The following is a 219195-nucleotide window of genomic DNA, read 5'->3' as shown; positions in this document are numbered from 1 at the left end:
AATCAAGGTTACCGGCTGAAAGTCCCGTCGTCTCTGAAGCGTAGCGGCTGCCAAGTCGTTATAAACCGTAACACTGTGCCCTTCCCAGGTTATTGTGCCCAACTTACGGGCCTGTTGCATAATAGCTTCCTTCAGGCGAAAACTATGTAAACAGGCTATAATGTCTCTGGAGACATTCGGTCGGGGCGCCCTCAGTGCACGGTGCGCTCTATCCAGCATGATGTCGCCAGCCTTGGTCCCAGCCGATGCAGGGCTGTTATGGAGAATAAGCTCACATATTTTCTGTACCACCCCTGTGGCATCAGCATATTCCGCCGTGTCGGGGACTCCCCTCACCCGGATGTTTGCTCGGCGAGAACGATTCTCTAAGTCCTCCATTTTGAGTTGCAGCTCCTCGTTTGCTTTGTGAAGCAGCGCCACTTCTTTTAAGGGTCGAGGTTTCTACTACCTGCCCCTCAACAATCCCTTCTACATCTTCCACTCGCCTGCCAATATCTCCGATTTCAGTGCGAAATTCGGTCAACGCCGCCTGCATTTCGGAACGCATCGATTTAATGTCACTTTGAATTTCCCGGAACCAAAGCTGAAAATCACTTTTAGTCGGATCAGCCGATGCGGAACGTGAGTGCAGGTCCGAACCGTCAAGCGCCGCTTCAATCGCCGGCACCCCAGCGCGCGGCACGGCATCCGCCATTGCGGGAGCTCCTGGATCAGATTCTTCGCTCAAGGCCGCAAAACGGGAACCTCCCGGTTCGTAGGAAAAAGCCTTAAGATCCGCAGTTTTCCTCCTGGGGTGCATCGGTAGGGATTTAGACAACCCCTGATGCTGTCCAGAATAAAAAATTTGCCGTTAAAAAAACTTTTAATGCTTAATGCAGGATGAAGGGGAGCGGAGCTAACGCCTCAGACGTCCATGCTGTTGGGATGACGTCACTTCCCCCCCGGGAGGGGGAGAATTCTGCACAAATTCTGAGGTAGTGCAGAATTCCCCAAGGACTAAATTCTGGCTTTTGCCTACACTGCATCATCCTATGTTAGTAACGATATCATTGAGAAAAAGTATCTCGTGTGGTTTATACAGTTTAAGCAGGTAGAGACAAACACATCCAGACTGGTCTAGCAGGATAAGGAAGCCAAAAATATACAGTGCTTCCTTAAGTTTATAATATTTATATGCATACCATGGAGGTGGAGTAGATAAGCAAGTTTGCTTACCGTAAACGGTGTTTCCGTAGATAGCAGGATGAATTAGCCATGCTATCTGGGAGCGTCCACGCAACCAGGAAGTAGGCAGAGTTTCTCTCAGAGGGTGACAGAGTTTTTAACTCTGTGTGTCTGTGCGGTCGTCTTCCCGCGCGAATCCGTTTCTCTCCTCAGTCTCTTTGTAACCAAGCGAGGTGTATGGCAAAAAAGGCGTTGAGTAGGCATGGACTGTCTAGGGAGGCGGGAGGGATCGCATGGTAAATTCATCCTGCTATCTACGGAAACACTAATTATGGTAAGCAAACTTGCTTTTTCCCGTCGATATCAGGGCTGAATTAGCCATGTTGTCTGGGAGTCCTAAGCTCCCGGGTTGTGTCCATATAGTATGTATTTTAAGTTTGGGATGACAACACCCAAGTGGAGTAGACAGTCCTAAGTACTAGCAGGATTTGACAAGACTGCTGTACCCAGTGTAGCATCTGCAGAAGTTTGTTTGTCAAAGCAGTAGTGTGACGTGAAGGTATTAAGAGAAGACCAAGTTGTGGCTTTGCAAATGTCTATCAATGGTACCTTTTGTAAATGTGCCACTGATGTTGCTGTGGCGCGTATTTGGTGCGCTTTTGGTTTACTGGCAAGTTTGGCAGAGAGTTTGTGATAACAGAATTCTATGCAATGGCACAACCAGCTCGCTATGGTTCTTTTGGAAACCGAGGTGATCTGGATAGAGAGTGCGTTTTCCGCTTGTAATAAGCCAAAGTTCTTTTGCAATCCAATGAGTGTAGGAGTTTGTCTCGGCCATTACAATGCGGATTTGGCTTAAAGATTGGTAGAGTTGATTGATATGAAACGGCGTAACCACTTTAGAAAGGAAAGAGAGATGAGGCTGGAGAGTGACCTTGCTGTGGTAGAATTCTAAGTAAGGAGAACAGTGAACCAAGGCTTGAAGTTCACTTACTCTCCGTGCTGATGTAGTTGATACAAGAAATACTGTCTTCCAAGTTAAGTACTTTATGTGGCATGACTCTAAATGCTCAAAGGGGGGAACCATGAGCTGCTCCAGTACCACGTTCAGGTCCCATGGTACAGGTGGTTTTGTCATCGGCGGCTTCAAATGTAGCATGCCATGCATGAACCTGGAGATTAGAGGATGATTAGAAATTGGAAGACCATTATGCCAGTGGTGAAAAGCTGCAATGGTGCTAACGTGCACTCGAACTGAAGTATAAGCTAGACCGGAGATGTAGAGTGTATGGGTCGCTGTAGATGAGAAGGATCCAACTTTCATGGCTTACACCATTCTGCATAACTGTGCCATTTTCCTGCATAGCTACGTCTAGTTGAGGGTTTCCTTGAGGCAAGTAGTATGTCTTCTAGATGCGAAGGAAGGCCCAAGTGGTTTAATACTCTCCTTTCAACCTCCATGCTGTCAGATGGAGGGATTGGTGCATCAGATGGAGGAGGGTGCCTCCCTCCTGAGTCAAAAGCTGTGGGTGGTTACCCAGCGGAATGGTGGGGCATATGGAGAGTCGCATGAGATACGCATACCATGGTTGTCTTGGCCATGCTGGAGCAATGAGGATCAAGTCTGCTATGTCTTGGATGCATTTCTGGATTGTCCTGGAGATTAGAATTGGGGGTAGGTGTATAGCAAGCCCCCTGTCCAAGGGAATGAGGAGGCATCGGAAGCGTAGCGAAGATTGCTTGGGTAAATGTAGCTTCCACTGCCGCCCTTCTTGGAGAGGTTGTGGCAGGGGGACTCCACGAACTTGTCCGGAGGGGTTTGCAGGAAATCCAGGTAGTATCCTTCTCAAATGATGGTTAGGACCCACTTGTCAGACGTTATCTCGACCCATTTGTGGTAGAATAGGGCTAGTCTGCCCCCTATGGCCTCTTCCCTTGGACGGGTCGGCAGAATCTCATTGTGGGGTGCGGGCTGGGGCCTGGACCCGAGCTGGTTCCCCTCTTGTTGTGGCTTGTTCCAAAAGGACTGGTTCCTGCCCGTAGGGTGGGGTGCTTGGTAGTTGCTTCTGTATGGATTGAAGCGCTGTGAACTTCTGCTCCTGGAGGACAGAGGGAAAGGTCACTGGTTTCTCTTATTCCGGTCCTCCGGTAGGCACAGCAATGGGGACTCACTCCATTTGTTGGCCAGTTTCTCTAGTTTGCTGCCGAACAGGAGGGATCCTTTGAAAGGCATCCTTGTGAGAAGCGTTTGGAAGATGTGTTGGCCGACCAGCTTCGGTGCCAGAGTTGTCTCCTGGCAGCCACCACTGGATGACACTCCTCTGGCCGCTGTGCGCACCAGATCGGAAGCAGCTTCCGCAAGGAATGATACTGCTGGTTCCATGGCCTCCCCAGGTGTGTGCTCCTGGTCTGTGGATAAAACAGGCACGTGTCACTACGGTGCAGCAGGCCGCTATTTGTAGGGACATAGCAGCGACGTCAAAAGACTGTTTAAAAAATGGATTCCAAATGCCAGTCATGAGCATCTTTGAGCGATGCTCCTCCCTCCACTGGGATAGTAGTGCGCTTCGAGACCGCTCAGTCCATGACAATCCACTTTTGGGCATGTCAGAAGGTCTTTGGCCACCGGGTCCAGGGGGTACATGGCTGCCATAGCTCGTCCCCCTTTGAATGTGGACTCTAGAGCACTCCATTCCAGGTCCATTAGCTGCTGGACGGCTTGGTAACAGAGGGAAATGGCAGGAGGTCTGGTGGAGACCCTCTAGCAGGGGATTCGGCTTAGGCTCCCCCGAGGCACTTGCTCCCGGGATAGCAAGCTCCTTCAGGCTGTGGGTGACCAGGTCAGGGAACTCGTCCTTGGTGAAGAAGCGTCTCATGGTTCATGTGGAATGAAATAGTCCTGCTCAGGCGGTCCACTGTGATTGTTGTCCAGTCCCGTGAGGTAAGTAGCTTGAAGCGTTACTCCATTCGCCCAAATCAGTATTCGAAGAGCTTCTCGACAGAGTGTACACGAACCTGACCCTCCTTCCTTGTTTATGTAAGACATCATGACTTGGTTGTCTGTGTATACCATGAGGTTTTTCCCTTGGACTTGGGAGAGAAGGTTTGTAGTACTCTCCAGATTGCGCGAAGTTCCAGGAGGTTGATCTGGTATGTACGCTCTTGAGGGGACCAGTGACCTTGGGTTTTTAGGTCAACAGATGGGGCTCCCCAACCTTTCCTGGAGCATCTATCGTGAGAGTCAGTTGATGTGGAGGCAGCCGAAAGGGGGGCTCCCAAGGACAGATTGGTGGGAGACATCCACCAATGAATATCCATGTTCATTTGTTTGGTGACTTGTATTTTGGTAGAGAGGGGTTGCAGGAACTTTAGGGCCCATTGTAGACGTCGCATGTGTAGCCTTGTATAGGAAACTACATGGATAGCAGCTGCCATGTGACCTAGTAGTTGGAGGATCTGACGTGCTGAAACATGGGATTGGTTTGTAACTTCTGTGCCAAGAAGGAGAGAGTTTGAATTCTATCTTGTGGAAGGTAGACTCTCTCTCCATTGTGTTGATGAGAGCTCCAATGAATTGCAGTCTTTGGGTTGGCTGTAGATTCGATTTCTCATAATTTATCAGGAAACCCAATGTCTGAAGACAAGTTATTGTCTGGATCGGTGAGACCGAAGGGTGGCTGAATCCAAAGCCACTAAGAGCCAATTGTCCAGGTAGGGAAAGATTTGGATCGATAATTTTCTGAGGTGAGCTGGCCACCACCACCGCTAAACATTTTTTTGAAAACTCTTGGGCTGAAGAGAGGCCAAAGGGTAGGACCTTGTATTGGGTAGTGCTCATTCAGGGCTTTGAAATAAAGGTATCGCCATGAAGAAGGGTGCATGGGTATATGGGAGTAAGCATCCTTCAGGTCTATGGAACATAGCCAGTCGTTGGGTAGTAGGAGAGGTAATATGTTCTTGAGAGTGGTCATCTTGAACGTTTCCTTTTGGACGTGTTTGTTGAGATTTCGTAAATCCAAGATGGGACGAAGGCCTCCGGATTTTTTTGGAATGAGAAAATATTGGGAGTAGAATCCTTGATTTCTTTGGATGGAGGCAGGTTTGTGAATGGATTTCTGGATAAGTAGATTATTATGTCTTTTGTAGATAGGAAGAATGGGAGGACCGTCCCCTGAGAGGAGGAACGTGGGGAATTTTTGTAGGCGTTATGAAATTTAGATGATAACCTTCTCTGATGATATCCAGCACCCAACGATCTGTACTGATTGCTGTCCAGTTGGGCATAGAAGTTTGTAGGCAACACCTATGAATAGTGGTGGGGGTGGCTCGGGCAGTTCAAAAAAGCCGGTGTCTGCTTTTGAGCAGTAGTTCCCTGCTTTTGTGGACGTTGTTGATGAGAACGTCCACGCAATTGATGAGATTGAGATTGGTATCATTGTTGAGGATAATGTTGTGGACGATAAGTCTGGAAGGCTTGAAAGATGTTCTCGGGTATGACCTCCTAAAAGCAGGGTAATATTTATTGTAGATGTGTGATGCTCTGTTGGTGTTGTAAGCAAAATCACTGCAGAATTTTTTTCTTTGAGATGCGCTACATCTTCTGCAAATTTATCTCCAAAATAAGTTGTCTCCCATGCAGGGAATAATCGGGCCAACTTATCGTGGACGTCCTCTCTAATGGAGCTAGCCCTCAGTCAAGCCATTCTACGTGTTGCTATAGCAGTTGCAGAGCAGCATTCGGTAGACTCAAATGACGCGTAAACCGATCTTAGCAAATGCCGCAGTCCTTCCTCAATGTCTGTGAATGGTTGTGGCAAGGAGTTGTCAGAGGCTAGACAGAGAGGACGCAATTTTTGTAGATTTTCAAACAAGTATTGAATTATATAGAACTGATGATGCTGAATTTTCGTGGTGAGCATGGGGGGAATGAAACTTTTCTTCCGAAGTCATCCATAGATTTATGGTCTTTTCCAGGTGGTGAGTTACATAAGAACATGCCATTCTGGGTCAGACCAAGGGGCCATCAAACCCAGCATCCTTTTCCAACAGTGGCTAATCCAGGCCATAAGAACCTGGCAAGTACCCAAAAACTAAGTCTATTCCATGTTACCATTGCTAGTAATAGCAGTGGCTATTTTCTAAGTCAACTTAATTAATAGCAGGTAATGGACTTCTCCTCAAGAACTTATCCAATCCTTTTTAAACACAGCTATACTAACTGCACAAACACATCCTCTGGCAACAAATTCCAGAGTTTAATTGTGCGTTGAGTAAAAAAGAACTTTCTCTGATTAGTTTTAAATGTGCCACATGCTAACTTCATGGAGTGCCACCTAGTCTTTCTATTATCCGAAAGAGTAAATAACTGATTCACATCTACCCGTTCTAGACCTCTCATGATTTGTAAACACCTCTATCATATCCCCGCCCTCAGGCGTCTCTTCTCCAAGCTGGAAAGTCCTAACCTCTTTAGTCTTTCTCATAGGGGAGCTGTTCCATTCCCCTTATCATTTTGGTAGCCCTTTTCTGTATCTTCTCCATCGCAATTATATCATTTTTTGAGATGCGGCGACCAGAAACTGTACACAGTATTCAAGGTGCAGTCTCACCATGGAGAGATACAAAGGCATTATGACATTTTCCGTTTTATTCACCATTCCCTTTCTATAATTCCCAACATTCTGTTTGCTTTTTGACTGCCACAGCACACTGAACCAACGATTCAATGTGTTATCCACTATGACGCCTAGATCTCTTTCTTGGGTTGTAGCAACCTAATATGGAACCTAACATTGTGTAATTATAGCATGGGTTATTTTTCCCTATATGCATCACCTTGCACTTATCCACATTAAATTTCATCTGCCATTTTGATGCCCAATTTTCCAGTCTCACAAGGTCTTCCTGCAATTTATCACAATCTGCTTGTGATTTAACTACTCTGAACAATTTTGTATCTGCAAATTTGATTATCTCACTCGTCGTATTTCTTTCCAGATCATTTATAAATATATTGAAAAGTAAGGGTCCCAATACAGATCCCTGAGGCACTCCACTGCCCACTCCCTTCCACTGAGAAAATTGTCCATTTAATCCTACTCTCTGTTTCTTGTCTTTTAGCCAGTTTGCAATCCACGAAAAGAACATTGCCACCTATCCCATGACTTTTTACTTTTCCTAGAAGCCTCTCATGAGAACCTTGTCAAACGCCTTCTGAAAATCCAAGTATACTATATCTACTGGTTCACCTTACCAACATGTTTATTAACTCCTTCATAACGTGAAGCAGATTTGTGAGGCAAGACTTGCCTTGGGTAAAGCCATGCTGACTTTGTTCCATTAAACCATGTCTTCCTATATGTTCTGTGATTTTGATGTTTAGAACACTTTCCACTATTTTTCCTGGCACTGAAGTCAGGCTAACTGGTCTGTAGTTTCCCGGATCACCCCTGGAGCCCTTTTTAAATATTGGGGTTACATTAGCTATCCTCCAGTCTTCAGGTACAATGGATGATTTTAATGATAGGTTACAAATTTTTACTAATAGGTCTGAAATTTCATTTTTAGTTCCTCAGAACTCTGGGGTGTAAACCATCCGGTCCAGGTGATTTACTACTCTTCAGTTTGTCAATCAGGTCTATCACATCTTCTAGGTTCACCGTGATTTGATTCAGTCCATCTGAATCATTGCCCATGAAAACCTTCTCCGGTACGGGTACCTCCCCAACATCCTCTTCAGTAAACATCGAAGCAAAGAAATCATTTAATCTTTCTGCGATGGCCTTATCTTCTCTAAGTGCCCCTTTAGCCCCTCGATCATTAAAGGTCCAACTGACTCCCTCACAGGCTTTCTGCTTCACTTTTGAGATAGCGGACTCTACTACGATAGCGTTATGAGGCAATTGTGCTGAGTCATAAATAGCGGAATTGCGCATCCTATATTTTAAGTCCATTTTTCGAGACGCAGGTCCAGTAGAGAAAGACTTTTCCCACATCTTGTGCAAAACAGAGTTTTAAAAACTTCGTGTGGGGGCAAAGCCGTGGGTTCTGGTGACATTTCAAAATTTTCAAAATGCCTAGAACCTCTGATCTGGAACTTTTCCTGTTTCTATATTTAATAGATTTCCCACCTTCTCTATAAACTTTGCATAGGTTAGGTCTTCCGGTGGGGAATAGGGTTCTGGAAGACGCTCTGGAGGGTCAGAAGGCATGCCAGTGGAAGAACTGGGCAAAGATGTTGACCACTGAGAAATTGGGCTATCTGGACATGCTGGGGTTGGAGACAATGCAAGTGGCTGGACTGGCTGTATGGGACTCTGTAAGGCAGGCGCTGAAGACAGACTTGTAGGCCGTGGATGAGCGGATTGCAAATCTTGAAAGAAGGTATTTAGTACCTGGGAAATTTGAAGCATAGCTTTAGAGGCTAGATGAGTCTGCGGATGTGATGGGAGTGGTGTTTGAGGGAGTGCTGCCAGAAGAAGATCCTGAGGTGTTGCTGAAGACCTCTTATGTTTTTGCGAAGGTGGCTCTCTTTGGGGGGACTGTGGTCTACTACGAGAGGGTGACGAACAGTTTGAGAATGAATCACCACTGAGTGAAGGAGCTCTAGAGGATCCAGATCCAAAAAAAAAAGTTCAACTTCCACATCTGGCTGTGGGGCAATCGAGAGGAAAGGCACCTGAAGTATATGTTTGGTTTTTCTGGGTTTTCTTGTGAGGTTGTACGTCACCTGGAGGTAGTGCCAGGTTTGAGGAAGGTGTAGTATGCGGTGTGGACAGATGTTTTGACCGGCGTCTTTAATGAGTAGATGCGCCGTGCTGCGTCGATTGTTTACGTTGCTTCAAAGCGGTAGGCACCGGTGCGTTGTGCGACATCATTTTCTGGCGCTTCGGGTCATTTTGTGTCGACGACTTCTTCGACGCATGGGGGTGAACGTGAACAGGGCCCTGTATCTCGCGAGGCTCATGAGGGGGTTTATGAGGGAAAACCTCGACCCCTTTTAGCGGCGCTGTTTGTTTTTTTTAAACCTGGCCATTTGATGGTTCCTTGGCTCCAGCGACACAGCTCTTTTAGAGGGTTTCTTCTGTTTCTTCGCTGGTCCTGGCGAAGAATGTGTAGAGGGCGCCCTCAAACGCGCTATACGTTCTGTGCGTTGCCTCTGACCCGGGGAGACATCCGACCACAGTCTCTGCAAGAGGCCTGGTCGTGCTCCGGGTCCAGGCATATGTAACAATAATTATTATGTCCATCAGTTATGGACATAATTTTGCCACATTGGCAGTATTTAAAACCAGATGGCTTAGGAGCCATCACTGCCAAAAAATTAAAATCGAAAAATCGCAAAAAATTGATGAGAAGAGAGAGATAGAAAAAAACCCTGCGTGCTATCGGCTCGCGGAAAAAAAAGAGACTGAGGAGAGAAACGGATTCGCACGGGAAGACGACCGCGCAGACGCACAGAGTTAAAAATCGTCACTATCTGAATAAACTCCGCCTACTTCCCAGTCGCGTTGACGCTCCCAGACAGCATGGCTAATTCAGCCCTATTGATGGGAAAAAAGAAAACTAAGATAATCTGAAAGAGGAATGTGTAAAAGCAAGTTCAGTTTGTTCTATTTAGTCACATCAGAGTCTTTTCTCATTCACATTACCACTGTTCTTGTTACAAAGCTTTGTCAGAAGAAAGGTGTGTACAAATTTACAGTCCCTCGACAAGTACATGTTTCGCCAAGGGGCTGTGAGAACAAGCAACTGTGATAATTACGACATCAAAGTGGCTGCTTCTCTTGAGGTTTGCTGCTAGGAACACTACATAAACTCCTGTGAAAGAACAGGAAAGCCTTAACTAATCTCACAAGTATCTGCGATAATTACAACTTCAGCTTGCTGTTTCTCTTGCAGTACTGCAGCTCAGAACGATATCACAGTCTTTCAGATGAATACATTCCTCACGTCCTTTCACAATATTGCCGGTTTTTTAAGCCTGGTCAATTACTTGACTCCTCCCAATGTGTACACACCTTTCTTTGATGAAGCTTTGTAATAAAAACAGGGGTAATGTGACTCAGAAGAGACTCTGGTTTCAGTAAACAGACAAGCTGAACTTGCTTTTACACATTCCTCTTTTCGATTTTAATATTTATATAACCACATAATCAGCATCAAAACAGAAGCGGTTTACAATCACATCAGCCTACTTTATACTGAAAAGAAAAAAAAATAGGGAATCTCAGAGAGCTATTTTAATTTTATATTTTAAGTTCTGTGCTGCTGTGACTTTGGCGTTTCAGTTTCCCCGGGGACACTGCCTATGATGCCAGTGGTCTCCACATTCTCCTACTGATTTGCAAAACCATGTCCTGCTGTCCTGAATAAAACTGCATTTCTAGAACATTTTATTTCGACTATGGTTCAAACAAAACATAAGGAGCCAGATATTCAGCACTATTTAGCTGGATAAGTAGGGGACTTATCCGGTTATGTTACGGTGGCTGAAGATCTGGTCCCATTCAGCCAGATGGGCAGGATACAAATATTTTGGGAAGGAGAAACTTCTCCAGCTAACATAGGGGGCCTCATTAACAAAGCATTTCCTCAGACAACAGAATGGGAGAAAAGCCGTAGTAAATCAGGCCCATAGCTGGATAAGTAGCAATATTCAAGCTTTCTGGTTATGTGAGCTGGATAAGTTAGACTTGTTCCATAGCAGATTTAAACTTAGCCAGCTAACTAGTGATTTCCTTGGGCATGGTCATGCTGTTGCATAAGCCTCATTAGGCTAACTTACTTAAACGTTTATCTTTGAATATCAAGCCCAGGAGCACAATGGTTAAGAGAGAGATCTCAAAACCAGACTGTAGGAGGAGGCTGAAGAGCAGATCAGAGAGAATGGAGCTATGGGCTCAGGAGAAAAACACCACATCTGCCATGACTTTAAGACTGGAAAAGAAGGAGTGGAACAACAGGGAGAGAGAACGGAATCATGTAGAGCAGAAGCAGGGAAAAATATGGAGAAATAACAGGACAGACACGAAATGAGAGAAAGGGTGCAGTTTGTGAGGTGGAGAGGAGTGATACAGGAGACTGTGTGCTGGATGGAAAGAGAGGAATTCAGTAGGAACAAGATAAATAAACCCAATGTCACTACAAAGAGAAAAGGAGCGCTGGCTACAGAGAGGGGGGGGATGAATGATCAAACTAAACCCAGCAGAAGACCCCGTGCACCATGAATGCTGGGGGGTTCCCCATTCCATGTCTCTGGAAAAACCCCTTCATAAATCAGCAGCAGAACCTAGGCAAAGGGAAAAAAATGACCATAAACACCACAGCAAGCATAAAAGCTCGATCACTGTCACCCAGATCCGGGACGACTTACCACCTCCACGACAAGCATTGCGAAGTTCGTCAAACATCAGCTTCTCCAGGGAATCGTTCACGTAGAACACCCCTTCCACCTGCAGCCAACAAGGGAGAGAGCAGGGCAAATCAAGAGCCAAACAAGCTGAACCGAAAGTCATCGCCAAAACAAAGAAAGACAGCCTGCTCAGGGCAGATCAGAGGGGCAAAAGCTTCTAAACAATTTCATGCTAACACGGCAAATGAGCTGCATTACATTTGTGAGGACTGCGTACACGCAAGACCAAGAGACGAACGCGGAGATCACGTTTGGGAAATGTTACAGGGAACACTGGTCCTAAAAAGTCTGCAAGCGATAAATGCTGGGAAAAGTCCCCCCTCAGCACTGCAGCAGTCTGAGGAGGGGAGATGAAGGGTGACTTGCACAGTGACCCTGGGGGTAGGGTGCTGAAGTGCCAGCTCTTACCTCATTTACCTTTTCCCTTCTATTGCCTGAATAGGGGGGGGTGAGCTCCCCTCCCTCCCTCAGACTCAGCAGCTATGGATTCTTGTTGCTGTTGGAGAGGAAGAAGCTGAGACTGACGTGTGGGTGGTTTCTCCCCCACCCCACATCTCCTGACCAGGCCTGGTTTGGAAGTTTCACGAGGAGATTTTACAGTCCCTGGGAACACATGCTCTCCTCTCCGCACAAGGGAGGGGGATTCACAGCCGCAGTCAGAACGTCCCCTCTTCTGGCTTTGTGCATTGACGGAGACCGATGCAGACACTTTGTAGTTTTTGCTCAATGCATGGCACTGGAATTCCTCAGTGCCAGAGTTGAAGAAGCTGAACCCTTGGTTCTCTTCGGATGGGAAGAGCAAGATGATAATTTGTCCCTGTGGTCCTTCCTGATGCTTGATGTCGAACGAGTTCAATGCATCACCTGCAGTTCCAAGGTCCCTTGGTGCCAATTTTGATGCCTTTGATGCTGATGGGCCAGGCTCATGATGCCCAAAGTGCTTCTCTAGGAGGTCCAACAGGCATCAGCACCTCCTATGGGTCATGGCACAGGACACATCTATCAACGGGGTCCGTGACAGACATAACCCTATCGCATAGGGGGCATTTCAAAGCCACTGACAAACTTCTCCAAGAACAGACAAAAAGTGAAGGAAGCAAAATCTAACTCGATGACTACAGGCAGTCTGTGCACCAACTGGGCACAAGAATGGAAAGCAAACAACCAAAAATAATTAAAAATCCTTACTTAGGGTATACTAATAGGGAGGGGGAAAAAAGGACCTGGGCCCCATAATAAACAATTCCTGCCTGATCTTTAAAGAAAGACCCAAAGAAAAACCAAAAATGAATTTGGCCACTGATGGGCTCTGCAGAAAAGAAGAGGGGGCCCCCATATTGCATCATACCAGTCTGCACATGCCCACTAGGGCACAGTCAAAGCTCTAGAACTCTGACACAAAAGTTCCGCGCCGGGCTCCATCGGATGATGTCACCCACTTATAGGGCCTGCCATCCTGCTTGTCCTCTGAGGACGTCAGGCCTGAACTCGCCAAAGAAGAGGCATGCAATCCTAAGAATCTGCTACTGACAAAGCTAACGTCGCACTGTTACAGGAAACTCATCTCAGTGACACTGAACATGGGAAGCTGAAAAGATGGTGGGTGGGCAAAGCACTCTGAGCTTCTTTGGGAACTAAGAAAGCTGGAGTTTGCAATCTTATTCAGTAAAATGATAGTTTACAATGGATACATTGGTGACCGATCCTGGAAGGTGCTACATCTTGGTTCAAGGTCAACTGTTTGGGGACAATTTAAGGCCCCTCTGAAAATGACTGGGTAAATTGGACACACCCAATTCTGCAATGTTTATACTTCCAACAATTAGACTCCTGTCCTTTTTGCTATGCTATTTTGCAAGATTGGGGAATATATATAGTTTACCCAGTAATTTTATGAGGGGAGTGAACATGAGCCTCAACTAGCTATGTCCATTTAGTTAAAAATTTGTTGGGGCTAAGATTTGTGGCTGCAATGAAGGATAAGGAAGGAAAATTGGTCAAGTCCAGAGAGCAAGTTAATAAGGTCTTCTATAATTTTTTAGAAGTCACTTTATTGAATTGGGGAATTACCTGCATGAAACTACCAAAAATAAGTGAAGCACAGACACTTAATGCTTTTCAGAGGGAATAGCCGTCTTTAGTCTGGTATAGCAAATGGCACAAGAGGCGGGGGCACCTTATAGACAATGCTCCTCTTTCTTTTACAGGAAATTAGTAAAGTTATTAAACAGGCAAAACTTTATAAGGCTCCAAGACTGGATAGCTTTGAAGGAGAATTCTACAAGAGCAGGTGGTTGCCCCTTTGGGGGTCAAATTTGAAGGGCTTGTTGATCTGGGGACTTGCCGGGTACTTATGACCTGGATTGTCACATTAGATGTCAAGTCGTTGTATACTTCCATACCTCAAATTCCACTGATTAACATCAGAGATATCCTTAGCCTCAGACTGCCGTACGATGCACCAACTAGTTTCATTATGCATCTTATAACCAGAAATTATTTTATCTTTGAAGGGATCATATATATGTCAACAAATATCCAGCACAGCTATGGGTGCCACCATGGCTCCATCTTTGGCAAATTTATATATGGAGAGGTTTGAAAAGGACTGGATAGAACGCTCTCCGTTCAAAGATGACATCAAGTTATGGAAAAGAGACATAGATGATGGATCCATCTGTGAACTTGAACAGTTTCACATTTGGTTAAACAGCTGCGACAAGGAAATCCAGTTTTCTATGACTTACAATTTGCTCAACATTTCATTTCTTGATGTGGGCATTTACAAGTCTGATGGTGGTAATTTGTTTAAGAAAATGATGGATCGCAATACTTTTTTGCAGTATGGAAGTTTCCATCCTTTTCATCTCAAAGATAGTTTACCTTATTCTCAGTTCCTTAGAATAAGAAGGAATTGTACAAAAATTACTGAATTCAAGAAACATTCTCAAGATATGTCATGTAAATTATTGGAATGTAGCTACTGCTGAGGGAGCCATTAAATTTTGTCACCAGATGTAACAGTTTACCAGCAAGTTTAGTTAAAAACATGAAGAAACATCTTTCCACTTTAAAACTACATCCTTGTTTCAAGGAACTCAGTATCTGTACTTCATATACACGCTCTAGGAAAATCAAAGAACTTGTAAGTCCTGCTCTTTTACCTAATTACAAGCAAAATAATTTACGCACTTTAGAAGGTACACCATTCCATGGACAACGCTCATTTTCTCCAGATATGTCCCAAAGCAATCATTTCATCAATCCCTTATATCAGTGGTTCTCAACAGGTGTGTCGTGAAGTCCCAGTGAGCCAGCAGAAGACTGATCTTTCCTCATCAGTCTGGGCAGGAGTTAGCTGACATCTCTTTTGTTGGGTGTGACTGGAAACTGCTCTTGCTTCCTTCTCCTCTTCCTGGCCAGTGAAGAGGTTGTTCCTTCCTCCTTCATCCAGATCAGAGTGCAATATCACCAACTCCAGTTCATATGGGCACAGCAGGATACCAACTTTATCTTCTTCTGCCTGGCAGTGAAGCTGCCGATGCTCTCTTCACCCTATGGAGCCTGGACGTGAAAGCAGGAGCATGAGGGAGAAAGGTGTGTGCTCTGTAGATCTGCTGCTGCTGCCTCCTCATCGCTTCTTGCCCTCATCTGCTGCTGATAAAAGAGGGAGGGAGACTCTAAATTGGACAAGTCTTTTCTGCTGGCTGGTAGCCAGGAGGAGGGGGAAACGTACTGGGCAGGAAGGCATGGGGAGATAGGGAGTCAGGGGTGAGGAAAGGAGGTTAGGGTTGCTGGGGACGGAAAGGTGGAGGAGAGAGGAGTGGGGGGCTGCTGGGCAGGGAAGAGATGGAAGGGGAAAAATGGAGGTGTGTGGCAGCTGGGTTGGGAGATAGGGGAATGAAGAGTGAGGGATACTGAGCAGGAAGGGATAGGAAAGAGGTGCTCAACATATTCTGGGTAGGGATGGGGAGAGGGAAGGCGTTGAATAGGGGAGAGAGGGAGCATGGGGACGAGGATATGGGAGGAGGTGTTGAATGTTGGACAGGGATATGAGCATGTGAAGGGATGATCGAGTAGTGAGGAGTGATGAGAGGCACGGTATTCCTTTTTGTGGGACTGTGCAGATAAGTATTGAAATATTTTAAAAACGTTTTCTGAAATGCTAATATCGTTTGTTGACTTTTTTAGTTTTTGAATTGAAAAACCATTTATTGATGCGACCCCCTGATGAAGCTTTTTCAAGCGAAACATCGGCCGTGTCAGGCTTCCTTTGGAATTTCATCATCACGATTAAAAATGTTTCTTGTAGATATTTGGATTTAATATTCAGTCAATGAAGTTGGTGGTTTTGAAGATAAGTTTGGCATCTTGATTTAGCTTCGTTATTTGACTCACTTAAACACAAGGTGAATGATAGAAAAGGCCGAGCGGTTCAAATTTTATTGAACACATCATCTGGCTTGTTGACATCTTTAAGACAAAATAAATCCTAACAAGGGCTTAATTTTTTAAATGGGTTCCCTTTATTATGTACACATTATTAAGATGACATCAGAATATCTTTTTTGTTTGATGAGTTGTACAGAGAAACGTCTTAGTTCTGCTCGATACCCATTGCTAGGAAGCGGAGACTCCGATGGATGCAGAGCATGTGCTTATATTAAGTCCCATCATGTCATGTGTTCACTGTGTCTCGCATGTGAGCCTCAACTCTTAGGTGTGTCCCGATAGAAAAAAAGGTTGAGAACCACTGCCTTAGATCAAGGTAAATATGATTTATAATCATTTTACCACCTGTTCATTGGACTTTGTAGTTTACGTTATTTCATGTCCTTGCCCCCGTTTATACTTGGCAAAAACAACAAGAGCACTTAGAACAAGATTGTCTGAACATAAGATGGAAGCATCTATGATTTCACATTGTTTAGAATTTAAACATGCATTTTCTGACTTGAAAGGCTGTGTTATCGATCAGGCAATCAATGACATAAGGGGTGGTGACAGAGACAATAAGAACACTGGATATTTAAACTACATACTGGTAGTACCGAACCTCGGGGAATGAATACTGGTATTGAATGGGATTTTTCTTATAAATTCATACCGTCTTGTTTTGTTTTTTTAAATCAGAGAAGACATAACAAAAATTGAATCCTCAAAGAATTACGAGGGGAATGTTTAACATCTATAAGGAATTGTTTTAAAGAGACTGTGCTGTTTGCGCATGTACTACATTTCATACGGGGAAGTAAAACAAACATTTTTGGGAAGCATTTTAAATATATCAAAACATTTGTTGCATTTGAAAATAATTTTGAGATAAAAATTAAACAATTTTTCATTAAAAAAGCTCAAGATAAATTTATCAAAAAATGGAGAAATTACTTACTTGATAATTTCGTTTTCCTTAGTGTAGAAAAATGGACTCATTATGCTCCCCTGCCAGCAGATGGAGACAGAGTCAGGTTTCAAAGCGGATGTCACCTTACCCCTGCAGTGATCTCAGCCATTCAGTATTCTCTTCAAAAGCCACTGTGGACATACGATTGAAAAACTTGAATACAGTTTAAGAACTTGATTAAAACTGGTGATCTTAACTGTACTCAGCCAAACATAAAGGGCTGAATCTCAGCAATATTATAGATGCCCTGATCTAGGGATAGGGCGACAGCTTACCCATAATCTCCTGGAATCGATATAGTCACCTCATGGGCGATTCCTTGGTACCATTCATGGGCAGCCGTGGGTAGGATGCTGAGTCCATCTGTCTACACTAAGGAAAACAAAATTATTAGGGAAGTAATTTCTCCATTTTCTAGCGTGTAGCCAGATGGGCTCAGGACCAATGGGATGTACAAAAGCTACTCCAAAACGGGGCGGGAGGCTGCCCATGGTCCAGTTAGCATCACCCTTGCAAAGGCTGCATCCTTTCAGGCCTGGATGTCCAGGCAATTGAACCTAGAGAAGGTGTGCAAGGAGGAGCATGTCGCTGCTCGACAGATGTCGATGGGAGACTGTAGCTTAGCTTCCACCGAGGATACTGCCTGGGCCCTAGTGGAATGAGCTTTAACCTGAAGGGGTAAAGGCTTCCCTGCCTCTACATAAGCAACTGTGATCACTTCCCTTGATCCAGCGAGCTATAGTAGCTCGCAAAGCCGCTTCACCTTGTTTCCTTCCACTGTGAAGAACAAACAAGAGGTCCATCTTGCGCACTGGTTCTGAACGTTCCAGATACCATACTAAAAGCCTACTAATATTAAGTGGCGTAGGAGGCAGTAGTCTTCTGTGTCCTTGGTCTATCTAGGAACGGTAAGGAAATGGACTGGTTCAGGTAAAACTCCAAGACTACCTTTGGTAAGAAGGAAGGAACGGTGCAAAGCTGTAACATTCCTGAAGTTAACTGGAGGAACGGCTCCCGAGATGACGGCAGCTGTAGTTCACAGACACGATGAGCTGAGCATATCGCCACCAAGAAAAGAGTCTTCAGCATTAACAGGCATAGAACAGATTGTGCAGTGGCCGAAAGGAAGGCCGTGCTGAAAAGTCCAATACTAGATTGAGGTTCCATAGGGGGACAGGCCATTTTAAGGGTGTTCGGAGGTGTTTAACCCCTTTTAGGAAACGGGCCAAGTCCATATGCATCAACAGGCGGGATCTGTTCACCTCACCCCTGAAACAGGAGAGAGCTGCCACCTGGACCTTCAAGGAGTTGAGGTAACCCTTTGTTTAGGCTGTCCTGTAAAAATTCCAAAATCATGGGGGATCTTGGTCGTCCGATTGGGCACTCCGCGTTCCTCGCACCAGGTGTCAAATATTCTTCAGATCTACGCGTGTAAGCTCTTGTATGTGCGGAGCAAGGTGGTGATTACTGCTGCCAAATATCCATGCTTCGTTAAGTGAGACCTCTCAAGGGCCAGACCGTAAGAAAAACCGAGTTGGGTCCTCGTGAAGGATCAGACCTTGTTGGCGAAGGTCCCTGTGCAGGGGGAGGCATAGGGGGCTCTCTACCAGAAACCTCCGCATGTCTGCATACCATGGGCATCTGGGCCAATCCAGGACCACCAGAAGGACTAATCCTCTGTGGTGTTCGATCTTGCGAATGACCTTGTCCAGAGGCCAAGGAGGGAAGGCGTTCAGTAAGTCCTCCTCTGGCCAGGTCTGGACATGGGCATCGATCCCTTGGGAGCACTGATCTCTTCTGCGACTGAAGAATTGGGGGACCTTCGCATTGTGAGATGTGGCCAGTAGGTCGATGGATGGGAAGACCCTGCAATCTACTAGAAGCTGGAAGGGTCTGGTCGACAACACCCATTCCCCTGGATCTAGACTCTCTCTGCTGAGGAAGTCTGCTCAGACATTGTCTTTTCCCGCAATGTGGGAGGCCGAGATCCCTTGTAGATTTAACTCTGTCCATTCCATAAAGGGGGGGGGTGTCTATTTCTAGAGACACTTGGTGGCTTTTGGTTTCTCCCTGGCGGTTGATGTAGGCTACCCTTGTTGCGTTGTCAGACATCACGTGGACTGCCTGTGGCTGAAATGCAGACACGCTAATTTGACAGCTCAGGTTTCCAGGCGGTTATGTTCCAGTACGCCTCTTCCTTGGTCCATTGCCCCTAGGTTGTCAATTCCTGACAGTGGACTCCCCACCCTCAGAGGTTTGCGTTCGTCGTGAGGATTAGCCAGTTCAGTGGGGACAGGTTTACATCCTTGCTTAGATGCACTTTCTGTAGCCACTACTGGAGCTGGGAACATACTTCCATGGGGTGAATCGAGTAGTCTTTGAGACAGTGGGTTCCAACGTGACAGCAGGGAGCAATGGAGTGGCCACGTGTGCCCTCGCCCACAGTACTACTTTCAGGGTTGACGCCATCAGGCCGAGGACCTGGAGATAGCCCCACACCCTGGGGCACATGGTGTTCTTCAACAGACGCACTTGGCACATCAGTTTCCTTATCCTCAAGGGAGGGAGGAAGACCTTGTCCTACTTGGTTTCAAACTGGACTCCCAGGTACTCTAAGGAATGGGAGGGCTTGAGACTGCTCTTGTCCATGTTCACGACCCAACCGAGATCCTGAAGCAGAGACCTGACCCTGCAGGTCACTGGAGGCTTTCTTTCAACGACTTCGCCCAGCTTAGCCAGTCATCCAAGTAAGGATGCACCAGCATCCCTTCTTTCCTCAGGGACGCTGCTACAACCACCATAATTTTGAAGAATGTTCTAGGCGTGGTTGCCAGGCCAAAGGGCAATGCTCAGAATTGATAATGGCGGCCCAGTACTGCAAGGCGTAGGAAACGGTGATGGTCTTGATGGATTTGGATATGAAGGTAGGCCTCCGAAAGGTCCAGGGATGTTAAGAACTCTCCTGGTTGTTCGGCCATTATGACAGAGTGACGAGTTTCCATGCAGAAGTGAATTACCTGCAGATGACTGATGCTCTTGAGATCCAGGATGGGGCGACATGAACCCTCCCTTCTTGGGTACGATGAAATAGATGGAATAACTCCCCGTATTTTCCTGGGGTGTAGGCACCGGGGTTATAGCCTCAAACTGAGGAGCCTTATCAACGTGGATTCCACTGTCAGTTTTTTTGTTCTGGGAGCGGCAAGGTGATATCATGAACATGTCCCTGAGGGATAATGGAAATTCCAGAGCGTATCCTTCTCGTATGATGTCCAGTCCCATTTGTCCGACGTGATCTCAACCCACCGCTGATAGAGGGATAGTCAGCCCCCTATCTCCTCGTCCTGTGAATGGGTCAGCCAAACTTCATTAGGAAGTTCAGGTCGAACCTGAGCCCAAACCAGTTCCTCTTTTTGGCTGTTGGCTCAGAATGGACAGAGACCTTCCCGAGGGCTGAAATGTCTGAAATGAGTTTCTGTAGGGCCGGAAGCACTGGGAGTCCCTGGCCCGGCCCCTCATGGGTGAGGGACGCTGACTTTTTCTTATCTTCCGGTATCAGAGGCACTGGAGATTCACCCCAATTACTGGCTGGCTTTTCCAATTTGCTTCCAAATAGAAAGGATCCCTTAAAGGTCATCTTTGTGAGGTTTGCTAAGAGGTTTGCCATAGCTACCTTCTGGCTGCCACCACAGACTACTCCTCTGGTTGAGGTACGCACTAGGTGAGAGCTTGCATCCACTAGGAAGGCTGTGGCGGGCTCCATCGCCTCTCTGGAATGCGCCCCTGAGCTATCTGCCTCTCTCGAGAGAGACGCAGACATGAACAAGCCACCAGGGAAAAACAGGAAGCGATCTGCAGTGTCATTGCAGTCAAAGGCTTGCTCAAGGGTAGACTCCAACTGCCTATCGTGTTCATCCTTCAAGGCTGCTCCTCCCCCTACTGGGATAGTTGTTTGCTTCAAGATGGCGCAGACCAGGGTGTCCACTTTGTGGAAACGCTGGTGTTCTTTGGCCACCAGGTCCAGAGGGTACAAGGCCTCCAAGACCCAATCTCCTTTAAAACTGGCTTCCGAGGCATCCCACTACAGGTCAAATCAACTCCTGGATGGTTTCCAGCATTGGGAAATAGCAAGAGACTTTTCGCAGAGACACCAGGATGGGATTCCTCTTTGGTTCAGACATAGGGTCCATGCCAGGAACTCCTAGAGTCTTCAGGGAGACTAGGGCCAGCAATTCATCTGTGGAAAAACCTTAGCATGGTCTGGTATGGCTCAGGCCTGGAGGGTTTTCCCCATCCTCAAATGAGATTGCACCCTCATCATCGGCCGTGGTGTCTGGGTCCCGTCAAGGATACCCTTGGTGAGGCGAGGCATGTCCCAAGGCATGCTGATAGGGCTGGGAGGATGAGGCCTTCCCAGCTGGGGCTCAGACCGGGCAGGGGCAGCAGCCAATTGTGCCTGAACAAAGGCTTGAAGGCTCTGAAAATATTCCATCCAAGAAAAGGTCGCTGGGTCCATACCTAGCCCAGGAGGAACTGGGGTAGGGGCCACTGAACTGCCTTCTCCCGGGGAGGACGCAGCCCCGGGACTGCTCAGATCCGGGGTGCTACCAGATAAAGTCGTGGCGGACCCGTGCTCCGACTGGGAGGGGCCGGGCTTGGAGAAGTTCTGAGAGACCAGCCCACCCCGGGCTTCCTCACAGTGCTGACACAGGTCAGACTGTGCAGTCCTAATATGGCAGGTAGCACAAAGGGAGTGTCGTTTGTGCTTTTTTGTTGCCAGAGCCATAGTTAACTGTAGCTTCTGCGTTCAGTTGGTTAGTGCCTGAGCGGATTTGTGCGAGTGCGCACAAATCCGCCCTGAAATGCGTAAATATATGCATGTACTTGTGTGCGCAATAGGGCTGGCCCGCACCATGCGTACCGATGGTCAATGGTGGAAAATGGCGCCGCACCAAACTGTGATTGAGATGGTGCTGCTGTGGCCTGCCACATAGAGTGCCCACCAAGTCTGAAGCAGGGCCTAGCCTATTGGGGAGGGGGCCCACTCAACCCACTCGGAAACCCCCTTCCCTTGCCCTAATGGGATTGGGAACATCGCCGGTACAGCACACCGAGCAAGGAGACCGGAGGAAAGATTTTACCGAAGCCCTTCCACGTCTCTGAATCGGAGGAGCTCTTCTTTACTTACCTGGGTTCAGCGCTTACTGGCTGAGTACAGAGACGGTCTCCGGTTGCGGGGAGGGGGGGGGGGGGGGGGGAAGAGGGCAGCGGCCATCACCGCCACGCTCATCTTCCTGCATCCGCTGCCTTTCAGCTGCTTTAGCAGCAAAGTCCACACCGGGAACCGTCTACCGGACCGAGGCCTACCTCGGAGGGATCTCAGAAATCACCTTAGGAATTCTCAACTGGGGGAGGGACCTTTAGGTATCACCACAGGAGAGCAGGGATCAATCTCTCTCCAATTTAAAGGTAAAATTTCCTCTTCTAAAGAGTACTGTTTCCCTGATAGGGAAGGCACAATCCACATCTGCTGGGAGACAGAGAGATACTGAATGGCTGAGGTCACTGCAGGGGTGTATCTAGGGTGGCGTCAGCTTTGAAACCTGACTCTCTCCCATCTGCTGGCAGGGGAGCATAAACCATTAGTCCTGAGTCCATCTGGCTACTCGCTATGAAAGTATAATGAGATAAATATTTATTTATTTAGATGTTTGTATTCCGCTTGTCACACTTTTTTTCAGAGCTTCCAAGTGGATTACATTCAGGTACTGTAGGTATTTCCCTATCCCCAGAGGGCTTACAATCTATTTGTACCTGAGGCAATGGAGGGTAAAGTGACTTGCCCAAGGTCACAAGGAGCGACAGTGGGAACCTTGGACTCCTGGTTTGTAGCCTGCTGCTCTAACGACCAGGCTACTCACATGCGTGGTGCTTTTACAGAAGTTGTCAGTAGTGGTCTAGCCGATGTGATGAAGAGTTGAATACTGCAGCTATCATAAGTATGAATTGAAGGAGATATTTTATATATTTTTTATATTGATTTATGAAATAGTTGTGTGCTCTGATTTTTCATAATTTGCCTTAAAACAGTCGTTGGGCGAAACATTGGCTAACGTCGGCATGTGGGCATTCACCCTTATGGATTATGAATTTATGAGGAACAACAACAAGAGAAGTTTTGTTTTACAATATATAAAAACAGAGGAAAAAAAAGAGAAAGATTTTTGGGACTCAATTGTATAATAAAAAGGAAGTGATTGGTGTGGATGGTTTTCTAAGCCTGTGACTGAATTACCCCACTACACGCTTTACGTGTCCCTTTAGTGAACAATGCATATGGGGTTCTGAGCTCTTTTCCTCCCTATTAAACAGTATTCGTTTGACAAGTACTAATTGAATTTTCTCAAAATTTTCTTGTGAAAGTAATTTAGAGTATTAACTGAAAACTTTATAAGGCTCCAGGACTGGATAGTTTTGAAGGGGAATTCTACAAGAGTAGGTGGTTGGCCCCTTTGGGGGTCATATTTGAAGGGCTTGTTGATCTGGCCACTGTTGGAAACAGGATGCTGGGCTTGATGGCCCCTCGGTCTAACCCAGTAGGGCATGTTCTTACGGGGTCAGGAATGACCGCGGTAAGAATTCTTTAAAGCTGGAGTCATACAGACCCCTCTCTCCGCACTGGCAGGAATAATGGCAGAGAGACTTGCCATTGCTAGATTTTATCTTGGTTCCTGTACATATAAGGATTCGCTCTTTTAATAGTTTTGATGCTGGAAAGGCGTTCAGGTCAGGTGGACTGGAGATACTTGTTCTTACTCTTGGAAAAATCTGGGTTAGAGGGGGAAGTTTTTGAGAATGGTGTAACTACTGGACCCCAACTCCATGGCTTTGAGTAATGTTATCCAATCAAGTGAATTAGGTTCGAGGCGGGGTACAAGACAAGATTGCCCTCTTTCATCATATCAAAGTCATTAGTTTAGAGGGTGAAGTGTTTAAAGAGTGGCATTTATTACCTGGTCTCTTCCCTACCGTATATATTTATTTATTTATTTAACAGTTTTATATACCGAAGTTCTGGTAACAAAGTTACTAATCACTTCGGTTTACATTACAACAAGAGATTGACAGTATAAAGAATAATGTCTTACAATGAACAGGGTAAATAGAACTTGGAAAAAATAAATAACAACAACTTAATAGGAGTAATTATATACAAAGTAGTGGACCGTCCTGGAGATCAAAGCTTAGATATATGAATATGTATATGAAGCAGGAAGTCTCTTTATTTGGTCTGTTTCTGATCTCAAAGGAATATGTGGAGTGCAAATGTCCACTGCACTGGGCTGAACGTTTGTTTATTTAGGAATTATCTTGCCATCAGATTTTAAGCTGTTATATTAGTCTATTTCTTCCCTGAGAGTCAAAGGAGGCTTAAATTACAATAGGGGCATTGTTACCCCAGTCAGATAGATGTGGAATATAATTGTGAAAGCTCACAGTTTTTGCCTATACAAAGGAACTTGGACTTTAACATAAGAACAAGCCATGCTGGGTCAGACCATCAAGCCCAGCATCCTGTTTCCAACAGGGGACAAACCAGGCCACAAGAACCTGGCAATTACCCAAACACTAAGAAGATCCCATGCTACTGATGCAATTAATAGCAGTGGCTATTCCCTAAGTAAACTTAATTAATAGCAGGTAATGGACTTCTCCTCCAAGAACTTATCCAATCCTTTTTTGAACCCAGCTACACTAACTGCACTAACCACATCCTCTGGCAACAAATTCCAGAGTTCAATTGTGCACATCCCCTGGCTCTCAATCTAAAGTCTTCTCTTGTGGGACAATAAAAGCATAGGCAGAATCATTCACCTAGTTAATAAGGATGTGTGCTGCAATTCCAAAACTGAAATATCTTTATTCTTACACAACATGCAAGTACCCTGAAGAAAAATCTTTTACCAGACTTAGGAGATAAAAGTTATAAATGTTTTTTTAAACTAAAGAAATGGAGAGGGTTTCAATAGCCATTTTACATATATCCTTGAGAGTTGGAATGCACCAGTGTTATAGAAATTGTTAGCCAGAGAGGCGAGCTGTTATGACAGTCATCCACGGCCGCCCAGCAGGATCAACTCACTTCATGTCATGCTTGGTTCTCTACCACCGGTACTCTCGTGGCAGTGGACAGCCGCCGCGTTCCTTCTGGCTTCCTGCACTCCACGTGGCCGCTCCGACCATCGTTCCAATCCTGGGCCTCTCTAGGCACGCGCAACATCTGTCCACCCTTTAAAGAGCCAATGGCGGGAACTCCAGGCTCGTCCCCGGCTGATGACATCACTGGCCCGGAGTACTTAAGCTTCACCTCCAGCCACTAATCGACTTGGCAATGAGTTCCTTGGTTCCTTTTAGGTGCCCGTTCCTTTTCCTCAGACCAGTTGTTGCTGCCTTCGGATCTCTGCGCTTCTCCTTCAGGGTCCCTGCCTCTGCGCTTCCCGCTCCGCGGGCCCTGGCTCAGCACAACTCCACCCGGACTCTCTCTCTGCACTTCCCGCTCCTCGGGGGGCCAGGCTCAGCGCAACTCCACCCGGACTCTCTCTCTGCCGCTTCTCGCTCCTTCGGGGCCAGGCTCAGTGCCACTCCACCCGGACTCTCTCTCACGCTTCCCGCTCCTCGGGCCAGCTCAGCGCCACTGGGTGCACCCGGACTCCCTCTTATCGCTTTCCGCTCCTCGGGGCCAGGCTCAGCGCCACTTCACCCGTACTCTCTCTCAGCGCTTCCCGCTCCTCGGGGCCAGGCTCAGCGCCACTCACAGTCACCCGGACTCCCTCTCAGCGCTTCCCCGCTCCTCGGGGCCAGGCTCAGCGCCACTTCCACCCGGACTCTCTCTCAGCGCTTCCCGCTCCTCGGGCACAGGCTCAGCGCAACTCACCCGGACTCTCTCTCAGCGCTTCCCGCTCCTCGGGTCAGGCTCAGCGCCACTTCACCCGGACTCTCTCTCAGCGCTTCCGCTCCTCGGGGGCCAGGCTCAGCGCCACTTCCACCCGGACTCTCTCTCAGCGCTTTCCGCTCCTCGGGGCCAGGCCTCAGCGCCACTTCACCGGACTCTCTCTCAGCGCTTCCCGCTCCTCGGGGCCAGGCTCAGCGCCACTTCACCCCGGACTCTCTCTCAGCGCTTCCCACTCCTCGGGGCCAGGCTCAGCGCAACTCCACCCGGACTCTCTCTCAGCGCTTCCCGCTCCTCGGGTCAGGCTCAGCGCAACTCCACCCGGACTCTCTCTCTGCGCTTTCCCGCTCCTCGGGGCCAGGCTCAGCGCACTCCACCCAGACTCTCTCTCAGCGCTTCCCGCTCCTCGGGGCCAGGCTCAGCGCAACTCCACCCGGACTCTCTCTCAGCGCTTCCCGCCCCTCGGGTCAGGCTCAGCGCAACCTCCACCCGGACTCTCTCTCTGCGCTTCCTCCCGCTCCTCGGGGCCAGGCTCAGCGCAACTCCACCCGGACTCTCTCTCAGCGCTTCCCGCTCCTCGGGGCCAGGCTCAGCGCAACTCCACCCGGACTCTCTCTCAGCGCTTCCCGCTCCTCGGGGCCAGGCTCAGAGCAACTCCACCCGGACTCTCTCTCTGCGCTTCCCGCTCCTCGGGCCAGGCTCAGCGCAACTCCACCTGACTCTCTCTCAGCGCTTCCCGCTCCTCGGGGCCAGGCTCAGCGCCACTCCACCCGGACTCTCTCTCAGCGCTTTCCCACTCCTCGGGGCCAGGTTCAGCGCCACTCACCCGGACTCTCTCTCAGCGCTTCCCACTCCTCGGGGCCAGGCTCAGCGCAACTCCACCTGGACTCTCTCTCTTCTGCGCTTCCCGCTCCTCGGGGGGCCAGGCTCAGCGCCATTTCACACCGGACTCTCTCTCAGCGCTTCCCGCTCCTCGGGGCCAGGTTCAGCGCCACTCCACCCGGACTCTCTCTCAGCGCTTCCCACTCCTCGGGGCCAGGCTCAGCGCAACTCCACCCGGACTCTCTCTCTGCGCTTCCCGCTCCTCGGGGGCCAGGCTCAGCGCCATTTCACCCGGACTCTCTCTTCAGCGCTTCCCACTCCTCGGGGCCAGGCTCAGCGCAACTCCACCCGGACTCTCTCTCAGCGCTTCCCGCTCCTCGGGTCAGGCTCACGCGAACTCCACCCAGACTCTCTCTCAGCGCTTCCCGCTCCTCGGGGCCAGGCTCAGAGCAACTCACCCGGACTCTCTCTCTGCGCTTCCCGCTCCTCGGGCCAGGCTCAGCGCAACTCCACCCGGACTCTCTCTCTGCGCTTCCCGCTCCTCGGGCCAGGCTCAGCGCAACCTCCACCCGGACTCTCTCTCTGCACTTCCCGCTCCTCGGGGGACCAGGCTCTCAGCGCAACTCCACCCGGACTCTCTCTCGCCGCTTCCCGCTCTCGGGGCCAGGTTCAACGCCACTCCACCCGGACTCCTCTCTCAGCGCTTCCCACTCCTCGGGGCCAGGCTCAGCGGCAACTCCACCCGGACTCTCTCTCAGCGCTTCCCACTCCTCGGGGCCAGGCTCAGCGCCATTTCACCCGGACTCTCTCTCAGCGCTTCCCGCTCCTCGGGCCAGGCTCAGCGCCATTTCACCCGGACTCTCTCTCAGCGCTTCCCGCTCCTCGGGGGCCAGGCTCAGCGCCACCTTACTTGTGAGTCCCTTCTGCAGTGCTCTCTGCTCCTTGGGACCCCCACGGCACTTCTCCTTGTGGATTACTACAGTGCCTGTTCTCTTCATGATTGGGTTCAGCGCAGTACTCCACCAGACTGTCTTGGCACCCCATTCCTCGGGGCACTCCCCTGCACTGCTACTTTCCGGACATCAGCTTCAGCGAGTTCCCCGCTCTAGCCCTTACTCAGCATACTACAGTTCGTGTCTCTGCACCTGCACCTCCTCATCCCAAGGTCACTCCCATGTGGTCCTGCTCTGCTCCCTTCAGAACTGCAGTGGCCTTGCACTCCCTGAGATTCTTTCTCCTCCTCCCTCTGAGAGTGCTCCTGTCTCGAACTGTGCCTAACCTCTCTGACACTCTCTGCACCCACTCGCCTACCCTCTCCGGGACCAGCCACACAGAGGCACTCCTAGGTCCTGCCGGCCCCGGCACCCGAGGATCAGTACAGACGAAGTCCCCAGCTTGCCTCTGTTCCCGCCAGCCTCGCCTCCCGACAGTGGGGATCTGTGGGGCCCTGCCCTTCAGGTAGCAACAATCCCACCTCAGGCCAAGGGTCCACAATGCCTAACACAAACTTGGGGTAGAGTTAGCCGGAAGACAATTACCAGGGCAGTTTTGAGGATTCTGGAATTAGAAAAGGATGTTTCCTTGAGGGAAACAATATACATTTTTGAAAAGGGCATTTATTTTTCAGCCTCATGCTGTAAATAGATATCAGTGTGAAATGTGGCCTGGCATCATTACCATTACTGGGAGAGAATTAGGAAATTGTTGGACTCCGTGACTGGGCAGCCTATGTTTCGAGCAGAGTTTTCTTTGGATGACTCCCCAAGAATGAGGCAAGCAATACAAGGCATATCCAGTACCTAAAACGTCAGCCTACTTTTTTGGAAGGAGGATTTCTCTCCTTTACACTGGCAATCACTGTTGCCTCTAAGAGCCGTGTTCATGTGTGCGCACACAGCAAGCAGAGCGCACAAAAAATCCCAATATTTTTTGCATTATGCTGACTCATAGCGCACAAATTTGAACTTTGCTTATAAAAGGTTGGACAAAAGAACATATGTGTGCACATAGCCTTTCAAAAATTAGAAGGAACTTACTGGCAATGGAGAAATACATTAGATAATTTAATGTAGATGGAGATTTTGGTTTCCAGATTGTCTTTTATGCACTAAAGGGGAGTTTCTTGCATTTTGAGACTTATAGTCAATCACTTTCTCACAAGCTAGAAGGGAGTTACTTCTTGAATTTTAAACTGGGAAAACTTAATTCAGTAAACTGGAATACTTGATTTAGTTACAATATTCCCTGGCATTGTAACAGTGGCATACAAGTCAATCTTATGCCAGCATTGGAGATTGACTAGGGGTTCGAGGGAAGAACAGCGGGCGAGGAGAACAAGGTATAACAAGGACAGCTCTGGGATACAAATTGTATATTTGTCTGTTATTGGTAGGTAGGGGGGGAAAATGTAAAATAAATACCTATTTGTATATCACTGTATGCCGAGTGTTTACCTATCTATTGGTTGTTTTCAATAAAATGTTTGAAGTTGAGGAGAAGCCTAGTGCAGACTATGAACTAGGGCAAATCACTTTACACTCTGTTTGCTTCAGGTTCAAACATAAGTGAATTTTAAACCCAGGGTGTGCCAAAACCGGGAGATACACAGGTATTCCAGCTGGCGCGCACTGATCGGATTTTAAAAGCTGCCCATCTATGTGCGTATCTCCTGCTGAGTGCACAAGTGAGAAAACCCCCAAAAAAGGCAGGGCACTGGGGCAAGGCTGGGACATGGGCATTCCGGGTCTTTAACATGAAATCTTACATGCACAAGCGCTACGGGGAGATATGAACAGTATCTGAATTCAAGAAAGCTTAAGGACCAAAGGACTTCTAAGGAATAGGAAGAACCATAAACTGCCTGGCACCCATTGTGAGTGCCTGAATGTACTGGTATAACCTTGCTTTGCTGAGATGTTTATTCTTAATCAGTACCTTTAACTGATTTCAATGTTTAGTCCTTACTGTCTATCTGTTAATCTGCTACTGATCTCACTTTAAAATGCCCGTACTCACCTTTCATAATTTATTTAAAAAGTGGGTGGTAAATCCAAATACATATAAATAGAAAGCTGAGCAATGTGGATGAGCAGACTAGATGGGATGTATGGCCTTTATCTACTGCCGTGTTCTATATTCAAAAACAACCTACCAGATCTTCAAGGAGTCAGTCCTGGGCTTTGTCCCAGTGCATCTATAAACGTGTGGCTCCAATTCAACTACAAACACTAACCAAAATGTGGAGGAAGTAGTTTGGCTGCTGTATTTAATCCACTTAAATGGGAACAAAATCAGCTTTACGCTAACATCTCTTGTATCCAATAACCTGGGGCCATCTCAAAAGCTAAACAGCAACCTTCACAATTCTGGTCCTTGGTCCCACTCCAAGCCTAACAGACCAAGACAAACAACATACAACACGAACTATCAGAATAAGGCATCAAACATTTTCATGTAGTTCATGGGTAAATACTGAAAACCAGAGCCTTTTTTTGGGAAGGGGGGGGGGGATGTGAAACACCTCACCACACACTTTTTATATAGATTCACAGACACCCCTCCATTGTTATATATATATATATATATTTATATATATATATATATATATATATATAATACTGAGGAGAACGTGCCTATGTTCGCACTCACACGTTCACAGACTCGCACCCGCACTCACTCACTCACTCACTCACTCAGTCATTCATTCTCTTTCGGATTCTGCAGGGTTCAGATTCATGGAGCCGTGGCGTCACGCGGTCCCCACAATTTGCCGTGTGACGTCACAAAGCCCCCCCCCCCCCATCATCAGGATGTCACTGGCCCCCTACCTGCATGTTGGGCACGAAGCCCTTCTTGATCCGCCAGCAGTTCCGCGTGATTTTGTCCAGATACTGGAGCTCATCATTGTAGTTACGGCTCATACCGACGACGGCCGCCACCACCAGCACCACATCGGCTACGGGGTGAAGCGCATGCGCACACGCCTGCACCACGCCGCGCGCGCGCACCGTCCCCTGATAATGACGCAGGGCTTGCGTCACCAAGGGGCAGGCTGTGACGGGAGCCTCCGAGGGGCCAAACTTCCGCTTGTTTCCTGTCACCATCGCCTCCTGAATGGACCGTGTCGGCCCTTCCTCACCGCTGCCCCACCGGCCGTTATAAGCGCCCGCAGAGGTGACTCCCCGCTTCCACCTGCCCCGCGCAGGCTTCGCCCTCCGGTCTGCAAGATGGCGGCCGAGCCCACCCCCCGGACCGTGCAGCGGGGGAGGGTCCTGACCGAGACCCCGGCCAGGAAGGAGCTGGCGTGGCTGCAGGCCCCGGGGGGGGGGAGTCCACGAAGTGTTTCTCCCCTGTGCACGCAGAACGGGAGTAAATGTTTCGCGTTCCGGGAGCTTAACTTTAGTTTCCCTCGGTCAGACCCACTAATATGGCGGCCGGAGCGGCGCTCCCCCCGTCCCTTGAGGGGGCGGGGCGTCCCGCGAGGCTCCGTGTCCGGAAACGCGGGAGAGGCAGCGGCGGCCCGGTACGGGAGCTGTAAGGCCCGAGGGACGGAGGGAGTGGAGCCTGGGGTGCGCGCCCTCCTCTCCCACTGGTCTTCTGCCTGTCTCTCTCCATCCCACCCCCCGATCTGACCACTAATCCTCCACCCCTGTTACTGGTCATCTCCCACCCTTACAGTGCTCTGCTGCCCCTTCTCCCACCCCCCGATCTGACCACTAACCCTCCACCCCTGCTACTGGTCATCTCCCACCCTTACAGTGCTCTGCTGCCCCTTCTCCCACCCCCCGATCTGACCACTAATCCTCCACCCTGCTACTGGTCATCTCCCACCCTTACAGTGCTCTGCTGCCCCTTCTCCCACCCCCCGATCTGACCACTAATCCTCCACCCCCTGCTACTGGTCATCTCCCACCCTTACAGTGCTCTGCTTGCCCCCTTCTCCCACCCCCCGATCTGACCACTAATCCTCCACCCCTGCTACTGGTCATCTCCCACCCTTACAGTGCTCTGCTGCCCCCTTCTCCCACCCCCCGATCTGACCACTAATCCTCCACCCCTGCTACTGGTCATCTCCCACCCTTACAGTGCTCTGCTGCCCCTTCTCCCACCCCCGATCTGACCACTAACCCTCCACCCCTGCTACTGGTCATCTCCCTGTCTCCAAACTCCCACCCTTACAGTGCTCTGTTGCCCCTTCTCCCAGCCCTGACTACTAACGTTCTCACTCTCCACTGGTCATCTCCCTGACCCTTTCTCCAAGCTCCCGCGCCACCTCCCAATAATACTCTGCTGCCTCTTCTCACTGATCTGACCACTAATCCTCCACCCCTGCTACTGGGCATCGCCTCTGTCCCTTTCTCCAAGCTCCCGTGCCCACCTCCCAGTATCCCGCTGCACCTTTTACCATCCTCCCTGTTGCCCTACAATCTTTCACCCCCACCCCACTAATGCTTTGCTGCTCTTTCCCAGCTCTCCACTCCTGAGCACCAGCCCTACCGCTCTCTCAAGCCCCCCTACTCCCTGATTCCCTACTACCTCTCTCCCAGGCATCCTTCCCTTCTAGTCCCCACCCCACCTCTTGATGCCCTGCCCTTCATCCAGCCTCCTATCCCCAGATGCCATCCCTTCTAGCTCCCCCTCCCCACCGCACCATCATCCCTTTAATCCCCCACATGCCCTCTCCCTCCTAGCCTCCCATCTTTTGATGTTCTGCTGCTTGTTTCCCAGCCCCCCTCTGCCAACCCCTCCAGCCAAATTAGCCTTTTACATCCATCTTCTTTCATCCTATATACCTTTAAGTCGTAGAGCAGGCAGGTGTGCAGCACTCATCTTACCCAAATTATTGTAATTTACTTTTAGTGGCCCCTCTGCCTGAGAGTTTCCTGTATTTGGGTAGTAGCCTTTACTGAGATTTTCATGATTTTTTTTGGAAAGCTATATGGTCTGGAATACAGAAATAAAATAAAAATGTTGTTAGTTGTGGTACAGGGATCCACAACATCCTGAGAAAATTAGAGTAGATCAGGTGTTCTTGTTGATATCACTGTGTCGTTTGCTTTTTCTGCATTGGGTAAGGATGACTTACAAATGTAAAAATAATTATATACAATTGAAGGTATTCCTGTCTGGAGACAGAAAGTGGGTTTATGCATTTCCTGGTTTTGGAGAGTTGAGTAGTCTTGAGATACGGATTTGGAAAGGACTTCAGGCACATTTTGATTATTTGTGGTTTGTTGGATATTTGTCTTATCTTGGTCTGGAATTAGTGTTGGTAATGACTTGTTTTGGCTAATGACACCTTGTTCAATTTCACTTTGCTTTAGTCTCCTTTCTTTCAAGGAACTGCTATGATGTCCAGAGAATATCCATATGTGGTTTTTTTCTGTAGGTAAACCCCATTTTCTGGGTATTTTGGTGTTCTGTTTTTGACATTTCAGTGAGGGGAAACAGAGGGTACAAGAGATGCTGTGCTTTAATCTCCTGTATACCTGGATGTCCGTGCTGCTCCTCCTATGCAGTGTTTGTCTGGTTTCCCAGCTAGCATCCTGTAGTTGCTAATTTTATACAATTGATGCATCTTAGTTTGATGAATTCCTGTCTTGCCTGTTCTTCCCTACTCCCTTCTCATGTGTTTCTCACAACCCTTTAGTCCTGACAGTGGTTTCTGAATAGCATCCACAGATTGTTTTTGCAGTGTCTGGTGGCTTCCCTAGTTTTGAAATGAACCAGCCAGTGTTATAAAAGTAATTGCACTGGCTGTGCTTATTAGTGTCTGTTTACCAAGAAAACAGAAGTAATATGTGCATTAATTATAGGGGCAACCAGAGGGAGCTCTGCAGCTGAAACATCATTCCAGACTCTCTTAAAATGCACTGAACTATGCAGAAATAACAGCACACCAGCATCAGAACTCCAACGCTTCCTAGGTCCCCAGCGTTTCATCATCGGATAAAAGTTACTGCCTTCCAGGTATCCTACTTTACTTTTTAGTTTTCTTGAGGGGCTGATTTGGATTATGTGCTGCATATTAATATTGACTACTAGAAGCTGCTGAATTGGGCATATAGCCAAGATGCCTAGCAGATATTTGGCTATGCAGATAGTGTGACGCAGCCTAAGCCCTGAAAGCAGCATTTTGATCTCTAGTGGTTCTAAGGCAGGCAGTAGCTAAAATGAAATTTGTTAACCAGGAGCTGGAATGCAGTGTAAAGCACTTTGAGACCTTAAAAAAGTCACTGCACTTGCTGATTAGGGGATTAAGCTGATTGTTCAAATTGTAATTCTTTATCCTACCTATTTCATAAAACTGTGGGTACTAGCCCAGTTTGTGTTGGCTCTTTTTAGTGCCAGGCTAGAACATGCTATTGTGGTAGTTAAATCCATCCGGGCAAATAAACAGTAAATAATCTGACAGTAGACTGATTGGGATGAATTTTGTGGATGGAAGGTCAACCATGGGATTGACATCTAATCTATTGAATGTAGCCTTGATCTGGAATGGGTGAGTTTTATTTATAATACAGCACAAGGGCACTAGTGCTCCATTCCCATACACCTGTGTGGTGTGTTCTCCCTTGATGATTGTAAGCCAGGGTATTTTGGCAATAAATAGCAGCTCATTTTAATTTCATTTCTGATTTGCATTCTGCCTTTTGTGACTGATTAGCCACATCTAAGCAGATTACATTTAGATGCTGTAGATATTTCCCTGTCCCCAGAAGGCTTACAAGGGGCCTGTTTACTAAAGGTTTTCTCCTATTTTGTGTCTATGGGAAAACAAATTAGAAAATCAGGCTCTAAGTTTGTATCTGCGGCAGTGGAAGGTGAAGTGACTTTCCCAAGGTCACAAGGAGTGTCTCCGGAATTTGAACCCTGGCTTTTCTGGTTCGCAGCCTGCTGTTATAACTTCTAGGCAGCAACTCCCAAGACATGACAGAGTGTCGGGGATTATGACTAGAATCTTGATATCTGTGCATATACAGCACAAATTGTTCCCTCCTGTATGTGAGGAGCTTTGTTAACCTTTATCTTCCAACTCAAATACACAAAGCTCAGCAGGCAGAGTTAGGCAAAAAACAGAATTTGAAAATGGGAAAAATATATTTTTTTTTCTTGCTATCAAATAAATGGAATTTTAAAACCAGGCTGTAAAAAAAAGCATAAGAAATAGTGTTTACATCTTAAATATTACTATTTTAAATATTTTAACATCCAATTTTGGTATACATTGTATAGTGCACAGGGGTTTGTGAGACAGGTTTATATGACCAAGCATCAAAATCGTTCAATGCAGATGAATCCAGTAAGGGGACAGCCATCCTGTAAGCTTAGAAGCAAATTGCCTTCTACACTGAGCATTTTCTGTCTCCTAGGGGTCTCTGATCATGAAGCTCCGTGTGCGAGTGAAGAAACAGACAAGTTGGGGTAGACCTGGAATCAGAGGAACCCACCCTGCATGACCTGAACAGCAGCTCTCTGCTTCTGTCTTACCTGCTCTGGGCTACAGGTACAGTGCTAAATACAGATAATAGTGGGTTTAGCCAACTGAAATGTCATATCTGAAGTGTTTTCCTGTGCATGTATAGTGTGCCTGTAGAGTATTACACATATTAAAGTTGGTTAAAAAAAAACAGTTTAAATTATTAGCCAGACTCAACAGAGACTGCCAAATCTCACATTACTCCTATGCTGTTTTCCAACTAAGAACATAAGAAATTGCCATGCTGGGTCAGACCAAGGGTCCATCAAGCCCAGCATCCTGTTTCCAACAGAGGCCAAACCAGACCACAAGAACCTGGCAATTACCCAAACACTAAGAAGATCCCATGCTACTGATGCAATTAATAGCAGTGGCTATTCCCTAAGTAAACTTGATTAATAGCCGTTAATGGACTTCTCCTCCAAGAATTTATCCAAACCTTTTTTAAACACAGCTACACTAACTGCACTAACCACATCCTCTGGCAACAAATTCCAGAGCTTAATTGTGAATTGAGTAAAAAAGAATTTTCTCCGATTAGTCTTAAATGTGCTATTTGCTAACTTCATGGAGTGCCCCCTAGTCTTTCTATTATCTGAAAGAGTGAATAACCAATTCACATCTACCCCGTTCTAGACCTCTCATGATTTTAAACACCTCTATCATATCCCCCCTCAGCCGTCTCTTCTCCAAGCTGAACAGCCCTAACCTCTTCAGCCTTTCCTCATAGGGGAGCTGTTCCATTCCCCTTATCATTTTGGTTGCCCTTCTCTGTACCTTCTCCATCACAATTATATCTTTTTTGAGATGCGGCGACCAGAATTGTACACAGAATTCAAGGTGTGGTCTCACCATGGAGCGATACAGAGGCATTATGACATTTTCCATTTTATTCACCATTCCCTGTACATACCCGGATCAGCCCAGACCTGGGTTTTATTTCCCCTCCAGCAGGCGGAGACAGAACAATTTCTATGGCCTCTGTCGTATACCCCTGAGGTGCCACCTAGAGTCTGTCAGTAGTATTCTGTCTCCAGCAGGTGGAAGAGGTGCTTCCCTGGAGTCTGGTATTTGGTTAGGATTTAAGGGTCTTTTGTATGTTTTTCAGGTAGTCTGTGTGTACGGCTGACAAGTGAGGGGTCATATTTTTGATCTGGTTCCCCTTTTTAGCCTCCCAGGGGGTTGTCAGGTCCTGGTGGGACCACCCCCCCTGGTATTTGAGGCTCAGTGTGAGAGATCTAATTTAAGCTGATTCACTGAAGTTATGTGGCTAGAGAGGTGGAGGTAAAAATGAAGCTTTGGAGCACTGACATTTGATTGAAACGTAATACTCATAGTGGCACACTGTGTCATATGTTTACTGGCTGCCACAGGCATCAAGTCTGCACATTTATAGAAAAAAGTTTTGATAGAAAGATTGATTGGATGGGCAAGATTAGCTATTTACATTAATATGACAAAGACATGAGATTAAAAAGTGGAGGGGTAAAGTTGCTGTCCATCTCTCTTCTGTTAGCCAAGAAAATAATTCTGCTGTCTTAGAAGGGAGTCGAAATACCTACATTTAATTCCTGGACTGGGTTAATGCAACAAACGCACAATTAAACTCTGGAATTTGTTGCCAGAAGATGTGGTTAGTGCAGTTAGTGTAGCTGTTGGTGTAGCTGGGTTCAAAAAAGGATTGGATAAGTTCTAGGAGGAGAAGTCCATTACCTGCTATTAATCAAGTTTACTTAGGGAATAGTCACTGCTATTAATTGCACCAGTGGCATGGGATCTTCTTAGTGTTTGGGTACTTGCCAGGTTCTTATGGCCTGGTTTGGCCTCTGTTGGAAACAGGATGCTGGGCTTGATGGACCTTTGGTTTGACCCAGTATGGCAATTTCTTATGTTCTTAGGAGCAGAGGGTTGAGGACCCTGTAACTGCCCACTGAAGGTGATCCCGGGGGTCTCGGGCTTTCACCTTCAGTTAGCCCCCTGTAAGATTTAAATAAAAAAAAAAAATTTGGGTTCCTGCGGCTTTAAATTCTCCTGCTCTGCCAGCCTAGCTTGCTCACCGCGGGTGTTGATGTCAGACTGCGGACAGCTCCGATCGCGTCGGACTTTGATTTCTCCTGCTTCTCTCTCCGCGCGCGGCTCTCCTGGACCGGCGTTTGTACAGAGTGTCTCTCAGGGCCAGAGATTTGCGAAAGCTGGATGTGAAACGGGTATTGTTGAGTTACCTGGAGGTCACGAATAGTTTTCTTTTGACGGATCATCTTTTCATCTTATGGAGTGGACCCAGAAGGGGTCAGAGAGCTTCCAAGGCAACTGTCGCCCGGTGGCTGAAGGAGGCTGTCGTGTCGGCATTACCTTGTACAGGGCCGGTCGATTCCGGTCGGGCTTAAGGCTCATTCTACGCGCTCGCAGTCGACTTCGTGGGCAGAATGTCAACAGGTGCCGTCGCAAGAGATTTGTAGGGCGGCTACCTGGAAGTCCACTCACGCTTTCGAGAGACACTATAGACTTGATGTCCGGGCACCTGAGCCTGGGGAGTTCGGAGCCAGTGTTCTCCGAGCGGGACTCTCGTAGTCCCATCCTGGTTAGGGAAGCTCGGGTACATCCCAGGAGTCTGGGCTGATCCGGGTACGTACAGGGAAAGGAAAATTGGTTCTTACCTGCTAATTTTCGTTCCTGTAGTACCACGGTTCAGTCCAGAGTCCCACCCAGGGAGAGTCCGCTCGGCCAGTAGTTCATCCTTTCTGGTTGTCAGTTCATATGCCCCCCTGTTTAGGGTCAGACTTATAGGGCATTGTTGTTCAGTTACGAGTTCTTCATTTCCTCTGCTCTTCGGGGGCAGGTTGCTCTGCTTGGGTACAGTGGAGTACTGACCGACTCTAGGGGGCACCTCAGGGGTAGACGACAGAGTCCACAGAAATTGGACTCTGTCGTCTACCCTGCCTACTCTGAACAATTTTGTATCATCTGCAAATTTGATTATCTCACTCGTCGTATTCCTTTCCAGATCATTTATATATATATCCTTCTCGGCAAAAATCCAAACAAAACTATTATCAACCTCAATGTTTGCTTAGAAAAGTAGCCAAATGGTTCCCCTAAACAAGCTAAGTTTGAACCCTTAAAAGACAGATGCTATAGATTGGTTAAAAAAGAACTTGCTCAACCACAACTGAAAGCGACCCTCTGTGATACAACTCACCCTCCACCCCAAGTCCAGAGTCCAGACTTCATACTCTCCACCAAAGCCCAGGTCCAAGCAGTGAGCAAAACTGCCCTTTTCCAGCTCTGCTACCTCTGACCTCTCCTGGAAGACTCTGCCTTGGAAATTATTTGGCTCTGTGTAATCTCCCACTTGAACTACTGCAACTCACTCTGTGTTGGAATCCCCAGCATCAACTGCTGCCTGCGGCTTCTGCAGAACACAGCAGCCTGTGGGCTCTCCAGTGCAAACAGAGGTGACTGAATAACTCCAGTCCTGAAATCCCTACCCTGGCTCCCAACACTCTAATATACGTACCCGGGTCAGTCCAGACTGCGGGTTGTGCCTCCCTTCCAGCAGATGGAGACAGAGAAAAACTTGAAGAGCACCCCTCTTAACCTGGAGTGTCACCTGCATCTCTTCAGTATTTCTCTGTCTCCAGCAGATGGAGGTGGTGCAAACCCTGCAGGCTTGACCTTCTGTTGGGGTTAAGGCAATCTCTTCTCAAAAAAAAAAAAAAAGAGAAATTAATTATAGGAAGCAAACAGGATCGAGCAGGTTTAAACATATCCTCCCAGGGGGTAGGCAGGTCCTAGTTGGACTATCCCCCCCTGGCAGCAGGCTTAAGGAGCTGGGGTTGGTGACCCCCTCAGGGCTCCGAGAGTTAAGGCAAAATACTGACCACCCCCCTCCTTGTGCCCCCGGCCCGTTTAAAAAAAAAAAAATGTACAGACGCAGCCTGTCAGCCTTTTTTCTTAGTTTGTGCTGTACGGCTGCTGTTCCTAGTCTTTCATTCTGGGCTCTGGGTAGCTTTCCGGCATTTTTTCTTCTCAGGCAGCCGGTTTCCTGATCCTAGCATTTAAAACCCTCAAAGGTTTGACTCCAACAGATCTCTCACCTCCACCCCTATGTCAGGCTTCCCTCGTGGTACTGTCCTTGAACGCAGTGACCCTCACCAACACTAGAAGAAGAGCCTGTGCAGTATCTGCTCCAGTTTTATAGTATACCAAACCATCTCTCATCAGATTCACCCCTGATTTCCCTTCCTTCAGAAATCTGGCTCTCATCTAGTAACATGAGCTTGATGAACCTACTCTAGACATCCCTTGTATCCCTTTTGCACTATTAATACCAAGATCACGTGCCATTTTTGTTAAAGTGTACCTACGTTGTATAACCTGTTCTGTTCATACACTGTGTCTGAAATCTGCTATACTAATTATAACACACTCTCTCCCGTTGGAAAAGTGTGCCATAAATATTGGCTTGACTTACTTATTTTCATATATGGTGGAAGGGGATTAGAACGCAAGTTCTGCCCATGGGGCAGTTGAAGCCAGGGACCTCATGCAAAGTTAGCTATGAAATTACTGTCCCAGCACAGAGCAGGCACAATTCAGGCAGCAGCAGTACAAAAACCGAAGCAGAAGCATTGCAAGCTTCATGCACACATTGCCCTGCTGCAGCATAGGTAGCAGTAGCGTAATAGTACTTGCCAGGTACTTGTAGCCAGGATTGGCCACAGTTGGAAACAGGATGCTGGGCTTGATGGATGCTTGGTCTGACCCAGTATGCAAGTTCTTATGTTCTAATAAAAGATGTGGGCTCTGCAGACTCTGTTAATGTTCGGTGGTAAATTAGAAAAGGTTGAGGCCATGGAATGCTCTTGGCAGCTCTGCAGAACTCTGATGCTCTCTAACATAGTCAAAGCAAATTGGTTACCCAGAACGCTGCGTGGAGGGTTTGTATCTGAAATGTCTTTAAAGGAGAAAGCCTAGGGCAGGGCTTCCCACACCTGTCCTGGGGACCCCAGAGCCAGTCAGGTTTTCAGGATATCCACAATGAATGTGCATGAGATAGAATTGCATGTACCGAGTCTCTGAGATATGCAGATGAATCTCATGCATATTCATTGTGGGCATCCTGAAACCCTGATCAACTGGGGGTCCCCAGGACAGATTTGGGAAGCCCTGACCTAATGAGAGCTGCTTTGCATCCCATAAAACGACTCGGGGCGGCTCACAGCGTCTGTCTAATAAATGCAATAGCAGTGTGTCCTTCTCTCCCCCCACCCCTCCTCTCACAAGAGCTGGGGGTAACTAAAACCCACAAAATGTTCCCAATCAGACCTTCATGTGAAAGGATACACTCTGTTCCTCCCTTTCCCTTCCACTCGCTGCTGGGATGTATCATCTTTCAGTTTCCTGTGTTTTTTGCATTTCTAAGCTCTATTTTAAAGGTATTTGAATGGAATTCAGCAGCTGCTTTTAAATGAATTCCTTGATTTTAAAGAAAGAGAGGTGATTTATCAAATAAAATGAACAGGGTGAGTAGTCAGAATGAAACCGACTCCTGGGGAGTGGATTGAGGGGGTGCGATTTAGAGGGAATTACTGTCGAAGTGGAAATGCTTCAGTCAGCACTTGTCTAACACAGATCTGAATAATGTTTCTGGCTTTGGCAGGTCAGAGGCTTTGCCACTCCCTTATCTCTGCCCCCCAGCTCGTGAGGTGGCATCTGTATTGGATGATAAAACATTCTCTGCCTAAGCTCCTCAAATGCAGTTGGACCGTGCTTGTTCTGCCATCTCCTGACCTGGGGCAGCATCGGTCATTCAGGTCTCCTAGAAATCTGAGACCCTAAAGGTCATAGGAATTACTTGTGGTCACTTTCCTCTCACCCCACTGGGTGCTTCCCCCTTACCCCCTGCACTTCCTGACTTAAGTGGTCCTCTCTGAACCCAGGGCATCTTGGGACCCTTCTCCTCTCTAGGCCAGAGAGAAGCGCCATCGAGCTACACACCTAATCCCATATCTCTTTATCCTTTCTTACACCAATATTTGATCCAGTTATTTTATCTCAATATTTACAGTAAAGTTTCCAAGTTTTTGTTCAATTATTCTGTAATTATCAGTTCTGGGGAACTGATAAGCATGGGGGTAACCTGCACGGAGCAGCGGTTACTACTCTTAACAGAAGGCATGGGATTACAAGCCTTGATGCTTTTGATACAACTTGAAATTTGCTTTCTACTTCAGGGGCTGTGTGAGAGGGGTGGTGGGATAGAGGGACTCTATTCAGAGACACCAAAACGAGCCCTGACTTTTACAGCCTGAGGTACTGGTGCAGGCATAAGAGAAAAAACACAGGGCTGCTTCTATAGCCAAGTCCATAAGCAAAGCACTTCCTGCATAAGGCTTGGGGATAACTGCACGAAGCAGCACTATCTGCCATCATTTCTATGTTACTGTGTACATAAGCTTTTGAAAATGAAGAAGCCGGTCTCCCTACATAACTGAAACTAAATATGGAGTTTAGCTACTTGTCAAGCAAGCAACACGCTGCATTTGGACAAAGTAGTGTTAAAACCCGAACAGGAAATTCTTTTAAGTTGGAGCTAAAAAAAAAGTCACCGGTTGGATGGCAGCATGGTGCTGAAATCACACACATCCCGTAAAATGTAGTTCCTGTTCATACCCCAGATCAGTCCAGACCAGTGGGTTAGGCATCCCTACCAGCAGATGGCGGCAGAGAGCAAACTTTGAGTCTGTGCCTGTAATTGAGAATGCCACCTGCAGCCCCTCAGTATTCCTCTGCCTCCAGCAGATGGTGGCAGAGAGCAAACTTTGAGTCTGTGCCTGTAATTGAGAATGCCACCTGCAGCCCCTCAGTATTTCTCTGCCTCCAGCAGATGGTGGCAGAGAGCAAACTTTGAGTCTGTGCCTGTAATTGAGAATGCCACCTGCAGCCCCTCAGTATTCCTCTGCCTCCAGCAGATGGCGGCAGAGAGCAAACTTTGAGTCTGTGCCTGTAATTGAGAATGCCACCTGCAGCCCCTCAGTATTCCTCTGCCTCCAGCAGATGGCGGCAGAGAGCAAACTTTGAGTCTGTGCCTGTAATTGAGAATGCCACCTGCAGCCCCTCAGTATTCCTCTGCCTCCAGCAGATGGCGGCAGAGAGCAAACTTTGAGTCTGTGCCTGTAATTGAGAATGCCACCTGCAGCCCCTCAGTATTCCTCTGCCTCCAGCAGATGGCGGCAGAGAGCAAACTTTGAGTCTGTGCCTGTAATTGAGAATGCCACCTGCAGCCCCTCAGTATTCCTCTGCCTCCAGCAGATGGCGGCAGAGAGCAAACTTTGAGTCTGTGCCTGTAATTGAGAATGCCACCTGCAGCCCCTCAGTATTCCTCTGCCTCCAGCAGATGGCGGCAGAGAGCAAACTTTGAGTCTGTGCCTGTAATTGAGAATGCCACCTGCAGCCCCTCAGTATTCCTCTGCCTCCAGCAGATGGCGGCAGAGAGCAAACTTTGAGTCTGTGCCTGTAATTGAGAATGCCACCTGCAGCCCCTCAGTATTCCTCTGCCTCCAGCAGATGGCGGCAGAGAGCAAACTTTGAGTCTGTGCCTGTAATTGAGAATGCCACCTGCAGCCCCTCAGTATTTCTCTGCCTCCAGCAGATGGTGGAGGTGCAGACCTGCAGTCCTGATTGTTTGGGCGTTCAGAGAATTTTTCTGCTCCTCAGGGTCACTAGGTCTTGGTTTCTCAGACCATCCCCTGGGTTGAGCCGGGTGAACGGGGGGGGGGGGGGGGGGGGGGGGTGTGGTTGGATACCCCTGGTGGTTCTAGCCCGCTTCTTCCAAGGCCCCTGATAGCCAGGGTCTGGCTCCCTCTTCGGCCGCGAGGTCCCCTCCTTGGGACAGCTGCCAGCTCAGGGAAGTATCCCTTTAAGGGTGGTTTTTTTTTTTTCTTTTGTCTTTCTTTTATTAAAGTTTTATTTTAAGTTAAAAAAAAAATGTGGTTTCTTTTTGCTCTGCTTCTGAGCGCAGCAGCTGTGCCGGTTAATCGGCCTGCCTGTCAGGGCTGCCGCCGGCTTGTGGGGGAGTGGGAGTCCTGCGTACTGCAGCCGGGGGGGGGGGGGGTCTGAGCTTTACCCGGGAGGGAAGCAGGCGAGGTCCGACGCGATTTAGTGTATCGTGGTTCCTGGCACGCGCGCCATTTTGCTTTTTTTTTTTTTTTTTAATTCCTCTCAGCCTGTCTCTGCTTCCCGAACGGTGGCGGCAATTTTTTAGTGCGCCCTTTTTTTAGCAAGTTGCCGCCTATAGGACCAGGGACTCGAGCGGCCCTCTGACAAAAAAAAATAATTTTTTTTCCCTTTCCTTTTTCTGCCACCAGAACGCCTCACGATATCTGAGTTACCGACAGCGGGGGCTTGTGCGGCCTGCAGCTCAGGGCAGTCCCACTCAACTCCCTTTCTCTCTGCACGGGTTGTGCTCAGGGAGGGGAGGTCTGCCCATTCTCTGGACTCTGGTTTGGATGCTAAAGTCCCCAGGGAGGGACAGCTGATTAAGGAGGCACTTCGTGGTCTGCCCCCTCTTTCTCCTGTGGGGCAGGAGCAGGGGCATGAACTTGAGGAGGATACTGACTCAACTAGCAGTGATCCTGAGGGAGATTCTTCCCTGTCTAAGGGATTTTCTCCTGAATTTATCCTACTTATGCATGAAGCCTTCTTGGCTAGGAAAATGTTTTACAGGCTTCCCAAGGATATTCCTACTAATCTCCCGGAGGGTGATGACCCTCGGGTCGTTTGGCTTTTCAAAAAAGAAGAGCTATACCCGCTTATCCCCCATGTTCTGGAGCAGCTGGGGGGTCACAGTGTCCTTGATGGTCTTCAGGGGCCTCCCAGTTCCTTCCCTATTCCGAAGAAAATACAAAAACTCATTAGCCGGGAGTGGGACTTCCTGGACTCGGGACCCAAGGTAGGGAGAGCAATGACTAAGCTGTATCTGATGTCGGAGGAGCATCTAGATCACCTCAAGACTCCCAAGGTGGATGTGTCAGTTTCTGCAGTCACCAGGAAGACCACAATTCCAGTTAGGGGGGCATCCGCTCTCAAGGACTTTCAGGATTGAAAGTTTGAAATGCAGCTTAAACGTATGTTTGAGGTCTCTTCCTTGGGTCTTAGAGCAGCCATCTGTGCGAGCATGATGCAACGTGCCGGTTTATGCTGGGTCTAGAAGCCACAAGATCTGTCGTCCTCGGGTCATTTGTCCCCAGTCCAAGCAGCTCGTCTGGAGGTGGGAATTGCCTACGTGGCGGATGCCTTGTACAACCTAGTATGCACGGCTGCCCAGGGTATGGTTTCAGTGGTATCGGCACGGCGTCTCTTCTGGCTCCGTAATTGGTCAGTGGACATCTTGTCCAAGACTCAGTTGTGTAACCTTCCCTTTAAGGGAAAGCTGTTCTTCGGGGAGGATCTGGATCAGCTTATGAAGTCCCTTGGGGAGAACAAGGAAACAGGTTACCAGAAGATAGGAAAGAGCCAAGAAGATCTTTGTGCCTCACTCCCAATTTCGTGAGGCATTCAGATTTCGTCCCGGGAAGTGGACTTCCTCCTTGGGTCCTAAGCAGTCTTCAAATTGTCACCGCTCCTTTTGTGGACCTGGTGGCTCGTCGAGAGACTGCCCCAGTCAAGGAGCCGCTACTGGGAAGTCGGCCCAATGAGATCAGGCTTACCCACTCCTCAGGCGTGGTGGTCGGGGGCAGGTTGTCTCGGTTTTACGAGGAGTGGGTCAGGATTACCTCCGATCAGTGGGTTCTGGAGGTTATTAGTCACAGCTACACCTTGGAATTTTCTCGGCCTCTCAAGGAGTCCTTTCTGGAGTCGAGCTGCATTTCCCAAAACCAAACGGGAGCAGTTCAGGAAACACTTCAAAGATTACTCTTGTTGGAAGCCATTGTCCCGGTGTCCCTGAGAGAGCAAGGTCGCGGACACTACTCCATTTACTTTGTGGTCCCAAAGAAAGGGCATGTTCTGTCCCATCCTAGACCTGCAAAAGGTGAACCGGAATTTACGTGTTCCCAGGTTTCGGATAGAGACCCTGCGCACAGTGATTGCCGCAGTCTGCAAAGGGGAGTTCCTGGCATCCTTGGATCTCAGAGGCATACTTACACATTCCCTTTCGAGAGGATCATCAAAGATTCCTCAGGTTCAAGGTGCTCAGAAACCATTTCCAGTTCCGGGCTCTCCCGTTCGGTTTGGCTACGGCTCCTCGCACCTTCACGAAGCTCATGATTGTTGGAGCAGCGTTCTTGCGGTGGGATGGAATTCTGGCGCATCCATGCCAAGACAGCGGAGGCGGTTTCGCATTCAATTCACCAGGTGATGCAGGTCCTGGAGACCTTAGTTTGGGTCATCAACATGGCAAAGAGTCACCTAACTCCGTCCCTGTACCTGGAATATGTGGGGGTGGACAGCCCAAGGGCAGTGGTCCCTGATGGAAGGGTTATGGTTAATCAACCATCTGGCAACAAGGGCGGTTCAGAGGGCACTGTTCTTTTTCCCTCCGATTCAGGGACGGGGCAGTATGTGTGTTCTCTGACAATGCGACGACAGTTGTCGATATCTATCGCCAGGCGGAGCAAAGAGTCGTTTTGTTGGCTCAGGAGATACACAAACTCTTTGCTTGGGCGGAGCTTCATCTAGTAGCTCTTGCAGCCTCTCACATGGCAGGTGTGGACAATGTGCAGATGGATTATCTCAGCAGACAACAGCTGGATCCGTGAGAATGGGAGCTGTTGGCAGAGGCCTTTGCAATTCTTCGCCGCAGGTGGGGCAAGCCCCAGTTCATTCTCATGGCAATGAGGAAGAATGCCAAGGCAGCCAACTTTTTCAGCTGCCAAAGGGAGTTTAACTCCGCAGGGATAGACGCTCTGGTTCAGCCGTGACTAGAGAGGCTTCTGCTATGTCTTTCCTCCGTGGCCGCTCGTAGGTTGGATGTAGCGGCGCATTGAGCAGCATCAAGGCCAAGTTATTCTGATAGCGCTGGAGTGGCCACAATTTGCGGATCTAGTTCATCTGGTGGTAGACAGGCTCGTTTGGTTAAGCTATCTGAGGGGAATGCTGCGTCAGGGACCCATCTTGTCGGAACAGGCAGATCACTTCTGTCTAGCGGCTTGGCTTTTGAGAGGCGATGTCTTTGCATGAAGGGGTATTCTGAGCCAGTAATTTCTACTCTTCTTCAGGCTAGACGATCCTCCACTTCTTTGGCTTATATCAGAGTTTGGAGGGAGTTTGAATCCTCGTGTGGGGAGCATGGCGAGGATCTCTTACAGACTAACTTTGCCCAAGTCTTGGCCTTTTTGCAAGAGGCTTGTCAAAGAGTTTGGCCTATAATTCTCTTCAAGGTCAGGTTGCAGCCTTGAGTTGCTTCAGAGCAAGATTGCAGGGCTGACCCTTAGCATCTCATCCGGATATAGTACGTTTTCTTAAAGGATTAAAGCATTTGCAGCCTCCAGTCTGTAGACTTTGTCCATCCTGGAATCTTAATTTTGGTTTTACGAGTACTGTGTGGTCCTCCTTTTGAGCCTTTGCAAAGGGCTTCTTTGAAGGACCTTATGCTGAAAACGATGTTTCTGGTGACGATTTGCTGCACGAGACGAATTTCGGAGCTCAAAGCATTATCATGCAAAGAGCCCTTCTTGAGAATTCCCAATGATGGTCTCGTTGCAGGAGGTTCCTTCCTTTTTGCCGAAGGTAGCGTTGGCTTTTCATCTTAGCCAGACAGTGGATTTACTGTGGTTTTCGTACCTCATTCTCCCCATGCAAGGAAACTTCATATTTGGATGTGCGTCTGGTTCTCGAAAGGTATCTCAAGGTCACAAATAGTTTTCGGACCGCAGACCATCTTTTTGTGTTATTCAGTGGACCAAGGAAGGGTTGCAAGGTGACTAAAAGTAATATTTCTCCTTGGTTGAAGGAGGCGATAGTTTCGGCCTATATTTGTAAAGGTCTGTTGATCTCTGAGGGATTGGGGGGGGCATTCCACTAGAGCACAGGCAGCCTCCTGGTGTCTCCACAGGAGATATGTTGAGCAGCAATGTGGTCCTGTTTGCACACTTTTACTAGACATTACCACCGTTTGGATGTCAGGGCCCCAGAGGAGGGCTCCTTTGGTGAAACTGTGTTGCGTACAGATCTTTCAGGATCTCACCCAGTGTAAAGGGGCTTGGGTGCATCCCACTTTCTGGACTAATCAGGGGTATGAACAGGAAAGGAAAATTGGTTCTTACTTACTAATTTTTGTTCTGGAATACCACAGATCAGTCCAGACTCCCAGCCCATTCTGATTATTTTTTCGAAAGGCCTTTCCTGATGCAGAATTTAACTTTCTGCTGCAGAATATAATTGTGTATATAGTTCTTGCTTGTTTGAGGCTGAAAATTCCTTTTTCTTGCCCATAGTACAGGAGTCAGTTTGGTTGGGAGTTCCAACTTGTTTCCCCATCGCTTTTTAGAGCAAGAAATCCTGGAGTTTTGGGGGTTAGATATCTTGGCTTGGGTACAGGTCAGTACTGAGGGACTGCAGGTGGTGCACTCTGTTATGTAGCAGTGCCTCAGTTTTTTTTATCATCTGCCTCCATCTGCTGGTAGGGATTCATAAACCCACTTGTCTGGACTGATCTGTGGTATTCCACGAACGTAAATTAGCAAGTAAGAACCAATTTTCCTTTGTGGGGTATTTTGCAACTTAGATTAGAAGGGTCTGTGCTCATGTCTGTCCCTGCTATTGGTGAGAAAGTTACTAACACTTTGTGTGCGCTCTCTCTCTCTCTCTCTCTACAGTTCAGATACACCATTTACGATCACACTGAATGGCAAAGATGCCCTCCGTGGAGAGCAGGAGCCTCTGGTTTCTTACGGGATCGTTGCAGGGGATTTGATATGTTTGATACTGCCAGAAGCCACTGCCGCAGCATGTCTCTCACCTCAGCGGTATTCCACGCTCTCTCTCTCACCTCAGAACAAGCAGGTAGCACCCTCTGTAATTACCGTGTATAGCCAGGCCAGGAGGGTAGCTGAGGCAGGACCCAATGAATCTCCGCAGAGCTGTAACCCTATGGCTGGAATCCGGAATAACCCTACGGTGAGTACCCTGAGAAACCAGCACGCTTTGATCGTGTACCAGCAAATGTGCTGAACTCTGTCTGTGCTGTGCTGAGCAGAGCTGACCAGGGGTGGAGTCTGGGACCTTTATGGGCAATAAATTATCCATGGTTCCCATTCAGTGGATGAACCTAATTCTGCCGGAGCGGGGCTGAAGTGGTCTGTGCCTCTGAAGTAAAGGGACGGGCGTATAGTAATGCATGCGGTGCCCCGCTGTGGCTTCGTTCTTCCTGGGCACTGTTGATCGGTCTTGTGCATTTCTTTTCCTGATTTTTAAGTCAGGAGGAAGCCGAGTCCCTGCAGAATCGGGCTTCAGGGTTATCGCGGCAGATGAAGGTGCAGAACCCTGCCCCTTGGAGCCAATGCTATGCAGCGAGGCCTCGGACGGGAAGGTGCCGCACTCCCTGGAGACCTTATTCCATGCGGCCGAGTGCGCCAGCGCCAACGATGCCATGGTCGTGGTGGTGCATCTCCTCATGCTGGAGACAGGGTACTTGCCTAAGGTAAGAGAGCAAGCGGGACGTTCTCGCTGCTTTAGCTTGGAGTTGACATGTCCTGTAAACGGTTTGTCCCTGGAACAAAGCGACTAAGGCAGAATCCGAGTCACTGGTAAAGCAGCGGACTAAGAGTGCATGGCCTCTCCTGCCTTTCTGTCCCAGTACAGTTATTGGGCTTTACCCCTTTTTTGACTAAAAGGTGTGCAGCTTTGATTGGAGCCGTTCCCAGGCTGAATTCAGGCTTCACGTTTGCCAGTCTGGGGGGGAGGGGGGTCCTGATGGTGACCCGTGCGGTTGTATCCTAATTTACAGATTCATAATGGTGGAAGTAACTAAGTAGGGAAGGCTTTCAAAAACTTTAAATGCTAATATCTGAGAGGGAGTTCTAATGATTTTTGACTGAAAAATATGAAATATTACTGATGTGGTGCTCTAAGCGAGTTAACAACCCTAATAAAATACAATCTTGGTGCTGATTTGGGGGGTGGTTACTATATTACCCTGTATGTTTTTGCTATTGTGTATGTTTGGCATGGTATGTGCAGAACAAATGAAACTCTGTCAATTTTGTTAGGTTTTTGCAATTCAGTAGAAATATTTGAAGATAATACTACAAATAATGCATATAAGTAGAATGTTTGAAGCGGTGAGTATTGTTTAAAAAGAGTAGGGATGTGAATCGTTTTTTGACGATTTAAAACAATCGTCAGATATATTTTAAATCATCAAAAATCGTTAAGAGTCGCGATACAATAGAAATTCCCTCGATTTATCGTGAAAAATCGGGGGAGGGGGAAGGGCGGGGAAAACCGGCTTTTCTAAGGGCCCATTGGCTCTTAATACCTTAAAGGTGGCAGCCATCTCTTGCTATAGAGGTCATGTTCAGGGTAAACTTCTGTCCTCTCATCCAGATGTGTCTCAGTTCTTGAGAGGAATTAAGCATATTCAAGCTCTGATCCGGAGTCTGGTTCCGCTTGGGATCTGAACTTTTTAGTTTTGTCTTTCCTGGTGTGATCTCGGTTTGCTCCGCTTAAGGCTATTTCCTTAGGATTGCTTACTTTGAAGACCGTCTTTCTATTTGCAGTCTATTTGGCCAGGGACTATCGGAATTGCTGCTGCTGCTTTCCTGCAGGGAGCCTTTCTTATTAGTTACCATGGAAAGGGTTCAGCTGCATACAGTTCTTTCCTTTCTTCTGAAGGTGGTTTCTGACTTCCATCTGAAGACTACATGCTTCTGTGTCTCTTGAATGTATGAAGACATCTTTTGAGATATCTCAAGGTCACTAGTGATTTCCAGAGATCAGACCATCTTTTTGTCCTATATGGTGGCCACAGCAGCATGCTGGATTAAAAGGCTGATTACAGCAGTTGATGTGGATTTGGAAACTCCATTACTGAAGCAAGTATGGGCGTATTCCACAAGGGTGCAGGCTACTTTGTGGGCAAAGTTGTGGTTGGTCTCCCCTTTTGGAGATCTGTATGGCTGCAGCTTGGTCATCTTTGCATACCTTATATAAGCATTACAGTCTGGATGTCAGGATTAGAGAGGAAGCCACCTTTGCTTCTGCGGCATCCTGCCCTGTTAGGAAGTAGCTTAGGTACATCCAGTCTGTCTGGTCTGGTCTGACTGGATGAAGAGGAAGGTGAAATTACTTCTTACCTGAATTTCCTTTCCTTGAGTATAGATAGGCCAGTCCAGTATCGTCACTGTCTTCTACCTTCCATGCCTTTCAGAGGTTGTTTTTTGTAGACACAAAAGCAGAGTTAGGAAATTGATGGAGAGATATATGCTTTGCCCTTAGTGAGTGTTTTTCTCCAGTTACTGTTGGACATGCTTCCTTTGTTGTTGCTTCCTTATTCTTCTGGAAGTCTGCTGGTTTACCCCCAAAAAGGTATTTATTTACTTTTAGGGATTTATAGACCACACTCTACATAAGGGGCCTCATTTTTTTTTTTTTTTTTTGTATTCTTTATTTATGAATTTTCAAAACAAATTAAAATTCACATTATTCTGTTTCCAATAACACATTGAAATTTTAAGGAAAATAAGGAACATAAACGTTTTATACATTACTAAAGAATTAAAGGAAAATAAATTTATTTCCTTATTCCCCAATTACCAAACAATATAGGGGTCCAAAGAGCAGACCTAACTTATTCACTTTAAGAAGAAAAACACATTCCTAAACAGGTAAGACGGAAGAATACACAGATCTCTTTAATTCCAACTACTTTAACTGGAAGAGTCCATAATTTGACCCTGACCCTGAATTCTACGATCTTCGAGGAAACTTTCCAATTCTGAGGGATCATAATAGACATATTTTACTCCGTCTACCCTCATAATGCATTTGCATGGGAATCTTATTATGATCTGGATTCCAAAAGTTCTAGCTAAATTAGCTAACATAATAAACTTTTTTCTACGTAATTTTGTTTCTTTTGCTTCATCCGGGTAAACCCATAGCTTCTGACCTAGATATAAGATGGATCTATTCTGCATAAAAAGTTTTAGAATTTTATCCCTTTCCATAGAAAGGGCAAATTTTACTATTAGTGTTCCCCTTTTTTCAATCTGGTCGCTAAAAGAAGTTTCTATAAGCTCGGTAATATTCAAAGTATTTTCCTGTGGGGGAATAGTTAAGTTAACATTTTGATTTAAGTTAACATTTTGATTTCTTTCACCCAGAAAATATGCATTAATTATAGATGGAAATTTATCAGATGGAAGGGACAAAACTTCTATAAAATAGTTCTTAAGCTGTTCTATGGGTGAAATCATCTTACATTTAGGGAAGTTTACAAACCTTAAATTAGGATAACGTACCACATTTTCTAAATTCTCAAGTTTCCTTGCCATAATACTTTCCCCTTTTATTATAGATGTTTGCACCTCCTTTATTTTACTTATCTCTACTTCAACTACCTTAAGAGTAGTCCCATTACTTATTACCTTTGGGCTTAATCCCTGTAATGTAGTCTGTACATCTTTTATATTAACATTTAAATTTTCTACATTTTTCTGTAAAGACATAATAGCTGTCCATAACATTTCCAATGATACTTTTTTTGGATCCCCAAGATCAGCATTAGGAGCAGATGGAGTATGCAATAGTTGAACCAGTTCCTGTTCTGAGGCATTTCCAGGGGGAGGGACAAGTGCACAAGCTCCAGCTATCGTAGTAGTTCCACTTAGTTCACCAGATCTTTGATCCAATCGCTGGGGTAGTGAGCACTCCCACTTCCCTCCTACCGTCCCTGCTGGATCTTTATGAACTTCCTCTAACGGGCTAACCAACGCATACGCAGTCCGTAGTATTGGAGAGCCTTGATCATAAATACCAACAGGGATCGTTGGTGGAATTGGTGTCATTGGGACCCCGGGACTAAGGCTCACTTCTCCCGACAAGGGAGATATCTGCTCAAGATCTCCGCTTGTAATGGGACACTCCGAGGTTACATTTTCCGTGCGAGAGTAAAAACCAGTCAAGGTAGTTTGTAAGGGGCCTAGTCTGGCAGGGGTAGAGGCATCCTGCCTGACTTTGCCTTTTCTCTTAGTATGAGGCATTTGTCAATATTATATATAACACCTTGTGGAAGTTACTCACTCTTTCGTCGCCAATATATAGGTAGAAGGATTGGGAGTCAGCAATTTGTTGGCCTAGTTGGAATCAGCCTTCCAGCCTGTAGTGAAGCGCACGACTCAAACCGCTGCCTAAGCGACATGCGCCGATGGCGACGGGCGCCGATTTGCTCCTCGATTTAAGGAGCGGACGCTCCACTGACGTCACTTCCGCCTCCTTTAGGATCCCAGGAACCGGGTCTCTGCTGTACCGGGGCTTACCCTAGTTGTTATCGGGTCAAAAAGCAGCAAGTGATGGCAGGACTGGTCGCCCCTCTCTCCTCCAACTCGGGCCCCAGCGGGGCCTCATTTTTAAAGGTTATCCAGGTATTTAATTTAGCTGGATATAACTTATCTGACTAAGTTTCAAGGCATATTCAGCATCTTGAGTGTGCCACTGAATATCCCTGTACAAACTGCTATTTAGCCAAATAAGTTATATCTGGCTTAAGTTAAACCTGCTCTTTGGAAGGTATAACTAATCTGAATAACTTATCCAGATAAGAGTGAATATCGCTGCTTATCCAGTTAAGTTAACTGGCTAAGTTGTTCCACCCTGATCCGCCCGCATTTTATCCAGTTATTCCGGTAGCTATCCAGCAGCTGCTGGACTTAACCGTCTATCTAGCACTAAAAGTACTTTCAACAGGCTGAATGTGTTGACACACTATTACAAGTTAAGTTTTTAGTGAGAATGCTTCTATTTGAGAGGTGATTTATTACTGATTGAATTAGAGTTGGCCAGAGCTTGTTACAGAAACACTGGCAGGCTAGTGTTGCACAGAGGTCAACAAGCCTGTTGGTCTCTCCTTCTGCTGGTTGGTGTGCATAACCCGTTCGTCTGGACTGTGTTCAAGGAAAGGAGAATATCAGGTAAGAAGAAATTTTAGCTGCACAAGACTGGATCCAAGATGGCGTCTTGAGGGGAGGGCGCGGTGTTGAGAGCTCCAGTTTGCCGTTGGCGTTACCGAATTTCCTTGACAAGATGCCACATAGTAAGAGGAAAGGGAGAGAGAGATAGAAGTAGCCTCGGCTTCTCCTCAGTTTACCCTGATTCAGACGCGCATTGAGGGCTTTGGCACCGCATTAGAAACTTTTTCTCCAGATGAGAGGTCCGCTGAGAACGCCAGTAAGGAGTGCAAACCGGTGTTACAGGACGAGATATCTTTAAGCCCTGGAGCACCTGCTACCCCCGCATGCTCCAGGCCGGTCCGGACAAGCTGCTAGAACAGATGGCGTTCTTGGGAGCAGCTGCCAGTGAGGTGGAAACGGCAGCGAACGTTGAGTGTAGTGAAATGGAAGAATCTATACCAGTTTATCTGATGAAAGACTCTGAAAACAACGGGTTTGGAGGAAGGGAAATTGAACCATTCTGTTCTAACTTCTACTCCTGTTGGGAGTCACGTCATGAAATCCATGCAGACTGTGAGTAAAAAACTTTCTTTTGGAGAGGGTTCAACGGTTCAGATACTGCCGGTGAAACCCCCGGTGATAACTCTCGATACAGTTTGGTGTGCAGTAACTTCTTTGGAGCGATCTATAACTGCACTTACTGGTGGCTTGAAAGACACTCGGGGCCATGTTCAGTCCTTGGAACCTGTCATTACAACACAATCCGTGAAGATTGAAAATCTTGATTCAAACGTTGCCCAAATGCAACCAAATCAGAATGGTCTAATTCAAGGTGAATTATCTACATCTAAAAGAGTGGAAAATTTGGAAAACTCTGTAAGATACTTGAATTTGAGAGTGTTAAATTTCCCCAAAGTTAAACTGATCTCTCCTCTGTTTAATTCTTACAATTAACAGCTGCAGTGTGGGCCACTCACAACCTTTGCTTTTTATTGTCCTCCTCAAATGTTCTAATCATTTAAATTCAACGTGCAAGAGGGCCTCAAATTATGCAATTCCTTACCTTTTGAGTTTAAATCTTTGCAGGAGTACCTGTCCTTCTGGAAGGCCAGAAAGGCCTGGCTGTTCATAAAGGCTTTTAAGTACATTTTTTTTTCTTAAGTTTTATATCTGCTTTGTAGATATATTTTAGGGTGATGCGTGGTGATTGTTATTGCTTGTGAGTAGTTTATACAATAAAGATTACATTTTATTCATTTATTTATTTATCTATTTATTTAAAAACATTTCTATACCGTCTTTCACAAACAAGGTTTGACCAAAACGGTTTACAAAGTTCGATTATAAAAAGGAGGTCAAAAGAAATATAAATAACTAAAAATAAAATTTTTTTTTTTAACTAAAAACAATGAAAATAAAAATAAAAACCAAAATAAGAACAAAAATAACAAAATAAAAAATAAAGTAATAGATAAGGAAAAAAAAATACAATATATACTTAGACCCTAATTCTTTAAAAGTAACTATACTACTTTTTACAAAAACAAGTAAAAGCCAGAAAATTTAAAATAAATCAGAATATCCCAGAGACTATATCTATTTTGATGTAAATTGCTATAAACTTATTGAATGTGTTTCTCTGTTTTTATTACTGTTGTATTTCCAACATGGAGCAGTTGGATGATAATGTGGCTTATAAATTGAAATAAATAAATGCATCCCTATAAAGCTGTAAAAACACACACAGCTAAAAACACCCCACCCTGCATACCCAAATCAATCTAAAAACATAAAAGTACTTTCAAAGCTATTGCACATAATTGCTCAGATCTAATATAAATGGTGTTTTTTAATGGAATTTATCTCTTGGACAGTGCTGGTGCTGCAAGGTTATTTAGGAGGTCATACATGTTTATATTAGATCTGAGCAATTATGTGCAATAGCTTTGAAAGTACTTTTATGTTTTTAGATTGATTTTGGGTTTTTGGCATCGCCAATGTGGTGTTAATACCATGAGAGTGAGAGTTTTTGTTTCTGTTGAAGTTTTATGCTTCAGCAGGGATTAGGTATTTTGACCACTGTAAAACCCTTGGACACTGCACCGCAAATCCTTACGGTTTTTTTGTTTTTGTTCTTTGCACACAGGGATCTGACAGCAAGGTCCTGCTGATGCCGGACAGATGGCGAAACGGAGGCCTTTACAAGCTGCAGTATACGCACCCCCTCTGTGAGTTTGGCTTTGCCACACTCACCTGTGTGCCCATGGGGAACCTGATCGTCGTCAACGGTACTGTGCGCCCAGACCCTCTGCCCTGTAGCCTCACAGATTCAGAACATGGCAATAGATAGATAGATAGCATCCAAGAATTCACGTGGGAGGAAACAATCTCCAGAGACTCCATCGCCACAGATAAATACTAATGCGAAGGAGAAGGCAGGGCTCGGCACGTCCCCTGCTGCTTTTAATGGGTGCCAGAGAATGCAGTCTCGTTAAAACCCATTCTGCAGCTTTTGCTTAACCCTCCGGGGCTGTCTGCTCTGCAGCTGCCCGTCTCCATTAGTTATTTGGTAACAGTGGAAGTTCTGGAAAAGGCTCCCTACTTGTGGTTTAGTAGCCGAAGCCCGGTCTTTTGAATGTTACTTCAGCTTCTCGTGAGAAGAGCTGCAGAGTGGTGGAAGGAGGAGTAGGGAGGGCGATTACAGTACACACAAAGTTTTTTCAGGAGTTATTTTACAGAGCAACATTTTCTTGCGTCCCTGGGTAGGATGGTTTGCTGCTGGAGTTCAAGGTGCCCCTGGCAGGCTGGATCCCGATTTCCGAGAGGATTCTAGCCCAGGATAACTAAAGAACGAGGAAGATTCCTTACTGGGAAGCAGAACGTGTTCAGGAGAGTCTGGGGCAGCCTAAAGCTGTCTCAGCTTTGGGACTTGCAGCCCTCCTCGTTCTCCTGAATCTACCCCAAAAGGAATCCAGCATTGTTCTAGATTTTTTAACCTGGGGGAAACGTAATTGGTGTATCAGCTGTAGGAGCCTGCATCTTTCCCACAAGGGATTTGATGGCCTCACGTCTGCTGTAGAAATCTGATGCATTCTTTGTATTTGCAGCTACACTGAAAGTCAACAACAACATTAAAAGTGTGAAGAGGTTGCAGTTGTCGCCGGCATCTTACATCTCTTTTGAGCATCGAAGTATAGTATTTGTGTTCTTTTCTATTTATTCTTGATTAAAAAGCCTTTTTCTAGGCTTCTCCAGCTCTCTGTGCATCTCCTGGCCAGAGGCCCATGGAGGAGTTTACTCCAGGTGTGCACCTCTGTAGCACCCATACTCCAGGGCTGTGGGATGGAAGATATACCGGTACATTTTGAGTTTTGGCCCAGGGTGGCTTACAGCATTATTAGAATTCAGATACAATACGTCCCTTCCGCAAAGAGCAGAAAGTGAGACTTGAACCCTGGTTTCTTTGCTTCTCATCCCTTTGCCACTACTTTTATTAGGTAGGAGAAGGAGGAGCTGGAGACCCGGATCTCTCTCTCTCTCTCTTTTTTTTCTACCATTTTTGCTGTACGGTCAGGACTGACGTGACGTGACTGTGGAGCCCTGGTGCTGCCTACAGTGTGGGGGAGAGGGACAGGGAGGAGAAGGAGCGTGCGCCCCGTCTGGAGATTTATTCTGTCCATCTCCATTTTATAGAGTCTGGAATAGAGAAGACAATTCCCGATCGCCTTTACATGGCTTTCCTTTTTCTGTAGGAGCCTAAATCTCTTTGCAGCGTTATTCTGTTACCCTGTGGGGTTTGTTTTTTTTCTCCACAGAGGACAATGTTGCCAGAGTCTACAGGGATCTACAGAAGCTGTCACGAATGTTTAAAGATCAGTTGGTGTATCCTTTGCTGGCCTCTGCCCGCCAAGGTAAGAGCCCGCGTCCTCCTGCTGCTTGGGACCCTATGATTAGATCCTAAATCTTAGTCATTTAGGAGCTCTAGAACTTTCTTTCTAGTTCCCTCACTTTTAGGTTGAATAATCCTGGAAAAGAAAAACGATAGAAGAAAGTCAAGATTTTTATGTATTAAATTGGGTATTTTCAGTTAAGAATGTTTGTGTCCTGCAATTTGGTTATGAGACCCCTGTTCTGTTCTAATTACTGCAAAAACGATAATTGAGGGGGGGAAAATGTAAAATTCTTTTATACTGCAAAGACAGCTGAAAGTTTTTATGTAGCAGCTGAATGGTATTCCTGCTGTAGGAGGGGTGTGGCTTCCCTGTAAGCTCCGCACACAATAATCCTGCTCTCTCCCTCCTGCAGCTCTAAATCTTCCAGACGTCTTCGGCCTGGTCGTGCTCCCTCTGGAGCTGAAGCTGCGCATTTTCCGGCTGCTGGATGTGCGCTCGGTTCTCTCCCTCTCTGCCGTGTGCCATGACCTCTGCGCAGCAGCCAACGACTCGGCGCTTTGGCGGTTTCTGTACCTACGTGACTTCCGAGGTGCGTCTTCTTCTCTTGCCGCTGCTCTGTGCTTCAGCAGAGTGGAGCATTCACTCTGGCCACCCTCTCACTGATGCAGTAATAGAAGCTTGCACCTCACTTTTCATGCTGGTGAAATCCCCTTGTGCTTTCCAGTTCAGGAAGACAGTGAATGCACGCAAGCTGTGGTGTTTCAGGGGTGATAAGGTGACTTAAAATAACCTGGAATGCTTGTTTAAAAAAAATAAAAAGTGTATTTGAAGGGTTTCTTAGAAAGGAGATAAAATACAGAATGCTTTTTAAACTTTTCTTCACAGATCCTATGTCAAGGCCTCGAGATACAGACTGGAAAGAAGTAAGTGATGTGTGTATCTTAAATAGCCAGATTAAAGTGGGATTGTGCTGAAGCTGAGTCCTGCCTGGTACTGGCTGGGCTGCGAGGTATCTGGGTGGGATTCTGTGATTGAAGGATTGCTGGGTGCTCGCTGACGCTCTGGGGTACCACTTCCTGTCAGCTGTGAACAGAAGATCTTTTTTTGATGGCACTCAGTTGATACCCAGAACCTAAAAACATTTGAATACAAGTGAGACCTTTTAAGTTGCTGGTATGCTGCCAGCTCCTAAAATCCCTGCATTACTGCCCAGGACCATCAGGTGGCTCAGTTCAGCTCCTTGCTTTTCTTACTTGTGCCATTGGCACACAGCATGGTGGCACTGAGCAGGGGAAATGCTGCTTGGGCTTCACAGTGGAGCTTCCATGGACTTGTATAGAAGTGCGCAGTTAGTGAATTTTAAGTAGACAAAAAAAATGTATGTTGCTTAATCGGAGACATTTTAGCATTCTCCTTGCTTGATGCTGGGAGTCCCTTCAGTGTCTGCTAATTGGCCACCCCAGTGCAGCAGGTCTAAGCAAGCTGCCAGTAAAAGGTGGGATAGGTCCTAACGAGGTGTTTATGATAAGTGAATTAACTGGTTTGGAAAGCTACCTGTTATATAGAAACCAACTGTAAGGCCCATCTCGTCTGCTCAGTTCAAATATTGTATTGCCATGGGCTCCGAGTTGATTTCTGTTCCCATCCAAGCCCCTCTGATTTCTGTTACTGCTGTTGTCTCCATGTAAGGTGCTAAAGCACAGATCTCGGCACTGACTGTCGCATGTCTCTGAACACAGCTGCCCTTTAACCTCTCCCGCTGGCCCAGCTCTGAGGCAGTGCTGCCATCCCTGGGTCAGTGAATGGTAGAGGCCCGAGTTAGGGTGCACGCACGCCAGGCTCCAGAGGGAGCCTCTAGCTTGGATGTTGCTGAAATGGCTGGGTTAGGTGGGGGTGGGTTGTAAAAGAATAGGGGGTACGACGCTGTAGTTTCCATTCAGCGGGAAGCACAAAAGGAACAGAAGGAAATTTCCAGACAAAAAAAACCAGGCAGCAGTAAGCATAATAAAGAGCCGGCTGCTGCCTGATGTGCTGTCAGCAGAGCCAGTGTGAAACGCCCCAAATTAAAGAGAACCCATCTTTCAGTGTCATGCCGGAGGGCTGGCTTGTGGTGCAAGGGACTCATTCCTTCCATCCTGGCATGTGGCTAGGTCCGCTGTATCTATCTATCTATCTCTTTTCTATACCGACATTCATGATACCGATCATATATCGGTTTACAAGGAACAAGGGGGTTATAACGTTAACATTAAAATTAACATTGAAGAAGAAGCAAAGTTACAATAAAACAAAGTCGTGGGAACTTGGGAACTGAAGTACCTAGAGGCTGAGGTTAAACGAACTAAACTTAACAAGGGTATATTGGAAGTGCCTTGAGACATATATGGAGAGTTCTGTCTAAGTGGCACTTACAAATGAACCGAAACAAGCTACGAAAGGGGGGAGGGACGGGGAGGCTTGCTGGGATAGAGGAGTGGAGGGGGGGGAGGGTTTGGGTTAAGGGAAGGTTTGTTGAAACAGCCAGGTCTTGAGTTTTTTCCTAAATGTCAACAGGCAGGGTTCCAATCTGAGATGTGGAGGAATGGCATTCCAGATGGCTGGTCCGCTGTCGAGAAGGCCCGTTCTCTGGGGGCTGCACGAAGGCTAGATTTGGTTGTGGGGGTGTGCAGGGTTCCTTTGTAAGCTTCTCTGACGGGTCTTGCCCTCTAGAACTTTTGTTCTCAGAGGGCAAACAGGATGTTAGTCCTCACACATGGGTGACATCACATGGAGTTCGATGCAGAAAACATATGTCAACGTTTCTAGAACTTTGACTACGCACACTGATCATGCCCTATACCACGTGGTGTGTTTGAGCTCACTTTGGCTGTTTTTAGCCTTATGGAAAACCTTTTTTGCTCTTCACGATTTTGTGTTTTTTTTTTCTTTGATCCGTTGCTGGGTTCCTCTCTTTGCTTTCCTGTAGTGTCTGTAGTCAGGGTTTTCGGTGTTTTGGGTAAGTTTCCTTTCACAGTCTATTCCCCCCGTGGTGGCAGTACCTCAGTGCCTGCCGGCCATCAATGCCTGCCACTATCGTTTTTGACTTTGTGGCCCTTTTGTTTTGCCCCGTCATGGCCACATCTGGTTTTCGCCAGTGCCCGAGGACCATGTTATTGTTGATCCTGCCTGGGGGCATCGCATGACGTCCAGGGTTGCAGCCTATGCACCCAGATTACTCCGAAGGGACATCTGCTTCGACTCTGCTTCGACTCGACAAGATGGATCAGCTCTTCAGGTCAAGGAAGTCCAAGGCAATGGCATAAAAGGACCTTAGAGCTGCACAGATAGACACCAGGCCATCGACATCAGCGGGACCATCTGTTCAGTTGATGCCACCGGTGGATAGGGATGCCAGAGACACTGTCTATCTCCGGGCCGAGGACACTGGGTTCATCATCTTTGACCTCTGCACTGGGGAAAGACGGGGCATCGAGGGAAGCCTAAGAAACATTGGCACTGGTCCCTGTCAATGCACCGGCTTTTTCTGCCTTTTCCCCCGAAGTGACCCCGCGGCGAGGAGAACCCATAGTCTATCGGCGCTGGGGGTCTGCAACGGTTTCCACCAGTCCTGGTCCCCGTCATCGATCCCTCTTCACGGGTCCAAAGAAGATCTGGCGACACCCCCCTCCCCCCTCCTTCCTCCCCAGTCAGTGTTGGCATTGGCAACGTTTGAGGAGGAGCTGGAGTGCAGAGTCCAGCTGGTGGTGGAGCAGGTGCTGCAGGGCTTCGGTACTGTGTCACTGATGGCACCAGATCCAGTGATGCCCATCCTTGTACCGCTTCTTGAGAAGCTGAAGGTGCTCATCAGTGCATTACCAACCTAGCTGGCGTCTGTATCTGGGACAGTATTGATGCCCAGCAGGGCACAGAGGCCTTCCCCTGCCTAAACAGTAGTTATTGCTGGGTCTTCCAAGGAGGAAGCTCCACCAAGGCAGTGGACATTCCAAGGCCTGTAGCCTTTAGACCAGTTCTACTGGTGCCTGCACCTCTGGACAAAGGCCAAGTGCCTAAGGCCCCATCCACTGTGGCATACAATGCAGTTGAGGGTCCCTATGACCCTTGGGGACTGATGATCCTCTGAAGACTCTGATGGTCTGTCAGACCCTTCACCAGATGAATGAAGGAAGTCCCCCCCTTAAAGACATGACCTTTTCAGGAGGCCATCCCATTTCAACTTTTGACAGAGGAGGATGCCAGGCATAAAATGCTTGAGATCCTCCAGTTTGTGGAGCCTCCTAAGGAGATTGTGGCAGTCCTGGTACATGAGATCCTTAAGTAGTTGCTGCTGAGGATATGGGAACACTCCTTCACAGTGCCTTCCATTAATGAAGAGGCAGACGGGGTTTACTTCGTCAAGAAGATTGCAGATTTGATAAGCGTCAGCTGCCTCACAGTCTGTGGTGGTCGAATCCGCTCTCGTGGGCCAAGCACTCTGACCCATTCCTCGGCACCCCTCGGGAAAGGACCACAGAGCGATGGATGCTCTTGGGAGGAAGGTGTTTCAAGGCACCATGCTTATTGCCCGCATCTCTACCTACCAGCTCTACATGAACCAGTAGAGCTGGTTCATGTAGAGCTGGTTATGTTCCTTACTACGAATTTACAGACCTACTAGACAGCTCCGTTCACTTGATAAATGTATCCTTGAAGTACCTACCATAAAAACTGTCAGTCTAGCACTAACCCGTAAACGAGCATTCTCTGTTGCCGGTCCAATACTTTGGAACGCATTGCCTGAACACATTCGTCTGACTGCTAGCCGTATAGAATTCAAGAAACTGTTAAAAACCTATCTTTTCACTCAAGCATACAACATATACTAAGTCCACTACATTATAAGTCTCTGGTATTTTATGCTTATTTTATGATTTTAATGAATTTGTACTTAATTTTATTTTTGATTTGTTTGAATGCAATGTTAGTGTAATATTACTTGTGTATGTTCTAATATGTAAACCGCCTAGACGGATAGTTCCCTACCCATTGTGCGGTATATAAGAATTGTAAATAAATAAATAAATAATCACAGGACATCTGGCAGCAGGTGCAGGAGGTGGCTGAGCAGCTGCCTCAGCAGAAAGACACCCTCATGTCGCTAGTGCACAAGGGTCTGGAGTGCGGGAAACATGAGGTCCGTGTGATCTATAGTGTTTTTGAAACGGCATCGACAGTCTCTGCATCGGGAATTGGCACCCACAGGATGGCATGACTGCGGACTTATGATCTCCGACCGGATATACAGGAACGACTCGCTGACTGCCATGCACTGGAGAGAATCTCTTCAGAGATAGAGTGAGAGGTGCTTTGGCCCAATTTTGGGACCACCATGAGACCCTCCAACAACTCTCTGCATTACTTCGGATCTGTCCTCATCCAGGAGGCTGTCGACCAGGGCCTAGGAAGTCTTTCTTTCGCCAGAGGAAGTACTATCATTCACCTCCTCACTCCCGTCAACACCACCAGCTACGACAATCCCAGGCAGCAGAGAGCCCCCAAACCCCCGCCAGCTCTGTCAACTCTGGAGATGGGGTTTTGACTGGGCCATAGGGAGCGTAAGCCAGTTGCCCATACCTGGGACAATGGACCCTCTGGTCGGGGACAGGCTGTGGTTCTTGCTAACCAGTGGCCCAGTATATCCTTGGACCAGTGGGTTCTGTCCATCGTCCACCAAAGATGCCAGCTGAATGTTTTGGGAGTCCAGCCAGATTGACCTCCATGCCCACTTTGTACTACAAGCGAAGCTATCCTCTCTTAAAGGCCAGAGCAATCGAGCCCATACCACCAGGGGAAAGAGGGCGGGGATTCTACTCCAGGAACTTCCTGACTCCAAAGAGAACAGGAGGACTCTGTCCCATCCTAGACCTAAGGGCCTTTTGAACAAGTTTCTAAAAAGAGAAAAGAACATAAGAAATTGCCATGCTGGGTCAGACCAAGGGTCCATCAAGCCCAGCATCCTGTTTCCAACAGTGGCCAAACCAGGCCACAAGAACCTGGCAATTACCCAAACACTAAGAAGATCCCATGCTACTGATGCAATTAATAGCAGTGGCTATTCCCTAAGTAAACTTGATTATTAGCTGTTAATGGACTTCTCCTCCAAGAACTTATCATAGAAACATAGAAATGACGGCAGAAGAAGACCAAACGGCCCATCCAGTCTGCCCAGCAAGTTTCGCACTTTTTTTTTTTTCATACTTATCTGTTTCTCATGGCCTTTAGTAACCTTTTGGTTCTATTTCCCTTTGACCCCCACCATTAATGTAGAGAGCAGTGTTGGAGCTGCATCTAAGTGAAATATCTAGCGTAATTAGTTAGGGGTAGTAACCACCGCAATAAGCAAGCTTCGCCCATGCTTATTTGTTTACCCAGACTATGTAATTCAATCCTTGTTGGTTGTCTGTATATAGATCCACTTTTCTTCATTCCCCCTGCCATTGAAGCAGAGACCTATACTGGATATGCATTGAAAGTGAAGTATCAGGCTTATTTGGTTTGGGGTAGTAACTGCCATAAAAAGCAAGCTACTCCCTGCTTTTTTGTGAATACAAATCTTTTTTTTTTTCCCACATTCATTTACGTCCTGTAGACTTTATGGATCCACAATGTTTATCCCACGCCCCTTTGAAGTCTTTCACACTTCTGGTCTTCACCACTTCCTCAGGAAGGGCATTCTAGGCATCCACCACCCTCTCAGTGAAGAAATACTTCCTGACATTGGTTCTGAGTCTTCCTCCCTGGAGCTTCAAATCGTGACCCCTGGTTCTGCTGATTTTTTTTCCGATGGAAAAGGTTTGTCGTTGTCTTTGGATCATTAAAACCTTTCAAGTATCTGAAAGTCTGTATCATATCACCTCTACTCCTCCTTTCCTCCAGGGTGTACATATTTAGATTCTTCAATCTCTCCTCCTAAGTCATTCGATGAAGACCTTCCACCTTTTTGGTCGCCCTTCTCCAAACCTTTTTTGAACCCAGCTACACTAACTGCATTAACCACATCCTCTGGCAACAAATTCCAGAGCTTTATTGTGCGTTGAGTGAAAAAGAATTTTCTCCGATTAGCCTTAAATGTGCTACTTTGTTTCCCTGGGCAACTTGATGAGACTGGCTATGCTCCCTCAACCTAAAGGATGCATACTCTTTTTGAGATCTTCCCAGGTCACAGGAAGATCTCCAGTACTGAGTGTTTCCTAGCACACAGATGGATTCAGGACCAGTGGGTTATGCACCTCTACCAGCAGATGGAGAATGAGCAAAACTAACATCACAGTATATATATCCCTGCAGTGACATCAGCCTGCCAGTATTCTCCGTCTCCAGCAGATGGTGGATGTGCATCTCCCTACTGGGGATTGCTTCAAATTTTTAGAAGGAGAATTAAGATTTAATTTGCCCCGCTCTCCTGCAGTGATACCATATGGTACCTCCCCCAGTTGAGAATTCCTGAGGTGATTTCCTTGGTGTCTCAGATGAGTGCCTTGGTCCAGTAGCTGGTTTTTTTTTTGTTGTTTTTTTTTATCAGCTGACCTAGACTTAGCTGTTAAAACAGCTGTAAGGCAGCAGGTGCAGGAAGCAGACTGCATATGCCCTCCCATCCCGCAGCCGGAGACTGTCTCTGTACTTAGTCCAGAAAGGCTGAAGTCAGATAATGTTTAAAAAAAAAAAAAAGACAGAATAGAAGGGTTGTTTTTAAGGCCCTCCCTTTCCTCCTGTCTTTGTGCTCGGCATGCCGTTCTGATGTTCATTCCCGCTCCCAAGGGAGGTTAAGGGACTTGGGCAGCCTGGCAGGTTGAGCATCCCAAGTTGGCTAGGCCCCACTGTTAGGCTTTACTCAGAGCGCCACATGGTAGGCAACTGTGGCATTTTCACAGGCTTTCCTGCGCATTAGGCTGCCCTCTTCGGTTCTGTCAGTGTGCGCCTAGTTTTTGGATGCTTAGTCGGAACGCCTGCTTGGTGATAGTGGCCATGTTAGGCACACGCTGCCCAAGCGCACAAGTTGAGTTACATTGGTTGTGCGCTTAAGTTGGGAAGGTGGCAGTGCGTCTAGTTTTGCAACACCTAGCCTTAGGATGCCTAAATTTTGGGCACCTACGTTTTTGAGCACGTAAATGTTACAGTGTGAATTCAGCTGTTTGCATTCTTTCAGTCGCTGGTTAAGTGTACTGACAGACCAGCGCCTGTGACTAAGAAACCAAAGTGCCTTTCCCTCTGTGCTGCCTGTCACATTCGGGCAACTCAGCCTGGTGTGCCTTCTCTTATGCCAGTGCTGCTTAAAGGCTCAGAGAGAATTATCTTCCTCTGATTTTACTAAGCCTGGTTCTTCCTAGCCTGATGACGGCCTGGGTAAAGACCTCTCAGGAGGAGTACCTGATCTGGGAACTCCCTTAACTGGTTCATCGGCGGGGGAAGGTAGCTCAGTGGGTACAGCACAGGTGCCTTCTGGGTTTGGCATGGATCCTTTTTGCCTTTTCTTGGGTAGAATTTTTTTTTTTCAAGGATGTAATCCTTTCTTCAGGTGCAGTCATCTACCCTGTCCAATTCGGTCAGGTCAGAGTCGCAGGTGGTGACCTCTCACTCACCTGGTACTACTGTTAAGCACCTGGATTGGCAGCAGGTCCTCCCGATAGGATTCTGGATGGCACGGATGATGAAACCAATCCTGACTCTCTGGAGAATGAGGAAATTCCTCCAGGACTGGAACTGTATAGGACTATGTTGCGGTTCTTTCATAGAGATGAGCTACTGGCTCTGATTTCCCAGACATTTATTTATTTATTTAAAAACTTTTCTATACTGTCGCTAAGTTATATACCATCGCAACGGTTTACAAATAGGTACATAGACTAAGGTAAGTAAATGTAGGATATCTTACATTCTAACAGGTGCCAATAAAGTTCGGTTACAATTTCATAAATAAAATCATTATTTGAGTAATGTTGGTCAAATCCAGGTATATTATTGAGTTACTATCGCTTTGAAATATTACTTCTTAAAAGTAGGATTGATTAAATTCATTCTCATCTGCATTACCTTGTACTTTCATTCTCTACCCTCCACACTCTTTAGTGAAGGCTTTTTTAAAGAGCCATGTTTTTAGATTTTTCTTAAAAGTTTTGAGATTATTCTGTAATCTGAGTTCGGGTGGCATCGTGTTCCACAGTATGGGCCCAGCCAATGATAAAGCCCTTTCTCTCACTTGGGTTAATTTTGCTGACTTTACTGAAGGGATTGTTAGTAGTGCTTTGTTTGCTGAGCGGAGGTTTCTTTGTGGAACGTGTACTCGTAAGGCTGTGTTTAGCCAGTCTGCTTCTTTATCATATATTAGTTTGTGTATGATGCATAAGGCTTTGTATTTTATCCTGTATTCGATGGGTAACCAATGTAAGTCTGCTAGAGTTTCGGTTATATGGTCCCTCCTCTTTTTTCCCGTTAGTATTCTGGCTGCAGTATTTTGAAGTATCTGGAGTGGTCTTATCGATGTGCTTGGGAGTCCTAGTAAGAGTGCGTTGCAGTAGTCAGTGCTAGAAAAGATAAGTGTTTGCAATACTGTTCTGAAGTGGGCAGGTGTGAGTAATGGTTTTAACCTTCTGAGGACCATAAGTTTTGCGTAGCCTTCTCTTACTTTTATAGATATGTGTTGCTTCAGGTTGATTTCTGGGTCCATTATTACTCCCAGATTCCTTACTTTTTCGGCTAGCTCAATTTTTTGGTTATTTCTTAGGGTTATCAGTGTTTGAATGATTTTAGTTTGTTTTCTCTCAAGGTAAAGGAATTCAGTTTTGTCAATGTTAATAACCAGTTCCATCTGGTTTAGTAGTTGTTTAATTATGTCTAGGTACATGTTAGCTAGACTTAATGTTTTTTCAATTGTGTCGTCTATTGGTAGAATTAATTGAATGTCGTCTGCGTAAATGTAATGTATTATCCCTAGGCCTGCCAGCAGATGACATAAGGGTAGCATATATATGTTAAAGAGGGTAGCAGACAGCGCTGAACCCTGAGGTACTCCTGTTTCAAGTTTAAATTTTTCTGATAATGTGTTTTTTATCTGGACTTGAAAGAACCTGTTGTTTAGGTAGGATCTGAACCAGTTTATTGTTTTGTCACATAATCCAATTTCTTCAAGTCTTTTTAGTAGTATTTTGTGGTTTACTGTATCAAAGGCTGCAGATAAGTCGAGCATTATAAGGATATAATGTTTACTGTTATCAAAACCTCTTAGTATGTTGTCTGTTAGTGAGAGAAGTAATGTCTCAGTGCTGTAGTGTTTTCGGAAGCCTTGTTGTGAAGGGTACAGTATGTTATTATTGTCTAGATGTTCAGCTAGCTGTTTCTATACTGTTTTCTCTATTAATTTAGCTAATAATGGAAGGTTTGAGACTGGGCGGTAGTTAATGAGGATTAATGGGTCACTGTTTTTCTTTTTGATGATTGGCTTAATGATTGCCCCTTTTAGTGTATCTGGCATTAATCCTTCAGTTAGGGATAGGTTTATGATATTAGTTAGTGTTGGGGTTACTACATTGGTAATCTTTTTTTATCTCAGTTGTTGGTATTGTATCGATTTTATGTGGAGCAGGGTTATATTTTTTATCATTGATTCAACTTCTTGTTCAGATATTTCTATAAATGAGGACCATATGTTAACATCTCTTTTTTGCATTACGATTGCTTGTTTGCTGTTTTTGGGGAGTTTGTTTCTTAGGTTTAATATTTTGTCACTAAAAAATTTAGCTAATTCATTGCATTTTGATTCAGGAAGACTTTGAGGTGATTCTTGTTTGTCATTTGTGAGCTTCGTTACTATGGAGAATAAGGTTCTTGGGTTATTGGCAAACTTTTCTATTTTATTGGAATAGTATTCTTTTTTAGTATTAAGGATCAGTTGTTTGTAGAAAGCTAAATGTTTCCTGAATTTGGTTAGGTTTTCAGTTGTTTTGTGTTTTCTCCAGATTTTTTCAAATTGTCTGAGCTTTCTTTTTGCATCTTTTATTTTTGCATTATGCCAGTGGTTATTTTGTTTTGTTTCTTTGATAGTTATTGTTTTGATGGGGTTTATTTCATCGGCTATTTTTTTAATTGAGTCTAACCAGAGTTCTGTAGCTGAGTTACAATCATTAAGTGTTATGTCTTTTAGTTCTTCTTCTAATTGAAGATTCTGGGAGTACCTGGGGCAGATTCCATGTCTGAGCCAAAGAAAAATCCCATTTTGGTTTCTTTGTTTAAAGCCTCTTGTTTTTTTCCCTGTTATGGAGGACATTCAAGAATTGATTGATCTTGAACTGGATGCCCCGGAGGCTAATTTCAAAGGGGGTTGGGCTTTGGAAGGCCTGGATCCAGTGGTGAGAGAGCATTTGTGTTTTCCGAAAGTGCTACCTCCAAGCGGATGACTATACCCATGGAGGGAGGAGCGGCTTTGAAGGATGTGCACGATAGGAGGATTGAGGCCATCCTTAAGCAAGCGTTTGAAGCAGTGGCACTGATCTTCCAGATAGTTTCTTGTTGTTCCCTGGTGGCTCGCTCTTGTTTACTTCTCTCTCAGGAGGTCGGATCTGGAACGAATTCCAGGACAGTTATGGAGCCAGCAGCCACCTTTTTGGCAGATGTGGACTGCAATTTGGTCCGCAACTCAGCCAGAGAGGTGGCTTTGGAAATAGCGGCCAGTTGTCAGTTATGGCTGAGAAATTGGTTGGCCAATGTGACCTCCAAGGGCTAACCTTATGAAATTGCCCTTTTAAGGCTTGCTTTTATTTGAAAGCGAGTTGGAGAAACTGACCGTTATGTGGAGCTAATCCCCAATTCCTCGGTTGCCGGAGGATAAGAAGCAGATGCCATGTTCCTTTGGCATGAGAGGTCGTGCCAGGGGATCCAAGCATTTTCGACCCTACAGAGGAGCAACCTTTCAGAGGACTCTGCCTTTCAAAAGGTCTCAGTCCTTATAGCCCAGACGGGGTGCAAGTTTGGGTACTGGCACCTCCCGAGCCTCCCAATGAAGGTTTGCCGACCCACACCCCGGAACAGGAGATAGGGGGACATCTCTCTCTTATCAGATGTGGGTAGAAATCACGTTGGATCAGTGGGTCCTGGAGGTGATACAAGAAGGATATGCACTGGAGTTTTGCAGTATTCCTCGCGACATTTTCATACATTGTCAAGGCTCCTCAGTCTGAGGGCTGTGGTCCCAGTGCCCACATCTCAAGAAAATATGGGTCGATATTCCACTAATTTTGTTGTGCCCAAGAAGGGCTCCTTTTGTCCCATCCTGGATCTCAAAGAGGGTCAACCTTCATTTGTGGGTGACTCATTTTTACATGGAAACATTGCGCTCAGTGATAATGGCTGTGCAGTTGGGGGAATTTCTGACCCCCTTGGATTTGTTAGAGGCATACCACCGTATTCCCGTCCAATTAGAGCACCAACATTTTCTGCGATTTGGGTTGTTGGGATGCCATTAGCAGTTTTGGGTGCTGTTTTTTGGTCTGGCCACCACACCCAGAACTTTTTCCAAGATTGTGGAGCTGGTGGCGGTAGAGTTGAGAGAGGATGGAATCCCTGGTTCACCCGTATTTGTACAACTGGATGATTGGGGCCAAGTCTCTGGGAAAGAGCCACCTGGTGGACCCACAAGGTGATCTCCCTGTTGCAGGAGCTAGGTTTGGTGCTGGAGTGCAGAAGTCTCTCTGGAACATCAATTAGCAGGAAGTGCGGGCAGTCCAGTTGGCATGCTTGCAGTTCAGCGGCAGATTGCAGGGTTGAGCAGTCTGGATAATGTCAGACAATGCAACAACAGTGGCTTACATCAATCTGCAGAGAGGAACCAAGAGCCAGCAAGTGTTGCAGGAGATAAACCAACTTATGGAATGGGTGGAAATGCACCTTCAGGAGATCTTGGCCTCGCACATTGCAGGAAAAGACAATGTAAGAGCAGACTTTCTCAGCAGGGAGAGTCTGGACCCTGGAGAATGGATATTGTCAGACAAGGAGTTTCAGCTGTTAGTGGATCGCTGGGTCCTTCTCGCAATGCAAATGTTCCTCGATTCTTCAGTCGCAGGAGATCCAAAGTCCTTTGGTATTGATGCTCTTGTGCAGGAATGGCTGGAGGAGAAGTTGCTATATGCCTTTCCCCCATGGCCCATGTTGGGCAGCATGGTTTGGAGGGTCGAAGAGGGATGGTGCTTTGGATAGTACCAGATCGACTCAGTAGATCCTGGTATGCAGATCTGCATCGGCTCCTGGTAGATTTCCCCCCTCCAGTTTACAGTGCACAGGATCCTGTTACAGCAGGGACCTGTGCTTCACGAAGATCCGACTATTTTGTCTTACAGTATGGCCCCTGAGAGGGCTCGCATACTGAAGCGTGGATATTCTACTGCGATGATTGCCACCTTGCTTTGAGCAAGAAAGTTCTCCACTTCGGGAGATCCTAAGGAGGCCCCTAGGAGGAAGATCTGGGGCCATTGCAAGCTTTCTGTTTACCTAAGACGATCGCAGTGATGCTCCTCCCTTCATTGACACCATCGCTGATGTCATCTCTGCCCAATAAAGCTTTGAGACTTACAGCACGAGCTGTCTGCACGCTGCTGAAGCTGTGTATGCCAAAGGGGCGCGCGGCTTGATCTGATGGGAAGGAAAAGAAAATCTAAGATTACATCTGCTCCAGCTGTAATCCGAGGCCCGATGGACAACCATCTTCATTGGATGGGTGAGTTGCCTATCTGTAACTGTAGTGGTGCTCCTAAACAGGAGCTTCTTTGAGTCCTGTTAGTAGACTCCCTCCTCAACCACCAGTCCCCTCATCTCAGGATAAGAGGATCGAATTTCATAAGTTGTAAGAACAGTGAATGATGTACAATGTATGGGTCAACATACATCTAATTTAGTTACATCTGCTGATATTTTGATCTCTAATTTATCTGAAATTGAAGATGCTAAGGCAAAATCAACGGTGATATCTTCAGATAAGAGTAAGGATCCATCAGACATCACAGTTGTTGACTTGTGGAAACTGATTACTAAATTGGATAATAATGTGACCCAGTCCATCTCACAGTTCAATTCTTTTATGACATACAGGCACAGGAGAAGAGATTACAAGAACTGGAAAAAAAAAACGTCCCTGAATTTATTTATTTATGTAAAGCTTTTATAAACTGAAGTTCGTATGTACATCACAACAGTTTACAATGAATGAACAGAGAGGAAGAGAAGTAGAGTTACATAAAACAAAATAACTGGTTGTATAATATAGTAACAAGTTGATGGGTTATAATAATAGAATTTATAAAAGATAGTGGAGGAAGAAAGGCAAGAAGGGGGAGAAACAGTTCCTTTATTATTAAATGCTGAATTGGCATATATTAAGAATAGTTTAATTTTGTATAGTGAAATAGAGGCATTGGAGAACCTTGCTAGATAGTTAAAAAACAAAACTGTTTTGTTAATTTTCCGTATACTGTTATCTGCAATCAAAATGTTTAAAAAATACCCAAAGGAGTTTTTATTATTCACAGAGGCTAATGTGCCTGATATTTCTAAAATATTTTATCTACCTAGGCAAAAAAGATTAGATCAAGTTATTCAGCCTCTTTCATCAGAAAGTTTAGGTGTTTCAATCTTTCTGGAAGAATTGTTAGATTTAATATCTAATAGAGCCACCTTAATTGTTTCTGTCTGTGCAGAACAGGATAAAGATGTGGTCTTTTATAAATACTTAAAAAATCAAGGATATCTTCTTTTGTGGGCCAAAGTTATTTGTATTTCCTGATGTCTCCCGTCCTACTCAGGTACCCAGGAGACGTTTCCTATCATTAAAATATAAGGTAATTGCCCTTGGAGCATCCTTCTTTTTAAGGTTTCCATGTAGAAGCTTTGTAAACATATCAATCCAGTAAGTTTGTGTTCACCGATCCTTTATTGGGAATAAGAATGTTGAGTGATCTGGAAGATAAGTTCTTGTAATGATGATTGGGATGGAGGGTAATAATGACGTATTTGGGGGCAAGATGGCGGCGTAATCGGACGCATAAGCGTTGAGCTCCGAGGTTTGGGAAAAATTCTTGCAAAGATGCCGGCGAAACGTAAGGGCAAGCTCCGTGTCTTTCCCTCAGACACAGAGCTAATGGCCGCTCAACGTTTAATCACCTCTTATGCGTCCATGAAGGAACCCGAAGAAGGGGGAGCAGACTCCATTGAGGGAGCTATAGAGGAAGCGCTAGCCTCTCCGGGAGATGTCACTCTTAGCCCCCCTGCTCCGAGGAAACCCGAGATGGCGGTCTCCGGGTGGATCGGGGGAGAAAGCTGAGTCGCAGGCACATGACGTGGCACTGGAGAGCCCGACGCAGGGAGGTCAGAGGGCGGTGGATGCCGAGACGCCGAAACAAGACTCTGAAGTCCCCGGAACATCAGGGGCAGAAAGTTTGGTTTATGCCCCCCGTATCGACTCCGATTGGAAATGAAGACAGAGGAAACTTGTTTGAAACGTCTCTGGCGCCATTAAGGGAGAGTCAACCAGGCGGAATATCATCGGTATTGAAATCGGGTGAGTTTTCAAGGCCCCGTTTTCAAATGCCCAATAAACCTGAGAAAATAACTTTAGAAGCTATCTGGGATATTTGGCTGCGTTAGTGAATGTGATTGGAAACTTCCAGGAAAATTTGGAAAACGTAGAACAAAAAGTAGAGATGTGTGAAAATCAACTAGAAGAAATTAAACCGAAACTCGTAGTTTATGGAGACTGAGTTAAAGAAAAACCAGGAATGTACGTGAAGATAATAAAGGATATCACTACTATTTCTAGGAGGTTGGAATCTATGGAAAATTTCTCTAGACATTTAAATTTGAGGTTTTTGAACTTTCCAAAAATTGTTGGTGAACTTCCATTTATTACGTTAAAAAAATTTTTTGTTGAAAATTTAAAATTTCAAGAAGGAGGAATTCCGCTAGTTAATAAATTATATTACTTGCCTGTTACAAATAGAAACAGAAATTTCTTGCAAAATGTAAATGTTGATGTTAATGAAGGAAATTTAACAAGATTCTTGGAGGACTCAACAATGGAGTACTATGAAACAGCTACATTAATGGTTTCTTTTGTTGTTGAAAAAGATCTCAATGAGATAATGAAACATTATTTTAGAAATATCCAGACTCAATTTCGTGGGGCACCAATACGGGTGTTCCCAGACTATGCACCAGTCACACAGAATAGGAGACGTGAGTTTTCTGGTAATGAGACCACAAGTAATAGAAATTGGTTTCTCCTTTGTTTTAAAATATCCATGCAAATGTCTAGTTAAATCAGCGAAAGATGTCTACGCCTTTCAATATCCTGAACAGTTAAAATCCTTTCTCAACGCTAGGAGGGTAATAGTTCCCTCCTAAATAAGCCTAAAATTCGGAACCAAGTAATATATGGGAACCTAATTACGTTAATGCTTGTTACATGCATGTTTTTTTTTTCAGTTTTTGAAACTTCCCTAAGTTTTCTGTCCCCTACCTAAAAATTTCTTAATGGAGGAATGCAATGTATAACTTGAGGAAGTTTAAATAATAGGTTTTGGTATTGGAAAATTGGAGATTTCCCTTTTCCTCTTTATGTTATTATATTGTATTCTTTTTTCTGAAGTAAGATAATTCTTGCTGTATTTGAAAAATGAAAAATAAAATTAAAAAAAAAAAAAAATAATGACGTATTAGATAGATCTATGTATAACCTCCTTCCTTACTGTTGGCAGTTTCATTGTATTTGCTATTTCCTTTGTAGATGATTTGCTAATTTTTCTCTGTCTGTTTGAATGGGTTTTTTATTTGTAACTTTGGTTGCCTTAATGCAAATTGCATTTTTCTTTATTTTATTGCATTTAATTAAAAAAAATCAATAAAGAGATGAAAAAAAAACAAAAGGTCTCTACTTCTTAGCCTATGTGTGGGTTTGGCGAGTCTTTGAGGCTTGGTGTGAGGATTGAGGTGTTCTTCCTCGTTCAGTTAAGATTCCGCTCATTTTGAAATTTTTGCAAGATGAATTGAATAAAGGGTTGGTTCTTAATTCCTTAAAGATGCAATTAGCAGCTTTTTGCCTGTTTCAGGGGTCAGGTAAATGGTGAGTCCTTATTGGCTCATCCAGATGTGACCCATTTCTTGAAAGGAATGAAACATCTTTGTCCTCCCTTGCGGTTCCCATGCCCTTGTGGAGTCTTAATCTAGTTTTGGATTTCTTGGAGGGGCCTATGTTTCAACCAATGCGTGGCCTTTCTTGCGTTTTACTTTACTTGAAAACGGTGTTTCTTGTGGCGATTTGTGTCTGTGCATCGAATTTCCGAGCTGCAGGCCTTGTCTTGCTGGGATCCAGTCCTTGGGTGACTCTAGGGCGATGATAGCTGCGTGTACTCTTCCTTCCTTCCTTCCTTCGCCAAAAGTGGTCTCAGATTTTTTTCACTTGAATCAGTCCATTTCCCTGCCGTTTCTGGATAAGGAGGAATATCGCCTCTTGCAAACCCTTGGATGCCAAGAAACATATTGTAAGGTATCTGGAGGTTTCTAAACCTTTCCAGAAGATGGATCTCCTGTTTATCCTTCATGATGGAGGTAAACAGGACGAGTCAGCTTCGCGGGCTACAATAGCTCGTTGGGATTAAGGAGGTGGTCACGGCCACGTATGTGGATGCTGAAAAGCTGTTGCCTATTCAGGTTAGGGCTCAGCAGTGTCATGGGCAGACAGAGTTTGATTGTTGCCTCCCATCAACATTTGCCAAACTGCGATGTCTCCTTACCAAGTATTATCATCTGGATGTGCAGGCCCAGGAGGACGCAGCCTTTGCACATGCGGTTTTGACTGGACTATGGACACCCCCCCATCTATTCGGAAGTTAGCTTGGATACATCCCACTGGTCCTGAATCCATCTGTCCTGGGTGCTAGGAAATGAGAATTTACTACATACCTGATAATTTCCTTTTCCTTAGACAGATGGATTCTGCTTCCCAACCCTTGGCTGCTGAATCTTATGGAAGATGTGTCTTAGGTCCTGGTGGCTTCTAGAAATCCTTCCACTAGAAGGTCCTATGGGACTGAAGTGGAGGAGGTTTTCTGTGTGGTGTGAGCAGAAGGCCCTAGATCCGTTCTCCCTGCCCCACTCAAAACCTGCTTGATTACCTGCCTATCGGAGGCTGGCTGAAAACCAACTATTTTAGAGTTCATCTGAGTGCATTTGGCGCATAGCCACCACAGTGTAGATGGTGCGCGCCCATCCTCTGTACAGCCTATAATTGTACATTTCATGCACGGCCTGCTTCAGTTGAAGCCTCCCACTGTGCCTTGGACCTCAACATGGTTTTAGCTTAGCTGATGAAAGTTCCTTTTGAGCTGCTGCGCACCTGTGACCCGAAGTACCTGACCTGGAAGGTCTTAATTTTGGTTGCGGTCACTTCAGTGTGCAGGATCAGCGAGCTCCAGGCCTTGGTGACTTATCCACCTTTAAACAACATTTTTCATGACAGGGTGCTCTTGCTTCTTACGCACTCCTAAGTTCCTGCCTAAGGTTGTGAAGGATTTCCATCTTAATCAATCGTCCTGCCAATATTCTTTCCCAGGCCCCATTCGTACCAAGGCGGACGAGCACTGCACAGTTTGGACTGCAAGCGAGCTTAGCCGCCTATGATAGGAATAGGTTTGGCGTATCCAATTTGGCCAGCAGATTGCATCTTCTTTGTTATGCCCAGGCGGGACTGCATCCTTGAGGGTCATGTCAAGGCTCATTCTGGCAGCGTCTGTGGCCTACTTGTGAGCAGTTCCCGTGGAGGAGATATGTAAGACTGCAACGTGGTCGTTCTCTCCACGCGTCACATCACGTTACTGTCTCAATAGAGATGGCAGTACGACAGTAGGTTTGGCCAGTCTGTCCATCGGACCCTGTTTGAAGTGTAGAACCCAACTCTTCCAACCTAGGGCCCATTGTTTGGGTTCAGGCCTCTCCCCCTCTGTTATCAACAGCACCGGTGGTTTTGTGTTCTCTGGCCCCCTTTTTTGTTGGGGAGCAGCCTGCAGCTAGTGATTCACCCATGTGTGAGAACTCCATCCTGCTTGTCCTTGGAGAGAAAGCAGAGTTGCTTACCTGTAACAGGTGTTCCCCGAGGACAGCTGGATGCTAATCCTCCACAAGCCCACCTGCCATCCTGCTGAGTTGGGTTTCTCCTATTTTTTTATTTTAATCGTAATTCTGTTACGAGACTGATAAGGGACCCCGTGTGGACGCTGGTATAGGGCATTCTGGGCATGCTCAGTGTGCTTAGTCCAAGTTCTAGAAAACTGATGGAAGTTTTCCACATTGGGACTCTGTCTGTCTGATGATGTTGCCTATGTGTGAGGGCTAACATCCTGCTGTCCTTGGAGAACACCTGTTTACAATAAGCAACTCTGCTGACTGTTGTGGTCTCTTCAGTGCTTTCAGTTTTGGGTGTGTATTGATGAGAGGACATGGTATGGCAGTTTCCTGTTCATACCCCAGATTAGCCCAAACTCCTGAGTTTTGCATTCCTGCCAGCAGATGGAGACAGAGTTTCGCTGCCACTGCTACATAACCTAGTGTGCCACCTGCAGCCCTTCAGTATTTCTCTGTGTCTGGCAGATGGGGTAAAACTGTTTAAAAAAAAGTTTATTGGATCCTCCCAGGGGGTTACTAGGTCCTGTTGGGACCATCCCTCCTGGCTCAAGATAGACAAGCAGGGGGTTGGTGACCCTTTTTATTAGCCTGAGCCAGAGTCCTGTGGGGTGCACATCTGGTGGTCCAGATCCCTCATCCTCCACGAAGCTTCATTGGAACCTGCGGACAGCTCTGCAGCTACAAGCCCGGTGGAGCAGGGAAGGATCTCCACTTTTATTTTCTGGCCAGGCTGGGACATTAAAGTTTTTGTTTGGAAAAGAAAAAAAAAGAGAGGTGAAAGGAAGTTAGTTCCTGCTTCGCAGTTAGCTAATTTGCGGCGTCCCTTCTCGGCAGCGATCCATGGTGCAGAGCTATTGGAGGCCACTGCGGTGTGTGTGTAGATCCCAGACACGTGGCAATGGCTGCAGTCATTGCAACAAAGACAAAGAGAGCTGACGCTTATTGAAAATTCACCAGAGGGTATTTTCATTATGGGGGAGGGGCACCTCAGCACTTTGTGCCACTCCCTCCACAGCTTGGCCCTCCGTACAATCCCAGCATTTCCCGACCTAGCACAGTGTGATCCTCCCTCCCAGGCCAGCTTTGCATGCTCTTCCATCCTCCTCTTTCCTTTCTGCCCTGACGCTCTGTCTCTCCTCCACACTGGCCCAGCACGTAGTGATTCCCTCCTCCTGAGCCTGACCTCAGCACTCTCCAGGCCCTGTACTCGGCAGTCTGTCGCTCCCCTCCTCACCCTGGTCTTGGTATTCTCTCTCCCCCCTCCCTAGTCCAGCCCTGACACAACCTGAATCCAGCACTTTCTGACCCCTTCTCAGCCCAACCGCAGCTCTCCCTCCCTTTTCCCTGGCCTAAGTCCATAGAAACATAGGAATGACAGCAGAAAAGGACCAAGTGATCCACCCAGTCTGCCCAGCAAGCTTATGCTGCTGTCTGCTGCACTTATCAGTTTCCCAGACTGTAAAAGTCAGGGCCCTCGGATGCTGTTTGAATCCAATTTCCCTTAACCCTTGCTATGAAAGCAAAGAGCAGTGTTGGAGTTGCATCAAAAGTATCAGGTTTACAGGCCGATTCAGTAAAAACGCGAGAGAGCGGACGAACGGCCACTCGCCGGTGCGCGCGATTCAGTATTTAAATTAGGTCCGGCGGTAGAATCGGGCAAAAGGAGGCGCTAGGGACACTAGCGCATCCCTAGCGCCTCCTTTTAGCCCGGAGTGTCGGCTGTCAGCGGGTTTGACAGCCGACGCTCAATTTTGCCGGCCGCTGACAGCCACGGGCTTGCAAACTGGACGCCGGCAAAATTGAGCGTCCGGTTTTCGGCCCGACAGCCACCGGCCCATTTTAGATTTTTTTTCCCTTTTTTTTCCCCTTCGGGACCTCTGACTTACTATCGCCATGATATTAAGTCGGAGGGTGCACAGAAAAGCAGTTTTTACTGCTTTTCTATGCACTTTCCCGGTGCCGGCAGAAACTAGCGCCTACCTTTGAGTAGGTGCTAATTTCTTAAAGTAAAATGTGCGGCTTGGCTGCACATTTTACTTTCTGTATTGCGCAGGCATACCTAATAGGTATTGGGTGCCGCGGGTTGGACGCGCGTTTTCTGCCCCTTACTGAATAAGGGGTAAGGGAAAACGCGCGTCCAAGAGCAGAGCGCACTGTACTGTATCGGCCTGTTAGTGATGAAGGGTAGTAAGTGCTGCATCAGCAAGTTACCCCCATGTTTGTGTTCCCCAAACCGTAAAAGTCGGGCCCCTCATTGGTTGCTGTCTGAATCCAATTCCCCGTTTCCCACTGTCATTGAAGCAGAGAGCAGTGATGGAGTTGCATTAAGCCTTGTTACTGTTATTGGTTAAGGATAGTAACTGCCACACCAGCACTCTTTTCTTCATTTCCAACCTCTAGGCTTTAGGGATCCACAGTGCTTATATCCCATGCCCCTTTGAATTCCTTCACTGGTTTCGTCTCCTCCTCCGGAAGGACGTTCCAGGCCTTCACCACCCTCTTTGTGAAGAAATATTTCCTGACGTTAGTTCTGAGTCGTCCTCCCTGGAGTTTCATTTCGTGACCCCTAGTTCTACTGATTTCTTTCCAACAGAGCAGGTTTGATGATTGTGCATCATTAAAACCTTTCAGGTATCTGAAGGTCTGTATCCTATCTCTCCTGCACCTCCTCTCCTCCAGGGTGTACATATTCAGATCCTTCAGCCTCTCCTCATAAGTCTTTGGATGCAGACCCCTCACCATTCTAGTTGACCTTCCCTGGACTACCGCCATCCTGTCTCTATCCCTTGTGAGATACAAACTCCAGAACTGAACCCAGTGCTCCAGGTGAGGCCTCACCAAGGACCTGTACAAGGGGATCATCATTTCTCTCTTTCTTACTGGTTATTCCTCTCTATGCAGCCCAGCATCCCTCTGGCTTTACCTATCGTTGCTGCCTTCAGATCACAAGACACCAGGGTCCCTCTCCCAGTCCGTGCACATCAGTCTTTCACCCCCCATCACACACATAATCTTTTGGATTACTGCACCCCAGATGCAGGACTCTGCACTTCTTTGCATTGAATCCCAGTTGCCATATCTTTGACCTCACCTAGGGGAGGGTCTGGGTGCCTGTGGCTGTGAGATATGGAGTGGGACAGGGATGGATCTTGTGGGAGGGGAAGCAGGATCCAGGGCAGAGAGAGGATATGCAAATATTTTATGATGGTTGTATTTTTATGGTATTTAGTTAACTGATTTTATTGTTGTAAATCACTTTGGGAGTTTTGACCAGGAAAGTGATTAATAAGCAATTTTAGATACATAAAATGAATGTGTGGGCATATCTATGTTAGGGAGTGTATGAGGGGGTGGATGTGTGAGAGTATAATGTAAGCCCTGAATTAGCAATCCCACTCCTTGCCCCAGCCTCGTGTGTGGGAGAAAGTCTGCTCCCATGATGGCCACGCCTCCACGCCTCCCCCTCTTCGCTGTTGGAATAGAGTCTGCGGGTGACTGAACATTTAGCATTTGCACATATATAAATGCCCCTAGGATCCCTACCCTCGTCTCACCCTAGCTGTTACCTGGTCATGGGTGCTTCTGGGGCAGGAGGCAGCCTCTGTCGCTCCTGCCTCATTGCTCCGGTTTGGGAAAATGAGCGCCAGTCAACGCTAGGCTGGCCCCGTTATGTTGCATGGCAGTTGTAGAAGAGATAATGCCGAGACTGACTGACTGACTGGTGCAGGGCTGGCGGGAGGTATTAGGTGGAATAGGCGGGCGCCCGGGGTGCCGTAGGTCGCTCTGAGGATGGCATTTTTCTTTCATAAAGTGGAGTCTGGTGGCATTTTTTGAAAATGAAGGAGTTGTGCACTGGGACGTGGATGTCGGGGAGCTCGTGGAACGGAGCTGTGTGAATGGGAGGGAGGGAGAGAGATCACGGGCCTGGCACCGGCACTGGACTGGTGACTGTTTTCACAAAACTGAGCAGCGAGGCATCGCTCCTGCGGCCGGGTGAGGCTGGGGGCATTGGCTGGATTCCAATTGGTGCACTGGCAGAGTTTTTTTGTTTTTAAATGCAAGTTTTGGGGTCAGTGGCTGGCAGGGTGCGTAGGCATGCTCGTGCGCACATGCGCTCTCCAGCAATGTAATGCACGTAACAGATGTGTGATCTGAGATAACTGTAAGGTGAAGGGTGTTTGGTAACCACATCTGCAGAGTGTGCTGGCATTTGAATGCTGCATTCTATGGCATTTGGCGTCTTTTTTTGCACCATAATACACCCTTGAATAACACATCTGTGTCTTGCAGCTGTACAGAAAGAAGCACAAGCAGAAGAAAGAAGCTATCCGCTGGAGGCACATGTTTTTCCTGCCGTCACCCCCTCATCCCATCCCATTTCATCCAAACCCCTTTTACCCTAATCCTTTTGCCCCCAGTCCTATCTACCCGTCGGGGATCATCGGTGGGGAGTATGACCAGAGGCCTGTGATGCCATTCGTCGGTGACCCAATCAACTCGCTCATCCCAGGCAGTGGACAGACCCCTGGCAGGTTTCCACCTTTCCGACCTCACTTTGATCTGATTGGCCCACTGCCGGAGCCCAGCCCGACCCTGCCAGGACGCTCTGGTCCAAGACCCACTCGTGGACGTCCATCTGACATTCGGCGGATGTTCATTTGATCGCCTCTGCTTTGTGCTTTGATTCTGAGTTGCTAGGGAGTTTTTTTTGTGCTACAGGAAATAACATCCTGGATGGGGTCTGCCTTTCCATAAGGAAGAAAACAGCTCTCTTGTAGTAGTGTTGAGTGTGTGTGTGTGTGTGAGAGAGAGAGAGAGAAAGCGTGTGGCTTTTCACTGCACAGATGTAGAACTAGCTGAGCTGAGAACTGAGCAACTCAGCAGTGAGAGGAGAGAGCGGGACATGCCAATGAACTCCTACTGAAGCCGAACACGAGGGTTTTTTTTTTCTGATTTCCCCCCTCCGGTAATGAAGGCCAGGTGCAGCCAAGAGTGGGGGAGAACTGTGTTTCTGATTTTCTCTAAGAAGCACAGCATTACTTGTTCATGTGGACCATGAGATGGGAGCATTGGCTCGCTCTGTCGGCACTGAAAGGAGCTGTGATGCTGCAGGGTGGAACTGAGTGGCCAGTGCTGGCGCCAAACGTACGCCATTTCTTTCTGGCGGTGTGGATTAGTAGTATGAGGAGGAGTCATGGGCTGTGTAAATAGGTTTGCAAACAGCTTCAAACACGCCAGAAACGCTAACTTTTTTCTTTTTTTTCTCGTGCACATCTCTCTCTGCACAGCATGGCAGGATGTAAAGGTGCCCGGTGTAAGCCCCCAAACCTGGCAGACAGCATGCGGGGTAAGCCAGGGCCCTTTTGCTGTGTGATCCCAGACGTGGAGGCATATTCGTTCACCCGCGATTTAGCAATGAAGTTGTACCACCGCCCCCCCAGACCCACTCACCCAAGAGAGCAGCACCTGGAACGCTTCACGTGCTGAAAGTCTGCGCTTCTGTTTGCACGGGCGCCAGATGGGTGGGACCAACGCAAATCTTAAGTTTTAGCTACTCCCCAGTGAACCAGTGTGAAGTTCCTTGAGGTAGGTGAGTTGGGAGCAGCTTGGCCTAGTCAAAGTTTGCCCTAATTGCGTGGGGTTTTTTTTGGGAGACTGTTTGCGTGTGCAAAGGCCCAGGGGCCGTGCTGCAGAGCGCATGCAGCCAGAAGATGGCAGTCCTGGCGTTTACCATTCTCGGAAGGGCTGCGTCTGCTCCCCTAAAAGCACTGCAAGCTGCCACGAGGCGCGTGTTATATATTTTTGTAAGTGGCAGGAGGTTTCTCTTCCTGATTACACTGGAATCGGGGGGGACACTAGCACTTTATTCACGCATTGCTTAACGGTGTGTCTCTCCTCATCTCTCTGCTGTGTGTAATGTGCTTAATGCTGGGTTTTTATCCTCATCTCTGCTGTCTGAAGCAAAATTAAACCGTAAAAAGAACTGCTTGAAGTGCCTCCCTGCAGGAGTGATGACTTCAGGCGCCCTGGAAAAGGTGTGGATGGTTATGTAGCACTTCCCTTTCCTAAACCAGCAGCTGCAGGTGAAGATGAAGGCTCCTGCATACAATGAGCCAAAGCAGCTGGCGGCCTCAGAATGTTCCTGCAGCTGCTTTGATTTGAAGCTGTTGCTTCCTTTTTCAGTCTTATTCTTCTGTTTATTTTTTCCTCCACTGTAGGATACTTGTTTGTACACTTTTTTTGGAATAAAGATCCGCACTTTTTATTATAACCTTACCTCAGCTGGCTGTGTGTGTGTGTCCGTATCCCGATGGAGGGTTAATACAGGAGTACCTGGATTTTACATTGCCATGCCAGGAGGAAGAGCTTTCTACAAATGTAATGCAGGACGCAGAAATGGGGTGAAAACTGTAACCAATAAAAGGGAATAGGACTTGGAGCATCTAAGAGGGTTATAGGAAAATTGGTTCTTACCTGCTAATTTTTGTTCCTGCAATTCTACAGATCAGTCCAGATAAATGGGTTTTGCATCCTTACCAGCAGATGAAGGCAGAGAAAATATTTTCAGGCACTGCTACTTAACAGAGAGCGCCACCTGCAGTCCATAGTGGTTAGATACTGGACCCCAGCTAAGTGGTCTAGGAATCCACCCATCCGGGGCATGGGACAGGCATCAGATGCAGTACATTCATTAAGTTTCCTGTAGTCCACACACAAGTGGGTTGTACCAGGAGGAGCCCAGGGTCTCTGAGAGTACTTTATAACACCTAGCGCTAACATCTCATCAGGCTGCTGCCCCATGTGCTTCTCAGCTTCAGCAGATAATAAGCAGTCTTCTTCAGCGGTTTAGGGCTACGAGTGTCTACATTGGGCATAGCAAAGTGAGTACGTTCTGGTTTAGTAGAAAACACATCAGCATAAGTTTGCAGTACTGCTTCCAACTGTTGTTTCTGGGTAGGGGTTAATTGCTCTCCCAAAACAGCTTCTTGTATAGATCCTTCAGGTAGTGTCTCTTGTAGGAGCTCAAGTAAGGGCTCACTATCCTGACAAGTAAGGACTCACTATCCTGACAAGTAAGGACTCATTATCCTGACAAGGACTTCACTATCCTGACAAGTAAGGACTCACTATCCTGACAAGTAAGGGCTCACTATCCTGACAAGTAAGGACTCACTATCCTGACAAGTTAAGGACTCACTATCCTGACAAGTAAGGACGCACTATCCTGACAAGTAAGGACGCACTATCCTGACAAGTAAGGACTCACTATCCTGACAAGTTAAGGACTCACTATCCTGACAAGTTAAGGACTCACTATCCTGACAAGTAAGGGCTCACTATCCTGACAAGTAAGGGCTCACTATCCTGGCTCCATGCAGCCAGCACCACTGCTGTGCAAACAGCCTACAACTTTATCATATTTACATGAAAGATATGTTGCTTTCTACCTCGAGAGTCCATAGATATAACATAGCTGGTGTCATTCAGGCGTTGTATGACCTTGTAAGGTCCCGCCCAGCTCGACTGAAGTTTATTCTGACTGGGTTACCATAGCAGAAACATTGAGTCCGCTGTCGAGGGGAATGTTCATTGGACCTGCGTCGGTCCCACACAGCATTGGTACGGCATGTTTTCCATTACTCCTCAGATATCCAGGCCTGATACCCCGATCCAGGTATACTCGAGCAATGGGTACAGACTCTTGGGTTCTAATGGCCAGTACTACAAGTGCAGCAGGCCCTGGAAGAATGGCATCTTCAAGTATCAGCTCGGGTCACAGTAAAGTCATGCTAGAGCCAGTGTCCACAAGCCCACTTACCTGGGTCTGAGTCACAGTTACTGGGCTTCTGTAGTGTGCTGGAAGCTCATCTGCCTCCTTGATTGATGAATATCCGGTAACTCCTCATGGTGTTGCTACTGCGTAGGCATCTTCCCTAGAACTGGGACCTCCCACAAAAGCTTCCAGCTGTGGTGCAGGAGCTGGAGTGCTTCTCAGTGCAGGCTTGGGGTTGTCTGGGCAATCTGCCTTGAAATGTCCTGTGCGACCACACTGAGGAAAACTGGGAGGTTTGCTGACTGTCGCTGTGGTTGCAGGAACATTAGATTTAAGGCCTTGAATTCACTTAGTTCCTTGCTACTGGGGATATGGGTGGCTTCTCTTTGCTGACCAGGGGTTCAGCTGCCTTCTCTGGGGTACAGGGCTGGTGATCTTGAACATGCTCTCTCACCTCTAGACGGCAGCGCTGTAAGAACTGCTCTAGGACCATCAGGTTTCAGCAGTCCTCCAGAGTTTTAACCTCTATTCCAGTGAGCCGCTGGTTGTGCTGGGATCTTAGCTGAATCACAAACTCACTGTGTCTATCGTCTGCCCCCTTTGCAAATTCTGGAACTTAATTCTATAGGTCTCAGGGGTAATATAACGGTTCACTAAAGCCTTGCGCACCTCCTCAACTTGGGAGCATATCTCCATGGATAGTCCTTGGAACGCCTCGAGTGCTCTCCCAGGGAGTTTTCCTCCCAAATACTGCACCCAGGCTTTTTCAGGAATCTCATTGAAGCAGAACATTTTTTCAGAGGCAGTTAGATACCCATTATCACCTCAGGTGTTATCAAACTGCGCAAACAAGTTTGGCCCTATCCGGGTTGTGGATCTGGTCTCTGTCTTGGTGCAGAGGATGGGCTGGAGCCTTGGATACGAGCCAATTCCATCTCCATCTTCATTTTCTAAAGCTGAAATTCCCCTCCTCCTTCCGCCATTGGTCTCCTTCTATTGCTGCCACCGTCTGACCTTCAGCACTTGTTCTTCCTGACGCAGCTGCATGTAGATCTGTTGGATTTCAGCTGATGTGGTATCAGATCCTGCCAATTCTTGGGCCTCTTCCAGTAAGGAGACGGCTCGCTCACCTGGACTGGATCTCAGGACGGGTTGTTGCCCCCTAACCGGAAGGGATGAGTCCAGTTACTCATCGTTGTGGACATCCTATTGCTCTTGTGTTAGGACAGGCATGTCCAGTGTCTGATGGTTTCTGTTATCCGCCATCCACCTGTGGTCGTCTGCCATCCGCACACAGCTGATCTCCTAACACTGCAACAAAAACTGAATGAGGGAAGGGACACTGCTTCTGTTACACATTCACTATGCTCTGTGCCTGGAGGTTGCAGAGCAAAATCATTCTGAACCACTAAGTGATGACCCTCACCCCACATACTAAGCCTGATCCCACCTGATCCCACCCTGCCACCCGAAAAGAACAGCGGCCTGTTGCGTAACACCACAGCGCCACCCTTAATATCCACGTAGGGTAACCCTGTGGCCACTTGGAGGATCCTGCCAAGCACTGTACAAGCCTGGCTGCACCTGCACATGTGCTCCTACTGGCAACCTCCCACCTGGATTCCTACTGGTGTTTGGGCAAGTTCCCTGTCTACAAGCTATCCCCTGGTGGTTTCTGGGGACACTGGGACCCCAGACAACGGAAGGGTCACACAGTTCCTAGAAAAACACCCACAGACCAAATACAATATCAGCATCGTTAATCAGTCCAAGACAGGCAGAGCTAATAAACTAAAGTTTATTAAGAAAAAGTAAGAACAGTGAATGGATGGAAGATTTAAACTGCAAACAGAAACAGGTAAAACAACAAGGATTAAACAGTAGAAACTAGCTAAACACTTTTCACTACTTGGTTAGTGCCTGGGGAGGTCAGGAAACAGGTCCTCAGCACAGAGCTCTGCTCCCTCTGCACTCCCAGGTGAGACTGGAGAGTTCCAGAACCCGCAGGGTGAGTTCTCTGTGCCAGGGCCAATCAGAACACAATACTAACAGCTTTCTGGCCAATGGCACTGCAGGATGTTTCAGTATTGCATGACCTCAGGGCTGCTGGGATGTGTATGCTGATCAAGCCACCTTCCAAAGCCTCTGTTTGAACGACAGTGCAGAGGTCAAACACCACCTGCAGACCAGCAGACAGGAAATGAGCTCACTGGGGAAAAAGGGTCACAGGCAGAACAATAAACCACAAACCATGCAAAACCCCTGTTTCTCTACAGGGCATAATTTGAAAAGTCTTGTAAATGAACAAAGATATGGGTTATTTTATTTAAGCCAGTGCTACCCTCTGAATGATTTTATCATGGTTTCCTCCTAGATCGTTCACAGTGTGATTGCTTTAAGAGTCCAGGCTGTAGAATTAGAGCCTGAAGCCATTGTTTGCTATCAGTTGAACTGGAAGTTTATTTTGTATTTTTCAGGAATGGAACATGATTGGTGAACAAAACAAATGGTTAGGAGGGTGCTGGATTCTCCTGGGCTGAGCCAACAGCTTTGCATCTTACAAACCATTTCCAAAACTGGGTAATGAAAGTGGCAGACAAAAGGGAAGGAATATAGACATGCTGAAATGCTTTTTCCAAACATTTGTTCTACAAGAAAAGAAAAATATATTCATTTTAAAGAAAGCACTGGTAATTTGGGAATTTGTTTTTTTTTAGTGATTTTTTTTTTTAGTGATTCCTGGCTGAACACAGCACTTCGAGTACACGTTCCACATAGAAATTTAAGATCGGCAAACAAAGCCCTCTTAACCATTCCTCCTGTGAAAACAGCAAGACTAACCCAGGTTAGGGAACGCGCACTGTCCCTGGCAGGTCCCATATTATGGAACACGACGCCCCTCGATCTAAGACTCCAGAGAAATCATAAACTTTTCAAAACACACCTCAAAACCTGGCTTTTCACACAAGCCTTCAAGAAAGAGAACGACGCAAGCAAATAAATAAGGATAAGCGGACTTAGAGCACCCAGCTCACAACTTGCAGATTCTACCTGGAAATTATTTTATCCCTCGTATAATTGTAGACAAACCGATAGGTTGAATAGCAATAAAACATACAATCCCCCATGAGAATTTCATCAATGAAAATTCCACGTCATAAACCATACTTTACTTAATGTCGTATTGTTACCGAATAATAATGGCACCCTATATTTAAAGTATGATCTATATTCTCCTTGATATATGTGCCCCATTGTAAACCGTTATGAAGGTAAATAACTTAATGACGGTATATAAAAACTTTTAAATAAAATAAATAAATGTACAGGTGATGCTTGCATACATTCTAGCTCTCCCCAGGCTAACAAAAGCACCCCACTATGTACAAGATGATGACAGTTTTGAGTTGCAGGGAAATTCTAAGTTTGAAAGACTTTGTTTGCATTTCTTTGATGAGGAGGGGAGAGCCAGCGAGTATCTTCCTAGCCTTGACTACAGGCTGTGGCTCCCTGGCTGACCAATAGGTGCTGTTGAGTGATGACCAGGACATCCACTGGGCTCTGTGACTCTGCAAGCTCCTGCAGCCCAAGTACAGCACGAGGGCCTTCTTGGACCTGATGCTAAACCCTGCCTGGAACAGGGGTCACCACTCTAGCAAACTGCAAGCAGGACATCTGTAAACTGCCCAAACCCCACCACATGCCGGAACAGGAGGTGCGTCAGTGCTGCCAGCTCCCTTACATGAAGAAACTACTGACAAGCTGTAAAGAAGGAATATTTGCTGCTTTTATTTTTTAAATTTGATTTTGGATGCCGGTGCTTGGATACAGCGCAGCTATGTAACTTGTACAGAAATGAAACGGTGGCAACAAATGGAGGATGTCACACAAGGGGGCGCTGTAGGTTATCCTCTCGACAACCATAGAGGTGTTGGCATGGAGGAAGAAGTCATGACCACCACTCTGCTGGCTGCTGCCTCTGTTTTAATTCATGTTGAAATATAGCTGCTGCAAGACATTTTAATATGCAAATTTTTGGAACCTTAAATACTGTGAAGGAAATTGGGAGGACCTGGGGTGGATTGACTTATATGGGCTTTGGGAATGCCCCGGTGGGCCAAGCACTTGGTTTGTGTTGGTTGTAGCAGCGCCATGCGTGTGGGGCCCCAGCTGCCCTTCTACCAAACCAGACGTTTCCTCCGACCCACTCCCTCACTGACTTTTCTGGTGGCAGTGGTAGCACTCCTGGACCTTCTCTCCTCACTTTCAGCCACCGCCTCCCCTCTCACCGGCTCGTGTCTGCTTCTCTGCCACGCGTCCCCCTCGTCCTTGGGCCACGGCAAAACCCAAAACTAAAAAAAACAGCCTGCCCTTTTCTAAGGCAAAGGTCATCTACCGCAGCGACATGTTTGCATCCCCCTAATCACCGATGTGACCGAGCGTGTGACTCAGCGTTATGTGTGTGTCAGTGAGCATGTGTGACCTATATGTGTGACGAAGGATTTGTGTGTCAGTGATAATGTGTGTGCGTGTCTGGTGTGTGATAATGTGACAACGTGTGTGAGTGAACAGGTGAGTGTGTGTGTGTGTCCGAGTGTGCGAGAGTGTGTATATGAGAGCAAGAGGATAAAGTCTGTACACATCCCTCATTCCCCAACCATTTCAGGGTTTTTGGAATCAAAGGCAAAAGTTCTCGGGTATTTTCTTTAATTTGATTTAAGAGCAGGGATTTTTTAATCTTTATTGGTTTTAATTATTGGATGTTTGTGTCTACTGTTTTGAAATATTTCATTGGTATTTGGAAAATGTGTTAAACATTTTATATGAATTTTTAATTATTGGATATTCAGTTCATCAACTTTTGAAATATGTTTTCTTTTTATTAGCATGTTTCTTTCTGTTATGTTTGATGTTTTATACTTCTTGTTTTTAAGCTCTTTTTGAAGAGTTTTAAATCTCTCATTAATCTTATTTTGGGTGGCATTGAGTTCCATAAAATTGGGCCTGCTAAGGACAGTGCTCTCTCCCTTACTTGTGTCAGTCTAGCTGTCTTTACAGAGGGTATGGTCAGTAGAGCTTTATTTGCTGAGCTGAGATTTCTTTGGGGAACATGTAGCCTTAATGCAGTGTTCAACCAGTCCGTATTTTCTTCATAGATTAGCTTGTGGACTGTGCAACGTGTTTTAAATTGCACTCTATGTTCAATTGGCAGCCAGTGTAATTCGGCAAGAGTTTGAGTGATGTGGTCCCTTCTGCTTTTTCCAGTTAGGATTCTGGCTGCAGAGTTCTGTAAGATTTGTAGTGGTCTTAGTGTTGAATGTGGTAATCCAAGGAAGAGTGTGTTACAATAGTCTGTGCTCGCGAATATAAGCGCTTGTAGAACAGTTCGAAAGTGTACTTGGGTTAATAGGGGTAGTTGCCTCATCGCTTTGCAACTGGCTCAAGAGCTGACTGGTTGGCAAGAGACACCAGGCCAGGAATCCAGGATATGAGAGAGACCATTTCAAAAGGGCTAGAGACAGGATGGAAACGGTCCTGGGGTCTGCATCAAAGGCCATATGGAATAAGACTGAAGGACCTGAATGTGTGTACCCTGCAAGAGAGGAGGGATAGACAAGATACAATGCAGGCTTTTACATTCCTAAAAGGTATTAATAATGCACAAGAATAAAACCTTTTCGGATGGAAAGAAATCTGCAGAACTAGGGTTCATGACATGAAACTGCAAGGGGCTAGACTCGGGAACACTGTTAGGAAATAGTTGTTCACAGAAAGGGTGATGAACGCGTGTGATACTCTCCCAAAAGCTGTAGTGAAGACCAGAGAGGTAATGAACAGTAATGAAGAGCGTGTGGGATAAGCACAGAGGATCCCTAGTGGCTAAAGGACGGAAATGAAGAAAAGAGATGACCTGCACGGAGCAGCAGTTACTGCCCCAGAAGAAATTTTTAAAAAACCCAACCCTGGCCGGGCAGATTAGACGGGCCACGTGTCTCTTTCTGCCTCACCCACACTGTGCTGGGGGCCAACCCGTTGGATGGATTGAAGGGGAGCTGCGCTCCAATGAGCTCATCCCTGCTCTTTTTAGTTAGAAGAAGCGTGAAATGTACATTCCAGATAGTTTGGCTCCAGGTCACGTGAGGGACCTCTGAAGAGTTGACATTGCGTTTGGGAGCTGTTGAAGCAGGCGCTGCACAGAGTACACGAGGGTATCGGATATATTTTTCTGCAATCAGGCCCCTAGGTGACCAAATGTGTGTTTAATACTTGAAAGAATATCACACGACCGTGATTGCTAGAGAGGTTTCATGGCGTCATCATACAGGGCTTGATCCTCCTGTAAGTGAGCTGGGAAAATATTTATTGTGAAAAGCGTTTAGGTAATTGTAAAGAATTCGTTCCTAGCCATTATTTGTATTATTATTATATTATTTTTCAGTTTTACTTTTTATAATTTTGATGCGCAATGAGACCTGTTAGCTAATTTGTTTATGTTTTTCTTATGGTCATAAATTTTACAATGTTAATGTTAATTTTGAACTAGTTCACCCTGTTCCAAGTTCCGTAACCTTGTTCTATGTAATGCCTCTTGGCGAAATTTATGTTCTGTTTCAACGTAAACCGATGTGATCTGTATTTCATACAGGAACACCGGTGTATAAAAATAAATAAATAAATAAGTTAGCAGCATGCCTTACTGGCAAAGGAAGAGCACAGAGCTGCCATATTACATTATAAATATTAAACCATGTCATAAAAGCGGGGGAAATAACTTTAAAACAAACTTAAGGCCCATGGGTCAGAACGGGCCTGAAGCCATTAATTCTTAGGCCCCTGAACCTTTTAAAGTTTTTAATTCAGTCTGGCCCACCAAAGCTGAATGGCCAACATAATCATGTGCCTGTTGTCAAGCACAAGGTCCACTATAGCCGCAGCTGGAGCCTCTTGTGATGACGCTCAGTATGAACATCAGCGACCTTGGGCCTATTGTGATGTCCTCTAGCAGTTGGGTGTCTCTTATGATGATGCTCAGTGTCAGCATCAGCGACCTTGGGCCTATTGTGATGTCCTCTAGCAGTTGGGGGTCTCTTATGATGATGCTCAGTGTCAGTATCAGCGACCTTGGGCCTCTTGTGATGTCCTCTAGCAGTTGGGGGTCTCTTATGATGATGCTCAGTGTCAGTATCAGCGACCTTGGGCCTCTTGTGATGTCCTCTAGCAGTTGGAGGTCTCTTATGATGATGCTCAGTGTCAGTATCAGCGACCTTGGGCCTCTTGTGATGTCCTCTAGCAGTTGGAGGTCTCTTATGATGATGCTCAGTGTCAGCATCAGCGACCTTGGGCCTCTTGTGATGTCCTCTAACAGTGGGGGGTCTCTTATGATGATGCTCAGTGTCAGTATCAGCGACCTTGGGCCTCTTGTGATGTCCTCTAACAGTGGGGGGTCTCTTATGATGATGCTCAGTGTCAGTATCAGCGACCTTGGGCCTCGTGTGATGTCTGCTAGCAGTCGGGGCCTCTTAAGATGGCACTTAGTGTGAGCATCTGCAGCTATTAATAAGGAATAGCCACTGCTTGTTAACAGCATTAGTAGCATGGGATCTATTTAATGTTTAATGGGTACTTGCGACTTGCATTGGCCTCTGTTGGAAACAGGATGCTGAGCTTGATGGACCTTTGGTGTGACCCACTATGGCAAGCCTTATGTTCATGATGTCCGCTAGCAGTCGGGCCCTCTTTGGATGATGGATAGTGGTGGCGAGGGAGGTAGGCAGGTACAAGAAAGATGCAGGCTAGTGAGCACGAGGAGGGAGAATTTAAGGAAAAAGATCAGAATCCCTGTTCATCCTCCTGCTCATTAGCTTGTGCCGTTCCTTACAAAAATGCTGTGTGGTGGAAGGTCAGTCTGGGACTCTTCTTTACTTGACCATCAGTAAAATCTTGATGGCTTTCTCTGCATTGTCCCTCTCACTGTGTCTGAGGTTCTATTGCCACTTTAACTGCTCCCTTGCCCATGACTCAGTGCTGGGGGTACATTTTGCTGTTGGTGTTGCTTATTTATTTTACGGTTGTACATTTTTCTTTATTTTGGAGCTAAGAAAGAGTTTTACAAAAATCACTGATCTCCAAGGTGACCTCCCCACCCCTTCTCGTTGAGCTCCAAGGGGCCACGCCTCCTGGCCCCCATTGCTGATGAGACCTTGTAATGTGGCCCCTGCCCAGAAACCTTTGCCCACCCCCTGCTGTAAACAAATCAATGCTTGATGTGACACTGAACAGAAAGAAAAGTAAGAATTAACCAGTGCATAGGCAAAGACTTTGTTCATCATCCTCACATCGAGTGCTTTTGTTGGAATTGGCCGATGAAGCAGAAAAGTCACATCTCAGAAATTTTCGTCTTTTTTTTCTCCATAATTGGAAAAATACACACCAGGGTCTAGACCTGAACAAGCTGATCCTGCCCTGAGAAAAGTGCATGAGCCCCATAACAGCCGGCGGCATCCCTTCTGACTGCATGCAACCCGTCAACAGGTCACGTTCCCTCACTGCATCCACCTGCAACTGGGCAACAAGAATGCAACCGTCAACGGGTCACGTTCCCTCACTGCATCCACCTGCAACTGGGCAACAAGATCGTGACCGTCAACGGGTCACGTTCCTCACTGCATCCACCTGCAACTGGGCAACAAGAACGTGACCGTCAACGGGTCACGTTCCTCACTGCATCCACCTGCAACTGGGCAACAAGAATGTGACCGTCAAGGGTCACTTTCCCTCACTGCATCCACCTGCAACTGGGCAACAAGAATGTGACCGTCAAGGGGTCACGTTCCCTCACTGCATCCACCTGCAACTGGGCAACAAGAATGCGACCGTCAACGGGTCACGTTCCCTCACTGCATCCAGCTGCAACTGGGCAACAAGAATGTGACCGTCAACGGGTCACGTTCCCTCACTGCATCAACCTGCAACTGGGCAACAAGAATGCGACCGTCAAGGGGTCACGTTCCCTCACTGCATCCACCTGCAACTGGGCAACAAGAACGTGACCGTCAACGGGTCACGTTCCCTCACTGCATCCACCTGCAATTGGGCAACAAGAATGTGACCGTCAACGGGTCACGTTCCCTCACTGCATCCACCTGCAACTGGGCAACAAGAATGCGACCGTCAAGGGGTCACGTTCCCTCACTGCATCCACCTGCAACTGGGCAACAAGAACGTGACCGTCAACGGGTCACGTTCCCTCACTGCATCCAGCTGCAACTGGGCAACAAGAATGTGACCGTCAAGGGGTCACGTTCTCTCACTGCATCCAGCTGCAACTGGGCAACAAGAATGTGACCGTCAAGGGGTCACGTTCCCTCACTGCATCCAGCTGCAACTGGGCAACAAGAATACTGCATTGTTGCTTTTCACCTTTGGCAGCGCTCTAGATGCCAGAAAGATGCTGGCTGGCCAGCCACCTCAGAGCTTTGCAAATCAAACACAGCTGCCCGCATGCAGTGCTGCAATGATGCCGACCTGTCAGGGTTTTGCTTGCAATGGAAGGTCTCTGAAATCTAGATTACTGTATCCCTATACAGCAAGGTCGCCAACTCACAGAAATGTTTTTTTACTGACAGTGTAACTTTTATGGAGATACATTTCAATGTCACCATTTTGTGCACGGCTGATCTTACTACGCTGAGGTTCTCCCTTCATGTACCGGATGCAGTCCCTGGCTCCCAAGCACATGCCCCCGGCACCGGGAACACAGACACACGTGACGGTTTTAGTGACATGAAATGATGTCTCATTTTATTCTTATGGACTGTTAGAAAATCCACTAGTGGCTGGCGACGCTGCTACGCATCTCCAGAAGGGCAGGTGGAGCACACAATCCAGAATTTCTCCTGCCTCTCCTCAGACTTGTCATGAGATAAGAGTTTAGGCCCAGGCCCCTGTGGACAGATGCACACCCTGCTGTGTTTCTTTACTTATACACAACACATGAGAAGATTCTCCACTTAGGGCAGGATGACAGACGAGTTTTCGGGGTGGGGGTGGGGGACTATGATCCGGATAGAAAGGCTGCGAACTGCAACTAGTCGGAAAACAGACTGGCAAAGGACTTCCTCAGGTTGCGGATGGTTTCTGCCTTGGCTTCGTCCTCGTGGCTTCCTCGCTGAGATGGCTCAGATATGTTGAAGTTGTTCGTCAGTGACTGTGATTTGCTGAAAAAGACAAGAAAGGGGTAGTTAGTGCTGGGATAAATATTTGGGGTGCAGGAAAGAGCTGGCCGTTCAATGGTAGGAGGTGGGATATAAAAGAGGGTATTGGTTGGGGTTAGGGTGTTGTATTATATGGCACCCTCCTCTTTGGGCAGGCTGATGCCAGGTGGTGTGGAATATAAATAAGACATGAACTAGTTAGAACGGAGGCGAATTCCTACCCTCCAGTGGCTGCGTGTCCTCCCCACCAGTAAACGCGCCAGCACGGTTGGTGCTGGTCTAAGCTAGGAATCATTTTCCAGCCCTGCCAGGGGGAGAAGGCATGTGGAAGGGGTGTGGGTATGAATAGGGCACTCTCTCCCCGCCCTCCCCCCTACACTATCCAGTTCGGCCCGGTCTCCTCCTGTGTGGGGAGGGGGGATGGGATGCACGTGTTTGAACTTTGCCCCTCACATTCTCCACTCGGCTCCTCCCACCCCCTGTGTGTATGTAGGGGGCAGCATGGCTGGGGACGCTCTTTCCTCCTCCTACTCTTCCCCTTGTTCCCCCTCCCCTATGTGTGTGGGGAGGAGGTACAGGTAAAGGTAGATGTGCGAGTATGAGTGCACTTTGTATTCCTCTCCTCTCCCTGACCCAGGTATATATGTGAGGGGGGGCACCTTCTTTCTTATCCCTGGGGTGCAGGGGTGTCAGGTGGGGGCACTCTACTCACCCCCCTGCGTGCATGAGGGGAGGCAGGTCTGTGGGTCAGGGTGCGCACTCTGCACCCCTTTCCCCCTGTTGTACTTCTCACTTTGTTCTCCTCTCCCTCCCTTCGCTCACCCTCTCCCCAGCACTTTCCACTTTGTATCTCTTGCCTCTCCCTTCCTGTGTGCGTATGGGGGGTTGGTGGGGTGGGGTGTCTGTGTGTGTTTGGGGGTGGTGTAGTGGAAGAACAGGGGAAGGAGTGTCTTGGGGGGAGCAGTATATGTAGGGTGTGTATGGCGGGGTATTATTTCCCTTTCTCATCCCTTTGTGTGGAAGGAAGGCCAAACGATTACCGGCATGGTTAAAAGGCGAGTGAAAGAGGCTATTTCAGCCAAGAATTGAAAAAAGGATCCAACAGAAGAAAATAGGATAATGCATAAGCATAGGCAAGTTAAATGTAAGACATTGATAAGACAGGCTAAGAGAGAATTTGAAAAGAAGTTGGCCATAGAGGTAAAAACTCATAATAACAACTTTTTAAAATATATTCGAAACAAGAAACCTGTGAGGGAGTCAGTTGGACCATTAGATGACAGAGGGGTTAAAGGGGCACTTAGGGAAGATAAGGCCATTGCAGAAAGACTAAATTAATTCTTTGCTTCTGTGTTTATTAATGAGGATGTTGGGGAGATACCAGTTCCGGAGATGGTTTTCAGGGGTGATGAGTCAGGTGAACTGAACGAGAACACTGTGAACCTGGAAGATGTAGTAGGCCAGATTGACAAACTAAAGAGTAGCAAATCACCTGGACCGGATGGTATGCACCCTAGGGTACTGAAGGAACTCAAAAATTAAATTTCAGACCTATTAGTTAAAATTTGTAACCTATCATTATAATCATCCATTGTACCTGAAGACTGGAGGGTGGCCAATGTAACCCCAATATTTAAAAAGGGCTCCAGGGTGATCCAGGTAACTATAGACCAGTGAGCCTAACTTCAGTGCCGGGAAAAATAGTGGAAACTATTCTCAAGATCAAAATCACAGAGCATAATAGAAAGACATGATTTAATGGAACAAAGTCAGCATGGATTTACCCAAGGGAAGTCTTGCCTAACAAATCCGCTTCATTTTTTTGAAGGGGTTAATATTTATTTATTTATTTGTTGCGTTTTATATACCATCATTCGGTAAAGCCATCATAACGGTTTACAAAATTTAAATTGTAACTCTCTTAACAATTATGGAAAAAGTATAACAATGTGCATATTAAACAGCTCTAGGTTAAACATTTCAAGTCCAGAAAGTATCATTATGTGGGAGGAGGAGGGATTGTTTGTTCTGGTTGGAGAGAAGTTATTTTGAGGTTTTTGGATGAAAGTTCGATTGGGAGTTAGGATGTTCAGAAGGTCAGTGTAGAATTTGAAAAACAGCCATGTTTTTAGCTCTTTTTTGAACGTTTTGAGGTTGGGTTGGGTTCTCAGATCTTTAGGTAGGGAGTTTCCAAAATTTAGGGGAGGCAATGGAAAAGGCTCTTTCTCTTGTTGTTGTTAGATGCGCATCTCTGATGGGGGGGATGTTGAGCATCCTGAGTTGTTTGAACGTAGGTTTCTTTGAGGATTCTGGGGATTAGTCCTTGATGATCATTGTTTAGAATTTTATGAATGATGGTCATTGATTTGTGTTTGATGCGTGCTTTAATTGGGAGCCAATGAAGTAAGATCAATATGGGCGTTGTGTTCATTTCTTTTTGTTCCTGTTAGAATAATAATAAATATATATAAATAATAAATAGATAATAATAATAATAAACATGTGGATAAAGGTGAACCAGCAGATGTGGTGTATTTGGATTTTCAGAAGGTGAATGACAAAATCCCTCATGAGAGGCTTCTAGGAAAAGTAAAAAGTCATGGGATAGGAGGCGATGTCCTTTTGTGGATTACAAACTGGTTAAATGATAGGAAACAGAGTAGGATTATATGGTCTGTTTTCACAATAGAAATAGATAACAGTGGAGTGCTTTAGGGATCTGTACTTGGATTGGTACTTTTCAATATATTTATAAATGATCTGGAAAGGGGTACGACAAGTGAGGTGATCAAATTTGCAGATGACACTAAGTTAAATCACAAGTGCATTGTGATAAATTGCAGGAAGACCTTGTGAGGCTGAAAGATTGGGCATCCAAATGGCAGATGAAATTTAATGTGGATAAGTGCAAGGTGATGCATATAGGGAAAAATAACCCATGCTATAATTACACAATGTTGGGTTCCATATTAGGTGCTACAACCCAAGAAAGAGATCTATGCGTCATAGTGGATAACACATTGAAATCGTCGGTTCAGTGTGCTGCGGCAGTCAAAAAAGCAAACAGAATGTTGGGAATTATTAGAAAGGGAATGATGAATAAAACAGAAAATGTCATAATGCCTCTGTATCTCTCCATGGTGAGACCGCACCTTGAATACTGTGTACAATTCTGGTCACCGCATCTCAAAAAAGATATAATTGCGATGGAGAAGGTACAGAGAAGGGCAACCAAAATGATAAAGGGGATGGAACAGCTCCCCTATGAGGAAAGACTAAAGAGGTTAGGGCTGTTCAGCTTGGAGAAGAGACGGCTGAGGGGGGATATGATAGAGGTGTTTAAAATCATGAGAGGTCTAGAACAGATAATAATAGAAGGACTAGGGGGCACTCCATGAAGTTTGCAAGTAGCACATTTAAAACAAATAGAAGAAATTTCTTTTTCACTCCGCTCATAGTTAAGCTCTGGAATTCATTGTTGGTTACAGCAGTTAGTGTGAATGGGATTTAAAAAAGGTTTGGATAAGTTCTTGGAGGAGAAGTCCATAAACTGCTATTAATCAATAAGCAATAGCTACTCCTTATTACCGGCATCAGTATCATGGGATCTATTTAATGTTTGAGTACTTGCTTTTAAATAACAACTGAACGACTCTTTTATTTTTGGAAGCTTATGGGAGTTAAAATAATCATTTAGTGTGTTTTATATTAATGCACAGGATTTATATTGTTGATTTTATACTTATATATTACATTATGAGATGTTTTAGAATTGTTTTATCTGATTGTATTTTGTATTGTGTTTATTTTATGTATTGCTACCCGCCTAGAACATCTGGTTTGATACAGGCAGGAAATAAATGTTTTAAAATAAAGAAATAACCTGGCTTGGCCACTGTTGGAGACAGGATGCTGGGCTTGATGGACCCTTGGTCTGCCCCAGCATGGCATGTGCTTATGTTCTTACGTGGGGGATGTGGCGGTGGGGGTGTGAGCTGTGCGTGTGTCTGTCTGCGTTATTTCCCCGTGCTGCTCCAGGTGATGTAAGTAGGGCGAGGTGGCGCAGGCTGTGTATGTATGGCTGAAGCCACTCGTTCTACCTCGCACTCTCCTCACCTCCGTATGTGCGTGTGATGCTGATGTAAGTGGGATGTATGTGTTGGGGTGGGGGAGACAGGATCGGGGGTGCTCCCCTGCCCTCCCCTCCCTCCTTAGGTTGCTTTCTGCTGCCTCCGCTCCCTGAAGCCTGCACTGGCAGCCCCTCCCCCAGTTCCAGGTGAGCTCTGCTACCCCTTTGTAAGCACAGACGCCGTGATGCTGAACTGGAGCCCCTAATATTTTTATAATATAGCAAGAGAAAGAATAAATATTTCAAAACTGATGAATGGAACAGAATCCCAGAATTTAAAAACTCGTATAAACATTTCAAAAAATTTCCCAAACACCAATAAATGTTTCAGAACAGCAGACACATCAAATACCATTCAATAATAATAAGGATAAAAAAAATGCCTCGCTCTTCATACCTGGGAACTTTGGATTGCAGGAAGGGCCTGTTTTATATGCACTCACTAACACACACCCGCTTCCCCCTCCCCTCTCTCTCTCAGACACACATGCACTCTCCCTCTCACACCCACACGCTCACCCTCGCCCACGCTCTCTCCCACACCACCAGCGCTGGTGGCAGAGCCGGGGCCCTCGTCCACTCTTTGGCTGCTGGCAGGATAGGCTTTGCCTGGGCTCTGGCACTGGCAGAATCCCCTACCCCACAGAGCTTTGCTGTTCTAGGTGACTTTCTAGGTCGCCTATTGGCAGAACCCTTCTTGGACAGATGGCATCTCCTACAGGTTGACAAGGTGACAAATTTTGACCCTGAAGCCAGGAAAAAGGCCGAACCTCACCAGAACTGGGCAGTTCTCCAGCAAGGGAGAAGTAGCCTAGTGATTATAGCAGCAGGCAGACAGCCCAGGGTTCAAATCCCGCTCAGAGCCAGCGGATCCACTACACAAACTAGACGGGGGCCTAGTGCACCAGGGGCAGCAGCCGCGACAGCAAGAGCCAGCGACACATCTGTCCTTACCCAGCTGTGCGGTAACCCGGTCCCACCCCCCCTGCAGCGGCCCCCTCAGGCCGGACCCCGGCTCGCACCGCCTCCTGCCATCTTGCTCTGGTTTCCTCCGCACGGAGGAGTGGGAGAGAGTGCGTGAGCCTGGGTGGGGCAGTGCGACACGATGCGACGGGGGAGGGGAGGGGCGGGCGCAAGACAGAAGGCGCCCAGGGCACCTAATCCCCTTGCACTGGGCCCTGATCCCGTAAGTCACACCACCCTCCACAGTCCCCTATATTGACAGAGAAATATCTACAGTACCTACGATGTAAACTGCCTCAGGCACGAGCTAAATGCAAAAAAAGAAAAGAACCATGACGCTGGCGAATCTTGTGAACACATCCCTATTGCAGGGTTCTAGACCAGATCAATGTGAACACGTCCCTATTACAGGGTTCTAGACCAGACTGATGTGAACATGTCCCTATTACAGGGTTCTAGACCAGACCGATGGGAACACATCCCATTTACAGGGTTCTAGAACGGACTGATGGGAACACGTCCCTATTACAGGGTTCTAGACCAGAGCGATGGGAACACATCCCATTTACAGGATTCTAGACCAGACCGATGGGAACACATCCCATTTACAGGATTCTAGACCAGACCGATGGGAACACATCCCATTTACAGGGTTCTAGACCAGACCGATGTGAAAATGTCCCTATTACAGGATTCTAGACCAGACCGATGGGAACACATCCCATTTACAGGATTCTAGACCAGACCGATGGGAACACATCCCTATTATAGGGTTCTAGACCAGACCAATGTGAACACGTCCCATTTACAGGGTTCTACACCAGACCAATGTGAACACGTCCCTATTACAGGGTTCTGGACCAGACCGAGAACCATTAATGGGTGCACCATCTCCCGAGTCTTCCTATGGCTAGAAGGGCACCTACTTGAGATGAGGATGAGGTGAAGTCTGTTGCCTGGATGCCGTTCCTGGGCCCTGCTGAGGAGCTGGCGGCCTGGGCTGCTGCGGGGAAATGGTTCCAGCTTTGGGGGTCTGTACTGGAGAAGCACCAGCCGGTGATCTGGATGGCTGTGGGGAGCTGGGGGATCTCTGCAGCTGGGGACTCTGAGGCTGCTGGCCCTGCGGGGATAGCTTTGGCTGCACAGGACCTCCGGCTTTAGGTGCCTGGCGGGGAGCACCTGGAAAAAGAGAGACACACAGGCAGAGAACAGCCAGCACATCAGGAAAGCTGCCCGTAAACAGGCCGAGGATGGGGTGATCATGCCGGCAGCATGTGGGCACAATAGAAATGCACAGCTATTGGTTTTCAGCTTTCCGGTTTTCTTTATGTAGGAGTCATATACTGCTTCAAATGAGCTTTTGCAACCTCTCTGTGCAGAATATAATGAAAGGCTTTGCTTATTTTAATGTCTGATGTGTCCTTATAATTTTTAATGTATGTGGGTCATGCATTGTGAACCACTTCACGTTACATAAGAGTGCGGTATACACAAATCTTCAATAAATAAATACTTTTTATTAGGGATATGTAGCCCAAACTGTTTTGATTCGCTTTGTTTCTTTGTTTTTTTAAGTTTAATGCTTTTTTGGGGGGGAGGCGGGGTTGTTTTCCAAAATGCACCCCCCATTAAATGCAACACCCCATCCCAAATAGCCCCCCAAAAAACAGGCCTCCCCAAGGCCCTCCACCTCTCTGCCTGCCCCTTAAAATCAAACTGGGGCCTGGGCATCCCTTGCCGGGCTGAACCGGGCCCCTCCAACTCCTCTGCCACCCACTAAAATCTAGCCTGGGGCCTCGGCCTACTTTGCTGAACTGAACCAGGCCCAGCTGGAACCTCTCTAGCCCTGCCCGTCCTCCTAGGAAGAACTGTGGGAGCCTGGGTCCTCTCCCTGGCCCCCGCTTACCCCTTCCTGCAGGGCTGGATGAAAAGGGCAGGGGTTTCTGCTCTGCTGGATGCCTTGAGGACAGAGCCACAGTGACTTCTCCTCAGCGCCTGTCTCGGGTGCGGCTGGCACTTGACTGGAGGCTGAGCCGGGCCCAGGCCCTGAGTTTGAGTTTACAAGGAGGGAGGCCATTTCTTAAAATATACATATAAAAAACAAATGGATCCCAACATTTTTGGGGGTCTGTCAAGAGAGGCCATTTTTTGTTTCTTTTATTCAAAACAGATTGAAAATGAGCCTCATTATTGCCATTTAATACATATGTGACCTTGTTGGGAAGTCACTTTACCCTCTACTGCCTGAAGGACAAACTGAGGCCTAAATTTTCTAAGCCATGATAAGGGTAAAACATGCGATAAACAGCATTTATCACGTGCTATTCAGGCACCACACATGTCCCTATTACAATTATCTGCTTTGCATGTGATCTGCATGCATGAATTTTGCAAATCCATGCAAAGCAGCGAATGCACACCTAATTCCATGCTAATAAATCAACGTGACTGGCTTAGAAAAAAAATCAGCCCCATCATTTTATCGTGTTTGAAGAAGGTGTAGATATTTTACTGCGGGAGCATCAGAATGCTAGCGCCGGTCCCAGTGCTCCCACTGTATAACTTAAAGGGCCCTGAGGCCCATAGCTACACTACTCCCAAAGTTAAAAATTCCCCCCCCCCAGGCTCTGCCAAGACCCCCACCCACCCCTCCGCTGCCTACTGAGGTGGCGCCAAGTCAAAAAGTCAAAAATAAAAAACATTTTAAGTTGTGGAACGATGCCCCGCCCATTCCCAAGCCCCTCCCCTTTTGTCAAAATTCCTGTTCCAATCATATCCGGCCCCCCCCCCCCCTTTCAGAACCCCCCTGCAGTAGCTGACACTCCTGACACCCCCTCTCTGGTTCCCCCTTCCCAAAATAGGTCAGAATTCCTGGTTCCCCGAGGGCCCACCCCCCCCGACCCTTACATCAAAAAAGGTTCTGATGACAAGGGGTCCCCGGCATCTGACCCCATCCCCCAAACCCCTCCACACCTCAGATAAGCATCATTGGTGGGGAGGTGGAGGCCCAGAGCGTCCACTAGCTCCAGGCCCACTCAACGCCATTTTCCACCTCCTCACCCACAATGCTTATTTGAGTTATGGGGGGGGGGGCGGGGTTTCCTGGGAGCGGGGGTCCAGGGATCTCCAAGACCACCAGGTCCTTTTTTGGTGTAAGGGCTGGGGGCCCACTAAGCACCAGGGATTCTGGGCTATTTTGGGAAGAGGCGCCTGGGAAGGTGTGGGGGAGTCTGTGGGTGCCGGGGGGGCTCTGCCTCTGTAGGTGGTGGGTGCCACGGCCCTTGGAAAGCAGCCACCATCGCACATGTTTGCAGCCTCCACTGTGATCTTTTTTTTTTGTTTTATCGCGCGGTGTTTATGTGATTATAAAATAATGCAGTGATATCGCCGCCACCATAAAATACTGCGGCTGGATAAATCTCCCCATGAGACCCTGAGCCCTCTGAGGAGAGGGAAAGAGCTATAGGATCTGCATGCGCTCCCCCAGTGCAATCCCTGCTCTTTATAATCTCTCGATTCCTACAGCAAGTCAGGTTTCTCTTCTGCTAGGTGAGAACTGGAAGAGGACTCAATAAAAAGAGTGGTAAAGGTGCGGCTGGGATTTCTCCCTTCCTGAGTTCTGCCCGGCCCTTGCCTTTCTCCCAGGTCTGCAGAGATATCCCCCCCTGCATGGACATTATTTCCCCACTCTTTTTCCAAAACACTCAACTCACCTACAAGTAAAGCGAGTTCCCCCCCCCCCGCAAACCTCCCTCCCATAACGGCATTGCAAGGTCTGACAGCTGCAGCCCCTCATCCCTCTTACATTATTTCTATGCTTGGGTCAATCACAGCAAATAAATAAGAACCACAGCCGCCCTTTGCTTTAGAGGTGGCTTCTACACAGCCACAAAGGGTTAACTGCAAATGCAGAGGTCCCAGGCAGGGCCGGAGGGAGGGATGAGGCTCCTCAGCTCTGACTCTGTCTGTGACATTCGGTTTTGCTGATCTGCATAAACTGAAGCTTTTGCCTTCGCACTCCAGCTCTTTGCCTCTCTAACAGGGACTCGTCAGCGCCCCAGCTCTAAGCGAAGACGCAAACATTATGTAGGGCGCTTCCTTCATTCACAGACAGGAATGCACCAGCCTAATTTCGTCCTCTCGCTGTGGTTTTCCGGATCTCTCCAATTCACTGAACACACTGCTAAAAGTGCACACTCTCCCCAGTACGGGAGGGGCAGTGGTCTCGCACCAACTCCTCGGGCTCAGCTGAAAAAGATCACTTGAAGAGGAAGTTTCCAGATGTGCTCTGTCCATGTATGAACCCAGGCGTTGGCAACTCCAATCCTGGAGTGCCAGAAACAGGTCTGGTTATCAGGATATTCAGAGTGCATATGCATGAATAGATCTGCACGCATTACCTCCGTTGTAAGAATGCATAATTATTATGGATATCCTAAAACCCGGTCCTGTTTGTGTCACTCCAAGACTGGAGTTCACTTAGACTAGTCCTCGAGGGCAGCCAACACATCGAGTTTTCAGGGTATCCACAATAATATGCTTGAAAAAGAGGGAGGCCATGTGCATGCAAATCTACCTCACGCATATTCATTAGACGCATCCTGAAAACCCAACCTGTTGGCGCTTCTCAAGGGCAGGGAATGAATTCCACTGACGCAGACCAAGGGTGGGTAATCCCAGTTCTTGTTGGCCACCAACCTGTTGGGATTTTAGGAGATCCTGTTTGAATATGCATGAGACAGATTTTCATACAAATGAGGTAGTGTGCATGCACATGCATGAGAAATAAAATCTGCTTGATTGGTGGCCCCGAAGGACTGGAATTGCCTGCCCCTAACCTAGACCCTTCTAGAGTCCAGCAGGACGTGCGATCCAGTGCTGTTGCTCAATGGCTTCTTTGCAACCCATAGAGCAGAGGTGGGCAAGCTAAGGCCTCTGTTAGGATTCAAACCCACCTACGGAAATGAGTTGGGTCCTAGGCCACAGCAGCTTCTCACTTCCAGCCGAAAGTGACATCATCGGGCTGGACGTGAGGTTGCCACTAGCCCATCACACCTCAAGGAGAAACCCTCTCACCCTCCACTTCTCAGATGCTGGGGAAACTCCCCCTCCTTAAGACTCAGAAATTCTGGACCCCCCCCACCCCCCATCTGCTGCTTCCTTCCTTCCAAGGGGGGACCTTCTGTCCCCGCCATCCTACCCAGACTGTGCCCTAAAGTGACTCTCAAGCCATAAATCGTGCCCACCCCAGCACACAGTCTACCTTGTGGGGTGGGGCGAGGCTGGGACAGCTGCGTATTTCCAGGCTGAGGCCCAGGCTGGGGCTGCATCTGTGGTTTTGCTGGCTGGGGCTGCACCTGCTGAGATTGGAAAACAAATGCTTAGAAAAACACACAATTAAGTAGAAAAGTGGCCTCTCTCACCACACAAACTAATAGCGGGGAACTAACTCCCCTAGTCCTGAAATGCTGTGATCGTTAAAAGAAATCTCGCACACTCCTATGGTACCACAAACAGAGGCGCCAATGTGCTCCAATGTTCCAGCATTATGCACCATAAGAACATCCAGAATCTGGTTTACATTTTCTAATGTCCAATGTGCTCCAATGTTCCAGCATTATGCACCATAAGAACATCCAGAATCTGGTTTACATTTTCTAATGTCCAATGTGCTCCAATGTTCCAGCATTATGCACCATAAGAACATCCAGAATCTGGTTTACATTTTCTAATGTCTACTTTGCCACCATTTTTCTTGCTACAACTCCAGTTACAGCAGAGAGTTTGGGTGGAAGTAGCTGGAGAAAGGCTGTGGGGTCCACTGAAGGACCTGGTCCAGAGATCCTTGGACACTGGAGAAGTGTCACAAGATTGGAGAAGGGCAATTATGGTTCTGCTTCACAAAAGTGAGAGGAGCAGAGAGACGTTTGAGAACTAAGGTGGGTTAACCTTGCCTCGGCAGTGCCGAAGGAAAGGATGGTGACCTATCTACAGTCCAATGGGTTGCAGGATCCGAGGCCACATGGCTTTACCAGAGGAAGGTCTTGTCAGATGAATCCGATTGACTATTTTGATTGGGTGACTAGAGAATTTGATCATGGAACAGCACTCGACGAGGCTTGCTTGGATTTCAGCAAAGCTTTTGACATGGTCCTGCACAGGAGAATCAGGAATAAAATTAAAAGCCTGAGAGTGGCTCCCAAGGTGGTGGAATGGATTACAAATTGGCTGACCGGCAAACGTCAGCAAGTATTGGAACCTGCTCTGAGGAGAGAAGCATGATGGGTGGAGAGCCTCATCGATTGGTTCTAGGGCCGGCCCTGTTCAATATCTTCCTGATTTTGTGGAGGAGAAGTTTGTCTTTTTGTATATACTGCTAAACTTTGCAACCAAGGGGAGACACCTGAAGGAATAGATAAAATGAGAAGTGATCTAAGAAAGCTCGAGGAGTGGTTGAAGGTTTGGCAGCTGGGATTCAATGCCAAGAAGTGCAGAGTTGTGCATCTGGGGTGCGGTAACCCAAAAGAGGTGTATGTGATGAGGGGGGTGAAAGACTGATGAGCACGGACCAAAAGAGGGATCTTGGGGGTGATAGTGACTGATGATCTGAAGGCAGTGAAGTACTGTGACAAGGCAGTGGCTAAGGCCAGAGGGAAGTTAGCAAGTAACACATTTAAGACTAATCGGACATTTAAGACTAATCGGAGAAAATTCTTTTTCACTCAACGCACAATAAAGCTCTGGAATTTGTTGCCAGAGAAGGTAGTTAGTGCAGTTAGTGTAGCTGGGTTCAAAAAAGGTTTGGATAAGTTCTTGGAGGAGAAGTCCATTAATGGCTATTAATCAATTATACTTAGGGAATAGCCACTGCTATTAATTGCATCAGTAGCATGGGTTCTTCTTAGTGTTTGGGTAATTGCCAGGTTCTTGTGGCCTGGTTTTTGGCCTCTGTTGGAAACAGGATGCTGGGCTTGATGGACCCTTGGTCTGTCCCAGCATGGCAATTTCTTATGTTCTTATGTTCTTATGATGCTGGGCTGCATAGAAAGGGGCATAGCCAACAGGGAAAAGGAGGTGATAATGCCCTGTACAGGTTATTGGTGAGGCCTCACCTGCAGTACTGTCTTCAGTTCTGGAGATCCTATCTCAAAAAGGATAAAGACAAGATGGAAGGGGTCCGGAGAAAGGCAACCGAATGGGGTGGGATCTGTACCAAAAGACTTATGAGACTGAAGGACTGTGGTAACTCGGGCGATAGCAGCTTGCAAACAGCCAGAAGGTATAAGGAGGCAGACACTAGCTGTTTCCCTTTGTGCAATTTATTTACAGTAACAAACAACATGCAAAGCAAACCAAATATGAATTGCACTGATCCCAGACTCTCAATTAGTTCATCCACTAATGGTACTGGGTACATGTCAGGTTTTGAGACCTTGATGACCTTTTTAAAATCAATGCAGAACTTTATGCTCCCATCTGGCTTCTGCACCAACACTATGGATGAAGACCAGTCACTGTTAGACTTCTCTATAACCTCGAATTAGAGCATCTCCTTCACTTTAGTTTCAATGACTCGGCACCTGGCCTTGAGAATCCATTAGGGTCACTGCCATATCACAACTCCAGGAGGCGTAAAGATGTCCTGCTGCACTAGGTGGGTACGACCTGGAAGGTTTGAGAAGATCTCCTTATTTTGCTTCACCAGCTACTTTATGTCAGCTTCTGGACAGCTGCTCTCCGAAAGGAATCTGGGTTCGGTTCACTTCAGGTTGGACCTCTGGACCAAACTCTCCTTCTTGCACCAGTCTACACTCCTGTGCAACCCACTTCTTCAGAAGGTCTACGTGGAGATCTGAGTTTTCTTTCATTTATCTGGCTGGGCTATTTTGTAATCCACGGGTCCTGTTTTCTCCAGAACTTGATAGGGTCCTTGCCAACGGGCTAACAACTTACTTTCTGAAAATGGGAGGAGGACAAGAACGTGGTCTCCCAGCTGGAATACTCTTTGGACCATAGAACGATTGTAACCTCAGGCTTGAATAGCCTGAGCCTTCTCTAGGCATAGGCAGGCTGCCTCTCCAGCCTTTTTAAGCGATCCTGCACTCAGAGAATGTAGTCAATGAGGTTCTTCCCTGGGTTCTTTTCGTTTTCCCGTTTCATGAGCTACAGTATGTCCAAGATTTCTCTCTGTCTCCTCCCATACAGCAACTCAAAAGGGGAAAACCCCATCAAGGTCTGTGGAACTTTGCAGATTGCGAACAGCACATAGGGTAGCAATATGTTCCAATTCTTGCCGTCCTCATCCACAAATTTCCTCAATATTTATTTGAGTATCTTGTTGAAGCGCTCAACGAGGTCATCGGTCTCTGGGTGATACACACCGAAGCACATAGTGTTTTTACCTTGAGCAAGGTGCAGAGTTGTTTCATTACCTTGGATATAACTGGGATTCCCTGATCTGGCAGGATCTCCTTGGGCAGCCCAGGTCGTGAAAATACCTCCATTAGAGCGATCGCCACCATCAGGGTTTTCATATTCGGTAGTGGTCCTGCCTCTTGATATCTTGTGGTATAGTCTAGAATGATGAGGATCTACTTATTTCCTCGAGTAGATTTCTCTAGTGGCCCCACCAGGTCCATGCCCACCCTTTCGAAAGAGGTCTCAATTATGGGTACTTGTATACCGGCAGGCTTTGTGAGTTGGCAGGTAGGGTAAGACTGCCAAATACAACTGGACCTGTTTATGTGAACCCGGCCAATAGAACTGTGCCAAAATTTTCTCTCGAGTCTTTTCCTCCCCCAGGTGACCCCCCTAGAAGGTGGCTGTGAGCTAGTTGCATAACTTTCTGGTGATATGGTTTGGGAACCAGGAGCTGTTCTATCAATTCCCCTTCCACACTTCCCTTTGTAACTCAGTAAAGTAGGACCCCTTTCATTACAAAATAAGGAGGAAAAGGGTCTGTAACTTGCATCCCAGGGACTGGCTTTACATCCACCCTCTGTATATGCTCCTGGGCCCATCTGAAGTTCCCCAAGTCACTCCCCTTTTCCCACTCAAAGGGGCCAAGTATGACATTCTGGGTGATGCTGCGGTTCTTCCCCTGACTCCAGCCCTTCCTCCTGCTTGCCTCTAAATTAGCAGCACAACTGTACTTGTCCTGTTGGCATTGCTTCCAGGACTTAGGAGTTTTAGAGTCTTTATGGTACAGGTCTGGGTATTCCTGTTCTCTTTGGCCAGTCGCAGGTCCGTTCCACAATGGCCGCTCTTACCTCCAGTCCCAGGTTGAAGGGGGCCCACCGATGCTGCGGCTGAACCCTGGTCAAAGACACGGCTGGCCACCCCTGAGGCCCAACATGCCGCACTAGGAACGCTGCTCAGCTTAGCAGGGTATCCCTAGGCTCATGCGCAGCTCAAGCACTTTTAAGGAGCCCGCAGCGGGAAATACACCCCAGCACCCCTGGATGACATCACAGGCCTTTCCCTATATAAGGCCTGCTTTGACCTGTCTCAGATGGCTTGACAATAGGTCGAAGTCCTCAGAGTAGCTGTTTGCCTCTTTGTTCCTGGTTCCTGTTCCTGGTCCAGTGCCTTGTCTTCGTGTTCCTGGTTCCTTTCTGTATCTTTGGAGTTCCTGCATTCCTGTCTTGTGGCTCCTTGTCTGTCTTCTGTGTCTTCCTGCTGTTCTGCCTTGCCTCCTTCCCTCTGGATTGACTTCTCAGCTTGACCTTGTTTCGGATCCCCAGCTTGTCTTCGTTTGGATTCCTGGCTTCACTTCGGACTGCTTCTTGACTGGGTTTGACTTCTGCCTTCCTTGTGACCACTGCTTGTTCCTCGTCTTGTTGAATTCCTCCTGCCCCTGACCTCGGCGTGCTCTCGCCTCTGCTGTAAACTGCCTGCCCTGACCACTGGACTGACTTTGTTCTATTCCCGCTGGCCAACAACATCTTCTGCGATGGATTCATCTCCTCACAGAGGCCCACGCCTACGTCCAGCCGGCTCCAGCACCTGAGGGCTCAACCTAAGGGGAACGAGGGCTGGTACAGGTGAAGTTCCTGTTGGGCCTCTGTTCCAGTCAGCTCCGCCTGCCGACAGTGAGGACCCTGTGGGTAGAAACAACCTTGCCTCAGTCCAAGGGTCCACGTCCACAACAATTCCAAGGGAAAGACTTCTGGAAATGTCAATTCTTCATTGTTTTGGCTGGTTCCAAAGGTTCTCAAAATTTGGATAGTTCCATCCTATCACCATGGGGTAGGGTAGCCAAGGAATAACTCCAACTTCTATTCTATCTTGTTTGACAGGGTCTTTCAGTTGTTGGATATTATCGTTGGTCCCCATGGATGCATGCCAGGGTCACAACTCTGTCGTAGTCAATCTGTATCCTTAAGGTGATCTGAGGCAGTTTCCTATAGACTCCATCACAAGGACCTAAATATGCATCCCCTGGAGGAGAGGAGAGCCAGGGGAGATAGGATACAGACTTTTAAATACCTGAAAGGATTTAATGATTCATAAAAATCAAACTTTCTGATGGAAAGGAAGTTGTAGAACTAGAGATCACGATATGAAACTCCAAGGAGGCAGACTCAGGACCAACGTCAGGAAATATTTCTTGACGGAAAGGGTGATGCACGCATGGAATGCCCTCCCTGGAAGAGGTGGTGAAGCCAGGAACGGTGAAGGAATTCCAAAGGATCCCAGCGGATGGACATGAAGAAATTGGGAGGTGTAACCTGCACAGAGTGGCAGTAACTACCCTAAGCAACTTACTGGGCAGAATGGCTGGACCATTTGGGCCTTTATCTGCCGTCAATGGCTCATTCAGTCATTAAAATGTGCGCAGCTCACAGGGTCCACAATATCACCAGACAAAGTTCCTTTATTAGAGAGCTCCTCGAAGGGCGCACACCAGTCAGATTTTCAGGATATCCCTAACGAATAGGCAGGAGACAAAATCTGCATACAGCTGAAGCCATGTGCATGCAAATCTGCCTCATGCATATTCATTAGAGATAGCTTGAAAATCCCACTGTGTGCAGCCTTTGAGGGCTGGAGGTTTCCCACCCCTAGCAATGTTTTGTGTTTTATTGTGAATAAGAAGTAGATTGCTAGAACTTTCACTTATTGCCATTGCTGATCGCTTTTGATAAAACAGGGGCAGGCAACTCTGCTCCTGGAGTGCCACAGACAGGCCTGGTTTTCAGGACATCCCCAGTGAATATGCATGCGACATATCTGCATACACAGCAGCGCGTGCAAATCTACCTCATGCATATTCATTGTGGATATCCTGAAAGCCAAACCTGTCTGTGGCCCTCCCTAGCCCCGTGATAAAAGATTTTAGTTTTCAGATACTGGCATGTTGTGCTCTTTTACTACTACTGTTTGCTGTCAGATGACATGACTTAAGAGTCTGTTTTCATAAAATATTTGCCATGGGCATGGAACTGAAGAAACTCTTTGAAAACAGGGTTGTGGGATAACCAAACTTCTTAGGCTGCAGACATAAGCCACACTGACTCCAGCCTTCTTTCTTAACGATAACACAACTTCACACTGCCATCTGCTTTCCTCCAGCGGTATAACTTACAGCTCCACCTTAGGTCAGAGATGTGTCAGGAGCTGCCTTCTCCTGTCTATTCCCATTCTATGCCCGCATGGGCTCTCTCCCTCTATGGCTATTAAGGTGGACCAGGCTAGATGCCTGGTCCCACACAGGTTAAAGCGGGTGCTAAGGCCACTCTTTTACAAGGGTCCTGTTAGTATATTCCTCCAGTCTTTGCAAGAATTGGTTAAAAACTGCCAGACACTGGTACACTGTTCCCTACCAAGTATGCTCCCTTGACTGTGCTGGTACTTACAAAAGGCCTTTGAGAAGAGGGGACAGGTGATCCTGTAACAAGAAGCTGTGCCATTTTCATGACCACCAGGTCGGCTACAAGTTGCCTGTCTTCTTCAATGTGTTCCCCAATCAGTGGCATAGAGCTGTCCATAACCTGAAGGGAGAAAGCAAAACAGAGGTAAAGAGGTGTCCATAACCTGAGGGAGGAGACAGAACAATCACAGGCAAGGAGACGTCCATAACTTGAGGGAGGACAGCAGAATAGTCAGAGGCAAAGGGGTGTCCATATCCTGAAGGAAGAGAGCAGAACAGTCAGAGGCAAGGAGGCGTCCATAACCTGAGGGAGGAGACAGAACAGTCAGAAGGAAGGAGGCGTCCATAACCTGAGGGAGGAGACAGAACAGTCAGAAGGAAGGAGGCGTCCATAACCTGAGGGAGGAGACAGAACAGTCAGAAGGAAGGAGGCGTCCATAACCTGAGGGAGGAGACAGAACAGTCAGAAGGAAGGAGGCGTCCATAACCTGAGGGAGGAGACAGAACAGTCAGAAGGAAGGAGGCGTCCATAACCTGAGGGAGGACAGCAGAACAGTCAGAAGGAAGGTGTCCATGACCTGAGGGAGGAGACAGAACAGTCAGAAGGAAGGTGTTCATAACCTGAAGAGAGAATGCAGATCAGTCAGAGGAAAACGTATGACTGTAACCTGAGGAGAGAGTGAATGCATAGACATTCCTCTATGGGAGTCTAAATATGTGGTATTAGTACATCTGTAGACAGATATAAATAACCTTTTCCAAAAGGACAGGCTTCACCTTAACCAGAGTGGAACCAGGCTGCTGGAGCTAACCTTTAAAAAGGAGATAGAGCAGCTTTTAAACTAGAATAGTTTTATATTTATTTATACTGATTTTAGCATAGAGTAATATAATCATTTTTTAATTATTGTAAGTACTTATTATAGTTTTAGCATTAGAATGTGAGTACTTATTTATTGTTATTTTACTATGCTGGTTTGTATTTTAATTTTTAATTAATGTATGTGTCATTTTTTCTCCTTATACTTATTTATTGTAAACCGATATGATGGAACCCCGATATGTCGGTATATAAAGAATAATAAACTATAAACTATAAAACAAGGGGGAAAGCCGACAGTCGCTCAGCAGCGCATGGTTCGGAGGGAGGTATCTCCGAAGGTTACTAATGAAACAGGAGAGTTAGGGCATCCCGACAGTGAGGTTCCAATAAAAGCAAAAGTAATCCAGGCGCCTGTACGTAACGAACCACCTGAGATAAAGATTCCAAATTTTATTTATTTATTTATTTTATTTAAAAACCTTTCTATACCGTCGCAACGGTTTACAAATAGGCACATAGACTAAGGTAAGTAAATGTAGGATATCTTACATTCTAACAGGTGCCAATAAAGTTCGGTTACAATTTCATAAATAAAATCATTATTTGAGTAATGTTGGTCAAGTCCAGGTATATTATTGAGTTACTATCTCTTTGAGATATTACTTCTTAAATGTAGGATTGAGTAAATTCATTCTCATCTGCATTACCTTGTACTTTCATTCTCTACCCTCCACACTCTTTAGTGAAGGCTTTTTTAAAGAGCCATGTTTTTAGATTTTTCTTAAAAATTTTGAGATTATTCTGTAATCTGAGTTCGGGTGGCATCGTGTTCCACAGTATGCCAATGATATCCCTTGTGGTAGCGCGTGCGGTTGGTGGCTGGGTCACAGCCAGGGGAAGGCACCTGGACACTCTGCCTGGGTCATAGTGCTTTTTATTTACAGTGCAAGAACAAAATGGCCAGCGGCCCTCAGTTTAAAGTCAGCAGTGCTCTTCAGCAAACAAACCAAAAACAGTTCCATGGTGGCCCTTATGCCAAAGTCTACCTGATCTTTCATCCACGTAATCGGTGCGGTTCACCTTACTTCAGGCTACGTGCTAATGCAGCTCAGCTTCACCAGCCTTATAAATACGTGGTCCTTGCATAACCTGGGCCTCCCTAACCTTCTCAGGCCCTCAGGTTTTAAGGACTGGTGAGGGGCTCCTCCCTTCACCCAGGGTTCCCTGCGGGATTCAGCCTTAAGGAGGACCGGGCGGGATAACTGTTCCCGGGTACACTCACATCCCCATCAACTGAAAAGCAGGTTTGTTAATACAAACAAAAAACCCACTATGAAATGTCCGCATGCCAATGCCAGAAGTCCAAGAAGTAAGATGGGAGAGTTAGAGGGTATAGCAGCGAATGATGAGATTGGCATAATGGGCATCACAGAGACTTGGTGGGAGGAGGACAACCAATGGGACAGTGCCATACCGGGGTACAAGTAATACTGCAATGATAGGGAGGATCAACTTGGGGGCGGGGTGGCACTTTATGTCCGTGATGGCACACAGTCCAACGGGATAAACATCCTGCAAGAGACTAAATGCTCAGTAGACTCTACGGGGTTGATTTTAAAAGGCATGCGTGCGCATCCATGTGTGAGCCGTCAGCATGCGCATGTTATAAAATACAAATCCTGTGCGCACATGCACGCCGGATTTTAATGCCCATGTGCGCATGTGCGGGAGGGGATTTTTGAAAAATACGTGTGGCGACGCAAGTGAGCCTAGACGATTTCCCTCCCAGTCCGCTCCAAATAAGGAGCGGACTGGGAGGGAACTTCCCTTAACTCTACCCTTCCTATCTTTTCCCCTCTCCTCCCCGACCCCTAAACCTACCCTAGCTATCCCCAAATTATTTGATTTGATACTTACTGCTTCTCAGGAGCAGACGTAAACTCCAGGCACCGGCAGCCAGCCGGCGCGTGCTTCTCCGGGACAGCGTCTACGGGCACTATCCTGGCCCACCCCCCACCATGATCCTTTCTTCAGCCCCGGCACCTCTGCGCATATCGGGGGTTTCACGTGTGGCTGGGCCCTTTCGAAAATATATGCAGCGTGCGCAGGGCCCAGCCACGTGAAAGACTAGGGGGCACTCCATGAAGTTAGCATGTGGCACATTTAAGACTAATCGGAGAAAGTTCTTTTTCACTCAACGCACAATTAAACTCTGGAATTTGTTGCCAGAGGATGTGGTTAGTGCAGTTAGTATAGCTGTGTTTAAAAAAGGATTGGATAAGTCCTTGGAGGAGAAGTCCGTTACCTGCTATTAATTAAGTTGACTTAGAAAATAGCCACTGCCATTAGCAATGGTTACATGGAATAGACTTAGTTTTTGGGTACTTGCCAGGTATTTGTAGCCTGGATTGGCCACTGTTGGAAACAGGATGCTGGGCTTGATGGACCCTTGGTCTGACCCAGTATGGCATGTTCTTATGTTCTTAACCCCCTGTATTTGTGCATTGGGCTTCCAAAATTCGGGCTTATATGGGTAGAAACCCCATGTGTGTTGGGTAAGAGTATAGTGATAGGAGTATACTATCATCCACCTGGACAAAATGGTCAGACAGATGATGAAATGCTAAGAGAAATCAGGGAAGCAAACCAATTTGCAAGTGCAATAATAATGGGAGATTTCAATTACCACAAAACGCTGGTGCAGGAGAAGTCTTAAACCACCATTTTAGGTGTATTTTAATAGTGAATCCAGATAATACAATATAGTATTGTTTCTATTGGCAACTCCATAGACTCAAACAAGAAGATATTAAACAGGTCCCCCGACACGGTCCCGTGTTTCGCTGGGCTGCATCGGGGGGGACCCAGGGTATATTCAAATCTAAAGAGTAAACACAAAGTTAAGTCAGAATGATGGAAACAGTGGCTACATAGTAAAACCTATTCGACCATGTACATACCTCTGACGTCATACCCGGAGCGCGCAGGCTCTCACAGATGTGGGATATTTAAACATGAGAAAAAGGCGCGAACGCGGCAACTCTCGCGAGAGCTGTCAAAACCCTCCAAATCTCGGCAGATCCGTCCCTACTGTGGCCATAGACAGACCTCAATAGAAAAGGTTCCCCTCAATTTCTTTATTAAGACCATGGGGGGCCACCGTGTTGAGCATGAAGATCCATTTCTGCTCCCTGCGACCGAGGATCGAGGGGTAGTCCCCGCCCCGGGAAGGGCGCCTGTTTCAATTACGGGCAACATCAGATTGCCTTACTAAAGGCGTGGTATATGCTGTGAAATGTCCTTGCCCTCTACTCTATGTGGGTAAAACCACGCGTATGCTAAAAACTCGCATGATAGAACATTGTTCTAACATCCGTTTACATAGAGTAGATGAGCCCTTAGTCACCCACTGGACAGAATGTGGCCACTCCATTTCTGAGCTCTGCTTCACGGTTCTCGAGGTGGTGGGCCGCCCTTCCCGGGGCGGGGACTACCCCTCGATCCTCGGTCGCAGGGAGCAGAAATGGATCTTCATGCTCAACACGGTGGCCCCCCATGGTCTTAATAAAGAAATTGAGTGGAACCTTTTCTATTGAGGTCTGTCTATGGCCACAGTAGGGACGGATCTGCCGAGATTTGGAGGGTTTTGACAGCTCTCGCGAGAGTTGCCGCGTTCGCGCCTTTTTCTCATGTTTAAATATCCCACATCTGTGAGAGCCTGCGCGCTCCGGGTATGACGTCAGAGGTATGTACATGGTCGAATAGGTTTTACTATGTAGCCACTGTTTCCATCATTCTGACTTAACTTTGTGTTTACTCTTTAGATTTGAATATACCCTGGGTCCCCCCCGATGCAGCCCAGCGAAACACGGGACCGTGTCGGGGGACCTGTTTAATATCTTCTTGTTTGAGTCTATGGAGTTGCCAATAGAAACAATACTATATTGTATTATCTGGATTCACTATTAAAATACACCTAAAATGGTGGTTTAAGACTTCTCCTGCACCAGCGTTTTGTGTTACTTGCGAATGTGCAAGGTTCATGCTTCTTCTTCTTCTAGATTTCAATTACCCCAATATTGACTGGGTAAATGTAACATCAGGACTTGCTAGAGACATAAAGTTCCTGGATGTAATAAATGATTGCTTCATGGAGCAATTGGTTCAGGAACCAACAAGAGAGGGAGCTATTTTAGATTTAATTCTTAGTGGAATGCAAGATTTGGTGAGAGAAGTAACGGTGGTGGGGCCACTTGGCAACAGTGATCATAACATGATCAAATTTAAACTAATAACTGGAAGGGGGACAATAAGTAAATCTGCAGCTCTAACACTAACATATATAAAACACAGTAACATAGTAATGATGGCAGAAAAGGCCAGATGGTCCATCCAGTCTGCCCAGCAATTTGCTTATGGCAGCCAAGGCCACTCCGTGCAGGTTACCACCATGCATTCTGTTAAGGGAAGTCACTACCTCTGTGCAGGTTGTCTCCATGTGTTCTCTTAATGGTAGTAAACATTCAAAAGGGAGAGTTTGATAAAATGAGGAAGACAGAAAAAAACTGAAAGTTGCAGCTACAAAATTTAAAAGTGTACAACATTGTTTAAAATACCATCTTAGAAGTGCAGTCCAGGTGTCTTCCACGCATTAAGAAAGGTGGAAGAAAGGCCAAGTGACTGCCAGCTTGATTAAAAGGTGAAGTGAAAGAGGCTATCTTAGTCAGAAAAACTTCCTTCAAAAATTGAAAGAAGGATCCATCTGAAGAAAATAGGAAAAAGCATAAGCATTGTCAAGTTAAATGTAAAACATTGATAAGACAGGCTAAGAGAGAACTTGAAAAGAAGCTGGCCATAGAGGCAAAAACTCATAATAAAAACGTTTTAAAATATATCCAAAGCAGGAAGCCTGCAAGGGAATTGGGTGGAACATTAGATAATGGAAGGGTTAAAGGAAAACTTAGAGAATATAAGGCCATCATACAAGACTAAATTAATTCTTTGCTTCGGTGTTTACAAATGAAGATGTTGGAGAGATACCCATTCTGGAGACGGTTCTCAAGTGTGATGATTCAGATGAACTGACCCAAATCATGGTGAACCTGGAAGATGTAGTAGGCCAGATTGACAAACTGAAGAGTAGCAAATCGCCCAGACCAGATGGTATACACCCCAGGGTTCTGAAGGAACTCAAAAATTAAATTTCAGATCATTTACTAGTAATTTGTTACCTATCATTAAAATTGTTCATTGTACCTGAAGACTGGAGGGTGGCCAATGTAACCCTGATATTTAAATGGGCTCCAGGGGCGATCCAGGATACTATAGACCAGTGAGCCTGACTTCAGTGCCGGGAAATATAGTGGAAACTATTCTAAAGAAAAAAAATAACAGAATATACGTACAGATATTATTTATGGAACACAGCCAACATGGATTTACCCAAGGGAAGTCTTGCCTCACAAATCTGCTACATTTAATTAATATCTAGATAAAGGTAAGCCAGTAGATACAGTGTATTCGGATTTTCAAAAGACGTTTGATAAAGCCCCTCATGAGAGGCTTCTAAGAAAATTAAAAAGTAATGGGAAAGAAGGCAATGTAATTTTGTGCAAACTGGTTAAAAGACAGGAAACAGAGTAGAATTAAATGGTCAATTTTCTCAATGGAGAGAGGTAAACAGTGGAGTGTGTCAGGGATCAGTGGAGTGTGTCAGGGATCTGTACTTAGACCTGCGCTTTCTAAATATATTTAAAAATGATCTGGAAAGGGAAATTATGAGTGAAGTGATCAAATTTGCGGATGACAAAAAAATTATTCAGAGTAGTTAAACCTCACAGGCAGATAGTGATAAGTTACAGGAGGATCTTGCGAGACTAGAAGATTGGGCATCCAAATGGCAGATAAAATTTATCGTGAAAAGTGCAAGGTAATTCATATAGGGAAAAATACCCCATGCTGTAATTACATGATTTTAGGTTTCATGATAAGAGTTACCACCCAGAAAAAAGATCTGGGTGTCATAGTGGATAACACATTGAAATCGTTGGCTCAGTGTGCTGCAGCAGTCAAAAAAGCAAACAGAATGTTAGGAATTATTAGGAAGGCAATGGTTAATAAAACGGAAAATGTCACAATGCCTCTGTATCGCTCCATGGTGAGACCACACCTTGAATACTGTGTACAATTCTGGTCACCGCATCTCAAAAAAGATATAGTTGCGATGGAGAAGGTACAGAGAAGGGCTACCAAAATGATAAAGGGGATGGAACAGCTCCCCTATGAGGAAAGGCTGAAGAGGTTAGGACTTTTCAGCTTGGAGAAGAGACGGCTGAGGGGGGATATAATGGTCTACAAAATCACGAGTGGACTAGAAAAGATAAATGTGAATTGGTTGTTTACTCTTTTGGATAACAGAAGGACTAGGGGCACTTTATGAAGTTAGAAAGTGGCACATTTAAAACAAATTGGAGAAAATTCTTTCACTCAGTACATAATTGTTATGTGCACGGACACGTGCTCAAGAGCGTGAGCCCCTGTGCTGTGACGTGACTGACACAACCACAGGGCTGGCCATGGTCCACGCTGTTGGTGGGCGAGTGTATCCGGGCACGGGCTGGCTGAAACATGAACACTCTTGACTTGGAACAGGAACACTTGGCCATCCAATATGCTCCAGGAACTGAGAACCAGCAACTCATGCTGGTCTCTGGGGTAGCCCTCCGGCCACTCTAAAAGCCCTTTCAGACTGCTGCTTGGAAGTGGTTTGAGCATGAGGACAGACGGATGTAGGGGACTCAAAGGTGACTCTGGAGACGTGGACAAGATGCTGGAGACTTGGATATGAAAAAGGCGAAGCATGGCTTGAAACAAACAAGATGAGGACTTGGGTTTGGAACAGGCAGATGGTGGATCAAGGACTCCAGAGACCAGGGACAGGACTCAGGAACTCAGAACTCAGACTCAGGAACTTGGACTTGGAACTCGGAAGAGACTCCGAAGACTTAAACCAGCGGCGAAGACTTGGACAGGACTCTGAAGACTTGGATACAGTAACAAAGACTTGGACTCAGGAACCAGGAACCCATGAACAGAAGACTACGAGAAACAGGAGGCCTTGAAGGACCGATAACATTACAAGGCCTGGAGCAGCAGAAGAAGTGGCCTTTTAAAGACCCGAGGTGATGACATCATCATGAAGGGCCACGGTCCCATTAAACTCCAGCAGGGGCACGCGCCACATCGGAGAATGTCGGCAGCATTTCAGGTCACGCAGGAACCAGGATCAGCATCGGGCAGGAGAGTGGCTGCACAGGAAGCAGGCAGCGGCTGCTGGCACTGGGAGTCAGCGATGTTTCTCCTGCCGCGGGGCATGGTGGCAAGACTTGAGGTGGTGTTGGTGAGTGAGGCCGCTCATAGGACCTTCCCACGAGCAGAATCGCAGCAACACTTAAGCTCTGGAATTCACTTCTAGAGGATGTGGTTAAGGCAGTTAGTGTAGCTGGGTTTAAAAAAGGTTTGGATAAGTTCCTGGAGAAGAAGCCCATAAACTGCTATTACTGGCATTAGTAGTATGGGCTGTTTTTAATATTTGGGTACTTGTAACCTGGATTGGCCACTGTTGGAAACAGGACGCTGGGCTTGATGGAGCCTCAGTCTGACCCAGTATGGCAGCTTCTTAGGTATGTTCTTAAACCTACATGCTTTCTGTTCTCATGGTCTGTACACAGATAAAGTAAGATTCTCTCTGTGTTGTTAGAAATTGCCTGATCTAATGATTTTTTACAGCGAATATACAGTATGAGATCATTAGAAGAGGATCCAACCATAGATACGAGCTTGCACCATCATCAGAAGCTCTGACAGGCACGCTGTGGAGGGACACAAACAGGCCGATGCAATATTAGGTGCTGAGGTCACTGCGCCACTGAACACACGTGCTGAACGTGCCAGACTTATGCCCGATGCAATACCGGGATTAGCGCATCCAAAACGCGCGTCGCTAATAATGCTCATCACATGTAAATTCCAATGACACGAGGCTATCAGCTATTACCCCGCGATTCAAAAACGTCCCACGTGGCCAATGCGCTCATTGAGCCTGGAAGCTGGTGTTAAAGCATGCCACGCTCAAGAGCTCAACCTAAAAAACAAAAATCCTGCTTCCTGTGGGTCCTCCTATTAGGATCGTCGCGATACAGAGTAGGAGGAACCACAGAAAGCAGCATCGTGCAAAATAATATAAAATTCTGGGAGCCCAATAGACGCCCACAATATACGCGGTCCAGGCCTTGTATATTGTGCCGGTAGCGGGAGAAAATGGAGACTCGCATTGAGCGTCCGTTTTCCTAACCCGCACTGACGGCCACGTCTCCTGGCGCCCGGTGCCGAGGAGACCCTAGGGACGCACAATTTCCCCCAGCGCTTCCTTTTTAACGCCGCAGCTCGCAGGCCTCCTGCATCGCGTGCCCGGGAGAGGCGGGCGTTAGGAAAGCAAGAGCTCGATCACGAGGGCCCGTTTCTCACGTGCCGGTATTGCTTTGTCCTGAAAGGGTCCTGATGCCTGAAGCTTCTTGCACGTAAAGATAGAACAGGAAAAAACCTTAACTGATTCAGGCCCTAACTGCTTTTTTTTTAAAATATTATTGGGTTTAATGCATTATCAATGTAAAAAAAAGCGAGAATGGTGGAGAGACATTAAGTAACCAATATAGGAATAGCAATAGAGAACACAGGGTGAAACACACCACCGGGGAACAACTGGCAAACATCTGCTCTTATAGGGAATCTGACATCTGGATCCTCTCTGTACCCTTGTCTGAACAATGAGCCTTTTGTTTGTATATAAAACAAACAGAGAAGGCAGGATCTCAGTACCTTTTGTCCTTCACTGGTTCTTCCTCGTGAATTCACACGCTTTGAATAAGGAGGCCAGAGATAATGCAAGCTGTGAATACTGCTGGTGTCTAAGCACATCTGCCTCAACAGAGGGCACCCTGCACCTTCACAAGAACAGTGGCGTGGGCTCATCCTGCCACAAACCTGGGAAACACTGAGCCCGAGGCCAGTCCCCGATCTCCCAGACTCGAATAGGACATCTTGCCTTTCCCTGTCCAGGTAAAATAAGAAAACTCGCAATTGTACAGCACCGCTACTAATGATTTCTATGGCTCTTCTGTCCAATATCACAAGGATTACTTACAGAAACAAGAGAGCCTAGGTTTTATAGGCAAATTTGGTTCTCTCTATGGGGTGATTTTGCCAGGTTCCAGACGATAGAACTTGTGAAGTACATTAGGCCAAACGCCCCTCCTCCTGAGCTCTCTCAAGGTCACACGGTAACCGGAACTCAAGGTCAAGTCAGGTTCCGGTGCTCGTTCAGAGAAGACACAGGCGGCCAGCAGCGTCCATCAATTCCATCCTGGGACTTCTCGGAGATCTTCTGAGATCTGCAGGTCCAAGCCTCAGGCGCTAGAGCAGCAGGTAAGAGCGATCAGACTGCGCTGGGAGTGGGACAGGCCAGGGTATGTGCGAAGGAATCGTTGTTCTAAGGGGATACGCAGGGTTCGTGCGCGGCAATTTCTCAGACTGTGACTTTTAAGGCTCCAGCCCTCTCTCTTCATGCAGACAACATGCCAAAAAGCTCTGCCGCCTTCCGTTCTGAGGACAGGACCGCAGCGTCCTCAGGCCTAGCGTGCTGGAGTCTTCCGTTTCCAATTAAACTCCTCCCTAACAAGGACTGCTCTTCCCAGAGCAGCAGAACAATGACTGTTCCAGGCAGCAGGACTTTCCATCTGCATCTTCCTCCTCTCCCCGCTGACCGTCCTGCCGCTGCAAGCACTTAGGAATCCAGCGCCCTGCAGGTCAGGGCAGACTTCGGCCTCTCCTTGAGTTCCTGCTCCTCTGGTTACCTGGAGCTGGGAAAGCTGCGGAGATAACCCTCAGGGTGCCTGGTTAGGAATTGTACCCGGAAGGGATACTTAGGGTCCGGAAGGAGCTTCATCCTTCCCTCACATCCTTAACGAAAGGTCGCAACAGCTTCCCAATATTTCACTGCAGTTTCAGGTTTAATGGGGGGAGGTCGGTTTATTTTAAGCTTCTATTTCTTGTCTAAACTTTTAGCTAAATTCTAATTCTACAGCGTTATGATGTTAAACTTCGTCATACGCCTGAACGCTGCTTCTCCACATTTACCAGCGAGGGATATCACCAACTGGAAACACTAAAAGTAGGATTCACCAAGACTGCCTAGGCCGGGAACCTACAGCTCGCTGCATGTAATCTTCACTATTCGCAGGACTCACACAAGCAATGCTCCCTCCAATTCTGGAACAGCTATCTGCACATGCACTTTCTTTTCTGCAACGTTTTATAACCTGAGTTCAAATTTGTGAGCTACAAGCCAGAATAATGCAAATAATATCGGGATTTCTTGTGCGTGCGCCGTGGTCAATATTCAAAGCGTGTTCAGCGCCATTTAGTCGATAAGCAGGACTTATGCAGCTAAGTAGTGGCCACTGAATATGCGTCCACGTTCAGCGGCTGTCGCTTAGCCATATAAGTCCCTTGGCTAACAAGTTAGCTGCATAAGTTGTGGGTGGACAGGGGGCGGATTGGGGCTGAGTGAGTGAATCATATAACCTATGCGGCTAACTGCTGATATTTGGATCAGTTGTTATCTGCTATCGGGCAGATCTAAACCTAGCCGGTCAGACTTGTACGGATAAGCGCTGAGATATACAAAGGCAGAGACTCTAGATGGGCCCCATGAGGCGAGGTGGGTCCCAGGAGAAAACCAACAGGAGATGGTGTATTGCAGATTTAATTAAGTGTTCAATTAAAAGTTATTCATTGTGAGTATATATTGTACAATATATATTCACACAAAACAATTTCAACATTTCTGACCTGCAGTCTCAGGTGCCACTTTTTCAACTAGTGTAAACAAGAATGCTGAAGGGAAAAATATCGCTGTCCGGAAATGAGAGGTGACGGGAAACTGCCAGCCGATCCGCTGACTCCCTGTCCCCTGCCAGGTGCGTTGAGCAGCGCTCTCGGCGTCACGTTACTGACGCGTCCATAAGACACAGCCTTTGCAGAAATGCTCTTTTTTTACTTTTCTGTCTTTATTATATTTTTGGTTTTGGTATTTCTTTTGCGAATGAGCTTTATTTATTCATAGTTTTCTGTTAGCTGATAAGCGTGTGGGAGGTATCTCGTCGGTTTCCTGAGCAGAAACACGGAATACGGAGGAGGCAGATAAGGTTCACAAGGATCATCCTGAGCCCACTTCCCCTACGTCCTGCAGTACCAAACCCCACCTAACTTCTGGCTTTACATGCACTTCCCTACAGCTAAGGATCCTCTGTGCCTATCCCACATCTTCTGGAATTCCTGTCCAGCTCTCTCCACTGGCGTCCTCAGAAGGCAGTGAGATGCTCCTACTGACCCTACAAACATGCAAGCGTGGCACTCTGGCAGACTCTCTCTCCGCTGGTTGTATAAGTGAAGCCAGGACCTTCCATCGTCCCAGGCAGTACAAGATTGGCCGGCAGTCCTGCTGCAATATATGGAAGTAATGAAGGGAGCGCACAGTTTCCTGATGAGGGCATGGAAGGAGAGAGGCCATGGAGGCGAGGATAACGTGCGGGCAGGAAGAGCACTGGGAAGCAATCTCCAGGGTGGGCCCATGGAGCTGGGATGTCGTCCCCTGATAGCCCCATGAGGTTTCCTGTAGCTTTCCTGAGTAGGAGGATGTGGTTGGCCACACATAGCTTCAGACTGTGTCACTGCTCGTTAAACAGTCCCATGCTGAATTCTTTAATAAAGTTCCTGACAGAAGTCGTGACCTCGCTATCATCCCATCTCTTCCAATAACACCCCTGGCCTGGGTGACTCCGGGAATCCTCAGCAGAACTACCCGGGCATCTCTGGGAAATGGAGGCAGAGGAGAAGATTTTAAGAAACCGAAACTTTAATCCCCAGTTACTGAGCTTGGTCCCTGTACAAATTCCTCAGTTAAGATGGCCCTTAAAAACGGCCTCCGCACGCTTCTCACTCACTCCCAACTGTAAGTGATCTTTTGTGACTTTTCAATAGAGAAATTCTTACTCCTACGATTCCATGGAAGTCTTCGGCGTTGAACAAGATGAGGAGCAGGGAGCAGAGAGAAGGGAACCCAGGAGATAAGAAAGAGGATGTCTACCAGATGCACCCTCGCCGAGGAAGGGGATATCAGCAGTTCTCCTCTCTCCTCTGGCACTGCAAGAGCCACCAGGCCAAAATGCATTGACAAAGGCTACGAAGAGACAGAGACAACCTGGGAGAGAGGTGGATGAGAGGGAAACAGGCCCAGACAGAGGAGAGGAAAGGAGGACTAAACGTTGAATTCTACTTCAGATCCTGCTCTCTCCTCTCTCTCTTGAAGTTGCAGTCACCTCATTTTACTGCCGCTGTCCTATCCAAGTGATTTTGGTTGGTTTGCAGAGTGGAGATTGAAGAGAGAGAATTGCCACCGTCACTTTTTCTCTGTTTCCTTTCTTCTTGTGCACTCTCTCACACACTAATGGCCTCACGTGCTTACTCTCTCCTTCTCCTTTCCTCACCTCTCTGCAGTCTTTCCCACATTCTACCACTCTCTCCCTCCAGCCTGTGCCCATCCCTCCATCCTGTTTATCCCCTGCATCTGGCCCCTAGCCTGTCTCTCTCTCTCGCGCCATTCTCTACTTCTACCTCCTCTCTCCACCTCTCTCTGCTTCCCCTCCTTCTTTCCAGCCCCCCCTCTTCTCCGTCTCTCTTCCCACCTTTCTCCAAACTCTTCCTTGCTCTGCTTTACGTGAGAGCGAGTGCTTCCCTTTCTTCTGGTTGATGTGGATTTAGCTCAGGCTGAGTTTCTGTGCGTTCTTCCCTCTCCCCAGAGGGCTCACAGTCTAAGGCAACGGAGAGTGAGGAGACTTGACCGAGGTCACAAGGAGTGGCAGCGGCACTTGAACCCTGACCTTCCCCGGTTCTCAGCATTAGCAGGAGTCTGGCTAAAGGTCCAGGGTCAGGGTACTCTTTTCTCTGTTCCTGACCAGCACCTCTGTAATACCCTTTGACCTTGCCTCTCATCCTCGCTGTTTGGCCAATGGGAAGTGAGATACATAATGAAACAAGAGAAGAGCTGCCTTGACATTCAATATTTAATATTTAAATCAGATTCTGAGGAAGGATCTGTCCTCTCGTTGTGGAAAACGTCGCCATGGAAGTGTGGACTGGATCACTGGCAGGTGGGGTCCGTTTACCCCCTACGCCTCACTCAGATCTGACCGAAGCCGAGCAGGTGGCTCTCCTGCCATTCGTGAAACAGAATAAGAGAGCCTTCCTCTAGCGCTTCCATCTGAAAACGATTTCATGTTGAATGTCGTAAGATGGAATTCTCCTCCATCAACTTTGCTCTTCACGTGGGGCCAATTTCTTTTCTGTTCCTCGCACCCTCTGGGCTGCTGTTGGGCATGAGCCCCGAGTCTGCTCTCTCGTGCCACGAATGCTGCTGGGCCAGCCACAGCTCAGACAGGACAAGTGTGCGGTCCAGGAGATTCCTCCTCTCTCCTCCCCCGCTGTCACTTCTGTGCAGGAAGGAGGGTCTCCTCCCCCCCAAGAATAGAGGAAGAGGAAGGGATCCCCCCCAAAGATGTGGGGGACCTCCATTCAGCTGCACACCCATGAATCTTCAGAGTATCCCGCCACCCCCTCTAACCCTGCCTGCTCTTTCCAAGGCCCACCCATTCGTTTCTGCGCTCAGTGTCCGAGACCGAGACGAATGTGTCCTGCAATTCTGGCAGAAGCCCCGCAGCTGAGGGCGGCCAGGGCTGCTGGGGGTCCTTGGTCCTGGGTGTTGCCTACAAATACTTGTGTGTCTGTGTGTTGCTCTGTGTGTTTGCTGGGATGTGTTTTTTTTGTGCTTCTCCTTGTGCTTTGTGGGCCACTGTGTTCCTTACTTAGTGTGTATCTGCATTTATTTGAGCCATTGTGTTACCATCTGCACCTACATATTCCACGGGCGCAAAATGCTTGCATGTTGTGTTTTTGTGTGTCCAGGGATTTTATTGGTAAAGTTTATTTACAAGCAGAGGGAACAACAGAGGTAAAAAAACCACAGAATTTCACAGATAACAGAAAAGCCGATTCAAGCAGCATTCTCCATCTACGGCTCACCTCGATAATATAATCCTTCCCATCCTTCCCGTGTACGGCCTTCACAGCGCAAATGTCAAGTCCGCCAAACACCTCTGCACAGGAATCCACCCAGAGCCTGTACCTGTGAAATCGCACAAGAAGAGAGGGCGTAATAGCAGGGCACAGAGGCGCGTGAGGGTAGCGTGCCAGGTCACAGGGCCTGGGGAGGATGGCACACTGGATCCGGCCTGCAGGGCCCTGACCGCACTGGGAACCGTGCCTACGCTGGTCCTGCTCTGGGTCTCTCGTCTTTCTCATATTTAGAAAATCTTCTTTTGGCCCGTGCGCTGAGCTCCCATTCTGGAAACACCTGGGAGTTGTACGACTATAAAGCCCCAGCTTTCCAGAGAGTTTTGCCATCACCCCAGAATGAGATCAAATGTTTTTCAAAATCAAAGTCATAAGTTATCCTGCAGATAGAGATTTCATACTGAAGTAAGCATCATCCCAGAGAGATCTCAGGTCCCAGCTACCACGACCAGGAGCTCATTTCCCCTCCTCGCAGTAGCACAGGCCGTCATCCTCTGGGATATGTGCATCTCTCCTCCTCCTTCTATCATAGGGACATAAGAACATGCCATACTGGGTCAGACCAAGGGTCCATCAACCCAGCATCCTATTTCCAACAGAGGCCAATCCAAGTCACAAGTACCTGGCAGGATCCCACACAGAAGATAGATCCCATGCTGCTTATTCCAGGGATAAGTTGTGCTATTTCTTAAGTCTACCTGATTAATAGCAGTTTATGGACTTCTCCTCCAACAACTTGTCCAAACCATTTTTAAACCCAATTATGCTAGCTGCCTTTATCATATCCTCTGGTAATTCCTGAAAAGCCACTACTTATTATTGTGTGATAACAGCCTGGAATCTCTCTACCCCTTGAAATCCTGCCAGGTACTTGTGACCTGGACTGGTCACTGTTGGAAACAGGATACTGGGCTTGATGGATCCTTGGTCTTTTAAATAAATATTTATATTCCGCCTATAACGAATCACCATGCTAAGCGGATTACAGCATAAATTTAAAACACACTGGTCTGACCCAGAATAGCAATTCTTATGTTCTTATGTTCTAAGAGCCCCTTTAACCCCTCGATCATCTAACGGTCCAACCTACTCCCTCACAGGCTTCCTGCTTTGGATATATCTAAAAATCTTTTTATTATGAGTTTTTACCTCTACAGCCAGCTTTTTTTCAAATTCTCTTTTAGCCTGCCTTAGTGTTTTACATCTAACTTGCCAATGTTTATGCTTTTTCTCAGATGGATCCTTCTTTCAATTGTTCAAAAAAGTTCTTTTGGCTGTCGTTTAGCCTTCCTTCCAGCTTTCCTAATGCATGGAATACATCTGGTCTGGGCTTCCAAGATGGCTAATGTCTGCACCTGACATAAACCTCTGCATTATCCAGATAAATGCTTTTGAATATGGACCTCCTAATCCCTCCAGTCATTAATTCAAATTTAATCACCTTATGATCTCAGGGAAAGAAAGACAAGAGGCTGCAAAAGTCCTGGCTACCCTTTAAATAGCTTAGGGCTCAAAATGCTATCCTCGCCTCTCACTACATAGTCCGCAGTTATAATATTCATACTACGAGGTACACAGGCAGATAATTTCCCTCCACTGTCAAGCTTCGGGCCTGATTAGCAAGCCATAGCCTGGGAGAAAAGGCTTTGTGAATCAGACCCCGAACTGGAAACCAAGAAACTTCATCAGTTTGCTGAAGGTCGACCACTGAGTGGCAGAAAGGAGAATGGGCGTGAAATTCCTCTTCTCTCAGCTGTGTGTACTGATCACCGTTAGACATTTTACTACATCTCAATGTGATCTAATGTCACATCTGGACCTTACAAGTGTCACATATACATGGGCCTATTAAGCAGCTCATGTGGCTGTGTAACGTGGCGAGCTGCAGAGTGGGAGCAGAGTCCCCTTGGTGGCTTCTCTCCTTCATTGTCAGCTCTGCTCCTCCCACTGCTGCCCCTTTGCTTCTCCTCACTGCCTCCAAGCTCCTGCAGCCTCCTGCATCTTCCAAAGCAAATGGGTGGTCCCGGCTCCTGCTGTCCTCGCAGCTTCACTCTCTGTGAGCCAGGGTGCAGCCCCCTCCCCCCTTCCTTCCATATGGGCTTCCTATTTACAATCAGAGCATGAAGAGGAGGTGGAGCTGAGAACGTGCACACTCTGCACAGGCAGAACAGGAGTGTCAGGAGCACCAGGATCTGAACTGATGGGCCCACAGGAGAAGCAGGGAGGGACAAGGGAGACAGGAAACACGTAGATACTGGGGGCTCTAAGGAAAGGACCGAGGAGCACCTCCGCAGGACGGGGATTGGGTGGAGCGCCAGCAAGGAGCAGTCTGTAAGGTGGGCGGCCACTCGTCACAGCAGCTTGAGAGGCTGACTTCCTGTTTCCTCGCTTCTGGATGCTCTGCTCTGCTTCCTGATTGCTTGCTCCCGGATCACCTTTCTTGCTCCTAGACCCCTCTCTGTATTGTGCCTTGGAGACCACCTCTTGCCTTATGACAGGCGTCGCTGGGCCTATGAGCGAGGCTGAAGCCTGACTGACAAGGGAGATGCTGCTGCTGCTGCTGCTGCCCTTGATGCGGGGGGTGCGAGAGCAACTGGGCCTCGGGTCAGCTCGCTGCTTAGGAAGAGGAAGGGGGATGATGGTGGTGATGGGATCAGGGGGGAGTGCGCTAAGGTTTAACCCTGCCCAGGGTGCACAAACACTCTCCCTCCCTCTCTCTGGTGAGGCCTTACCTCTCCGTCATCGCAACCTGCTCCAGCATAGCAGAACCCGTGTTTGCCTTCCAGTTTCCAGAAATGGAGGTTCTCCTGCGGGAAGAAAGAGGATACTGTGAAAGCCCTGCCCCGGGCGCCACGCCTCTGCTCCCCCCTTCTCAACACCTCCTTCCAACTGCGGATCAAGGAAATGGATTTGAACATCAACGCCAAGTTTACATGGCTGCACCCCCAGTGAGGGGGGGTCAGGTGTCAGGGCATTAACCTCCCCCCACCCCCCCAAACAATATCGTACAAGGCCCATCCTCAGCTCACAGCTCAGACCCTGCACTTGCACCTGAGCTGGGATGCGCACGAGGACGTTTACGGGTTACAGGCTCAGATCTGCCAGTTTGCCTTCGGAGACTCTCCTGGAGCTGTAACAGGTGAAACGCTCTCCCCCCTTGCACTATAAATACTGGGCGGGGGTGAGAATAACCTGTACACGCGGGGTAATGTTTGGCTTTGCTGTGATTCATTCTTCTTCTTGCAGCTGGGAGACTGGCAATGGCTTTTCGCTGGTCCTGTGCTTGGGATCTGGACCAGGACGCGGCGCAGACCCTGCGTAACGAGAGCAGGAGTGGGGAGCAAGGAGGTAAGGCAGAATAAAGGCTTGAAAGAGAGAAAGGGGATCATTGTAGCAGCCTTGTGAAGAAGGAGAGGAGGCTGTTTCAGTGGTGAGGCTTGGAAGGGGTGGGAGAGGTTACAGGACGGACACCCCATGCACTCTCCTCTCCACCTCCACGCCCTTCCCCGGCATCAATGGATCTGTAGCCCTCTGTCAGACAAACTGGAACCACAAGGCCACAGATTAGGGTTTGCCACCTCATCTCAAGTCAACCGGAGGCGCTGACCCAGTCCTGGTTTTACACTGTCGCCAAGGGAAATCAGAGGTCAGCCTGCAGTGAGGTGGAGGCGCTGGGGGTGAAACCCGGCCTGGCTCTGCCTGCCCCTTCTGAGCTGGAGCTTGCGTGGCAGGTGCTCCCTGGGGACTCGCGTCTCCGGCCTGGAAATCAGAGCCCAGCCTGCAGTGAGGTGGAGGCGCTGGGGGTGAAACCCGGCCTGGCTCTGCCTGCCCCTTCTGAGCTGGAGCTTGCGTGGCAGGTGCTCCCCGGGACTCGCGTCTGCGGCCTGGAAATCAGAGGCCAGCCTGCAGTGAAGCGGAGGCGCTGGGGGTGAAACCCGGCCTGGCTCTGCCTGTCCCCTTCTGAGCTGGAGCTTGCGTGGCAGGTGCTCCCCAGGACTCGCGTCTGCGGCCTGGAAATCAGAGGTCAGCCTGCAGTGAGGTGGAGGCGCTGGGGGTGAAACCCGGCCTGGCTCTGCCTGTCCCTTCTGAGCTGGAGCTTGCGTGGCAGGTGCTCCCCAGGACTCGCGTCTGCGGCCTGGAAATCAGAGGTCAGCCTGCAGTGAGGTGGAGGCGCTGGGGGTGAAACCCGGCCTGGCTCTGCCTGGCCCCTCTGAGCTGGAGCTTGCGTGGCAGGTGCTCCCCAGGACTCGCGTCTGCGGCCTGGAAATCAGAGGTCAGCCTGCAGTGAGGTGGAGGCGCTGGGGGTGAAACCCGGCCTGGCTCTGCCTGGCCCCTCTGAGCTGGAGCTTGCGTGGCAGGTGCTCCCTGGGACTCGCGTCTGCGGCCTGGAAATCAGAGGTCAGCCTGCAGTGAGGTGGAGGCGCTGGGGGTGAAACCCGGCCTGGCTCTGCCTGTCCCTTCTGAGCTGGAGCTTGCGTGGCAGGTGCTCCCCGGGACTCGCGTCTGCGGCCTGGAAATCAGAGGTCAGCCTGCAGTGAGGTGGAGGCGCTGGGGGTGAAACCCGGCCTGGCTCTGCCTGGCCCCTCTGAGCTGGAGCTTGCGTGGCAGGTGCTCCCCAGGACTCGCGTCTGCAGCCTGGAAATCAGAGGTCAGCCTGCAGTGAGGTGGAGGCGCTGGGGGTGAAACCCGGCCTGGCTCTACCTGCCCCTTCTGAGCTGGAGCTTGCGTGGCAGGTGCTCCCCGGGACTCGCGTCTGCGGCCGGAAATCAGAGGCCAGCCTGCAGTGAGGTGGAGGCGCTGGGGGTGAAACCCGGCCTGGCTCTGCCTGCCCCTCTGAGCTGGAGCTTGCGTGGCAGGTGCTCCCCAGGACTCGCGTCTGCGGCCTGGAAATCAGAGGTCAGCCTGCAGTGAGGTGGAGGCGCTGGGGGTGAAACCCGGCCTGGCTCTGCCTGTCCCTTCTGAGCTGGAGCTTGCGTGGCAGGTGCTCCCCGGGACTCGCGTCTGCGGCCTGGAAATCAGAGGCCAGCCTGCAGTGAGGTGGAGGCGCTGGGGGTGAAACCCGGCCTGGCTCTGCCTGGCCCCTCTGAGCTGGAGCTTGCGTGGCAGGTGCTCCCCAGGACTCGCGTCTGCGGCCTGGAAATCAGAGGCCAGCCTGCAGTGAGGCGGAGGCGCTGGGGGTGAAACCCGGCCTGGCTCTGCCTGGCCCCTCTGAGCTGGAGCTTGCGTGGCAGGTGCTCCCCAGGACTCGCGTCTGCGGCCTGGAAATCAGAGGCCAGCCTGCAGTGAGGCGGAGGCGCTGGGGGTGAAACCCGGCCTGGCTCTGCCTGCCCCTTCTGAGCTGGAGCTTGCGTGGCAGGTGCTCCTCGGGGACTCGCGTCTCCGGCCTGGCTGACGAGGGCCCATGGATTAACTCTTCCCAGAAACCCCCCCTGCCCCTTTTCCTCTGAATTCAGAACAAACACCCCAGCTTCCTCCTCGGTGTCTGCGGCTGGGGCGTGTCCGGCTCCGTCAACAGCTGGATGGGTTCACTGCCCGCAGCAAATGCTTGCAACAGATCAGCCCCCTGGAGAAGAAGTCACTGCTGGTTTTCTTTTCCACTGCTTTCTGTGTTATTTTGGCGGCGCCTGCACAGATTGTCCTGCCAATAAAGTTCCCTGAATCCTCTTCCTCCTGCTCACAGTGTAGTCCACGGGGCTCATTTTATCCTTTCGCATGAAATAATATGGGGGTTTTTTCGCTTTGGAAGGGGAGTCTCTCCTTTTCTCACCCGCCTTTCTTTCTCTTGCGCCGTTCCAGTCTTATTTCCCCCCCTCTCTTTTCCTATGTCCCAGCCGCCCCTGCCTCCGTCCCTCCCCTTGCCGGTCCCCTGTTCTGCAGAGCCAGCACCGTCCAGCTCAGCCTCTGCCGCATTGACGTCGAGGCTGCTTCAGACACGCTCGTTTCTTTTCCAGAATATGAAAAGGGGGGGGGGGGGGGATGCGATGTTCAGCCAGAGGATGTGCCCGGGAAGGCCATGGCGCAGCAGAGAGAATCCCGGGAAATAAAAAGCAGACTTCGCTATTCCCGTTCAGACGGCGTGGTCGAGTCTGTCTGAGACGGGGCCTTAAGTTATATAAATACCCAGCAGGGAACCTGTACGGAGCCTGGCAGGTGAGCTGCATGTGGAAAGGGCTGAGCGGAGATCCCAGTCCAGGGGGGGGGGGGCTGTGTGCTTGCACCCGCTCCTCGAGTAGCACCCTGTCCGCTCCAACGCCGCAAGGGTCCTACGAGAAAGATCTGGAAGGGGAAAATGGAGGGGACGCCTTTATCTCCACCTCAGCACAGGAGAGGATGGGAACGGGCAGGAGGGAGGCAGTGGAAGGAAAGCGGGGGAGGGGGGCGTCTGGGGAGTTTGCGCACGGCTCTTTCAAAAAAAAAAAAAGGAGAAGCGAGAATTATTTTGGTGGCAACGACCTCCTTGAGGAATAGCCGAGCAAAACCTCATAGGCTGGAGGCAAGGACCTCACTACTGACGCCAGCTTTCTTCATGCAACTTTCAACTTAATTATAATACTCAGCACCCAAGCACCAGAAGACTGCCCACCGTCTAGCGGTGCCCTCTCGCCAGGAGCTGCCCTCTCCTGCAGGTGCAGGGCCTCCCATTCCTTGCCCGGCTCTGCCTCTTATCCTGCCCCCCCCAGTGCTCCCCCACTCTGGTGGCATCAGGCACCTAGCCTGGCCCCCGCACAAGTTAAGGGGGGATAGTACGCCCACTCCCCTTCAGCTGGAACCCATCGGGGCGAGCATCGTCACGCACCCTGGATCCCACTCCTCCATTCACTCTTCCTGGCATCCTACCAGCTGGACTCAGGGTAGGGGGCTACAGGTTTGTGCTCTTCTCCACTTACTATAGATACCACCATTACCAATCACCCACTGTGCCCTTTGCCCGGTGTCCACCCCTAGTCCTTCAAAGAAGCCCCTTTGTTACTCTGGGTTCCACTCCTTCCCCGGCCGGACTCTCTGGACTTTATCTGGTAATTCCTGTGGTGGCTTTCACTCTTTTCCCAAGTTAACTATGGCATCTTCCGACTCCTCTGCGCCATCTTCAGCTGCAGCGCTGCTTTCTGGCCCATTCTGCAGTAATTGCACCTGGGTACTCTGCAGTGCCTGCGCCTGGATCTTTCGTGCTGCCTTCCTCAGGTCAGTCTGGATGGCTCCCAACAGACCACTCTATACTGCCTCCTACTGGCCAATCTGCGTTGGCTCTTTCAGGCCAGGCTGTAAAGCTCCACCATGAGCTCTCTTGTACAGCAGTCACAGTCAGTGCAGGGTCATTCACCTGACATTCATTCTTTTTACTTCCATTCAGCTCTGCCTGTTCTTGCAATTCTGCCTTGCCTTTCACAACCTGTCCCAGCGGTGTGTTCACTAGTTCCATGCCAGATTTTCCTCTTACATTTGCTGTTATTCTCTTCTCCTGCACCACTGTCCCTCTGAAGGATAAAGCACCAGTCAGGTAACTCATACAGCTGCTAGGCTTCCTCTGCTTCCAGATGCAGTGAGCCCTTGCCTGGCATATCTCTTACTTCCCGTTCCTTCCAGGCACATGTGCAAGCAGTCTGATGCTTTATGGCACATTCCTGCACCTGCCTCTGTCCTTCCTGTGACTTTGAAGCAGAGTTTGCATTTCTCGCTCGGTCACGCTTTCCCACAGACAAGGCTGATTTTCTTGAGCATTAATGCAAAGCATCTCTTGCTGCAGAAGGGTCACGCCACGTACAAACGCATTAGCAACTTTGGCAGTTTCACTTTCTGCAGGGGCCATGCCCTGTTCAAACACAGTCTGCACAAACTGTTTTTCTCTCTTTTTTTTCTGTGAAAAAGTTAAAAAAAAAACCCTGCTTGTCCAGCAACTAACTCACTTTGTTCCCTTGCTAAGCAAGCAGAGCTTCTCTCCTTACTTGTACACAAACTTTTTAAAGCTAATTTTTTTCTCAGTCCCCAAAACACTGTGTTAAGCAAAAAAATAAATACATTTCTGTGCTCCTCCCTGAGCCACAGTCCTTTAACTCTTCAGTGCTTTGTGCAAAAGTAGTAACACTGCTTCTTTGGCAGGTCACATCCAACAAACTTATTTCTTCATTACTTTCTTTTTCCTGCCTTGGAGATTTGGCTTTCTCTCTGTGCCAAGCATAGTGCAGAAATCCCTGAACTGACACCGTGTGTGGGACAGCCGAGCAAAACCTCATAGGCTGGAGCATTCATCCAAATGCACCTTTCTATGTGCACTTCAACATGTATTTTCTGTGGGCAAAACTTACTGGCACAAGTCGAAGGAGCAGAGTTTATCCCACTGTTCATTTCTTTCTGAAGACCGGCACAACCAATCAGAACAGAGAATGCAAGGCCGGCAAACTGATTTATACCATGGGAACAGGACAGATGCAGTCTATAATCATGGGCCGAGGTGAGAGAAGCCTATCGGACTCAGAACATGAGTGTAAATTACGTGCACCTCTGGAACCTGCATTAACACAAGGGGCACTCACATGTAGGCCTTGTAATTGCTGCCAATTTTCTGGATCCGGATGTCATACTTGGAGTCGATGAACGGCTCTGTGGTAGCATAGGTTTTAGCCATGGCCACCAGGCTGGCGATATCCTGGAACTCATAGTGGCTTTCGACTTTCACCTGAAGCCGTCCATGCAAAAGAAAAGAAAGGCAACACCTGATATGCAAATCTGTACATAGGCAGGGGGAGTAGAAATCTAGCAGCAAGCACCCAGGGCTTCTGCTTCTAACCTTGGCTATGCCACTGACTAGCTGGTATCTCAGGGAAATCAATTCACTTCCCTGTGCTTTATTTCCACTGCAAGTTAGTACTAATTAGAAACAGAGAATCTGCTGACAAAGAAGCACCCTAAGGCCCACATAGCCTGCCCGATGTCATTCCTGGTGCAATTCCAGAGATCCCCAGCTGATCTCTGGCTTTCCCCTCGCTATCTCAGGTTTATTGAATTGTTACCATTTTTTCTCTGTCACCTCCACTGCGAGGCCATTCCTCACATTCACCCTCCCTGTCCTGCTCCCAATTCCACCCCAGTGAAATCTCTTGTTCTAGAGCATTCTTTCTATTTACAAAGGTTTGCCTCTTGTGCATTATTTATAGCTTTCATGTATATGAATGTCTCGATCATATCCCCCCCTTTCCACATGACCCCCCCTCCCTCATCTCTCCTCTCCTCTAGGGAGCACATATTTAGCTCTGTAAGTCTCATTCCCTATTGATTTTGGTACAGACCCTACCTCATTTTGGATTTTGGTGGCCCTTTTCTCTCTATATCCACCTGGAGGGAAGGCCTCCCGAACTGGACATAATATTCTAGGTGAGGCCTCACCAACGATTCGTACACAGGCATCATCACCTCCTTTTTCATGCTGGTTATCTCTTTCCTTATGCCTGCTCTTTTACTCTCCTTTTGCGGTTCTTCATGCATTAAGTAACTCATCTTTAAAGCTCCTTCTGGAATAGTACGGCTGTAAGATGCTACGTCAAACATTTAAATTCAAATGTTCTGCCTTAGAAGAAAGAGCTTTACCATTAAACAAACAATCCCTGTCCTGCCTCGTAATGTTATCACTGTCCTAACTGCTGGGTGTGGGGACTGAATGAACACGGGAAGGACCGGACAGTAACAGGAGCTGAAAACGTGACGGCTCCAGCTCCAATGAGACGTCCTTATTCAGCCATTTTCCCGTGTCCTCTAGAGGCCTTGTGCTTTCCTGAAGGGGTGGCACTGGGTCTGAGAAAAGCTCTATAAACAGACAGTCCCGCTCTCTGTGCCTGCTCTGCTTACAGCATGGCGCAGGACGCGTTCCCCAGAAATGCAAATATAAAGGACATTCTTACCTTTTCACATTGAAGAAGAAGCCCTTCCACAAGGCCCTATGAAGGCATTCATGAGTGGAGAATGTGGAATGTCTCATTCCGACTTTTTAACTAATTGTTATTGATGAGTTCGTTAATTGTACTGAGGAGTCACAGCAGGCTGTGATACCTCTCAAAGGACCAACTAAAACCGGGTTGCAGGTCGTGAGCTTTGAGATCTCCTGGGCCTTTCCTTTCGAGGTGACCGTAGGCTGGAAGTAGGAAGCTTTAAAAGAAGCTCGGTAAACGAATCACTAAATCTAGATAGCAACACCTTGTGGCCATGCCAGAGCTGCTGCGGAGTGACTCTGCAGTCATTTGCGATGAGATGTAAAAGGTTATTACTTCTCAGTGCTGGGAAATGGGCCAAGCTACACATCTTACAGCTCGACTAGCCGGATCCTTCAAAGCATCAACTTACCTGGGGCGTAACTCTGTCGCTGCTTTATTTATTTTTCTTGGCATACTTCTACGACTCTTTTTTTTTTCTATCCTAACATAGTTTACTTCTTATACTTTTACACTTATTCTGTATGTTTTTAAAAATCTCCATGCCTGAGCCTGCTCTTTGGCTGTTTCTTATGCGTTCCTGCTGCACATTATTTCTCTGGGATATTTGGGTGAAAGGGCACAGCAGCTCTCAGATTTATAACGGTGGGCACGGCTAAGTGGGAGGAAGGCTTGAGTGCTTGCTCAGTCTTATGGAACTTCAGAAGGCCAAGGGAGGAGAATACAAGCCAGCGGGCAGAAAGTGGCTTCCAAAAAAGGGCTAGGGTAATGGGACAGCCATGGCTGGAACACTAACAGCGGCGGCACCGCCATACCAGGCTCCCAAGAAGGCTGGGGGGTTAAACTACACCGAGTGACCATGGCCACAACCAGAAGGCGAGTACAGGCTGAGCAGATGGCTTCACTAATTCTGGTGGTTGTTTGGTGTTGGATGAGGTCTGGGCTCTGTAAGAACGAGAGAGCGGGACGACGAGGCCTGAAATGGCCAAACGACTGGAGGCGGTGGAAACAGCACTGAACATGCCCGGGACAGATACAAAGGGTGGTGGCAGGAACACGATTCAGAGGTCAAATAAAAGATTTCAGGGGGGAGGGGGGTGGAAGCTGGTCCTGGTTACTCTCATTTACCCAAAGTCACAGAGAACCAGAGAGGAAGGCAACTGGGCAGACTGGATGGCTCCTTTGACCTTTATCTGCCCTCATGACCTATGTTTTGTTACTATGAGCTTTTAATGTTAATATTTCCTCATGCATGAGCACAAAAACCCAAGGATTAAGATGATTTTGTGCAATGGAGATTTGACTGATCAGAACATTGTTTCCCAGTACTTCTGCTGTGAAATCAGTCATGTGAAGAGCTGGCTCTACAGCGAAGCCCGGAGATTTAAGAATCCCATTTCCAGTGGGTTTTTTTTCCCCTCCGGCTGCATTGGGGTCTAACTTGTAGTAACAAGCTTTCAGCTCTTTAGCTGGAGAATCCCATAATAAACAGATGAGGATGGATGATTAGTATGGGATGAAGGGATGGTTTTGTGGTGGGTTTTCGTGGTTTGATGCTTCCATTCCCTTACTTTTTTCTATAGTGAAGGTTGGAGGAGAAAAAAAACCAAACATTAAGGGGGGTCATTTCCAAAGCCGCTGACGGGCATCAACCCCGGTTTAATGCACGCACATGGCAGCTCTAAAATTGACCTGGAGTTGGTGTGTATAAAAGTACACGCGCGTATGTTTCCGTGCAATGAGCAGAGGCGCTCTGGGGCGGGAGCGGCCGGTCCTTCCACACATCCCTACTGATTTTAAACGTCTGCGTATAAGTCTTATTTTTATTTATTTATTTATTTATTTTCGTATTTTTTTTTTTATATATATATACCGCGGCACGTTAATAACATCATCTCGGTTCACAATAAACAGTAAATCAGCAACAAGCTTTACAGTCAATACATGCAGAAATGATGCCCTCCAAAGAAGCGTAACTTTACACGAGGTCATGTGGGCGCGCGCGCGCCACCAATTCCCCCGAGAATTTTCAAAGCGAATTTACGCCCGTAAGTTGCCTTTGAAAATACTGGGTAAAGTCTGCATGTCGAATGTCCCGCTAGGCAGGGAGAGTGGTAAAAACATCCTCTGCATTGTGAGAAAATGGAAAGTTCTGGGGTGGATGTGTCTACTCCGAAAAAGTGAAGGGGCGAAGGGTGAAAATTCAGAATATGTGACAGCAATATAATTCCACCAAAACTTTTCAAAATCACGTATGAGAGCTTTTTTTTAAGGAGGAAAAGGCTTCAGATGCCAAGACATAAGAACATAAGAAGAACATAAGAAAATGCCATACTGGGTCAGACCAAGGGTCCATCAAGCCCAGCATCCTGTTTCCAACAGTGGCCAATCCAGGGACTGGGAAGCCTCACTGTCTAGATGGCAAGGGCAAAATCATGCATCAAAAAAACCTCCTTTTTAAAATGTTTATAAAGTGATGCTCTGTAGGTGAATTTTCAAACACTCTGCTTGTGATGTCCAAAGGAAATTTCAATATGCGATTTGGAAAAAAATCTCCATCTAAAACTTAGTGCATGAACAGGGAAGCATTGAAATGTTCAAAGGAGTTGTCTGGAAATTTAACTTCCAAAGACTCCTTAGCTTGAGATTAGTTGGCGTTTGCCGCAGAAGAGCGTAGACGGATATGTGAGTAACGCATCGTCGCACTGGAAACTGAGCAAGCATAAAGATGAGTCAAGCATTTCAAAATCATCAGCGTGTGAAGGCTGAGGAAGAAATAGCAGCTGATCTCAAGGTGCCTGGATGAAAGCTAAGCGCTGCTCTTCACAAGTCTTGGCATCCGAAGCCTCTTCCTCCTTAAAAACGTTTTGCTGCAGTTATATTGTTGTGAATATGTTTACTGCAGGGGTGCTCCACAATAAGCTACTCACTGCCAAAAGAAATCAAAGAATTTAGGGAAAATTCTCTCCAAAGTCAGAAGGATTTGATAAAAGCAAAGCAGGCCAAAACCGGCCTGGGTTTGTGAGAACCCTTCATATCCTGCTCTGGGTACAGAGAATGGCCGTTAGGTGAGAGGATAAACGAACCCGCTTACTTTTAGCTGGGGGATTTTCAGTTGAATCTGAACGGCTAGATTTAGGGCTGCTCTTTATGCAAGCAACGGGTGCTCACCCACACTCAGCTGATTGGAAACTGAAAACCAGCGCTAACGGGCTAAGCCATAAATCTGTCCCAGGAACAGGCCTGGGAGATGCCCCGGCCTTCCCTGCTTCCTGAATTTAGGAGGAAAAATTCAGCAGAACAGTGGGGAAAAGTTCTGAAATGCAGATTTTTAGCTGGCTAAACCTTCCCAAAATATAATTATATATACCAGGGAATATTGAAGAATTTTGTTCTTTATAGGAAATGGAATCGGCTGCTTACGCAGGCACTAGCCAATGGCAGGGAAGCTTTAAAAATCTTCGGTGACATCATCATGTGCTCTGAGCTCCCTGAGATTTCAGATGCAGAGAACTGAATAGGTCTCGTTCCCTAGAGGAAGTAGGAAAAAGGTGATAATGGGGCTCTGGTAACTCATGAAACGTGACCTGGGAGTCACTGGGCACGCAATGACATTAGAGAAAGATTCAAATCTTATTAGAGGGGACAGCAGCACACGGATATGGTGATGTTATAAGGCCAGTTTCCCTATAAGAAACCTAATAAGCAGAGCCAGTCTGTAAGTCCAACCTAAAATAGCTGCATGTGCTACATCCAAATCCAATCTGCGACACTGGGCGGATCAGCAGGATCCCACATTCTGGCTGGGTGGAGGCTCCAGGGCCTGCAGCCTTGCTAGGGGCCGCTCACCCCGTGTTGCACCTCTCCCTGGGGTGACGCCACTCCAGCACATTCTATCTGCTGAAGTGCGGGTCCTTTCCTCCGAATTTCTAAGCTCACGCCAGCTGTGCTTTCAGCCGCCTTCCAAGCGACCTGGTGGAGCCCGTCAGCCCCTAGCTCTGGAAAGAAAATGCACTTCTTGGAACTGGAGTCCTGGCTTTTTAAGGCTCGTTTCGAATGAAAAGTCCCTCCAACGAAAGCAGAATTGTGCGAGCCAGAGCCCAGGGACGGGCAGCCGTCTGCTTCCCCCACACGAGAACAACCTGTCCAGAATCTCCCAGCAGTCGTGATTCATAGCAATGACATCAAACTCTGAATTACGAGCTGTGCAGGAATCAGAGCCCTGAATGTTTCCCTGTTTTCTCCTGCTGGCTTACAAGACGAGTTTCCATGGCTTTCTTGGCTCTCTTGGCACCAGGGCAACCTCTGCTCCAGCCGGGGAGAATGGTGCTCGCTACGCAGCAAATCCCAGCTGCCGTTTCCTCAGCTCGCCTATGAGTTTTGCAAGCCCAGCGTGCAGACTACTCTTTGAGTTAAAGGAAACCTTTTTATGATTCCATCTCCACTGTGGGACTCTGAGCCTTCATTAGATTGACCAATGAGCCAGGCTGACTGTGCTCCACAGCCCCCAGGGCTGCTGTTTGGTGCAGGAAGGTGTTAGAGGTCCGGGAGAGGAAAGGGATCGACCAGGGACCAGAGAAGATAATAAAGCACCTTGGAGACTGCTGGAGTCTTCTAATTATAACTTTACTGTTTTCAAGAAACAGCAAATTACAACAACTTGACAATTTTAAGTCACATGCGGGGTAAACGCACTTTTGTTCCTAGCTCTGCCCAGGGTTGGCATTAGACGCACTTGGGCCTTAGGGGCAGTCGGTGCCTGCTGTCCTGCAGCTCCATCTCGGTACCAGGACCCGGCTTCCTTGAGGTCCCGGGTCCTGGGCAATTGTTCTGCTTGCAACCCCCTAAAACCGGTTCTGCTCCTGCCTTTCTTCCTGTTCAATGAGTGGGAAAGTCATTGGCATCCCTGTGATTTCCCTGTTCCCTGCTGACTGTAATCCCAGAGACTGAGTACGGTGCAGGCCTAACCAGAGCAGGAGGGAGGGAGGGAGGCCGCGGGGCCCTGTCTGAGTTTTCCAGCCGCCTCCAGGGCAGAAACTCAGACCAGAATCAAGGATCATTTATTCATTTCACGCTTTCCAGCAAGAGACCGCAAACCCAGTTACCACAGCAGCATCAACGGGGTCTGTATCCAGCAAGGCACTTACAACAGGGCGGCACATTCGTAGTGCAATCAGAGCAGACAGCTCTGGAGGTGGGTTAGCCAGACCTGGAGGCACACAATTGGGAAGATGTAGAGCCCTGGAGCTGTTGGGGTTAGCATTTTTACATTCTCATTACAGCATTGCCTGAGATTTGTCCCAGACGCAGATCGTAAATTGGCTCTTGGGGCGGGAAGGCGGCTGCGGTAGCTTTGCGAGGGCCAGGACGGTTCATGGCCTGGCCTGAGGTGGAAGGGCAGGGATTCTGCAGCTGAGCCCCTGCTGCGCTGCTGGTCCTAGAGGCGCACGTGGACCCTGGGAAGGCACAGCCACAACCCAAACTGTAAGCTTTGTTCACGGAGTTATCGGGAGCCGGTGTAGGGATTTTAAGGCGGGCGTGATCCTCCTGGACCTTCGTAGCACCTAACCGCACCCGAGCCGCAGTGCTTTGCAGGAGCGGGCGAGTGTTTTTGGGGTATCCCCCATGTAAAACGAGTTGCCGAATGGCGACAGGAGATCGTGCAGGCCCGAATGACTGTGGCAAAGGTGGGGCTCTGGAGGAAGGGGTGTGGCTGGTGTGGTTTGAGCCACAGCCTGGACCTGAGGCTCAAAGTGCAAATGCCAGGCTAGAAACTTGGTTGTCCCTTTGAGGGTCACCTGGGGCCACAAAAGGCCTGGTCTGTTTTTCCTTACCGGGAATTCTCTCTCCACAGATCTTGGCTGGGTTTTTGTCAATCGTGCTTTGGAGGATTCAGTAATTTACTGGCCTTTCTCTGATGGACAGTGCAAGAGCTATAGAAAGGTACAGAGAGAGGATTCGGTTTTCTGGCTGGAAGCATGGAAGTGGGACTCAGGAGTGCCTAGGAACGATAGGTTCAAATACCGGCCCGGCTACCTGATTTTATCTCTTCCCAATTGATACAAATCATTTTCCTTAAAAGCATGATTTTAAGGTCTGAGAACCCGTTTCAAGCCGCGTGACTAGTCTGATGTGCTCAGAGGAATTTCTACTTATGCACGTAGTGTCCAATAACGCTTTATTTCTCCGTCATTTTAGTACGCCGAGTCCCGTGTCAAATCCACAGCCTGCTCAGGATCGTGGCGATCCCGGCTGCGACCCTTCCGGGCATTCCTGCTTTCCAGGACGGCTTTAATTCACTTTCTTTCTCCAGTTTCCATAACTGTGCTGGGATCAGTAAGAAATTGGCCTTTCTACCTGGTTCCTCTGTTTTGCAATATTTTATAGGTTATTAGGGTTTTGTGGTGGATGAATCTTCTTAAAATTTACATTTGTGATGATTTGTTTCATGAAGCTTCTGGGACGCTCCTTAAAAATGTTAGAAGGCGCTTTCTAGACACAGAAAGCGGGATGTTTAAGCTCGCAGGCCTGTGGGTACTTCGGAAGGGTTACATTTCAAAAGGGAAGGGCAATTAACAGCTCTCGATATTACCCGGCTAAAACTCTTCTGAATTTCCCCTCCTCAGGTGCTAATTATTGGCCAGGGATGCACAGCCTCATTCCAGTGGATGCTTTAATGCCCTCTCAAACCCAGTGACCTGGGCAAATAAAAATTTACCTGCATCGATTGCTCTGCTTGCTAACTGTCCCTCTCAAACAGGCCGATTCAGTAAACCCCGCGGGAGAGCCGGCGCTCCGAGGCGAGCGCCCAGGCCCCTCTCTTGGACGCCCAATTCAGTATGCAAATGAGGGCCTGCGGTAAAAAGGAGGCGCTAGGGACACTAGTGCTAGGGACACTGCGGTAAAAAGGAAGCGCTAGGGACATCCCTAGCGCCTCCTTTTTACCGCAGGCCCTCATTTGCATACTGTCACCAGGTTTGACAGCCGATGCTTAATTTTACCGGCGTCGGTTGTCGAACCTGCTGACAGTCACGGGTTCGGAAAGTGGACGCCAGCAAAATTGAGCATCCGTCTTCCAACCCACGGGCCATGGGCAGATTTTTTTTTATTTTTTTTTTACTTTTGGGGCCTCCGACTTAATATCGCTATGATAGTTTTTTCTGCTTTTCTGTGCACTTTCCCGATGCCGGCCAAAATTAACTCCTTCCTTTGGGCAGGCGTTAATTTCTGAGCGTAAAATGTGTGGCTTGGCTGCACATTTTACTTTCTGTATTGCGCAGGAATAACTAATAGGATCATCAATATGCATTTGCATGTTGAGCGCGCTATTAGTTTCGGGGAGGGTTGGACGCGCGTTTTCCCACGCGCTATTACCCCTTGCTGTATAAAGGGTAGTAATAGCGCGTCGAAAACGCGCGTGCAAACGGGGGCTAACGGTGCGCTCGGCCTGAATGGGCCTGAAAGTGGTTAAAAGTCAGTGGAAGCTTTCAGGCCGCACTCACTTTTAGCAGACATACATTCGATTTCCCCCCTAACCCCCCACTCTTCCCTTTCCCCTCCTGCAAATCTCCTTCCCCTATTGCCCTTTCAGTGCCCTTCCTGGGGACCTCAGGGAACTCAGAGCCAGTGAGCCCCACCCTCCTCATCCGAGCTCGACTTCTGGCAGGTTCTTTCTGCACTTTAAGGTAACTGAATCCCGAATGCACGAGCCGGACATCAGCCAGGCCTGGCTCCTTGAGCGACCGGTGCCACCTCTCCCGAGTTTCAGACTTGTGCTAAATCATTCGTTTCCGTAGCTGAGAGGCCTGACACGGAAAGAAAGCCAGGTGAGAGCCGTGCTGGTCATCTCACCTTTCCCATGCCTGCATGAGCGTGTCCAAGCTTGACCACCACGGGGAAGTTGGGAGTCGTCAGCTGAAAGACACAAGGAACAATTCGAACAAGCGTCAGGATGGGATAACATTGTGCACGGGGAGCGTTAGGTACTTCACAGGATTTATAGAGTTTGTTATATAAAGTCAATGGGTAATTGTCCTACCTGGGAACCTTTGAATCAGCGGTCATTTATCACCATCATTAATTATCATTCATATACTCATAATCATTGTTTTAATCACCAATTCATCACTATTATTCAATCAATATTTAATATTGATCATCAATTCATCAGGCAGACCAGTGAAACCCTGCCCTACCCACCCACCCTGAGGTTGAAAGTGCTCTTACAGTGGTGTAGATATAGTCCTCGGGTTTGCCTTTATGAGTTCTCCCTCTCTCCCGGAGATTTTAGCGTCCCGCCCGGAGACCCGGAAATGTCTCTAAATTTCTGGAGCCTCCGGGCTAAGTCCGGACAGTTCCCAGGTACGGCAATCGCCAGCCCCTCCGATGCCATCCTGAGAGGCACTGGCAATGTGTCCCTTCATATTGCAAAGCACCCAGCGCGGAGCTCCGATACGGCCGGTGTATGAGAAGCTGCAAATAAATAAACAAATAGGACATCACTTCAGCCCTCAGCTCAGCAGAGGGAACGGACCTCTGACCCAGAAGTAAGGTCCTACCAGCTCTTACCCTGCTGGTGCACGACTGCAGAGCATTACTGCTACAGCACTGCTTTCTTTTTCCCTACCTTAATGTTATACAGTAAGTTAAAAAAAAACCAACACACTGCAGATAAATGCAACGAAATGCTGCAGGACAGGCAGGATAACAAAGCCAGAGGCCATAAGCCTCTGAGAAAGCAAACTCAGCTCACACGCGCACTGTCACAACTGGTGTTGCACCGTTATAAGTGAGCAAGGGAAGACAACCAACCCGCCTTCCTGCAATATTGATTCATTCTGGCCACCCAGTTGTGATAGGGGGGCTATTCTTCCGAGGTCTTACCCGCTCTGAGGCAGACATGAGAGGCAGGATATCACGTGTGAGAGCGGCACTTTGTGACGGCTCATCCCTGCTCCCTGCCTTCCAGGTCAGTCCTGCTTTTGCTGCGATCCCGGTCGCGACTCCCGCGACCGGGCTCTTACCTCCGTTGCTGACTCTGAGGTCCAGCCGGCCTCCCTGGCGCCATTCCAGGCCTGTACAGGCCTTTCCCCGCTGCGGAGACGCCGTCGAGCTCTCCGGCCTGGCCCCGCCCACTGAGTATGCGCGCGCGAGAAGAGGCAGCTCTTAAAGCTGCAGGCGCGGGAAACCTCGGCCGGCCCCCGGAGTGACGTCAGACGCCGGCAGGGTATTGAAACCCTGGCCCTGCTCCAGAGGTTCGCCTTGCATCGAGGTTCACTCCTGTGTGAGTAGCTAGTTGCTGTTCTGTTCCTGCTTCAACTTTGATCCTGCCTTCGTTCCTGCTCCAGCCTTGATCCAGCTTCCGTTCCTGATCCAGCCTCCGCTCCTGCTCCAGTTCTCCGTCCCAGTTCCAGCCTTGCCTTGCCCTCGGACTGTCTTCCTGGCTCCCGACTCCGGTTCGTCTGTTGGTGTCGGGAGACCTCTCCTATGTCCCAGCGGTCCGTGTCCTCACGGGCTCCTCCCGGGGGGGACCTCGGGCTTCCAGGGCGAAGTTCCTGCTCGGTCTCCCGGCTCCGTGCCGCCTCCCGGCCATTCCATCTCTGCGGAGTCCACTTCACGTTCTATCACCTCTCCGCACGGCCGGCCCAAGGGTCCACTACCCCAGTCATGACAGCTTTCTTCTTAGCTGGCCGTGCACGGGCAGCGAGGTGAAACCTCCTGAGCGGCCGCAGGCTCAGCTCTGGAATCAGAGCTTCACGTTTTCACAAGGACTCTCTTCTATGGAAAAGTCAATCTGGACAGACAGCTTGAACCACAGCCCACGTTAAGGAGTCCTCGTTCACCTTTCATGCAAGATTTATGCGTGGAAGTATTTATAGATACTGAAAATAAATAGGACGGAATATTTATCCTGGTGTATGTTTTTGGAAAAATGTTCTTTTTACTCCATCGAAAAAAATGTGATGGGATTAAAAATAGCCCCTGGAAACCATAAAACCTAAAACAGAATAAGAATTCATTTTATAGAGTGGTGGCGAGAGCTTCAGCCTTGCAGCTTATGTAACGCAGTAACTCTGCTCTGCTGGGACCTGCTGGTCACACCGCCTTGCTTGTGGTACTGTCGTGCCCCCATGTCTGTGTTTCCAGTGACCAGGGGAACATATAAATCAAAATAAAGTTCTGTCAGCGTATAACTCTTCAATCAGGTACAAAACTTGCGAGGCTTCCAGGCACTGTTCAGCCGTGAGCCTTACAGATCTTACCCTGGTGCCACCTGTCTGCACTCCCCTCCCACCGAGAGTCAGGGATGACATGCGTGCTCTAAGGTCACACCCTTCTTCTCTTTATCTTCTCCAACAAACCCCACTGGCGGACGATGCTGGCCACTATCCTCGGATTGAGAGACCATTCGTGCGGCTGAAAGGAGGGGCTCAGCCGATCCACCAGCACATTCAGAGTCCCCGGCAGGTACGACGCACGCAGCGACATCCCCTGCGACAGGGCCCAGGACCACACCCGCACCGCCTCGGAACAGACGAGGAACGACCTGAAAATTAGTCTATGAAAGCAATATGATCTCTGGCCGCATTATGAAAACACTCTGTGCACCCCCCAGTGATAAGAGGGGCATTCAAGAAGGTCTGGAAGTGATAACTGGTGAGCAGCATGAGAGTATAGGAGAGAGGATGGTCATCGCTGAGCAGTGAGGGAGTACAGGACAAGGAATGACCATTACCGAGCAGTGAGGGAGTACAGGACAAGGAATGACCATTACCGAGCAGTGAGGGAGTACAGGACAAGGAATGACCATTACCGAGCAGTGAGGGAGTGCAGGACAAGGGATGACCATTACCGAGCAGTGAGGGAGTACAGGACAAGGAATGACCATTACTGAGCAGTGAGGGAGTACAGGACAAGGAATGACCATTACTGAGCAGTGAGGGAGTGTCCAAGACAAGGGATGACCATTACTGAGCAGTGAGAGAGTACAGGACAAGGAATGACCATTACCGAGCAGTGAGGGAGTGCAGGACAAGGGATGACCATTACCGAGCAGTGAGAGAGTACAGGACAAGGAATGACCATTACTGAGCAGTGAGGGAGTACAGGACAAGGAATGACCATTACTGAGCAGTGAGAGAGTACAGGACAAGGAATGACCATTACTGAGCAGTGAGGGAGTACAGGACAAGGAATGACCATTACCGAACATTGAGGGACTACAGGACAAGGAATGACCATTACTGAGCAGTGAGGGACTACAGGACAAGGGATGACCATTACCGAGCAGTGAGAGAGTACAGGACAAGGAATGACCATTACTGAGCAGTGAGGGAGTACAGGACAAGGAATGACCATTACTGAGCAGTGAGGGACTACAGGACAAGGAATGACCATTACCGAACATTGAGGGACTACAGGACAAGGAATGACCATTACTGAGCAGTGAGGGACTACAGGACAAGGAATGACCATTACCGAACATTGAGGGACTACAGGACAAGGAATGACCATTACTGAGCAGTGAGGGACTACAGGACAAGGGATGACCATTACCGAGCAGTGAGGGAGTGCAGGACAAGGAATGACCATTACTGAGCAGTGAGGGACTACAGGACAAAGGATGACCATTACTGAGCAGTGAGGGAGTGTCCAGGACAAGGAATGACCATTACCGAGCAGTGAGGGAGTACAGGACAAGGAATGACTATTACTGAGCAGTGAGGGAGTACAGGACAAAGGATGACCATTACTGAGCAGTGAGGGACTACAGGACAAAGGATGACCATTACTGAGCAGTGAGGGAGTGTCCAGGACAAGGAATGACCATTACTGAGCAGTGAGGGACTACAGGACAAAGGATGACCATTACTGAGCAGTGAGGGAGTACAGGACAAGGAATGACCATTACTGAGCAGTGAGAGAGTACAGGACAAGGAATGACCATTACTGAGCAGTGAGGGACTACAGGACAAAGGATGACCATTACTGAGCAGTGAGGGAGTACAGGACAAGGAATGACCATTACTGAGCAGTGAGAGAGTACAGGACAAAGGATGACCATTACTGAGCAGTGAGGGACTACAGGACAAAGGATGACCATTACTGAGCAGTGAGGGAGTGTCCAGGACAAGGAATGACCATTACTGAGCAGTGAGGGACTACAGGACAAGGAATGACCATTACTGAGCAGTGAGAGAGTACAGGACAAGGAATGACCATTACTGAGCAGTGAGGGACTACAGGACAAGGAATGACCATTACCGAACATTGAGGGACTACAGGACAAGGAATGACCATTACTGAGCAGTGAGGGACTACAGGACAAGGAATGACCATTACCGAACATTGAGGGACTACAGGACAAGGAATGACCATTACTGAGCAGTGAGGGACTACAGGACAAGGGATGACCATTACCGAGCAGTGAGGGAGTGCAGGACAAGGAATGACCATTACTGAGCAGTGAGGGACTACAGGACAAAGGATGACCATTACTGAGCAGTGAGGGAGTGTCCAGGACAAGGAATGACCATTACCGAGCAGTGAGGGAGTACAGGACAAGGAATGACCATTACTGAGCAGTGAGGGAGTACAGGACAAGGAATGACCATTACTGAGCAGTGAGGGACTACAGGACAAAGGATGACCATTACTGAGCAGTGAGGGAGTGTCCAGGACAAGGAATGACCATTACCGAGCAGTGAGGGAGTACAGGACAAGGAATGACCATTACTGAGCAGTGAGGGAGTACAGGACAAAGGATGACCATTACTGAGCAGTGAGGGAGTACAGGACAAGGAATGACCATTACTGAGCAGTGAGGGAGTACAGGACAAGGAATGACCATTACTGAGCAGTGAGGGAGTACAGGACAAGGAATGACCATTACTGAGCAGTGAGGGAGTACAGGACAAGGAATGACCATTACTGAGCAGTGAGGGAGTACAGGACAAGTGATGGCCATTAATGGGCAGTGGGACAGTAAAGGCTAGGGAAGGTTATTGCTGAGCATTGACAGATTAAAGGCCAGGGGAGATGATCCCTGAGCAGTTGCTGCAGACCTCGAGAGAAAAGCAAGCTTACGAATGAACACGGTGAAATGTGCACATTCATTAAATAGAGCTGCTGTCATGTTTTTATCTGGTATAAAGCTTCCTCATCCTACCAACGATCTGATGAAAGCTGGCATTTCACCCATGGCTAGCTAAACTATTTGGCATCCTACCTACTCGGAGATTTGGCAGGGTTTGAATGATTCATTGCTTAACCAAAAGACAGACTTAGAGTGTAGGATTACAAATAGTGCAAAACAATGACTTCCTTCTTTAGGAACAATTAGAATAGATTGAAACGTGGTTGTCTCACACCATCCCAAAGTCCTCCTCCCCGTCTCAAAATCTCAACCTTCTGCCCTGTGAGTTTTATTTATTTGTTTATCTGAAAACACTTGTATTCCACAACTTCCTCACATCTGTCCGGCGCGGATTACCACGATACTGTCCTAGAAATATCACAATGCAGCAATAAAACATATGAAATTAAATTAAATAAACACTAAAACTTTTAAACCTCCTCCAAATGCTTCTTCAAGACCAGCCTTCAGAGCTTTTCTAGACTGTTTGGTCAGGAAGTCGTCCTGGCAGACACCGCTGTGGAGGAAAATCCCTTCCTCTTGTCTGCTCCCATGTGCACTTGTAAGTGCCCTCTGATCTTAAAGCCCGCTCTGGCATACACCAATCAATGAAACCTCTTAGTACATTTTTCAAAAGCTTAAACACAAGAGACTCTAACCTAAGTCTCACCCTCCACTTAATCGGGAGCCAATGTAGGTCTCTCGGCACTGGAGTAACGAGCTGAGGCTTTCAGAGACCTCTCAGCTAGAGCCACGTGCAAGGCCCCAGAATGATCCGGGTGACTGAGGACCAGACCTGTATCACAGTACCGTGAAGAGCGTGGGCTACGAAACTCTTTAGTGCTCACGTGACAAAGCTGCTGCTTCATAGTCAACTGAGAGTCCAAAAAGACTCCCAAACGTTCTACTTCCGTTTAGACAGGAAGGGACAAACCATCTGCCAACATTGGTGCTTTCCATCAAAGCCCTTTGCCACCCAAAGAATCTTAGTTTTATTCGCATGTAAAAACCCGCGGCGATCGGTTAGCCACCCCTACTAGTAGCTTCTTTAACACTGCCTCCACCCCATGTCTGCCTCAGTCCCTTGCACTCTCAGATTCATCGTCCCGGCTTTAATGCCCCCAAGTGAGCTCTCCTGATCCAGGCTGCCTCTGCTCCTGCTTCTCTCACGTCCTCCCTTCCCTTCCTCACACTGCATCCCGCCTTTCACCCTGGATGCTCCCCTCGGCCCAGGCTGACACAAGACTGCACTGCGTGCCACTTTTTTTTTTTTTTTTTGTAATTGAAAATTTTATTAAACATATGCAAATGAAGATAACAGCAAGATGCATGCCAATACCACAAGCACCGAACAACAACAATAGTTACGAGCGTCTGGAAATGTTGCCGAACAATGAACAAATAGCAGAATCTCCAATAAACTGGTTTCGTCTGGATTGTTTCCCCGTTAAACCCCCACTCCTCCCCCACCCCCTGGTCATCAATACTGAAAGCAATACACAGAGATAGTAGGAAGATTCAGGGGATATTTATAAGTCGCATTCGGCCGGGTTATGCACATTACCAAGCTTCCATGCCAAATAATGAAACCAAATGTCCCTATGAAGGGCCAAAAAGGTGAAGAAAACAAAAGCTAGACCGATGCCTTGGAAAGAAATTTATTAAACAATATTGAAAGTGCCCGACTCTGGCCAAAGTTTCGCCCTATGGCTGCATCAGGGGCTCTTTCATATTATCAACATATAGCGACAAGGCTCGATTTGTTGCTCAGCTAGTGCTTGCTGTTATCGTATATCAGAAAAGAATTTCCAACATCCTTAAAAGTGGTTGTTATACGATCCCCTTTGTTACCAATTGGTAGAAAACTTTTATGTCCACGGACAGGTTTCACTGTGTTGGTATGTTTTTAAAACTAATTTCTCAAGGTATTCATTAAGAAACAAACGACCATTGCCAACTCTACGGAGGTATCCTTTCTGGGTATCCCGCATTCCACCGACCCTGTGTCTCTGGGTCTCTGAGACCTCCTCTCTGGCATCCCCCGCTCCACGGGAGGTGCCACTCTATCTCTTTAATAAAGACTCTAGACTGATATTGTGTCTGACATCAGCTGAGACCTCGCCTCCCGATGGTGAGGCTCACGGGGCTCCTCCCTGTGGGCGGAACCATCTCTCACCTCGGCCCACATACTAACTAACACTAACAGTTAGATGTATAATATTGATAAGACAGGTTAAGAGAGAATTTGAAAAGAAGTTGGCCTTAGAGGCAAAAAACTCACAATAAAAACTTTAAAAAATATATCCGAAGCAGGAAGCCTGCAAGGGATTCGGTTGAACCATTGGATGATCAAGGGGTTAAACGGGCTCTTAGACAAGATAAGGCCATCGTGGAAAGATTAAATAAATTCTTTGCTTCGGTGGTTATTAATGAAGTTGTTGGGTAGATACCCATTCTGTAAACAGTTCAAGGGTGACAATTCAGATGAACTGACTCATATCATGGTGAATCTGGAAGATGTAGTAGGCCACATTGACAAACTAAAGAGTAGCAAAACACTTGGACAAGATGGTATGCATCCTAGGGCTCTGAAAGAACTAAAAAATGAAGTTTCAGACATATTACAAGTAATTTGTAACCTATCATTAAAATCGACCATTGTACCTGAAGACTGGAGGGTGGCCAATATAACCCCAATATTTAAAATGGTCTCCAGGGGTGATCTGGCAAACTATAGACCGGTGAATCTGAGTTCAGTGCCAGGAAAAATCATGGAAAATATTCTAAAGAACAAAATCAAAGAACATATAGATAGACATGGTTAATGGGAGACAACCAGCATGGATTTACCCAAGGGAAGTCTTGCCTCACAAATCCACTACATTTTTTTAAAGAGGTTAATAAACATGTGGATAAAGGTGAACCAGTAGTTGTAGTGTATTTGGATTTTCAGAAGGCGTTTGACAAAGTCCCTCATGAGAGGCTTCTACGAAAACTAAAAAGTCATGGGATAGGATGAGATGTCCTTTCGTGGATTACAAACTGGTTAAAAGACAGGAAACAGAGAGTAGGATTAAATGGGCAATTTTCTCAATGGAAAAGGGTAAACAGTGGAGTTCCTCAGGGATCTGTACTTGGACCGGTGCTTTTCAATATATTTATAAATGATCTGGAAAGAAATACGACGAGTGAGGTAATCAAATTTGCAGATGATACAAAATTGTTCAGAGTAGTTAAATCACAAGCAGACTGTGATACATTACAGGAGGACCTTGCAAGACTGGAAGATTGGGCATCCAAATAGCAGATTAAATTTAATGTGGACAAGTGCAAGGTGTTGCATATAGGGAAAAATAATCCTTGCTGTACTTACACGATGTTAGGTTCCATATTAGGAGCTACTATCCAGGAAAAAGATCTAGGTGTTAGAGGATAACACATTGAAATCGTCAGCTCAGTGGGCTGAGGCAGTCAAAAAAGCAAACAGAATGTTGGGAATTATTAGGAAGGGAATGGTGAATAAAACGGAAAATGTCATAATGCCTCTGTATCGCTCCATGGTGAGACCGCACCTTGAATACTGTGTACAATTCTGGTCGCCGAATCTCAAAAAGATATAATTGTGATGGAGAAGGTACAGAGAAGGGCTACCAAAATGATAAAGGGGAATGGAACAGCTCCCCTATGAGGAAAGACTAAAGAGGTTAGTACTTTTCAGCTTGGAGAAGAGACGACTGAGGGGGGATAGGATAGAGGTGTTTAAAATCATGAGAGGTCTAGAGCGGGTAAATGTGAATCGGTTATTTACTCTTTCAGATATTAGAAGGACTAGGGGGCATTCCATGAAGTTAGCAAGCAGCACATTTAAAACAAATCAGAGAAAATTCTTTTTCACTCAACGCACAATTAAGTTCTGGAATTCATTGCCAGAGGATGTGGTTAAGGCAGTTAGCTTAGCTGGGTTTAAAAAAGGTTTGGATAAGTTCCCGGAGACGTCCATAAACTGCTATTAATCAAGCTGACTGAGGGACTAGCCACTGCTAGTGTACTTGTAAGCTGGATTGGCCACGGATGGAAACAGGATGCTGGGCTTGATGGACCCTCGGTCTCACCCAGCATGGCAACTTCTTATGTGCTTGGGACACTTCAATAAGAATTCTTATAGAATTCTTATTGAAGTGTCGCTACCATTGCCGAAGTCTAAATCGCCACTGTTTCTCTGCTCCTGCAGCATGGGCTCTGTCTGGTTGCAGCACATAAGATGAAGAAAAGAAAGAGTGCAGGGCCTTCAGTGGCTCTCGCGCGCTGACGGAGCCAGCATCACTGCGCCCTCTGCGCGGGTTTCCCTGGTAACAGGAAGCCTCTGCCTCATGAGCGGGGAGGCCACCCTCCCATCCTGGGCCCCCGCGAGAACTGAACAGCAAACTGAATGGCAGGGGGAAAAAAGATACGGAACCAACAGCAGGAGGTGAGGGAAATGAATGACTGCAATGCGATGTGTGACCACGCCCCCCCCCCCCCTGACGTCACTGGGAGCCCCGGCGATGGTTGAAGAGCGCCTCACCATCAGGCTCTCCCCTTTGTGCACCCCTTGTGCTTCTAAAAAAATTTTTTATTTTTCTGTAATTTAACCTTTATTCCAATTCTTTACCTTTTCTTTTTGCTTGTTAACAATTTTAATTAGAAATGTTCATTGTATTAGACTATGGAAATTTATTTCCTGCTATTCTGTTTAATGTAAACCGGTATGATTTACATCGGATGTAAGAATGTCGGTATATAAAAATTAAAAATAAATAATAAATAAATAAATAAATAAATAAATGATGGTTGACGGCTGCTGAAGAAAAGAGCAGAGTGCTGAGGACCCTGTAGGGGAGGGTAAGCAGGATACCAGCACCGTTTGCCTTTTATCCTAAAATCAAACTCCTGAATCTGGAACACGACTGCCCTGCAGCTCCTGGACCAGCTCTTCCACACTGTGATAATTAGACAAGTAGAACCTCCTCTATTACTTTCCTAAATAGGTTTCTGTTAAATCTAAGAGTGTTGGCAGAGGAGCGGCAGTAGCCACAGAGGCATTCACGGAGCGGGATGCCAGTGGCCGGTGGTAGGTGTCCACCTTCACGGAGCAGAAGGATGAAGGGCTGCCATCTCCCAATTAAAAAAAAAAAAAGAAAAAAACAGGGATGGGTTCATGGGCTATAGGTATTACCAATTATTAGGCTTTTCAATATTTGATGATAGTTAATGTGACTTTCAAGGCATGCTTCACTTTCAATGCATATCCAGCATAGCTCCCTGCTTCAACGACAGGGGAGAAGAAAAACTAATACTTCACACATATCCAGCATTGCCCTCTGCTTCATGGCAGAGAGCTATGCTGCCGCTTACCCAACTAATCAAACTTAATATTTCACTTGGAAGCAGCTCCATCACTGCTCTCTACATTAATAGTGGGGGTGAAAGGGAATTAGAACATAAGGTTACTAAGAGCCAAGAGAAACAGATAAGTATGAGAAAAATAAGTGTAAGGCTTGCTGGGCAGACTGGATGGACCGACTGGTCTTCTTCTGCCGTCATTTCTATGTTTCTATGTTTAGCAGAACGGCAGAAAGTTACAGGAAGCCTTCAGCAAACTCGACCAAACGTGTGCAGAGACGGTGCATGCCAGTGCTTCCTGAAGTGCACCGATGGGCTTCTTGTCTGGTTTATGCGTCATGAATTCAGGAAGGTGCATGCTGACATTTTGGAAGAGCTGCTCTGGGCTTGGTTAAGCTCTGCAGAGCAGCTGCTGTCTGGCACCCACCTGATAAATCTCAGCCTGGTGGGAAGAGCAGACAGGAAGTGACTGCAGACAAAAGATTCAAAGGCTGGGCTGTGGCCACAAGCAAAAAAAACGTCCCAGCTAACTGCTGTGTTAATTCTACATTTCTTTATGTTAAACGCAGCACAGGAATGATAAAGAAGGGGAAATGTGCCTGAGGAGAGACGCATCCAGTTATCCCCGGGTATCCCCAAACCTTACTGGGGCTGCTCGGGGATGTCTTTGCCTTGAATTCGTTTGGGGACATGAAGGAGGTTATGGCCATTCCCCAGTCTGTTTCTACTAAAATAATCAGGCCCCCTGCTAGTACAGGCCGCTTTGGCTGGCTTGCAGAATGGGTACAGGCTGATGCAGTTCCTGCCCATCTCCGGCACAGGGCGCAGCTGGTGCCACCGCTCTGCACCCTGCTGTCGCTGCTCTCACGAGGCATCAAGGGTGCTTAGCTGTATGGAAAAAACTGTGAGCAATTCAGGAGGGTCAGTATGGAAGAAGCAGGAATGTTCAGCATTCAAATCCAGTTCTGCAGAAGTGTGGCCATCTCGGCATCCAGGTCAACCCAAAGAGGCTGCTGGTGACCTTGCACGGTCCCCCTGCAGTACTGCACGCCCCTCCCTCTCAGGGTCCTCTTCTTCAGCAACTGCTGGAGAAGCTGCACCCACTCCTGGGCGCTCTCAGGACCTGCTCCAAATACAGACAGGAGGGAGAAGCAGACACTCATCCTGTCTTAGTCCAGGGAGCGGCTGCAGGTGGTTTCTAAGTCTCAGGTGAGCACTCCAGAACCACAGAGAGAGCTCATAAGCAGCCCCTCTGGACACAGTCCAGACCGTTGTCAACAGGTGGTGCGGCTGTTGCTTTAAGAAGTCTTAATCATCGGTGGGACTCTTACAGGAAAACAGGGAGGCGGCAAGTGGGAGAAAATCCACAATGCAGACTACTTTTCTATCATCTGCTAACCACCAGCAGCCCACGCCTCCTCGATGCTAGCAGAGCCCGCGATTCCCTGACCCTGCAGCATCCAAACAGACTTTCCTTGGAAATGAGCAAAGAGCCTGACAGAGAACTTCATGGAGTGCCCCCTAGTCTTTCTATTATCCGAAAGAGTAAATAACCGAGTCACATCTACCCGTTCTAGACCTCTCATGATCTTAAACACCTCTATCATATCCCCCCTCAGCCGTCTCTTCTCCAAGAAAGAGATCTAGGCATCATAGTGGATAACACATTGAAATCGTCAGCTCAGTGTGCTGCAGCAGTCAAAAAAGCAAATAAAATGTTAGGAATTATTAGGAAGGGAATGGTGAATAAAACGGAAAATGTCATAATGCCTCTGTATCGCTCCATGGTGAGACCACACCTTGAATACTGTGTACAATTCTGGTCGCCGTATCTCAAAAAAGATATAGTTGCAATGGAGAAGGTACAGAGAAGGGCAACCAAAATGATAAAGGGAATGGAACAGCTCCCCTATGAGGAAAGGCTGAAGAGGTTAGGGCTGTTCAGCTTGGAGAAGAGACGGCTGAGAGGGGATATGATAGAGGTGTTTAAAATCATGAGAGGTCTAGAACGGGTAGATGTGACTCGGTTAAGAACATAAGAACATAAGAAAATGCCATACTGGGTCAGACCAAGGGTCCATCAAGCCCAGCATCCTGTTTCCAACAGTGGCCAATCCAGGCCATAAGAACCTGGCAAGTACCCAAAAACTAAGTCTATTCCATGTAACCATTGCTAATGGCAGTGGCTATTCTCTAAGTGAACCTAATAGCAGGTAATGGACTTCTCCTCCAAGAACTTATCCAATCCTTTTTTAAACACAGCTATACTACCTGCACGAACCACATTCTCTGGCAACAAATTCCAGAGTTTAATTGTGCGTTGAGTAAAAAAGAACTTTCTCCGATTAGTTTTAAATGTGCCCCATGCTAACTTCATGGAGTGTCCCCTAGTCCTTCTACTATCTGAAAGAGTAAATAACCGATTCACATCTACCCGTTCTAGACCTCTCATGATTTTAAACACCTCTATCATATCCCCCCTCAGTCGTCTCTTCTCCAAGCTGAAAAGTCCTAATCTCTTTAGTCTTTCCTCATAGGGGAGTTGTTCCATTCCCCTTATCATTTTGGTAGCCCTTCTCTGTACCTTCTCCATCGCAATTATATCTTTTTTGAGATGCGGCGACCAGAATTGTACACAGTATTCAAGGTGCGGTCTCACCATGGAGCGATACAGAGGCATTATGACATTTTCCGTTTTATTCATCATTCCTTTTCTAATAATTCCCAACATTCTGTTTGCTTTTTTGACTGCCGCAGCACACTGAACCGACGATTTCAATGTGTTATCCACTATGACACCTAGATCTCTTTCTTGGGTTGTAGCACCTAATATGGAACCCAACATCGTGTAATTATAGCATGGGTTATTTTTCCCTATATGCATCACCTTGCACTTTTCCACATTAAATTTCATCTGCCATTTGGATGCCCAATTTTCCAGTCTCACAAGGTCTTCCTGCAATTTATCACAATCTGCTTGTGATTTAACTACTCTGCACAATTTTGTGTCATCTGCAAATTTGATTATCTCACTCGTCGTATTTCTTTCCAGATCATTTATAAATATATTGAACAGTAAGGGTCCCAATACAGATCCCTGAGGCACTCCACTGTCCACTCCCTTCCACTGAGAAAATTGCCCATTTAATCCTACTCTCTGTTTCCTGTCTTTTAGCCAGTTTGCAATCCACGAAAGGACATCGCCACCTATCCCATGACTTTTTACTTTTCCTAGAAGCCTCTCATGAGGAACTTTGTCAAACGCCTTCTGAAAATCCAAGTATACTATATCTACCGGTTCACCTTTATCCACATGTTTATTAACTCCTTCAAAAAAGTGAAGCAGATTTGTGAGGCAAGACTTGCCCTGGGTAAAGCCATGCTGACTTTGTTCCATTAAACCATGTCTTTCTATATGTTCTGTGATTTTGATGTTTAGAACACTTTCCACTATTTTTCCTGGCACTGAAGTCAGGCTAACCGGTCTGTAGTTTCCCGGATCGCCCCTGGAGCCCTTTTTAAATATTGGGGTTACATTTGCTATCCTCCAGTCTTCAGGCCTACCACATCTTCTAGGTTCACCGTGATTTGATTCAGTCCATCTGAATCATTACCCATGAAAACCTTCTCCATTACGGGTACCTCCCCAACATCCTCTTCAGTAAACACCGAAGCAAAGAAATCATTTAATCTTTCCGCGATGGCCTTATCTTCTCTAAGTGCCCCTTTAACCCCTCGATCATCTAAAGGTCCAACTGACTCCCTCACAGGCTAGAAGGACTAGGGGGCACTCCATGAAGTTAGCAAGTAGCACATTTAAGACTAATCGGAGAAAATTCTTTTTCACTCAACGCACAATAAATCTCTGGAATTTGTTGCCAGAGGATGTGGTTAGTGCAGTTAGTGTAGCTGGGTTCAAAAAGGGTTTGGATAAGTTCTTGGAAGAGAAGTCAATTAACTGCTATTAATCAAGTTTACTTAGGGAATAGTCACTGCTATTAATTGCATCAGTAGCATGGGATCTTCTAGGTGTTTGGGTAATTGCCAGGTTCTTGTGGCCTGGTTTGGCCTTTGTTGGAAACAGGATGCTGGGCTTGATGGACCCTTGGTCTGACCCAGCATGGCAATTTCTTATGTTCTTAAGCTGAAAAGTCCTAACCTCTTTAGTCTTTCCTCATAGGGGAGTTGTTCCATTCCCCTTATCATTTTGGTTGCCCTTCTCTGTACCTTCTCCATCACAATTATATCTTTTTTGAGATGCGGTGACCAGAATTGTACACAGTATTCAAGGTGGGGTCTCAGCATGGAGCGATATAGAGGCATTATGACATTTTCCGTTTTATTCACCATTCCCTTCCTAATAATCCCCAACATTCTATTGCTTATTTGACTGCCGCAGCACACTGAGCACTACACTGGGCTATGAAACCCCTACCATCGAAGCCTAATAAAAACATCTCCTTTTACTCAAGGAGGATCAAAGCTTGTCCGTGACTTCAATTTCTCCAGAAAAGTAAAAAAAAAAAAAAGCACCATATTTGTTATTCTCCAGTCTTTCCAGCAGGGGCTCTCCCTTTACTGGTGCCCTGCCCGAGAGGAATACATTACACAGTCTGTCTTCCACGCTCCCTCCCATCTTACTGGACAGGCTCACGTTTTCCTGCGAGACATCCTCTGAAAGGGCTGTTTTAGTACTGCCTCGGCGATACCTCGCTTTACCACGAGCAGCAGTGTCGGCTCGCCGCGCAGCTCTTTGCCCGGTCACACTGCGTCACTGCACGCTCAGCGCTCGCCACGGCCCGGGGAGCCGCACGAGGGAACCGCTGGGCTGAGGACCCAGGGAGGCCGGCAGTCAGCCCTGGCATCTTCTGTCTATGTGCACATAAGCACAGTACCTGGACTGCAATTCGCCTCGAGCTCCGATTTGGAAAAGGCACCTAATGAAATCCAAGCAGCAGCAGCAGCTCTTAAAAACCGTGGGAAAAGGAGGAAAGTGGCTTGAGCAAATGAGCCCATGAGGCGGGCACATGTTTCAGCCGTGGAAATGAGCCCTTTGATCCTTGTCTGGCCTTCACGTGGGCACATGGGCTTCCTTTCATCCACACAATGCGGGGGCAGCCCTGGGGACAGGGGAAGGACAGAGAACGGAACCATGCGCCTATCCTGATTACACAAAACTAGGCCCAGACACAGAGCTCTCTGCAAAGCTACTGTCGGGGGTCTCCTTTCTTTACTGGGGCAAATCCCGAGGGTAGAAACCGCCATGGAGTTTATTCTAAGCTTCTCAGTATTGCTCATTTCCTCCTCCGAAAGGATGAAAATCAATAAATGCTTCATTTATTGATTCCTAACGATGAGATCTGGCAGGGGTAGGCAACGCCAGTCCTTGAATGCCACAAGCCGGTCGGGTATCCAGGATGAGAGTCGCAATGAATATGCAAATGCTTCTCATGAATATTCAGCGTGGGTATCCTGGAAACCAGTTGCCCACCCCCTGAGATTATGGTGTCCTGTAGCCATGCCTGTTTCCAAGGCTATCTAGGGGGCTATCAGAGGGTCCTGAGGTCGCTGCCGCTTTCCTACCTCTCACGAGAATCTGCACGGACGAGCCGAACGCGGTGCTGTACCAGGAAAGCGTGCGCGCGATCTCTGACCCAAAGAGAAAAAGAAACAGGCAAGAGCCACGAAGGAGGGTGCGGTTGTGGGGTTTATGCAGGTTGCCGAGGTGCATTTTTGGTGAAGTTTATACACAGGGCGTGGGGCTTGAAAATATTTGGTTTTCCATTAGAGAGAGCAAAATAGGATTGGAGTAGAGGAGCGCGGACCGAAGAAATGCCCCTTTCTGGAGGGGCTGCCCCCATGCAAGTGCAACCAGCGCCGGCGAGGGTCTGGGGTTAAAGCGGAAAGGCCCTCGGTATCCTTCCGCCGCCTGGCCCAGTGCAGCCGGAACGCTTCACCTCCTCTCCAGTGCCACGAAGGCGCCGTGGCGCACCACTTCCTGCTCCTTGGAAAACACCACGCGAGCCCGATGGACTGAAAGGCGCGGCAGGGCAGGAGAGAGAGCAGGAAGAGAGCAGAAAATTAGCATAAAAGACTAAGAGAAAACGAGAGACTGGGAATCAGCATGGGAGGGAGGAGAAGACAGGGCCGGGGCCTGGAAGGAGTAGAAAGGCTTTCTCTTGACCTCTTAAACCACCATTAATCACCCGCTGGGGTGGAGATGGTGCACTAGGACTAGAGTCTGCCATCGCTCAGGGGCTAGTGGCCAGGTTCAGGATCCACGCTTTCTGGAGAGGGCCTTAGGTCTTGGGCCAAAATCAAATGCTGTAATATTTCGGCTAAACTGGGGGAGGGAGAGAGGAAAGAAAAAGGAGAAAAGCCCCGGGTGGTCGGCTCATCTGACAGCAACCGAGGAGGAGGAGGAGACAGCTGTGCCGATAAGAAATCAAGTCTATGAAGGTGTTTGCAGGACTGGAGTGAGCCTGTGGTCAGTGTCGTGCTCCCACCCCCGCAGGAGAGGTGCAGGACCTCGTTGCTGAGCTGGTGCACATCTGCCTGGCCAGCCCCCAGCCGGTGGAGGTCGGTAGGACCTGGCTAGACTGGGAACTGGACGCAGGCAGCGGCTGAGAGCCGGATCCAGGTGCTGGCTGGCACTGGCAGTGCAGGACTGTGGACAGAGCACAGGCTGGAGCCTGGACCACGGACAAGGGTAAGGCCAGGGAAACAGACAGGGAACGAACTATACTGGGCAGGACGAGGAGCAGACAAGGGCAGGGGCAGAACAAGGACAGGACAAACAGGAAACAAGGAAGAGCAACAGGGCAAGGAAAAGACAGAACCGAAAACACGGAGAGCCTGGAGGCAGCTAGGTAGGAGGCCACGAGGCTAAGCAGGGATAGCAAGGAAGCCGTGGCCAGGTCACAGAGCCAAGGTGACTCAGTGAAGTGGCACTGAGGTACTGGACAGGCTGGCTTAAGTAGGGCTGAGGCTTGGGCGGAGTCTGATCAGAGAGGAGTGAGCAGCAAGGTTTGCTGAGGACCCCTGGTGGAGGGAGGACTGCACAGCAGGCTGAACCTTGGCACAGGAAGAGTCTGTAGCAGGTGACAGTCGGGCTGCATAAGCTGCGCAGTGCGGCACAGGGGGTCCAGCTTAAGCCCAGGGAAGTGGCCTGCTGCTTCAGTGGCGGCCGCCACCGGCCCACCAGCAATGCTGGATGTGCATCTCCGAAGAGAAGGCTCTCCAGCTCTGCTACCCTGGGCAGGGGTGGGACTGGCAGATGCTGCTAAAGCCAAGAAAAGTATTTCCAAAATCATTTGGGATAGGTGTGAAGCCCCCCTCTAAATCCCAGATGGCACTGCACTAGTTCCATGGCTGAGCCTATCGGGCCCTCTAGAGGAGTCCTGACTTTTGCCTCAAGCTTGGAGAGGTGGAAGGAGTGCCTGCAGGACCTCTGAGAGTGATCCCCAGAGCTTTTCCTATAACTCAGGCTCCCTTGCTGTCTCATTGTTGCGCCTGTCGCAGCTCGACGCCCTCACTCCGCCCTCTTTACCTCTGTGGCAACTCCCTCCGGGTCTGATGGACGGCTCCATGCCGTCTTTTCCCGGCAACCCCGGACCGGCTCGACGCTGCAGATCCGCCACGTTTGCCTGATGACCTAGGGCGCGCGCCTCTGACTGAAGTACCAGCAAGGGCGCGAACCTCAGGGGCGTCCCCTGAGATGACGTCATCCACTTCCAATATTTAAAGGTCTGTATTTCACTATCTAACTGAGATAGTAAGGAGAGGATTCGGATACGGATTCGGCTACGTTTCCTCCAAGCTACTCTGCCTCCTCGGACTTACCAGGGGTACCCGCTCCTCGGGGTCCTCGCTCTATTTCTTTACTTTCAGATTACAGATAGGAACCGGTACTCGCTCCTCGAGGGCCTAAACCTTTCCAGCTCCTGAGCTTCCTCGAGACCTTACGTGAGTTTTGTCGTCTAGTTCTGTTCATGAACTCTGCCTACTCTGCCTACTCACTTTCTACAGTTTCTCAACAGCTCAGCCATCCTGGGATCGCTGTTCCAGTACCTGAGGGACTACAGCCCTGCCGGGCACTTCCAGCTCACTACTGCCACCTCTGGTGGTTTCATAAACTTTTAATAAAAGAACTAATGTGTGTCTGTCTCCATACTCCAGCCTAGCCGGTGGTCCCTCTCGGGGCATCCTCCCGGGGGCTCTGTTATCTGTCACCGGCCCAGGGATCCACCCACAACTATATCAGATTCATCACAGATTGCTACTCCTAGCATCAGATCAACTACAGATTGCCAGCTCCTCCTTCTTTAGGAGTCAAGCATAACAGAATCTGAACAGATTGCTAACTACTATCTGATTGCTCCGCCCACTAGGCATCGAATCACTAACAGATTGATAACTCCGCCTACGGAGTACATCGGGTAGCTAACTCCTAGCAGAAAACCTCACAGAACCTAACACTCATCTACACCATCTGTGGCGTCTTACCTGCAAGCTGACAGATTGTGGGATCTTTGCATGCTTTTCAGATCTTCCAGCAGTGGCCGCATCTTGGATCCATGAGCACCGCACGGATCTCCAGGGAACTCTATTGGTTTGACCCCTTGGGTTGGAAAATGGTGGGCTAGTGCTCAGTGCAAGCAGAAGCCTGCCACCCACTTACTCTGAGTCAGCTCAGCCCCCCAGGACCGACGCGGGGAACCCCTGTAATTCCTGCTCACTCTGGACTATCTGTTAGAAGTGACTTGTATGGTAGATTTCCTGCCCATTGCTTTTTGGATAGCTTGTAAAGACCATGGTTTTGTTTGAACTTTGCGCTCCTTTCCTTGAGTTTTGGATGTAAGGAAAGCTGTTGGGAACCTGAAGGCTTGGTGTGGACTTCTTTCTGCCGAGCAGAATGAGATCCCAGTGCCTCCCACAAACATGCCCTTGAAACATGCTTTCCCCCCATTGAAAAGAACGCTGCAGCCCAAGCCAGGCCCCCGAGAGCGCCCAGGCCACACCAGGAATAAAACAATAAATGGTATCTCCAATGATAGCCGTAGAGTTTGAAGAAAGAGCAGCTCTTCACCCTCCTGGCCACAGACAGGTGGTCTCAGAGGCTCTCTCCACACTGGCACCACCCCTCTGGAGTCTGGCTTTAAAGGGACCTAGCTCCGCCCCTCCAGCTACTCAGCATCCAATCACATTTTCTCTCATCTGTAAATAATGAAGGTGCATTGCCAGTTCTCCCAGAAATGGGTTTGTACATCTTAACCTAAGTGAGGCTTTTTACTATCCGGCACGGTGCCTCATGAAAACACGAGAGGATTTAACCGCGGTAAGAAGGATACATTAACGCCCTTCCATCAGCGCAGAAGCCTCTACCCTTGCAGGCCCCCTCAAATTAAGCCAAACTGAAAGGGAGCACAGCTTGCTCTCTTGGTTGAATGTTTCTGGGTTACGCAGGTCAAACCGCACAAGATTACCCAGGGCCACAGCAGGGAACCTTTGCACAGGGAACAATGCAGCAGACAGCTAAATGCATCCTTATTGCTCCTTGGATTTTTATTTTATTTTCGGTGGGGAAAGGGAAGGGGATGAGTGTCCCTCTTAGGGTTGCCAACTGGCTCCAGATTTTCAGGACAGGTTGATCCGGTCTTGGTTTTACCCCACTGCACACAGGGATTTATTCTGCTTTCCCTATTGCAGTCCCTAAGCAAAACAAAACTATAAGTCCCTGCATGCAGGGGAGTAAAAGCAGGACTGGATTGACCTGTCCAAGAAACCTTGAATGAGCAAGATTTATCCAGCTTAAACCTGGTTATATCCAGGTAAATCTGCTGTAAGGAGGCAGAGAGAGGCTGGACGTCTGCTTTAAACCAGGGCTCCCCGAACCCCATGTGGGCTCTGCTAACAGGAGTATTGCATCTGTGCAGGATGAGAGGAGCATCCCTGCTGGGTTATAGCGCCCCCTTGTGGGCTCTGCTAACAGGAGTATTGCATCTGTACAGGATGAGAGGAGGTATCCCTGCTGGGTTATAGCGCCCCCATGTGGCCTCTGCTAACAGGAGTATTGCATCTGTGCAGGATGAGAGGAGGTATCCCTGCTGGGTTACAGCGCCCCCATGTGGCCTCTGCTAACAGGAGTATTGCATCTGTGCAGGATGAGAGGAGGTATCCCTGCTTGGTTATAGCGCCCCCATGTGGCCTCTGCTAACAGGAGTATTGCATCTGTGCAGGATGAGAGGAGGTATCCCTGCTGGGTTATAGCGCCCCCATGTGGCCTCTGCTAACAGGAGTATTGCATCTGTGCAGGATGAGAGGAGGTATCCCTGCTGGGTTATAGCGCCCCCATGTGGCCTCTGCTAACAGGAGTATTGCATCTGTGCAGGATGAGAGGAGGTATCCCTGCTGGGTTATAGCGCCCCCATGTGGCCTCTGCTAACAGGAGTATTGCATCTGTGCAGGATGAGAGGAGGTATCCCTGCTGGGTTTACAGCGCCCCCATGTGGCCTCTGCTAACAGGAGTATTGCATCTGTGCAGGATGAGAGGAGGTATCCCTGCTTGGTTACAGCGCCCCCATGTGGCCTCTGCTAACAGGAGTATTGCATCTGTGCAGGATGAGAGGAGGTATCCCTGCTGGGTTATAGCGCCCCCATGTGGCCTCTCCTAACAGGAGTATTGCATCTGTGCAGGATGAGAGGAGGTATCCCTGCTGGGTTATAGCGCCCCCATGTGGCCTCTGCTAACAGGAGTATTGCATCTGTGCAGGATGAGAGGAGGTATCCCTGCTGGGTTATAGCGCCCCCATGTGGCCTCTGCTAACAGGAGTATTGCATCTGTGCAGAATGAGAGGAGCATCCCTGCTGGGTTATAGCGCCCCCATGTGGCCTCTGCTAACAGGAGTATTGCATGTGTGCAGGATGAGAGGAGGTATCCCTGCTGGGTTACAGCGCCCCCATGTGGCCTCTGCTAACAGGAGTATTGCATCTGTGCAGGATGAGAGGAGGTATCCCTGCTTGGTTATAGCGCCCCCATGTGGCCTCTGCTAACAGGAGTATTGCATCTGTGCAGGATGAGAGGAGGTATCCCTGCTGGGTTATAGCGCCCCCATGTGGCCTCTGCTAACAGGAGTATTGCATCTGTGCAGGATGAGAGGAGGTATCCCTGCTGGGTTATAGCGCCCCCATGTGGCCTCTGCTAACAGGAGTATTGCATCTGTGCAGGATGAGAGGAGGTATCCCTGCTGGGTTATAGCGCCCCCATGTGGCCTCTGCTAACAGGAGTATTGCATCTGTGCAGGATGAGAGGAGGTATCCCTGCTGGGTTATAGCGCCCCCATGTGGGTGCGTCTGTATAAACCTAGGATGTGGACTTTTAGTTCCTGCTCTAATTTTTGGGGGAGAATCCCTTTGGGCCTTACTGTTTGAGCTCTGTCTTAGAAAAGTAGAAAGGACTCCTTCTTCCCATTATTTTAGGAACTATTTCCTGTTTTTGACTTTGTCCTGCAGGAAGTTTTCATCCTTCTGTTTTAGATACTGAAGATGGGATTTCCATAGCCCAGGGAATTTGTCTGCCAGAGGAAAGGAGAAGTGAGAATTAAGGAGAATTAGGACTCCCGTCAGGATATTCTGGGAGAAGGAGTCTGTTCAAGACCTCTGAATTAGGTAGTGAGAAAGGGGACATTTCAGGAATGTCTTCTAGACCAATTCAATTATTATAGCCACCATTTTTGGGAGGGAGCTTCAAATCTACCCCTGAAACTGGGGTGGGATAAGGAATGAAAGATCCAATTAAAGCATCTTTACAAAGTCACAGAGGTTCCCTGTCTCTGAAACAAATGGAAAACACCCTTCCTATCTGTAAGTGACTCAGCCGTGCTCCCTGCACTTTCTCTGTGACTCAGAAAACATCCACACACCCCCCCAGAAGCAGGATGACCTCTATCTCCAGGAATTACACAATAGCCCAGTATTAAACCGCACCACATGTGAAAGGCACAGGCCTCCAATCTGCATTTCCCCCGGGGGCAATTGCTGCTAAGAGCAGGGATCCCTCTGATGCACAGACCCTCCTCCTCCCTCTGGCCTGCAGCCCGTGCCAGATTTAAGCAACTAAACTAGAGCTTGGGGCCTGTAAACAGAAGAAAATTATAAATTCCAGCTTGGTATTTTTGGGTAATGCTATGGGGCCTTGTCATAGCTTAGAGCCTCAGCCTGTCTTCACCCGGACCTGCCTGTAGGTTGCACGCAGCTCTCCCCCCCTCTGATGTTTCATGGGTGCAGGAAAGACATAACCTGCCCCCTAGAGCCTGCCTTCACTTATCCGATCCTCTGAGTCCCCTACTCACGCTCAGCTGCTGCCACCCTACTTCGTTTTTAACTTACATGTACATTATGTGACAATTTTTCAACACTTGCTTTCAGAAGTTTATGATGTTTTGTGGTGCCTTTGTGTTTTTGTATTGTTTATAATATTTTGCTTGGTCTGTTTAACTCACTGTTTTGTTTGTGGGCTCCTTGAGGATGTATATAGATTATGTTGCAATGCACGCTCAGTATAGCAAAGATTTATTTGGGGAATTTATTGTCCACATAGTCTATTTCTTTCACATTTTGTTGATATAAGAATATTTGAAAAGTAATTTCATAAAACAATGTTTTGCTGTGTGTTTTGTTTTACTTTTGTAATATACAGGTAAACGTGTGTGTGTTTGTGGTGTCTGCATGCTGGTGTGTGTGTGTGTGTGTTTGTAGTGTGGCAGTCTGCATGCTGATGTGTGTGTGTTTGTAGTGTGTGCTGTCTGCATGCTAGGGTGTGTCTGTGTGTGGTATGTGCTGTCTGCATGCTGGTGTATGTGTGTGTGTGTGTGTCTGTGTGTGGTATGTGCTATCTGCATGCTGGTATATGTGTGTGTGTGTCTGTGTGTGGGTATGCTGTCTGCATGCTGGTGTATGTGTGTGTGTCTGTCTCTGGTGTATGCTGTCTGCATGCTGGTGTGTGTGTGTGTGTGTGTGGTGTGTGCTGTCTGCATGCTGGTGTGTGAGTGTGTGTGTGGTATGTGCTGTCTGCATGCTGGTGTATGTGTGTGTGTCTGTGTATGATGTATGCTGTCTGCATGCTGGTATGTGTGTGTGTGTTTGTGGTGTGTGCTGTGTGCATGCTGGTGTGTGTGTGTGTGTAGTGTGTGCTGCGTGCATGCTGGTGTATGTGTGTGTCTGTGTGTGGTATGTGCTGTTGCATGCTGGTGTCTGTGTGTGGTGTGTGCTGTCTGCATGCTGGTGTATGTGTGTGTGTCTGAGTGTGGTGTGTGCTGTTTGCATGCTGGTGTTTGTGTGTGTGTGTCTGCATGCTGGTGTGTGTGTGTCTGAGTGTGGTGTGTGCTGTCTGCATGCTGGTGTGTGTGTGTGTGTGGTGTGTGCTGTCTCCATGCTGGTGTGCGTGTGTGTGTGTTTGTAGTGTGCTGTTTGCATGCTGGTGTGTGTGTAGTGTGTGCTGTCTGCCTGCTGGTGTGTGTGTGTGTGTAGTGTGTGCTGTCTGCATGCTGGTGTATGTGTGTCTGTGTGTGTGTGGTATGTGCTGTCTGCATGCTGGTGTATGTGTGTCTGTGTGTGTGCTGTTTGCATGCTGGTGTGTGTTGTGTGTCTCTGCATGCTGGTGTGTGTGTTTCTGAGTGTGGTGTGTGCTGTCTGCATGCTCTTGTGTGTGTGTGTGTGTGTGTGGTGTCTCCATGCTGGTGTGTGTGTGTGTCTGTGTGTGGTGTGTGCTGTTTGCATGCTGGTGTGTGTGTGTGTGTTTGTAGTGTGCTGTCTGCATCCTGGTGTGTGTGTGTGTGTGTGTGTTTGTAGTGTGCTGTCTGCATCCTGGTGTGTGTGTGTTTGTAGTGTGTGCTAACTGCATGCTGGTGTGTGTGTGTCTGAGTGTGGTGTGTGCTGTTTGCATGCTGGTGTGTGTGTGTGTCTGTGTGTGGTGTGTGCTGTTTGCATGCTGGTGTGTGTGTGTGTGTGTCTGTGTGTGCGTTTGGTTGTGCATGATGTCCCAGTGTATGCTTTTGGGCCTGTTGTAAGTGCACGAGTGTGTTTATGTGTCTGTGAGTGTCTGTGCGCTGGCACAGTACAACCAAAGAGATGTGAGGGGCTGATGTACGCCTTGCCTGAGCTGGACAGGAAAGGAAGAGCAGAGGAAAAACGTTTCTGGGATCCATCATGACACAGCCGGCATGTGACAGCAACAGGAACACGGACAGGCAGGAGCAGCAGCAGCAGCCGAGCTCAAAATACCACCTGCCTGTTTCCTGCTGTTATTGCTGCCTTGTTTGTCTTATTCCTAGGTTTTCCTTTTCCTGATATTTTAGCACATTGAATAAAAGATGTGTTTTTCTATTATGACTACGCAATGTTATTTATGTTGTAAAATCTTCTGTTCATGTAGCACCCTGACACCTTCCACAGGCTCTGATGATGAGCAGTGCAGCAGCAGCAGCGACCCAGTTTACTTAAGAGCCCAGTAAGAGGCACTGTCGGGAATTAAATAAATAGCAGAATGAAAAGGGGAAATCGTGATTGTTTCTTTAATGTTTTAACCGTCGGGTGAAATATTTGGCGGTTTCTATCTCTAGTAACTCTGCTATAAAAAGAGAATGCCCAGGCCCTCCTTAATCCGATCAAAAGCCTGTCTCCCTCCTCCGGCACTCCTGAGACAGAGACTGCCAAGCACCTTTAAAGAGCGCACACCACAGAGCCCTGGAGAATTCCAGCCACAAAGTGGGTCTTTGTTCTCAAATAACACAGAGAGACATCCTGCAGCATCGCAGCCCACAAGTTTACACACAGAAAAGAGCCATTATCGGCTGCCCACAAACCCACATTCCTGGGCGCTGCGAGTGTTTACTGACACTTATCCCATGCTCTTCCCCCAGGAGCGGACGGAGCTCGCAGGCCTCCGGCTGGCTGAGCACGAGCTCGGGCATGGGGGGGGGGAGGGGAAGGGGGGATTCTGGGCCTCTTGTTTGTGTCACACAAGCTCCCAGATTGGGAGCTGGGACACTGGTGGTGGCGGAAAGCCAGAGACCACAACAATTAACTCTACCGAGGCCTTTACCAACCCTAATTCCCCATCTGGCCGCATCTGGAGGTTTGTGGCTTGATGTTCCCAGTAAAGAGACGTCTGAAGGCCAGAGCGCCTCCCCCTGCATCTGCTGAGGACGTTCAGACTCTCGCTTAGCATCGCATTTACCCCCAGATGTGGCGCACCCCTTCTGAGCTGGATAGCCGTGTGAGAGGCTCTGGGTTGGAGGACCCCATTATTAACGAAGGTTTTAGAGATCAGTTGCTCCAGTGCGACTCAGAGGCTACTGGATGGCATTTTATAGGCGTGAGCCTCGTCTTTTCATGTCGTGCTGGGGGAAAGGGTGTGAGGTTCCCTTAAGAGACGTGGGCCCTTAAGAACAGGTGATCACGGCAGCAGGGTCCATGAAAGAGTGAACTTTTGACTGACCTGTTATACTCGCAGAACACAGTCAGAGCCTTACCTGATACAGAATAAGGGAAGCAGAAATACTGCACCTGTTATACTCGCAGAACACAGACAGAGCCTTACCTAATACAGAATAAGGGAAGCAGAAATACTGCACCTGTTATACTCGCAGAACACAGACAGAGCCTTACCTAATACAGAATAAGGGAAGCAGAAATACTGCACCTGTTATACTCGCAGAACACAGACAGAGCCTTACCTAATGCAGAATAAGGGAAGCAGAAATACTGCACCTCCGTCACATACGCAGAACACAGACAGACCCTTACCTAATGCAGAATAAGGGAAGCAGAAATACTACACCTGTTATACTCGCAGAACACAGACAGACCCTTACCTAATACAGAATAAGGGAAGCAGAAATACTGCACCTGTTATACTCGCAGAACACCAGACAGAGCCTTACCTAATGCAGAATAAGGGAAGCAGAAATACTGCACCTGTTATACTCGCAGAACACCAGACAGAGCCTTACCTAATACAGAATAAGGGAAGCAGAAATACTGCACCTGTTATACTCGCAGAACACCAGACAGAGCCTTACCTGATACAGAATAAGGGAAGCAGAAATACTGCACCTGTTATACTCGCAGAACACCAGACAGAGCCTTACCTGATACAGAATAAGGGAAGCAGAAATACTGCACCTGTTATACTCGCAGAACACAGACAGAGCCTTACCTAATGCAGAATAAGGGAAGCAGAAATACTGCACCTGTTATACTCGCAGAACACCAGACAGAGCCTTACCTGATACAGAATAAGGGAAGCAGAAATACTGCACCTGTTATACTCGCAGAACACAGACAGAGCCTTACCTAATACAGAATAAGGGAAGCAGAAATACTGCATCTGTTATACTCGCAGAACACAGACAGAGCCTTACCTAATACAGAATAAGGGAAGCAGAAATACTGCACCTGTTATACTCGCAGAACACAGACAGAGCCTTACCTAATACAGAATAAGGGGAGCAGAAATACTGCACCTGTTATACTCGCAGAACACAGACAGAGCCTTACCTAATACAGAATAAGGGGAGCAGAAATACTGCACCTGTTATACTCGCAGAACACCAGACAGACCCTTACCTGATACAGAATAAGGGAAGCAGAAATACTGCACCTGTTATACTCGCAGAACACAGACAGAGCCTTACCTAATGCAGAATAAGGGAAGCAGAAATACTGCACCTGTTATACTCGCAGAACACCAGACAGAGCCTTACCTAATGCAGAATAAGGGAAGCAGAAATACTGCACCTGTTATACTCGCAGAACACAGACAGACCCTTACCTGATACAGAATAAGGGAAGCAGAAATACTGCACCTGTTATACTCGCAGAACACAGACAGAGCCTTACCTAATGCAGAATAAGGGAAGCAGAAATACTGCACCTGTTATACTCGCAGAACACCAGACAGAGCCTTACCTAATGCAGAATAAGGGAAGCAGAAATACTGCACCTGTTATACTCGCAGAACACAGACAGAGCCTTACCTAATGCAGAATAAGGGAAGCAGAAATACTGCACCTGTTATACTCGCAGAACAAAGACAGAGCCTTACCTAATGCAGAATAAGGGAAGCAGAAATACTGCACCTGTTATACTCGCAGAACACCAGACAGAGCCTTACCTGATACAGAATAAGGGAAGCAGAAATACTGCACCTGTTATACTCGCAGAACACCAGACAGAGCCTTACCTGATACAGAATAAGGGAAGCAGAAATACTGCACCTGTTATACTCGCAGAACACAGACAGAGCCTTACCTAATACAGAATAAGGGAAGCAGAAATACTGCACCTGTTACACTCGCAGAACACAGACAGACCCTTACCTAATACAGAATAAGGGAAGCAGAAATACTGCACCTCAGTCACATACGCAGAACACAGACAGACCCTTACCTAATACAGAATAAGGGAAGCAGAAATACTGCACCTGTAATACTCGCAGAACACAGACAGACCCTTACCTAATACAGAATAAGGGAAGCAGAAATACTGCACCAGTTATACTCGCAGAACACAGACAGATCCTTACCTGATACAGAATAAGGGAAGCAGAAATACTGCACCTCAGTCACATATGCAGAACAATGACAGATCCTTACCTAATACAGAATAAGGGAAGCAGAAATACTGCACCTCAGTCACATACGCAGAACACAGACAGACCCTTACCTAATGCAGAATAAGGGAAGCAGAAATACTGCACCTGTTATACTCGCAGAACACAGACAGATCCTTACCTGATACAGAATAAGGGAAGCAGAAATACTGCACCTGTTATACTCACAGAACACAGACAGACCCTTACCTAATACAGAATAAGGGAAGCAGAAAAACTGCACCTCAGTCACATACGCAGAACACAGACAGTGCCTTACCTAATACAGAATAAGGGAAGCAGAAATACTGCACCAGTTATACTCGCAGAACACAGACAGATCCTTACCTAATACAGAATAAGGGAAGCAGAAATACTGCACCTCAGTCACATACGCAGAACACAGACAGACCTTTACCTAATACAGAATAAGGGAAGCAGAAATACTGCACCTGTTATACTTGCAGAACACAGACAGAGCTTTATCTAATGCAGAATAAGGGAAGCAGAAATACTGCACCTGTTATACTCACAGAACACAGACAGAGCCTTACCTAATACAGAATAAGGGAAGCAGAAATACTGCACCTCAGTCACATACGCAGAACACAGACAGAGCCTTACCTAATACAGAATAAGGAAAGCAGAAATACTGCAGCTCAGTCACATATGCAGAACAATGACAGATCCTTACCTAATACAGAATAAGGGAAGCAGAAATACTGCACCAGTTATACTCGCAGAACAGAGACAGATCCTTACCTAATACAGAATAAGGGAAGCAGAAATACTGCACCTCAGTCACATACGCAGAACACAGATAGACCTTTACCTAATACAGAATAAGGGAAGCAGAAATACTGCAGCTGTTATACTTGCAGAACACAGACAGAGCTTTATCTAATGCAGAATAAGGGGAGCAGAAATACTGCACCTGTTATACTCGCAGAACACAGACAGAGCCTTACATATCCACATGCACACACACACAGGTTCTTCCTCTTTCATGCACACACACACACACACACACACACACACACAGGTTCTTCCTCTTTCATGCACACACACACACACAGGCTCTCTCTCACACAGACGCACAGAGGCTCTCACTCTCTTGCACACACAGGCTTTAAATCTCACAACCTGTATCAGGGCATCCCCCTCTCTTCTAGACCTCTTCTTGGTGGCTACAGGATGGGGTCTGCGGTGGTCCTGCTGCACCGCGGACTAATTTCTTTTTGGTGTGATGTGGGATGCAGTCTGCAGCAGCCTTTCTGCATTGCCTCATCGGCCACTGGGCTGTGTGACTGGGTGTGCCACAGCCTCAACTGGGGGGGCCCACAGACCACCCGTGTCTCGGCCACTGCAGCAAACCAGCTCAGAGAAAACCTGATGGAAATAGAGAAAGGCACGCAGAGAATGTCAATTTATAGCAGCTTTTGTGTCGTGGCCAATGGAAACAGATGGCTAGGAAGGCACAGACACACAAAAGGAATGTCAGGGACTTTCTGAGAATGTCTTTTTTCAATTGCTTGTAAAGGTTTCTCCTCACAGATATCCTTTACCATGCTTGTTTGTATGTATTAGAAAGTAAAAACATTCCTGGCTAATTGTGTCCCTAATTAATCGGGTTAGATCTCTCTAATCTTTTCTGTGTACCTTGACTCACTTGTAAGCTCTACAGCGAGGGGACCGTCCCTTTTGTGGATCTGTACAGTGCTGTGTACAGAAGTGATAAGTGATCGTAGAAGTAGTAAGGGTACTTTCATATGAAGAAGCATAAAATGTTAAATTGTAAAATAATACAATGCCCCGCTCCCTTCTCTCTTACGGTCTTTCTCTCCTTGGTGGAGGGGATCTCTTTCTTTCTCTCGCGGTCCTTTCCCCGCTCCCCCCCCCCCTCTCTATTTTCTCCAAGGAGGCTCTGTTACTGTAAGTAGAACATCGTCTCTCCTGTGCCAGTAACTGGGAAAGTTTACTCAGCGACTTCCAGAAAGTCCACAGCAGTGCTGAAACTTACAGGTGAGTGTGAGAACGAACGTCAATGCAGGGCAGACTACACTGAGGCAGGATGCCTGGGAGCTTAACGAGAGGGATCTTTGTACAGACCACCAGGAAGACCTCATCTTGAATTACCTTGTTCTCCGCTGATGACCACTGGGAGGATGTGAGCAGCTCAGATAAGGCCTAAACCCCACATTCTATGCAACCTCTGGGTGTGAAAGAGTGCACACCTGAGAAGAGGGAATGCCTCTCTGGCATATTTCTGCACCCTTAATTGGTGAGGAATAAGAATTGAAGAGAGTATGGGGCAGCTCCGCATAGCTGGAGGCATGAACTTGAGTGCAAGATTATAGATGAGCAGTATGCGCAATGTTCTAGACGAATATGCTCCATTTCTTGCAATGTATATATTTCTAATGAGATTTTTACATGTCACAGAAGAGGGCTTCTGAAATGAAGATTGCTACCTCTCAGATGTGCCTTAAATGTAACTTGGCTCCAGGAGCACTACGGCCTCAGCCTTGGGTATGTTCATATGTTGCTGGGTTTGGAGGAAAGTTATGGTCTACATTCGACAGATAGTGCAGACACAGCTTCTTTTTCAGACTAAGCAGCTGTTGGACATTGCGGTGGGTCAGAGATATTTGAAACTTTGGCTCCGTAAGGCTCTGTCGTTGGCAAAGAAAGCCGGCTCACTGCTCCCAGACCCCTGACATTGGCCAGAGGTCACGGGAGGGGACGCTCCCTCCCCCACACAGGTGAGAGAAGGAAGATGCCGGCGTCAGGCAACCCGCCCACTGACCGGCCTTTTGCCCGCCCAACAACACCGACAAACAGACAAGGTCCCAGTGGCCATGCCGGATAGTGGGGGCTACCAGCTCACTGCTCCCAGAGCCCTGACATCGGCCAGAGGTCACGGGAGGGGACGCTCCCTCCCCCACACAAGTGAGGGAAGGAAGGGGCCAGCGCCAGATGACCGCTCCTGCCCACTGACCACCCCTTTGCCTGCCCACCAACACTGATGAGCGGGAAGGTCCCAGCAGCCACGCCAGAGGCGCTCACACAAAGGAGTGCGGCAAAAGAGCTTGCCCCTTTGTGCGACCCTTTGTGCGACCCTGAAGAGCTAGCCTGCCGTACATTTACCACATTAACCTCTCCTCTAAACTGAAACTATCCTAACAATGGAGCAAATAAATGTTATCAATCCTATACTAGGACAAGGCATCTATGGTGAACTTAGAAGACAGACCCAAAAATGGAATACGTGACAATTCTCCCTCACAATAAGGAACAACTCTACCACTGTTCCATCCTGCCTTATGTTTCCACTCCTACTATTGGATGTACAATCATTGGCAAAAAGAGTCCCACTGATAAATGATCTATTAGAAGCCCTAAAACCAACTATCTTCTGCATTGCCAAAACCTGGCTGAAAGATAAAGACAATCAAACTGATCATCCCAATTATGATGTCTTCCACTACCCCAGACCTAAACGTAAAGGTAGAGGTCTACGAATAATCAGTAAAAAAAGAACTCAAACGCACACCCTACAAAGTTCAGATTAACTTGCCTTATGAGGTGGCAATACTACAATCTCCGAAACTAAATATAGGAATGGGCTATTGCCCCCCTGGAACACTCCAAAAAGACTGCTCACCCCTAACTGAACATTTCCATCACCAGACTCAACAATAATAGTAGGAGACTTTAGCCTACAACAAGAACTACAGCATGCGAAATCTTTGGGATGGTCACAATTTGTAACCAATTCGACACATGGAGCAGATTTTAAAAGAAGCCTACAGGAACGTGTGCTACAAGGCGTGCGGAAGAGGGTGCGCTCACCGAGCCACGCTGCCTTTCCCCATTCCCTCCCCCCTAACCTAACCTTCCCACCCCTTCCCCTAACCTTTCCCCCCTAGCCCTACTCCAAAATTATTATCTTACCTTTTGCGCCTTTTGCGCGTCCCGGGGCTTTATGTGCACCGCCGGGCCTTTTTTAAATGGGCCCGGCGCGCGTAACCCTTTTAAAATCTGGCCCATAAAGCAGGAGACATCCTAGACCTTATATTTGCAAATTATAATATTTGTTCAATCAATACCGCACACAAAACATTACCCTGGTCTGATCAACAACTAATAAAATCTGAAATAATGCTCAACACTAAGCAAACAAATTCAAACAATAATCAAACTTTCACATTCAGGAAAAAGATAAAACCGGATATTCTTGAAAAATCAATAAAAAAATAAGCTAGCTGAGTTCAATTAAGATAATATCACCTCAGTCTTTAACTCCTGGTATAAAATTGTCAATGAAATTGCTGATAACTTAAGCCAAGTACAAACAAAAATGCTGCAGAATGGTCAGAATACTTCAAAGCAAAAGAAATCATAGTACAGCGAAGAGCAGAGACAAACTAAACAGACACTGAGAAAACTGGAGAAGCAATGACGGAAACGCCCGTCTGAAAAATCCTTAGTAATATACAGAACTCTTCTAACAAAATATCGTGAACAAATCAATGAAGCAAAAAAAAGACTACTATGCAAAACAGATCCATGGGGTAAAATTTAACTCCAAATTACTCTTTGAAACCGTCATAAACCTAATCAAGGACCCATCCTCCTCCAACTTGAGGACAGACAACTTTTCAAAGAATGCCTGCAATGAATATGCCACCTCCTTGCTAGATAAAATAAATAGGTTAAAAGCTCAATTTCCCACCTGCATGCCAACAAAAGAACATGAGGAAAAACATGGAAGTCATACATGGAATACATATATTAACCAAACTTAAAATAAATCAAATCATTACCAAAATTAAGCTTGCAGTCCACCCATTAGACCCAATTCCAACAAGTTCCCTAAAAACAGTACATAGCATAATAACTCCTACAATTGCAACCATAATCAACCACTCGCTTGCAGAAGGTCTGTTCCTACATGGAGTGAAACAAGCTGTGGTCAAACCAATTCAAAAAGATAAAACAGGCAGAACTGATGATTGGGACAATTGTAGACCAATATCCAACTTGCCTTTTATTGCAAAAGTGCTAGAAAAAGCAGTGTTAAAGCAAATGGAAAATCATTTAGAAGACAATGATATCCTCTATCCAAACCAATTTGGATTCAGAAAAGATAGATCAGCAGAAATCCTACTCATATCCTTAATAGACCCTGTGCTACAAGGATTCAACAATGATGAATCCTACATCTTGGTACTAATAGACTTAACAGCTGCATTCGACGCGGTTGACCACACCCTGCTATGCCATAAATTGAAAAAAATTGGAATAGACGGAAGTGTTTTCAAATGGCTCTCCTCCTTCCTAGCTGATAGGTCTTTCCAAGTCAAACTGGGCAACCACTTATCTGACAAACTCCCAGTTGATACAGGTGTCTCTCAAGGCTCTGCACTCTCGGCTACACTTTTTTTACATTTATATACTTCCTCTATGTAAACTTCTTGCAGAACTAGGAATCAATTTCTTCTTATATGCCGATGACATATAGTTCTACATTCTGATAATCAAATCAATTGAAAATACAACATCAAGACTCTCAACATACATGAAGGCAATACAGCAAAAGCTATCTCAGCTTAAACTAACACTAAACACAAAAAAATTGGAATCGTATGGCTAAGGAGAAACAACAAAAGGAGCAGCTACAAAAGTAAAAAATGTCCAAGAGGCGTGGTCATTGTTAAAAAGTACCATTCTAGAAGCACAGTCCAGATGTATTCCACTTATTAAGAAAGGTGGAAAGAAGGCAAAACGATTACCGGCATGGTTAAAAGGGGAGGTGAAAGAAGCTATTTTAGCCAAAAGATCTTCATTCAAAAATTGGAAGGATCCAACAGAAGAAAATAGGATAATACATAAATGTTGGCAAGTTAAATGTAAGCCATTGATAAGACAGGCTAAGAGAGAATTTGAAAAGAAGTTGGCCGTAGAGGCAAAAACTTACAGTAAAAACCTTTTAAAATATATCTGAAGCAGAAAGCCTGTGAGGGAGTCAGTTGGACCGTTAGATGATCGAGGGGTTAAAGGGGCACTTAGAGAAGATAAGGCCATCACGGAAAGATTAAATGATTTCTTTGCTTCGGTGTTTACTGAAGAGGATGTTGGGGAGGTACCCGTACTGGAGAATGTTTTCATGGGCAATGATTCAGATGGACTGAATCAAATCACGGTGAACCTAGAAGATGTGGTAGACCTGATTGACAAACTGAAGAGTAGTAAATCACCTGGGGCGGATAGTATACACCCCAGAGTTCTGAAGGAACTAAAAAATGAAATTTCAGACCTATTAGTAAAAATTTGTAACCTATCATTAAAATCATCCATTGTACCTGAAGACTGGAGGATAGCTAATGTAACCCCAATATTTAAAAAGAGCTCCAGGGGCGATCCGGGAAACTACAGACCAGTTAGCCTGACTTCAGTGCCAGGAAAAATAGTGGAAAGTGTTCTAAACATCAAAATCATAGAACATATAGAAAGACATGGTTTAATGGAACAAAGTCAGCATGGCTTTACCCAAGGCAAGTCTTGCCTCACAAATCTACTTCACTTTTTTGAAGGAGTTAATAAACATGTGGATAAAGGTGAACCAGTAGATGTAGTATACTTGGATTTTCAGAAGGCGTTTGACAAAGTCCCTCATGAGAGGCTTCTAGGAAAAGTAAAAAGTCATGGGATAGGTGGTGATGTCCTTTCGTGGATTGCAAACTGGCTAAAAGACAGGAAACAGAGAGTAGGATTAAATGGACAATTTTCTCAGTGGAAGGGAGTGGGCAGTGGAGTGCCTCAGGGATCTGTATTGGGACCCTTACTTTTCAATATATTTATAAATGATCTGGAAAGAAATACGACGAGTGAGATAATCAAATTTGCAGATGATACAAAACTGTTCAGAGTAGTTAAATCACAAGCAGATTGTGATAAATTGCAGGAAAACCTTGTAAGACTGGAAAATTGGGCATCAAAATGGCAGATGAAATTTAATGTGGATAAGTGCAAGGTGATGCATATAGGGAAAATAACCCATGCTATAGTTACACAATGTTAGGTTCCATATTAGGTGCTATAATCCAAGAAAGAGATCTAGGCGTCATAGTGGATAACACATTGAAATCGTTGGTTCAGTGTGCTGCGGCAGTCAAAAAAGCAAACAGAATGTTGGGAATTATTAGAAAGGGAATGGTGAATAAAACGGAAAATGTCATAATGCCTCTGTATTGCTCCATGGTGAGACCGCACCTTGAATGCTGTGTACAATTCTGGTCGCCACATCTCAAAAAAGATATAATTACGATGGAGAAGGTACAGAGAAGGGCTACCAAAATGATAAGGGGAATGGAACAGCTCCCCTATGAGGAAAGACTAAAGAGGTTAGGACTTTTCAGCTTGGAGAAGAGATGGCTGAGGGGGGATATGATAGAGGTGTTTAAAATCATGAGAGGTCTAGAACGGGTAGATGTGAATCGGTTATTTACTCTTTCGGATAATAGAAAGACTAGGGGGCACTCCATGAAGTTAGCATGTGGCACATTTAAAACTAATCGGAGAAAGTTCTTTTTTACTCATCGCACAATTAAACTCTGGAATTTGTTGCCAGAGGATGTGGTTAGTGCAGTTAGTATAGCTGTGCTTAAAAAAGGATTGGATAAGTTCTTGGAGGAGAAGTCCATTACCTGCTATTAATTAAGTTGACTTAGAAAATAGCCACTGCTATTAATTGCATTAGTAGCATGGGATCTTCTTAGTTTTTAGGTACTTGCCAGGTTCTTATGGCCTGGATTGGCCACTGTTGGAAACAGGATGCTGGGCTTGATGGACCCTTGGTCTGATCCAATATGGCATGTTCTTATGTTCTTAACACTATAGTGAAACTGCCATCCCTAGACTTAGGTAATTTTCACATTACACCCTCTGAACAAGAATGGGATCTAGGAATACAGATCGATGAAAACATTAAACCTCACAGCTACCTTTCCCCTTGACAACCCCAATACCAACTTCTTTCCCACTAACATTACCACCAACCTACATTCCTTTGATACAACCTGTGCAACCAAAACAGAATCACTACTAAAGAAAATCAAACCCTCCTTCCACCCATCTGACACCATTCCCACCAAACTCCTACTAACCATACCAAACATAATAGCAAGACCCCTAGCTGAAATCATCAATTGCTCCCTCACACAAGGCTGAGTCCCCTCAACCCTTAGAAACCCAACCTCGACCACAATGACCTCTCCAATTTCAGACCCATCTCAAACCTGCCTCTTATAGCCAAAATCACTGAAAAATTAGTCAATCTACGACTTTCTGAATACCTGGACAACCAAAAAATACTGTCCTCATCACAATTTGGGTTCCGTAAACACTACAGCACGGAAACTCTCCTAATATTGCTAACCGACACCATCCTTAAAGGTATGGACAAGGGTCAATCCCACCTCCTAGCAATGCTTGACATTTCATCTGCCGTCGACACAACCACAAAATACTACTGAAAATACTCGCTGACATCGGCATTACGGGAACAGCACTACTCTGGCTTAAATCTTACCTGGAAAACAGACAATTCAAAGTCAAATTGGGAAATAACGAATCTGATCCAATCATACTAAACCGTGGTGTTCCACAAGGTTCTGCCTTATCCTCTACCCTCTTCAATATCTACATGCTTTCCCTCTGCAATCTCCTAACAAACTTAGGCATCACCCATTACTTATACGCAGATGATGTCCAAATTCTCATACCCATCACTGACTCCATACCTAAGGCCCTCAAGATTTGGGATGACTGCCTCTCCTCAATCAAATATCTCCTCACAAACAAGAACCTAGCTCTAAACACTAACTAAACAGTAATACTCGTCATAACTCCCAATACCTCCCCCATTTCTCTCATGACCCCCAAAGCATTGCCCCCCACCAAACTCCACACAACACAAGCACGAAATCTAGGCGTTACTTTCAACGACCAATTGAACTTAAAAACCTTCATTAAACACACATTAAAAGATTGCTACTTCAAGTTCCACTTACTAAAGAAATTAAGACCCCTCCTACATATGAATGACTTTCGAACTGTCCTACAGACCATTATCTTTTCCAAAATTGATTATTGCAACGCCCTCCTCTTAGGCCTCCCAGCCTCCACCATCAAACCTCTACAACTACTATAGAATGCCACACCTAGAATTCTCACTAACACACGGAAGAAAGACCACATTATCCCCACTCTAAAAAACCTACACTGGCTCTCTATCTCTTCGAGAATTCAATACAAAACCCTATCTCTTATGCACAAAACACTATTCAATGAAGACATACTCTAGCTACAAGACTCTCTACGCTTCCATTCTTCCAACAGACCCACCAGATCTGCTTACCAAGGAATAATCCCCACACCCTCTCCCAAACTCACACACCTCTCCTCGACAAGAAATCAAGCTTTTTCAATAGCAGGGCCATCACTCTGGAACACCATGTCCCCTGACCTCTGCATAGAACCATCAACACAGACTTTCAAAAAGAAATTAAAAACATGGCTTTTCAAACAGGCCTTTGACTAACCCCTATCTTTGCATTGCCCACAGGCCTTCTGTGTTATTTGTTGAACCTCTAACTTTGCATTGCTCTCAGGCCATCTGAGTTAATTACCAGCTGTTAATTATATATATATTAACTTTTATACATAGTTGTGTTATTTTCTGAATGCCTTATTTATTCATTTCCCTCCTAACAACATATATATGCTATCATTTGTACATAATCCAACCTTAATATATTAATGCTATCCTCTTAACCCTTTCTTACCACCTGACCGCTGTATTTAATTTCTCTCCTGTTAACAATATATCTCAATAATTGTTCTATGTAAACGTTACTGTTTATTGTAAACTGATACGATGTGCAAACGGTTATTGGTATATAAAGGCCATTAAATAATTAAATAAATAAAATAAATTACTATGAACATGCACATAAACAATTAATTAAAACAGGTTACTCCAAAGCTGCGAATCCTACATAGGTTAAAACCTTTACTAACATTCCAGGACTTCTGAACTGTTCTGCAAACACTAATATTATTGATTACTGCAACTCACTATTGCTAGGACTATCTTCAGGACTGTTAAAACTATTACAGCTTCTACAAAATGTCTCAGCTAAACTTCTATTGGGGACAAGGAAAACTGGCCACATCACCCCATCGCTGATAAGATCTACACTGGCTGCCAGTACAATCAAGAATCCACTACAAAGTACTAACATTAATCTTCAACATAATCAATGACAGAAACTCCTGCTTATTAGGCGTGACTCTCCAACAATACATACCACAGCGAACACTAAGATCACAAAACTAAGGACTGTTAACCATACCTACACCACGGAGCTCTCATCTGACACAAATAAGAGACCGAATGTTTTCTATAGCAGGCCCCAAGCTATGGAACTCTCCAGCTGAGTCGATACATCTGATCACTGAAAGAAAGAGCTTCAAACGCAAGCTGAAAACATGGTTTTTAAAAAATGCATACGATCTAACATAAAATAACAAATGCCAGAAAATTACATGGACATTGGCTGTCAAAAGAGTGACAGTCACTAAGAGTTGTAAAGAGTACTAAGACGATTCAGTGACAATTTAAATAATCTAGTTAACGTGATTTCATGATCTGCTGACTTAAAATGTGAATATTGCTTTTGTAAAATGTTGGTATATAAAATGCCTAAATAAATCAATCAATACATCTTGCAATGTCAGTGGCAAGAGGAGTCACTGACAATAACCCAGTGGAGGAATTGGTTATACACCACGTGTGTGTATGAAGAGCAGACTGAGCAAGCGGACCTGTTTTGGAAAAGGAAAGTATTTTTGCGAATATTCAAATATCTACAGTCATGGCCACATAAAAGGGTAGATTTTAAGACCTGCGCGCACGCGTCTATGTGCGCACGCTACCCGGCTCGCACACACGGAGGCGCACGCATGTTATAGAATCGAGGGTCGGCATTCCCCACGGGACGGAGGAATTTAGTCTTTCGAAAGTGGGAGGTCCGAGGCCTGACTAATCTTGGCCAATTATGGAAGCAGGGGATGGATCCCTTCTCTGCTTTACAATCCTCGTACGCCTTACCGAATGAGGATTTCTTAGCCTATGCACAAATGTCCGCACAGGGCCCTAGGCAGGACCTACAACAGCCCCGCTCGATTTTTGAAGGTTATTGTATCCTGGCAGGTCGGGTACAAAAAGGTATTTCGAAAATTGATCAATTGCTTATTAGTAATGCAAGGGGGAGAGCAGCCCACATGGTTGCCTGGGAAAGAGACGTAGGTACCCAGTGGAGTGAGGATAAATGGGAGGAGTGCTTTCAGACACTAGGACAGTTTTCTATGTCTGCGTCTCGGATTTACCAGAGGTACCCGCTCCTCGGGGGCCTCGCTCTCTTTTTGCTTTTCAGGTTACAGACAGGAACCAGTACTCGCTCTTCGAGGGCCCTCTTTCCTGACTATCTGCTGGTTTATCTTCTGCCTGGAAGCCATCATTGTCTAGTTTAATTGTGCGTTGAGTAAAAAGAACTTTCTCCAATTAGTTTTAAATGTGCCCCATGCTAACTTCATGGAGTGGCCCCTAGTCTTTCTACTATCCGAAAGAGTAAATAACCGATTCACATCTACCCGTTCTAGACCTCTCATGATTTTAAACACCTCTATCATATCCCCCCTCAGTCGTCTCTTCTCCAAGCTGAAAAGTCCTAACCTCTTTAGTCTTTCCTCATAGGGAAGCTGTTCCATTCCCCTTATTTTGGTAGCCCTTCTCTGTACCTTCTGCATCGCAATTATATCTTTTTTGAGATGTGGCGACCAGAATTGTACACAGTATTCAAGGTGCGGCTCACCATGGAGCGATACAGAGGCATTATGACATTTTCCGTTTTATTCATCATTCCTTTTCTAATAATTCCCAACATTCTGTTTGCTTTTTTGACTGCTGCAGCACACTGAACCAACGATTTCAATGTGTTATCCACTATGACACCTAGATCTCTTTCTTGGGTTGTAGCACCTAATATGGAACCCAACATCGTGTAATTATAACATGGGTTATTTTTCCCTATATGCATCACCTTGCACTTATCCACATTAAATTTCATCTGCCATTTGGATGCCCAATTTTCCAGTCTCACAAGGTCTTCCTGCAATTTATCACAATCTGCTTGTGATTTAACTACTCTGAACAATTTTGTGTCATCTGCAAATTTGATTATCTCACTCGTCGTATTTCTTTCCAGATCATTTATAAATATATTGAACAGTAAGGGTCCCAATACAGATCCCTGAGGCACTCCACTGCCCACTCCCTTCCACTGAGAAAATTGTGGTGTGGTATGGAGGAGGAGGAGGGAGGGGGAAGGGTAATGATCACAGGTAGAGAAGTGCAGGCAGTCAAGCTTGTATCGCTCAGTGCTGGGAGATGCTCTTAGCAAGATGCAGGCGAGTAGAGGAAAGGAGAGGAATGAGGGGACCCAATGGCCCTTCTCGGCCCGCATGTACTGTGCTATTGTGAGAAACAGACGTAAGACCAACAGCGAGAGGAATGCAGTAGAGGAAGAGAAGCAGCATTGGGAGGAAAGTTGTACCATTGTCCTGCATCGGAAAACACGTCTGAAATGAGGGCTGTTGCTGAAATGCGTGCCTGTGAAGCTCCCAGTCTTTCGGGATAAAGTTTCATCTCAAATTCCACAACAAAACCTTTCCGCCAATAAATCAGCCTAAACTTGTTTCGCTTTTTATAACCAATTATCTGGGCCAGTCAGTCGCAGCCAAAAAATCTGTTTTCCATTTCTTGTACTTTTGCTGAATGTGTATGATCGACCTTTAACCTTGTGGGATGAGGAAAAGCTCCAAGGCCCCACGGCAGAAAGGGGACTGAGAGCAGCTGACGCTCCGCAGGCAGAGCCAAGGAGCCCTGGCCGTCCGGCTGTGCCTGCAGACGAAGACGCCGGGCTCGCAGGCGCCGGGAGTGCATCCTTCCCAGGCGGGAAGCGCTTTCTTTTTGGTCGTCTTTCTTGATTTGCTAGGGCTGCTAACGACGTTTACAGACGTCAGGCTCTGAGGGGCAGGAAGAGGCTTCCGCAGGCACCGCGTGCTCCCAGTTCCAATTCCACCGCTACATCCAGGCCTCAAAATGCATGAAGTCATCCCAGTGTTGTTAAGAACAGGCATGGGGGGAGCTACACAGTCACCCACCATTTGAAAAAAAAACCAAAACATTAAAATGATATAAATCACTGCTCTCTTTAACTTTCCTGCTTCATAGTCACGAGGCAGAAACGTTTCTCTTCCTCGGCACCTCTGACATAGAAACACAGAAATGCAGCCTGCCTGTCCTCACATCCTTCCAGCTTTCCATTTCCCTCCCTCGGAGATCCTCGATCCTCTATGCTCGTCCCATACTTTCCTCCTTATAAATAATATGCAGGAGGAAAAAAGCAGGAAAAAAACCCCCGATAAAACCCCCATAGGTCAGTTTGCTGTGAAGTGCTCCTGTTGTAGTCAAAGCTAAATTTCCTACACGTGGCGCAAATCGGGCACAAAAGGAATATTCACGTGCAAAAACCTGCCTTACTCGCACGCGGGTACTCGTGCCCCACGCTCAGCTCACTACTGTAGTGCACTTTCTTTCACGTCCTGTCCCTTGAAAAATAGAATCTTCCAAAAATTGTTCCGTTAGGGAGTTAAAGTCAGTCCGCACTGGCGTTACCGGTAGTGGGAAAATGTTCTTGTGGTTACCCCAGGCCTCCACTACAGCTGCTCCAGTGATTTCGGTGGTGCTGTCTGTGGCAGATCCACACCTGCTATTGGAACGGGCACTCTTTAATGTATGGAAGGTCCGGGGATCCAGCGGTACCATGGAGGCTTGATCAGGACCCACAAGCTCTGTCCGACAGGTGAACAGACATTGCCTGAAGTGTGTGGAAAAAGTGATTCATTTTATCTTTATGTTATGTTGCTGCTCAGCAGGGGCATTTCTGTAATGAGGCCTCTAAAGCCTGACTGCCGACAGGACACCCTGCTGAGAGCGAACACTGAAGGGCAAGCGGCATCACTGCCTTTACTGCCTCCATCTTTCGGCATATCTGGGAAACAGACCCCACCAGCAGATGTTAAAAGCCGGGGACATGCCGCACTGGCTGGGATGAAGTGACACACACCATGTCTCTTGTCACAGGAGTACTGTCCGAATCTGCACGGCTCTGAATTTCTGGACCCGGTCAAGGGCTCCTTATACTGCAGAGCTAGCACAGAGCTGTGTTCCTTTCGCATTTTCCTCCTGTGCAGAGTCCCAGGGCCGTCTGCCTTCCCTGGATGGAGCACGTCCCTGCAGCCAGACTCAATTCCTATCACGTAGGTTCCCTCTCCTCTGGGTACAATACGTGTACAGAGCGGAGAAGGTCCTCTGAAGGTCAGCACTGCTGTATCCTGTACTAACTACCTTTTCAACATGTTCATGTCTTCCTATTAACAATAGGGCTGATGCAATAACCTGTGGGTGAAAACTGTGCATCGAAATTCAGCGCAAAGGTTAAAAAAATGTTTAAACTCCCAATACAGTATGCTAATGTATCAGGAGTTCAAAAAATGCTCTCAGCACGAAAACAGGTTTTCTGTGCATAAATCCTGATAACAGGTCCCGGTGTTGCACGCTGGCTTCTGCCCATAGACTGACACAAGTGCTGGAAACTAGGGAAATGCAGCTTTGTTTTTAGTAGGCACTGAAAATGAAATGAAACAAAATAAATGAACAAAAACTGGAAAAAAAAAGTAACAAAACGAAACAAAAAAACGACACAACATTTTCTGCCTGCAGACCCATCCTGGAAACTTTCTTCCACCTCTCACCGGCGCGAAGAAAACTTGAGCTAAGCCGGGGCAGTTCTGTGCATTGGGCGTTACACGGGACTTCCATGCGGGGGCGCTAGGCAGGCTGCACAGTGTACACGCACAGCCCCCTGCTGCATGGGCGCGCACACAAACTATGGCCACAGCTGCATCGGCTGCCTCAGCCTCCTGTGTACATCTTGCACCTTTTTGTGGCAGAAAGCCCCCCCCCCCCCTAATATGCACTCTCCTTGTGTACGGCCTCAGTTCAGTGGGCGGTGATGGGGGGTTTTTTTTGGCTTTGAACGGCAGCTCTGTCTCCTGATTTTGCAGAAGAAGCTTCCAGGTCATGAAGGTCACGAGCGCAGCTCACATATTTATAATGTGCGGGGGTGCAGCAGAGAGTGAGGAGGAGGAGGAGGATGTAACTGTGAGGATGGGAAGGGCCGAAGGAATTCCCCATTCCTCTCATCGCATCGCATGCCGTCACCTTCCGGTTCTGGCCAGAAATAGCCGCCATCCGTCACGGGAAGCGGCTGAGAGCGAGGCCCCCGGGCCCGGCTTTGAAGCCTGCGAGGAAGGAATGCGGCCCGGGGGGGCCTGCAGGCCCCGCGAGTCCCGAGAAATGAGCCTTCCTGTCCAGTGCACCAAGGGAGAGAGAGGGCTGCCAGCCTGGCCTTCTGTCTGACCAAAAAGGCAGCGTTTCCCCTACACCTTCTGCTTCTCTTGTTATCTGCCTCCTGCTACAGCTTCAGCGTGCCCGCCCCACCTCGAGCCCCCTTGGACAGGACTAGCAGAGGCACTGGCACTGGCAGGAAGCAAGGCTCTGTCCTGTGCAGCCCGGATCCACACAAGTGGCAGCAGAGCCATCTCGCTCCTTCTGGCCTTGGAAGCAAGTCTGAAGCCAAAAACCCAGCAACCTGCTCCAGGAACCCGAAGGGGTATCTTCAGCCGTCTTCCTATCCTTGTACCAGTCTCACGTGCACCCAGTAATACTTTTACCTGGGGGAATGTTCCGGGCAGGGACGGATTTAAAGATTTTGGTGCCCACAGGCAAAGCGCCACTGCGGCGCCCAGTGAAACTCTGCCGGGGCATGGCCCTAAAGCAAGCCGAACGAAGCAGATACCTGGCACCTTCAAAATGCGATGCCTTAGGCACTTGCCAATGTTTTCTGTGCCTAAAACCGAACCCGATTCTGGGACTTTAAGGCACTGCTGTGCTCCCAGGCTAAAACCATCGCAGCCAGGTGTTAAAGCACTTTACATGGGTGCAAGCCCCTCTCCCCCTTCCCCACTATCCTTAGATACCTGCTGGGCACAGGCTGCCAGCAGAAGGAGAGGCCGGATCTGCAGCTGGGTAGGATTTGGTGGTTTCACTGTCGGATGTACACACTGACATTGCATGTTTCTCTCACCGGATCACGGAAGCACTGACATTGCATGTTTCTCTCACCGGATCATGGATGTACTGACATTGCATGTTTCTCTCACCGGATCACGGAAGCACTGACATTGCATGTTTCTCTCACCGGATCATGGATGTACTGACATTGCATGTTTCTCTCACCGGATCACGGAAGCACTGACATTGCATGTTTCTCTCACCGGATCAGGGATGCACTGACACTGCATGTCTCTCTCACCGGATCAGGGATGCACTGACATTGCATGTTTCTCTCACCGGATCACGGATGCACTGACATTGCATGTTTCTCTCACCGGATCACGGATGTACTGACATTGCATGTTTCTCTCACCGGATCACGGAAGCACTGACATTGCATGTTTCTCTCACCGGATCATGGATGTACTGACATTGCATGTTTCTCTCACCGGATCACGGAAGCACTGACATTGCATGTTTCTCTCACCGGATCACGGAAGCACTGACATTGCATGTTTCTCTCACCGGATCACGGAAGCACTGACATTGCATGTCTCTCTCACCGGATCATGGAAGCACTGACATTGCATGTTTCTCTCACCGGATCACGGATGCACTGACATTGCATGTTTCTCTCACCGAATCACGGATGCACTGACATTGCATGTTTCTCTCACCGGATCACGGAAGCACTGACATTGCATGTTTCTCTCACCGGATCATGGATGTACTGACATTGCATGTTTCTCTCACCGGATCACGGAAGCACTGACATTGCATGTTTCTCTCACCGGATCACGGATGCACTGACATTGCATGTCTCTCTCACCGGATCACGGATGCACTGACATTGCATGTTTCTCTCACCGGATCAGGGATGCACTGACATTGCATGTTTCTCTCACCGGATCACGGATGCACTGACATTGCATGTTTCTCTCACCGGATCACGGATGCACTGACATTGCATGTTTCTTCTCACCGGATCAGGGATGCACTGACACTGCATGTTTCTCTCACCGGATCATGGATGTACTGACATTGCATGTTTCTCTCACCGGATCAGGGATGCACTGACATTGCATGTTTCTCTCACCGGATCACGGATGCACTGACATTGCATGTTTCTTCTCACCGGATCACGGATGCACTGACATTGCATGTTTCTCTCACCGGATCATGGATGTACTGACATTGCATGTTTCTCTCACCGGATCATGGATGTACTGACATTGCATGTTTCTTCTCACCGGATCACGGATGCATTATTCCCATCGGTGTGTGCCAGCGTGTTTTATGACACGAGGCGTGCCCCCCAAGGAAGGGCAGTCCCTTCCTGACACGTGACCTGCTAGGCAAAAAGGAGAGGGCACTAATGCTTGAATGTACAATAAAAAGCTTTGCATTTATTTATGTATGTATTTATGTATGTATGCATTTATTTATGTATGTATTTATGTATGTATTTATGTATGTATGCATTTATGTATGTATGTATTTATGTATGCATTTATTTATGTATGTATTTATGTATGTATGCATTTATGTATGTATGTATTTATGTATGCATTTATTTATGTATGTATTTATGTATGTATTTATGTATGTATGCATTTATGTATGTATGTATTTATGTATGCATTTATTTATGTATGTATTTATGTATGTATTTATGTATGTATGCATTTATGTATGTATGTATTTATGTATGCATTTATTTATGTATGTATTTATGTATGTATGCATTTATGTATGTATGTATTTATGTATGCATTTATTTATGTATGTATTTATGTATGTATTTATGTATGTATGCATTTATGTATGTATGTATTTATGTATGTATTTATGTATGTATGTATTTATGTATTTATTTATGTATGTATGTATTTATGTATGTATGTATGTATTTATGTATTTATTTATTTATGTATGTATTTATTTATGTATGTATTTATGTATGTATTTATGTATGTATGTATTTATGTATGTATGCATTTATTTATGTATGTATTTATCTGCTGCACTGCACCTTCATTTTCACGACTTTCCCTCTGATAAAAGGGATTTGCGGGCCAGGCGAGACCTTAGGTGGCTGAGTCCCCGGGGACCCTCCCTAACCCACAACACCTTCCTCTGTTTCTTTTCTAATTTTCTGCTTTTTTTCCTTCCTCCAGTGAAAAGATTGCTTCAGAATCCCAGGAGGACTCTGACAGAGGAGCGGAAATGATTGTGAGGCCCTGTAATTAAGCTGCAGAGTTCAGCCTGGGGAGCTGGAGACCCACGGAGCCTGTCAGTGAGTCACCAGCAAGGCTTAAGCGTTGCGGGCATTCCAGTCATTCCCAGTGCTCCCACTTCACGGTCAGATGAGATTATCCTGCCCCTCCCACTCGGGACGGCACCAGCGGCTGCAATGCTCCGGTTTCTGGCAGCGCTGCAGGCTGCACGGTGGCCCGGCATCCCGTCAGCCACTGAATCAGTTCTGTGTCCGAGACGGGGTACATGGGTGGGATGGCCGGAACGCCTGAGTCCTAATCCTGGTTCCCTGTACGTACCCAGATCAGTCCAGACTCCTGGGTTTTGCCTCCCTGCCAGCAGATGGAGACAGAGAGCGTCTCACTGACACTGCTACATAACCTGGTGTGCCACCTGCAGCCCCTCAGTATTTCTGTCTCCAGCAGGTGGTAGATGGTGCAAAACCTGCCGTTCTGCAGTCAGGAGACTGTTTTGGATGTATGAGCTTTCCTCCAGGGGGTTTTTGGGTCCTAGTGGGGACCTTCCCTGTCTGGTCGAGGTGGACGAGCTGGGAGTTGGTGACCCTTTTGTACTCTCGCTCCTTTCTTCCGTGGGGTGTAAATCTGGTCATCCATATCCCTTCACGAGGCTGCTCAGGGCGGCTGTTTTTCTTTTAGCCAGTCCCTTTTTTTTAATTTGGCTGATTTTTCCTTTTTTCTGCTGGCAGCTCTGTGTCCATTCTAGGGAGTAGGGATTGTAAGTCTGGCTCTTTTCTGATCTGCCATGCGGCCTTCTCTCCTGGAACCAGAACCTCTGCACCAGAGGAAAGTACTGGTTTCTATGGATCTTTATTTGTTCTCAGAGGGTGTAAAACAAACAAAAAAAAAGAGAATAAGAATCTAGATAGAGGAATCTGTGCAGCAGCGAGGTTCCAGGGGGGAGCTACCTCAGCAGCTCGGGGAGCTCAGAGATGGGGTTTCTCAGCAGCTTCCCTGCCTGCGGAAGAGACCGGGTGTTGGCTCCATGGCACTGAGGGACTGTTCCCATGCTTGCCGTTGAGGCGCTGGTGGTGCCGCAGGTGCAGGGAGGAACAGCGTGTGCATGCGGCAGAAGCATCAAGCAGGACAGCCCTGGTAGAACGAGCCTCACAGGTGACGGAGTCTAGCGCCGAGGCTTTCACCGTCGGTGCGGAAACAGCGGCCATTTTCGATTCCCTAGCAGCATCAGCAGGAGAGCCAGGGGAATCCCCTCCTCAACTATGGCCGGCGGTTCCCTGTCCCACAGAGGTGCAGAGAGGCACTTGCACTGAGGAGTCGTCTCTGCTTCTGGTAGAGGTCTCCTGCTGGTTTTAATTTGCTTATGAGCAAAGCATGTTTGGCGAGATGCTGGCTCTCGGCCCCAGTCTCCATGGATTCTCGGCCGGTCAAGTGGTCTGAGCTGTTGAGAAGCTCTTCAGGCCCATGATTTTCAGTGCCGGATGTTAAACGGATCCAGGCCTAAACGCTCTGAAGTTGCAGGCAGGCTTTACTTAGCCGTGTGGTAGGCCACTGCAGCGGTTCTTTTCTCGCATCCGTAGGCGTGTGCACTAAATCTCACTGCGTGGCGGTTGTATGCGCTGGGACCTGTGCGCATAAGGCCACGGCCTAGATTTGAGTGTGTACATCTGCGACCTAGACTTGAGCGTGTATTTGCGCATGTACTTGTGCGCGTACTACTGCGACCTAGACTTGAGCGTGTATTTGCGCATGTACTTGTGCGCGTACTACTGCGACCTAGACTTGAGCGTGTATTTGCGCATGTACTTGTGAGCGTACTACTGCGACCTAGACTTGAGCGTGTATTTGCGCATGTACTTGTGCGCGTACTACTGCGACCTAGACTTGAGCGTGTATTTGCGCATGTACTTGTGAGCGTACTACTGCGACCTAGACTTGAGCGTGTATTTGCGCATGTACTTGTGCGCGTACTACTGCGACCTAGACTTGAGCGTGTATTTGCGCATGTACTTGTGCGCGTACTACTGCGACCTAGACTTGAGCGTGTATTTGCGCATGTACTTGTGCGGGTACTACTGCGACCTAGTCTTGAGCGCGTGTTTGCATGCATCTTGGAGGGGTGTGCGTGTGCACATGCCAAGCGGACTTTAAAAGCCGGCCGAGCACATGCGTATCTCTGCTACATGCCCAAAGGGGTGACGCAAGGTCTGGGCAGGGCATGCGCACTTCTGCATTTCCACATGAAGTTTGCACGTAAATCTTTCCTTGTGTTACTCCCGAGTCTTCCCCTCTGAACCTCCTATCACGATCTTCAGTTTCCTTTCCCCTGAAGAAGGCTAAGAATATTTCAATGTCTCTCTTACCACCCGTCTAGCTCTCCTTTCAGCTACGCAATGCAAATTTTACTCCTTAAGTCTCATCTCAGAGGGTTTTTTGGTTCAGACCTTCCACCAATTCAGAAACCCTTCTCTGGACGACCTCTGCTCTGGCTGCATCCTTTCATAGGTCGACCTCCAGAACGGCACATTCAGTGCCGGTTACCCCCATGTTTCTGTTAAGGGCAGTAACTGCCGCTCCGTGCAGGTTACCCCCATGTTTCTGTTAAGGGTAGTAACTGCCGCTCCGTGCAGGTTACCCCCATGTTTCTGTTAAGGGCAGTAACTGTCGCTCCGTGCAGGTTACCCCCATGTTTCTGTTAAGGGTAGTAACTGCCGCTCCGTGCAGGTTACCCCCATGTTTCTGTTAAGGGTAGTAACTGCCGCTCCGTGCAGGTTACCCCCATGTTTCTGTTAAGGGTAGTAACTGCCGCTTCGTGCAGGTTATCCCCATGTTTCTGTTAAGGGTAGTAACTGCCGCTCCGTGCAGGTTACCCCCATGTTTCTGTTAAGGGTAGTAACTGTCGCTCCGTGCAGGTTACCCCCATGTTTCTGTTAAGGGTAGTAACTGCCGCTCCGTGCAGGTTATCCCCATGTTTCTGTTAAGGGTAGTAACTGCCGCTCCATGCAAGTTACCCCCATGTTTCTACTGAGGGTAGTAACTGCTGCTCCATGCAGGTTACCCCCATGTTTCTGTTAAGGATAGTAACTGCTGCTCCATGCAGGTTACCCCCGTGTTTCTGTTAAGGGTAGTAACTGCTGCTCCGTGCAGGTTACCCCCATGTTTCTGTTAAGGGTAGTAACTGCTGCTCCATGCAGGTTACCCCCATGTTTCTATTAAGGATAGTAACTGCTGCTCCATGCAGGTTACCCCCATGTTTCTGTTAAGGGTAGTAACTGCCGCTCCGTGCAGGTTATCCCCATGTTTCTGTTAAGGATAGTAACTGCTGCTCCATGCAGGTTACCCCCATGTTTCTGTTAAGGGCAGTAACTGCTGCTCCATGCAGGTTACCCCCATGTTTCTACTGAGGGTAGTAACTGCTGCTTCGTGCAGGTTATCCCCATGTTTCTGTTAAGGGTAGTAACTACCGCTCCGTGCAGGTTACCCCCATGTTTCTGTTAAGGGCAGTAACTGCTGCTCTGTGCAGGTTACCCCCATGTTTCTGTTAAGGGTAGTAACTGCTGCTCCATGCAGGTTACCCCCATGTTTCTGTTAAGGGTAGTAACTGCCGCTCCGTGCAGGTTACCTCCATGTTTCTGTTAAGGGTAGTAACTGCGTAACTGCCGCTCCGTGCAGGTTACCCCCATGTTTCTGTTAAGGATAGTAACTACCGCTCCGTGCAGGTTACCCCCATGTTTCTGTTGAGGGCAGTAACTGCTGCTCCGTGCAGGTTACCCTCATGTTTCTGTTGAGGGCAGTAACTGCTGCTCCATGCAGGTTACCCCCATGTTTCTGTTAAGGGCAGTAACTGCTGCTCCATGCAGGTTACCCCCATGTTTCTGTTAAGGGAAGTAACTGCTGCTCCATGCAAGTTACCCCCATGTTTCTGTTAAGGATAGTAGCTGCCGCTCCGTGCAGGTTACCCCCATGTTTCTGTTAAGGATAGTAACTACCGCTCCGTGCAGGTTACCCCCATGTTTCTGTTGAGGGCAGTAACTGCTGCTCCGTGCAGGTTATCCCCATGTTTCTGTTGAGGGCAGTAACTGCTGCTCCCTGCAGGTTACCCCCATGTTTCTGTTAAGGGCAGTAACTGCCGCTCCATGCAGGTTACCCCCATGTTTCTGTTAAGGGTAGTAACTGCCGCTCCATGCAGGTTACCCCCATGTTTCTGTTAAGGGTAGTAACTGCTGCTCCATGCAGGTTACCCCCATGTTTCTGTTAGGGCAGTAACTGCCGCTCCATGCAGGTTACCCCCATGTTTCTGTTAAGGGTAGTAACTGCCGCTCCATGCAAGTTACCCCCATGTTTCTACTGAGGGTAGTAACTGCTGCTCCGTGCAGGTTACCCCCATGTTTCTGTTAAGGGTAGTCACTGCCGCTCCGTGCAGGTTACCTCCATGTTTCTACTGAGGGTAGTAACTGCTGCTTCGTGCAGGTTACCCCCATGTTTCTACTGAGGGTAGTAACTGCTGCTCTGTGCAGGTTACCCCCATGTTTCTACTGAGGGTAGTAACTGCTGCTCGTGCAAGTTACCCCCATGTTTCTGTTAAGGGTAGTAACTACCGCTCCGTGCAGGTTACCCCCATATTTCTACTGAGGGTAGTAACTGCTGCTTCGTGCAGGTTATCCCCATGTTTCTGTTAAGGGTAGTAACTACCGCTCCGTGCAGGTTACCCCCATGTTTCTACTGAGGGTAGTAACTGTTGCTCGTGCAAGTTACCCCCATGTTTCTGTTAAGGGTAGTAACTACCGCTCCGTGCAGGTTAACCCCATGTTTCTACTGAGGGTAGTAACTGCTGCTTCGTGCAGGTTATCCCCATGTTTCTGTTAAGGGTAGTAACTGCCGCTCCGTGCAGGTTACCCCCATGTTTCTGTTAAGGATAGTAACTGCTGCTCCGTGCAGGTTATCCCCATGTTTCTGTTAAGGGTAGTAACTGCTGCTTCGTGCAGGTTATCCCCATGTTTCTGTTAAGGGTAGTAACTGCCGCTCCGTGCAGGTTATCCCCATGTTTCTGTTAAGGGTAGTAACTGCTGCTTTGTGCAAGTTACCCCCATGCCTTATGTTAAGGGTAGTAACTGCTGCTTCGTGCAAGTTACCCCCATGCCTTCTGTTAAGGGTAGTAACTGCCGCTCCGTGCAGGTTACCCCCATGTTTCTGTTAAGGGTAGTAACTGCTGCTCCGTGCAGGTTACCCCCATGCCTTATGTTAAGGGTAGTAACTGCTGCTTCGTGCAAGTTACCCCCATGCCTTATGTTAAGGGTAGTAACTGCTGCTTCGTGCAAGTTACCCCCATGCCTTATGTTAAGAGTAGTAATATTAACAATCAAAGCCAAGCAATTGTCAAACCTATAGCAAAATTACTGTTAGCAACATTTTTACAGGGTGAGCAGCTTTCCTGATAATTCAGACAGTGCTGCTGCTTGACGGGCTTCGCTTTAGGACTTGGCTACATAAGCAGTCCTGTGTTTTTTCCCCTAATGTCTGCGGATCAGTACCACAGACTGTAAAAGTTGGGGTCCAGTGTTGGCTGTTGTCGGATTCCAAGTCCCCTTTTTCCTACATCGAAAGCGGAAAGCAATGTTGCAGTTGCATGAAAAGCATGGAAGTTAATTGGTTAAGGGTAGTAATCCCCATGATTTCTGTTAGGGGAAGCAGCTGCTGCTCTGTGTTGGTTACCCCCATGCACCCTTCCCTTCATTTCCAACTCCAGCCGTTAGGGATCCGCAGTGCTTATCCCAGGCCTTTTTTTAATTTGTTTACTGTTTTCATCCTCACCACTTCTTCTGGAAAAGCATTTCAGGCATCCACCACCCTCTCAGTGAATAAATATTTCCTGATGTTGGCTCTGAGTCATCCCCTCTGGAATTTAATTTCATGACCCCTAGTTCCACTGTTTCCTCTCCAATGAAAAGGTTCAAAGTTTGCACATCATTAAAATCTTTCAGATATCTGAAGGTCTGCATCCGGATCTCCGCCAGGAACACTGCACTGCCACCTTCAACACAAAACTAAAGACTGGGCCGTTTGAACAAGCCAACACTTGAATTATCCCCCTCCGCCGTATCTCACCCCCCCTTCTAGCTCCGCCATATCACACGCCTCCTAATTCCCGTCCACAAGCAATTGCATTTGCACTGTAGTTACTCTTTCTATCTCTTGATGAATCTTCTCATAGGTCTGGTAACCCTGTATTTTCTCCTACCTCCCAAGTTCACCTATTTTCCTGTTTCATGGAACTTTATTCCTCCCACCCGGTTCATAATATTTATTCCCATGTTATCTGTAAACCGATGTGATATGTCTATGAACATCGGTATATAAAAGTTTTAAATAAAAATAAATAAAATATCTGCCCTGCTCATCCTCTCCTCCAGGGTGTACATATTCAGATCCTTCAGCCTCTCCTCATAGGTCTTCAGATACAGAGCCCACACCATTTTGGTCTCCCATCTCTGGACCGCCTCCATCCTGTCTCTATCCCTTGTGAGATACGGGCTCCAGAACTGAACACAGTACTCCAGGTGAGACCTCAGCAAAGCCCTGTACAAGGGGATTATCACCTCCTTTTTCTTACTGGTTCTTCCTCTCTCTATGCAGCCCAGCATTCTTCTGGCTTTAGCTGTCGCCTTCTCACATTGCCTCACCACCTTCAGATCATCAGACACCATCACCCCAAGGACCCTCTCCCAGTCTGTGCACATCAGTTTTTCACAAGTAGCTCAGAGCAGATTACAATTTTAAAGCACAAACCAAACATATTACATAAAGAGAGATAACTAAATTCTGAAAAGACACCCCCAGTAGTCCTAAAATTAACTCCCCCAAACCAGAGAGAAATAAAAAGCTTTAAGCTGCTTCCTAAATAAACAGTAGTTACAAGTAAAAGCAACCGCTGGAGAGAGGCAAAGCCAAGAAACTATATTTGCCTGATGGGCATGAAACACTTTCCCATAGACACAGACTAGGAGAATCGGGTCCTCTGTAGCTGCTGTGCATGCTGTCTCTATGGGGTTTTAATATAGCCAAGGCTTCTTAGTGTGAAATGAACTATTTGCAAGCCCAGTGTGAGGCTTTAGAACAGGGAACACCCTGCCACTTGCAAACAAAGGAGAGAAGTGTCTCCAGATGTTAAGAGCCAGCCTTGGTATTTACTCTGCATTGCCGTAATTATGGACACAGCACACTCCTGGCTCCAGGCTGCGGTGCCATCCTGGGCTTTAATGACCTCTTGCAGGAGGTAATAAATATATTCACTAACATGCTGACATAGTTTGCAGCCCAGTTGTTTCATAAAAGTCCTTTTTCTGTTAATTTGGTTCACATGTTCCAGGTTCCTTCTCAGCTGAGTAAAGGCTCGTCCAAGTGGAGATATTACAGCAGAGAAGACTGCTGCCTTTGATGCCCGACCTACAGGCCCATCCTTGGGGGAAGGAGAGGGAGAGTCAGGGCAGTGAGCATGGGCCCAGCCACAACAGTCCCACCCTGGCACTATAATTTCCTGTTGAAGTCAGGGCCACGCTAACAGAGTCTGACCCCACTTCCCATTCCGCCACTACAGGAATCAATTGGAGAAGCAAAGTTATCACTTTTACCCCCAACCAGTCCCACAGCTGCTGTCAGTGCATGTAGAGAGCCTAAAGGTCTCTACTAAAGAGGATTATTCCATTTGTCACAGGGGAACAGTAGTATTATTGTGGGTTTTAGAGCCCCATGTGGGGGACTGGAATGGTGAGTCTTCAGAGGGTATAAACCTATGCCACTACGTTTGTGCGTGGACTTTTCCGTTCTCCCCTGCAGGGGTGGCAGGTCACTAAGAGGAGTTTTCCCTCCCTCATGTGGATATTATCTCCAGAGTAAACAATCCAATGCCACCATGTTTGGGCCTGGACTTTTCCGTTCTCCCCTGCAGGGGCGACAGGTCACTAAGACGAGTTTTCCCTCCCTCATGTGGGATATTATCTGCAGAGTAAACAATCCAGTGCCACCATGTTTGGGCCTGGACTTTTCCGTTCTCCCCTGCAGGGGCGGCAGGTCACTAAGAGGAGTTTTCCCTCCCTCATGTGGGATATTATCTGCAGAGTGAACAATCCAGTGCCACCATGTTTGGGCCTGGACTTTTCCGTTCTCCCCTGCAGGGGCGGCAGGTCACTAAGAGGAGTTTTCCCTCCCTCATGTGGGATATTATCTCCAGAGTAAACAATCCAATGCCACCATGTTTGGGCGTGGACATTTCCGTTCTCCCCTGCAGGGGCGGCAGGTCACTAAGAGGAGTTTTCCCTCCCTCATGTGGGATATTATCTCCAGAGTAAACAATCCAATGCCACCATGTTTGGGCCTGGACTTTTCCGTTCTCCCCTGCAGGGGCGGCAGGTCACTAAGAGGAGTTTTCCCTCCCTCATGTGGGATATTATCTGCAGAGTGAACAATCCAGTGCCACCATGTTTGGGCGTGGACATTTCCGTTCTCCCCTGCAGGGGCGACAGGTCACTAAGAGGAGTTTTCCCTCCCTCATGTGGGATATTATCTCCAGAGTAAACAATCCAGTGCCACCATGTTTGGGCGTGGACATTTCCGTTCTCCCCTGCAGGGGCGGCAGGTCACTAAGAGGAGGTTTCCCTCCCTCATGTGGGATATTATCTCCAGAGTAAACAATCCAATGCCACCATGTTTGGGCCTGGACGTTTCCGTTCTCCCCTGCAGGGGTGGCAGGTCACTAAGAGGAGTTTTCCCTCCCTCATGTGGATATTATCTCCAGAGTAAACAATCCAATGCCACCATGTTTGGGCCTGGACTTTTCCGTTCTCCCCTGCAGGGGCGACAGGTCACTAAGACGAGTTTTCCCTCCCTCATGTGGGATATTATCTGCAGAGTAAACAATCCAGTGCCACCATGTTTGGGCCTGGACTTTTCCGTTCTCCCCTGCAGGGGCGGCAGGTCACTAAGAGGAGTTTTCCCTCCCTCATGTGGGATATTATCTGCAGAGTGAACAATCCAGTGCCACCATGTTTGGGCCTGGACTTTTCCGTTCTCCCCTGCAGGGGCGGCAGGTCACTAAGAGGAGTTTTCCCTCCCTCATGTGGGATATTATCTCCAGAGTAAACAATCCAATGCCACCATGTTTGGGCGTGGACATTTCCGTTCTCCCCTGCAGGGGCGGCAGGTCACTAAGAGGAGTTTTCCCTCCCTCATGTGGGATATTATCTCCAGAGTAAACAATCCAATGCCACCATGTTTGGGCCTGGACTTTTCCGTTCTCCCCTGCAGGGGCGGCAGGTCACTAAGAGGAGTTTTCCCTCCCTCATGTGGGATATTATCTGCAGAGTGAACAATCCAGTGCCACCATGTTTGGGCGTGGACATTTCCGTTCTCCCCTGCAGGGGCGACAGGTCACTAAGAGGAGTTTTCCCTCCCTCATGTGGGATATTATCTCCAGAGTAAACAATCCAGTGCCACCATGTTTGGGCGTGGACATTTCCGTTCTCCCCTGCAGGGGCGGGCAGGTCACTAAGAGGAGGTTTCCCTCCCTCATGTGGGATATTATCTCCAGAGTAAACAATCCAATGCCACCATGTTTGGGCCTGGACGTTTCCGTTCTCCCCTGCAGGGGCGGCAGGTCACTAAGAGGAGTTTTCCCTCCCTCATGTGGGATATTATCTCCAGAGTAAACAATCCAATGCCACCATGTTTGGGCCTGGGCGTTTCCGTTCTCCCCTGCAGGGGCGGCAGGTCACTAAGAGGAGTTTTCCCTCCCTCATGTGGGATATTATCTGCAGAGTAAACAATCCAATGCCACCATGTTTGGGCGTGGACATTTCCGTTCTCCCCTGCAGGGGCAGCAGGTCACTAAGAGGAGTTTTCCCTCCCTCATGTGGGATATTATCTCCAGAGTAAACAATCCAATGCCACCATGTTTGGGCCTGGGCGTTTCCGTTCTCCCCTGCAGGGGCGGCAGGTCACTAAGAGGAGTTTTCCCTCCCTCATGTGGGATATTATCTGCAGAGTAAACAATCCAATGCCACCATGTTTGGGCGTGGACGTTTCCGTTCTCCCCTGCAGGGGCGGCAGGTCACTAAGAGGAGGTTTCCCTCCCTCATGTGGGATATTATCTCCAGAGTAAACAATCCAATGCCACCATGTTTGGGCCTGGACTTTTCCCTTCTCCCCTGCAGGGGCGGCAGGTCACTAAGAGGAGTTTTCCCTCCCTCATGTGGGATACTATCTGCAGAGTAAACAATCCAATGCCACCATGTTTGGGCCTGGACTTTTCCGTTCTCCCCTGCAGGGGCGGCAGGTCACTAAGAGGAGTTTTCCCTCCCTCATGTGGGATATTATCTCCAGAGTAAACAATCCAATGCCACCATGTTTGGGCCTGGACTTTTCCCTTCTCCCCTGCAGGGGCGGCAGGTCACTAAGAGGAGTTTTCCCTCCCTCATGTGGGATATTATCTCCAGAGTAAACAATCCAATGCCACCATGTTGGGCCTGGACTTTTCCGTTCTCCCCTGCAGGGGCGGCAGGTCACTAAGAGGAGTTTTCCCTCCCTCATGTGGGATATTATCTCCAGAGTAAACAATCCAATGCCACCATGTTTGGGCGAGGACTTTTCCGTTCTCCCCTGCAGGGGCGGCAGGTCACTAAGAGGAGTTTTCCTTCCCTCATGTGGGATATTATCTCCAGAGTAAACAATCCAATGCCACCATGTTTGGGCCTGGACTTTTCCGTTCTCCCCTGCAGGGGCGACAGGTCACTAAGAGGAGTTATCCCTCCCTCATGTGGGATATTATCTCCAGAGTAAACAATCCAATGCCACCATGTTTGGGCGTGGACTTTTCCGTTCTCCTCTGCAGGGGTGGCAGGTCACTAAGAGGAGTTTTCCTTCCCTCATGTGGGATATTATCTCCAGAGTAAACAATCCAATGCCACCATGTTTGGGCGTGGACTTTTCCGTTCTCCCCTTCAGGGGCGGCAGGTCACTATGTTTGCTCCTGCTGTGTTTCGTTTTCCTAGGAAAGGTCCCTTGGGCCTCTAAAGATGAGGTCTGGCTGTGGAAACGTGGAAAGGACACCTTTGCCTAACCTCAACATGTCCTGTTGGGAACCTTTTGCTTTCCAGAGAGGGAAGTTTTTTCCTTTCTCTGCCTTTGGTTTCCCTTTGCTAAGACATTTATTTTTCAAACACGCCGGAGTACCCCATGGCCCAGGGGCTCGGTGTGGGCCATCTAAGAGCAGTGGTGACTCTCAGCCAGAAAGCACAGGTGGACTGTCGTAAATCCTGGCAGAGGAGTGGATCTGGAGGCAGTGAAGGAGCTTCTGTGGCACCCACCCGGTATAAACCACAACGACATCATCAAGACGTTGACGAGAGGACACCAACAAGGGAAGTAAGGAGAATGACTGAACAACTGGACCAAAGATAGGAGAAAGGGCACTGGGAATGAGTGCATCTAAACTGGGATACATCTCGTTTACCAAATGGTGGGAGGAAGTTTGAATAGAATAGAGAAAGACAAGTATTTGACATCAGTAACAGAATATGTTAACTGGAAGTTAAAAGTCCCACGTTTATTAGAAGAACTGAAGCTGTAAAATGGATTGTAAATACCAGGACCTTCTAACTTCATGTTGTTATCAACTTTTCTATCTTTAACAGTAAAAGTTAAGTTAGAAGCCATTAATTGCTAACAGTGTGATTATCACTGCTGTATACAAGAGTCAGAAATGGTGACTTAATTATTGAACAATGCTCAGGGCCCAGATGATAATCTTCCTCCCAACAAGGAGTGTTGGACTTTCGGAGAGGTTTAGTATCAGGGGAGGACTTTACCAGTTTAAACCGTATCTTGGGGTCCCGTGAAAAGACACTATCCCAGGGGTTACACTCTTTATTGAACTAACTTAATACATTTCTTTTGAGGGCTAATACGCTTTCTCTCAGGTTAGAATAGAATGAGCAAAAGATGACATTACCGGGAAATACAAGTGAATCATAGATAGCCTTCCAATGACAGGCTGATCGGGAAGGGGCGGGGGGGAGTGTGAGGGAGGTTTGATGGGGATCATAAGGTGGTAGGCAGTATAAGTCTATGGCTCATAACGTGATAAGAAGTCCGAATCTTTGTGCAGTTCTTTCTTGCCAGTTCCGAAGTGTCTAATCATTTTAACTTCAAAAGTCTTGCTTTCTTGAGTTGTTTTTCCTTTAATTATCCTGATCATACGTTTATTGATGCAATGGTCTGGTTCCAAAGAATGCTCCCCAGGGAACTGTGGCCTTGCTCTTCTCTCTTGTGTCTGTGAACTGATGCTTGCCTTTAATGTCCGGCCTGTCCCACAAGCATGCTTCTTCACATTTTCTGCACTGAATAATGTACACTACATTACAGGAGGCTCCCCAGTCGAAAAAAGGGGGTGCAGTGTCTTTCAACACAGACTGACAAACCTACTGAGGATCATCAGAGATGGGCAGGAGGGGCTCGGCCACGTCGGGAGTCAGCAGAGGCCCGGCCAAGAAGGTGAGTGCGGCGGTTCGCGGGGGCAGCCTGCGGACTACCAAATGTAACAGTAAAATGGGGGGAACGATATATTTTTTTTAGATATATTAATGATAGGAGGACGTGCAAAAGTGGCATTGTGAGACTCAGAGGTGAAAGTGAGGAATATGTAGAAGATAACGAGGAAAAAGCAAAATTGCTTAACAAATGCCATGCCTGTTGACCTACGCACCGAAACCTCCACACCTATTTTCAAAAAGAAACTCAAAACATGACTCTTCCTTCAAGCCTACCCCCCTTCACCCTCGCCTGCTGACCACTCTCCCTCTGCCACCTCTCTCTAACTTTTGCCACCTGCCAGCCATCCTTTTCCCGATTTCCTTCCCCCTAACAACTACCAGCAATACCTAGGAATGTTTATTTATTGAACCTTGTATATTACCCTCTCCTTTGTTATTGTTTGCTCATTCCCTCCTCCCATTTATTGTTTACACCCAGTTGAACTGCTCATCTAAATTAGCTAGTTTTACCTCGTTACTGTGTTTAACTGTTCTTTGTTCATTGTAAAGGCAATGCCTATTCCCTGGTTCCAAGTTACTTGTAAACCGACACGATGTGCAAACGGTTGTCGGTATATAAAACTGTTTAAATAAATAAATAAATAAATATTTCAGTTTGGTGTTCATTGTGGAAGGACCTGGAGCAGGACCACTTAAAACAAACACACATAAGATTGGAAGTGAGGTGAACTTCAACTGATTTTCAGAAAAGTATATTCGTGAGGAGCTAAGCAAACTTAAAGTAGATAAAATGATGGGGCCAGATGGGTTTTAAGGGAACAAAGACGTTCTGGCAGCTCTGCTAGCTGACCTTTTCAATGCTTCTTTAAAATCTCCAACTACAAGTATTGCTCCTTGGAGATTTTAATCTGCCGGATGTGGATTGGAGGATCCCTTCTGGGAAATCTACCAGAAGTAGAGGGAGAAGTGGATGCCCTGCATGGGGCTCTGCTCAAACAAATATTAATGGAGTCCACGAGGGAGGATGTGATCCTTGACCTGGTGCTCACTAATGGGGATGATGTCTCTAATGTCCGAGCAGGTACCTACCTGAGCACCAGTGACCATCAGATGATGTGGTTTGATATCGCAAATAGGATGCAGAGAAGACACTCAAAGACCCGAGTTTTGGATTTCACAAATACAGACTTTGTCAAAATGGGAACGTTCCTACAGGAAGAACTGGAAGACTGGGAGAAAATGGGAGAGGTGGAACCCCAACGGGCCAAACTGAAAGGAGCAGTTACAAAGGCAACTGAGCTATATGTTAGAAAAAGTAAAGAAGAGTAAGAGGAATAAGAAACTGATCTGGTTCTCAAAGGAGGTGGCTGAAAAGATAAAGGCAAAAATAACAGCATTCAGGACGTATAAAGGATCCCAAAAAGAGGAACACGGAACAATACCGGGTGAGACTGAGGGAGATGAAAAAAGAAATCAGGAAAGCAAAAGATCAAGCAGAAGAAAGGATTGCCAAAGTGGTAAAGAGAGGAGACAAAACATTTTTCAGATACATCAGAGAAAGAAGGGAGGCCCTAAGTGGTTTAGAGAAACTGAAAGGTGTCGAGGAGCAGTGTGTGGAGAGAGACGAAGAAATGGTGGAAAGGTTAAACAAATACTTCAGTTTGGTGCTCACTAAAGAAGACCCTGGTGAAGGACCGACGCTGGTTAATAAGATCGTAGAAGGGGACGAGATAGACACAACTCCATTTACAGAAGAGGATGTATGGGAAGAGCTAGGAAAACTGAAAGTGAGCAAGGCCATGGGGCCTGATGAGGTTCATCCCAGGATACTGAGGGAGCTCAGAGATGCACTGGCGGGGCTGCTGAGAGATCGTTTTCAATAGATCCCTGGAAATGGGATTGGTGCCGCAGGACTGGAGGAGAACAGTGATGGTCCCGCTTCACAAGAGTGGGAGCAGAGAGGAGGCAGGAAACTACAGGCCGGTCAGCCTCACCTCGGTGGTGGGAAAATTAATGGAGACTCTGCTGAAGGAGAGGATAGTGAGCTATCTACAGTCCGGAGGATTCCTGGATCCCAGGCAGCATGGACTCAGCAGGGGAAGGTCCTGTCAGCCAAATCTGATCGATTTTTTTGATGAAATGACTAGAGAATGGGATCGAGGAAGAGCGCTCTACTTGGATTTCAGCAAAGCTTTTTTTTTTTTTATATTTAACATTTTTTATTACCCAGTATAATGTAAAGATTAAAAACAGTTTGTTAAATAAAGATGAGAACAGCAGTACAAACATATAGGCAAATACAGAACGTTTGTGTTGCCTCCTAAGTATAAAATACGTAACAGTTCCAGTGCAATAACTTTTCCTCAGGTGAACAGATATCCATATATAGAATTGCCATTTCCCACTCTTCCCTAGTAATCCCCCCCTCCCCTTACCATTTCTCAGAACCTCCTCATACTATCAGTTACGCTATTCCATCTGTGCTATGGAGTGAATCAGCGGTGTCCACATCCTATAAAATTTGCGTATGGTGTCTCGCCTATGGGCTGTTAATTTCTCCATATAGGGGCGGATTTTAAGAGCCCTGCTCGCCTAAATCCGCCCAAATCCGGGCGGATTTAGGCGAGCAGGGCCCTGCGCGCCGGTGAGCCTATTTTACATAGGCCTACCGGCGCGCGCAGAGCCCCGGGACTCGCGTAAGTCCCGGGGTTTTCTGAGGGGGGCGTGTCGGGGGCGGGCCCGAACCGCGCAGCGTTTTCGGGGCGTGTCGGGAGCGTTCCAGGGGCGGGCCCGGGGGCGTGGCTACGGCCCGGGGCGGTCCGGGGGCGTGGCCGCGCCCTCCGGACCCACCCCCAGGTCGCGTCCCGGCGCGCTAGCGGCCCGCTGGCGAGCGGGGATTTACGTCTCCCTCCGGGAGGCGTAAATCCCCCGACAAAGGTAAAGGGGGGGTTTAGACAGGGCCGGGTGGGTGGGTTAGGTAGGGGAAGGGAGGGGAAGGTGAGGGGAGGGCAAAAGAAAGTTCCCTCCGAGGCCGCTCCGATTTCGGAGCGGCCTCGGAGGGAACGGGGGTAGGCTGCGCGGCTCGGCACGCGCCGGCTATACGGAATTGATAGCCTTGCGCGCGCCGATCCAGGATTTTAGCGGATACGCGCGGCTACGCGCGTATCTACTAAAATCCCGCGTACTTTTGCTTGTGCCTGATGCACCAGCAAAAGTATGCCAAATCGCGCGGTTTGAAAATCTACCCCATAATGTATTTGTCTTAATTTGCCGTAGAGCTGCATGAGTGTGGGTAGGTTCGTCAGCAAAGCTTTTGATACGATCCTGCATAGGAGGCTTATGAATAAAATGAGAAGATTGGGAGTGAGCGCCAAGGTGGTGGCCTGGATTACAAACTGGTTGACGGATAGGAGACAGCGTGTAATGGTAAGTAGAACCTGCTCTGAAGAGAGAGCGGTGTTAAGTGGAGTGCCACAGGAATCGGTGTTGGGACTGATTCTGTTCAGTATATTTGTGAGTGACATTGTGGAAGGGATAGAAGGTAAAGTTTGACTATTTGCAGATGATACTAAGATCTGCAACAGAGTGGACATACCTGAAGGAAGAGAAAGAATGAAAAGTGATTTACGAAAGTTTGAAGAGTGGTCAAAGATTTGACAGCTGGGATTCAATGCCAAGAAGTGCAGAGTCCTGCATCTGGGGTGCTGTAATTCAAAAGAGCTGAATGTGATGGGGGTGAAAGACTGATGTGCACAGACCAAGAGAGGGATCTTGGGGTGATAGTGTCTGGGGATCTGAAGACGACGAAGCAATGTGACAAGGCGATAGCTAAAGCCAGAAGAATGCTGGGCTGCATAGAGAGAGGAATAACCAGTAAGAAACAGGAGGTGATGATCCCCTTGTACAGGTCCTTGGTGAGGCCTCACCTGGAGCACTGTGCTCAGTTCTGGAGACCGAATCTCAAAAGCGACAGAGACAGGATGGAGGCGGTCCAGAGAAGGGAGACCAAAAAGGTGAGGGGTCTCCATCAAATGAGTTATGAGGAGAGGCTGAAGGATCTGAATATGTATACACTGGAAGAGAGGAGGTGCAGATGAGTTTATGATACAGATCTTTAGAGACCTAAAAGGTTTCAGTGATGTATGGAATTTGAACCTCTTCCATTGGAAAGAAAACAATAGAACCAGGGGTCACAAAATGAAACTCCAGGGAGGATGACTCAGAACCAACATCAGGAAATATTTCTTCATGGAGAGGGTGGTGGAGGCCTGGAATGTCCTTCTGGAGGAGGTGGTGAAGGCAAAAACAGTGAAAGATTTCAGAGGGGCGTGGGATAAACACTGTGGATCCCTAAAGGTTAGAGGATGGAAATGAGATAAGCATGCAGGGGATAACTTGCTGGTACGGAGGTTACTACCCTTAGCAGAAGGCACGGAGATCACTACCCTTAGCCAATAAGCTTTGATGCTTTTAATGCAACTGCAACATTGCTCCCTGCTTAGACGGCAGGGGGAGAAGAGGAATTGGATTCAGTTGACAACCGAGGGCCCCAGCCTCCATGGTCTGGGATACTGTTACATGGACAAAAGGCAAAAAGGACAGAACTGCTTCTCTGGCCATGTGCTAAAGGAAACAGAGAATGCGTGCATGGGGGTAACTTGCTGGTGCGGCAGTTACTGCCCTTAACCAATGAGCCTTCAAACTGTTGATGCAACTCCAACATTGCTCTCAGCTTTAACTGCAGGGGAAAAAGGAGAATTGAATTTAGACAGCAACCAACGAGGGCTCCCACTTTCACGGTCTGCGTAACTGACGAGATGGGGGTAACCAGCACAGAGCAGCTTCGAAGGATGGGAATGGGGGATGAATGGAAAGAGAAATTTGGATTCAGAGACAACCAGCACAAGCCATGACTTTTTTACAGTCGGGGCACTGATGCACAGACATTAAGGAAAAGCACAGAACCGCTTCTACGGCCAAGTCCATAAGCAAAGAACGTCAAGCAAACATGACCGATACAAGGGGGTAACCTGCACGGCGCGGCAGATACTGCCGTGGGAAGCTTGCTGGGCAGACTGGAGGGGCCTCTGGTCCTTTTCTGCCATCATTTCTATGTTTCTATGTAGGAGTAGTTCCAGAGTACTGGAGATAGGCCGATGTGGTTCCTATTCATAAAAGTGGAAGTAAGGAGGAGGCTGGGAACTACAGGCTGGTCAGTCTGACCTCTTGGGTGAGCAAATTAATCAAATCACTGCTATAACAGAGGGAGGTGCAGTTTCTGGAATCCAATGGACTGCAAGATCCAAGGCAGCACGGTTTTTCCAGAGGTAATTCTTGATCAGTTTCTTTCATTGGGTGACCTGAGAGTTGGATCAGGGGATAGTACATGGATTTGACACAGTTCTGTATAAATAAACTGAGCGTGCTTCATATGTGCGCTAAATTGACTGACTGGGTTAGAAATTGGTTGGGTGGGAGGTAGTGGTAAATGGAGTTCACGCCGAGGAGGGGGGCTTTACTACCAGTCCTTGGACTGGTAACATTGCAGAAGGATTGTCGGAAAAGATTTGTCATTTTGACGATTATACCAAAATCTGGAACAGAGTAGGCAACCAGAAACATCAGGAGAGATCTAGGGTCTGGCAGCTAAGATTTAATGCTAAAATATGCAGAATTATGCATTTGGGCTGCAAAACCCAAGGGAGAAATACAGTATAGCGGGTGAAATTCTTCTAAGCACAAAGGAAGAGCGGGATCTGAGGGTGATTGTATCTGATGATCTTTATGAGGCCAAACAGGTGGATAAAGCGAGGGTAAAATCCAGAAAGCTGCTTGGCTGCATAGGGAGAGGAAGGGTCAGCAGAGAAAGGGAGGTGACACTGCCCCTGTATAGGTCCCTGGTGAGACCTCACTGGGAATACTGAGCACAGTTCTGGAGACCCCACCTTTCAGAGGATATAAACAGGATGGAGTCGCTCCAGAGGGGGCTACTTCTTTTTTTGAAAGTGTCTCTCTTATGCAAATGTTTTACTTATGTTTTTATGCGATTCCAAAGGCACAAAATTAAATATAAGGAGTCCGACGTGATTCTCGTTTCACCACTATGGCTGCATCAGGGTGAACTCCTATAACATGAAGATGTTAAATATTAGTCACAAAATTCTTTCTCCGTCATTGTGAACTAATAATTATACATTCCCTTCCCACCGAATACTGAATCACAAAACCTCCCGTCCGCAAAGAAATATCCACAGAGTAAAACTCCTAGGAATCATGTAGTCAGCTAGTGATAAGGAAGTTTATGTTTTATTGTAAACCGCTTAGTGATCTGCGGTATATAAGTTTTTAAATAAATAAATAAATCATGGCTTAAGAAAGTAAGAAGCTGCCCTACCGGGTCAGCCCAGTAGGGCAGAAGTGACACAGAGCCCAGGACTACAGCCAGAGATGATATCATTCCCTTAACCGAATGCAGGGCGAGAATGATGGGCACCGAGGAGGCTGCCGATTGGAAAGGAAGCTCTGCGTCTGAAGTTTACTGGTTCGGATATGAAGAAACATTTGCACCTTTTCATCTTCTAGAAACTTCTAACACACACACATTCCCTGTATTATCAAACATGGCAAGGCATGTTACAGTGACACCAACAACACGCCAGAGGCCGTGGCTGCCTGTGGGTGCTGGAGCGTTCCCACGGAGGGGTAATGCAGGCTTCGTACCAGCAGTGAACCTATAACAGGGCTCCCCGATCCCTAGCAGCTCCACCAGCCAGCAGCAGCTGGGTGTAATTTGCAGATTCAGCCCACCGGCCAGCAGTGGCAGGTGAGCAGGTGGCACCACCCTGCTCTGGCTCAGATCAGCAAAATCCTGCTTCCAGAGTTTCCTGTACGCCTCCCAGCATGGTTTGGGTTTCAGGCGCCTTTGGGAGCCGCGCCCTGCCGTTTCTCATGCTGACCTCAGAGAACGGCTCGTCTTTTCCATCGTAAAGTTCCCGCATCTAAACAAGTTACAAAAGAATCAGCTATAAAAAAAAAAAGAACCATCAAACAGGAAGCATAACGCCGTATGTGCGTGTATAAGGGCGCACAGAAATTTACTACTAAATTTTATAACCTGCATGCAAATGATCTGCAGGGATTATAAAATGCGAGTACTTACGCACACACACATGCTCGTGACTGAAAATACCGTGAGCCACGCAAATTCAGACTTATCTGGAAAAGCAGCAGCATTTAACTGGATAAATCTGAAAACTGCTAATTACCACTTTTCCAGCTTATCTGATATTCAGGTCCATACGGTAAAGTGCACGGGAGAGCCGGCGCTCCGAGGCGTCCCTAGCACCTCCTTATTGGCGGAAGTGGCAACTGTCAGCGGGTTTGACAGCCGACGCTTAATTTTACCGGCGTCGGTTGTTGAACCCGCTGACAGCCATGGGTTCAGAAAACGGACGCCAGCAAAATTGAGCGTCTATTTTCCAGGCCGCGGGCAGATTTTTATTTTGGGGGTCTCCGACTTAATATCGCTATGATATTAAGTCAGAGGGTGAACAGAAAAGCAGGATATCCACAATGAATATGCATGAGAGAAGATTTGCATGTGATGAGCGCTATTAGCTTCGGGGGGTTGGCCGCGCGTTTTCCGTGCGCTATTACCCCTTGCTGTATAAGGGGTAAAAATAGCGCGTGAAAAACGTGCATCCAAACAGGGGCTAACGGTGCGCTCTGCCGAGTGCACCGTTCTGTACTGGCCTGTATGTAAAATAGCTGGATAAGTCTAAAAAGAAAGCGCTGTTTATCTGGATAAGTCCAGATTTGTCCATCTAAGCAGCTGGATAAGTTATAATTTAGCTGGATAAGTGTGCAGAGATCACATGCCCACGTATTTGTACACGAATAGATTTTACTCATGTTATTTAGATGCATTCATCCCCCTGTAAGTCGGCTTCCACACGCTAAGTCGGGGCATTTTATAACACGCGCGCGGCAATGAAATGATCAGTTTTACCATTTGCTCTACCAGTTCGGCCGGTCCCTCTGCAGCTCGTGAAGACCCTCCTGGGGGTCTCCCCATTGCCCCCGGGCACCCCCCACCTGTCATTTTCTCACGTTTGAGATGTTTCCGATCACGTACTCCGGAAATTTACGCACGTCAGAGGCGTGCACGCATCACTTTGGCAGCTGGTGAAATAGCAACTTATTTGCATAAATGCTGGCCCCTCCCCGGAACACGCCGGCAGTCCCCGATATACGCGCCTGTGCGGGGGTTTTTACGATACCACATACTGGCGTACACGCGCGTTTCCGTGCGCACCTTTATAAAATTCACGTCATAGATACAATGACATGGAATGAAATGGCATGAAAAGCTAGCGTGTACCTAATCTTGTTTGTTTATACCAATATTATATGACAGTTTTTCTGCTTGTTAAATTTAAACTCTAAATGTTTTACTGTAACTGGTTGTTATAATTGTAAACCGGAGTGAAGGCAACTCTGCTATACCTCGGTATATAAAAAATGCTAAATAAAATAAATAAATAAATGTCACTGTTCCTTCAGTATTATCAAGTTCGATGAGTCGCATTTCTTACATACGTATATCAATGCGATGTGTTCGATGAGTCGCATTTCTTACATACGCATATCAATGCGATGTGTTCGCGTCGCATTTCTTACATACGTATATCAATGCGATGTGTTCGACGAGTCGCATTTCTTACATACGCATATCAATGCGATGTGTTCGAGTCGCATTTCTTACATACGTATATCAATGCGATGTGTTCGACGAGTCGCATTTCTTACATACGCATATCAATGCGATGTGTTCGAGTCGCATTTCTTACATACGTATATCAATGCGATGTGTTCGACGAGTCGCATTTCTTACATACTTATATCAATGCGATGTGTTCGACGAGTCGCATTTCTTACATACGTATATCAATGCGATGTGTTCGAGTCGCATTTCTTACATACGTATATCAATGCGATGTGTTCGACGAGTCGCATTTCTTACATACGCATATCAATGCGATGTGTTCGAACGTATATCAATGCGATGTGTTCGACGAGTCGCATTTCTTACATACGTATATCAATGCGATGTGTTCGATGAGTCGCATTTCTTACATACGCATATCAATGCGATGTACCTAATCGAAAACATAATCAGTATCTAATTCCACACAAAAGTTCTTAACCAGAACAAATCTCACAAAAGTGCATCAAAACAGTTAATTTGTAGGGCAATACCAGCTTCATAATATATAATCACCAGTCCTAGATTGTATTTAAAAAATGGCTTATCTTCTAATCAAAAAGACACTCACACACGTATCTTGGTTATACCGTCACCTTTCCTACGGTAGAGGGCCTTCTCTGGACTGGAGTATAAGGACTGGTCAGAACCACTTTCCCTGCTGGTCCTGTGGGCTGTGGCTTTTCATGTAGTGATTTTGTTTTATAATCTTTTGTTAGTAGGTAAGTGGCTCTTTTGTCTTCTTTTATTTTGTTAAGTAATAAAAGTTATCCATATTAAATTGTAATTTGAAGCATCGGTTACATTTGCTTTTTCGTGCCTTCTCATGGCACACACCATGACACTGGTTGCCGTCACCTTGTCACATCCAGGGACACGATGTATATAAGCTGGGGCTTTTCTCCTCCTATTTCGAGACTGGGGAATCTGATGAAGTGATGAGAATTGAATCCTTGCCTCTGCAGTACATGCCTTTGGTTACACAGCTGTATCCTGTAGACGCTGGCCGGAGAACTATACCCGCAGATGGCATTTACCAATCCCAAACTCCCATCACAGTCAGCTCTTGTTTCTACTGCTGTAAACAATGCCTCTCCCCCTCAACACCTGGCTTCTAATTCTGTCGCCTTAGACATCTGTCCTGGCCCGTAGGAGAGGTTCTCCAATCCAGTCTAAGACCCGATCGGGAAGGAGCCACTCTGACTTGATGCGATAACGAGGTTGGATCCCCGCTGAACAAGCAGTTCCCTGCATCTCGCTGAGTAAGGACATGAGAGGGACCTCACGTTGGGCTGCAGGCCACAGTCTGCTCCAATCTGCCCTCTCCTGGAAGGTGTGCCTGAATCAGGTCTTACACCTGACATTCCTGTCCTAAATCCAGCAGGGACTCCTGGGAACTCAGAAACATGGAAAAGTGTCAGCAGAAAAGATCATGCGGCCAATCTAGTCTGCCCATCCACACCAACTACTCAGCTCTACAATCTCTACCATGCTCTCAGTGATCCCCCATGTTTATCCCCTACTTTCTTGTATTCAGACACTGCAGCTTCCCCGTTCCATGCATCCATTGCTCTCTCTGTAAAGAAATATTTCCTAAGATTTCATTCTAATTCCATTACCCCATGCGTCAGAGCCTTTCCATTGAAACAGACCCATCTCTTGTGCACTGATACCCTGGAGGTATTTAAATGTCAATTATATCACCTCTCCTCCAGGGTGTACATGTTTAGATCTTTAAGTCTATCCCCCATGTGCTTTAGAAGGAAGACCACTGCCCATTTTAGTAGCCCCCTCTGGAGCGTCTCCCATCCTGTTTATATCCTTTGGAAGGTGGGGTCTCCAGAACTGTGCTCAGTATTCCCAGTGAGGTCTCACCAGGGACCTGTACAGGGGCAGTGTCACCTCCCTTTCTCTGCTGACCATTCCTCTCCCTGTGCAGCCAAGCATCTTTCTGGCTTTTACCATCACTTTATCCACCTGTTTGGCCATCTTAAGATTATCAGATACAATCACCCCCAGACCCTGCTCTTGTTTTGTGCATGGAAGTGCTTCGCCTCCTCTACTGTACCACTCCTCAGGGTTTTAGCAGGCCAAATATTACTTCACTTTTTAGCATTAAATCTTAGCTGCCAGATTTACCACATTCCTTTAGCTATATCAGATCCCTCCTCATGTTTTTGACACCTTCCTAGATGTCTACTCTGTTGCAGGTTTTTGTATCATCGGCAACAAAAAAAACCTTTCCTGATCGTTCTTTTACAATCTTGCTGACAAAAATATTGAGAAGAACCAGTCTAAGGACTGATCCATGATGTACTCCACTAGTAATGCTTCTCCCCTTGAAGTGAGCGCCATTACCACTACCTTATGTAGCCTCCCACTCAACTAGTTTCTAACCCACTCACTCACTCTAGGGTCCACACCAAGGTCGTTCAATTTATTTCTAAGTTGCCTATGCAGAACTGGACCAAAGACCTTCCTGAACTCCAAGTACATTACATCTAGCGCCTTCCCCTGATCTAACTCTCTGCTCGCCTAATCAAAGACACCGATCAGATTCACCTGACAAGATCTACCTCTGGTAAAGCCATGCTGCCTTGTATCTAGTCATTCAGTGGAGTCCAAAAACTGCACTATCTTCTGTTATAACAGCAGCTTAGCACAGAGGTTCGGCTAACTGGCCTGTAGTTCTCAATTTCGTGCTTACTTCCACTTTTGTGAAGAGGAAAACACAATCACCTGTCTCCAGTCCTCCGAAACTACTCTTGACTCTAAAGAAGCAGAGAAAAGGTCAGCCAATGAATCTGCCAGTTAGTATAGATGGGTTTAAAAAGGTTTGGATAAGTTCTTGGAGGAGAAGTCCATTACCTGCTATTAATCAAGTTGACTTAGGGAATAGCCACTGCTATTAATTGCATCAGTAGCATGGGATCTTCTTAGTGTTTGGGTACTTGCCAGGTTCTTGTGGCCTGGATTGGCCACTGTTGGAAACAGGATGCTGGGCTTGATGGACCCTTGGTCTGACCCAGTATGGCACGTTCTTATGTACCCTTGGATGTATCCCATCTGGCCCCATCGCCTTATCTACTTTTAAGTTTAGTTAGCTCCTAATGAACACACTCTTCTGAAAATCGATTGAGGTTTATCTCATTTCCAATCCTATCTCTGTCCATTTTCTGAGATCCTAGCTCCTGGCCCTTCTACAGTGAACACCGAACAAAACTATGTTAAGCAATTCTGCTTTTTTTCTCATCAGCCTCTACAAATTCTTCCCCTTCACCTCTGAGTCTCACAATAACACTTTTGCACTCCCTTCTATCACCACCATATATATATATAAAAGAAGGTCTTGTCTCCAACCACCTGTTTCACTGTATTTGCTATTTTTTTCCACTTGCACCTTTGCTCTCCTGACTACTTTCCCAGGTTCTCTCAGCTTTTACAGATATTGTCTTTCTTGCACTTACATTCCACAACATTCAAACAAGTTGATAAGTTGGATCACAAAGTAACAGACACAGTAAACATGACATAAAACATTCACACTTTCTACATTAAAACTATTTTTTGCAATCTCTGGTAGTTTTCCTAGGTTTTCCCATTTTAACAAAGTTACTTTCCCTGAAGCCTAGGATCTCACCTTTGATTGAAGCTTCACCACCCGCACTCTGATACTGAACCACATCATTGCTGAGATCACTGGATCCCAGATTATCATGCACTACGGTCGGAAGCACTCTTCCCATTGATAAGGACCAGGTCCAGTATCATCCCTTTCCTGTACCAGTTGTCGGAACAATTCTGCCTGCAGAGAATCCAGGAATCTCTCTGCTTCCGGAAGACTCTGCAGCTGGGATGTCCCAAGCAACATCCGGAAGACTGAAATCACCTAGCAATAGTATTTCCCCTTTTGTAGTAATTTTATATATTTATTTACAGTTTCTTATATCCTGCTTAGACTGGACGTACCATTCTATGTGGATTACAAAGGAAGCAATACATCAATGAACATTTTAAACCTGAGAAATTTAGGACATTACAAAACATATTAGCAAAAACAAGTGATAAGTTATAGAAATTAAAACAAAACACTTTATCCAATAGCAAGTCATGCATAGAGACTACAAATCTCAGGAAAAGGCCTGTTGAAAAAGATGAGTCTTCAGATTTTTTTGCAGAAGAGTTTGTAACCTGCAATGCCATGACACCATAAGCTCTACGGATAAATTATCCTTCTTAATGATGGATCACACCACCGCTCTGCAAAACAGGTAAGGAGCAGAGTGCTCACTTAGAGAAAGATTCACAAACTTAATGATCACATGAAGAAAAAGCTATTGTTCTGGGTAATCAGTAAAAGAGTGCACAGGATCATTGTTCTGGGTAATCACTAAAAGAGTGCACATGATCATTTTCCTGGGCAATCACTAAGAGTGCACTTGATCATTGTTCTGGGTAATCACTAAAAGAGTGCACATGATCATTTTCCTGGGCAATCACTAAGAGTGCACTTGATCATTGTTCTGGGTAATCAGTAAAAGAGTGCACATGATCATTTTCCTGGGCAATCACTAAGAGTGCACTTGATCATTGTTCTGGGTAATCAGTAAAAGAGTGCACATGATCATTGTTCTGGGTAATCAGTAAAAGAGTGCACAGAATCATTGTTCTGGGTAATCACTAAGAGTGCACATGATCATTGTTCTGGGTAATCACTAAAAGAGTGCACATGATCATTTTCTTGGGCAATCACTAAGAGTGCACTTGATCATTGTTCTGGGTAATCAGTAAAAGAGTGCACATGATCATTGTTCTGGGTAATCAGTAAAAGAGTGCACAGAATCTTTGTTCTGGGTAATCACTAAGAGTGCATATGATCATTGTTCTGGGTAATCAGTAAAAGAGTGCACATGACCATGTTCTGGGTAATCAGTAAAAGAGTGCACATGATCGTTGTTCTGGGTAATCAGTAAAAGAGTGCACATGATCATTGTTCTGGGTAATCAGTAAAAGAGTGCACATGATCATTGTTCTGGGTAATCAATACAAGAGTGCACATGATTGTTGTTCTGGGTAATCAGTAAAAGAATGCACATGATCATTGTTCTGGGTAATCAGTAAAAGAGTGCACATGATCATTTTCCTGGGCAATCACTAAGAGTGCACTTGATCATTGTTCTGGGTAATCACTAAAAGAGTGCACATGATCATTTTCCTGGGCAATCACTAAGAGTGCACTTGATCATTGTTCTGGGTAATCAGTAAAAGAGTGCACATGATCGTTGTTCTGGGTAATCAGTAAAAGAGTGCACATGATCATTGTTCTGGGTAATCAATACAAGAGTGCACATGATCGTTGTTCTGGGTAATCAGTAAAAGAGTGCACATGATCATTTTCCTGGGCAATCACTAAGAGTGCACTTGATCATTGTTCTGGGTAATCACTAAAAGAGTGCACATGATCATTTTCCTGGGCAATCACTAAGAGTGCACTTGATCATTGTTCTGGGTAATCAGTAAAAGAGTGCACATGATCATTGTTCTGGGTAATCAGTAAAAGAGTGCACGTGATCATTGTTCTGGGTAATCACTAAGAGTGCATATGATCATTGTTCCGGGTAATCAGTAAAAGAGTGCACATGACCATGTTCTGGGTAATCACTAAGAGTGCACATGATCATTGTTCTGGGTAATCAGTAAAAGAGTGCACATGATCGTTGTTCTGGGTAATCAGTAAAAGAGTGCACATGATCATTGTTCTGGGTAATCAATACAAGAGTGCACATGATTGTTGTTCTGGGTAATCAGTAAAAGAATGCACATGATCATTGTTCTGGGTAATCAGTAAAAGAGTGCACAGGATCATTTTCCTGGGTAATCAGTAAAAGAGTGCACATGATCATTGTTCTGGGTAATCACTAAAAGTGCACTTGATCATTGTTCTGGGTAATCAGTAAAAGAGTGCACATGATCATTGTTCTGGGTAATCAATACAAGAGTGCACATGATTGTTGTTCTGGGTAATCAGTAAAAGAATGCACATGATCATTGTTCTGGGTAATCAGTAAAAGAGTGCACATGATCATTTTCCTGGGCAATCACTAAGAGTGCACTTGATCATTGTTCTGGGTAATCACTAAAAGAGTGCACATGATCATTTTCCTGGGCAATCACTAAGAGTGCACTTGATCATTGTTCTGGGTAATCAGTAAAAGAGTGCACATGATCGTTATTCTGGGTAATCAGTAAAAGAGTGCACATGATCATTGTTCTGGGTAATCAATGCAGAGTGCACATGATTGTTGTTCTGGGTAATCAGTAAAAGAATGCACATGATCATTGTTCTGGGTAATCAGTAAAAGAGTGCACATGATCATTTTCCTGGGCAATCACTAAGAGTGCACTTGATCATTGTTCTGGGTAATCACTAAAAGAGTGCACATGATCATTTTCTGGGCAATCACTAAGAGTGCACTTGATCATTGTTCTGGGTAATCAGTAAAAGAGTGCACATGATCATTGTTCTGGGTAATCAGTAAAAGAGTGCACGTGATCATTGTTCTGGGTAATCACTAAGAATGCATATGATCATTGTTCCGGTTAATCAGTAAAAGAGTGCACATGACCATTGTTCTGGGTAATCACTAAGAGTGCACATGATCATTGTTCTGGGTAATCATAAAAGAGTGCACATGATCATTGTTCTGGGTAATCAGTAAACAAGAGTGCACATGATCATTTTCTGGGTAATCAGTAAAGAGTGCACATGATCATTGTTCTGGGTAATCAGTAAGAGTGCACAGGATCATTGTTCTG

The 219195-nt window shown here is 47.2% G+C and overlaps 2 protein-coding genes across 2 annotated transcripts; one reads left to right on the top strand and one right to left on the bottom strand.

Moving 5' to 3' along the window:
• The first annotated feature begins 35041 nt into the window (after window positions 1-35041).
• On the top strand, window positions 35042-82703 carry LOC115082079 (F-box only protein 7-like). The gene is made up of 10 exons (XM_029586344.1): window positions 35042-35056; window positions 35223-35260; window positions 48052-48352; window positions 48651-48875; window positions 55490-55631; window positions 56451-56534; window positions 57159-57254; window positions 57649-57825; window positions 58122-58159; window positions 80718-82703. Exons 1-10 carry the CDS (start codon window positions 35042-35044, stop codon window positions 81087-81089), a joined length of 1488 nt encoding a protein of 495 aa, XP_029442204.1. The 3' UTR covers window positions 81090-82703.
• Window positions 82704-89204: 6501 nt separating this feature from the next.
• Window positions 89205-173763, bottom strand: LOC115082077 (synapsin-3-like; the record flags this gene model as incomplete). Its single annotated transcript, XM_029586343.1, has 9 exons — window positions 89205-94418; window positions 100434-100686; window positions 104771-104867; window positions 111366-111500; window positions 126399-126501; window positions 129182-129256; window positions 134981-135123; window positions 144221-144283; window positions 173680-173763. Coding segments are annotated over 9 exons (1083 nt in total), but the record flags the coding sequence as incomplete, so codon positions are not given.
• Between the last annotated feature and the right edge of the window lie 45432 nt (window positions 173764-219195).

Source organism: Rhinatrema bivittatum, unplaced genomic scaffold (genome assembly GCF_901001135.1).
Source record: "Rhinatrema bivittatum unplaced genomic scaffold, aRhiBiv1.1, whole genome shotgun sequence".
Classification (NCBI taxonomy): Eukaryota; Metazoa; Chordata; class Amphibia; order Gymnophiona; family Rhinatrematidae; genus Rhinatrema; species Rhinatrema bivittatum.
Note: the sequence above shows the minus strand (reverse complement) of the source record. Positions and strands in the feature narration are given on the sequence as shown.

Coding starts and splice junctions, on each gene's coding strand:
- LOC115082079 (XM_029586344.1), top strand. Junction 35,261..48,051: donor TTACCTGCTCTGGGCTACAG/GTACAGTGCTAA, acceptor CTCTCTCTACAG/TTCAGATACACCATTTACGA. Junction 48,876..55,489: donor AGACAGGGTACTTGCCTAAG/GTAAGAGAGCAA, acceptor CTTTGCACACAG/GGATCTGACAGCAAGGTCCT.